General features: G+C 40.0%; 10 protein-coding genes and 4 long non-coding RNA genes across 34 annotated transcripts; 9 read left to right on the forward strand and 5 right to left on the reverse strand.

Moving 5' to 3' along the window:
- Window positions 1–9,202: 9,202 nt before the first annotated feature.
- LOC147874108 (uncharacterized) lies at window positions 9,203–93,047 on the reverse strand. 5 transcript variants are annotated; one of them, XR_015534793.1, is made up of 4 exons: window positions 92,054–93,047; window positions 91,771–91,949; window positions 87,739–87,770; window positions 9,203–75,558 (listed from the first exon to the last, which is right to left on the reverse strand). It is a non-coding gene; the product is annotated as an uncharacterized LOC147874108 (long non-coding RNA). The 5 variants fall into 5 exon arrangements; XR_015534791.1 differs by having other exon boundaries at window positions 87,703–87,770; XR_015534790.1 differs by lacking the exons at window positions 91,771–91,949; window positions 92,054–93,047 and adding an exon at window positions 88,809–91,760.
- Window positions 20,909–23,831, forward strand: LOC147874109 (uncharacterized). Its single transcript, XM_087347534.1, has 5 exons — window positions 20,909–21,038; window positions 21,087–22,326; window positions 22,522–22,727; window positions 23,083–23,226; window positions 23,646–23,831. Exons 1-5 carry the CDS (start codon window positions 20,961–20,963, stop codon window positions 23,829–23,831), a joined length of 1,854 nt encoding a protein of 617 aa, XP_087203660.1. The 5' UTR covers window positions 20,909–20,960.
- LOC147874110 (uncharacterized) lies at window positions 51,673–52,786 on the forward strand. The gene is made up of 2 exons (XM_087347535.1): window positions 51,673–52,135; window positions 52,370–52,786. Exons 1-2 carry the CDS (start codon window positions 51,740–51,742, stop codon window positions 52,784–52,786), a joined length of 813 nt encoding a protein of 270 aa, XP_087203661.1. The 5' UTR covers window positions 51,673–51,739.
- Window positions 75,551–79,247, forward strand: LOC147874111 (uncharacterized). Its single transcript, XM_087347381.1, has one exon. It carries the CDS (start codon window positions 75,947–75,949, stop codon window positions 76,862–76,864), a length of 918 nt encoding a protein of 305 aa, XP_087203507.1. The 5' UTR covers window positions 75,551–75,946; the 3' UTR covers window positions 76,865–79,247.
- On the forward strand, window positions 79,518–83,274 carry LOC147874112 (uncharacterized). Its single transcript, XM_087347367.1, has one exon. The coding sequence runs from the start codon at window positions 80,605–80,607 to the stop codon at window positions 81,925–81,927; it is 1,323 nt and encodes a 440-aa protein (XP_087203493.1). The 5' UTR covers window positions 79,518–80,604; the 3' UTR covers window positions 81,928–83,274.
- Window positions 93,048–101,260: 8,213 nt separating the features above from the next.
- On the reverse strand, window positions 101,261–109,835 carry LOC147874113 (sex-determining region Y protein-like). Of its 5 annotated transcripts, none has more exons than XM_087347387.1 (11): window positions 109,187–109,692; window positions 108,893–108,965; window positions 107,931–108,135; window positions 107,127–107,224; window positions 106,302–106,507; window positions 105,618–105,701; window positions 104,116–104,320; window positions 103,321–103,418; window positions 102,474–102,673; window positions 102,040–102,129; window positions 101,267–101,444 (listed from the first exon to the last, which is right to left on the reverse strand). In XM_087347387.1, the coding sequence occupies exons 2-5, from the start codon at window positions 108,948–108,950 to the stop codon at window positions 106,446–106,448; spliced, it is 423 nt and encodes a 140-aa protein (XP_087203513.1). In that variant the 5' UTR covers window positions 108,951–108,965; window positions 109,187–109,692; the 3' UTR covers window positions 101,267–101,444; window positions 102,040–102,129; window positions 102,474–102,673; window positions 103,321–103,418; window positions 104,116–104,320; window positions 105,618–105,701; window positions 106,302–106,445. The 5 variants fall into 5 exon arrangements, with proteins under 5 accessions (XP_087203509.1, XP_087203513.1, XP_087203511.1 ...); XM_087347384.1 differs by lacking the exon at window positions 109,187–109,692 and adding an exon at window positions 109,736–109,835 and having other exon boundaries at window positions 101,268–101,444; XM_087347385.1 differs by having other exon boundaries at window positions 108,893–109,692.
- A 10,700-nt stretch (window positions 109,836–120,535) lies between these two features.
- On the forward strand, window positions 120,536–122,900 carry LOC110836360 (tubulin alpha-1 chain). 2 transcript variants are annotated; one of them, XM_022077470.2, is made up of 3 exons: window positions 120,536–120,698; window positions 121,306–121,528; window positions 121,653–122,900. In XM_022077470.2, exons 1-3 carry the CDS (start codon window positions 120,696–120,698, stop codon window positions 122,777–122,779), a joined length of 1,353 nt encoding a protein of 450 aa, XP_021933162.2. In that variant the 5' UTR covers window positions 120,536–120,695; the 3' UTR covers window positions 122,780–122,900. The 2 variants fall into 2 exon arrangements, with proteins under 2 accessions (XP_021933162.2, XP_087203517.1); XM_087347391.1 differs by lacking the exon at window positions 120,536–120,698 and having other exon boundaries at window positions 121,297–121,528.
- A 609-nt stretch (window positions 122,901–123,509) lies between these two features.
- Window positions 123,510–130,268, reverse strand: LOC110836362 (uncharacterized). 5 transcript variants are annotated; one of them, XR_015534798.1, is made up of 5 exons: window positions 129,586–130,268; window positions 128,561–128,703; window positions 127,287–127,447; window positions 124,187–124,370; window positions 123,510–123,894 (listed from the first exon to the last, which is right to left on the reverse strand). It is a non-coding gene; the product is annotated as an uncharacterized LOC110836362 (long non-coding RNA). The 5 variants fall into 5 exon arrangements; XR_015534797.1 differs by having other exon boundaries at window positions 128,940–130,268; XR_002545269.2 differs by lacking the exon at window positions 128,561–128,703 and having other exon boundaries at window positions 129,586–130,267.
- Window positions 130,269–130,303: 35 nt separating this feature from the next.
- Window positions 130,304–133,026, forward strand: LOC110836357 (SUMO-activating enzyme subunit 1-like). The gene is made up of 4 exons (XM_022077463.2): window positions 130,304–130,324; window positions 130,426–130,535; window positions 131,242–131,444; window positions 132,059–133,026. The coding sequence occupies exons 1-4, from the start codon at window positions 130,304–130,306 to the stop codon at window positions 132,253–132,255; spliced, it is 531 nt and encodes a 176-aa protein (XP_021933155.2). The 3' UTR covers window positions 132,256–133,026.
- Window positions 133,027–133,210: 184 nt separating this feature from the next.
- Window positions 133,211–135,443, reverse strand: LOC110836361 (uncharacterized). Of its 3 annotated transcripts, none has more exons than XR_015534796.1 (3): window positions 135,315–135,443; window positions 134,828–134,973; window positions 133,211–133,392 (listed from the first exon to the last, which is right to left on the reverse strand). It is a non-coding gene; the product is annotated as an uncharacterized LOC110836361 (long non-coding RNA). The 3 variants fall into 3 exon arrangements; XR_015534795.1 differs by having other exon boundaries at window positions 135,268–135,443; XR_002545263.2 differs by lacking the exon at window positions 135,315–135,443 and having other exon boundaries at window positions 134,828–135,261.
- A 790-nt stretch (window positions 135,444–136,233) lies between these two features.
- On the forward strand, window positions 136,234–203,049 carry mus101 (mutagen-sensitive 101). Of its 4 annotated transcripts, XM_022077468.2 has the most exons (26): window positions 136,241–136,534; window positions 136,645–136,741; window positions 137,615–137,754; window positions 143,863–143,998; window positions 145,635–145,742; window positions 147,511–147,712; window positions 152,514–152,738; window positions 153,615–153,758; window positions 158,465–158,547; window positions 158,729–158,892; window positions 161,035–161,164; window positions 164,312–164,462; window positions 171,147–171,287; window positions 172,763–172,947; window positions 176,183–176,349; window positions 177,487–177,692; window positions 178,619–179,103; window positions 180,447–180,515; window positions 183,103–183,213; window positions 185,521–185,579; window positions 188,868–189,013; window positions 190,208–190,278; window positions 191,306–191,356; window positions 192,876–193,076; window positions 196,420–196,652; window positions 202,288–203,049. In XM_022077468.2, the coding sequence occupies exons 2-26, from the start codon at window positions 136,646–136,648 to the stop codon at window positions 202,481–202,483; spliced, it is 3,900 nt and encodes a 1,299-aa protein (XP_021933160.1). In that variant the 5' UTR covers window positions 136,241–136,534; window position 136,645; the 3' UTR covers window positions 202,484–203,049. The 4 variants fall into 4 exon arrangements, with proteins under 4 accessions (XP_087203516.1, XP_021933160.1, XP_087203514.1 ...); XM_087347388.1 differs by having other exon boundaries at window positions 136,241–136,741; XM_022077469.2 differs by having other exon boundaries at window positions 136,241–136,741; window positions 143,866–143,998.
- A 14,292-nt stretch (window positions 203,050–217,341) lies between these two features.
- LOC110836372 (caspase-1) lies at window positions 217,342–234,854 on the forward strand. Of its 3 annotated transcripts, none has more exons than XM_022077489.2 (5): window positions 217,342–217,538; window positions 221,507–221,769; window positions 231,231–231,403; window positions 231,953–232,079; window positions 234,241–234,854. In XM_022077489.2, the coding sequence occupies exons 1-5, from the start codon at window positions 217,435–217,437 to the stop codon at window positions 234,483–234,485; spliced, it is 912 nt and encodes a 303-aa protein (XP_021933181.1). In that variant the 5' UTR covers window positions 217,342–217,434; the 3' UTR covers window positions 234,486–234,854. The 3 variants fall into 3 exon arrangements, with proteins under 3 accessions (XP_021933181.1, XP_021933180.1, XP_021933182.1); XM_022077488.2 differs by having other exon boundaries at window positions 231,228–231,403; window positions 234,241–234,846; XM_022077490.2 differs by having other exon boundaries at window positions 231,228–231,403; window positions 231,953–232,070; window positions 234,241–234,843.
- A 9,502-nt stretch (window positions 234,855–244,356) lies between these two features.
- On the reverse strand, window positions 244,357–249,550 carry LOC110836358 (uncharacterized). The gene is made up of 3 exons (XM_087347393.1): window positions 249,474–249,550; window positions 246,116–246,778; window positions 244,357–245,066 (listed from the first exon to the last, which is right to left on the reverse strand). Exons 1-3 carry the CDS (start codon window positions 249,486–249,488, stop codon window positions 244,866–244,868), a joined length of 879 nt encoding a protein of 292 aa, XP_087203519.1. The 5' UTR covers window positions 249,489–249,550; the 3' UTR covers window positions 244,357–244,865.
- Window positions 249,551–274,538: 24,988 nt separating this feature from the next.
- LOC147874114 (uncharacterized) lies at window positions 274,539–278,339 on the forward strand. The gene is made up of 2 exons (XR_015534799.1): window positions 274,539–274,998; window positions 275,103–278,339. It is a non-coding gene; the product is annotated as an uncharacterized LOC147874114 (long non-coding RNA).
- The last annotated feature ends 2,176 nt before the right edge of the window (window positions 278,340–280,515 follow it).

A 280,515-nucleotide genomic window follows, 5' to 3' on the forward strand; every position in this document is an offset into this window, starting at 1 on the left:
TTATTGCCCAGCATCTGTCAATTTCTATGTCGGCCGCTTACTTTGACAATACAGAACTACTATCGTGACATCACAGACTAAGTTTCTTATGTTATTTTATATTCGTGACTGAGTCTTTGAAGGTTTTCGAAGCCTCGAGTGAGATCGGAAATGATAATGAATAGTGATTGACGAAGGGTATAGAAGGAAACAATCGAGACCTGCTTTAAGTTATTATGAATTGACAATTTCCAGTATCTGCTAAAATAATTTTTATAAAACTGGAACAATGGCATTTATAATGTTAATGTTAAATAACATTCCTAAACTCTCTCGTTACGAACAGTCAAATAAACCACACAGTTTTACACTACTAAATGTTTCATAATTATTCACATGTTGAACGCGAATTCGATAATAGTTATACAACGGTGTAATGGTTAGAAACATATTGTATACAAAACAAATGAACCAGCTGTTGTTTGACAATAAATAAAAATGAATATTATATCTGCTGAGAATACCAATGTTAGTTAATACTCGCATTTATTAAATACGTCTTTAATTATACTTAAGAAACAAAATGTTATAAATCCTATTAATTTGCCAACTTTAAAACATAGGCCAATAATAAAAACGGCTTCCTTCCTAAATCCTTATGAAGACAAGGGGTAAGATACTTTGGATGTGGGATCAGGCCATTGCAAGACTTTTCCATGCACAGAATAACACCCGGAAAAGGGCGACACGATCGTACATCAAGGCAAGACAAATTACACAAAGGAACGTTACACGTCTAAAAGTAAGTACAGTAAAACTCCTCAAGTTGGACACCCCTATATCCTGGACACTTTTAATTGGAACCGGCGAATATCCTATAATTTTACATAACCAGACACCCCTTATCCTGGAACTTGGTCACCCCTTTTGTTGTAAGTTGGACAGGTGCATGCATGCACTTAGCTTCACTGTTTTTATGGGAAACGTTTACAGATGGTATTTTGTTGTTTTAAATTTCTGACGGATGAATGCCTTCTACCTCAGGATTAGCTTATGGTTGAGGGTGTGAGACTTTGAGCACATCAATGGAATGCAGTGAAAGTGTATAGTGTCTTGTGACGGACTTTTTACAAGAAATAAGTGACATCATACGTTGAGCTAATGCCGTAAGTACAATTAAAAAAAATACGTTCTGAACATTTACAATTTCATTGAGGCTGGGGTGTAATGTGCAACCACGAGAGTAAGTAAAGTAAGGTTTGTGCCACTATACGCCATGTAGGCGTTTGGGGTGAGAGGAGGTATAGCTCCTCTCTTCCTTGACCCCGGCACTAGATGGGGGTGAGTGGTCAGCATCACGCCCCGGCCGGCTTTACCCCCGGGAAAGGACCCCGGTACCCATTGTAGAGGAGGCTGGGTGGGCCCCAGAGCCGGTCTGGACGCAGAGGCTAGAGGAAAAATCCTCTGCCCCCGTCGGGGATCGAACCCCGGTCGTCCAGCCCGTAGCTAGTCACTATACTGACTGAGCTATCCCGGCTCATGCAACCACGAGAGTGGGTTTCAAAAGATTATTATAATTAATAATTAAATTATTCTTAATTCAAGCAAGCCTACAGTAGTTAGATTATGTAAGTAAATCGATTGATTGCATTTTCGGTAAACGTAAAGTATCAGTGCCCTTCCCTTTGAGCTTATCCATGCAAGTTTAATTTAGTGAAAACAAAATTTGTAAAAATTTAATTTACCCTTTTGATTTTTCTTATCAATAATTTCCTTTTTGGGAAGGGCTCCATAATACTTTACAATTACCACATTGTCATTACCCCACAATTTGAAGGGATGATTTTTCTCTTTCCCTCTATCCTGGACACCCCTGTAAGTTGGACACATTTTCGTGGAACCCCGAGTTAGAGAGGTTTTACTGTACCTTGGCCCGTGTGTAATAAAAGCACCGCAAATTCAGGGATATGAAGGATCTTCAATTTAAGGCCAATGTGGAATTTATAACGTGCCATGCACAGAATCTCCTTTTAAAAAATCGCTTTTCTGTATACTTTCATTCCCCCATGCTCATGTAGACGTAGACGTGTAGTTTGTTTTTATTCACAAACTTAATCAAACTTCCAGGCAACATTATAACTATACGTGGAAATGATTAGCTACTTTCTGCGTAAATTCCTGATTTTCAGTGATTTATTATCTTATCCCTGAAAAGGCTAATTTTTACAGAACATACCATAAAAACATATAAAGATCAAAGTTCTTGTAGTAAAAATTGTAGTATTTTATATCAATTTCAGTAAAGAGATACACGATGAAGTAACGAGGCAACACTGGACTACGTAACAATAAAACAATTGCAGCGAAGATACGCCAGACTGTTCGTGATTTGATTGCATTGCAGAGCAAACTTTTGTCAGAATTTTAATTAGCCAAAAAAAATACAATTCATCGGATGATACCGTTGGAGATGTTACATGGAAATATTGGGGGTTTGATGACCTCGACCTGCACCTTGTCGTGGTGGTGGGGCTCGAGTACCTTGTGACCCCAAGAGTTACTGGAAGGACCTCCCTAGCCAGATTGGTCGAGGGGGAGAGGTCAGACTAAGACAGGTACCCTGGTCCTCCAGGTTGGGGGTTTGTCGCAAGGCTAACAACCTTGCGCCGTAAAAAGGAAGATGTTTCGAAACCTCAATCAAAGCCTCGGACAGACGGACCGAACGGAAGAGGAGAATTGAGGAGGCCATGGACCGAATACGGACAGGAGAGCCATAGAAGAAGAAGAAGAAATACCTCTCTGTATTCATTTTAAATTTACTTAAGTGTTAGAGTTTTATGTTTCTTAGAAGGTCTGGATGGAAAAACTTCATAATAACGATAATATGTGTTGCACTTCGTTCCCTCTACAAAGATCTGGAGACTTTCTGTTCATTAGATACTATGACCGATTTGCTGATGGTAATAATGAGTGGTCATTGCAAATGGCGTCATAATGCCGCATTGTGTCTGTTCATTTATCATAATTAAACAAATAAAGTTTTGATGAAATTACAGTAATTCCATTACTGTCTACAGTCTCTTACAGCTAAGAGTTGCTGCTTCTCCAACTTTAACATCGCCTTTTCAATTGTTTCCTGCTTGAGAACCTGAAGTTGCTCAAAGAGTTTGTCTTGATGCCTTCACACGCCAGGCAATTAAATTAATTACGTGTCATGACATATTAATATGTAGAATAAATGCAGATTAATTGCCTGACACCTCCTGCAATAGATAATATATGGGCGGGTGATTCTTAATTGCACGCATTTCACTTAAGGATTGTGTCCTACTCCTAAATTTGTATGGGTGCAAAACATGGTCTCTCACGCTGAGGGAGGAACAGAGATTGCAGGTGTTTGAGGAGGATATTTGTGCCTAGGAGAGAATACGATGGGGCGTGGAGAAAACTGCATGATGATGAGCTTAGAAATCTGTACTCCCCCCTAATATTTTCAAAGTGATTAAGTCGAGAAGAATGAGATGGGTGGAACATGTAGCACGCATGGATGGGACAAGAGTAGCTGGGTAGACCTAGACGTAGATGGGAGGATAATCTCAGGCGGAATCTATGGGAGATAGGAGTCGAAGGAGACTGGATTTTGTTGGCCCAGGACAGGGTCCGGTGGAGGGCTTTGGTTAATTCGGTGATGTACCTTCGGGTTCGGTAAGCCATCTAGTTAGTTAGTTTTATATTTTTCATGAAATCAAAACAAATGGCTGAAGAAAATTATAAAAGGCACAGATTTTGTTATCCCTAAATTGAGGCAATCAAAAATGTTTTTTCCAACAGTATATATCTGTCTGTGATGTCTGACCACTTTCTTGAATGTCTTCTCAGAACAGTGGTCTGGCAAAAGCAAAGTGTTACCAATGCTTAATCATTACCCTGATATTTTATCACTAATTCTGTGCATTACGTTATGAATGATTCATGATTCAGTACAGGGGGCATAGATCCAGATCCTTGATGTCATTGTTCAGCTTCATGGATGTGTTCAAGGACATAATCACTAAGACCAAGATGGAGACGGGAAAACAAATGAAGCTGGATGTTAAAGAAAAAGGATTGTGAGGGTAGGTGATGGACTGAACTGGCTTTGAACTGCTTCCAGTGGCAATCTTAAGCGTTAGCAATCCTCAATGTTTTGCTAGTAATACCATATCTAGTGAGTAGAATCTCTGTCTCAAGTCCTGTCACACGTAACTTATGTAAAATGTTGTTTTGTCAGCAGGATAAACTAACATACTCTACCTGCTGTACACTGCAGTACTTGGCCCCTGAAGCAATGAGGGGACAGGGCACAGCATGAGAATGTAGAAATAATGATACAGTTCAATTTAACTGAACAACCAGTGGTTTCTGGATCTGGTGCAGTCGTCTGCCTGGTATCGGGTGGAATAGCTAATGCATGTTTGTAAGAAAGTGGAATTTGAACCACAAGCACTGGAGATACTCTGAAGTACTCAATAACACTTCCTAATTCTTCGTCTGCTGTTGCAAGAAAAATTAGTTGGCTCCATTATTCCTCAAAACATAGAGCAAGATATTAATATCTAAGAGACAAACTGAAATTTAAATGTTAAATATAGTGTGATATTCACCTCTTGTATTAAAGTACACAAAATTTGCAACAACTTCTTTTGATAAGAAATATGATTAAGCTTGCAGCAATGAAATAAGTACATACCAGAGTCGTCAATCATAGCACGTCAACAACTCAAATTTTAAAAAATACCCGTTAGCTCTTTTGTTTGTGTTAGTTTGCTGTCTGTCCGACCACATTGAAGAACCTGGGATAAGATTTTCATTATATTTGATAATAACGCTGACTCATTTGCTGAGGTCATCAATGTCAAATGTAAATACAGAATGATTTTGTAATAGTAATTGAAAAGTAAAGTTAAGAAAGTGACTTTTAAGTTACAAATAAGATTTAAAAGGAAAACCATAGAAAACTCAGCATGGTTTATGTCTGGCTACAATTACTATGTGATATTGATTTACGAAGAAAGCTACTGTTTGATCTTAGAAATGTTCCACTTAAAATCAGATGCAAGAAATAAACAACTCTGTTTGTTCATATTCTTAATTTTTCTGTTTCTGGAGGCTGTTGTGAGCATCTGTGATGGAAGGATTTAAGAAATGAAAGTGACTCATTTCAGCCATTGTCCTAATTTGTGTTGTGTAATCTCAAATTTGCATCATCGGCTGGTGACAATAAATCCATATCAGAATTTTCTGAACTAACTTTATGTATGGAATGCAGCATTCCCTTCACAAATTGGACCCAATTTCTTAATTGTCTTAATATAAAAATATAAAGTGAGATAACTTTCCTTTTGTAGTCAACAGGGTTACAGTCTTAACAGGATCATTGCTTGGTCTGTGCTGTGCAGTTGCATGGAATAAAAATATTGCGTACACTAGCAGACCTTTCCTTTTTAGTACGCATATTTCCTAGCTCTCTACCTAAATTATAAAAAGGAAGCACGGCTATGTATGAATTCTCTTTAAAATCTTTTATTTCAAGTTTATGTAAAAGTGAATTTGTACAATAAATGTAAGTGCATGATGGCAATATGAAGTCATGGAAAAAGCATCTGGCAAGAATACAGTCGGATTAAGCGTGCAGACATGTGGACAGGCTGATTGAAGAAAACATGTTTGCAGATGCGCCTCACTATTGATTTCTGAACTGTTACTCACATAAAACAAAATTACTGCAAACAAGTATCGCATGCGAATGAGTTAATTACTAAGTCACGCTAACCATGTTTTTCCAGTGCCTTCTTAGTTCCTTGCCATTCTCAATGCCTCTAGATGTATGTATGTTGTACATATGAAGATAATATTTGGATTAATCAAATTCACAATTTACAGTTTTATAGGAAATGGTCTGATAACATTAGTGAAAGAATAGTTAGTAACAAGTGTTCACTGAACTGTGCAGTAAGTGTGAATAATGAATTGAGCAGAATAAAATTTCAATCCACTGACTTCAAGTCTATATTCACATTCATGTCAAACACTCTGGAGAACATGCATAACCACCTATCCTATCAATTCACACGTGTGGAAACGTTTGGGCAGGATTGGACTGGTTTGGAGAAGTCTAGGCATGTTTGGGGCAGGGTATGACAGCTGTGGACAGGTGTTCAACAGATTTGGATAGGGTTTGGGCAGGTTTTGACAAGAAATGGAAATAATGAATTCATCTCAGGCTACCAGCTGTATCAGGTTGTTGAATGGAGAAAAAAACCAACATTTTGAGAACTATGTTTGTCCTCATTCTCGGGGAACTGAAGTATTGGTAGCCCAAGAATAATTTATTATAATTAATTGCCAGTATTTTTTTCATAATAAGCTTTCCCTCTCAGTGTCAAGTTTGTTAATCAGGCTTGGTCAGAACACATCAGTACTGAATCTGTAAAAAGTAGAATGTTGTGTTGATTTTGCAGGATCAATCCCATTCACACTACTCTCCTTCAGTGCAAGCACACATGTACCACTGTTCCTGTCAGTGTTGGAAGCGCATCTAAAACTCAGGTTTTGGAATAATCAATAGCTGCTCTGTTACTTTGTGTTCCCTTCCTTACACATCATCAAATGTTTTTACTTCCAGGGCTTCTTTAAATTCAGAAACAGATATGAGTCACAGGGAGTCAATTACAGATGCTGTCTCAGTCGTGGAATACTGCGTTTAGCAAAGTATAAGCTGGGCTGAGTGGGAAGGAGCATCGCCATGGTGAATTTGCCACATGTCAGGTTCCTATTTCAGCAGCTGTTCACAGAGATGTCTCAAGGACTGGCTAATTCAGGCATTAAGTGGTTCTCAGGTGCATTTGCAAATAAAAATTGTGCCTATCAGCTTTGACCTATCTATTAGTCTGCATGTAACAACCTGAGAACTGCTGAACAGGTTTTCATCATATCAGATGCTTGGCAGATTTTACCAACATTTGTCTAAGTGTTTGCATTTTGTTTGAAACTGGACAACCATTACAGGCAAATATCGTACATGTCTTTCTGCACATGAAAATGATGGGAAATCCCCAGCCAACCAATCACATGAGGAAATTCTCTGTGACAATGTCAATCAGACACCCAGCAAATGTGCAGGTCAGAAAAGAGGTTATTGGTGCCTTCCATTCAAAAAGGGCAAATTCCACTGAATATGCCAGAATTGGTAAGAACATTATTATCCTTCTAGTGTCGAATGACAGGACCATTGTGAATAATGAATTGGAAAGGATGTGTAAGAAAGCAATCATGGCCCAATTTAAGGTATTCTGGAATTTTCCTGGAGGGAGTTACTCCTTGTGCATGCCAGCATTTGAAAGTGCAATTTTTATCTTTCCTGAAAGAAAACACATTAATTTATGTAAATTATCCTATTCTTTTATTCTAACAATACAGGGGCTATATTACATGTGAGCAAATCTAGATCATAGGCTCTTACTGTGACTGGAAATATTAAACTGTTACTGTTGCTTGTTAAGGACCAAGGCATGGAGAGTGATGGAGGGGTGGCAAAGGTAAATATCCACTAATATTTTACCATAGCTCTAGATGGTGGTAAATACTTAGATTCAAGCCAATGGTATCCATTTCACCGCCCTAGGGCCGGTCTGGATCAGTAACTAAGAAAGAAGACTTCTTGCTGCAAGAAATCGAATGCCAATCTAGTCAGCAGCACAACCACTACAATGAGAACCTGTTGTGACCTTCGTTTGGTTTCTATCACATTATATCATGTAGTAGTCTGTATTATGCCTGTCCTTTGAGGTCAATAGAATATTAAAATATATTAACTACCCCCCCCCCTTGCAATAACAGTGAAAATCCATGACCACAGTGTTTCCTGCCAAATGTTTAGACGCTTCTAATATGTTTATCAGTATGATAAAAGGCAAACCTTGACGACTGAAACAACTATTGAAGTTGCGGAGTCGGAGTCAATTAGGAGGCAGCAGCTAAAAAAAATTCTCTCGCTCTCTTAGAAATTGAGCCCAATTGTCTCCCCTGCAACTTACCCTAGTCTCTATACAGGGAGAGCTACCTGGCTCCATACCATGGTTAGTGCTATTCACTAATCCTGAAAGGGTTATAAAACAAAAGAAAATGAAATGGGTGGGGCATAAAAATAGCACTAAGCCACAAAGGTGTTCTTAAACTCCATATCAGGTGGATAAGCAGTGCTTCTGGGGACCACTGAATTGTTACAAAGGTGTCAATGGCAATAATACAAATTGCCTTACTGGAAATTGAATCTAGTACAGTAAACATTTAAGGAATTACAATCACATATAGTGTAGCATCCACAATGAGGAAAAGAGGGTAACAAGACATTATAATAGCTAAATCCAATCTTTCCCAACAGTTCCTATAATACACCTAATTTTCCGTTTCTCTAAAGTTGTATGAGAATATTATCTGTCAGGCACTGCCTAATAACTGATCAAATAATTTAATCCCTTATGTCATATTCTCCATGAAATAGTAATATATCTCCTCACTCTAACAAGAATATGTCAGTGTGTAGGTCTACAGTGTTGTAACTTGTTTCTAGGTGCACGCAGAGAGTCAACTTTATGCTCTGAGCGGGTAAGACCTCCGAGCACCACTTGCATAAAAATTAATCTAATCCACATGATGATGATGAGGTAAGGCATCCTGGCTTCCTTCTGTCCATAGCCTGTCATAATTCAGAGCTCAAATAGCTCTACTCATTCTCTGGACCACACCACAATAGCTTCTGAGGATTAAAATTGTATGACTGTACTGTAACTCTTACCTCCAAGACTTTCTTTATGTGGTGGCCAAGAACAGTTTTAACTTCCTTACCATTAGCATGTGTTATGTTCTTATGAACATCATTCTGACTTCCTGTATCAAAGAATTCTCTGTTCGAATGATTCAGATCAATGTACTATACATCTTCTGACATTATGGTACTAGAACACAGAAACAATTTATTTCAAGTGCTCTGGTTAACAAAAAAAGTTACCAAACCTGTGAATCTATGAGAGTCCTTAAAGAGCCTCCACATACAGCACATAACCTACATAAGCCAATCTTTCTATAAAAACAATCGATGCCTTAAAGCTTGAAATGTTGAATGAAAAATATGGGAAACCTTAGGAGCTTTGACAGTAAGGACCAGAATAAGTGTACAAGCCCATACATAGGAACTGGTTTATTGTACAATACAAATTTCTACAATCACTTACAATTTATGGTTACTGATGGTTTTCTTCTGCAGACTCTCCTGACTGAATGTGCTGATAGACTCCCATTTACTACTCCCTCTTTCCTCAAGCAAACTGTTATCTCCCAAGTTTGCTGCTTATACCGGTTTTCAAATATCTATTGATATCCCATACACCCGGCCAAATTAATGTTTTCCCAAAATTCACACAAAACAGATCTATCATGTATTTTACAACTTTAAATGTATGCATCTTGATATGTCAGCCAACCAGGCATAAGACAAACTGAAATGGGGTTCTTCAGCACAAATTTTAGTGTTAGGATTTCTGCTGCAAGTGCAGTTCCCACATCACCTCACACACGGTCTCTTCACACAAAGGAAAGAACTGAGTAAAAGCCATGCAAAATTTCTACACGATTCCTTCACCAAACATGACAACAGTTTGGTGAGTATGTGAGAATGCTGAGCCCAGGACATCATGTAAGCACTGCCTGGTGTGTGGCTTCTACAGCCTGTTCTGAAATAAATGTGACTCCTTGGGGCAAAATGAATACTCATTCCTCTACAAAACTGGAATGTCTTCCCCCCAAATTCCTAATTGTTCAACAAAATGAAACTATACAATATGTCGATAGCCTTTACCATACAAAGTCATGATACATCTTACTACTACAAAATCAGACAGTCTGATTTTTGTGTCACACTCTCTTTCACACATCCAAGATACAAAACTGTGTTGTAAGTTGATACATCCGTCTTTTCTATTTATCTCTTGTTGGCTTACGGGTTTTCACACCACGCCAGAGGCCATATAATATCTTCTTGGCTTACGGGGATTTACACCACGCCAGAGGCCATGTACAATCATTCAGAATCATTCTCTTGGGTTTCAGTATGGAAATATTAAACAAAATAGAATAATTTCAGATTTAGATAAAGTTACAATGTTAATACATCTCCAAAACTCTAATTACGGCTAACATTCAGCTTGCCCTGACAGCTCCTGGTCAACATTCTCACTTATGTGAACACACTTTTCCTTTGTCATAAACAACTTCCTACATTAACATACTTTCTTTAAATGCCATTGATTTAACTGTATGGCTAAGTGACAAATAATTAGTATATACAGAGTGATCAAAAAGTCAAGCAACCTGTTCCTGACACATGGTCTAAAAATAATAATAATAAAAAAAATTACATTGAAATCATGAAACAGAAACACTTATATTGTGTGCCAGAAATATCCACTGTGCTCAGCAATTCATGCATCCATTCTTCAAAACATGTCTGAAAAAGCCAGTGAAGTGCAACTTCGTTATAGAAACGGTTCATGAGACAATATTCTCGATTTGTTTGACACAGGAGAATCAGAAAATATATCATTCTGGAAAGTTAAGTTCAAGCGAGACGCCATATGGTGTTTGATGACAAACACTCGTTACATTTATGAAAAGATATCTTTGCACTTAACACTGTTAGAAAACAACAGGCTGTTGTATGTAAGCAGCTTACAACATGATGTGACCTCAGTAGGTTTTCTTGCATGATTTTTTGCTCATGTGGCATAAGAAGTAAAAAACTGAACATAAAATTACACATGAATTACTCTACTACATCTCACTCTCAGTATCTGCTCAAACCCAAAGTATAAACACATCAGGTAATAGTTTTGTCACCAAAGAAACATTCAATCTTAGTGTGACTTAAGAGTCTCCTTTGCTCCACACAGTTTTCTCTGGAAGGCTGAGGCAAGAAATATGAATGGCCCACAAAAGGCTGGTTCTGTTCCATCTTGGCTTATGGTGTGGTGCTTACAGCGGTTGCTGCTTCTTCATCTCTGGTGAGTGCTTGGCTCATCCAAGTTGACTTGTGCTGATGCCTTTACCCCTCCATCTAGTCTGGTTAAACACTAATTCCCTTTACACTTATACACTTCTATATAACACAGTTTGGTAACTGATACAGTACACATTAAAATGATGGACAATCAGCAATGGAAACTTTTATCCAGAACTTGATGGTCAGTTTCATTTGTAAATCCTGAACACTGACATCCATAAAGCTTTCACCAAAGTAATTAGTGATATTGAACTGCTGAGTGTATAAAATTCCTCTTTTGAAATTGACTGATGGCTGATACTGACTGTAGGGTAAGTTTGTGATAATTTTTCCCTCACTAGATGGCAAAGTACTCATTGTGATAACAGTTGTGCAGTGAGTTTGTCAAGGCAATCACATATTCTGCCAGTGTACTAGTAGACTATGTGGGATTTGAGGTTTTCATGGCAGCGAGTCTGAAGATTGTTGTCTTCTGGGTTGTTGTGCTGTGTTGTCTGGTATATGTCCACCAACGTTTCAGAGGTCCATGCTGCCTTCATCGTCAGGGCAATGAATAAGCCATGCGAGAGAAAAGCGCTAGATTTATAGGAACAGGACATTAAAAGGAATAGCCTAATCCTAACCAGTGGGGACTGGTGTCAGAATGAGGCAAGGGGTTAGAACCAATAGGAGGGCTTGGGCATGTTGTAGCGTGCGCGAGAGACAGTAAGAAAAAGAGAGGTCCGAGAGACAGCCCTTTTGAGGGCCTTAGGGAGTCTGTCTGGTGGAATATATGGGAGTTGGTGGTCAAGATGTGGGGGGGAAGCAGGAGAGTGGAAGGGAGCACTGGCCGGGGTGGGATAAGCAATGCTCTCTGGGATGCTTCCACAGCCTTAGGAGGGAGTGAATGAGGGGCTCCCATGATCGGCTCAGGCGAAATTCATCCTCCCTGTTGAAGTTGTTGGGATGCAATTCAATTTTGATGGCCTCCACGATCATCTGATCCTTGTATTCAGATCTTGTAGACAGGATAGAGGTGTCCTGTAGTTGGATGCGGAGGCATGGATTGTCTTTGTTTCTGTGTCAGTTAAAGGTGTTTCGTACTCGTCAAAAGGATATGCGAGTAGGTTCAATAGCTTTCACTACAAAAGCCTTAGATTTAGAAGCAGTTTTCTTAGCTTCCACAGGATTATGATCCTTTGTTTTTTTGGACTATTGCATATAAAAGCACATACACTGCTCAAAGTATGAAGGAGGCAGTATGACTGATGAAAAATGAAGGCTGGCCACCTTACAAAAGAAAGTCATATGATTCACCATGTTGCACTCTAAAAGACTACAAAAAGTATCCGGACGATCCTGCAAGTATGAACCTGTAAAAGACTGAAAAGCCATTTCTAATCCCTCCAAAGTAGGAAGTGGAAGCATAAGGCAGTTCTTGGAGTAACCAATCAAGTCAGATGGGCAGCCTATAATGTTATTGAATTTGTATCTTATATGCGTCATGTTTGTGTTTGACTAAATATATTTATTTTGTACAGTCTATACACAAACGTTTGAAGTTTATTGGTGTTGTAAAAAAAATTATATAATATTAAAACATTTTGTTGTGTAAAATATTATATTAGCGCTCTTAATCGTAAATACGATTTTACATTATATTTTTTAGCGCTTTTATTAAAACGACATGTTTCGACGGGTAATACCGTCGTCTTCAGGTTTTTATCAATTTAAAATATTTTAAAAACTATTAGATATTTGATGCAATATATTATAATGATCCGTAGTTTTGTTTGTAGCTTTCCATTTTCATGGTAAGTTGCTTATTGTAGTCAGACGTTATATTTATCTGTGGAATTAATGTTTAATTATTTTCTTGGAATGAGTATGAATTGACATAGGAAATAAATAAATAATCGTATAAATATATATTAAAAATAGTAAACGAGGAACATACCAAGAGATGTTGTGTAGAGTAACGTGCGTCTGACGGCTGGTGAAGAGAATCTGTGTCTGGTGTATGTATGTTGTTTGAGGGTTATTTATATATAAGTGAAAGTTGTTTCATGGGGTAGGGTCAAGGAACTGTATGACGTTGAAGATGGGATTGTTAAGGTGGATGTTGTTATCATTTAATGCAGTGTTTTGTTTGTGTGTTCGTTGTATGTAATATTTTTCTATTGTGTCTCTGTGTCGTCTATTATGAACTATTTTTATAATGTTCATTATTTGTTCGATTGTATTGTATGAGTGGCCAGTGTTTAGTATATGTTTTGCATATGCTGAGTTTTCTTTGTTATGTTTAATAGCTGTTATGCGTTCTTTATATCTCTGAGTGAATGTGCGTCCTGTTTGGCCTATATAAGTTAGTGGACAATCTTCGCATTTTAACTTATATATGCCAGGTTGGTCGTATTGGTTTTTTATATCTGACGATAGGTTTTGTTTTAAAATGTTTTTATTGTGTTATTTGTTATGTATTTGGTTTCTTTTCCTATGTATGTAAAGGTAACCCATTTATTTTGGATATTTTCATTTTCGTTTTCGTTATTGCTATTTTTTATTTTGTTTTTGGGTTTTAGTTCGTAATTATTATACCCGTTTTCTATTAGAATTTGTTTTATTATATTACATTTATTATATTAATATTATATAATTTTTACAACACCAATAAACTTCAAACGTTTGTGTATAGACTGTACAAAATAAATATATTTAATGTTATTGAAGCTGAAGGGATAAACTATCCATTTATTTATGAAAGTCAATGACTGATTGGTATTGGTGGTTGAAGAGTTAATAAAACCCCAAAGTCATCACTGCAGATGTGCTGCCTGCGAGTAAATCACAGTACAAAGTGCCTGGAAACAATCCATCTTTAGAAATATTTTTTTTGAACTGGGCCCACACCAGCAACCTCTATCACCCACCCTCCCGGTGGTTCATGAGGTGGATTGTATTTGGACAACAATAAGAAGAATGCTGTCAAATGGATTCAGTGATAGTGATGGAACAATTTCACTTCATGTGTGATGGGTGTGAGGGCTCAGAAGAATGAATAATTACAGCACATCCACAAAAGTGGCGACGTCAATTTTGAAATTGAGCTAAACTATACGACAATACGGGGTTACAGGCCAATCTCTTTTTTAAACCAGGCCACGATTCTTCACAGGTTTTGTATTCACTGCCAAGGCTCCTCAAGAATGCAATTACTTGTACCGAAGAATTTACCTAATGCAGGAATTGTTGATATGTCACAGACTTACATAAACATCACTAAGTTTCCTAATTTTAAATTTTAAAACTTGTTTTAAATTTATTAATTAAAACAACTAAATTCTGCTATCAGTATAAATAAGTTGATGTAAAATTATCACTCTTTATATGACTCTAAAGCCAAAAGTATATTAATCAATTCAAGGAGACTGTCAAAAAGTATTAGCATAAAAAGTAACCTGAACTTATATATAAGGTTCTCCCAGCAGTGAGTCCAATGATGGCTGTCTTTTGGGTTACAGCACTGTGTAGCCTGGTAGCCGTTATCTGGTGTTTCAGAGGTCCTTGCTGCCTCCATCATCACAGCGACGAGTTACATGGTGCTAAACTCAGAAGACAGCCATCTTATAACTAAATATTACCCCATGATTCCTAAGCCCTTGGTAATAGGCCATAGTGCAGTGAATAAGACTATCTTTTCAGAATTCGTGTACCTAAAACTCTTGTTACAGTAGTCTGTACTCTCAAGACACTTCCTCAGCAACTCTTAGCAAGTTTCCTTATTCCTCTGAAACAGAAAATATCCAGAAATGTTGGCTGGAGCCCGCTGCGCCCCCAGACCTCGACGATCGCAAAGTTCCATGGCTACACCACTTCTTCTCAGAAACAAGGCTCATAAACAGCGCAGTTGGGAGGCTGAAACAAGAACAAAATCTGCGGGACACGAGGCTTATGCCTCACCGCTGCATTTGCTTATGTTAGTGTGATCTAAGAAAATTTAATGTCTGTCTGTGGTAACTACAAAATAAGGAAACAGTGCGATTAACAATATTGACAAAGTAGGAATCAGTCCTATGGTTTTGGTGAGTTGCAACTCTCATACTTGGTACAACTCATGGTATCTATCGGCCAACTTCAGAGGCACGTCTGTGAATATCCAAATCTAATTTTGGCTCCTAATGCATGGACATCCACTGAAAAAACTTGTGAGCACATGGAGACCATGAAGGAAAGTAAATTTGCAAATCAATGGAGTATGTGTAGTGCTTAAACCATTTGTGTACAAGATTGGAAAGTGTACACAACTACATGCTAATACAATAATAGTGAATGGATGGAAGTCACTTAAAGTGGCGGCCACTATGTTACATGGCTACATTACAAGTTGGATAATTCAAAATGGTGAAGACTAGAATTCAGTTACAAAACATATTGCTGTAGACCACTCTTTCCCACAAATAAATGACATGGAAAATGGGAAACCTATGTGAATTCTGCTTCCTGTAAAGGCGATTATTTCCACAGGAAGACTTTCAGGGAGGGACAGTGTGTCCATAAGTGTTACTCAGACCACGTAATTGCTAAATCATATTTTTAAACAAGTCCAATTGATGTGTAAATTGGCTTTCTACATAATGGATGGAGGTGTTATATATGGCTGTCATAAAGATCCATTGTTGAAACTGGCATAAACATTATTGCAAATTCAACAATATAAGTAGTTATATTTATATCTTAATTGCGTCATGTTTGTGTTATATTAATACATATATTTATTTTTCCAGTCTATACACAAAACTTGTTTTAAAATAATGTTGTTTAAAATTTAAAATCAAGATGAAGACTGAAAATTAAAAAATCAATAAATGCAATGCACAAAAATGCATAATAGTTTTTAAAATGTATGAATTGATAAGCCTGAAGATGATGTGGTAAACATCGAAACATGTCGTCAAAATCAAAAGCGCTGTGATAGATGTAATATTATACGACACAGAAAGCGCCATAAAATATAACATAATGCAATTTATATTGTAAATGTTATAAAAAAGTTTAAACATTATTTTAAAACAAGTTTTGTGTATAGACTGGAAAAATAAATATATGTATTAAGTAGTTATAGTTAAGATAAGCTACATGCTATTAAATAGAAAAAATGTCCAAGAAATTGATATTTGTAACATTGGGAAATGTGATACGTACATGTTTGTGACTTGGAGTCTCTTCTCTGTTGCTTCTGGCAATATTTAACTAAACTGGCTACCATAGAAGTGAACTGGACTACGAAAGGTCGCAAAACATACCGAGAATAATCATGAAACTTGAATTTGCTAATCCCTCGGACCCAGTTATGGGTGTGAAACATCGCGCCGAACTTGAATTATTTCTATTTTCTCTCTGTGACATTTATATTCGTAATGCCATAAAGCGTGTGTGGCCATCGAAAACTGTAGGACATTATGGTTTTACCAAGTTTTATTATTTGTGGTTGTTCAGTAGCAATTTTCCTATGTCTTATTAATGTGCTATGCACTCATGTAATAGTCGACTAAGCAAAGTGTTTATTTCTACGCTGCAACGACGGGACCTTCTACGGGAGGCCACTGTTCATCTTGAACTCCACCACGCAATATCCCCTGAAGACGAGCGTAATGTTCATCTGGGCTAGGATCCCAAATTAACCCTGAAACCCATGCAAATACCCATCGTCTCCGAAGGCAACAACCAAGCTGGGCAACTCCTCGAAAGGAGACAAAGGACGGCTGCAGCAGAAATTGGCGCCCAACGCAGGGCCACGAAAAATCGAAGAACTTCCAAGTAGCCATCCGAAGAAGGCGGCGAGTGAACCCAGCAGCATACACAAGGAGTTAAAGTGAGCGTGGACATCGAGGTCTACCGAAATAAGGATGCCTGTCTCTGGGTCGACGACTTCTACAGCAAGTCCAAACAAAAGCAGGCCAGTCAGTGCAAACAGAACGGCAAATCAGGAGCAAGAAGGGTGGGTCGTTGCGAAACCGAGAAACATACCGGACGCTGCAACATTTCTCAACAAAGTGGAGGCGTTAGATCACAGCCAATCGTCGCCAAAGTATGCTTACTTGAATTCCGGCTAACCTAACAGCTGATACGGACTTACGACCGGGTCACTTGTCATATTCAGACACTGTTTTCAGTCTTTAATTTTTCGTCTAGCGGAAAGTTTCTGTTGAGTGAACAGCTTAATTTCTCAGGATTAATCATTAACCTACTTGTATCCTGTAATTAAAACTTTGAAACGTCTCCTAACAAGCTAATTATAAAAGTAAATCGTTATCTGACACAGCCTTAATTTCTGTTCATATAAATGAAGTCTTCTTAATATCTTCTGTTAGAAACGAAAATCAATTGCAGTGCAAACACAAACAGCCAAGGCACCTGCGTTTTGTGTGTCACTGGGACAAAAGTTCCATAAGAAATATTAACTTCATGAAGTTGCAGAGAATTCTTGGACTATAAAATAACTCATTTTGTGTCTGTCCTCAGATAAACCCTACGGAAATAGAAGACATGGCGATCACTTGTATGCCGATAAACAGGATCAGGAAGCTGGCAGCAGACAGTAAGTGTCGTTTAATTCTGTGCATGCAGTAAATTGTGGAGTACAGTCTGTAAATCTCATCAGTATGATGTTCTGCCAATTATGATGCTTATGCATCTTTCTAGATGTCCAGATATGCCCCGCTAATTTCAAAGTGATGTTAGCAAAGGGAAAACAAAAAGTGTTAAATGGACTGTAATAAGAATTCTCCACATGAAATCAATTTTGGTTTATTATAGTCACTCTCAGACATTTTAAATTTACTGGACATGAAAGAATCATTTTCTAGTGTTTAATTATGTACGTTTACTTTGCTCTCTGTGGCCATCAGTATATAAAGAAACATGGCTATCTCCAGTGTACCTGACCCTTTTTTTACTGAATAGTTACAGACATATGAAGCGTAAGTAATAAAATACGCTGAATAATAAAATATCTTAACGTGGTTGTGTGTAAAGAAGGAGCGAGGTTTCAGTAACATCAGTATAACAGAGAATATGTGAATTGTGAATAAGAGACGCACAGTTTTGTGTTTTCATCTCAACGAGGACGTCGTTAAACAGGCTTGCTCTGATTGAGTCTTGCCGAAAGAGGGAAGGGTGTCTACCCTGGAGGACCCATCAGACAGAGCTCTTCCTCGTCACTAGAGACTGAGGCGTAAGAAATAAGATGGCTCCTGACACGTGGACACAATATTCTGATTATTATAGTTTCTATACATGGATTCCATCATTCTTTCAGGAAAAACTGAGGAACACCACCAGTTGCAAGTTACAGGGCAGCCAGAGAAGATCCAAGGGAAGAGGAAGGCGAAAAAGTGCGCAAAAATACCAAGGCCGCCTAACCCCTTCGTGATCTTCTCAAATGAGTGGAGAAAAAACCGCCCGGAACTATTCTTTTACTGTAAAAGTGCAAAGATCCAAAATTGACAGAGAAAGCATGAGGTGAATTTGAATTGGATATCTTATTTCCCTTTGCTGAAAATGTTCTGATCGTCGAGAACAGGTGAAATATTTTGCACGCCGTCATACGCCACTGCCTTTGCCTTTACACAGCTGCAACCCTTGGATGATAGTCCCCCGGTGCGTCCTACAAACTGCCTGTGTTCTCACAACTTCTGCTTTTCTATTTGCAGACTTGGATGTATAAAAGTAAATCGTTATCTGACACAGCCTTAATTTCTGTTCATATAAATGAAGTCTTCTTCATATCTTCTGTTAGAAACGAAAATCAATTGCAGTGCAAACACAAACAGCCAAGGCACCTGCGTTTTGTGTGTGACTGGGACAAAAGTTCCATAAGAAATATTAACTTCATGAAGTTGCAGAGAATTCTTGGACTATAAAATAACTCATTTTGTGTCTGTCCTCAGGTAAATCCTACTGAAATCGCTACAATACCCAGTATGAGGGAACTGAAGAGCCTTCAAAATAACATTGGATGGCTGGCAGCAGACAGTAAGTGTCGTTTAATTCTGTGCATGCAGTAAATTGTGGAGTACAGTCTGTAAATCTCATCAGTATGATGTTCTGTCAATTATGATGCTTATGCATCTTTCTAGATGTCCAGATATGCCCCGCTAATTTCAAAGTGATGTTAGCAAAGGGAAAACAAAAAGTGTTAAATGGACTGTGTGCCAGTCCAGGTTTGTGGTTCAATTCCCGAACGGACTCAGCCTTGAGATGAAAGGTAAACCAGGCTTCGGCATGTTGATCTGGCTTATAAGAAAAACGAAGGTGTAATTACATGATTTCTGGAACGCCTTACTTCACCTAAATTAGACTGAATGCTTAATTTTGGCTTTGTTAAACACATTGAATTGAAGGAATGTGGCCCACATGGCCACTTGCGGGTCACCCTCCTCGGCATTCTTTCTGTCCCAAGGGAGCCTGGAGTAGAAAAAAAAGGGGCAAACATAAACCAACAAAGAAAATACTTAAGCCACCCCACACATGGTGTGCATCCCTTCCAGATGCGGGGTGATGACTGCATTACGACCATCGCATCCTTGCGATGGACCAATTGACTTTGAGCTCAGCTTATAGGCGCGTTCCCGCCGTTGTGGAGGAACGAATCAGATCGCAGCTTTTAAGCCAAATTAAATTACAAATTACGTAATGCAGGGGTATTTAAGCGCGATCGTGGTTGCGGGGAGCTCTCAAAAGTTTTGGTCCTTCGGTTGAGCGGGGGTGTTTTTCTTTAGCAAACACACGAAAGAACAAAGGAACAGCCGAGCCATCCAGCTGCCTCCGTGAATAGTGCTTAAGATATATATGTTCCTGCGTGTATTAAGGAACAATAAAGTGTCGTCCATCAGCGCAACACAGAAACACTTTGTTATCCATTTGTGCAGAAACCTGCTCCACCTTCTAATTCCCGTATATTCCCGGGGAGTCGGAAACTCGTGCTCACCGACAACCTCGCACCATCATCAACAATCCCTTTCTGTATCTTTACACATCCCACGTCAAGAAGCTGTAACCATATGAGCAAACCAGGCTACGACTATACTAAACAAGCAGTGTGACGTGTGGTGGAAGGAAAGGAGCGGTTACAGCGATTTGGCGCCCAACGTGGGGCACGACGACGGAGAAGCGGCTCGACGAAGAAGCGGCGGTCAGGAGGACGAGCTGTAAACAAGTCTCCACGCCGTTCGCAGCAAGGCTGAGAGACAACGACCGACATCGAACAGAGAGCTACAACCTTCGACGACATCCCTATTCAGGCAAGCCTACAGACATTCAGGTGGGTGAAAGACAATATGGCTTTCAGGGGGCTTCGAAGTAAGAAGGCATTGTGCGGCGAAACCGAGGAGGACTTGCTAGGAGATTGGCCGTGCGGACAGGCTACTGAAGACGAACAAGTAGTGGACCATCCAGTAGTCGAGGCCGAGGAAATATTAGAGCGTAACATAACAGGGGGCGAAAATTTAAGAACTGTAGGTACAGTTGAATTGAGTAACAGTAGATAGAGTTGAACAAACAGATCTATTAAACATGATATTGCAGGCTTTGCAGGAGAACAGAAAGGAAAATGAAAGGTTCAGGGAGGAAACTTTACAGATTTTGCAGGAAAATAGAAAAAGAGACAAAGAGGAAAATGAAAGGATTAGGAAGGAAACTTCAGAGACACTGCAGGATAGTATTTTCAGAAATTCAGAAGTGTCATCTGAAAAATTCAGGGCCGAGATTAATAAAATAAATGAAAGTATTAATAAGAGAATAACATATGAAAATAATGAATTAAAGCAAGCTGTTATCTGTCTGGAGGAGGATACTCAGCAACAAATTAGGAGTGTGAATAAAAAAAATAGGCGAAGTGAATGAAAGTATGAATGCAAAATTGAGAACGCAAGTGTCTGAAGCCAAGGCGGATCACGAAAGGCTAGGAAAGGAACTCAGGGCTGAAGTGGAGACAAATATGAGAAATATTTATAAGGAAGTTTCGAGCCTAAAGGGGGGAGTGACGGAGGAAAATATGAACCTGGTTCAAGAGCAAGTGAAGGCTGCTAGCAGGGACAGCGTTTTGAAATTAGGAGAAATTTCTAGCAGGATAGACAAAATTCAGGAACAAGTAACTGCAGTGTGTTATAGCCGATCTGGCAACGGGCACCCATCTCTTATTAGCTCGGAGGGGTGCACGGAACGAGGTGTGCCAACCCCGTTACAAACGCTTGGCTCTGGACACGAAGCGGGAGGGCGTGAGAGAGTGTGCGAGGTTCAGCAGTGCCCAAATGAGGGACCTACTGTGCCATTTACATGTAGTAGTGGGGGTGATCTGACGCGCACCCATGAGTTGGCTGGACTAACCGCAGCACACTGCAGCAGTAGTGTCTTAAACGATCTAGTTCTACCAAAATTTCATGACAGTAATCGGCAGAATATTTTGCAGTTTCTCGCGGAACTTGATGACTACTATTCGTTGAAGGGGGTACCAGAACGTTTGAAATTGCCTATAGCAGTCAAGGCTGTTACGGATAACTATGCAAAACAATGGTTTACGGCAGTATACAAGGACTTGGCTGACTATAACCACTTTAAGCAATCCATTACGGAGCTATTATGGAATCCGCAAGTACAGTCTCAAGTGCGTATATCACTATATCAGGACAGGTACGACAGAAATAAAAATGAAACCATGTCGGCGCATTTCTTGCGATATTCTGTGTTAGCAGCCAACCTATCACCAAGATTGGCAGAGCTACACCTCGTAGATGTAATTTCCGGCCATTTCCCGCCGTATGTGCAACGAGCGCTTTTGTCAGCTGGCGTTCGAACCGTTCAGGACGCGTTGACTTTTCTGCGAAAAATGGAAACTATGGAAAATTTTGACGAGCGGGGAAAACAGAGTTCTGATGCGTCGCACAACGCAAGGAACATGCAAGGAGGTTCAAATGAAAGAGGACAGGGCCGATTTGATAGGAGCAGAAATCATCCCCACCAAGTGAGGAGCACAAATTTCCGTGAGAATCAGGGTTATGACCGGAACAGACCATACTCGTCACATGACGGCGGACAAAGGGGCCAGTTCACCTCTCGGGAAATTACAGGCACTGGGATGCACACTAGAAACAACGGCGGCTACCACGAAGGTTTGAATCCAAGAGCAGACCCCTATGACCCTAACAGGAACGACACGCCTGCAACGAACAGAGGACGCTCATCAGAACAAGCTCCGGGAAATATTGTAATGGCCTGTCACGGGCAGTTGAGATGAGGCTGGCTGTTTGTAGGTCAAAAGCGCATCTCATCCCAAGGGGGAGTGTTGTGCCAGTCCAGGTCTGTGGTTCAATTCCCGAACGGACTGAGCCTCTCTCTGATGTAAAATCAAGCGATCACAAGCGACCGTTAACGGAATGCTGTGACCTGAATGTCATTCTTTCTGATTTCAGATTACATCTACAACCCAAATGAGGTCCGCAAACAAAATCGCCTCCGGGAGCAGGCCCGTGAAAGGAAGTTGAGGCGCCCTAGTCGCCAGTCGGGGAAGCGACGCCCCACTACCGCGCAGAACAGCAGCGCCCGTGTCCTCCCTGCCCAAGAACAGGAACATCAATGGGGAGGTTTCCCAGCCACACAAGGCGTCGCTTCGTCAGAGGTAAGTCGTCGTCATTACTATTTGGACGAACTCACTCTCCTGCCATCTGTCGCTTTCACATGGAAAACGAGGAATACCGGAGGCAGCTGCTGATTCCGATAACTACCTGATAGATAATGCCTTTAACCTCCTGACATCTAAAGATCAGGCGATCAAGGAGCTAGCATTAGAAGATCTGCAGACCACCGTGCAGAAGAGGGTTGGACGCCAGGTAGATCAGCAGGACCTAGCCGCCTATTTAACCGGAGAGAACGAGGGCAATTTCAGGCGAAACACCATTCGCCGCATGTTTTTCCATACTTGTTACCCATAATTCCAGTTCGAATTCTGATCCAAATGTTTACTTCCTTTCCAGATTTCTGACGCAACAATAAATCTCAGTGCCATTACTGACATGGCCTTTCAAGAGCTTCTAAAAGAGCTTAATTTGTCTCCTGAATATTCCTCACCCAACAACTGTCTTGGATTCCCAGCCGCACAAGGCGTCGCTTCGTCAGAGGTAAGTCGTCGTCATTACTATTTGGACGAACTCACTCGCCTGCCATCTGTCGCTTTCACATGGAAAACGAACAAGCGTGGAATGTCAAAGGCGAAAGATGACCAGAGTAAACTCCCGATTGCCGCTGTTTGTTGGGAAGCATGTCTGCCCCTGTTTGTAAGACCGCATTGCAGTGGATTTTATTTAGGAGATTCCACTTGAGCACAGAAATCTCCTATAATTAAACTTATATTCCTGTTAGCCATTTCTGTTGGGTTTACATCAAAATCCTCTGTCACATTTTCACCAGATCCCATTTGGAAAGTGTGCATCTGCAAAATATCCATATTAATTTCCATCGTACTATTATATCGCACGTCGTATCAATACCTTTGTTTCACTGGTTGCAGCCCACTAATCCACCACTTTCTGAATTTCAGGGACAAAACATAAGCAGTGAATATCAACTGCCATCTGACACCGATTCTGGTTCTACAGAACCTTTTTGTGACGAAGGGTTACTGGACGCCGACCTTCAGCTGTTTATTAATGATGAGGTTAGTGTCAACTCTCCTTTGGATTACAACAATTACGTGGGCCGAACACTAATTCGTGAAAGCATTTGACCTATTTCCAGCCCTCCAGAAAGTAAAGTAAAGTTTGTCCCACTATGCGCCATGTAGGCGTTTGGGGTGAGTGGAGGTATAGCTCCTCTCTTCTTTGACCTCGGCACTAGATGGGGGTGAGTGGTCAGCATCACGCCCCGGCCGGCTTTACCCTCGGGAAAGGACCCCGGTACCCATTGTAGAGGAGGCTGGGTGGGCCCCAGAGCCGGTCTGGACGCAGAGGCTAGAGGAAAAATCCTCTGCCCCCGTCGGGGATCGAACCCCGGTCGTCCACCCCGTAGCTAGTCACTATACTGACTGAGCTATCCCGGCTCATAGCACTCCAGAAGTTACCCCAAAAACTGCTGAATCAGATTGAAGCCTGTAATTTATATAAAAGTCCACGCAACTAGAATAAGCCCAGTGTCTTTCACCGTGAGCTTCGTCACAAATTCCTTCACAACTTGCATCCTTAGAGATGTGTTTCTATACTTGTTACCCATTGATACAAATGTTCATTTCCTTTCCAGATCCCAAAAATGGACGATACTCAATACGCCAACATTTGGGAAGGAATAATGAAGATTCTTGATACAGAAGAGTTTTGTATTTAAATACTTAGATAGTTTTTAGAAAATTTGTTACTAAGTTTTTTGTTAAATAGTTGTTTTTAAATAGTTCAGTTTTTGTTAAATAGTTAAATTATATCTGTATTTCGGCATTCTGAATAAACCATATCTTCCTTCTTCGCTTAACTTCTAACTTCACGATCTCCTTCGACTCTAGGCAAGACAGAGCCCTCACCCCACAACAAATTGGACACTTTACCAACCTAAATTAATATTGGTGGCCTCGGCTACGTGACATAAACTGGTGGCAGCGTCGGGATTGAAGGAGACTTCATCATTGACTTATATTATTCAAGAATACAAGTCACAACTTCATTTTCTACCCCTCAAAATTTTTCAGCGATCAACATCGAGGTGTCTACCCGTTATACTTCACTAGTCCTGCCACCTGGTGACTGGGAACGTCTTTTCTTCCTCTACCCGGAGGCCGACGCAGGCCGCCCGTCTTCTGGCGTCGAGTAACACCGTCGACTATCGTTCAAGTACCGATTGGGGTCCTTGAGGGGACATTGCGCAACCCAATAAACCTGCAGCTATCCTTCTTCGCGGTGGTATTTGCCTTCGGTGGTGGCTCCGTACAGTTCACGCTTGAGATGATAAAATCTCATTGTCGGGAGTTGGTAGTCAGTCTAGTGCTTCAAAAAAAATTCACGTGCACAAGTACTTGTCAATGGGGCACAATTTCATACATTAGTTATTTTTATCCACCAAACAAGGTCCTTTATTCAGCCGCTAGCCAAATGCGGTAAATTATATTACCACAAAACTTTTCTGATATTTGGGTAGCATTACAAATTATACAGCAGTTTACTCTTGAGACATCTGGTAGCATCCGTGTTAGTCAACAGTAATACAAAATGAAGCTAGTTTTGTGTTTCCAAACAATAAAGTTATTTACGTACAAGGATTTATCAATGGATTTAATGCTCCTGTGCTACTCTGAGCTATGAAAATGCGTCGTTAAATAAACTATGAATAAATAAAGATACAAGGTCTACTATAACCACACAAAAGCAGCATATTATTTTGGAAGCATCTGGTAGCTTATAGGCCTCATCATTAAACGTGCGTCGGTTAATACCCCCGTAAACTTACCCCAGAAACCAACATCCTAAGAGAGACTCGAACCGAGAACTGTGTATCCGTCTGTGACCTTAGACCCCGAAATTTCCTCTCCGAAACTAAAAAACGTTTCATTGACGTCATTCTTTTATCGCGGTTGCGTTCCAGTGAACAGAAACCATCCTGTAGGGACTCAAACTCAGTGTCGAGGCCTTCCTTTCCGTAATCTCCTCATCGAAGCAAAAAAACTCTGATCCTGGCGCCCTTCTTCTGTCTCGCTTAGTTTCGGAGCGAAAGGAACCGCCTTTGAAGGAAATCGAACTCAGGACACTTTTCCCCAGAGTTCTGACCTTCCTGTGATCTCTCATTGGTCAAAATGAATAATCGGGATTCGAAGGAAGGAAACATTTTTCCTGTCGCAGGGACGAATGGGCTCAACAGCGCCCGGGCACCTCAAAAATCATTTCTCATGCACGCCTGAATGAACCGTATTGAGCGCCTTTTCTCACTGTTGCGTCATACGTGACGTCACCGTTGTATGGCTATAAATAGCAGTTGCCAACCGGCTAGATTGGGAGTGTCGAACGAGGGCTGCCAGAGGTCGCCCAAGGGCAACCGAGGGCGACCGATGTTCAGCAGGCCAGCCGAGGCCGTCCCCAAAAGACGGCCAAGTCGGCACAACGAGTGGTTAGACTACTCGGCTACCCTGACTGAGGTTTTCCGTGCTTTTCCTCAGTTGTAAGGCGAATGCCAGGGTATAACTTAATAGGGGCACGGCCCGCCACCCCCACCCCGATCACGGAGGCCATCAGCTGAAGTGATCTTCCCCCCATGCCGCAGAGGCCTTCAGCCGAAACGGCCCCTCCCTCTCTGGGTTCAAACCCCGGAGATCCAACCAACCAAATTCCTTTGGACAACTTGCCTGACGGGATGACCTCCCATCAGCAGCAACGGATCCCAGTTTGAATGGTCGAGGCTCCCGCCACGACGTAACCCTTTTAGCGATAGCAAAATTTCCGTTTCTTATATTAAGACTGTTTACCATTTCCAGCAATGCGCCTTGTGCGCAGGAATGGTTTCACCTAGGTAGGGACGATGCTTGCGCTTGCGCAGGCCTCCGCCCTCAGTTAGCTTTTTTGGTTGGTTGGTTGGCTAGATTGGGAGAGTTGATTGGTGAGCGAGTTGGTAGTGAGTGAGTTGTAGGAGTGATTGGGAGTGGACGAGACCCCCACCGGCACAGCCTGGAGAGAGGTAGGGACGATGCTTGCGCTTGCGCAGGCCTCCGCCCTCAGTTAGCTTTTTGGTTGTGTCCAGTGGGACTCGTGATGAACGAGGGCTGCCAGAGGTCGCCCAAGGGCAACCGAGGGCGACCGATGTTCAGCAGGCCAGCCGAGGCCGTCCCCAAAAGACGGCCAAGTCGGCACAACGAGTGGTTAGACTACTCGGCTACCCTGACTGAGGTTTTCCGTGATTTTCCTCAGTTGTAAGGCGAATGCCAGGGTATAACTTAATAGGGGCACGGCCCGCCACCCCCACCCCGATCACGGAGGCCATCAGCTGAAGTGATCTTCCCCCCATGCCGCAGAGGCCTTCAGCCGAAACGGCCCCTCCCTCTCTGGGTTCAAACCCCGGAGATCCAACCAACCAAATTCCTTGGACAACTTGCCTGACGGGATGACCTCCCATCAGCAGCAACGGATCCCAGTTGTAATGGTCGAGGCTCCCGCCACGACGAAACCCCGTTAGCGTTAGCAAAATTTCCGTTTTTTTAAATTAAGACCGTTTACCATTTCCAGCAATGCGCCTTGTGCGCAGGAATGGTTTCACCTAGGTAGGGACGATGCTTGCGCTTGCGCAGGCCTCCGCCCTCAGTCAGCTTTTTGGTTGGTTGGTTGGTTGGGCTTCCGCCAGTCTTTAGCGAATGGTGTAGTGATTAGTTAGATGACCAAGTGTACTATAATTATGGAATTATCGAATTTTTTATTCTCCTGCTCTTCACAAAGGGTGAGACATGAATTTCCTATTTATTATTAATATTATTATTGCTCATTGCATTTACAGGTTTCCATTTACAATTGTGAACTCTTGTAAGAGATTTAGGCTTGTCCTATTTTTAACACACTTTCAAGTAATATTACATTGATTTCTGATTGTTTGCGACATCATTTATAATAAAATAATTCCATTAAACCGTGTGGGATTCGAATTTATAACGCAACAAAATATTTTACTAGCGAAAATTCTTGATGAAAATGTTTAAGCCCTTAAAAGCTTGGCGGTAAGTATGTGTACCACTTGCCTGCTTTAACAGTCAATAGCTTTTAATTATGCATTTGTCAGGTTCGTTTGATTCTTAGAGTAAACAGTGACCATTTCCTTAAAATGCATTAACCGGTTTTTCTTTGTAACGGTGAAGTGTAGTGTTTTCTGTGCGGTAAGGGCTGAATTTCTCCAGTGATATTTAGACGAGCTTCGGCATCGAATTGTTAAAAATGGGGCCTCTGTTACGGAAAATGATACTACCTCTTCAGATTTCTTGATCCATAGACTTTGTTAGAGCTTTTTAGCGAGTTGTAAAGAATTAGTTTTATTTTTATTAATGATTCGTGTGCTACATATTTGCCTGAATAAACTCAAATGCACTCCATTCCGGAGGAAACAATAATTGTAACGTCATAGTTTTCGTCGGCATTGTTGTATAAGTATATATTGCCGTCAGCAATCGGAAAGAACAGCTTGTAGAAGTGCGACGTAGAAGAGATACTTTTGTACTGCCAAAAACCTCTCAGAATAACCCAAGTACTTATCTTGTATGAATTATTAAGAAATTTGTGATACTGTCCTCCACTCTCCATTTTATTTCATTGACGTAAATGTGAAAGATCTATATCAACAATGTGTAAATATGGACCGGCAACAATGGTCAACTTTTACATGAACTCATGCGTGCATTGTTGTTACCTAAGAAATTAATTATGTCATCTGTTTACTCTACATGAAAATTTATCGAGTCTAAAATAACAGCGGGGGCCAAGGATAGATTACTGGCTAGAACTGAACGTACTACATGGCAGGAGTTAAAGCAATTTTAGAAGAGAACTATTCTGTACGGAGAACATTATAATTTTATGCAAGTCAGTTATTCACAGCAAAACAAGGTCCAACAGAAACTGTGGCACAGTGGGGTTCTCGTATTGATGCTATGGGTATTGAATTAAGAAGAGAAGCCAGATCTAGACTTGAAAGATTAAATCCAAATTTTGTTGAAGGTGAAATTAGTGTAATTGGGAAATTTTTAAAGGGTACTTTTGTGGCAGGACTTAAAGACGATAAGGTAAAATACTTTGTAAAAGCTAGGAATGAATATGACTTGATTTACCTGCACGGACCACTAGTTCAGAGATATTTAATACTCTTGATGAGTATTTTCAAGCACAGGGCTTAGACTGGAGCTAATGTGTTGGTGTGTGTACGGACGGTGCTGCGAGCATGACTGGTCGTCGCTAAGCTGATGGCTAAGCTTGCGTATATGGCGGACATATTTAACCTTCTGAGCGAACTTCATATTTCTCTTCAGGGGTCCTGTACGAATATTTTTACACTAAGAAATAAAATGGATGCGTTCAAAAAGAAGCTGGCTCTTTGGGACAGTCGCGTACAGGAATTTTTGAATGCTGCTGATATCAACCAGAAAGTCATATTCAACATAATAAGCCAACATTTAAGAGCGTTAGCTGAAAACTTTAATAATTATTCCCCTGAAAATGAAGATCCACGTAAAGGTAACCTCTGGATTAATAATCCCTTTTTGGAAGTGAACCGTTCCTTGGTTCAGGGCTTCGAACGACCTCTGTGGCCCGGCACTTGAACTGTGTTTGGTCGGCCACGAGAGGGTGATGGACCATCAAGAAACCGCTCCAGTTATAAAATCTCTGTGTCCTGTTGTGTCTTGGGCAACCAATTAGCTGTAACCTTTCCCCTCTCCTGTCTCATGCTCTAAGGACTTGTGATCTGGACTGGCTTTGGTCCTTTCTCTTTCTCCGGTCAGCCATCACAGGAACCACACGTGTGGCTAAGTTTGTCTGCATTCGAAATTGGGGAGGTGGGAGTCTATCTTGATCCAAATTCTGTGTTGTGCAGTTTCTTGTGGTAGCTGATTGAGAAACGAGCGACTGTACATATGTGTAGTTTTTTTGGTGTATTTGTGAGTTGAAAGGGAATTGTAAGTATGAAATGAAAAGGGTCGGGTGTGACCCAGTGTCTGTGTGTGAGTGTATCATCTTGATAGGTAGACTAGTACAGTATTTGTTATATCATAGCCAGTATTCATATATATATTATTCTTTAATGGAAAGTGTATTTTTTTGTTGATAATTGCATCACTTGTGCGTGGCACTGAGACGGTGGAATGGGACGCCGTTTGTCAGGTTGGCACCGCGTGATCAGTCCCGGGGAAGTACAGTTTGTGAAGGTCACTGCGTAGTAGTCGCGTGATACAAGCCTACGCCCTGTGTGAGGCTAGAGGCTTCCTTTGTCTAGGTTGGCGTTGGGATGCTAACAGACAAAGAAGTGAGTTGGTGAGGGAAGGTCGACCATAAGGAACTTGGTCACACTTTAAGTAAAGTGAAGTTTTTTTTCTGGATTCTTGACGTGGATGGAACCAGAACATGTGAACCGTGCTTTGGAGCAAATAGGGTTCGGTTGAAGTTTGTTGTCGCGCTCATATGTGTTACCACATAGGCGGTGTATCTTCAACACAGTTGTCGTCGCTGTTGTGTAAGAGATGGGGAGTGGACGCACTCCAACTTACATATTTAAAATGTCGTTGTGATGATGGGAAGGTGGTTGAGAGATAATAATTGAAGTTATTAGTTGCGGCCGGACTGGCGGCTGGGGGAAGTCGGGTGCGAAGCAAGTGCCCGCAAACCTACATATTTTGAGGGGGGCCTTAAGTATTATTCTGCATTAAAGGGAAATGTTTTCCCATTACAGTGTATTGGGTGTGGTAGCCACTGATGTGTGGACCCACCTCGGTTTTGTCTGTGTGTGAACTTGAATGTATCTCGTTTGAAGAATTGGTTTGTATTCCTTGTTCAATATTACAGTTTTTGTCATGTCACCTTGTCAATTTAAAATATTAAATTCTTTGTTTCTTTCGTTTAAATTCATATTGATTTGATTGATGAAGTATTTATGTTCAACTGCCTACAATTTCAATGTTCCTTGGTTTCCCCAATAATATCTCGGGGCTTAGAATACGCAGACAACCGAGTCAGCAAGTATAGGTGGACCGGACGAGCTGCAAGCGAGTCGAGTCAGAGCAGCTAACGGTTCATAAATGGTAGCAGAGCGTGGTTATATATTCTTTAGTTTTGTTCATTATTAATTTTTCTAAAATTGTATGTTCATTACTTTTGTTTTTGTGAAGTTCACTGTGTAACTCTGTGTGAATTAGATTAACGAAAAAATTGTTTGTTGTGCCATATTGGGAAAAGTTTTTTTTACTGCTGACTAGTGTGTTACTAATACTGTTTGGTAATATTGTTTTGGTTGTTTGTGTTCTATGTGACCAACATGCCACAAACGTGGATTCAACGTCTGACAAAGGAGCAAGCCATTCAAACGGCTGAGCAGTTGAACGTACCAGCAGTGATTCATTGGAGGAGATAAGGGCGAGCGTGGTAGATAAGTGGGCTGAGTTGAGACCATCCTGCCTTCAAGGTCTGACGACTAGGGGGCTAGATGAAGGTAGCCAACCAGGTGGGAAGGTTTAATAGAAATTTAAAGGCCGCGTTGAAGATTTACCATCATTCTCAACATACACGCTGGGATGAGAACCTCCCATCCTTGTCCATGGCATTCAACTCTGCCTGGCATGAGTCAATTGGAGCCACTCCAGCGAAATTGTTTCTTGGTCGAGAATTAAACCATCCCCTCGGGTTGAAATGGGAATTGTTCGATTTAGATATGCAGAAAGACTCTGTCGATATGAAAGATTTTTGGGCTGATGCCCTGTCCAACCTTCGTAAGGCTAGAGAGAGAGTAGCCTACAGGTATAATCAGTCTAGGAGGCAGGCTGAATTCTGTGAGGGAGATCTGGTGTTGGTGAGGCTTCACCCCACCAGCTCCAAGTTGTTGAAACGCTCCGCGAAGCTTGAGAACATATGGTCTGTTCCGCTTGTGGTAGCAAAATTCTTAACTGCTGTGACGGTACAACTAGCGAATCCTGACACTGGAGTCTCTGTGAGAAAGGCCCATGTTTCGCAGTTGAAAAGGTTCTTTTCCGGTGACTGATTGAAAGAAATCATGGATGTGCAATTGTATTATTGTTCTTATGAATTTTGTATGTTATTAGTATTATATCTTTTGTGTATTCAATATGTATCAGGTCAACCCACATTTTTGTAAGGATGGATGTAACTTGGTATGAGTGAAGTATGGGCATGTGTGTGTAACTTGCTGTAAAGGTTTTCCTAGTTCCAGGAGCTGAGAGACATTCCTGTGTTCCCTTTTTCTTTCCCTCTGGCTGGATTGGGTGATCGTCGAATGCAAGAATGGATACGTGAGATGGTGTGGAGAACCCCTCCCCGAAGAACGTTCACCTAACATCTGCGAGCACTTCGGCCTCAAATGGAAGAAGGAGTTTGTCAGTGAGTGAGCCGCTCCTGCTGGTCGGGAGATGGACTTTCTACTGACTAGGCTCTGGATACATGTCTACCTTGTGCACATCCGGAGGTGCGCAAATCCGACGGCCTGTGTAATTGTGAAATTGGGGCTGCTCGTGGCTGCTGTGAGTGGCCATGGTGGACTCTGGTTTTCACTAAGTGCTCGGTCCTTTGGGATCCGTACATCGGAGTGATTATGTTCTTCGGAGATGAAAGTGTAAGAAAAACTTGTTCAAGTTTTTATTTGATGAAGGGGGGAATACTGAACCGTTCCTTGGTTCAGGGCTTCGAACGACCTCTGTGGCCCGGCACTTGAACTGTGTTTGGTCGGCCACGAGAGGGTGATGGACCATCAAGAAACCGCTCCAGTTATAAAATCTCTGTGTCCTGTTGTGTCTTGGGCAACCAATTAGCTGTAACCTTTCCCCTCTCCTGTCTCATGCTCTAAGGACTTGTGATCTGGACTGGCTTTGGTCCTTTCTCTTTCTCCGGTCAGCCATCACAGGAACCACACGTGTAGCTAAGTTTGTCTGGATTCGAAATTGGGGAGGTGGGAGTCTATCTTGATCCAAATTCTGTGTTGTGCAGTTTCTTGTGGTAGCTGATTGAGAAACGAGCGACTGTACATATGAGTAGTTTTTTTGGTGTATTTGTGAGTTGAAAGGGAATTGTAAGTATGAAATGAAAAGGGTCGGGTGTGAGTGTATCATCTTGATAGGTAGACTAGTACAGTATTTGTTATATCATAGCCAGTATTCATATATATATTATTCTTTAATGGAAAGTGTATTTTTTTTTGTTGATAATTGCATCACTTGTGCGTGGCACTGAGACGGTGGAATGGGACGCCGTTTGTCAGGCTGGCACCGCGTGATCAGTCCCGGGGAAGTACAGTTTGTGAAGGTCACTGCGTAGTAGTCGCGTGATGCAAGCCTACGCCCTGTGAGAGGCTAGAGGCTTCCTTTGTCTCGGTTGGCATTGGGATGCTAACAGACAAAGATGTGAAGTTGGTGTGAGAAGGCTGACCATAAAGGAACTTGGTCGCATAGTGAAGAAAAGTCTTCTGGGTTGTGGGGTAGCGAGTTGTTATGGTGTAAGAGATGGGGAGTGGACGCACTCCAACTTACATATTTAAAATGTCGTTGTGATGATGGGAAGGTGGTTGAGAGATAATAATTGAAGTTATTAGTTGCGGCCGGACTGGCGGCTGGGGGAAGTCGGGTGCGAAGCAAGTGCCCGCAAACCTACATATTTTGAGGGGGGCCTTAAGTATTATTCTGCATCAAAGGGAAATGTTTTCCCATTACAGTGTATTGGGTGTGGTAGCCACTGATGTGTGGACCCACCTCGGTTTTGTCTGTGTGTGAACTTGAATGTATCTCGTTTGAAGAATTGGTTTGTATTCCTTGTTCAATATTACAGTTTTTGTCATGTCACCTTGTCAATTTAAAATATTAAATTCTTTGTTTCTTTCGTTTAAATTCATATTGATTTGATTGATGAAGTATTTATGTTCAACTGCCTACAATTTCAATGTTCCTTGGTTTCCCCAATAATATCTCGGGGCTAAGAATACGCAGACAACCGAGTCAGCAAGTATAGGTGGACCGGACGAGCTGCAAGCGAGTCGAGTCAGAGCAGCTAACGGTTCAGAAGATATAAAATCATGCGCACTTGATCCTCGTGAGAAAGAAAAACTGATCGAGTTGTCTTCTGATGTCACTCTGGTGTCCAGACATAAAATGCAATCATTGCCTCAATTTTTGATATCCCTCGATAAAGAATATCCATCTCTGAATTATAAAGCTATCAAATTGTTGGTCGTTTTTCCGACTTCCTATTTGTGTGAAAAGACTTTTTAGCTATGTCAGTAATAAAAACCAAACAGAGAAATCGAATTGATGTTAATCCAGCGCATCGTCTCTCAGAAACAACGCTGCAACCACGTATATCAAATTTGCTTACAAAGAAGCAGCAGCAGATGTCGCAATAACAAACAATTGTAATTGTATAACATTATATTTAATAAATAAAATTCTATCTACATTGGTTTTTACTTCTGGCTGACGCCGGTCCGCGAAATATTTCACTTATTTTCGCCGGGCCGCGGGTGCACCCAGACGTAACATTGCCATATTCGATAGACACCGATGCTAGCAATAAAGCTATTGGGGCCGTGTTAAAGCAAACCGCCTCGCGGGTGCTGGCTCCTGTCGAGAGCCGTTATTCTGTTGCAGAAAAGGAGTTGTTGGCTATCGTTTATGCACTAGAAAAATTTCGGATAAATATCTATGGACATTCTGTTACCCTGAATACAGACAACAAGGCATTGTCGTTTCTGCATAAATGCGCCTTGACCTCTAGCAGGATCGCTAGATGGTGATGCACATACAGGAATATGACTTGCGCATAAAACATATTAGTGGTGTGAGAAATATTCTTGCGGACACGATAAGCCGGAATCCGGCTGGATTGGATGCCGAGGAGATAAAGGGGTTGTCGCGACCAAAGGACATAATGGTGGCCGCCATAAACCTAGGTATCGACACCTCGATCGGCCGCAATCTTAAGGAGTTAGCGGCTTTCCAAGCACGCGACCCTAAGATACAAGATATAATACAGGCTGAGAATCAGCAGCGTGTGCCATCGGACGGGAATTACCTACTCCGGCACGACGTTCTGTACAGCATGGACAGCTACAACTACCCTTATTGGAGGCCAGTTTTGCCAACTGCGCTTGAAGCTCAAGTAATTAAATTTGTACACGTTTCTTTGGGACATCTGCATGGCTGAGATCGCCAACACTTGTCATGTGCGCAGTTTGGGGAGGAAAGTCAGAAAACTAATTTCGCATTGCGATATCTGTCAGCGGGTCAAGCACCCGAACCGCAGTTACGCGATTGAGGTTTAGAAGTCCCTTGCCGACGGCGCCCGGCGAGCTCTGTATGGGCCCCTCCCGTCAGGGCGCGCTGGCGTCCGCTACATAATGGTTGTGTTGGACGTATTTACGAAATTTGTGAAATTGTATCCGTTGCGGGCCGCAACTACGAAGACTTGCCTGAACAAGATTACGAAGTGTTACGTGGTGGACGTCATTAAGACCGAAGAACATCCTAAGTGATAATGGAACTCAGTTTGCGAGCTCTTTGTGGCGGACTAAGTTGGCAGAGTTGGACATTGGCGTCAGGTTCTCTCCTATAAGACACCCGCAGGCTAACACAAGCGAGCGTTGTATGAGGGAGATCGGCAAGTTTTGCCGAATATACTGCGACCAGCAACACAAGAAATGGCCAGAGCTATTGCCTAGGATTGAAGCACGGCTCAACGGGACGATGTCTGATTCAACCGGCTATTCTCTCGTGGAACTGATGTTCGATGCGCCGCGACCAGATCTTTTCGCGAAATTCCTATCAAAGTCAACAGACGAGGTACCGCCTACTGAAAGTCTTCAGAACAAGTTCCTGAAAGCCTACGTCAAAATGAAGCACAAGGCTTCAAAAAGAAACAAAAGACGCAAATTTGGTAGGACTGATTGGAACCCGCAGATTAACGACTTAGCGTTAGCGAAGTGCCAGCCTGTGTCGGATGCAGCGGCTGGTGAGACGAGCAAGTTCCTCAGGGTATATGATGGACCATGGGAGATTACTAATGTCATCCCACCTGCGGCATATGAACTGTCGGAGTTAGATGGAAGAAAGCGCGGTGTGTTCGATAAGCTAGCGCTGAAACCGTATTTGAAGGACGAAGGAGACGCTATACAGGACTAGATAGCAGAAGGCAAGGGTTGAAGGGGAGACCACAATCCGATGCATAGGCTCGTATGTTGTTAGCATGCCTGCTATAGAACTAGAAGGGTTTTATTTGTGTTTGGGACAGATAAAGTTTCTTGTGTTGAACGCCTTGGATTTTACTGCCACTGTGCCAGTAATTCTAATGTATTCGTTTATATCCTTAGGGGTAGGTATAATTCAGTAGCAGTAATATAAGAGCTAATAATCATATCTGCATTTCATCATTTAACGTGCGTCGGTTAATACCCCTGTAAACTTACCCCAGAAACCAACATCCTAAGAGAGACTAGAACCGAATACTGTGTATTTGGGTCTGTGACCTTAGACCCTGAAATTTTCTCTCCGAAACGAAAGAATTTTGCCTTGGCGTCGGTCTTTTATCGCAGTTACGTTCCTGTCAACAGAAACCATCCTTGTCGACGCCTTCGTTTGCGTAATTTCCTCTTCGAAGCAAAAAACTCTGATCCTGGCGCCCTTCTTCTGTCTCGATTAGTTTCGGAGCGAAAGGAACCGCCTTTGAAGGAAATCGAACTCAGGACACTTTTCCCCAGAGTTCTGACCTTCCTGTGATCTCTCATTGGTCAAAATGAATAATCGGGATTCGAAGGAAGGAAACATTTTTCCTGTCGCAGGGACGAATGGGCTCAACAGCGCCCGGGCACCTCAAAAATCATTTCTCATGCACGCCTGAATGAACCGTATTGAGCGCCTTTTCTCACTGTTGCGTCATACGTGACGTCACCGTTGTATGGCTATAAATAGCAGTTGCCAACCGGCTTCCGCCAGTGGACAATCGGTTTTGAGTGGGGTTGGTAGACTAGATAATTTTGTGCTGATAAAACGTTTTAGAAAATCGAAAGTGCTTATCTTATATAAGAATTATTAAGAAATCTGTGACGTGGACGTCTTGGTCTCTTACAATTGAACAAAGTTTGAGAAATCTGTGACGTGGACGTCGTGGTCTCTTACAATTGAACAAAGTTTGAGAGACATGGAAGGAGGTGAGCTGGCCTTTCTGAAGGCCCACCTCCCTGAAGTGTTCCAGCAGGTCCAGAAGCAGATCCTGGACGCCATCGCGGCGGAAAAGCAAAGACAGCGGGCAGCAGTGGCAGCAGCATTAACTACAGCAGCTACGGCCGTGGTCGGAGGGCCTACTCGAGCCAACACTGGCAAGAGGAAAGCCAAAGAGTTTGACTTGTCCAATTCGAGCGGTTCGTTGGAACACGCATCCAGGCGCCCGGCGCCCGGGCCACTGTCCGGAGCCCAGTCCCCTTCTCTGCCGGCACTGGCAAAAGTTCATCGGCCCGATGGCCCGTCGGTAGCAGCATCATCATCCACCGCTTCCATGAGCAGGACAGTGCAGCCCTCAGCCAAGGGACCCGGCTCCCAGCCGAGACCCTCTTCCTCGATGGAGGTGTCCGGGGACCTGTCCGGGCCGCTCACTAGCGTGTCATCTGACGCCGCTTCTTCTTCCAACGCTCAAGTGGACAAAACGGCTCCGGGGGAGCGCCGTAACAAAACCCCGGTGTACGTCTCTGGGGTGAAGGATGTACGCGGCTTCCTGCATAGGATTCGCGCGGAGTTGGCCTGCGGGATCGTGGCGCAGATGAAGGGGGACCTCCTGACTCTTGTGCCTGAGACCGCCGACGGGTTCCGGGCCACCGTCAGGGTCCTGCGGTCCCTCGATGAGGGCGAGGGTGTGAGTTTTCACACATTCTCCCTCCCTGAGGATCGGTGCGTGCGCCTGGTGATTAAAAACCTGGGCGTGCGCATGCCCGAGGCCGAGGTACGCGAGGAGCTGGCCGCCATGCACATTGCTGTGCAGGGGGTCATGCAACTGCGATCGAGGCGCCGGGCCATGGACCAGGACGGTGACCGTCCCCTTACGCCACACTTTATAGTGTCGGTAGCACGGGGCCCCGACGTGGCGAAAGTGCGTTCCCTTACTGAGATCTGCGGTCTGCGGGTCAAGGTAGAAACATATGTTGCACCGAAGGGGCCCATGCAGTGTAAACGGTGCCAACGCTTCGGGCACAAGCAGCGGAACTGCGGTTATGCACCCAGGTGCGTGGCCTGCGGGGACGCTCACCCATCCGGGTCGTGTGCCACCCCCAAGCAGCAACTTAAGTGCTGCAGCTGCGGAGGCAACCACACTGCGAACTATAGAGGTTGCAGTAAGTGGAAGGAAGCCAAGGCGGCCGCTGCACAGCGTGCGAAAGGGGATCGCGGCCGAAAGGACGACGTCTCCACGCGCCTGCCAGCGCCCAAATCGGCGCTAGCTAAGCCTTCCCTCGAGCAGGAGAACTTGGGCCCTGGGTGGAACCACGTGGTCCGTGGTGGCCGCGTCGTCAAGGCTGCGGCTATGAAGAACCCCGCCCCAACGCCAACTGGAGCCATTGCACAGACTGAGCGGCAGACTATCCCCAAGGGCGGCCGTGCCAAGCCCGCTCGTCCTGTGGCGCCGGTGGCAAATCCCACTGCACCTGCTCCCAAGACTGACCCCACCCCACACCACCCAAGGGTCAGTCACCGCTCCAGGACATCTCAGATGTCCTGGAAACCCTCTCGCCACGGGTCTGCATTGAGTTGACACGCCGTCTCCTCGCCGCGATCCATTCACTCCCCCCCGGGGGGTCTCGTCCGCGAGCCCTCCTCCAAACCGTTCTCCTCTTCATGGCCGACAATGACTGCACGGCCTAGAGGACACGGTAGCAAGGCCTTGCGGCTGGCTTACTGGAACGCCGACGGTGTCCGCGACAGGAAGCTGGAGCTGGAGTAGTTCCTCGGTGACTACGGAGTCGATGTTTGCCTCCTGAACGAGACGCACCTCACGTCGGGTCGGGCCTTGAGGTTCGCGAACTACGTTTGCCACCGTACGGACCGCCCGACGCTAGGGGGTGGCACAGCGATCCTTGTCCGCAGGGGCATTGATCATTACCCTGTGCCGGTATCGGGTCTACAACAACTAGAAGCAACCGCCATTCACCTGGTACTGGCAACCAGGAAAGTCAAGCTAGTGGCGGCATACCTCGCACCCACCCGGCCATGGATAGAGTCGGACCTGACCGAGTGCTTGAGCGGGGGTTTCCCGGTCCTCTTGGCTGGTGACCTCAACGCGAAACACACGGACTGGAATTCTAGCCTTATCTCTGCTAGGGGCTCGCTCCTGCGTGATTACGCCAACAGAAATTCCTGCTTCATCTACGGGCCGGATTCTCCAACCACGGCTCTCTACACACACAACGCCACACCTGACGTCCTTGATATTGTCCTCATCAAGGACTTCGTCCTACCGGTGCACCTGACGGTCTGCCCGGCACTCAGCTCAGATCACCTGCCCGTCCTCGTCGACACCACGTGCCGATCGTCCTTCCAAAACCTGCCTGATAGCCCGGACTTCGCGAGAATGGACTGGGCTGCATTCCAGGCTTGCCTCGAAAGCAGACTCCCGGGGAACCCCGTGGCAAACGACGAGGAGGAAATCGACAAGTGAGTCGAGGAGCTGACCAGTGCTATCCTGGAAGCCACAGCAGCGTCCGCTCCAAAGCTTCGACCCCGCATTGACAGGCGACCGCTTCTGCCCGCTAGTATTCGAGATGAAATACGCTTGAAGAACCGGCTCAGGAGGCGATGGCAGGTCACAAGAGACCCCGCTCTTAAGACCCAGGTCAATCGACTCCAGAGGTCGGTGACCTATCGTCTCAACGAGTGGCGGGACGAACAGTGGAGCGACACGCTCAAATCCTTGGACTGCGAGGACCAGTCGCTTTGGAAAATGACCAAGCGTGTGATGCGAGTCCCCACTCCGTCGCCCCCCTTCTTAGTGCCGGGAGGACTGGCTCTCTCGAACCTCGAGAAGGCAGAAGCCCTAGCCGACAGCCTTGAGGTCCAGTTCCAGCCGGTAGACAACCCGTCGGACCTGGCTACAATTGACATGGTTAACGAGGCGATGCGAGCATACGAGTATGCCCCTGCAAATGAACCAAAATTAACCAGTCCATCGGAGGTCGCCCAGGCCATCAAGGGACTCAAGCTTGGCAAGGCTCCGGGCCCCAACGGTATACCGAACAGGGTCCTGAAACATCTCCCACGACGCGCGGTAACCTTTCTCACGAAAGTGTTCAACGCGGTCCTTCGCAGGCAACACTTCCCCTCGGCATGGAAACACGCTCGCGTGGTGTCCATACTGAAGCCGGGGAAGGACCCCACGCTACCTTCTTCCTATAGACCCATCAGTCTTCTCGACACGGTCGGCAAACTCTGCGAGAAAATCCTACTAACGAGGGTCCTACACGAGGTCAGTGAACGCGGGCTGCTGCGCGACGAGCAGTTTGGGTTTCGACCCAGACACAGCACATCGTTACAGCTGGCTCGCCTCGTCGAAAGGGTCAACAGAAACCTTGATGAGAAGCGGCTAACCGGCGCGGTTTTCCTGGACGTGGCCAAAGCCTTCGACACAGTCTGGGTCCAAGGCCTCCTCTACAAACTGACCGTCCTCAACTTCCCGTCGTACTTGGTAAAAACCATCTCTTCCTACCTCGCTGACCGGACATTCCAGACATCCTTCCAGTCGGCCACGTCCACACGTCGTACCATGCGGGCTGGAGTTGTGCAGGGCGGTATTCTCTCCCCTGTGCTCTTCAGTCTGTATGTCGACATACCCACACCGTCCCGCCACGTCGAGTTAGCACAATACGCGGACGACACGGCTCTAGTAGTCACGTCCCGTAGCCCAACGCTTCTCATCAGGTATCTGGAGACCTACCTCAGTAGACTTGAGCTCTGGCTCAGGGCCTGGAGGATTGCTATCAACGTCTCGAAGAGCACCGCGGTTCTCTTCATTTCCGCGAGAAGACACATCCAACAGCCCCGAGCAGTGCAGTTCCTCGGACAGCCGATCCAATGGGTCAAAACAGCGCAGTATCTGGGGGTCTCCCTTGACGCCGGGCTTACTTGGTCGGCGCACGTCAACCAAGTGGGAAAGAAGGCGGCGCAACGATTAGGTGTGCTAGGCCCGCTTATCAATAGGAGAAGTGGCCTGTCAATCAGGAACGGTGTACTACTCTATAAGCAGCTCATCCGTCCCATAATGGATTACGCATGCCCGATCTGGAGGTCAGCTGCCCGCAGCCACGTCCGGAAGCTGCAAGTTCTGCAATCCAAGTGTCTTCGCATTGTTACTAACGCGCCCTGGTACGTTAGTAACAGGCAAATACATGAGGATCTGGGGGTCCCTTTCTTTGCCGACCACATCAGAGCACTAACTGAGAGGTTTGACTCGAGGTTAGCTGGTGTGGGGAACCCCTTAGTTCGGCAACTCGGAAGGCACTCGTGCCGAATGAGGGCTGCCAGAGGTCGCATAAGGGCAACCGAGGGCGACTGATGTTCAGCAGGCCAGCCGAGGCCGTCCCCAAAAGACGGCCAAGTCAGCACAACGAGTGGTTAGACTACTCGGCTACCCTGACTGAGGTTTTCCGTGCTTTCCTCAGTTGTAAGGCGAATGCCAGGGTATAACCTAATAGGGGCACGGCCCGCCACCCTTCCCCCCGATCATGGAGGCCATCAGCTGAAGTGATCTTCCCCCCATGCCGCAGAGGCCTTCAGCCGAAACGGCCCCTCCCTCTCTGGGTTCATACCCCAGAGACCCAACCAACCAAATTCCTTCGACAACTTGCCTGACGGGATAACCTCCCATCAGCAGCAACAGATCCCAGTTTGAATGGTCGAGGCTCCCGCCACGACGAAACCCCGTTAGCGTTAGCAAAATTTCCGTTCTTATATTACGACCGTTTACCATTTCCAGCAATGCGTCTTGTGCGCAGGAATGGTTTCACCTAGGTAGGGACGATGCTTGCGCTTGCGCAGGCCTCTGCCCTCAGTTAGCTTCTATGGTTGGTTGGTTGGTTGGCTTCCGCCAGTCTTTAGCGAGTCGTGTTGATAGTAGTTAGATGACAAAGTGTGGTACAGTTATGGAATCATCGGATTTTTTCTTCTCCTGCTCTTCACAAAGGGTAAGACATGAATTTCCTATTTATTATTAATATTATTATTTCGTTATCTTGGGTTGCTTCCGCCAGTCTTTAGCGAGTGGTGTTGTGAGCAGGTGGTGGATAAAGTGTTCCTAAAACAAGATTCTTTTATATTCACTGAAAACCTTTTCTGCAATCTTCTATTGAATTCTTTATTCTCCTGCTCTTAACAAAGGGTGAGACATGGATTTCCTATTTATTATTTCGTTATCTTGAGAGTTTGTATGTGATTTTTAAGCATTAAAATGATAGCAGCGACACACGTCGGCCACATCAACGAAGTTACTTGAATTCCAGCTAACCTAACAGCTGATACGGGCTTATGACCGGGTCACTTGTCATATTCAGACATTGTTAATTGTTTTCAGTCTTTAATTTTTCGTCTAGCGGAAAGTTTCTGTTGAGTGAACAGCTTAATTTCTCAGGATTAATCATTAACCGACTTGTATCCTGTAATTAAAACTTTGAAACGTCTCCTAACAAGCTAATTATAAAAGTAAATCGTTATCTGACACAGCCTTAATTTCTGTTCATATAAATGAAGTCTTCTTAATATCTTCTGTTAGAAACGAAAATCAATTGCAGTGCAAACACAAACAGCCAAGGCACCTGCGTTTTGTGTGTGACTGGGACAAAAGTTCCATAAGAAATATTAACTTCATGAAGTTGCAGAGAATTCTTGGACTATAAAATAACTCATTTTGTGTCTGTCCACAGGTAAAACCTACTGAAGAGCCTTGAAAATAACATTGGATGGCTGGCAGCAGACAATAAGTGTCGTTTAATTCTGTGCATGCAGTAAATTGTGGAGTACAGTCTGTAAATCTCATCAGTATGATGTTATGTCAATTATGATGCTTATGCAAGATTGTGCAAGTGGATACTGGCAAATTCCAGTAGCACAAGAAGACCAATGCAAGACTGCATTTAGCACCCAGAGAGGACATTTCGAGTTTAAGCGTATGCGTTTAGGTCTAAAATCAGCCCCCGCTACTTTTCAAAGATTAATGAATACTATTCTAATGGAATTAGTTGGATTACGTTGTTTAGTATATTTAGAGTCGGTAACCTGCCACGCTCCAATACAGTCCAGTACATCTCCGTTCTCTTATATACGATTACGATATTACTTCTTGGTCCTGCACAAAATATTGACGTCACTACAAAATACAAACCTAATAGTGACCTGTGATAATACAACGAACGAAGAAACAATATAAATGGACAAGAACATCATCAGAAAATAAAGACTATAAATCATAAAAAACAATAAAAATCAGTAATTCATGTAATAAGTTTAAACTACATAACACCCGTTGATGGCTAAATTATAGCCGAAACTAGTCGTGTAAGTTCCTATTGTAATCGAGTACTCGATGGGGAACGTCAAATGATGTTTTAATCTTTTAACATTATTATATTTGTGATTGACGGCAAAAAAATTTAATATATTTTTAATATATATTTAGATGATATAATTTTTGGAGAAACCCTTCAGGAACATCATTCTAGACTTCAACAAGTTGTTGGTAAACTAAGGGAATATGATATTCAACTGGAAGCAGATAAATCTGAATTTTTAAAGACAGAATTGCAATACTTGGGACACGTTGTAACAGCAGATGGAGTGACTCCAGATCCTAAGATAATACAAGTTATAATTCAATTTCCAACTCCTAAAACTCCGACAGATGTAAAATCATTCATAGGACTTGTAAGATAGTATAGAAAATTTGTATGTTTTGGGAAATAACGGATGTATAAATCTTACACTAAGGATACATAAATTTGGTGCTATCTTGAGGAGGACATCTGGACCCCTCAGACGTCAAGATGTCTACGGTCACAGGGTCTGTTTGGGAATTGCCTCATTTCCGTTACCATAATATGACTATTCATTTTTTGATCCTATATAAACCACTATCTGGGCTGAAGAGGGACTATTCTACGACTACTATTCTATCACTGCTGTTCACTGGAACGTCAGCTTACTCTTTGAATAAACTCTACTTGGACTTGGACGCTGGTTGTTGCTGATTCACCTCAAAGCTTCCTGCGTGAGGGACTTAGCTTCCTCACCGTACCAACTGATTATCCCGACCAATAGAAAACCTATCTGGAACTCTACTACTACAACTACAAGATTACCTGGTAGCAACGACAATATAACACCTACTACAAAATATAAAAAAAACATTACATGGTGGCAGCGGTTGGATAACAGGGAGCTATATCACCAACATCCAGAATTTCGGCAGTTGGACCAGGCTAGAGGGACTTCTACTCTTGCCGAGGCAAGGAAGAAGCCTACTTCGAGGAGTCAACGCTCTAGAGGAATCCTTAAAGCGCTGAGGTACCTGAAGAAGACTGCTGGAACCAAGTCCGTGGGCGAGGGGCTATCAACAGCGACCCGAGTTGAATCCCGAGGGACAACCCGAGGTGACAAGCCGTTAGCAGCACCTGACGCGAGAGGAGATCTACCCTGAGGGGAGCCATCGCGGCCATCACTGGACCTCCGAACTTCAGGGCCTTCGTTCACCCTACTCTTCTTCTTAACAGGTTAGTTCAAATCCATTATGGCAGACGAGGATAGGAGTGACGACGAACATGAATTTGTTTCAGTGGCTCAGGCGATAAAATTAATTCCCAGACCTTTTGATGGTAACCCGAAATATTTAAGAGAATTTTGTGAGGCAGTAGAATCAGCTAGAGAAGTAGTAGCTCCGGCTAAACAACCACTTTTATTAAAATTTATAGTCTAAAATAACAGGGGAGGCTAAGGATAGATTACTGGCTAGAACTGAACGTACTACATGGCAGGAAGTTAAAGCAATTTTGGAAGAAAATTATTCTGTACGTGGAACATTAGAATTTTATGCAAGCCAGCTATTCACAGCAAAACAAAATCCAACAGAAACTGTAGCACAATGGGGTTCTCCTATTTATGCTATGGGAACTGAATTAAGAAGAGAAGCGAGAACTAGACTTGAAAGATTGAATCCAAATTTTGTAGAAGGTGGAATTAGTTTGATTGGAGAATTTTTAAAGGGCAATTTTGTGGCAGGACTTAAAGATGATAAAGTAAAATATATTGTAAAAGCTAGGAGTGAAGATGATTCCCTTGCACAATTAATTGAAACTGCTCTTCAGGAGGAAAGTGAAGTTAGATCACAAAAATACAGACAACCTGGAAACTATGGTTGGCCAAATTATTCGGGAACAATTAAGAAAGAAAATACACCACACATTAAAAGAGAAGTAAATGTAGCATCAAATATAGTGTGTTATAAATGCCAAGGTCATGGACATATCGCTAAACATTGTAATAATAAACCTCTTTGCACAAAATGCAAACGCCAGGGTCATTAAACTAGATATTGTAGGCAGGGAAACAGGCAATAGGGCTGCCTGTACAGCCAAGGACAGTCCAAAATTTAGGCTGTAAGAGAGTAATTGACAAGGAGTCATTACATATAGATATTAATGACAAGGAGTCATTAAATATTAAAGGTAACAGAAATCCTGGTAAACAGGGGGACGCCTCTGTGAATCTTGTGGATTCTGTAGATAAGTTGGGACGATATGAAATATATGTAGTATGTCCACAACTAAAGGGAGGGCTTGGAATAGCTCTTATAGATACAGGTTCTCAGGTATCATTGGTAAAAGAAAATTCTTTAATTTCATTTAAAGAAAAAAGGAATAATTTAGAGGTACAAGGGATAACAGGAAATAAACTGAAAATAAAAGGCAAGGTAGCCTTAAAGTTTGAAAATGCATTAGAACCAAGTGATTTTGATTATTTTGTAGTAAGTAATTTACCTAGAAATTTAGATTTAATTCTAGGTCAGGATTGGCTTTCACTAAATGGTTATATGATGACAAGAACAGTGGCAATTCCTCCATATAGTGAAACTTTGGTAGAATTCCCAACAAAAGAAAAAGGGACACGTTATATAGAACACCAAATTTTGCAACCTGGTGTTATTTGTGCTTCTAGTTTAGTGAGTTGTGAACAGACTTTCCCATGTTTATTAGTAAACACGACACCTGAGACAATCATGATAAATAGAACACCTAATTTAGTAAAACCACCGACACAATTAAAAGAAACACATAATTGTGAACAATTGTTTTCGACTACGAGGTTAAATATGCTGAATGAGAATTTAAGGTTAGAACACATAAAAGAGGGAGCAGAAGATATCACGAAAATTTGTAGAGAATATAGTGATATTTTCAAATTACCTGGTGATAAATGAACTACTACTACAGTAGCAAGGCATTCTATCCCCACTCCATCCATTCCAAAAGGTAGAGCAATAACCTTAAAGAATTATAGGCTTCCAGAAGCACATCAACAAGAAATTAAAGTTCAAGTAAATCAAATGTTAGAGGATGATATAGTTACAACTAGTAAAAGTGAATGGAATTTCCCTTTACTCGTCATCCCCAAGAAATTAGATGCTTCCGGAAAAAGAAAATTCAGAATCTGCATAGACTTTCGCAAACTTAATGAAATAACTATAGGTGATAGTTATCCTCTACCTAATATTCAAGATATACTTGATAAAATTGGAAAAGCAAGATATTTTTCAGCATTAGACTGTGCTAGCGGATACTTACAAGTACCCATTGATCCAGAAGATCAATGCAAAATAGATTTTAGCACTTCTAATGGTCACTTTGAGTATAAACGTATGCCATTTGGGTTAAAATCAGCACCAGCTACATTTCAAAGAATGATGAATGCCGTATTAAGAGAATCAATTGGAAATAGATGTTTTGTGTATATGGATGATATCTTAATTATAGGAGAAACACTAGAAGAACACCATGTCAAATTACGAGAGGTATTTGAAAAATTAAGAGAATGCAATATTAAGATAGAACCTGATAAATGTGAATTTTTGAAAGTAGAACTTAACTACTTAGGACATATAGTAACGGCTAACGGTGTAAAACCAGATCCTAAAAAGATCAATGTTGTTAGTGACTTTCCTACTCCAAAAACACAAAAAGATATTAAATCATTTTTAGGGCTAGCAGGATATTATAGGAAATTTATTGATAAATTTAGTGCTATAGCCAGACCTTTAACAGACTTGTTAAAGAAAGATCATGATTGGCAATGGAGTGAAGCAGAACAGGCAAGCTTTGATTTGTTAAAATACAAATTAACGCATACTCCTTTGTTACAATATCCCAATTTTGCAAAACCATTCATATTAACCACAGATGCCAGTGGTTATGCTATAGGTGCAATTTTAAGTCAAGGTAAATTAGGACAGGATAAACCAATAGCGTATGCTAGTAGAACACTAAACAGTGCAGAAGTCAATTATAGCACTGTAGAGAAAGAATTATTAGCAATTGTGTGGGCATGTAAACATTTTAGACCTTATGTGTTAGGTAGAAAATTTCAAATAGTCACCGATCACCGTGGATTGGTTTGGATATTTAATGTTAAGGACCCTAGTTCACGTTTGATACGTTGGAAACTACAGTTAGAAGAATATGATTATGAGATTCAATATAGAGCCGGAAAAAGAAACTGCAATGCTGACAGTTTGAGTAGGTATCCTGTAGAATGTTTAATTACGCATAGTGAGGAAATAACAGAGGAAAGAAAACAGAAAATTATAAATGAAATGCACTGTTGTCCGGTAGGAGGCCAGCAAGGCATACAGAAGACAATTGAAAGAATAAAGTTATATATATCATGGCCTGGACTTGAACACGATGTAACAGAATTCATAAGAGTGTAAAATTTGTCAAGTAAACAAAGACACCCGTCCAAAAGTAAAACAGCCTTTAGAAATTACTGACACACAGACCAAACCTTGGGATAAAATTTATTTAGACATTGTAGGCCCTTTGCCTCAGACCGAAAAAGGAAACAAATACTTATTAACATGTCAAGATAATTTAAGCAAATATGTCATAGCCATTCCACTACATACACAAACTATAGAAGAAATAGTAACAGCATTCATGAACCATATTATTTTAATTTATGGAATTCCTTCATCTATTGTAACGGACCAAGGTTCAAATTTTATGAGTGATATGTTTAAGAGATTATGCAAGTTAATGAGAATTGAGAAAATAAATACAACTGCATATCACCCTGAAAGTAATGGAGCACTTGAAAGAACACATAAATCATTAGTTACGTTCTTAAGATGCTTTTGCGATCCTAAGACTTCAGACTGGGATTACTGGATATTTTTTGCATGCTTTACTTACAATACAAGTCCTCATTCTGTAACTAAATACACACCGTATGAAATGTTATTTGGGAGAAAAGCCAACTTACCTGGTAATTTACAACAAACACCTCAACCATTATATAATTATGATGATATTGTCCTAGATATTAAAAATAAAATGCAGAATTGTCATAAAGTAGCTAGAGAGAGATTAATTCAGTTTAAAGAGAAACAGAGAGAAAAAGTGAAAGCCAATGCCGTAAGATTTGAAGAAAATGATTTAGTATTGTTAAGAATAGAAAACAGACATAAATTGGAGCCTTTGTGGAAAGGTCCATTTGAAATAAAGAAAATCATTGGTTCAAATGTAATAATTCAAGAATTGGGAAAGAGAAAACATCACGAAGTACATACTAACAGGTTAAAACCTTATTTCTCTTCCATTACAGGTAGCAAAAAATGAAGCTACTTAAATTGTGGTCAATGATAGTGATCAGCACATGGTGTTGGGTACAGTTCCAAGCACAGGAAGTACAAGAAATCAAATCTAAAACAGGCATATATTTTGATGAAGTGGGTACTTTATTATTCTATCCTATGAAATGGAAAGTGGTTACTTATATCAATCTAGAACCAATCAGAGAATTGTGGAAACAAACCAAGGACCATCAGCGTAGAGTTACAGAATTTTGTTCTAAAATCCATGATAAAATTGGTATCATTTAACAGATTGTGGGGCTTTTGATCAATACGTGAAATCAAAAATTAGATATATCGACAATTTAAAGAATTTAATTAGTGAATATTTGATAAATACACCGAATTCAGGAAAAGTCAATTTGAATAAAATTCGAGTAAAAGAGGAGTTTTGAATTTCGTGGGCGACATAGCTAAAATTTTATTCGGTACTCTGACACAGTCAGATGCTGAAGAATATCATCAACATGTATCACAATTAGAAAAGGAACAAGCTGAATTTTTACATATTCCTAAAGAACACATGATAGTTATTAAATCAACAATTAGTTCGGTTAACTTAACACTTCAAAGAGTAAATCAAAATGAAAAAGCATTAAAAGATGGTCTCACAAAATTAACAAATTATAGTTCTCAAAAACTTGGAGAATTACAAGAAGAAATTGAAAATGTAAACTTAATAAATGAACAAGTCAGATTAGTCCAGAGAGGTGTGGATGAAAGTCAACACTCGTTTGAAATTTTAATAGATGCCTTTGTACACGCTGAGCAAGGTACGTTACAGCCACAATTAATAACCACACAGAAAATCAGAAGTTTGATGACTAAACTACAGCTACCAAATGGATTGGACTACCCTAACTTTCCTTTCTCTGAACTACAAAAACTTATTACACCTCATGCTTACGCTTATAAGCAATATTTGGTATATGTGTTAGAAATCCCTTTGACATCTCCTACTACGTATCACCTCTATAGAATTCTTCCTTTTCCTGTAAAACGTCATGATTCCACCTATGCTTACGTCAGTTCTAATAAAGAATATGTGTTCAGTGACCCCATCCATCAACATTATGGAAAATTAACTACCAATGAGTTAACTGGATGTTATCAACCAAACATGTTGCAATTTGTGTGTAAAGAAGATATTCCCATTTATACCTATGTTCCAGACGCAGATTGTGAAGCTACTTTGCTACACCCTTCCACTTCTAAAATTCCCCCAAGCTGTGAATACAGATTGTTAAAATTAAACAAATCATTTTGGATACCCTTGCACATGAGTAATGAGTGGTTATATATAGCACCTCAACCTGACACTCTAACCGTAATATGTCCACAACAAACAAAGACGGTAAAGATTAAAAATGAAGGTAAACTAACTTTAAAACTAAGGTGTAAAGCATTTTCTTCTTATGTAACTTTATATGCTATTTCTACAATTATTGATAATGTTACTGTTGACTTTATGCCTACAGCACCAGTTGATTTTGATTGTTATTTTGACAGCCTGAAAAATGAAAATTTTGAAAAGTTACCATTGGAAATACCTTTAGCAAATATTATGTCATCTACAGATGACTTGAGGTTGGCCAGTTTAAAAGTAGAGGAAGTAGAAAAATTAATAAAAGAACAAGAAAAGGAATATGATAATTGGCTTCTCACTGCCACCTCATGGGGTTCAGTTATTGGAATATTGATTATGATTGTTTTATGTTGTTGTTGTAGCCTTTGTTGCTGCAAATGTTGTCGAGAAGGTTGTTTTTGGCTTTATGATAAATGGTCACCTAGAGATTGTGTTAGACAAACTCATGACAGACTATGCGTCAACATACTTAATTACCCTCAGAAAGTGTCTTACACTAAAACAGAAGGTCTCTCACCTTCAGTATCATTAAAGTCATTGCCCATAGTGACGCAACCTAAGGCCAAAAGTAACACTTCTAGTGATGAGGAGAGTATAGCTCTTAGAACTAGAAGTAAACCAAGATTATTTCGGTAAAATAATTGGAAAACAAAGATAGAAAGTTTTCACCAAAAGTATAGGTAAAAACTTTTCTTAAGGGGGAAGGTGTAATATGTACTCTACTATGTACCTTGAACCCCTCCTAAATAATTATGTATTCATTCCTTTGACATCTTATTATCAATATGTAAGTCACGGAATGAACAGACCAGATAGTGGAATAACTTATATCAGTAGAAATTAGTATGTTTTGGGAAATAACGGATGTATAAATCTTACACTAAGGATACATAAATTTGGTGCTATCTTGAGGACATCCGGACCCCTCAGACGTCAAGATGTCTACGGTCACAGGGTCTGTTTGGGAATTGCCTCATTTCCGTTACCATAATATGACTATTCATTTTTTGATCCTATATAAACCACTATCTGGGCTGAAGAGGGACTATTCTACGACTACTATTCTATCACTGCTGTTCACTGGAACGTCAGCTTACTCTTTGAATAAACTCTACTTGGACTTGGACGCTGGTTGTTGCTGATTCACCTCAAAGCTTCCTGCGTGAGGGACTTAGCTTCCTCACCGTACCAACTGATTATCCCGACCAATAGAAAACCTATCTGGAACTCTACTACTACAACTACAAGATTACCTGGTAGCAACGACAATATAACATCTACTACAAAAGATAAAAAAAACATTACACCTCGACAGAAGATGAAGTAGCCTCAAATTATGAACATATAGAAGCAATGGAAAAGGATCACAAAGATTTTTTGAGAATAGCTTCAGAACAATTATTGGTTTTAAAGTCAACCATTGTTACAATGCATACAACCCTAAACGATGTTTCGGTGAATGAACGCAAATTAAAAGACGTTTCAACAAACTTAGATCGCGACGTTAAAACACAAAGTAGTCAACTGAAACATGAAGTAGATACCAGTCTCATGTTAAATGAATTAATTAGGCAAGTTGAAAGAGGAATTGAAGAATGTCAACACACGTTCGACTTGTTAATAGATGTATACTTGCATGCTCAAGACGGTATCCTCCAACCACAAATCATAACCATTCAGAAAATTATAGATGTATTAATGCAACAAACTATGCCAGAACTGACAATATTTCCTCCCTTTACCTCTTCCGAACTCATTTCCTTAATCAAACCCATTATATACACACAAGGTTCATATTTAGTTTATGTTGTAATAATTCCATTAATTTTGGAAACTAAATTTCTATTACATAGAATAATACCCTTTCCTGTGATAATGCACTCGAACTTAACTACAAAAGTGTTGAATGTGAAAAAGGAATATCTCTTTGTGGATATGCTAAATCAAAGATTTGGACATATTTCAGAAAATGAACTAAGGAAATGTTTCCAACCAAACAAGTTAAATTATGTTTGTGCTGAAAACACACCAATTGTAACATATGTACCCGATGTAGATTGTGTTGCTACTCTTGTACACCCAAACACTCAGAAAGTACCAAATAGTTGTACATTTAATTACTTACCTATACAACAAATTATGTGGATACCGTTACACATGAGTAATTCCCGGTTGTACGTTGCACCCCAAGTGGAATTGTTCACAACAGTGTGTCAAAATGGTCAACGACATTCTGATCGTTTACAAGGCAGAGGAATCATAACCATAAGAAATGATTGTAAAGGACTTGGTAGTAAAAGTATTCTGTATCGGCTTTCCCATTTCTAAACAAACTTAACTAAAGATGACATTATTCCATTTGTCAATGTAAACATTGATTGCTGTTTAACCCTTCCAGAGCAAGAAATAATAAAGGATGTCCCATTAAACCTTCCCTTATCCAATATTATGTCATCTGTGAATGATCTAAATCTTGCAAGTTTTAAAATTGATGAAGTAAATAAATTTATTGAGGATCAGAAGATTCGAGAAGAACAAAGAACTTCTTCTTGGAAAAGAATTGGTAGTGTATGGTATACTTATGTACTTTCATTAATATTATTTGTTTGTATTTGGTTTTGTGGATGTTGCCGAAGCACTATTTGGCTGTTTAATCAATGCTCCCCTAAGAAATGGTGGGCAGGATCAAAACAAGTGTTGTGCCTGCACCCCTTCTCACCCTTACTTGGACCCCATGTTTTTTAAACTGGTTAATTTTAATTGTAGTTGCCCCACATCTGGTGTGAAGTATGGGGTGGCCATCGGAATTTTAATGACGATGCAGTGGTAAGGTTCACTCCACAACTGCGTGCAGCATTAGCTTTAAAAAAGGGTCTCCATGTAAGCTAAACAAAGCATGCACGTGTCTCCCATATATGGACATGGAGTAATTTTGGCGATAATTTCTGGGCGGTTCCAGGGCACACATCATCATGAGCGCCCCTAAAAATTCTATATAAGCGCGAGATTATCTCGCGTCGGGTCGCTTGTTTTGGGCAACAACTGAAGGAGGAACCTGTGTCACTGGTGGCCAAAATGTGGAAACTGCGGTGATTTGCAGCTGGGGTGAGTGGAACCTATTATTGTCTGTCTGGTGGTGACGCGCGGGAAGTTTGTTCTGGTTCGGACATTGTATACTTAATCTCATTTAATTATATTCGTAGATTAGTGATGGGTGTTTTATTGAAGGGCAGAATGTACCCCTCCCCCACCCACTGGCGCCCGTCCTTGCAGTCCTGCCAATAGGGTTGACCGGTGGCAGAACACAAGTATGTCCTAATTTTACTTTTACAAATAGCCCTATAAATCAAATTAATGTATCATCGGAAAACAATAATGACCTCGTGATAAATATTGTGGCAGTGTTCGCAAATAGTTACATCGGGGGATGAAAGCAAGAAGGAAGGAAGTAGGCGGAAGATAATGTGACATAACTCGACTCATTTATCCCCTACAGGAAGTGATTTGACCTTTAACCCTACGCACTTGGTCCTTAAGACAACATTAAGTCATGTGCTCACTCCTCAGACTGGTCATGTTCCACTTGTCATCGTATTGTAGTGAATTATTTTTAGTTAACATATTGTAAATTAGGAATGTAGAGAATTGAATGTAGTTAGAAGTAAGTATAGTAGACCTTTGCATGTAGGAATGTGTTGATTCATTTCCTGTCTAGAGTAAAGCAGCAAGGCTAGTTTACCTTATTCTCAGGATATGAAAAGAACATTAAATGGAAATGCAGACGTAGCCATTAGGCAGTCGGCAAAAATATGGGAAAACGCTAACGGAAAGGTTGTGAAAGGAAGTTGAAGAGAGATCTAGACAGAAGGGCCAAAACTTCGAAGATAGCAGGAGGTTGCGAGAGTCATGGTGGGCAACGTGCGGCTGATCGGGCTACTTCTAACAGGTGAGCGCTGAGGAGATGAATTCAAGTTTAGTACGGGTGGAGTAATAAATATTCAAAATTACGGAATTAGAGTATACTATGTGATAAAGTGAATTAGCCTAAATTAAGAAGGTAATGTTTTAAATTACATGTGATATTTATGTAGAACATAGTGTTAGAAATAAATGTGATGTATTATGAAACAAGTTGTAGCCTCATGGACGTATTATCTATCATATTAGCTGAGCATGTTTAAGCTGACACCAGCATCCTTGGGAACTTGCCTTGCTCCATGCCAAGCCACACTACCACATTAGTAAGACTAATCCACACGAATTTATACAAAGTATAACGTTACAGTATAAAAGAAAGATATCGTACTATTATGATTGTCATTGTTTATACTTGGCTTTGGAGTGAACGGACGTGTTTTGTGTGTGCTCCGTACCTACAGTGTATATCTTTGTGCGAGGGTGCTTTGTCCGCAGCCGGCCGGCATTATGGTTGCCAGCAAGGACTGTTGTTCTGTGTGTAAGAGACCTTTCCATGGAAAGCAGAAATGTATCAGATGCAGTGGGCCCTGTGGTTCTAGACTTCATCTTTCGTGCCTCAACATGAGTGATACCGAGTACTCGTTGTTTATGGTTGACGGCCAGTCCACATACAATTGTGTGTCGTGTGTTTTACTTAGTCGTGCTTCTAGCCCTAAGAATACAAGAAGAAGAAGCTTGAGATCTGCTTCAACTTCGGAGCTTCCTGTGAAGGATATATCTCCGGATGGGGCGAGTATGCCTTTGGACCCCGAGTCTCTCGGCGTTCAGATCGAGATGGTGCGGCGTAATGGTGCTAGCACTCATAAGCTTGTTGAGAATCTTGTACAGATGGTTCTCAAACTCTCCGAAGATGTTCAACTACTTCGGAAAGATAATGGTTATCTGAAGAGTCAGTTGGCCAAGCTTGCTTCCTGTGCACCTGCTCCTGCAGTACCACCATCCATTCAGGAGCCTAGTCCCTTGGTTTACGATAATGCGGCACACAAGGCCGCCGACCCAGCTCTTTGTTCCGCTTCAACCAGCGCCGACGCCGGATCCAAATCTTATAAGGACATCCTTTCGGCTGGTTTGAAACCGAAGGTCTCCGGTGCTGAGTCTGAAGGTTTTATAACAGTCAGTTATAAAAAGAAGCCCACTTCCGTGATGCCATCGGTCAACACTGTCAACACAGTTCGACATCGTAGGCAGCCGCTGATAGGGGTTAGGAATTCTGCCGCTCTACCCATTGTGTGTAAAAGGGAAAGGTCTAAGGCCCTTTTTGTGTCTCGATTTAGTCCTGGGGTCTCGGCTGAAGATGTAGAAAAGTCGTTAAAGGAGCAATTAAGCCTCAAACGGTTGGTCTGCACTAGACTTAAAACTAAATTTGATGCTTACGCGTCGTTTCATATCTCTGTCAATGAGGTGGATTTTCCCCTCATTAATAACACTGGTGTATGGCCAAATGGGTGCCTGATTGCTCCCTTTTACGGTAAACTGACCCCTGATCAAGCGTACTCCTCCAGTACACCTCAGTCTTCAGCGGTATTATCGCCTGCAGGGAATATACCTATTGCGCCGGAGGAAGGCTCTATTCCCCTGTGATCATGGCTCATGTCGTCTGTGATTTTGATATATTCTTTCAAAATGTTAGAGGTCTGCGGACTAAATCCTGCGATTTTCTGGACAATGTCTATGCTAACCAGTCCAAAGTGTATTGCATCACTGAAACCTGGCTAAACGACACCTTTTTAAGTTCCAATTTATTTCCCAACACGTACAACGTATTTCGTGCTGACAGGGACTATTTAACTTCTAACAAGAAACGTGGTGGCGGCGTACTTACTGCTGTCTCCAAGTCATTATATGGGGTCAAACGTAGGTTCGATTTGGAGGTCACGGAAGAATGCGTTTGGATTGAAATTCCTGTTAAGGATAAATTTAATTTACTTATAGGAAATCATTATTTTCCACCTGATTGTGATGTAAAAGTGGTTGAAAAATATTTCAAATTCTTAGAATTAAATTTAAATTCTAATCTCTGCCGGGTAATTATGTTAGGTGATTTTAATGTACCTAACTTTGATTGGTTTAATGGCACCCCCCTTCCTAACTCGTATTATTATAACAAAATTAAAGGCAGTTGTATTTACGCCGCCTCATGCTTTCTTGGGCTTAGTCAGCACAACAAGTGTGTCCCTAATAGCGCACTGCTCGATCTTGTTTTTTCTAATTTCAACGATCTAAGTGTCTCTGTTTCAAAATCTCCGATGGTCGCTCCTGATAAGTATCATCAGCCTATTGTTATTGACTTTAAACTAATATTAGACTTCCATAATACAGTTACTTTTCCTCGACGTAACTTTAGTAAAGGGGATTATTTGCTACTTTATGAGACTTTGCGAATCACTGACTGGTCATGCGTTCTTAAAGAGAATTCTGTTGAATCTGCAGTTGAAAACCTCACGGCTGCTGTGTCTGAGGCTATTAACCTTGCTGTCCCTCTTGTTAAGCCAAGGAATTCCGCCTATCCTCACTGGTTTTCCAGTTCTCTTATATATTATATCAAGAAGAAAAATCAGTATTTTAAGAAATTTAAGAAAATTAAATCTGATCATGATTATAGTATTTTCTCCTACTATCGTAGATTAGTTAAAATAACTATTAAGGCTGATAGATTGGTTTGGTTGAGACGTATCGATGCAAATTTAAGATCTCAACCTAAGCACTTCTGGAAATATATTTCTAAATTCAAAAAGAATGATCAGTCGGTTACCCAAATTGTAGTTGGAAACAGAATTATTACGGAGCCTCAATTAATTGCCGAAGCCTTTGCTGACCATTTTTCTTGTGTTTTTAAACCTTCTTGTGTTAACACTCAGAATAATTCTGGTTATAATTGCTCTGATTTTATTAATATTCCATCCATCTCCGATGCAGACGTCAAACGGGCGATTTGTCGTCTTCGCTCGACGACTTGTGCCGGACCTGATGGGATTCCAAATTTCATTATTAAAGGCTGTTCCGAGATATTTACTCCACTCTTATGCCACATATTTAACCTCAGTCTACTCAGAGGGGATTTTCCCGCTTCTTGGAAGCAAGCCGCTGTAGTGCCGATTTTTAAGAAAGGCAACAGTGCCTTAGTTTCTAACTATCGGCCCATTTCGATTTTAAATAATTTCTCCAAAATTTTGGAAAGTATTGTACATGATCATCTTTCATTTTATTTCAAATTTAAGTTACACCCTAGTCAGCATAGTTTTTCCAAATCTAAATCTACGGTAACTAATTTAGTCTCCTACCTCACTGATGTTCAGCCTTCTGTTTGCTCACAGGGGCAGATTGACTCTGTATACTTCGATCTCAGACAGGCCTTTGATTCAGTCCCTCATCTCTCTCTTTTAGGAAAGCTTAATCATTTTGGACTATCCTCTCAGTACGTCAAGTGGGTCCAAAGTTATTTATCATCCAGATCGACCTTTATTCGTATTTTAGGGCAGTCTTCCTCTCCTTACTCGGTGCTATCTGGAGTCCCGCAAGGCTCTACCTTGGGACCTCTATTATTTAATATCTTTATCAATGACATTGGTGACAAAATTAAGTTCTCGAAATTTCTCTTATTTGCTGATGACTTGAAACTATATCGGGACATACATTCTGTGGATGACTGCAAATCTCTTCAAGCCGATATTGATTCTGTACATCAGTGGTGTGAAGATAATTCTATGAAACTTAATGTTGAGAAAACAAAAATTATATCGTTCACACGGAAAACCAACAGTATTTACTTTAATTACTTAGTAAGTGGTATTTTAATTTCCCGTACTGACTGTATAAAAGATCTTGGTGTACTATTAGACAGTAAACTTTACTTTCACTCTCATGTAAATTTTGTTTATTCTCAGGCACTTAGGACATTAGGGCTTATTCGATTTATTACATATAATTTTTCCTCTTTAGACAGTCTTGTTGTTTTGTATAATGCTTTAGTTAGGCCAAAGCTTGAGTATGCCTCTGTCGCTTGGAATAATCTTACACAGACTGATTCTAATAAATTAGAAAATATTAAAAGGAAATTTGCCAGTTTGTGCAATTACCGGTTTTTTCAGTTTAATACCCCAGGTAAATATGAGTTGATTTTAACTACGTTAAATTTTAGAACACTTTATTCCAGGCGGCGACATCTCGATGCTTTATTTCTTATTAATGTTTTTAAGGGCAAAATTAATTGCAATTCTATTATGGATACTGTTGGTATTCGTGTGCCGTCAAGGCAAATAAGAGAATTTTCTACGTTTTGCGTGTGCGGTGCGCTTAGACACAGTCCTTCAGCCAGGTGTGTCATTGCTGCTAATTATGTTTGTACATTCTTGGACATTTTTGGTATAATCAATGTTTCTTTTGATGACACTTATTCCATAAGGGATAATACCTAGAGTGGATCTTATTGGTTACTTTTGTACTTTAAATTTGCTTTATATGTTATCTATTAAGTTTTTAATGTCTTTTTTTTCTTCCCTTTTCTGTGTTGTCTTTGTATTTTGTTTGTTTGTTTGTGTTGCCCTGTAATTGGCTATAGCAGCTGTTGGTGAGTACATTAAATAAAGAATTTAATTATAGAATTGAAGTATTTAATTTGGCAAACACGTAAATAAATGAATTGAATTGAATATTGTACATTTATATAATTAGTTCATTTGTTTGTTTTTTATTTTAATGTTTCACTTTTAGGCATATTATTTAGCTCATTTACTGTTCATTATTTTGCAATAAATTAATGAATTGATTTATTATCATTATTATATTCTACATTTATATATTTAGTTCATTATTTGTTTTTGTATTGCTATGTTTACTTTTATTATTTTTTGTATTGTTAGTGCTCGGCTGTTATTGGCCTTTTTGGCTGTTGCCAAGCACTCAAATAAATGAATTGAATTGAATTGAATTGTACCAGCAAACTACGTACTGTATACTTGTAGGAGACTTACTACAAATCTGTATTTCGGCATTCTGAATAAACCACCTCTTCCTTCTTCGCTGAACTTCTAACTTCACGATCTCCTTCGACTCTAGTCAAGACAGAGCCCTCACCCCACAACAAATTGAACACTTTACCAACCTAAATTAATATTGGTGGCCTCGGCTATGTGACATTAAATTTGTAAACATTAAAGAAAAATAAAGTTATAAATCCTACATGATTTGAGGTTTATTCATAAACACAAAAAATTAATTTTTCACTTTATGAAAAATTATAAGGAGTGCTGCATTTTGGCAAAGAAAGCACTACCCTCCTCACGCATCCCAGCGGCTCAAGAAGCCTACAACATACAGCTCGAAAAGCGACAGTTGTCGGGTTTGCGTCCAGACGTTTCAATGCAGACAAAGTTTAAATCCCCTAAATAGGGAACACGATTTATTTAACTGTCAATGCGGAGAATATGTCGGATGTTTTTGTTACCTAGTCAGAACAGTGATAAATAAGGCCTGTAATAACAATCGAACAGCAGGATATAACAAGAGGTACGCTAACCACAGTCTTCACACCCGTAACTTCCAAGCATTTCATCAGGCACCTACCGCCCCCCCCCCCCCCGCCCCGCTGGTAGTTGCTATAACTTGAAGTTTCGGTCATTTTGCAAGGGACTGTAGGCAGCCACGAGCAGACGATCGTAACACACGTGGTCACTATTCGCGTAATCTACATGAAAATAGGGTGCCCTCGCAGAGACAGAATTGGTACCAAAGGAGCAACCCCCAAAATTCAGTGCAACAAAAGGAGGTACAGTCGGGAAAGGAGAGAACGACAACCGCGAGACGTCAATAAACGTACGGGTTGTAACCGATGAAATCAGATGAACCCCTTGAAGTCAGCTCCAACCCCAGTGCTCGAAGTGAATATTCTACGAAATTCAAAGAAATTAATTATTGACGCGGGGGCAAGCGATTTTCTGAGGCAACATGGAGCCACTGTTAGCTACAAGGACGAAACTTTGCTGCTGGACGGACAAAGATTTGTGGAGCACTTGAGGGACGCCTCTGATTTCGCTCTCAGTGTATACCTCGCAGATGACGGTCACACCGCCTCTAAGCAAACGCGTAGTGAGAGGAAAATTATCTGGCCCCGTGTGAATGTGTAGACCCAGTAGATCTGCCTGCCGACGCGAGGTCTCTGTGTCGCGTGTGTTCTAACGTTGGAAAACCAAATACGCACAGACGAAACAAGTCCCCCTGCGCCTATGTGCGGTGTCAGTGCACGTGTGGCCTGAGAAGATATTTACTATAGTGACTGAGGCGAAGGAAAATTCAGGGCACTTATTGTTGCAAGTAACAAATGTAAGTCGAGGGCCCCTTGATATTCCAAAGCACGTGAGGTATCAGAATCTCTAATTAACGAAGTCAACGGAAACGGAAATTGCGAAGAAATTTCGAAACAAAGAAACAAGAGTTACAGCAAAAATGAGGCCACTACTAAAGAGTAAAATGAAGCACTTAAGAGAGAGGGAGGGAGCAGTAATAGAACCAGTTATACAGAAGTACGCCCACGTATTATTTTTAAAAAAAGGCACACAGGGAGTTCGGTAGTTCTTTGCGTGATGATACACATCAGGTGCAGGAGGCGTAGTTCGATGTACACGGACATCCTTTCCTATGCAGTAGTGATCATCACGTTGATAAACATCATCACCATTTTGTTCATGTTCAACACCATGATGGGCATGCATGCAGGTTACATACGATTTGAGCTAGTGTACGATTTTCTGTCGGCACTACCCTCGACATTACAAATCACACAACAGCAACTCATTTGCTTTAAACGGGAAACTGAATGACGTTGCTATTGCCAACGAACGTAATCTATTGACGTGCGTGGCTGAGAAAGTGGGGTGAAAGGGAGAAGACAGCGTCAGCATTTAACGCTTCGTGGCGTCAGAGGAGTTTTGTTGATTTGATTAAGAGGTAAGTATTAGCGTATGAACTTATCTATGTACCGGTAAGAGTTTAGTTCAGGGGTCGGATTTTACATATTTAAATTCTTTGAAATTTCAAAGTACGCGCTATAACGAAACGGCCGAATTGAGTAGTTGAGAGAAAGGCCGTATGTGGCGCTCCTATAGCTTCGCATTCGCACGCTGCTTGGCGGCCTTCGCTGTGACATCATGCAGTTTTAATTCGCAGCGTTTCCAGTTCTGTAACATTTTGTTCTCATTTTATTATCCTTGCATAACCATCATGTCACTGTCAAATCCAAAGAAGAGAAAAGTGGACTTCGAATGTCGTGCTTTCAAGGCAGAGTGGAGTGTGAATTATTTTGTTAACGAATTACATGACAAAGCACTGACACTATAGCTGTACTAAAAGAGTACACTATACGACGTCATTACCAGACGCACGACACAATATTCTCAACTCACTGAAAATCAACGATCAGAAAAATTGGAAAAATTAAAACGGAATATTTCATCACAACGCAATTTCTTCAAGAAAATGAAAATGAGGCTGCGACTAAAGTAAGTTTACGAGTAGCTCATTTGTTAGCCAAGGAAGGAAAGCCTTTTACTGATGGTGAGCTAATTAAATCATGTTTGATTTTAACTCTCCTTGGGCCGGACTTAGCTCCGCTCCGAACCAACGACTTGTTCGACGATCAACATACACGGTTGAACACGCGAAGACATTTCATGGTGGCAGCGGTGGGATAGAGGGGAGCTACTTTATCGACTTCCAGAATTTTCGGCGGTTGACCAAGCCGGAGGGGCTTTGAGTCTGTACCGAGGTGGACCAAGCCTTTCCCGAGGGAACAACGCTCCGGAGGAATCCACAAGGCGCCGTGGTACCTGTTCACCAACTGTTGAAGCCAAGTCCGTGATTGGAGGCCATCATCAGCAGCCCTACATTAGCCCGAGGGACATCTTTGGTGATAACCGTTGGCAACCTGCACCGCGAGAGGGACTTCTACCCTGAGGGGAGCTGAGAAGCCATCACTGGAAGCCATCACTGTGCATCTTCATTCACCCTACACCTACAATAGGTTAGTCCAACCATAATGGCAGATGAAAATGATGATTTGGAAAATACTCAGGATAATAATTACATTTCTGTGGTACAGGCCGTAAAATTAATTCCTCGTACATTTGATGGTAACCCTAAACACTTGCGTGAATTTATTGAGGGAGTCGAAGCTACGATCCAAGTAATACATCCAAACAAACAACAATTACTTTTAAACTTTATTGAATCTAAAATCAAAGGCGATGCCAAGGACAATGGTATTCACCATCAGGAAGTGTAAAGAGGGACTTTAGGGGGTCACAGGGACCTCAAATTAAAAGGGAAATAAACCTTGCAACTGATACTCAGTGTTATCGTTGCCAAGGCCAAGGACACGTGCGAAGAACTGTAACAATGTTCCGCAATGTGGTAGGTGCAAAAGACGGGGGCATGAAACACGTCAATGCAAACAGGGAAACAGGCAGTAGAGCTGCCTGGGCAGTCGCAGAAAACTCAAGTTTTAGGCTGCACATTAATAGGTGACATGGAGTCACAAAAGGTTAATTTAGTTGATGGGAAATCACTAAAACTTGAAAATCAACTTTAAATTTAACACATTTTGGGGCCATATGAGATTTACTTCATATGTCCACAGCTGAAAGGAGGCATTGGTATAGTGCTAGTAGATACAGGGGCACAAGTATCTCTAGTTCAGGAAACTTCACTAGTTAGGAACATTGCCCAAAGCGAAAGCGATATGGAAATACAAGGCATTAGTGGAAACAAAGTTAAAATTAAAGGTAAAGTTACTTTAACACTGAATAATTGCACGAAACCAATAAAATCTGATTACGTAGTCAAGAAATTGCCTAGTCATGTTGATGTAATATTAGGACAAGAATGGCTTTTGGAAAATGATTAGGGTAACTCGGGGGGAGATGGCAGTTGGGGGAAGAAGCCTCTTTGCTTGTAATTTCTACATGCGCGCAGAGGTGGCAACATCGACTACTCAGTAGGAAGAGGAACGTGTGTGTGAAGACAACTACTGTCAAAGAATCTTTTGTTATCCAGCTTCATCATGTTTATACTAAATTGTTTTCCCATAGGACTCGGTAAGTACGTGCTTTATAAGATTGTATTACCCGTACTTAAGGTCTGTAACCAGATGTTTTATTTGAAAGCACAAATATTACTGATATAATAGAGCAGTGGCTTCTCGTACGCAAGTTGCTTGTGTGGGCACTCACAGCTCTGGCAAGTCTTTGTGAGTAAACAGGTGTGGCATCTTCCCCTGATGTTTGGGATAAGATGCCATATTGAGTGAAAAAATGATTTATTGTGCTTCAAGGCTGTGCTTATGTCTTATAGGAAGCGTCAGTGATAAGAATATTGATATTTTCTTTATAACACAACAGGTCATGCCACGTGAATACGTCAGGAAAACAAATCGTGCTTCCTGGTCAGAAGCAAACCTCCTTCTTGCATCTCAAGAAGTGAAGACAGGGAAAATGACATTGTGGAACGTGTCAAAAACATATAAGATCCCATATAGAACCCTGAAGAGACGCATTGAATCTGAGAATTTCATGAAAGGGTTTCCTGGCCCTACAGGTTCATTTTATATTTTTATGTCATAAATTTCTTTGCTGAGATTACTTAATAAAGGTTAGCTCCTATGTTATTTCAGTTTCACGTTGAACTTACGACAATTTCAGGTTGCCTTGGAAGGGAGCAAGAAAAAGCTCTAGTAAAATACATACAGCATCTAGAGGAAGTTGGTTCTCCACCAACAGCCAAATCTCTCCGACAGCTAGCTTACAGTTTTGCTGAGAAAAATTGCATTCCTCATCGGTTTAACAGAGACACAAGGCTTGCTGGTTATGACTGGATGCAGCTGTTTTTGAAACGTCATCCTGAACTTAGAGTGAGGAAGAAGACTGCAGTTCTGACAACTTGCGTTGTACCAAGTGTTAAATGTCTGTCTGATCACTTTGCAAGCAGAGGCATCTTTCCTCATACCATGAGGCATCTTCCCCATACAGTTGGGGGAACATGCCGGTTGTGCAAGGTTGTATTCGAAGAATTGTTTTGCCTCTTTATATATCTCATTTTTAATTGTAATTAATTACTTGAATACAAAAAGGACTGAAAAATATTGTGTCAATTTTTGGTACTTCTTACTCACCCCATTTTCTAGCTATCCCCGCGAAATGCCTTAACTATTGCGTCTTCCCCCGAGTTTATTACCTGGAGTGTATTTAGCACAGTCGCTTAGTGAGGAAGCTAATGGGACTTGTGTGACGAGTATTATAAACACCTTAGAGGAAGACGTCACAATCGATCCACCCATAGTTGAATTAGAAGAAATAGATAATGACGAATCGTTTGCCCTAATATTTACAACTGCATTAATTCAGGATAACAACCGTTTACGTAGATTACGGGAAGAGTTGAGGACGGATCACCTAAATAGTGAAGAAAGGGTTTCCCTCATCAAAATTTGTGAAGAATACAATGACGTATTCCACTTATCAGGAGATAAATTAACATTCACGACAGCTGCTGAACATGCCATACCCACTCCAACTATTGACCCGAACAGAGGTATAAATACTAAACCTTATAGAATTCCAGAAATTCACAAGGAAGAGGTTCAAAATCAGACAGAGCAAATGTTACGCGATGGTATTATCGCACCCAGTAAAAGCCCATGGAATTCCCCGATATTAGTTGTACCAAAGAAGGCGGACGCCTCAGGTAAAAAGAAATGGAGAATCGTGGTAGATTTTAGAAAGATGAACGATGTCACGATTGGCGACAGCTTTCCCATACCCGTCATATCAGAAGTACTAGACGCTTTAGGTAACTCCAGATACTTCTCAACTATTGACTGTGCAAGCGGTTTCCTTCAGGTCCCAGTAAAAGAAATAGATCAGCCCAAAACAGCATTTAGTACCTCCCAAGGCCATTATGAATATAAGCGAATGCCTTTTGGTTTAAAAGGTGCCCCATCGACATTCCAAAGACTAATGACATCCGTACTTAGCGGAATTCAAGGAATAAAATGTCTAGTTTATCTTGACGACATTGTAATTTTCGGAGAAACTCTGCACGTACATAACGAAAAGTTAAGGGAAGTTTTAAGGGTTTGGCAATTTTGCTAAAATCTGGTATGAAACGCCTATAATATCCTGCTAAACCTAGAAAGCACTTTAGTTTCTTAGTAGTTGTCGGGACTGGAAAATTCCTTATGGCTTATACCTTTTTCTCATCCGGTTTAACGCCGGTACTTGTGATAATATGGCCTAGATAGGATACTTCCTTTCTCAAAAATTCACGTTTATCAGGCTGCAATTTCAGGTTGTGCTGCCGCATCCTGCTTAACCCTTTGCCGCGGAGATGTAAAGTTCGAGGTTAACAGAACTATTGAAAAAGAACACACCATATGTTTGGAATGAAAGGACACAAGCAGTCTTCAATACTTTGAAAGAATTATTAACGACGGAGCCGCTGCTCCAATATCCTGATTTTAAAAGATCGTTTGTTCTAACCACTGATGCTAGCAACGACGCCACTGGAGCAATCCTAAGCCAAGGCCCAATAGGGAAAGATCTCCCCATCGCCTACGCGAGTCGAACCCTGAACAACGCAGAAAGAAACTATCCCACTGTAGAAAAAGAACTGTTAGCTATTGTGTGGGGATGCAAATATTTCAGGCAATACCTGTATGGTAGAAGATTCACAATAGTTACTGACCACCGCCCTTTAACATGGATATTCAGTGTAAAAGACCCAAGTTCGAGACTCTTAAGATGGAGACTAAAATTAGAGGAATACGACTATGAAGTAGTTTACAAAAAAGGTTCAAATAATACAAATGCTGACGCACTTAGCAGAATTCAGGTAGCCATAAGCACCACTGAAGCCAAGAACGAAAGTTCAGAAATAACTAAGGAAGAAAAACAAAGAATATTTCAGGAAATGCATGAAATGCCCACCGGCGGTCATTTGGGAATGAACAGAACGTATGACAGGATAAAACTTTTTGTAACTTGGCCGGGATTGAAACACGAATTAGAAGAATACATTCGAAAATGCGAAGTTTGTCAAGAGAACAAAATTACCCAAAACAAGACAAGGATGCCCTTACAAATTACCACTACCCCCGACATTGCTTGGGAGAAGTGTTCATTAGATATTGTTGGCCCCTTAACACCAACATTAGATGGAAATAAGTATTTGTTAACATTCCAAGATGAATTGTCAAAATTCACACTAGCCGTTCCAATCCGACAACAAGATGCCGAAACAGTAGCCAAGGCCTTTGTAGAAGAAGTTGTGCTAAAGTTCGGAATACCACAAATAATTTTAACAGATCAAGGGTCAAACTTTTTAAGTGAACTATTCACAAACATTTGTAAGATTCTAAAAATCAAAAAGATAAAGACAACTGCATATCACCCGCAATCAAATGGAGCACTAGAGAGAACCCACAGAGTATTAGTAGAGCACCTTCGTTGTTCCATCCTCGAAGATCAAACTAATTGGGACAAGTGGATCTCTTACGCCATTTTTGTATTTAATACGACCCCTCATACTTCCACTGGATATGCCCCTCATGAACTCATGTTCGGTAGAAAGCCAAATATACCGGGAATATTGCAGAAAGAACCTCCCGATACCAGTACACATATGATAACTATATTAAGGAATTGCAATCTCGTTTACAATCAAGTTACGAAATAGCGAGAACCAACATAAAGGCAAGAAAAGAACGCAGTAAAGAGTATCACGACAAAAATATCAATGTCCCTCTATTCACAGTCGGAGACAAGGTTTTGTTACATGACCAAATGGTCAGGAGAGGTAGATCATTAAAATTATCTCCGCCATGGATAGGACCTTATGAAATCACAGAAGTCGATGATGTAAACATCACGCTAAAATTACCCAAAAATAGAACCCTCAAGGTCCACGCTGACAGACTGAAACCATTCTTTCATTAATTACAGGACTATGGCAAACAACAACAGACTCTGGACCATCTGTACACTATTCATGACACTAAGACAAGCCCCTGCCCTCGACGTGACACTACAAATATTTAAGGAGTCACCTGGTCTTTATTACGACCAGATGGGAGAAGCCCAGTTGTACAATACCGAATGGAAAATTGTAACCTATGTCAATCTGCAAGAAGCAGATAACAATTTAGATATTGTGAGGAAATATGCGGAACAATCCCTGAACTTTTGTAAAAAGCATGAGCACACGTTCTGGATATACTTTACAGACTGCATGAAAACTATTAGACACGTAGACAGACAAATTAAAGAGATAGAAGACATGAAATTGATTGTCAGACAGTTAACTAGAAGTGACGATGACACGAATCATTCACGTTTCAAACGAGGAGTTTTTAACTTCATTGGCGGAATAAGCAAAATTTTATTTGGTACAATGGACAGCGATGACGCTTCCTACTATACTGACAAAATTTCCAACTTAGAAAAGGAACAAGTCGATTTTCTAAAACTTTCGAAAGAACAGATTCCGGTCGTCAAATCAACATTAAGGTCAGTAAATTCCACCTTGACGGAAGTATCCGAAAATGAAAGAGTTTTGTCTGAAGGTTTACAGAAAATGGCCTCGCGCATAAATGAAAACGACGGTGAAGTAAAGAAAATGTTTACTGCCACCTCCATGATGCTTACTGTTAACGAACATGCCATGCAGCTAGACAGAGCAATTAATGAATGTCGTAGGGAATACGAAATTTTAATAGATGCCATTATGAATGCCCAAAAGGGAGTACTTCAACCACATATTAAAACGCCTGCTCAAATTGTGAAGCAAATGAAGGCAAGCCAAGCTGACATTCCAAGTGAACTGTCATTACCTATACCACTGAGTGCAACGTACCAAAACCTAGTTTTAAGATTGATTGATTTTGATGTATTTTTAAAGGGTAATTATCTTGTATATGTAATTCGCCTACCTTTAACAAATCATGTAAATTACAACGTATACCACGTTCTGCCATTGCCAATTAAGATTAGGGAGACAGATTCTAAATTTACCTTCATCCTCCCAGAACGTGAGTACCTATTAATGGATGTAGCTAAACAATACTACGCCAGATTAAGGGTAGACGAAATCAAGGATTGCAAAATAATCAACAACTATCACCGGGTTTGCAAACAAAACCATCCTGTGCAAGTAACGCATCTTGATGAGGAATGTGAAGCTATGATGCTGCAATCCATTAGGACCATACCACCCAGCTGCTCTCGGAGAGTAGTTGAGTTGAACCAGACTCTATGGACCCAGTTAGATAACAATGAATGGTTATATGTTGCCCCTGGACCTGATACCCTTACAGTTCTTTGTTACAAACAAGAACCCACAGACATCGAGATAAAGGGCAAAGGAAAACTTAAATTAAATAATATGTGCAAAGGTTATGGTGTAAAGGTTTTCATTCAAGCACAGACGGTTGTTGAATCAAATAATACTGATAAAGACATTATTCCACCTTTGTCTCTAGAATACAACTGTTGTGAACCGGAAGATCGAGGTATTAATCTCAATACCATCCATTTGGACACTCCATTAAAAAACATTGTAAACCATCTTGACGACTTACGGATAGCAAGCCATAAGGTAGATGAGGTCAAGAAGCTTGTCAACGACCAAGAGTGGAAGTTAAAACACTCGAACATAGACTATCACCTTTCCTTCCTGTCCTACGCAGGAATGGTGACCACAGGAATAGTCATGATCTTCCTTTGCTGTCATTGTTGTAAATGTTGTCGCAAAATTTTTCCAAACGCGTCGAGGTGGTGGAATGATAATAACTCGTGTACCAACATAATATTTAAACCCAAAATTGTGAACTCAATCCATTCCTCAAGAGAAAGTTTAAAATTTCCAATTAGCAGGGCAAGCACCAAGCAAAGATCGTCACAAGACAATGCACTGGAAGCAACTGAACTTGTGTCATTGGACACTAATGCAAGACGTAATGGTCCTTCTGGTAAACGCTGAATGTAAAATGTACATTGCAACCCAATCCTTGTTATAATAGTGCCTAAGCGCCATACCATTGTAGATTAATCACCAAGTAATTTTGTTTAAAAATAAGCACTATTATTGCTTATTTTTCCATAAGGGGGGGAGGTGTCGCATATGGACCCTCTTGCCATATATCAACCCTTCATACATGTAATTGGGTATGACTGTATGTAGTGTTTGTTATTTTTAGTTATTATTAATAGATACCTATAATCGTCAACATATTGTAAGGGTCAGTAAGCTACAGATGCTACAAGCCAGACTGTGGAGATAATGAACCATAAAAATGATAAGATTATACGCGTCTCTAAGTAAGTGTGTCACCCTACGGTAAACCCCGGCACCTGTTGATGAGTATATGCCCCTCCGGCACAGGACACACTTTTAATTCCCTTTATAAACCACTGTCTGTAAGCACCACGCGGACTACACCGGAATTCACCACCAAACGTTGTGTTCTACTCTGCATCACGCCTAATAGTTTACTGACAAGAGCTATAAACTGGTGTAACTTTGTTTCAATAAACAACTATATATATATCTACTGAGTTGCTACAAGTGAGCTTAAATTTCAATTCTTAAGTGTCCAACGCACCCAATCAACAGACTTCCGCTCGGTCTACGCTCCCGTATCCCATCACAATCCTTCGGGATACAACAATGTGTCAGTTGATATAGAGCAAATAGATAAGAATAGAAAATTAAAAATAATTAATGAAATGCATAACTGCCCTGTGGGAGGCCATCAAGGAGTCGAACGAACAGTGGAGAGAATAAAATTATATATTACTTGGCCGGGTTTAGAGCAAGATGTGACAGAGTACGTGAGAAGGTGTAAAATTTGTCAAGTAAATAAAGAATCAAATCATAAAATAAAACAGCGCTTAGAAATTACAGGTATACATTATAAACCGTGGATCAAAATTTATTTAGACATAGTAGGACCCTTACCGCAGACAGAAAATGATAATATATATAATTTGACATGCCAAGACAATGAGTAAATACGTCATAGCAATTCCAATTAAAAATCAAACAGTAGAGGACGTAACAGACGCCTTCGTGAATAAAGTTATTTTAATTTATGGCATTCCAAATTACATAGTGACAGATCAAGGCACGAATTTCATGTCCGACATGTCTAAAAGAATTTGAAAACTATTTAAAATTGAGAAAATTCATACCGCAACAAACCATCCTGAAAGTAATGGTGCCTGAGAGCGGACACATAAAACATTAGCAACCTATTTACGTTGCTTTTGTGATCCAAAAACTAGAGATTGGGATAAATGGTTACCTTTCGCAAGTTTCACGTATAACACTACACCACACACAATCACGAAATTTTCACCTTATGAAACACTGTATGGAAGAAAATGTAATATTCCAGGTATTTTACAAACTACACCTCAACCATTGTATAATTATGATGACATTGTGCAAAATGTAAAGTTCAAAATGCAGAATTGTCACCAAGTAGCAAAAGAAAGGCTGATTAAATTTAAGGAAAAACAACATATGAGAACAAAAGCCAATAGTGTCAATTTTAATGTAAATGATTTGGTATTGTTAAAAGTAGAAGCTAGACACAAATTAGAACCCATATGGAGAGGTCCATATGAGATTAAAGAAATGAAAGGACCAAATGCAATTATTCAAGAACTAGGAAAACGTAAACATCAAGAAGTACATACAAACAGATTAAAAGCATATTTCTCTTCTTTTGTAGGAAAAGAAGCATGAAACTACTCAGAATTTGGGCGATGGTACTACTCTTGTTGTGGTGGTGGGAACAATTTAAAGCACAAGATGTACAGCAATTACAATCGCAAACAGGTATTTATTTTGATGAGGTAGGAACCATACTCTTCTACCCAATGCAATGGAGCCAACACGAGAGCTTTCGAAGCAAACTAAAGATCATCAGAAAAAAATAGCTGAATATTGTAACAAAGAAAAAAGCACAAATTGGTATCATATGACAGATTGTGGTACTTTCCAACAATACATGAGATTCAAAACTCGTTACATTGACAATATGAAAGATTTGGTTAGTGAATATTTGACAGAGTCACAAAACACTAATACCTTTAGGAAAATACAAAGAACAAAAAGAGGAGTTTTGAACTTTGTAGGACGCAAAGCAAAAATATTATTTGGGACATTATCACAATCCGACGCGAAAGAATACAATAAACATATTTCAGAATTGGAGAAAGAACAGGCTGAATTTTTACATATTTTAAAATATCAAATGACAGTAATAAAATCAACAATGAGTTCCATAAATTTAACCATTCAAAAGGTAAATCAAAATGAAAGTGTTAAAAGAAAGTTTGAATAAATTAACAAATTACAGTTAGTAAAATTAGTGCATTGGACGAAGAAATGAGAAATGTTAATCAGGTCAATGAGCAAATTAGAATAATCCAAAGAGGTATAGATGAGTGTCAACACTCATTCGAGGTATTGTTAGACGCTTTTGTTCACGCAGAACAAGGAACTCTGCAACTACAATTGATCACCACAGAAAAGGTTAAAAACATTATGAGAACACAAAAACTGCCAAATGGTTTGGACTACCCTAACTTTTCTTTCGCTGAACTTCAGAAAATCATTATACCTCATACCTACTCCTACAAGCAATATTTGGTTTATGTTTTGAACATCCCTCTTGTCTCTTCTACAACCTATCATCTCTATAAAATCCTTCCGTTCCCTGTTACGAAAGAAACAATTACCTATGTGTTCATCAGTTCAAATAAGGAATTCATTTTTAGTGACCCAATTGGGCAACATTTTGGTAAAATGTCAACAAACGAATTAACAGGATGCTTCCAACCAAATGTATTGCAATTCGTATGCAAGGAAGATATCCCTATTTATACCTACTTACCCGAAACGGATTGTGAAGCCACACTCCTTCACCCCTCCACTACCTATATGCCTAACAGTTGTGAAACAAGAGTGACCAATTTGCAAAAGACATTTTGGATACCATTACACTTGAGTAATGAATGGTTATTTGTTTCACCAAACCAATATAAACTAACAGTGTTATGTGGAGATGAATCAAAACAAGTTACAACTCAAAATGAAGGTAAACTGACACTGAAACAGAATTGTAAAGCATTTTCAGCTTATGTAACTTTGTAAGCTATAACTACTATAACTTGTAATGTCACTAATGACTTCATGCCAAGTGAGCCACTCAACTTTGATTGTTCTTTTAATTTTGAAAAAACAACTGATTATGATAAATTGCAGTTGGATGCCATTGGTCAATACAATGTCTTCGGCTGATGATTTAAGACTAGCCAGTATTAAAGTTGAAGAAGTAGATAAGTTAATTGAGGAACAAGAAAGAAAAGATTATTCACCTTGGTATGTTCACGCTACGGCATGGGGATCTTTAGTTGGTATAAGTATATTCTCAATATTATTGTGTTGTTGTTGTAAAAAATGTAGAGATTTACATTTTGGTTTTGGGATAGATGGACACCTAAAAATTGTTGTAAACAAACAACTGATTGTTTGTGTGTTAACATTCATGATCATTCAGCAAGCGATAGAGTGTCATATAGTAAAGTTTCCAGAGAAGAACAACCTTCTCCAACAAGATTAGTTCCATCTTTATCTCCCATAGTGGAACAACCTCAATTCTCACATTTCAGAACAACTGACAAGGTTGCAAATGAAGAAGAAAATGTAACAATAGCCTATAGAACTAGAAGCAAAAGTAAAATTTTCTGTTGGAAACGTTTTCACCAAAGGGTCAAAACTTTTTCTAAGGGGGGAAGGTGTAATAAGAGACGTAAGAAAGTATAATTAAAAGTGTAAATTTTACTGTATGATAACATTGTGTGGCTCGATTCTTAGGTTTCGACTAATCGAGGGGAACAAAAGTGCACACACGACGCAAAACGTGCACACATGCTTGGAGTTGTCACCAAGTAATATGAACTAACTGTCTTTGTGCAACTCTCATGTTTCACCACCACGTACATATTGTTACAGGCTCCACTCCTTTGACCAACGCCTAAGACAAGAATTATAAATACTCATGTTGGGAGTAATATAGGATTCTTTTTGTATCTTTGGATCACTTTCGACAGGACATTCTTTTAAGTGCCACTGGGCACTACATCTTTTCAATAAATTCTTCTTCAATTGGAATTGTTTTTTGGAAGTTAAAAGGACACCTCTAAACCTCCTTGAGCCGGACTTAGCTCCGCTCTGAACCAACGACTATCCAAACTAAAAGACTTGTTTGACGATCAACATATACGGTTGAACAAGCAACTGAAATCGCAAGACATTTCATAGACATGCGTTGGTTGAATAGTTTAGATAAGAGAATCACAAACACGAGGGAAAGTCAAGTTTATATCAGCAAATAAAGAATGATATATAAGATATTAACGGAGAAAGCCAAAAAACGGGAAAATGATAGGCACATAGCAAATGCAGTAAATAAAACTGAAGTAATGGGGCAAGTAATAAATAAAGCATGGGGAAAACCCACCAAATTAACAGGAAAAAGTTACAAATTCATGAAATATAGCGAAATTGTTCAATTCCTATGTTGCACAATAAATTATAAAACAAAATGATAAAAACAAATCTTCGTGTCAAATGTCAACAAAATAAATAGCTGTAATGCAAGTATATATTTTCCCAGTGGGAGACTGAAATAGAAGATGTTATAAAAAACTTTCAGGGAAAATTTTCTGCAGACATTGATGAAATACCAAACTATGTAGTCAAAAATTGTATAAAGGAAATTATAAATCTTTTAGCACATCTTTGTAATGCCTCTATGAAATGTGGTATTTTTCCAGATAGGTTTAAAATTGCAAAAGGAAAACCACTCTATAAAAAGGGGATTAAGTGTTCTTTCTAAAAAATGTTAGAAAAAGTTATGTGCAACAGGTTAATCTCATTTTTATCAAGAAGCAATATATTAACAGAAGCTCAAAATGGATTTAGGAAGAAGAAAAAAGTCAACTGAGACAGCAATACACTCCATCCTCAACAGCATACGGGATTCCATAGGAAAAAACGTATATCAAATTGGAATTTTTTGTGATTTAACGAAAGCCTCTGATGTCATAACCCACAAAATTTTATTAGCCAAATTATACGCATAAGGCATTAGAGGCACTGCATACTCATGGTTTGAATCTTATTTAGCACACCTGAAACAAGTTGTTTAAATAAACTATAAAGGTAGTAACTATGCAAATCAAGGATAACATGTTTCAGCTTTAACAGAAATGAATCATGGTGTGCCACAGGGATCAATCATTATTTTTATTATACACAAACGACCTGCAAATAAATATCAAAGATAATTTTATCTGCTGATGACACAAATATTTTAGTAACAGCAGAGAATGGCCACATTCTTAAACAGAAAATAAATAGGATTATGAACAATTTGCCTTCATGGTTTTATGCAAACAGTCTTATAATAAATATTGACAAGACAATAGCAATGTCATTTTGTACTAGGCAAAAAAGAAATCCAGTGAAACCTCAAGTCAAATTTGACAATAGAGATATATATTATAATTCAGAAATTAAATTCCTAGGATTGCATCTCAGTGAAAATATGAAATGGGAAGTACATGTAAAGTTTTTTTAAATTTGAAACTTAGCAAATTATGTTAGATTATCAAATCCTTTAAAAATGTAACAAGACCAAACATCATAAAGAGAACTTATTTTGCATACATCCATGCTCATCTGAGGTATGGTTTAATTTTCTAGGGTGGTGACAAAAAAAGTACAGAAGCGGATTATACGAATTATCAGTGGTGTGGGGAGATATGCATCATGTTGTTGTATATGTATAGTAATATAATATTGGTATATCGGAATAATTGCTAGTTGCAGCATAAGAAATTTAATTGGTATGTGAACACAGTTTTGTAACTCGGACTTTCACCGACGCTATCCCCGCCTGATAATTGGGTTGTTTTTAAAGGAAATGGTGACACTGTGACACTCTGACACTGTCACCCCACAACCATTTCAAAATAAGCATCAGCTAAAGTCCGGGAGTGAGGCAAGTGTCAGACAGAGGACAGACTCACAAAAACTAAAACCTTCTAGAACAATCCTATCGGTACAGAGTACTAAGTTCACATATTGTACCCGGGATACGCCCTTGCTGACCAATATATACACCAGCAAGAGCTTTTTGATCTGTACAAGTCAGTCTTCACAACGGCACTTCATGCAGTCAGTCGGCCAATGCGAGAGCCTTAAGCAGCAACCTAATGTATTTATTACTATTTACTAGTAATAAAGCCTTGTACGAGTCAACTCTCAGCAATACTTATTCCATCGGCGACAAATAACCAACCAACCAACCAAATCCGCTGGACCAACGTTATTCGAACCCACACTGTACTTACACGGGTCTCCCGTGTCGGGTACACAACACTGGTGTCAGGTGTGTGGGGTTGTCGCCAACTTGCACGTATCTGGAATCAGGTACATCACGTCAGTAGAGTGTGCGGTGGAGAAGAAATTGCAGAGAGATGAGTCAAGGGACATTAGGGCGGTCTCTTTACGAGAAACAGTAGGAAGAAGGTATATCAGCCTGGAAATCATCTTCAAGGAGAAGGACCACTACAGTAAGCGGTCTAAAGAGAGTAACTTCCAGGAGCCCAGCAGCAGGAAGCAGTAGGAAGAAGGTATACCAGCCCGGATATCGTCTTCGAGAAGGACACTGCAGTAAGCGGTCTACAGAGAGCAACTTCCACAAGCCCAGTGGCAGGAAGCAGCACCTAGAGCAGTGAAAGGCGTCGAGCAGGAGGGCTTGACCAGAAAGAAGAAAACTACTGAAGGGTGTTTTTTGCTCAGATTTCCATGACTACCCGATACCCCAATTCGGAGATACAGGTGGCGGAAGTAGATAGAGCAAGCACCATGTCTGTAGAATATATTAGTGTGACAGAAGCACTAAAGTTGATTTCACCATTTAGTGGGAATAAACGGGAAGTGCTGACATTTGTGTCAAATGTCGACACAGCTTTCAGGTGTATAAATCCTAATCATGAGGATAGATTGTATCAGTTTGTACTGACAAGAATTAGCGGGGAACCCAGGACTGCGACTGCTCACAGAAATTTAGAAAACTGGGTGGAACTAAAAGAATTTCTGAGAAATACTTACGTAGAGAAGAGAACGTTAGATTTCCATGCAAATCAGCTGTTTAGGGCAAAACAGAATATAACACAAAACGTGTCAGAGTGGATTCAGAAAATCCAGACACTAGGATCAAAGTTTAGAGAATCCGCATTGTTGAACTGTGACGGAGAAGAAAGGGCAGGAATATTAAGCCTGTCAGATAGATTAAGTAACATTTGTTTTGTTCAAGGGTTGTACTCGGACAGGATACAAACAATAGTCCGCAGTCGCAACAATGAAAATTTTGATGAAATTGCAGAAACAGCCCTTGAGGAGGAAAGTGTGATTGTCTCTAAGCAGAAGAGGTATAGAGGGGATACAGTACCTCCACCAAAATGTGGGAACTGTGGGAAACTAGGGCATCCCAGTAACAGATGTTTTATAAAAAAAGATATTCGTGTTAACCAAGTTAAGGTAAAAAGGTTCGAAAGAAGTAAGGACGTAGTTTGTTTCAAGTGCAATGTCAGAGGACATTATGCAAAGGATTGCCGGAGGGCAGTAGGAAAATTTAACAGGAAAAACAACTACCAGGAGAAATCGGGAAATAGGAGCCGACTATCGGAGGACAGCTGTTCGACAGTCAGTTTCGTTCAATAGGCTGTATAAATTCAAGTACATGTGATTTTGTGAAAATTGAGTTAAACATAAGCAGGGATAAGGAATTGTATTTTTTATTGGACACCAGAGCAGACGTCTCCATATTAAAAAGCAAAAAGTTATTTGGTAGTACAGAGTTCGAACCCCGAGAGAAGGTTAAACTAAAAAGTGTAAATGGGACCATAGTTGAAACACATGGGTCAGTGAACGCGGACATAATAGAAGAAGGGACTACGATTCTGTTCACATTTCAGCTAGTAAGCGACCAAATAGACATTGATGGAGATGGCATTTTGGGAAAAGATTTTCTCCGAAGGATGCAGGCAAAGATATGATATGAGACAAAAATTTTAGAACTCAAAGGGAAAATTTTTAGCATTTGTAAGACGCTACTTGGAAAAAACCAGTCAGGAAAGCGACGGACTGAAGAAGAGCAAGTAGAACAAAATATGCAAACGTTAACGTTACCTAGGAGGTCAGAAACAGTCGTTTGAGTCCCGGTGGAGTTAAGGATAAAAAACAGAAGGGTTAATAGAAAAATGCCAATTGCAAGAAGGAGTAGTTGTAGCAAATTCTTTAACTACTGTTAGAGGATGTTATGCAATAACCAGCATATTAAATACGAACGAGAAAGAGATTACTATACCTGAGCCTAAAATTAAGTTGGAAAAGATTGAGGAATTGTCCATGGAAACGACAGGAGTACATAACAGAAAGCCATATTGTGGTAGAGATGTTTTAGGTAAGCTGAGGCTAGAACATTTAAATGATAAAGAGAGGAATATTTTAGAAAATACTTGCCTAGATTACCAAGATATTTTCTATTTACCGGGTGACAAACTTAGTTCTACGAATGCGATGAAGCATTCGATAACCTTGTTACCAGGAACAACACCGATAAACACTAGACCATATAGGTTGCCTGAAGCTCAGAAAGCAGAGATAGAAAAACAAGTAGGCAAACTTTTAGAAGAAGGTATAATAGAGGAAAGTAGTTCACCATGGAACAGTCCACTTTTGGTAGTGCCAAAGAAAGCTGACGCAAGTGGAGAGAAAAAATGGCGAATAGTTGTAGATTTTAGGAAATTAAATGAAAAACAATTGGAAACGCCTACCCTCTCCCTGATATAACGGAAACTTTAGATCAGCTGGGGCAATCAAAATATTATTCTTGTACAGATATGGTCATGGGATACCATCAGATAGAATTGAAACCGAAGGATAAAGAGAAAACGGCTTTTAGCACTAAACAAGGTAATTGGGCCTACAGGAAAATGCCATTCGGATTAAAGACAGCACCAGCAACATTTCAATGTTTGATGAATTCTATTTTGAGTGGTTTAACAGGTTCAAGATGTTTCGTATTCTTAGACGATGTAGTTATATATGCAAAGTCTTTGGAAGAACATGATGTGAAACTTAGGGAGGTATTTGCTAGGTTTAGAAAAGCAAATCTAAAACTCCAGCCCGACAAATGTGAATTCCTACGGAAAGAAGTAAACTATTTAGGACATTTGATCACTGAGGAAGGTGTTAGACCAGATCCCAGTAAGGTAGAAGCCATTCAGAGATTTCCAAGTCCAGAAAATGAGAAACAATTGAAAAGTTTTCTAGGTATAGCAAGCTATTATAGAAAATTTATTCCAAGATTTAGAAAAATTGCAGTACCATTGCATCCCTTGCTTAAGAAAGATATTAAATTTGAAAGGATGATGGAACAAGAAAACGCTTTTCAAAATTTAAAGGCAAAATTAACAGCACAACCTATTTTGCAGTACCCAGATTTCACAAAAGAATTTATTCTAACGACAGATGCATGCAATCAGGGAATAGGAGCAGTACTATCACAGGGCGAGATAGGTAAAGATTTGCCAATAGCATAAGCGAGTCGTAATTTGAATAAGGCAGAACATAACTACACTACAAGTGAGAAGGAATTATTAGCAATAGCATGGGGAATAAAGCATTTTAGATCGTATCTTTACGGGAGAAAATTCAAAATTGCAAGTGACCATAAGCCATTAATGTGGATCGTAAATGTGAAACATCCAGGATCGAGGTTACTTAGGTGGCGAATAAAACTAGAAGAGTATGACTATGAAATAGTATACAAAAAAGGGGCTCTTAACACTAATGCAGATGCATTAAGTAGAATTAATACCAGTCAGAAATGAGGAAACTTCTGTTGAGGAGATAGGAGAGGAAAAAAGGAAACAAATCCTTTATGAATATCACGATGCACCTGTAGGACATCGAGGAATGAACAAAACTTATCAGGCTATAAAGTCAAAATTCGTGTGGCCAAACATGAAAAGGGAGATAGAGGAATATGTAAAAAAAAGTGTAGAAGTTGCCAAATAAATAAAGTGTTAAGTCCAAGAAAGAGAGCGCCAATGGAGATTATAACCAGGGCAGAGCATCCGTCTGAAAAATGTATTTTGGAAATTGTAGGACCTTTACCAGAAACTTGGAAGGGAAATAAATATATACTTACATTTCAGGATGATCTTAGCAAATTCATGTCGGCAATACCAATTCCTCAACAAGACGCGGATACCGTAGCAAGGGAATGTGTTAAATATTGTTTTGAAAATGGGAACCCCAAAACAGATCTTGACGGATCAGGGAAGTAACTTTTTGAGTGACTTATTCAAAAGTACATGCAAATTATTAAAGATTAAAAAGTTACAGACGACAGCATTTAGGCCAGAATCAAATGGAGGACTAGAAAGAAGTCAAGAGTCTTAGCAGAGTATTTACGTCACTACGTAGACGAAGACCAAAGTAATTGGGATGAGTGAGTACCTAATGCCATGCATGTTTATAATACCATGGTACATGCTGCTACAGGATACATACCATTCGAGCTAGTGTACGGTTTTCAGTCGACATTACCATCGACATTACATGAAACACCGAGTACGCAATACAATTACGATGATTACGTCATGGAACTACGAAGCAGGTTACAAACAGCACACGACGTAGCGAAGCAAAAACTGATAAAAGCTAAGGAAAAGAGTAAGGAATATTTTGACAAAAATTCAGAAGAGTTTCAGTTAAACATAGGGGATAAAGTTTTACTTTACGATGAGACTGTACGAAGGGGCAGGTCACATAAACTCAGTAATCAGTGGATAGGACCCTACGAGGTCGTTGACATAGATAAAGTTAATGCCACTATAAAGAGCGGACGAAGGATACAGAAGGTACACATAAACAGAGTAAAACCATTCTATTACCTCAAAAGAAGCAAGTAAATCAGAAATACAACAAAGTGAAATGATGTTTAACTATCTTTTCAGAAAATATGATCAAATTTGCGGCAATACTGCTATGGCTAACATTAATTGAGGATTCAGCAACGACCATGGGAGAAATAGGATACACGGTGGAAAAATATGACAAATCTCCAGGAATATACTATGAAAATAACGGTCAGATAAATTTATACAACACGGAATGGAGAACCGTGGTGTATGTGGATTTAATAAAATAAGTAATCAATCTAATGGAATAGACCAATACATAACACATGTAAACATATTATGTCAGAAGATAGAGATCCAAAATTGGACAGACTGCTATCATTTTCGGGAAATTGCTAAGATAAGTTATTGCAGGTTAAGAGAAGCGAAGTTCTGTTATTAGAAATTACGGATCACAAGATAGAAAAATCGTGAAGGAGAAGGGGTATATTCAATTTCATTGGAGAAACTAGCAAAATTTTATTCGGTACTATGGACAATGACGATGCTCAATATTATAATGAACAAATTAAACATTTTGAAGAAAATTCCGATGATATGACCAAACTATTAAAACAGCAACTATATGTGGTGAAGTCATCACTAAGAGCTATTAATAACACCTTTACAGATATGGAGTATAACAAAGAAAAGGTCATAAGGGGGTTAACCGAAATAAAGAACTATATAGAATCAGTGACTACTGAAACTCGAGAAAAGATAAGTATTATGGCAGCAAAGGTCACAGTAGAGGATCACATTGCTAGAGTTAATGAAGCAAGTAATGAATTACTACGACACTTGGATATCTTGCTCCAAAGTCTAACAAATGCGCGAAAAGGGATTTTACAACTGCAAGTTGTATCTCCAAAGATGATAATGAATGCTTTGATTCAGAGCATGCCATCCTTTCCTAACGATACCACTTCACCCTTTCCGCTGAGCAAGAACTCTATTAATTTAATTTATAAAATTTGTGACATTCATGTGTATGTAAATGAAGGTAAATTAGGTTATGTAACCACCTTACCTTTAATTAACAGGGGTACATTCAAGGTCTTTAGAATGATACCAATACCAATACCTTTGGGTAAAAACAAATTTGCGTATATTGATACAGACGAATCAAATTTATGTTTAGACCAAACAAGACAATATTATTTTGGAATTAATGATAAGGAATCTGATGAATGTAAAAATGTGGATTCGAATTCAAGGATATGTAAACAGGAACACCCATTATTATCAAGCCATTTACAGGAATCATGTGCAGTCAAACTACTGCAACGTAGAAGAGAAATTCCAAATAGTTGTGATACCAGGTTGGTACAGGTAAAGAATACTATATGGACACAGCTTGATAATAATGAATGGATATATTTTGCACCTACTACTGAGAGTGTAACAGTGTTATGCCAGGGTAAGGAACCCACAGACGTTATACTCACAGGGGTGGGGAAATTAGGCATAAATTCAGGATGTAAAGGATACAGTATGTATGCACTTTTGCAAACAAGTTCTAAAGTGAAGGTAAATATTGTAAAGCAAGAAGATATGCTTTCTCAAGTACCAATAGATTTTGATTGTTTTGAAGAACTACGAATTAAGTTTAATACAAGTAATTCACCAATAAATATTGAATTTAAACATGTAGCATCACACTTAGACGATTTGAAACATGCGACTTTTAAAATATCAGAATTAGAAAAAGAAATTAAGGAACAAGAATGGAAAAATCATCATTTAATCACACTCTCTACATATTCTGTAATAGTGTATATTTTGTTGAGTGCAATTGCTATTTATGTGACATAGGATATATAAATGTGTAAAATTTAGATGTACACGTGTACAAGGCCTTAAGGCATTGACAGCACCTTTAAGAGAAATCCAAATGTCTGCAGAGTCTAGTGGTAGCAGTAATACTGTAAACATAAATATAAAGACTAGTAATGAAAGTATGTCCTTAAGACAGGAAGAAATTCCGCTACGTGATTCACAGCAATCACTGCATGAAGAAACTACACCTCGAAGGTCCCTCAGACCTCGAGCAGCAAAGTCATATTTTTAATCCCAATTAAGGTGTAAATTGGACCTTAGTTTGAAGGGGGAGGTGTTGTATATGTATAATAATATAATATTGGTATATTGGAATAATTGCTAGTTGCAGCATAAGAAATTTAATTAAGCCTTGTATGTGAACACAGTTTTGTAACTCAGACTTTCACCGACGCTATCCCCGCCTGATAATTGGGTTGTTTTTAAAGGAAATGATAACACTGTGACACTGTCACCCCACAATCATTTCAAAATAAGCATCAGCTAAAGTCCGGGAGTGAGGCAAGTGTCAGACAGAGGACAGACTCACAAAAACTAAAACCTTCTAGAACAATCCTATCGGTACAGAGTACAAAGTTCACATATTGTACCCGGGATACGCCCTTGCTGACCAATATATACACCAGCAAGAGCTTTTTGATCTGTACAAGTCAGTCTTCACGACGGCACTTCATGCAGTCAGTCGGCCACTGCGAGAGCCTTAAGCAGCAACCTAATGTATTTATTACTATTTACTAGTAATAAAGCCTTGTACGAGTCAACTCTCAGCAATACTTATTCCATCGGCGACAAATAACCAACCAACCAACCAAATCCGCTCGACCAACGTTATTCGAACCCACACTGTACTTACACGGTTCTCCCGTGTCGGGTACACAACAATGTAGGCAACTGTTTAAGGATTAGCATGCATGTATACAATTGAAATGAGGTGCCACATAAAGCTGCCTATAGATGAATTAGAACAAAACAGTGAAATCCATAACCAAAACACATGCCAAAAGTTGGACCTCCATGTCCAGTTCTGTAGAACGAATGTTCTCAAGAAAGGTGCTGTGAATATAGGAATAAAACTATACAATAAATTACCAATTCAAATTAGGAAAGTGGAGAAAATTAGGACATTCAAAAACGAGCTAATGTCCTACCTATTACAATGCACATTTTATTCAGTAGATGGATACATATCATATAGCAAGTGAATTCTATGAATTGTATTTGTATTGTGTGGTAATATTGATATAACTTGTGAGCTATATATTTGAAACATGTATCCTGTATCAATGTTTTGACCAAGTAGGATGAATAAATTGAATGAATCTACCTATGCCACCATATTCAATTCGGAAGATACACGTCCTGAGGACCAAGAAAATGTGACCCCGAACAACAAAAATCTGCACCATTCACCCAAGTAAACATCCCATCACGAGCAGCTGATAAACGGTTATAGCAGTGGCCATGTCGACGTCAGTTTTTAGCATTCTGGTTGATACACCACGTGGACTCATACGTAGATACCAATGTTTTGAGAAACATTTCCATCTTCTGCAAAATCCTCACTTCAGTCCTGAAGATGAAGGCATGTTCTTCTGAAGCACTGGTGCCTATCTAAGAGGCCACATGGCATCACAACCACAAAAACCAACACATACTTCCATACTCTATGTCCACAAAACTACGGAGAATACAAAGGGACATGGCTGACATTAACTACTAATCTATCCAATGAGATAAATATATATAATTCCTAAATTAATTAATAGCTTATGAAACACAACTCCTTTCACAATTCTATGGTCTCAAATTCCTTTATTCCAGACCCAGAACAAAAATTACTGAATTTGTGTAAGATATGGTAGACAACACAAGATCAGTGTATAAAGCAGTGATTACTGAAATAAATGCAACCTAAGTTCCCCTACTGAGAAAAGTCAGCAGCATGAAAATGGCAAACCAGAAGGGCATGCCCCTCTATGACATACCAGCAGTACTCTAAGAACTTCAACAAGTAACTACAAAACAGAGACATAGAATGCTACTTAACAATGCTGCCATTCCCCCCCCCCCCCCCCCCAATAAAACCACTTTATTATTTCTGATTAAATCAATTTTTGTTCACCATTTTAGTAATACTTTCATAAAAATTACAGAACACCATAACATACTGTATTTCTGATATGTTCAATGTAATAGGACTCTTGTATTTAACAACATCAACCTCAGTATAGGTAGACTATTCGGTAGGGTTACGGGGGATAAAGACAATGACAAAAAATCATCAACTCTTGAAAAATCAAACTATTGTGAAACACTACTTTCTTGTTGCTGCTTCAATGTTATTCCTTCATCCTCTCAGTTGGTACACTGGGGTCAAGTGTTTGAATCATGATGGTTTGCTTCAGCAACAGAAATTTGTCAGAATAACACAAATATTCCTACACTTGAGTACAGAGATCAGTTTAAATTATAAATCCCAATCAACAAAAAAGTCAGAATATAAGTTTGAGCAATTTTCAATATTCATCTACTGGTACAGGAATCAACACCAACAAATGGGAAAAAGTTCAATTACAAAATTATGAAAATGCCTTTTACTTTCCTGCTTCAAATCTGATAAATATCAGCCGATCACCAAAAGCCAGCAGTCCCATGTCGCAGATTTACAGCATGTAAAAGAACCTTACGAGCATGAACAAGTTATTTTGTAAGCAAGCCCCATGGTGACAGTATCACCCAAGCAATATTGAAGATCACAATCCAGTCACAGACAACGTAACCATGGCTCACCATAGAACAACAGAAACCTCAACTTAGGCCAGTGGAAACTAAGCTAAGTAATTCAATTTAGATAATGCTTAAATGTTCAGTGTGGTATTACATGAAGTATGGTTTTATAAAGTATGACCTTTTTATGCTGAGTGCTTTATAACAAACAACCGTCTCATGAATTATATGATTTTAATAGACAGACTAATGAATTAATGTTTTTGCCACTGATGATCACCATACGAAATCAAAACACATTTGGCACTAAATGCTTTTCAAAATGTAAACTGTTCTGTTTGTATGCATCATTTTATATACTTTAGATAAATATAAATTTCTAAATTTACGCCTTGAGAACGGCCCTTTCACGTTGCATCGTACACATCTCAACATCCGATAAATGTGGCCTGAATATCTGCTTTGTTGGTACAGGCACATTTCAATAACCGCAAACCTAAGAACTTCTAGTCGATGATGTAATTTGACAACTAAAAGATGATTTTAACTACTTTCATGATAAAACCTAAACGCAGCAGATATAAAATTGCTCAGCGCAGAACGGGACTGTTTTCAAACTCACCAATTCTGAGAACATCCTACAATATATCATTTCCAGCATTTTATTTTGTCATAAATATTCAAATCAAAATTTTGGAGAAATAAATGCACTGAAATGTCTTCAGCATAATATAGACTATATTTATGAATTTATATTTCATTGTTCTTTGTTTTATAATTTCATTATGTACCTGTTCCACAGACCAATTTCATTTACTCACTAAAGTGAGGCATGGCATGACATAAACAGCTAGGTGACTTTTATTCAAGTATGTGGTATGTGGAATGAAGTGCTGAAGACCAGAACAAAATCCTGGGACATGAATTCATTTGATTTTGCTACATAAATGGCTCCAAACAGGAGTAAAAAGACAGTAATGGTAAAATAGTGAAAGCATATGTGTGCATGAAAGAAAATGGTTTGGGATAGAAATCAATCTCTTTCCATTATCTTACACATTAGAATAAGGTTATTCCACACTGCATGATAATAACTAACTAGATGGCTTACCGAACTCTAAGGATGATCACCGAATTAACCTAAGCCCTCCACCGGACCCTGTCCTGGCCCCACAAAATCCAGTCTCCTTCAACTTCTATCTCCCATCTATTGCGCCTGACATCCTCCCATATACGCCTAGGTCTCCCCAGTGGTCTCTTCCCTTCAGGCTTTCTGACCATGTGCCCCATCAATGCACAATACATGCCCTGCTAATCTCATTCTTCTCGACTTAGTCAATCTGACAACTTTTAAGTTCGTCATTATGTAGTTTTCTCCAGACCCCCATCACCTTCTCTCCTAGGCCCAAATATCCTCCTCAACACCCTATGCTCAAACATCTGCAATCTATGTTCCACCCTCAGAGTGAGAGACCATGTTTCGCACCAATATAAAACAGGCAAAATTATTGTTTTGTATACTTCAATCTTCAGGTTCTTAGAAATCAGACCGGAAGACAAGATATTTTGAACTGAGAAGTAGCAAGCATTTCTGGAATTTAGTCTCACACCTAATTTCCTTGTAAATATTTTGATTTGTTATTGGTGTTCCCAAATATTTGAACTTTGTAACACTTTCAAAGGATTTATTAGCCACCCTAAGACAATTCTGCCTGCCTGTCTGCTGACGAGCTACTAACATGTACTTACATTTTTTCTGAATTTACTTCTAGCCCCACCTGCCTAACAGCCTCTAGTAAAACTTATGTGTTCCTCTTTATTGTATTTATATCTTCCCCCCAATAAATTAACATCATCAGCATATGGCAATAGCTGATGTGTCCCATTCAAATACAAACCCTCCTGCCTATCTTGGACTTTCCTGAGACAACCGGTCACTAACAAATTCTACTCTCTTAACTGCTGCCCTAATTCTGCTATGAACAAAGAAACCTGTCCCTAACAGATGATTGTCACTCCCCCTTCCATAGAAAAATCTGAAATTGTCTACTGGAATTGAATTCTGCCAATCCCCCCCTCCCATTGCACCTCCTGCACTGCCACTAAATCTAACTTATAATTCTCTGATTCCCTACTCACTGATTTCAGAGCCCCAGCCTTATAGACTCAGAACGTTCCACATTCCAAATCTCATATCCTTTTTCACTAGCCACTGTATGATAATAATGACATTTAAACACTGCCTCTTACTTATAATGAATTTCTCTCAGGCTACCAGCCATGCCAGGTGGTTGAAAGACGAGAAAATCAATGTTTGAAGAAACATATTCATCCTCAAGGTGCTGAGCACTTTAGCACTGAGAACGAGAACAAAGCTTCGAAAGGTAAAATGCTTAGACATTTTAGAAAAATCCCACATATTCAAAACTAGCAAAAACCAAAACATCATGAATGAAAAGAATGCCTGTGACTCCAATGTGTTATTTGACCCAGCAATAAACAGAAAAAAGTAAATTTCTTATGCAATAGTGGGCCACCCTGATTTCAGAGTTAATATATACCCTATACATTTTTAAATCTAACTAATGCCCACGCATCGTACTTCACAGGAGACGCAACTACGGCTCACCGCAGACCGACAATGGCAAGCAGACCAGTGCACAAAATAGCCAAGTGCTCAATATAATGCACCAACTCCTGAGCAATCAACATCCAGTGAGGTGTTACATAAGTTTGGTTTTGTAAAGAACTTGCCTTTTATGCTGTTAAAAACCATAATCTTTTATATTTGTATTATAAGAATTAACTTTTTTTGACAATGATGGCCTCTTGAGGTCAAAATGCATTTGGCATTCGTGTCCTTCAAAGTGTAGACAGTTTTGTTTGTATGCATGTTTTATATTCCAATACAAGGTTTTAAGATTATTGGTGTTTCAACTTTCAACCACATAACATGGCTGGCAACCTAAGAAGAATTTGTTATACTTAGTTGCAAGGAAAACTCCAGGTCATACTGGCACTTACATGTTACACTCCAGCTACTACTACTTCTGCACTCACCATCAAGGGCCCAGGCTGCAACTGCTCCAGTCCTGAAAACAAAAATGTACAAAGTCCTGTGAAGACTAGTTGACTGGATTCCTGACATCATCATCGCATTTTCTTCGTATTCCAAACACCAAATTCACCCTAAGCAACTTCTGTGGTAACCACTTTGATCTCTTAATTATTGTTACACATTTTAGTTAATGTGTGTTTACAGCACCTGTTCAGAAATACAATGATGTGAACACTGAGCTATTGAAAATTTTACTAGGAAGGGGGAAGTGGCTGTGTGTTAATTGAGAGCACATTATCTTGGACTAACTTAAATCTCACATAAGTATGCACTGCATTATGTCCTAATGCTGATGCAATGCACATAAAGATGGGCCAGTGACATGAGGTTTCTTAAAAACACAGGTCAAGTTTATGGTTGAATTTTGGTTGTGATATCATGTGGGCCTGCAGCCATTGCTCTTGAGGCAAACACAAACACAGGTGACACACAACTTGCCACTCAGCAGACTCTGAAGGATCAAGCAAGCCTCTAGTATTGAGCTCCTAGAATGACAAAAAGCAATCACATCCAAAATCTCCAGTTTCCTGAATGAATACACATACAAACAAAAACAACAGATTCTTGGGCAATGAGCTTTCAGGATTTTTATAAAAATAAAGCATGTTACAAACATATTTCCAACTCAGTCCTCTGTTATAAAGATGGTGATATGCGTTCAACCCAAGAACAAGCGACAAGTAGTGGCTTTGTCATTATGCGCGAATCGAGCGAAGTTATTTACTTCTCGTAATGACATGTAAATCTTATACTGTAAAATTCCCACAATATTAATGCATAGACGTACTCAATTTTCCTTGTCCAAGTCACATACATTCGAATATGCAGTCACTTTCTAGCTGTGTTCTTCCATTCACCGTCCCCTTCCACCAACGCACAAACCACACGCAAACAACTCAACACAACCTCAATTGGCAAAAAACGAATATCAACGCAGCGTCTTAAATAACAACCGAATGACAATAGGAAAACCAATACGATCCACAGTGCAATGAATATTCAGATTTAATACCTGGGTCCAAGGGGTACAAAATGAAGCAACGCATCAGACACCACAGACCTAACCAAGAATCTAATATGGCGGAGTCCTGCGCAAGCGCAAGACATCGTCCCTTGCTAGCGAGTCACAAGTTTCCTGCAAGCAGGCCGCTCTCGCTCTCTCTCTCTCTCTCTCTCGCTCTCTCTCTAATCGTATTGCTCATTACTGAGCATCGTGACCCCACATGCATGCTTCAGTAGGCCGCGTTCAATACACTCCAAATAAAGTATTACTACGGTACATAACACAGGAAAGTCGATTTCACTGCACTACACATCACTAGAAAATTAACACTGCTGAGGGTATTACATAATTTTATCTTCTTTACAACTTTTCTGTCCTCTTCCACTACTCATAGATCATCGGTTTCTTACATATCACTGGATTCATCACTACGCTGCTGCTGTCCACTCCATTATCTTCAATTGTAATGCGTTCAATGGCATCTTCAATTATGCCTTCTTGCTCATAATAAATTTTTTCTAGTTTTTCAACATGCCGACACACATTTTCCCACTCCTCTTGCCCAATTTCTTCCAATCTGGCGACACAGATGCTTGACGTCCTTAATTTTAAATGTTGTGTTCTTGCTTGCAACCCATTGTTTTAAATCTGCCAAATAAGTTCAATGGGGTTTAAATCGGGATGGTATGGCGGAAGTCTCAGCACAGTGAGTTCTTTATCTGCTAAAATCTGATCAGTTACATAATATTTGTGCTTTGACTTTTTTAATTTGATTATATCGCACAGTTGAGCTTTCAACATGTCACAAAATGGGATGTTTCTTTCCAATAGCCAGGCTTTCATTTCGTCCTTCTTTTAGTTAGCCGTCGATGGCTTGTCTGTCTGAGTGTTGTGATACGAGGCGTTATCAATGACCAGAAAGGAGATTGCAATGAACAGGTGTCATGCTGTTAACACAGCAGTCACAAGACAACAATGTCAGCCTTCCACACTGCTGCACTGACACAAATTGTACTGACTAATGGGAACGAGTCTGAAATTTAATTGTGCGGTAAGTTACGAGTTGCTACTAGCCATCCTGAAAGCATTCGTTTCACAACAACTAACGGACAACAGACACCAGGCTTTCATATATATACATACATCTTTATTACATTCCATGGATTCATAAGTTAGTCAGATGACAATAGGATGTAGAATAAGTCATAATAATACAATACATGTTATACAAATACAAGTCATACTATTATATAAATGTCACAAAAATACAAACAAAGGGTTCACATGAAGTAGAGATAAGTTACAAATAAACCCACCCATTATATACAATAGATAAATTATGACTTCCTTGTAAACATTAGAAATTCATCGGCAGAGTAAAAGGAGTGTGTAATTAAGTATCTTTTCAATGATAGTTTAAATTGTGCCTTGTTATTTACAAGACTTGTGAGATTTGTTGGTAGACTGTTCAAAATTTTTATCCCTGCATAATATGCACTCTTCTGAAAGCATGAGAGGTTGGCAATTGGTATATGAAGCCGATTTTTATTCCTTGTGTTGACACTGTGTATAGCAGAATTAGTTTGAAAATGTTCTTGGTAATTTACAATAAAGTTCATTAACGAGAATATGTATTCACATGGAAGAGCTAAGATCTCTAATCTCTTAAACAGACTTCTACATGTTCTAATGGGTATAGCTTTAAGATTACCTCGCAGTGGCACAGCGATTTAATCTAGAATATTATCACAACACCCACAGAACACATTACAAGTGCACTACACCCTACTCTTAACTGCTTGATGTTTGATGTTTTCAGTCAGATTTCAAGGCAACCCACCATCTCAGCATTTCATAATCACTCACCTAAGCCAGTCTCTCTAATGTTATTCTTTAAACCCATTACAGTACTGAGGTCAGCTTATTAGTGCCTTCTTTCTTCTTCTAAATTCTTAAAATTCTATACCTAAACTAAATGGTTAGTAACTTCTGCCCCTTTCTCTCTCTCACACACACACATATCCACATTCATTATAACAAACACCCTGACTGACGGGTTCAATAAATTGCTCCTTACCAAGCTAAGAAGACTACAGAACCATTTAATTCAATTCAATTCTTTATTATTAGTGTGCTGTATCAACAGCCTGAAGGCCAAATAACAATCCTGGCAAACACCTGCACTGGCACACTGACACCCACAAGAGTGGCACTGCATTTCTGTACTTGGTTCAAACACACCACACCAATCCTCATTCCTAATGCAAATCCCCCCACCCCAACCCCAACCACAAAATATACCGGAAGTAATACTAAGCCTCATCATATGTCTATGAGACTGAAACCTGACAACTATGGACACATGGTAATTGTCACATGTATCGAACCAGACTATCTATCACCTCTATCAGTCATCTACTGGGCTTGTGAATTTTGCAAGCAAATCCAAATTCATAATGAACATCACACCCTAAACCTATAACCTATCCCCTTGCTCAAAACAGCAAACTCTCAAAATTAACCAAAAGCACAGAAAATATCCCATCAGCTCCAGTCACTGTGCACAATACTCACATGTCAACAAAACTAAATTCCTTACATTGGCACTTACTCAATTATTAATTAGTAAACACATCATAGTAAAGGCTCCAGAGCACTACACACATCACACATGTAACAAAACCTCTAATCAACAAACTCACTTCACAAATAGTCACCACCCATGTCTACAAACGATACCTAACCTCAAATTTCGATATCCTATGAACCCTATACTCACTAGAGAATCATGAATGTCTCTAGCATACCATGGATACTGCAATTATGCCAATCCCTCACCACATTTAGGTCTTTCAACATATCAACTCTCACACTTGCAGTCATAACATTTAAAGTACCTCATAAAATTGGACAGACTAATCTCTCTCACATGACAAGCACATCAAATACATCCTAATGCTCATGTACTTACATAACCCATGCCAAGTTCAGACAGAGATGAATATCTTGCGGACACCAGGTTCCTTCATGCTCCCAGCAGGTTGCCTGTTCTGAAATCAAGTCAGTCTGCCAACTGTTGCCGCACATACTCCATTGCTCCTCTGGCAAGCAGTACGCAGGTCAGGTGACATACAGAATGAAGCTCAGAATCTGAAACATCAATCTATTTCTTGTACTCCGCTAATCCTAGAAAGACAAAATACATTCACATTCAAGAAATCAATATTCCTCCATCATATTAATCGTGTACTTACACAATGCATGACAAGCTGAGACAGAGATAAATCTCTCGCAGACATGACGGTCCTTCATGATCACAGCCGATATCCTGTTGTGTTATGAAGTGAGCCTGCCAAGTGTTGCTCCACATACCCCACTGTTTTCCTGGCAAGCAGTAGGCAGGTCAGGTGACACAGCTTTCACCTCAGTAAAATCCTAAGGATCAATCCCGCTTCTTCTCCTCAGCTATTCCCAGAAAGACAAAATGCATTCACTTTCAACACATCAAGTTTCCCTCCACTAACACAAATGCAAACAGAAAAAACACTTTTATGACGCAGTTGCTGTCTGGGAGGCATACCACACAGCCAGCATTGCGAAACACGCATTACTTCACGCTCCAAGGCGAACATATTGAAACTCCAGGTGTACAACGGACCAAACCCGGAAATAAAAAACACTTCAGAGTATATAAATGTCACTAATCAAAGCCGTAAACGCCTCATGGCGTTCATTTCTCTGACTCCTCGCGAATTATCGACACATAAAAACTGATAAACGACAACACCGCATTATATCCAGTCTATTAAGTAACCCTATAACAACACACTGTTCGCACACAAAAACTTACAGCAATGATTCGTGCATTATGGCATATGAAAAGACTGAATAATTGCCACGATATCTCAAATAATTTTATCACGCAAAATTCCCCCAAGACGAAAACAGTCCTCACTACCAACTCGCTGCACATAAACTACAGACGCCAGTCATGCTACACTTCCAAGACTCCAGGTACCAAGATCACGCAACAAATTTTACCCACTTCTGTCTCCTTGACTCTTTCTCTCTCTCTCACTCTGCGAACTTGGCCCCAATGAATTCTAGTAGCAACACACAATAAACTACGTATTCCGCAGGAAAGAACAGGGCATCGACATCACAGAACGAACTGGAAACCGAATCTCCCACGTGCCTCGTAGCCTAGGAGATAACGTACGGGACCGCGGTGCACGTCAGCAGTTCGAAACCCAGCGGATTATTACAGTAGTATTAAGTTCTAGAAATACAAGGAAGGCAGAAACGGCTTTGGTATTATAAGCTTTACCTTCCCGATTTCTGCCCTCTAAAAAATAACAGAGGGTTTTTCGTGGGTGGGATATGGGAGCCTATGATGAAAGGAAGGGGGGGGGGGGTATGCAAAAATATATTTATGAGGAAGCAGCCAAGGTGGTTCACCAACACCAAACAGACATCATATAATTTCCAGGTTAACAATCTTTAACCAGAAAACTGGAGTTGAAAAAGAAAGAAGCCAGCCAAATAAATCAAAGCAATACCACACACCAAATTCTGGCATACCCTCTTCTACATTTTGATGCACTAATACTACACCCACAAGGAAGAACAACACACCTGGACTTCACTCTACATTCATATACACTGACACGACTAACTTTCGTAGGACTCAATACTATACCAGCCTGCCTGCTCTTCTGTCTGCACATCATTTTCTTTAAATAACATGAATTGCTACCAAACTAACAAGACTGTCAATTATTCATTTTGCATTGCTTCAATAATCATGCTTTCCCTAACCCAGAGAATTTAGCATCAAAGTGATTGGAGGGAAGTCAAGAATGTGCGAGAAATACTTTGCAGATTTCAAGGCAACCTACCATCTCGGCATTTAACTGTAACATCTTAGCAAATCCACATGAAGCCTGCGTACTGGCCACTCACCCACTTCACTCTCTGTAATGTTATTCTTTAAACACATTACAGCACTGAGGCCAGGGTATTACTACTGCCTTCTTTCTTCTTCCACATTCTTAAAATTCAGTACCTAAACTAAATGGTCAATAACTTATCGCTCTCTCTCTCTCTCTCTCTCACACACACACACACACACACACACACACACACATATATATAAGCATTTAGATGCCTGTACAGTAGGCATTTCACTTCAATACATTTTAACATAAAATTTAAAAGAAAGATATGCAAGACCATCTATCAAGATCATCCTCCCTATATAAATATACAGACTGCCTGTGAAGGAGACTGATATTATAGCATGACGCACTCTTGTGTAACATTTCTGCCTGTATCAAGGAATAGGTAACTCTTCTTCCTTGATCTTGATACCGTAGTTTTCAATATTTTCCAAAACCTATCAAAACTGACTCTTACAAAATATTTCCAGCTTCTTCTGTAGTGAGGCAGAAAATCTGTCATCAGTGAAATTTAAAATTTTGTTTCATCAATTTCCTGGTGAAACATGAAGTCAACCGCCACACACCTCATGAAATGGATTTCAGTTGAAACAAATCTTGTCCCACCAGTCCTTCATACTTGACATCAATTCGCTACTTAGCAAAATATGAAGTAGAATTAATGGCAAGATGGAAGAGAATAGAGTTGAAAGAAGTCTACGAAGCCTATCTGTTACAGGAAGAGGGAATACAAGATTTATTCAAAAGAATGACAATATTTGGAACAATCGGAAGTTAGAAAGAATGGACCACACACACACACATCATGAAAAAGGCTTAAAAATATGGAGAGAAATTACAGACAAAGCAACAAATAGCCTACAAGATATACTTATAGACCCCAATGGAACAAACAAAAGAAATGCAAAGAACAAGGAGAAACCTTTCGAAAAATGCACGTAAGGAATCGCAGAAAAGATTTATCAGTAACAGACATTCATAGAAGGTAAACAATAGCTAAGGAAGTTGGTGTAGAAATAAATTCACAGAAAACTATTGTCTGATCTTCAAACAAAGTCTAGCATAAATCCTATGACAGCGACAAGTCAGAACTGCATTCACGAGGAAATAAGTAGCAGACTAAATCTGGGGCACCATGCGGTTTGTCTTCCTATCTGCTAAGACATAAAGATTAAAATAGTGTAAAACTACAATTTTACATTGTACAAAACTGTAATTTCACCTATTCCAGGAAAGCTTAAGAAAAAGAACAATATTCTTGATAAATCAATAGGGGTAGGAAAAGAATACGACTAGCTTCACTGTTCCTTTGTTGCTCACTGAGGTCTTGCAGCGTGAAACAAAATTAGGTTCAACACAATGCACCCTTAGCTGTCAGACAGAGGTTAGGTCAGGATGATATGACAATGCGACCGACAATTGCGTTCCAGCATTCTGTGTATCATTTTTAAGCACATGGAGAACTTTATTACAGATCTACTGCACCTACCAGGTTAAACTCACTGATCTCATATTCTTACATATGATTTTCAACATTATGAACTTGCCTGTGAGGACTCGCGCGATGACGATGCTTGCTCTGACTACGTCCACTCTCATGGGGTTCATAATCATCAAAATGTGATGATGAACAATGAGATGCTCTCTTCTCTCCGCTCGACCAGCAAGGTGATGAATGACCCTTAGTCTCTGTGCCCTGCAACAGTAAAACTGCAATTTCAGTTTGTATTAAAATTATTCATTTAGTGGCACGCACATATCTACTACATGACAGACAAGTATAAATAACAGGTGCCAAGATCTGGCACACGTATCAAGCATGAATGCACCCACATCACTGGCAAATCATTCATAAATGCAGGCAGTGCAATGAATGGGAACCCACACTACAAGGCAGCCCATAGAAATTAAGACCTTTTACTGTTCTCTCACAAGCTGCAAGGTCTCTTCCCCTAAGGAAACAATGGTTACTTCAATGCATGCTTCGTTAGCCATTCTATAAATTGTCTTCTAGCGCTGATGTGGATACCTTATCTAGTTGGACAAGTGACCACTGCAAATAAATGCATTGGAATAAGAAAGGGCATGTGTAAAAATATTTCTTTGGTAAAGTGGAAGTAAGCATCTATAAAATTCTTAGAAATCAAGTAACACTGTATTTCAAGTCTCAGTTATCAAGACTGGTGTTGTAAGATTTGAGGTTTTCACAGCGGTGAGTCTGAAGATTCCTGTCTTCTGGGTCATTGCACCGTATAGTCTGGTAGATTTCCACCAACTTTTCAGAGGTTATGCTGCCTTGTCATGTTTTATAATACAATATTATCTTTTGATCAGTTTGCATTGTTCGAACAAGAAAAATGACAAACTGATAATACATTTTACATCTTTTGAATATTTTATTAGCTGAATAAGATTTGAAACTTTCATAATGACCAATGTCTTCTCGGGCGATCGGCTGTGAAAGTACGGACTGAAACTTAACACTGCTCATGTGAGAATACTTCACTATTTTTTATTAGTTGCTCTATAGTTTAGATGGTACATTACAACAGTGTTTTAGAGATAAGTAGAAAAATAAAATGTGTTTAATTGGCTACCAAACTCCCTAAAGTGCAAAATGGTTCTTGTGTGCTCAGAAGCTACAACTGACACTAAAGGCACTCAATCAGTGCATACATTTCATAGAAGTGAATCTGTAGGAATATCCACAGTGCTCTCTAGTGAGACTTAAGTTCAAAGACCAACTTAAACTGTTGATTTATAAGTAAATACATGGTAGCTTCCGAGGCAGAAGCCATATCTCGGCTATGGTGACACTAAAAAGCCCTTAGATTTAGTCCCCTTGGCTACATACTTTTACCATTTTTCATATACTTATTCAAGACATTTTTAGAAACCACCACACGACCTGCAATGCATTCTCTCATCTACTTGAACCTCCACTCTATCCATGAAGTGACGGCTGCTCCCTCAACCATTCAAGAGTTAAAAATCACTGAGCGTGAGATTGGTAAGCACCACGGTACCACGCTCGGTGCGTTGCTACTGCAAAAGCACTTAGTGATGTTCCTGCAGAAGTAACCACATTTCCAAATGCTTCATGTTAACTGGATGAGTGCCTCATTTTATTTGTTCTCCCTCCCCACCGCCACCCTCAGAAATAAACTCTCGTACAGTGCCTGCCAGTCAAAAAAATACTTCCATTCCCAACTTCCGTTTTGGGTTACCGTATCAGAATGTCATGCACCTACAGGTTCCTACAGTACCTGCTTCACTGTCACTTGTTTACATCTGTTCTGGAATGGTTCAAACTACCATGGTGTATTCAAATTTGTTCACTCATTTTAATATTTATTAATTAGTAAGAAACAAAAACAATATCTGTAGCTAGTAGCAGCGGCATTGTCATGTTGCTTATTCACATTTTATAAATTGTAATTAATTACATATATTATTTTATTTCTAGACATGCATCATCTAAACATTGTGCTCCTTAGACAAAGTCTGCGCATCTGCCCTCCAACTCTTCCGCGTGAACCAGTAATAATTCACCCTGGACAGTGAAGTATAGTTTCCACTGCTGATAGCTTTGCCATGTATGTTTAATGGTTACAGTGAGTTTCATTATGACTCGAGTTATGTACATAATTTAATTAAATGCAATAGTGAGTTATCACATTAAAATAGTGTAATCACTTATAAAACTAATTCATATTAAAATTAATACATTTTATCATAAGATTTATCTGGTTGACTGAATATTATAACAAATATTCTAAATACTTAAAGGAATAATAGTTTCATGCTAATACTGTACTAACATTAAATATAGTTTTATTTATACTGTGTTGTGGGGTGGGGAGAGACTTTAGAGCTGATAATTCTAACCTTGAGACTTTTCAGGTGGACTTCTCTGAGTTTAATGCTGTTCAGTTTTATTTACATAAACAGACGACAGTACTTCAGTTGAGTGTCACATCTAGATTACTTTATTGCCATACTATAAATTTATAAGAGGATAGGAGAATGTCAGACTATGTCCTGTCTGACCAAGAAGCCCTGGTGGTGAACTTCAGAAACTCTGCCATGTTGACTGGTGATGTAAATTATGCAGCTATCTCACTCTTGATTTCTGTGCTCCCCCGTGGAGCATTTGTAGAATGTAAACATTGACGAGAGCCTTCCAACAATATAAGCAATCCTTGGTCTGACGGGATATACTAATACACGTTTAAATGTCAGAGTATTAATTCTTATAGAAGCACAACAGAGACTTGTTAAGTGTACAAGTAGCATGATGATAACACATGTCCAAGACGGGAATATGAGCAAGGCCACGAGGGGCTCCAGTCTGAAAATGACACAGTAAGACGGACATGCAGAAAGTTTACAGTGTTGTCTGTCGAAGAATATGTCAATGCCAGTAATTTTATATGTAAAAGTGTGAAGAATAAAGAGTCTGTTGCAGATGTACAGTAACAACCAGCTGTTCAGAATCTCAGAAACTTCACTAAAGGTCAATTTGCAGTTACAGTGTTCACAGACATCGGAAATGCTTTCTGTTTGGAATTTACTGAACAGAAATTTCTTGAGAGGAGCAAATGTCTGTCTCAAATTCTGCAGGTCATTATTACAAGATAATTACTACTATAACAGCCACATTAGCTGCCGTTGTTGCAGAAACTGATGGCCTAAATTTGTAAAGTGGAAGTAAATGCAGTTCTGTCATGTTCAAGCCTAGGATAACAAACAGCATTCACACGTCAAGTGACGGCTTGCACGGGCAACAGAAATGGCCCCAGTGAATGGGTCTCCCGGAACAAGGTCCACCAGTAAGAGTTTAGCAGTCGGAAGAAGGTAACCTGATCGGTTGTGCTTCTGGAAACTACAAATGAAGTTAGATCTATCGTTTTCGAGACGGCAGAACTGTTTTTAGGAATAAATAAGATAGATGAATTACAAACCGACCTGAGGGAAGCTGCCAGGAGGGTTTCGAGGTCCATCTCTGTCCTCATCCTCAGGGTACTGAAGTGGTGGTCATCCACCAGTCACACGGGGCTGGAGCAGGTATATATAAGATACGGCAGAGAGCCCAAACCACTTCAGGGTATAATTTAATAGGGGCACGGCCCGCCACCCCCCCCCCCCCCGATCATGGAGGCCATCAGCTGAAGTGATCTTCCCCCCATGCCGCGGAGGCCTTCAGCCGAAACGGCCCCTCCCTCTCTGGGTTCAAACCCCAGAGATCCAACCAACCAAATTCTTTCGGACAACTTGCCTGACGGGATAACCTCCCATCAGCAGCAACAGATCCCAGTTTGAATGGTCGAGGCTCCCGCCACGACGTAACCCTGTTAGCGAGAGCAAAATTTCCGTTTTTTATATTAAGACCGTTTACCATTTCCAGCAATGCGCCTTGTGCACAGGAATGGTTTCACCTAGGAAGGGACGATGCTTGCGCTTGCGCAGGCCTCCACCCTTAGTTAGCTTTTTGGTTGGTTGGCCCAACCACTTCAGTACCCTGAAGACGAGGACAGAGATGGACCTCGAAACGTTGGTCTCCTCATGTTTTAAACACTTGACACGGCTGATAGCCCGAGAAGATTTTATTGTAAGTAGTCGCCGTGAAGGCTCAAGATCATACATTCATTTTCCTACTTTACGGTTTTAGTCAATAATATGTAGCAGTCACGCTCGTCCTCTAAAGCGCACAGGGTAAGTCTGATTTGTATATACAATTCCTAATAGTCTGTCCATCGTAGTCCTTTTATCTCAAATGAAGTATTCTAGAGAAGTTTTATACTGGACAAATGTGTTGAACTTTTTGTAGTTCAGGAAACATTTCGGCACTGAACAAGTTAAAAGATGTTTGCTTCAACATCTTAAGAGGGACTCGAACCCAGGATAGGTGTCGGGTCTGTGACCTTAGATCCTGTAATTTGCTCCGTCGATCTTTTATCGCGGTTACGTTCCTGTCGACAGAAACCATCCTCGTCAGGACTCCAATTCAGTGTCGAGGCCATTGCCTCTGTAATCTTCTCTTCGAAGCAAAACACTTTGATCCGCGCGCCGTTGTTCTATCTTGCTTAATTTCACGGTTGAAAGAAGTGCCCTTGCCGACAATCGAACTCAGGACAATTTTCCCTGAGTCCTGACCTTCCTGTGTTCTCTTATTTGACTTGACGAATAATCACGCCAGGGTAGGAGCAGGCCAGGTTTCTCGTTCACGAGCCGTAGAATCACATTAACTAAGGGGAAATACAACAGTTTTTTGCAAATTTATCGTATGGAACACAGGGCAGTTTTCTGTAATAATAATTAGTTTGTAGTACCATGATGATGCTGTAAGTGTAAGTGAAATATTTATTAGTGTTGTGATTTTAGATCTTGCGTTTCAAAGTGGCAAGCCAGATAATCATTATTTTATATTACGGTCATTAAATAGGACTAATTGTTTATATTTATACACAATCATGCTGACTCCAGAGAGATGTTGGCAGAACACTGAGCTAGGTTCTGATACTTGTATGATAAAATAAAAAACAAAAATTGCTTGCATCATCATAACCTCAAATCCTACATAGAATGAAAGTTGACTGGTAATATGACAAATGTGGAGGGGTGCGTTGTTAAACTGTGGGCCAAATTAAGCATGTCGTTCGTAAGCGAAAGTGATGAATATTTTGAGCCTTTTGGGTTGTTTTGGATCTCCTACAAGAACATGCATTCAGAGCCCGAAGTTTCAGTCATGTAGTGTACGTAGCAGCGATGATTTGTTACCTTGAGAATGTTGGAATAAAAAATGTTCCCCCACATCAGAATATTATTACTAATTGTTTCAGTACACATACTCGTGTTTTGGGGTACCAAGTTAAATTATTCTCTCTTCCTGATCTTTTCGAAGTGTGCATTTGTCAGTAGTGAGTGACCAGCCCACTGCCTCTGCACAATTTCTACTCAATCCTTATTTTTGTCTGCTAGAGCCATCTAGTAGGAATCAGGAGATATGTGGCCAGCGAGTTTTGCTTACGAAACATCTCGTTCATGCTTTTTCGTGTCCTAAATGTAACGCATGGTACCGCCGGCTTTAATTCCCCGCCGAAGGAAGTTGTGCTATGGATTTTAAGACCCCTTAAAAATCCATCGACCTCGGCCAGGTTTGAACCCGCGTACCTTGGATCCAGTGGCAACCACATTAACCTCTAGTGCACTGAGGGCTACAAGTTCATTCAAATATTACTTTGCCAAAATAACAACAGAGAATTTTATGAACATGTTTTTTATTTAATATCCTTAAATATATAATTCATATTTAATTAGAAACTATTTAACAATTTAAGTGTTTAACAAAATCTAAAACAATTTAATTATTTAAAAGCAACTACTTTACAAAAATTAATAATTTAACTACTTAACAAACACTAAACAATTTAACTATTTAAAAACAACTATTTTACAAAAAATTAATAATTTAACTATTTATCAAAAACTAAACAATTTAACTATTTAAAAACAAATATTTTACAAAAAATTAATAATTTAACTATTTAACAAAAACTAAACAATTTAACTATTTAAAAACAACTATTTTACAAAAAATTAATAATTGAACTATATAACAAAAACTAAACGATGTAACTATTTCTTCCCAAATGTTGGCGTATTGAGAATCGTCCATTTCTGGGATCTGGAAAGGAAATGAACATTTGTATCAGAATAGCAACTGAAACAATGGGTAACAAGTATAGAAACACATCTCTAAGGATGCAAGTTGTGAAGGAATTTGTGACGAAGCTCACGGTGAAAGACACTGGGCTTATTCTAGTTGCTGGGACTTTTATATAAATTACAGGCTTCAACCTGATTCAGCAGTTTTTGGGGTAACTTCTGGAAGGCAATGAGCCGGGATAGCTCAGTCAGTATAGTGACTAGCTACGGGCTGGACGACCGGGGTTCGATCCCCGACGGTGGCAGAGGATTTTTCCTGTAGCATCTGCGTCCAGACCGGCTCTGGGGCCCACCCAGCCTCCTCTACAATGGGTACCGGGGTCCTTTCCCGGGGGTAAAGCCGGCCGGGGCGTGATGCTGACCACTCACCCCCATCTAGTGCCGAGGTCAAGGAAGAGAGGAGCTATACCTCCACTCACCCCAAACACCTACATGGCTCATAGTGGGACAAACTTTACTTTACTTTCTGGAGGGCTGGAAATAGGTCAAATGCTTTCACGAATCAGTGTTCAGCCCACATAATTGTTGTAATCCAAAGGAGAGTTGACACTAACCTCATCATTAATAAACTGCTGAAGGTCAGCGTCCAGTAATTGTACCACACCAGAATCTGTCTCGAATGCCAATTCGGATCCAAATGGGATCTGTAAAAAATGTGACAGAGGATTTTGATGTAAATATAAACTATTTGTAACATATCTTTCCTGTCCACAGCCAGTTTATTTTTAAAGAAACAGAAAGCAGATAAATTAATGTTTAAAACTTAGAGCAGAGTTTCAGGGATTTAAATAGTGGAATCTCCTAAATAAAATCCACTGCAATGCGCTCTTACAAACAGGGGCAGACATACTTCCCAACAAACAGCGGCAATCGGGAGTTTACTCTGGTCATCTTTCGTCTCTGACATTCCACGCTTGTTTGTTTTCCATGTGCAAGTGACAGATGGCAGGCGAGTGATTTCGCCCAAATAGTAATGACGACGACTTACCTCTGACGAAGCTACGCTGTGTGAGGCTGGGAACCCTCCCCATTGATGTTCCTGGACAGGGAGGGGAAGGGCGCTGCTGTTTTGCGCGGTGGTGGGGCGTCGCTTCCCTGACTGGCGTCTAGGGCGCCTCAACCTCCTATCACGGGCCAGCTCCCGGAGGCGCTTTTGTCTGCTGACCTCATTAGGGTTGTAGATGTAATCTGAAATCGGAAAGAATGACATTCAGGTCACAGCATTCCGTTAACGGTCGCTTGTGATCGCATGATTTGACATCAGAGAAGGAAAATCAGCGACATTCATAAATCATATATTACAGAAAGACAGGAACAGTACAATGTATCTTTCTTCGAAACGTTGGCATCGAATTAGTCGCCGTGAAAGCTCCTGATAATTCAAAATTAATATTTCCATTACGATTATTAAAATGAAACAAAAATTAATGACACTGAAGTGGCTTCAAAGGGAGGACTTCCGGGTAATGTACTGCCTCTGTATCGAGGTTGAAGTCACTTTAAGACTTTCATGGGTTTTCGCGGTGGTGAGGCTGAGGAAGATGATTAAATTCTGGGTTTTGGTGCAATGTAGACTTGGCAGGAAATGAACTCGAAATATAATGAAAAAAATACGCCTTCTGTGCTTTTGTTGACTTTTGCCACTCTAGCTCTGATCAACTCAAATCTTAAAATATGTTGCTAAAAGTAAATATTCGTCAAAAGTTCTCTTTCTTAAAATCGCTAGCAGTCAATCCCAAATAAATCTGAATCTGTGATTTTCCCCATAATTCTCGGGTACATTTTTTGGAAGCTTTCTGCTGCTTTTTGACGTTAAAAGAGAATTAATTACTTACCGAGATATTTCGACTTATGTTCCGCGTCCACCTGGCGCGTGCGGGCAAAATATTCTTCCTTCTGCTCTACGTCAATGGCCCTCTACATTCCGCCAAGTCTGCAAGTAGAGAAAAAGAAGTTGTATGAACACAGGCAGGTTGCAGGATGAACATCCAAGGGTTGCAGCTGGGTAAAGACAAAGGCAGTGGCGTATGACGGCGTGCAAAATGTTTCACCTGTTCTCGACGATCAGAACATTTTCAGCAAAGGGAAATAAGATATCCAATTCAAATTCACCTCATGCTTTCTCTGTCAATTTTGGATCTTTGCACTTTTACAGTAAAAGAATAGTTCCGGGCGGACTTATGAATTCTACTTCTCTACTGCCCTAAATATCCTGTGTTAATTTTATAATAAGGTAAATATAAATTTATAATCCAGCAATGGAAAGCAAATTAGCCTTCAGCGTAATGTGCTGACTTTATGAATCGAATCTTGCAAGAGTCAATATTTTTTTAATTATTAGGTCTCATAGTTTATCGTCACCACAATTATCAGTGTCGTCACGAAATATCCCCCCCCCCCTTTTAGAAGTACAAATTTCTAAGTGTGCGTTCTGAACATGAGAAATTTCTCACATATAATTTTACAGGTTCGCACCGTCGCCAAGTTTATCATCGTTCACATACGTTCAATGATCAGACATGTCCGCTGAATTCAAATATCTTTGAAGACAATCTGTCATTCACGAATGCTCTGCACATTAAATTATTAACACGTAATTGTCATGAAGTACATTTTGTATTGCAACTTACCTCACGCTAATCTGATTGTTGCTGTCTGCAGGGTACAGGGCAGCCAGTTTTTTTCTCCATTCATTGGAGAAGATGACGAAGGCGTTAGGCGGCCTCGGTATCTTTGCGCACTTTGGTGTTTTTTGGCACCTTTTCGCCTTCCTCTTCCCTTCGATCTTCTCTGGCTGCCCTGTAACTTGCAGCTGGTGGTGTTCCTGAGTTTTTCCTGAAAGAATGATGGAATCCATGTATAACAACTAAAATAATCAGAATATGGCCAACAGTATATAAAGAAACATGGCTATCTCCAGTGTACCTGACCCTTTTTTTACTGAATAGTTACAGACATATGAAGCGTAAGTAATACAATGCGCTGTTGACGTATCTGAATGTGGTTGTGTGTAAAGAAGGAGCGAGGTTTCAGTAACATCAGTATAAGAGAGAATATGTGAATTGTGAATAAGAGACGCACAGTTTTGTGTTTTCATCTCAACGAGGACGTCGTTAAACAGGCTGGCTCTGATTGAGTCTTCCCGAAAGAGAAACGGGTGTCTACCCTGGAGGACCCATCAGACAGAGCTCTATTTTACAAAAAATTAATAATTGAACTATTTAACAAAAACTAAACAATTGAACTATTTAGAAACAACTATTTTACAAAAAATTAATAATTTAACTATTTAACAAAAACTAAATAATTTAACTATTTAAAAACAACTATTTTACAAAAAATTAATAATTTAACTAATTTAACGAAACTAAACAATGTAACTATTTAAAAACAACTATTTTACAAAAAATTAATAATTTAACTATTTAACAAAAACTAAAAAATTTAACTATTTAGAAACAAATATTTTACAAAAAATTAATAATTCAACAATTTATCAGAAACTAAACGATTTAACAATTTCTTCCCAAATAGGGGCATATCGCTCATTATCCATTTCTGGGATCTGGAAAGGAAATGAACATTACTATCAGAATAGCAACTGAAACAATGGGTAACAAGTATAGAAACACATCTCTAAGGATGGAAGTTGTGAAGGAATTTGTGACGAAGCTCACGGTGAAAGACACTGGACTTATTCTAGTTGCGTGGACTTTTATATAAATTACAGGCTTCAACCTGATTCAGCAGTTTTTGGGGTAACTTCTGGAGGGCTATGAGCCGGGATAGCTCAGTCAGTATAGTGACTAGCTACGGGCTGGACGAACGGGGTTCGATCCCCGACGGTGGCAGAGGATTTTTCCTCTAGCCTCTGCGTCCAGACCGGCTCTGGGGCCCACCCAGCCTCCTCTACAATGGGTACCGGGGTCCTTTCCCGGGGGTAAAGCCCCCATCTAGTGCCGAGGTCAAGGAAGAGAGGAGCTATACCTCCACTCACCCCAAACGCCTACATGGCGTATAGTGGGACAAACTTTACTTTACTTTCTGGAGGGCTGGAAATAGGTCAAATGCTTTCACGAATCAGTGTTCGGCCCACGTAATTGTTGTAATCCAAAGGAGAGTTGACACTAACCTCATCATTAATGAACTGCTGAAGGTCGGCGTCCAGTAACCATTCGTCAAATGGCAGTTCATGTTCGCTGCTTCTGTTTTGTTCCTGAAATTCAGAAAGTGGTGGATTAGTGGGCTGCAACCAATGAAACAAAGTATTGATACGACATGCGATATAATAGTATGATGGAAATTAATGTGGATATTTTGCAGATGCACTCTTTCCAAATGGGATCTGGTGAAAATGTGACAGAGGATTTTGATGTAAACCCAACAGAAATGGCTAACAGGAGTAAAAGTTTAATTATAGGAGATTTCAGTGCTCAAGTAGGAAATGACGTAATAATCGTAGGTCAAGAAAAATGGTGATGTGTGCATAATTAATGTCCTTATAAATATAAACTATTTCTAACATATCTTTCCTGTCCACAGCCAGTTTATTTTTAAAGAAACTGAAAGCAGATAAATTAATGTTTAAAACTTAGAGCAGAGTTTCAGGGATTTAAATAGTGGAATCTCCTAAATAAAATCCACTGCAATGCGCTCTTACAAACAGGGGCAGACATACTTCCCAACAAACAGCGGCAATCGGGAGTTTACTCTGGTCATCTTTCGCCTCTGACATTCCACGCTTGTTTGTTTTCCATGTGCAAGCGACAGATGGCAGGCGAGTGATTTCGCCCAAATAGTAATAACGACGACTTACCTCTGACGAAGCGACGCCTTGAGAAGTTGGGAACCCTCCCCATTCATGTTCCTCTTCCTGGACAAGGAGGGGAAGCGCGCTGCTTTCCTTCTCGGAGGTGGGGCGTCGTTTCGCCGACTGGCGTATAGGGCGCCTCAACTTCCTTTAACGGGCCCGCTCCCGGAGGCGCTTTTCTCTGCGGGCCTGAGATGGGTTGTAGATGTAATCTGAAATCGGAAAGAATGACATTCAGGTCACAGCATTCCGTTAACGGTCGCTTGTGATCGCGTGATTTGACATCAGAGAAGGAAAATCAGCGACATTCATAAATCATATATTACAGAAAGACAGGAACAGTACAATGTATCTTTCTTCGAAACGTTGGCATCGAATTAGTCGCCGTGAAAGCTCCTGATAATTCAAAATTAATATTTCCATTACGATTATTAAAACGAAACAAAAATTAATGTCACTGAAGTGGCTTCAAAGGGAGGTCTTCCGGGTAAAGTACTGCCTCTGTATCGAGGTTGAAGTCACTTTAAGACTTTGATGGGTTTTCGCGGTGGTGAGGCAGAGGATGATGATTAAATTCTGGGTTTTGGTGCAGAGTAGACTTGGCAGGAAATGAACTCAAAATATTGTTGACTTTTGCCACTCCAGCTCTGATCGACTCAAATCTTAAAATATGTTGCTAAAAGTAAATACTCGTCAAAAGTTCTCTTTCTTAAAATCGCTAGCAGTCAATCCCAAATAAATCTGAATCTGTGATTCTCCTCATAATTCTCGGGTACATTTTTTGGAAGCTTTCTGCTGCTTTTTGACGTTAAAAGAGAATTAATTACTTACCAGGATATTTCGTCTTGTGTCCCGCGTCCACCTGGCGCACGCGGGCAAAATACTCGTCCTTGTGCACACCTTCTAGTGCCTTCCACATATATCCAAGTCTGCAAATAGAAAAGCAGTTGTAAGAACACAGGCAGTTTGTAGGACGCACCGGAGGACCATCATCCAAGGGCTGCAGCTGGGTAAAGGCAAAGGCAGTGGCGTATGACGGCGTGCAAAATGTTTCACCTGTTCTCGACGATCAGAACATTTTCAGCAAAGGGAAATAAGATATCCAATTCAAATTCACCTCATGCTTTCTCTGTCAATTTTGGATCTTTGCACTTTTACAGTAAAAGAATAGTTCCGGGCGGACTTATGAATTCTACTTCTCTACTGCCCTAAATATCCTGTGTTAATTTTATAATAAGGTAAATATAAATTTATAATCCAGCAATGGAAAGCAAATTAGCCTTCAGCGTAATGTGCTGACTTTATGAATCGAATCTTGCAAGAGTCAATATTTTTTTAATTATTAGGTCTCATAGTTTATCGTCACCACAATTATCAGTGTCGTCACGAAATATCCCCCCCCCCCTTTTAGAAGTACAAATTTCTAAGTGCACGTTCTGAACATGAGAAATTTCTCACATATAATTTTACAGGTTCGCACCGTCGCCAAGTTTATCATCGTTCACATACGTTCAATGATCAGACATGTCCGCTGAATTCAAATATCTTTGAAGACAATCTGTCATTCACGAATGCTCTGCACATTAAATTATTAACACGTAATTGTCATGAAGTACATTTTGTATTGCAACTTACCTCACGCTAATCTGATTGTTGCTGTCTGCAGGGTACAGGGCAGCCAGTTTTTTTCTCCATTCATTGGAGAAGATGACGAAGGCGTTAGGCGGCCTCGGTATCTTTGCGCACTTTGGTGTTTTTTGGCACCTTTTCGCCTTCCTCTTCCCTTCGATCTTCTCTGGCTGCCCTGTAACTTGCAGCTGGTGGTGTTCCTGAGTTTTTCCTGAAAGAATGATGGAATCCATGTATAACAACTAAAATAATCAGAATATGGCCAACAGTATATAAAGAAACATGGCTATCTCCAGTGTACCTGACCCTTTTTTTACTGAATAGTTACAGACATATGAAGCGTAAGTAATACAATGCGCTGTTGACGTATCTGAATGTGGTTGTGTGTAAAGAAGGAGCGAGGTTTCAGTAACATCAGTATAAGAGAGAATATGTGAATTGTGAATAAGAGACGCACAGTTTTGTGTTTTCATCTCAACGAGGACGTCGTTAAACAGGCTGGCTCTGATTGAGTCTTCCTGAAAGAGGGACGGGTGTCTACCCTGGAGGACCCTTCAGACAGAGCTCTTCCTCGTCACTAGAGACTGAGGCGCAAGGTACAAGATGGCTTCTGACACGTGGACACAAAATTAAGTATTCTTGGTCTCAACTCTCAGAGAGCAAAGTAAAAGTACATAATTCAACATTAGAAAATGATTCTTTCAAGTCCAGCAAATTTAAAATGTCTGACAATGACTATAATAAACCAAAATTGATTTTATTTGGAGAATTCTTATTACAATCCCTTTAACACTTGTTTTCCCTTTGCTAAAATCACTTAAAATAATGAAATAATGATATTATGGGGAGCATATCTGGACATCTAGAAAGACGTGCATAAGCATCATTATTGACAGAACATCATACTGATGAGATTTACAGACTGTACTCCACAATTTACTGCATGCACAGAATTAAACGACACTTACTGTCTACTGCCAGCCATCCAATGTTATTTTCAACGCTCTTCAGCTCCCTCATATGCATTTCAGTAGTATTTACCTGAGGACAGACACAAAATGAGTTATTTTATAGTCCAAGAATTCTCTGCAACTTCATGAAGTTAATATTTCTTATGGAACTTTTGTCCCAGTCACACACAAAACGCAGGTGCCTTGGCTGTTTGTGTTTGCACTGCAATCGATTTTCGTTTCTAACAGAAGATATTAAGAAGACTTCATTTATATGAACAGAAATTAAGGCTGTGTCAGATAACGATTTACTTTTATAATCAGCTTGTTAGGAGACGTTTCAAAGTTTTAATTACAGGATACAAGTCGGTTAATGATTAATCTGTAATACAAAACAACGATCCTGATAAATTAAGCTGTTCACTCAACAGAAACTTTCCGCTAGACGAAAAATTAAAGACTGAAAACAATTAACAATGTCTGAATATGACAAGTGACCCGGTCATAAGCCCGTATCAGCTGTTAGGTTAGCCGGAATTCAAGTAACTTCGTTGATGTGGCCGACGTGTGTCGCTGCTATCATTTTAATGCTTAAAAATCACATACAAACTCTCAAGATAACGAAATAATAATATCAATAATAAATAGGAAATCCATGTCTCACCCTTTGTTAAGAGCAGGAGAATAAAGAATTCAATAGAAGATTGCAGAAAAGGTTTTCAGTGAATATAAAAGAATCTTGTTTTAGGAACACTTTATCCACCACCTGCTCACAACACCACTCGCTAAAGACTGGCGGAAGCAACCAACCAAGATAACGAAATAATAATATTAATAATAAATAGGAAATTCATGTCTCACCCTTTGTGAAGAGCAGGAGAATAAAAAATTCGATAATTCAATAATTCTAGCACCACTCTACAAACTTACTATTCACACACCATTCGCTAAAATGGCGGAAGCCAACCAACCAACCAACCAAAAAGCTAACTGAGGGCGGAGGCCTGCGCAAGCGCAAGCATCGTCCCTACCTAGGTGAAACCATTCCTGCGCACAAGGCGTATTGCTGGAAATGGTAAACGGAAATTTTGCCAACGCTAACGGGGTTTCGTCGTGGCGGGAGCCTCGACCATTCAAACTGGGATCTGTTGCTGCTGATGGGAGGTTATCCCGTCAGGCAAGTTGTCCAAAGGAATTTGGTTGGTTGGTTTGAACCCAGAGACGGAGGGGCCGTTTCGGCTGATGGCCTCTGCGGCATGGGGGGAAGATCACTTCAGCTGATGGCCACCAAGATCGGGGGGGGGGGGGCCGTGCTCCTATTAAGTTATACCCTGGCATTCGCCTTACAACTGAGGAAAAGCACTGAAAACCTCAGTCAGGGTAGCCGAGTAGTCTAACCACTCGTTGTGCCGACTTGGCCGTCTTTTGGGGACGGCCTCGGCTGGCCTGCTGAACATCGGTCGCCCTCGGTTGCCCTTGGGCGACTTCTGGCAGCCCTCGTTCGGCACGAGTGCCTCCCGAATTGCCGGACTAAGGGGTTCCCCACATCAGCTAACCTCGAGTCAAATCTCTCAGTCAGTGTTCTGATGTGGTCGGCAAAGAAAGGGACCCCCAGATCCTCATGTATTTGCCTGTTACTAACGTACCAGGGCGCGTTAGTAACAATGCGAAGACACTTGGATTGCAGAACTTGCAGCTTCCGGACGTGGCTGCTGGCAGCTGACCTCCAGATCGGGCATGCGTAATCCATCATGGGACGGATGAGCTGCTTATAGAGCAGCACACCGTTCCCGATAGACAGGCCACTTCTCCTATTGATGAGCGGGCCTAGCACACCTAATCGTTGCGCCGCCTTCTTTCCCACCTGGTTGACGTGCGCCGACCAGGTAAGCACGGCGTCAAGGGTGACCCCCAGATACCGCGCTGTTTTGACCCATTGGATCGGCTGTCCGAGAAACTGCACTGCTCTGGGCTGTTGGATGTGTCTTCTCGCCGAAACGAAGAGAACCGCGGTGCTCTTCGAGACGTTGATAGCAATCCTCCAGGCCCTGAGCCAGTGCTCAAGTCTACTGAGGTAGGTCTCCAGATACCTGACGAGAAGCGTTGGGCTACGGGACGTGACTACTAGAGCCGTGTCGTCCGCGTACTGTGCTAACTCGACGTGGCGGGACGGTGTGGGTATGTCGTTGACATACAGACTGAAGAGCACAGGGGAGAGAATTCCGCCCTGCACAACTCCAGCCCGCATGGCACGACGTGTGGACGTGGCCGACTGGAAGGATGTCTGGAATGTCCGGTCAGCGAGGTAGGAAGAGATGGTTTTTACCAAGTACGACGGGAAGTTTAGGACGGTCAGTTTGTATAGGAGGCCTTGGACTCAGACTGTGTCGAAGGCTTTGGCCACGTCCAGGAAAACCGCGCCGGTTAGCCGCTTCTCATCAAGGTTTCTGTTGACCCTTTCGACGAGGCGAGCCAGCTGTAACGACGAGCTGTGTCTGGGTCGAAACCCAAACTGCTCATCGCGCAGCAGCCCGCGTTCGCTGACCTCGTGTAGGACCCTCTTTAGGAGGATCTTCTCGCAGAGTTTGCCGACCGTGTCGAGAAGACTGATGGGTCTATAGGAAGAAGGTAGCGTAGGGTCCTTCCCCGGTTTCAGTATGGACACCACGCGAGCGTGTTTCCATGCCGAGGGGAAGTGTTGCCTGCGGAGGACCGCGTTGAACACTTTCGTGAGAAAGGTTACCGCGCGTCGTGGGAGATGTCTCAGGACCCTGTTCGGTATACCGTTGGGGCCCGGAGCCTTGCCAAGCTTGAGTCTCTTGATGGCCTGGGCGACCTCCGAGGGACTGGTTAATTTCGGTTCATTTGCGGGGGCATACTCGTATGCTCGCATCGCCTCGTTAACCATGTCAATTGCAGCCGGGTCCGACGGGTTGTCTACCGGCTGGAAGTGGACCTCAAGGCTGTCGGCCAGGGCTTCTGCCTTCTCGGGGTTCGAGAGAGCCAGTCCTCCCGGCACTAACAAGGGGGCGACGGAGTGGGGACTCGCATCACCCGCTTGGTCATCTTCCAAAGCGACTGGTCCTCGCAGTCCAATAATATATGCTATAATCTTGCAGCACAATATGAGTGCATCCATTGTGTAGCGTCTTTTCAGGATGGCAGACGTGTGTGTTTAACTTTCAGTTGGAACAATGTTTTCTTTCATCTGTATTAAATTTCATATTATTTAATGTTACTCTGCAAGAACCATTTTTCTTGTGAATTCTTGCTGCTATACAGGACATGGAATACAAAACACAAAATCTAATCACAGTCTGAAGTATTCCGGTTAAGGTGCATTATAATGTGCAGAATTGCCCTTTCGCACATTGTCCATCTTCTGAATTATTAAATACTAAGACCACATTGTCTGGAAGCTGAATTCTGCTCATATCTTCCTGTAATGAAGAGGGAGGATATACAGTAGGGCACCGCTTATATGGCGGGTTAGGGACCAGACCCCCGCCGAAAAGCGAAAATCGCCGAAAAGCGGATCTTTGCCTTTTTTCAATTGAAAATGCATGTCAAAGCCTACTAAGATGTTTACACTATCATATAGTAAGTGCACAATAGCGCTAGGCCTAAGAAAACGATATGAAAGTAAAATGAATATCAGTAATACACACATTGTCCTCAGCTTATAGTGATTGGTGAATATAAATTTGAAAATTGATGTGCTTATAGTAGGAAGGATGAAGGAGATGGCACATCTTCATCATCTGACTCTTCAACGAATCTTATTCGTTTTGGTGATGGTTCGGAAGCTCTTGCAGGGGTTTGTGTTGCTGATGAAGTTGAAATTTCTGCAGTTGAAGATGGGGCTGGTGCTTTCTTAAATTTGATAACAATGAGCTTTGCCTCATAGAATATTGTTTCCTTTCCCTTAGTATTTCCTTATAGCATGCAATACTATTTAGAAGAGTAGCATTGACTTTAGAACTTCTATCGAAATTTGGGTCTATTCTCTTAAAACCTGCTATTCCAATTTCTATGTGGTTGATATATTCTTGCAATTCCTTGGTTGTCATTTCTCTCGAGACATCAGAATTATCATCAAGATGAGACTCCTCTTCTTGAAAAATCCTCCTTTGCTCTTCAAGCAGAAGAAGATCTTCATCAGATAAGGGCTGATCATGAGACCTAAGCAATTCTGCCACATCCTCAGGATCGACTTCCAACTCCCTTGCCATTTACACAACATTTGAAGTCACTTCCTCCACTGGATTTGCAAACCCTTCAAAATTGTCCATAAGTTCTGGAATTAGTTTCTTCCAAACGCCTGTAAGAGTACTTTATTTAACTTCATCCCATGCATCTCTAATAGCTTTTATACCATCTAGAATGGTGAAACCTTTCCAAAATGCTTTTAATTTCTTTTCTTTTGATACTGCTGATGTATCACTGTCCAAGACATTTATAGCCTTAGTGAAATTCCTCCTTATATAATGCATTTTAAAGTTAGCAATTAGACCTTGGTCCATAGGCTGCACTAATGAAGTTGTATTTGCAGGCAGGAAAACAACATGTATCTCAGGATACATGCCAATCAGAGCTCTAGGATGTCCTGGGGCATTATCAAAAAGAAGTAAAATCTTTCCTTGCAGTAAGCTTCAACTGTAGGCGTAAAATAGTCTGTGAACCAAGTTGTAAAAAGATTACCAATCATCCATCCTTTGGCAATGGATTTATAGTAAACTGGTAGGCTAGATTTTGCATAATTCTTTAGTGCCCTAGGATTCTCGGCGTGATAAATGAGCATAGGCTTCAACTTACAATCACCAGCTGCATTAGCCCCTAACAATAGTGTTAGCCTGTCTTTTGCAGCTTTGAATCCAGGCATTGACTTCTCTTCTTTGGCAATGTAAGTCCTGGATGGCACCTTTTTCCAAATGATGCTAAATTAGCAGAAGAAAAGAAGACATTAGCTAACGGTTGGTCATCAGTGATCATTTAAATATTCTGCCACATAATAATGCTGACTTACTAACCATATTATGAAATCTCGATACTCTGTCCTTCCTTCCCCTTTTTTGCCCCTCAAAAAATTCCTTCTTGATACTCTGTTATATTATAATTTATTAGAGATTGTCACAATTTAAAATGTTTAGAATCTTTGACATAAGTTTTATTTGGTCACATCCCTAACTTTTGGCTGCTGCGAGCCTACCACCAAGACAATATTAGAATGGATCTCAGAGAAATGTGTTCTAAAGATGTTAATAAGGTTACACTCTCTGGTTCAGATCCTGTGACCTTGGCGATGAACCTTCATATTCCATAAAGACAAGAAGTTTCTTGGCCAGCTAAGTAACTGTTAGTTCCTCCTGAGAGACGCTTTTCCAGATTCTAAAAGTGTGTTTACTTTTCTTTACAGAGGAGCTGGACAACCTAGCCAGAAAAGCAGGAGCCACACTGAACCATGATCAGTTCTTCTGTTGCATTCATGTATAGCGACTTTACTCCCATTTCTATATAGAATATAAATGTATTTCAAAGTGTGAAATATAAATGCCACTAATTTGTTTCATAGTGTAAAGCTGCAATATAGTTCATATTTCTAGATGGCTTTAACAGCCGCACTTGTTTCTTAATATTTATTCTTTTTGCAAGAAAATAAAAGTATATTATTTGTGGTTTTTAATTATATTTCTAGACTTTGAAACAAGCGCATGTGTAAGTACTGTGTTCTTTACATTTTTAGCATATTTTGCTTCCTCAAGGGAAAGTGTATATTTATGAGATTACCATACTTTGTGTGTGTGTGTGTCTCCTGCCTATTCAGCATTTGAAACAGTTAACCAAATTTCATATAATATGATACAAGTATTATGCAAGTGGAAGCCGACATCGTACTTTTCAGTCTCGATGAAGATAGACTAAATGTAAGACGAAAATAATTAAATGTTAAAATTAATAGTTTACTGTATTCTGGGATGTTACACTGTATAATCTAGTAGAAGTTTAATGATGTTTGAGAGATCCTTCCTGCCCCATCACCTGGAGATGGAGACAGTAAACACCTCCGGAACATTAATAAATTCCTATCATACATCATCGCAAAAGACAGTTGTCATCACATCTTTCCAAAAGAGGGTGGCTAAGACATTTCTGACAGCCTCCTGATGAATAAATAGGGCCTTATCTTTAGTTAGAAAGATGTACTGAGTGTAAAGCTGATAACCTAACCATCTGTAAGCTAAAATTTGCCTTTACCAATGTGACCATTTTCACATTTGGCGCGCATAGAGTTAAACACCATTTTGTAAGAAGCAATATATATCGACTCTGGTTTATCGAAACAAACCATCACAGCATGTGTAGACTGCTGCCATCTTCAGCAAATTCTTTGAATTATATTTACACGTGGTGACGTCTAACTCCGGCGTTGCCAGTTGTTTAAAGACATTTTAAACGGAAGTCAGCCTTAATGTGGTATTATATTCAGCGTAGCTCATTATTAGACCGAGAATTCCTACACGTAATCGCGTTGCTTTCTTAATTTCCGATGCATAGGGTTATTGTATGTGTCATGGCTGTGGTCATATTTGCCACATGTCGCGTTCATCCCATTCTCCTCGTCTTGATAATCCAAATACTATATGGCGAAGAGTAAAATTATGAAGCTCCTCTTCACGTAATTTTTTTCCTCTATCCTCCTGACATACCTTACCTCCCGAGTCCAAATATTCTTTTGAGCACGCTGTTCTCAAACACCCTCGGTCAGAAAACAACTTTCAGTTTCAGGGATAAGCCACGTCGAAGAAAGATAATTATCAAACGCTTCGGCAAACATTTCAGTTGCCATCTTAGAGAGACTATGTGTTGGTTCGGACTTCTTTCCCCCAAATGCATCGTTTGCCGAAACATTGGATAATTTTAAACATTCGTCGTGTGTCGCCCCCGAAAACCTACTGTCGAGAATTACACACAATCTGTTATCTTTCCTGGATTTGAGAGAACAAGTTTAATACCCATACAAAACTACAGGTAAAATTGTAGTTTTGTGTATTTTTTCTTTCTTTATATTTTTAGACAGCAGGCGGGAAGACGACATTTCAAAATTAAGCTGTCCCCGAATTTTATTTATTTTTAGCGTTCTCATATTTCCTTATTGCCGTTCCCAAATATTCTAATTTTGTCGCATTTTCGAAGGATTCTTTCCTTCTCTCAGTACTTCAAAGCATCTGTTCCAAATAAGCCTTAGCTTGCCTTTCTCATACTACATCTCGTCCACTTTCTCATTGCCATACATGGAAAGTTGTTCGCAAGAAGGGAATTTTCTTTTTACCACACTCAAGATTGGGTCACGAAGTACGATACGCATATTTCTCATATTAAGACAGAAATCGGCTACCAGATGCTGTTTCAAAAGCCGAAATCATCCTACATACACATAATTTGTCTGTGTTCCTGAAGACAGAGGCACGAAGTCCCTTCGAAATGTCCGTAATGTTGTTAGGACCCAAAAGGGCAAACAATTGCATGTATTTCCATACGTTAATTTTATTTCTTAAATTCTTCACGAATATCGTACCTTCACTATCTTCTTCCTTCATACCAAATTCGTAAACACGCGTTTTATTGCTGTAAAATTAATGGGGGTTACAATTTACAGACTTATATATGACATTAGAAACCAAATCTTTCGGACTCTGAGCGTGATGGTCTTACAACAGGCCTACGTATTCCTGTTGTCATTTGTATGATAGTGAGGCTGTGCCACAAACATTCTGTGGGGAGTGTACTTGAACAGACATCTGCAGCCAGGAGAGTCGATCGATAATGCTGGCTCAAAGCTAAAGCAAACCTGTGAACTCATATTAGAAGTGAACGCGTTTAATAAACTAGTAAAAATTACGTTTGACTTATGCCCTTCTTATCGATCACCTGATATTATTGTCCCAGTACTGACTAGAACACCGTGTAGTGTCTGACTATAGACAAAAGCTTTGTTCCGAGGTTATAAACTACGCTGTATCAACTGAGTTGTTTATTCACAACAGGCACCAAGTCATTTGATTCAAGTGTTCATCAGAGTTTTAATGAAGGTCTTTCATCTTAACTGGTTCACCCCACAGAAGAAAATTCTTGGCAATTTTAAGTATTTATGAGATATTACTCAGAACTACAGTTAACGCGAAAATACGGACGTCTGACGAACGATTGAAAAATCCTGCTTTGGTTCGACTCGTAGTTTAGAGCCCCGTTATCCTGACTGATATCTGTGGTTTACATCAGTCCCTCCAAGTAAATCTTAGATTGCACCATATAATAATAGACCACTACTGTTTTTTTCAACAACTTCTTTGTGGTTGGCGCACTAGCTGAGTTTGAGACCGTTCACTCCACTCAGAGGAAGCAATTTTATGGCTTCAGAGGTTTCTTAAATAACGGCGTCAAGTTGAAGGACCTGATGTTCAGAAAGACACAGGAACACTTCGAGAGAAACAGAGCGTGAAGGGCAAACCACCGTGAATTTATATTTGCTTCACGCCATCTTCTCGTCTGAAAGTCCATTACCGCGTTCACGAGACCTGGTCCCCCAATCTTTGACCAAATAAATCCAGTTAAAATCCTTCCATCCGATTTTTCTGAGGTTCATTTTAATATTATCCTCACTTTTGCGCTGAACGTGACCGTACTTCTTCAGAATGCCGTGTTTTGTGCCAGTGGGCCGGGCACAAGGCTTGATAGTTTAAACGCCGTAGGCGTTAGCACGCTTGTCGCTCCTCAACGGCCTTCTTTCTAGCATTGCCCCGAAATCCTTGTAGGGTGGCGGCGTAGGAGAACAGCTTCTGACGTCATCAGCACGCCGGTTACCATATTTGGTCCGAATCTCACTGAGTCATGCCACATTGTTGATTTCCCTCTGAGACGACGGAAAATGTAAGTATTGGCCTCCAAGTGGTAATTATCCGTGGCTCAGAGCTTTGAGGTGTGCCTTGGAAGTGTGGTTCGCGGACCCATTGTGGCTAGAGGAAGTAAAACGTATCAGGGGGTTAGACGGGGTGTGAGGTAGTGAAATCAAAACATTTCTTTCCCAAGGCCACTCGTTAAAAGGACAACGGCGTCTACATTGAAACTCTATTTGTTGAAACAAAAATATTACCGCCAGTCATGTGACTGACCGAGGCTTTCTTGGGGAGCCAACATCAAAGACGTCTCAATGACACGGCCGCAGGATGTGGATTGAATTGAGTGTCTCAGGGTGCGGTCTTGTGTCAGGTTGTTGTGGACGCAATAATTAACCTAAGATTTTCATAAACGGAGGGGAATTTGTAATCCAGCTGAGTGACTGTTAGCGTACCTCGCATCCGGTTCTGTTTGTGGAGTTATTTTAAAGAGGGCCCATAATTCCGGCCCTGGGTCATGGCCCGCACGAAGATGACGTTGAACCCGTCCATGCGACTGTAGTACGCTGCCGTGTTCTATTTATAACGCAGACTTCAGCATCCCGAAGGGCTGTTTCCCTTCTGTAATCACAAGTTCGGTGACGTATTTTTAACACCTATACCTGATGGCTATTCATGGTTACATTCCCATGTCTTTTGAGGTATATAACGTATGCAGTTAAAATAGCGTCGTTGAAAACGTAGACCTAGATGGTTAGTGTACAACGACGCATACTTGAAGGACGTTTGTTAGATCCAAAAGCCTTCCCTACGACAACGTGACAAAAGGTGGAAAATAATTTTTTTTAAATTACCAGTATTTATGCCAGAAGTGAACCTGATATGTGAATATAAAAAAATGTTTTTTTCCTAAATTGATTTTGTAATCAACCCTAAAAATAAGATGTTGTTTCAACGCCGGTCATTGAAATTTATCGACTCCAGGATCAGTGGTATCACAGCGCCATCGAAACTGACAGTCGGTTTGCGTGATAAGTCTTACAGTAATAATAACTCCTGATTTCATAATTACAGAACGGATGACGTGACGAAGGCTGGAGGAAGTTGACAGTTGATTTCTTGACAAGGCCACGTCAGAATTCTCAGTATTTTGTTAAACTGTTCAAGATCAAATGAAGCACAAATGAAGAACTTAATTTGTACTTTTCTATACTCGGCGAGATGAGATGAACCTTTAAGTTCCTTCATAGCAGGGAATTTGACTGGCTTCTCAAGGACTCCACAGAATGTAGGCTCACTGAAAGCTTTTATCCACACACTCGCCTTGGCCTAGGTGTAGAAACCCACACATCGTGTTCTTGTTAGCCCACATCTCAAGTCACACACCAAGTAAAGCAGCGACTACCAGCTTGTTTCGTGGGGTAAAAAACATTCAGACGTAACCATGTTTGAAACGAACGTTTCATGCTGCTACGTAAGTGGCGTAGATTCTTTAACATTAAGCAGGATCTCGCAGAAATAGGATGTGAGGTCAACATGGGACTCCATCAAATTCGGATAATTTCTTAGTTAGCTGAGCAACTGTCAGATTTTCAAGGACTCTGCTCTGTGGAGTTAGTTTTGACCCTGAATCTGTACGAGTAACTGGCAACTTTTATGTCTCGTAATTCATGGTCGAATGGGTGGATGGTTATGAAAGGTTCAATTGAGAGGTATAAGCCATTTGAAACATCGAAATGATACAGAACTGAAATCGGCCATGTCAGAACAGTGTTCATGATCATGAATGTAGCCACAGCAAATTTTAACTGAAGACCGGCTGTCCTACTCAGCATTTTTACGAAACCAAAATATTTGTAAAACATCTCCAAATGAAGATAATTTAAAAGCTAATACGACAGCAGTAACAGAACTACGAAATGATTCTATATTTGTTTATGGAAATGGCTTATGCTTTTTTAGTTACACTTCATTTTTCCTGTAATTTCAAATTATTGCACGCATAATTTCAATTACAGTGGTATTTATGCAGTCTGTCCGCAACGGATGGCTCAAATTCTGACATGCTGGGGAAATTTTTGATTCAAAATCGCACCATTAAATTATGCAAACAGCAATATTATTGATCAGAGGCATCCTATTGTGTGATGGTTCAACCAGACAACACAAAAATCTGCCCACACACCTGAACATGGTACTCACTAGACCGAAACATGCAGTGGACAAAATGAAAGCATGCATTTGGAAACAAAGATTACTGTTGTGTGGGCGGATACTGTATCATTGGTTCAAACAACAAAATATGTCATTTGTGATTAACGGCGTACCGTGATCACAACTTTGAAAGGCATAATCAATAAATGTTTAACATACAGAGTATGAAAAGTAATATGTATAGTGGAAATGCATGTTACTCCCGTTTAATCTGCGTTAAAATGTGGTAGAGATTACGGCATGAACTCCACAATATGATGAGCGTTTCATTTCCCCCTCCGTTCCAACGGCGACAGGCCTTTCCGGCAACTTACCCCACCCCAAATACCGTATTTTAAGTAAAGCCGTTTCAAATAAATAAATATTTTGCTTGATGTTTCTTTTTAAAATGAATTGTTTCATAATAGATTATGGCTTTATTAATACTATACTTTAATCGTTTATAGATTAAATTACTGTACAAATTATTCCTGTTTAAATTCGACAATAAGGTGGCGTGTCGTGGAGAACCGCACCCGTATGACATCACATACCCATTGGAGAACCAATGAGATGTTTGCATTCTGTGAAGCCAGCAGTTCTATATATTAGCAAGTGACAGCTACGTTGGTATTCAGTGTCCGTTTGGAGAAGCGTCCTTGCTTGGTTCTCACAAACAACATCGAATATTTAAGACTGTTTTCTTGTTATAAGTCATCAAATTATCTACTAGAATGGTGAGTCGCTCATTTCAGATATTTTCAGGAAGTAATTTTCGTTGTGTTTGATTACAATGTTTTTCACGAATGGAATGTGCTACCTCTGCAAAATGCGTTATTGTGATTAATCAAATGTAAGTTCTGGCATCGAATTAGTGCGAAAGTAATATGAATTTTTAATTTTGTGTGATACGTTTATCATATAACCTAAATTTAACTACTTTTGCTTCTACGTGGCAGTTGCTGCATGTCGGCAATGCAGGAACTATTGCTACTGAGTATTCAATCTCTTTTTGCTGAGGCTTGAAAGTTGAGTCTGGAATTAATTTGTTATAAACTTGGAACGATCAGTGAGTTTATGTATTAAATGAGTTTCCAATGTTGCTAAGAAGGGATTTTTGTGACCAGTGGTGCGTCCGTTGTATATATTTGTACATGCATTGATGTGGCGTTGTCTGAAGAATCACTACTTCCATATGTGTGGGTTTTGAACTGTGGCTCTAAAACATTTCTGAAATTCATAAGGTACTGTAATTTGATGTTTCACTTATTAGCATATGAAATGTCAGGATTTTTCAATTTCTTCTCATGTGACAGGGTAGTCTGAAGTAGTGTTATGTTTCAGCGTGAGTGTATTTCAATTCATGTTGGGCAAGCCGGTGTGCAGATTGGAAATGCATGTTGGGAGTTGTACTGCCTGGAACATGGTATTCAGCCTGATGGTCAAATGCCATCTGACAAGACTCTGGGAGGTGGTGATGACAGCTTCAACACATTCTTCAGTGAAACTGGTGCAGGAAAGCATGTACCAAGGGCAGTGTTTGTGGACCTGGAGCCCACAGTAGTAGGTATGTACATTTGAAATCTTACAAGTGAATTAAAGGAGCATCCCATTTAATTGTATTGGGAAATGCTTGTTGAAATGTAGCAAAGTATAATGTTGATGTTGGACGTTGACTGATGTGTTCACAGATGAAGTACGGACTGGCACATACCGACAGCTATTCCACCCTGAGCAGCTGATTACTGGAAAGGAAGATGCTGCCAACAACTATGCCCGAGGTCACTACACCATAGGCAAGGAGATTGTGGACGTTGTTCTGGACCGCATCAGAAAGCTGGCCGACCAGTGCACTGGTCTTCAGGGTTTCCTGATATTCCATTCGTTTGGTGGGGGCACTGGCTCTGGCTTTACATCTCTGCTTATGGAAAGGCTGTCAGTTGACTATGGAAAGAAGAGTAAGCTTGAATTTGCAATCTACCCCGCCCCTCAGGTTTCAACTGCTGTTGTTGAGCCCTACAACTCCATCCTCACCACCCATACCACGCTTGAACATTCTGACTGTGCTTTCATGGTTGACAATGAAGCCATTTATGACATATGCCGACGTAACCTGGATATTGAACGCCCCACCTACACCAACCTGAACCGGCTGATTGGCCAGATTGTATCCTCGATTACTGCTTCTCTCCGGTTCGATGGCGCTCTGAATGTTGACCTGACTGAATTCCAAACTAACTTGGTGCCCTACCCCCGCATCCACTTCCCTCTGGTTACCTATGCCCCCGTCATCTCAGCTGAGAAGGCATACCATGAGCAACTTTCCGTAGCTGAAATCACAAATGCCTGTTTCGAGCCTGCCAACCAGATGGTAAAATGTGACCCAAGACATGGAAAGTACATGGCGTGCTGCATGCTGTACAGAGGGGACGTTGTTCCCAAGGACGTCAACGCTGCCATAGCTACCATCAAGACCAAACGCACGATTCAGTTCGTGGACTGGTGTCCAACTGGCTTCAAGGTTGGCATCAACTACCAACCACCAACTGTGGTTCCAGGAGGGGACCTGGCAAAGGTACAGCGTGCTGTGTGCATGTTGTCCAACACAACCGCCATTGCCGAAGCCTGGGCTCGCCTGGACCACAAGTTTGACCTCATGTATGCCAAGCGTGCCTTTGTTCACTGGTACGTGGGTGAGGGTATGGAAGAAGGCGAGTTCTCGGAAGCTCGCGAGGATCTCGCAGCCCTGGAGAAGGATTATGAGGAAGTAGGCATGGATTCTGTTGAAGGAGAAGGAGAGGGGGCTGAGGAGTACTAAATGTATACTCCAGTTTAAATTTGGATTGTCAATATTGGAAGAATTTTGTGTTCGTTTCATAATGTTGCAACCTGCACATCAGTGCTTGCTGATGTATTAAAATGAGTACATTTTGAAAGAATTTTTTTGTGCAATTTCTTTTACCTTCCATCCTTTTCTCTACTATCAAATTTTTCAAATTCTTGTACCAAATTTTTTTTTAACTGAAGCTGTGTTTTTGTCTTGCAAGTTAGTGGAAGTGATGGGTAAGAAATATAAAGTATTGGTTGGGATCCCTGAAGGAAGGAGGCCGCTGGAAGACCTTGGGAATATGGGAATCAATGGAGCAAACTGTAGCTGGCTCAGGATGGAGTTTGGCAGGCTTTTGTGAACATGAATCTTTTTGTTGCATAAATGCCATTTGACAAGTTTCCTCTGTTCAATTTGTATTGGTCATACTTGTGAAAAGAACATGGTAGGTGGAAAGCCAAGGGTAAGAAGTCTAAGATGGATGCAAGAAATGTACTGTGGTTAATGTCTGTTACTATAAAGGGACATGCTTCCTTTATCATGGCCAAACTAAGGCAAATGGTCAATTACAATTCAGAATTTTATCTGATCAATTTGAATACTCTAGTCCCTATAAAAGTGTGGTATTGCTAAAGAGTTATTAAGGTGTGAAGCTTTGTCTCAGGCAAAGGAAAGGTGGGTGAGGGTGCTATTTTTATAAACTTAATTTAAAGTTTCAACATAATACTGCTTGGCAGATTTTCTTTATTTCATGCATGTTTGAAATAACATTCACATGTTAAAACTGATAGTACACACTGAGATTTCAAAAAAATATTTGGGTATTTACAAAAATGAAGCATATACATGGATTATGATGGTTTGCTATTGCGCTTGATACGGTCTGATAACGTGAGTAAAATGGTGGACAACTTTAGCTGGTGCACCTTCAGCATATATAACGGTTCCAACAAAGTGTAGGTTTTGCATTCTGAATGTTCGTGACGCGTACAAACAATAGTTAACAGAGAAACTCGTGGAAGTTTGCTTCTGCTTTGGAACAAGTATGCACAGTGTCATATCTCTTTCGTATTTCCCACTAGAGCTGGTGGCTGACGATGACGTATCTGGACACAATGCAAGACAATTTCTACTTATATTAAAAAACAATGTGAAAAACACCAATTTCTATATTTATCTGACTAGAATATGAACTTCGTTTATCAGCAGAGTGGAAATAAAATTTCATTACTTGTTCAAAATGTATGAAGGTGGTTAGTTATGGCAGGATAAATATTTATTGACTAGAAATAACGTCTATGCCACAGGCAGGATTTGAACTGTAGACAAGAAGGATCACTCATGAATGTGAAAATATTTTTTAAATCATATGCAAGATTATGGTAGGTCATTCATTACCTGGGAGCTCCAGAGCCCATTTCTGAGGTGCACCATCTGTGAGTGTTAGGCCATCATCTAGTGCGATTGATAGATACAGGCTGATTTCCCCACCAGCTGAACTGATTGTTAGATCTGTTGGTAGCACTGTACCAGACTTCTTACTTTTCACCTGTTTGAGCTCTTGTGGCAGGAATATTTCCAGCTGCAACAAACCATCTCATAACACCATCCTTCACCTGCTCACTATAAATAATGTACAATTTATATTCTGTCCCAATTCACCATGAGTATCATAAAATTGTTGAAAGTGGCTCAACACTTCTGACTTGTATCACAGAGATGCTCAGCTGAATTTCATGACATCTTTTCATTGGTTTCCCCCCTAAATTTCCAGACATCACCATTAAATATGGCAAGACTGCTCCTTTTTGATCCACTCAACTTCACTGAACAGAGCCAACCTTTAATATCATTTGACATTAAATAATCATTGCATTTGATACAACAGTTGTTAAATAACCTCTTAACTCATCCAGTAACAAACAAATTAAATATGTTTACTGTTAGAAATCAGGACACTAACATATGATAGCTGCAACAAATTAACAAATCTATAAAGCTAAGACTGATAAGGTTCGGAATTACAAATATTAACGACTTAAATGTGCCAAATTATCTCCAGAAAACAGTAAGAGGAATATTGCAGCAGGTGTGCAATGCAGGAGACAATGGTAATGTGTGATCAAACAGTTGTTCGTGATTTTTATAATAATTCATTGTAGTCTTCACAAACTTGAACACATCCCTTATGTGTCCCTCACCTACTAATAACAACAGCACCTCTCCATTTGGGGCTGCGAATAAATCATAAGAAACTTAATTATTTTATATTCTGAAGTTCTGCAAATTTTACTTTGTAAAACCAAAGAACAACATGCTTCCTAAAGTTCACTTTGTATGTATGGACAGAGTAGTATAAAACAAAAAGTTATAGTAATGCCAATAATCATTTGCACATAATTTCTGTTAACATAAATATTCAGTACCTGAAAACTGACAGATATAACATCATAAAGATTTAATTTTGAAAATATATAATCTGTTTTCATGAAAAATTTACAGGCACATTTGTCTTGTACCCATTTTACATTGCCAAGTCAAAATGCTTCTTCACTAACAAATACTGAATTTGCCTGCCAAGTAATTCTTTCAAGCTACAGTGGTGTAGCCAAGGGCTCCATGAATAACATTTGGTCATGAAACAAAATCCACATCTCCGTTCATTCATACTGAAGCTGAAGATGTGTTTTCGACCAGTCTCTGTTATGTCATCTGTGACTTTTGGCAAAATTGTCGAACTTCAGACAAATAATAAGGAAAAAATATCAGAGACCTGTACAGAGGCATTAATAACTTTAAGAAAGGATATCAACCCCAGACCAATTTGGTAAAGGATGATAGTGGCAATTTGCTTGCAGATCCAATAAAAATTGTGAATAGGTGGAAAAATTTCTTTAGCGAGCTATTATATGTTCATGAGACTGGTGATATTAGACAGATTAAAATACATACAGCTGAACTGTTGGTGCCAGAACCTAGTTTAGATGAAGTTGAAAAGTTATAAATCTCCAGGTATTGATCAGATTCCAGCAGAATTAATTAAATCCAGTGGCAAAAGGTTGCATATGAGGATCCATAAGCTTATTCAGTTAATTTGGGATAAGGAAGAGATGCCACAAGAATGGAAGGAATCCATAATTATTCCTATTCATAAGAAGGGGGACAAGACTGAGTGTGGTAATTACCGAAGAATTTCGCTGCTATCAACCTCATACAAAATTCTATCCAACATTCTTTTAGCAGGATTAACCCCACATGCGAATGAAATTATTGGGGATCATCAGTGTGGGTTCAGACGAAACAGATCAACGACTGATCAGATCTTTTGCAGTCGTCAGATACTAGAGAAAAAATGGGAGTTCAGTGGGACCGTACATCAGTTATTTATAGATTTAAAAAAAGCCTATGACTCTGTGAAGAGAGAAGTGTTATATAATATTCTTATTGAATTTGGTATACCAAAGAAGCTAGCGAGTCTAATAAAAATGTGCTTAAATGAAACCTGCAGCAAAATTCGAGTAGGTAAATATGTATCTGAGACATTCCTCATCAAGAACGGTCTAAAACAAGGAGATGCTTTGTCTCCTTTGCTCTTTAACTTTGCGCTAGAATATGTTATCAGGAAAGTCCAAGATAGGCAGGAGGGTTTGAAATTGAATGGGACACATCAGCTATTGGCATATGCTGATGATGTTAATTTATTGGGGGACGATATGAATACAATAAAGAGGAACGCAGAAGTTTTACTAGAAGTTAGTAGAAAGATGGGGCTAGAAGTATCTCGTCATCAGCAGACAGGCGGGCAAAATTATATTAGGGTAGCTAATAAGTCCTTTGAAAGGGTTACAAAGTTCAAATATCTGGGAACAACAATAACAAATCAAAATGACACTCATGAGGAAGTTAGGAGGAGATTAAATTCTGGAAATGCTTGCTACTTCTCAGTTCAAAATATTTTGTCTTCCCACCTGATTTCTAAGAACCTGAAAATTAAAGTATATAAAACAATAATTTTGCCTGTTGTTTTGTATGGGTGCGAAACATGGTCTCTCAGTCAGAGGGAGGAACACAGATTGCAGGTGTTTGAGAATTGGGTGTTGAGGAGGATATTTGGGCCTAGGAGAGAAGACGATGGGGCGTGGAGAAAACTGCATAATGTTGAGCTTAAAAATCTGTACTGCTCCCCCAGTATTGTAGGGTGATTAAGTTGAGAAGAATGAGATGGGGGGGGGCATGTAGCGCGCATGGATGGGACAAGAGGTGTGCACCAGGTGTTGGTCAGGAAACCTGAGAGGAAGAGACTGCTGGGGAGACCTAGACGTAGATGGGAGGATAATCTCAGGCGGGATCTATGGGAGATAGGAGTTGAAGGAGACTGGATTTTTTTGGCCCAGGACAGGGTCTGTTGGAGGGCTTTGGTTAATTCGGTGATGAACCTTTGGGTTCTCGGTAAGCCATCTAGTTAGTTAGTTAGTTACGTAATCCTAATGTACTGTACCTATGTGTTTCGGTTACATTGATTGTTGAACACTATTGTTGCTTATGAAGTGCAGCTTTCGGTTGTTGCTGAATAATTTCTTGCTTCCTCAGAAGCCTATCCAGGCATTGGAATAGATGAGTAGTTGTTCTTGTCAAATCCCTTCAATGTAAAAATTCGATCTGCACAGGAATATTCAAAGGAAATTTCATGCTCGTGGATTTGAACATGTAAATGAGGACTAAGGTCTCTTGCATGGAGTAATCGAGACATCGAAGTCGGTCAACATGTGTCTATTCAAACACAAAAACCTTTAATATTTCAATAAACTGATTAAGAACAATCCTATGATTATTAATTATCCCAACAACAATGTGAATGATCCCATCTTGAAATAATATAGCATTAAATAAAGTAATAAAAAATACATGAAGAATTCAAAACACTACACAAGGGAAACCTTTGACCTTGATGGTGCGAATGGAATCCGTAGCCTGAAATCGATGTATTCCAGTTGAGAAAACATTGTGTACAGTTGAGGCCTTTGTTTTCACAATGCCGTTATATTCGTCTCACAAAGCCCATTCAAACTGCTTTTTTTCCGCAGCAGATAGGGTGTGGGACCAAACCCCAAGCCACTTGATCAGAGAAAAAATAACTCACTGATAACATGAATGTTGCTTCAGCAAGAGGGATGGAGCTCAGAGCCTCTTCTACGCATCTCTATAAATTTTGTTATACAAAAGATAGGTAATGTGGCTCACAAAACACCACAAAGTCTGAAAAACTAGAACACATTGTCCTAGATCCAGTGTGTTCCTGAAGGATCAATCTAAAAATTAAATATAATTTTACCTGGCATTAATGTCTTTTTTTTTGATGTCAGACTGGGAATGTGACAGTTTGGAACAAAAAATGCACAACACGCCCAAAGCATAATTTGATATAAACAAAGAGCAACATGGGGTTTGCTGTTGCACATTACAAATCTACTGGCTTCTTGTCTAATGTATTTTTTAGTCTGCCTCATGGATACTTAGTCCAAGCACAAGTGATGTTTACATTATGCCCATCAAACTCAGCTGTCATAATTATGTAACTAAGCAATGCAACACCTAATTGGCTTGTGCACTTAACAGTAGCCACATCTGAAATGTCAGGAGCTGTGAATCATGTAATAGCATTCCATCATTATCACCTTCCTTGTATCTATATTTGTTGCTGATAACAACACTATTAAAGCTTGTATGTCCATGCTTATAACCCATCCCATCCATACTGTTAGATGAACTGACCCTTCATTACTCAACAGCTTCCTTTACTGCATCAGGCAATAAATGAATGGCACACTGATGAAATAGGAAGATGGCTGTCTTCTGGGTTGTAGGTCCTCACTGCCTCTTTCAATGAGCCCTGATGATGGAGGCAACAAGGCCCACTGAAATGTTGGCAAACTACTCTCAGACTACATGGTGCTACAATAAACCACCTAAATTGTATGGGTTCTAGTTCATGGTGTCATTGGGTCCTTTGCCAACCCCCATTCAAGAGTTGCTTGGAAATTGTGTAGCCAGATCAAGTGAATTACAAAAAGAATACAACTGTATTTTTACCCATAATATAAATCAAACCACATATACACACACAAGTAACACAGTTGTACATCAGCTTTACCCTTTATAACATAGCAGAGAGAAACATCATCATAATACTTAATTGTTTCTTCCTTCACAAATTTAACTAGAGCTGACTGTAAATGTGAAAAAAAGTACTCATACCTAATTGCAAAGAAGTACAAAAATCTCACATAACACTATTAACTAAATTTTAAAAAGAAAAATATTTCAGCTAATAAAAACGGCTAGTTGCATTGTTATGTGTTGTGGTCATGTCAAACTGGAGGACCTTTCGTGCAGCACCGTTGACAGCGAAAATGACATAATCTACATTTTTCAACATAACAAGGCAGTTTAAATGAAGATATAAGACGCTGTGTTAATTCCTTTATTGGACCAGAGTACGGAATATATATTGGTACTTCCAGTTTATATTCCTGTTTAGTAGTGCAAGTGTTGTGGTCATGTCAAACTGGAGCACCTTTCGTGCAGCACCGTTGACAACGAAAATGACATAATCTACATTTTTCAACATAACAAGGCAGTTTAAATGAAGATATAAGACGCTGTGTTAATTCTTTTATTGAACCAGAGTACGGAATATATATTGGTACTTCCGGACTATATTCCTGTTAAGTAATGAAAGTCGGGAACTGAAACACAAATGCCCTTTCAACTGCTTCTTGGTCAACTGTCATCATTACTTGTTATGATGCTAGCCGTGACTGTTTCGTTTTAATGCCAATACGCCCATTCACTTGCAAAGCTTCCAACAAACGATATTATTTTTACGAACCTTCTCGTGTGCATAGATTTTTACATTTTTAGTTGGCAAAGCTGAGCGATTTAGTGACTTTCGTAGTGTTGTAGTTGCTACATCTAAGCAAAATTTAGCGGTAGTTGGTGGTTGTAAAACTTGTGTTCAATTTACGTCGTATAAGAAACGAAGAGACGAATAATTGGATGTTGTGCTGTGTAGTCTCATTAAAACTGGCCGACGTTTCAGAGGTGCTTACTACTTTCACTAATGGGAGGGGATTGAAGGAAGCAAATTGATTGAGAGGCCCTTTTCTTGGACTTTCAGTCACATTTTTCTGTGAAGATAGATGTAATATGTCCCTCCAAAATGTTGATAACCACCTACAAGATTACATGACAACCCAAAAGACTGCAATCAGTCTGACCTTCCATTGCACCTTCCTTTCATGCTGCACCTCTTCACATAAGTAGTTAGTGAGAAATAACATACCCTGCTATGTGAGTGTCCACTGGTGGGCTGTTTCAAGTAGCAGCCAGTAAAGCTCAAATTGCTATGCTGATTGCCAACATCCGGAACGGATAGGCACTTTGAGAAGAAGAAGCTATGTGAGTCCTGTTGCAATGCATATAACCTCCCATCACACAGAAGAATCAGAAGTAATGATGATGCTTCACAGACATTTGGTAAGGGACAGGGAGGTATTTTCTGTGTCTGTCTATTCTATATTTCTGTAATCACTCAACTAGTGCCATGTCTAGTTGTAATTTTTAACTAATTTTCCCAGCGAGCGGAGGCTTCTCTGAGTAGAGCTCAGAAGCTCAATCCCGTGGTGCAGGTTACAGCTGATTCTGAAGATGTTGCTGACAAACCAGATACATTTTTGGAGACTTTGATGTAATCTGTGCTACTGAGTGCCCTGTTGAACAATTGATTCAAATCAGTCGGGTCTGTCGAGAGAAGAGCATCAAGTTGTTCTGTGGTAAAGTCTTTGAATGTTTGGTTATACATTCACGGACCTGCAGATACATGAATATGCTGAATGAGTAGAAGTAGAGCATCTTTCACTGACATTACGAAGTCTTCTCCATTCTTTCCACTCGTGATATAAACGTGCAGTTCCCAAATTTAATCTGCTATTTATTTAATCATGTACAGGTTTGTTATGCATGCTTTCATTATGTGTGTTTTTGCACATCCATGGTTTTATTTCAATATAGTGGAGCATCTGTTTCCTTTTTGTGGCTATGATGGAATCTTCTGTTCAGGCCCATGGAGTTGTCTGCACAATTTCACCGACTAACCCCATTGCTTTGCCTATCATGGTGTACCAGTCAGAAAATGTGTTTCCTATTTTTTATACACGTTGTGATTATCGCGACTGGAATTCCCGCATATAATGAGTCACCTGTACATCATTCTGATTTGACCCTTACATTAGCACATTTTGTAAGGATAAGTTTATATATATTAGATTTTGCCATATACAATATTCTTATTATAAGACATGAATATGTACTAAGTATTAGAACATGAGGCAGCCATTATCCTTATAACAAAATATTGAATAAATGTGTGTAATGTCTTATGGGTTTGTTTTCAGGGAGGTGACAGTATACAAAATTGCCAGCATTCAGGACTGTGAGGAGCCTGCTAAAAAGATTACCAAAGTGGATCCTGTGAAGGTGACAACAAAACGGACTGCAACATTTGTGCCCCTGCAGGATGTGCTGGATGTTGATTGGTCCAGTGAAACTTACATCAAACGCCTTCCAAAGACTGATTGTTCTTACTTCCTTATAAGAGGTACGGTGAAAGAAATTTCTTGAGTTCAGGTCAGATAGGCTGTCTTAGCAGTATTTCACATGACTTGTATTTGGTATATACCTGGGTTGAATCTCAGGTAGGACACCGACTATGCTGGTGATTTTCGTGGTTTTTCCTTGATCGTAAGTGAATGCCAGAAGAGGACAGTATCCTGAAATAGGTCTTGAGTGCTTTCTACCCAATCTTTTCTAGTTCACTTTATGATTAATTTCTTGTTTGGTCAGAAACTAAATTACCTGAGTAGTTTGTATGATAAGATGGAAAAGAAAGAGTTGCCCATGTGTCTGAGTACTGTGATATGAAGGTAGAGTTCCACGCATTCCTAAACCATTGGCATAATGTGAAGGTGGTTGTTCAGCTTCATGCTCCACCTGCTTTATCCCAGTTGAAAGAGCTTCCATTATTCTTAGAATAGAAGGCTGAGTGGGCCTCAGAACTTGTTTGGATGTATTGAAAAGAAAAGTCCTCTCCCTGCTGGTAATTGAACTGTTGTCGTCACCAGTCACTACCAACTGAGCTGTTCTAGCTCCCAGTGTCATCAGAATAACCTGTGAACCTGGGATTATCTTAAATGAGTTTAATGTTTGTTTCAGTACTCCTTGGGTTTCGCAGCAAACGTGGGCATGACCCAAGCCCTGAGAAACTGCAGGAGGACATCAAACAGCTCTACAGCATACATAATGAAGTTCTTGCCAAGTTGGAAGTGCCAGTAGACAAAGTGCCAGATGAACTGTTCAGGTATGCTACAGCAACAACTTATGTAACATGTTTTCCATATTCGGTAAGATAGGTTTGCCAACATGGTCTGACAACTAAGTGACTGGACAGCATGTATCATGTATTGCTAATTGCTTGGAGTGAATCCTTCAAAAGTATAATGTATTATTATAAGCAGAAATAGAAGAAATAAATAAAATGATGATATCAGAGTCAAGAGGAAAGAGCAGAAGTACAGTCCACAGATCAGGAGAAAATCCCTGCTAGGAATTCGATATATGCGCATGCAAAAGATTTCGCGGTGAGTGACGACCGATCCTAAAAGCATTCATTCCACAACCACTGAACGAACAACAGATGACAGGCTTTCATGTGTGCCATCGGAGGAGGAGTATTGGCACAAGAAATTATCAAGGCTGTTTCGCAGAACGAAACACCACACAACAACATGTTCTTCTTTAACCCAACTAAGAATGTTGGGTTTGTAGACTGCATCAGTAATTAGGTGCCTTTTTATAAATATTTGTTCTTTTAAACGTATGAGATCAACTTTCCAGCTTTAACCCTGTATTCTCCTTATGCAATAATTTGAAACACTTAGTAAAAGTCTTCATCTTTGCATGCTATCCCACATTGTCATTTCTATCCCTGCTTGTGTTTTCCACATTGAGTCGATGTTCTTCCAATGTGGTCTTAATTTTTGCTTCTCAGAACTCTGTCTCTGAAAAACTTTGTTTCATGTAACCCAATTTTTTTATTTTATTATTTTCTTTTATATATTAAAAGAATGAAATGTCTGTATGTAAGTGATTTTTATTTGCATATAATACATTATTTTCATACAGCTTGTGTTATTTTTTACAAAAAAGAAATGACTTTTCTCTTGTCATGTTATAGAATCTACTGACCAGATTTATATTAAATTTGGTATTTTATGTGCATTAAAGTTGTGGAGTGAATTTATGACTGAGTATCCCTAGAATTTTCTTGTGGAATTTGGGGTGTAATATCAATGAATACAACAGGAGTTTGGTATGAAGTGACTTTATTACACCTTAAATAGGAACCTGAAATTCATGTTAACTTCAAGAATTTGAAGATAAGATTTGTTATGTATCTCAGTAGTCGCAAGATGTTGAAAGGACATTGAAACTGAGTATCGCACTTGTGATTCTCCCACCTCTGGGAGACATTCTATGAAGCTGTAGATCTGCAACAAGAGAAAAACCTTACTTAACTTTTACGGAATACCATACACCATGGAGTTTTGTACTTTTCTCCACTTTATTATATTTCTGTATAAAGGAATTTAAACAAAATGGAAATGAGTACATATTTATGTTTTTATTAACATATCTTAAAGTGTTTTTTTCTGTTCATTTCTATGTAACATTTATATATTAGGCTGCAATTCCTCTTTAGCCATTGTCAGTACCACACATAGGTCAGCCCTTGCTGAAATGTTTCCACAATTTTAATTGTAATATCGAATATTACTCACTGGAAGATATATCGAAATGGCAGAGCCACGAGTCCGTACTCTTTATAGTTTGCGTATCCCTCCCAGCCCGCATTCAGGAGACATTGTTAGATATTGACATGATCTTGAGCAGTTATTTTGATTGTGTCTGAGAGCAGTCTGTGGTAATACTGTCGATCAGGAAACGATCTACTCTTCGGGGCAATCTCGTTTAAGAACACTGGGAATGCGAGATACTATGATCACCACAAAGAAGATGATGTGTCCAAGGATGTTTTGCTTTATTAATGTTGTATAGTCATTGGGCTTTTCAACGGTTAGGAATGTGAATGAGAACAGAGGGATGGTGAACTCGACACTTGTGTTGTAGATGTTGGCATTATTCAGATAATCCTTGTCAAGGTAGTAGAGGGAAGAAAATTTGGAGTGTTTTTTCCACTTGTGCAGGTGGGAAAGTTCTTCAGAGTTTGCAGTTATGAGAAAGCAGTTGTAGAGAAGAAGAGTCACCATGAAATTTCTCATAAGTAACATCTGGAATTTATAAAGAGCATTGTTTTCTTAATATTTCTCTAAGATACATTTTTTGGTGTATTCACAGTGAAAAGTTGTAGAAATGCACCTGTTGTCTTTATCATGTCTGTCTGTCTGTCTGCATGTAACAACTTAAAAATCACTTAGTAGATTTTCACAAAATTTAATATTAGGCGGTTTCATTCAAATTTGTCAACACATTCAAATTTTGGTTTGAATCTGATGACAGTAAAGATCACTACAAGAAGACTGCTTGTGTTCGTCATTTATCTCAAACATAAGTCACAAAATATTTGTAAGAAGTAAAAATGTTCTGTCTAGGAGCTGGGATACCTCTGTCAGTATAGTGACTAGCTATGGGCTGGACAACTGGAATTCGATCTTTGACGGGAGCAGAGGATTTTTCCTCTAGTCTCTGTGTGCAGACCAGCTCTGGGACCCACTGGGTACTGGGGTCCTTTCCCAAGGGTAAAGTGCGACTGGGGCGTAATGCTGACCACTCACTCCATCTAGTGCCGAGTTCAAGAAAGAGTAGGAGCTCTATCTCCACTCCCCCCAAATGACCTACATGGTGTGTAGCTGGACGACTTTACTTTAACTTGCTTTTACTTCTTGTCTAAATTGCCACTCTTACTGGTGTGCTGTATTTTGTCTTGTTTTTGCTGTTTCTTGAGCTCTGCGGAGAACGAATGAAGCCATGAAGGTGAGTCTCCATAAGTTGTCATCTTTAGATTTATTGTCCTGATATGGTACTGGTACACATCACCCACTTGCGGGACTCTGTTTTGAAGAGCACAGTAAATGTGTAATAGTTTAGTTTGCTTTTGCCAGGGATGTGGTCTACATGGTCAGTTGTCCCTTCAGACCTTAATATTGTGCTTAGGTGAGCCTCTAAGTCATCAGTATATACAAATTTGTCGCAGGGCAGATCTCGGCTGAGAACGAAGCAGTGCATGTGCTGCTGAGTGGTAGAGATTTTATTATACACTTTTTCCTACCCAGTCACTACATGGCGGTATACTGTGCTGTTGTTGTTGATTGTCAGAGTATGAAGATGACTGATGTCATACTCACTGTTGTATGAACCTGAAACCTTTCTTGCAAATGAGATAATACTTAACTCCTTTTGACAGGAATGATTTTAGCTAAACTTTTGTCTCATGATAGCGTTGAATGTCTGCCGTGATCATGCAAAACTGTGAAGGCTGCAGAAATGTTAATTGACTTCATTTTTTAATTAAAGTTTAAATTTAATGCTGATTTCTGTTACTAGATGTCGCTGCATGTCTCTTCCGATCAGACTAGTTGTTCATTTTTGCCACTACGTTGCGCAAGTTCTGAGAATACTCGAGCTCCTTTTTCCATTGTCCTCTTACATTTAATTTCAGTGTCTGCGACGTGATGGCACTGGGAGTCCTATTATGTGCGAAGAGTTTCGTGCATATACTGTCCACTATGATGTGATAAGTGGGAGCGTGGAAGTTTCCATCCACGCATTCCAAACATTATGACGGCCGTTACACAGGTCCTCAGAGCCATTCTGGAAGTATCAAACTTCAATTGCGTGAGCTCAGATATGCGTCCTATGTTTCTCGGAGTTTGTAATTTAATGTTGTAACAAACTAAGTGTTTTTGGTGTCGTCTGCCGGTGTAATTAATACAACCACTTGAGAGGTCCTCCTCCATTCCTACCCCACTAGCCGCGCTGATAGATCTTCCACAACTGGCCTAAGTACGTGACGAGGGAAGTTCTTTGATTGAAAGTTTTTACGATCAGGATAGAACGTGAGATAAACATGCATATTTGGAATTTTTTTGAACTTCAGTTTCGCTTGTTAAACAATCGGGCCGAGAAACTAGCCAAGGGAGCTTTTTGTTTCTGGAGACTGTTTAATGGAGTTACGATTTATTAATTTCTCTTTCGCTGTCGTTCTACCTTTCTGTCTTTCCATCCTTATTTTCTTCCCGAGTCTATTCTTTTCTTCCTCGCTTTTTCTCACCTACTTTCATCTTTATTTAATTCCTCCTTCCCTCCACCTGTCAGTGCTTGTCATCTCAGTCCAGTCTGTTGGAGTTGCCAATATTCACGTTCTGAAGCTGCAAGAATCCGTTTTAAGCGATCAATATATAGTGGTTTATTTCGTACTTGAACATTGCAGAAAAAGGACACTGTTTTGAGATATTTTGACAATGAGAGAAATTTATTTTCTTATGTTTTCCGTTCTGATTTCGCTTATAACAGTTGAATTGCTACGAAGTGTTGAGTGGTGGAATGGTTTGAGCGGCACAAAAACAAGGATAATTTGAAGCATTCCGTGTACTATGAAAATATTTTTTTGGAGTCAGTGTATTTTGTAGATACTCTGCTTTTGAAATCCGGTGTTCATAACTTTTGCAGTTTACTGGACTGTTCAGCTCTGAATTGAGCAGAAAATCGCAATTTCATTTCAGAATGTCTGAAGAAGAAAATGTACGTATTCGGTTCGTAGTTCCGAAGGATCTCAAGGGTGAGAGTCTTTGCTCGGACGATATGAAAATGGCATTTCAGGTATGAATGATTCCTGTATGACGTAAATATTACGCATTGTACGGTTGAATAACTTTCCATGAGATAAGCCACAATATAATACAATTCTTTCAATGATTAAGTTGAACACAACTGTCACTACCTGGCTTCGAGCAGGAACGCTGCAAATAAAATCATGCTTAATAGCATAAAAGTCGCATGATGGTAAACTTCCATTATGAATTGACTGCATAAACCAGTTGCAGAAATTAAACCTGTTAGCTGGGCTACCTGTTTACAAAACATGACCTAATTGCTTTGTATGGACTAAGTTTAAGTAGCTTTGTTGCTTTTGCTGCTGCTGATTTTAAGATGCCAATTTTTTTGTGCAAGGCATTTTAATGATTTCTGTCTTGTTTTTATAATCTAGCCCTTATTCCATTTAGGCTTTCTTTGGAAAGGGATTTTTTTTAGAAGATTTCTTACCCAGAAGTGATTCAGTAGATTCCTGACTTTGTTAATAGGTTTGTAGAAGCCTGTTGTGCTTGGAACTGTGATCCATGGAAAATGATTAAATTGCCTCTGACAGTTTCTAGTGGACCTACATTTCAGTGGTATAGTATGGTATGACTATATCCACACAACAACAACAACAACCAGTCCTTAACATGGTGTTGAACATATTTGCACATTCGTGTGAATAATTTTAGGAGCAATTGTTGTTGGCATTTGGTGATGGTTTATGCATTTCTTGCCACGAGTTGGGAAGTGAAAGTTGCATTTAGCTTTATCAGCCAGTGCACTTTGTAGTTCTGTTAGTAAAGAGTGAATTTCAAAAATATAATGAAAATGAGGGTATTTTACTTTTGTTTGCAGTTTGTGCCAAGGTGAATGCATGTGTAACTATCTTTACAGAGTTGTGTTGAACATGAGTTGTCACCTGAGTGGATCTCTGAACAGAGTTGTGCTTCTCTTGAACCATCAAAACAAGATGTGTTTGTGTTCCAGCAGTTCGAAGGAGAAATATTTTCTAAATATGTGAACCTAAAGTGTGTGTAAGTCATTTAGTACTTATCACTCTTTTCTGAAATTTTGCCACATTAAAATACATATGCTCTGCCAAACCCTGTTTTAAGAAATGATGATAAACAGTATTATGTTATCAGGGATGTGTCTATCAGAATGTCACTAAAACTCTTAATATTATGATTTAACTTAGCACATTTATACTTATTTCATATAACTGTATCTCCTATTATCATTAACATTTGTATTCTTGCCATTAGGTATTTTATGACTGGAGTTAAGTGTATAATTTCACCTTTCATGGATAAGCAACATTGAATGTTGAAGGTTTCTTTTTAACATGTTGGCAATTGTTGGAAGCCTGTGTATAGTCTGGTATATTACAGTGCATACCTGCTTAAAATAATTTGAAATCTGTTGGAGTGGCTCTGGTCATAAAGTGGAAGACGTTTTACATAGCTGGTAGTGGGTGGTGAAGTTGTGATTCAACAAACAGGGGAGTGGGGTACTATCCAATGAGGAGTAACCCCATGGTTGAGGAAAAGGAAAAATGTTTTTTGCTTTCTTCCTCAAGTACATGGTGGCTGTCTGTTGAATAGCATCCTGCTCCTTTGTTTGTCCAGTCACGCTTTCGTGACTGTCAGATCTATACAAGGTCTTTCTACCCCTCCTTCCTCCCACCAAATGACATTTACCCAGAAGATGGCAACTGAGTTATTCCATGCCAAATAAGCAAATTCATGTGGTGGGTGATGAAGTGTTTATTTAAATGAAATTTGGCATGTTCATAGGCTGTTATGACCTAAGTAAATTTTGAAAATACAGTGCCCAATAACCAATGTTGAAGATACAGAATACAGAAACTAGTGCGATGCAGGTCATTCTTCATTCAGTAGTGGTATCAGTATATTCAGAAAATTATTTGTTTTTCGAAAACTAAAAGGCCTGTTTCTGTGAAAACTGGTTCTTAGTAATGCAGAGTTAAATTTGTTGTATCCTGAATTTAAAAAAATCTTTATAAATTTGTGTTGAAGAAATACACAACTTCTATTCGTGTGAAACTTGTTGGGTAAAGAATAACTCAATGAGAATTTGCAGAGATAACAGTCACTGGCTTTCTTACGTACATTGTAAATTTCACCACGTTTTTTCAATCCATGCCTGAGATATGCACATTTCAAAGGAAGGAAATTTATTTTATCATTGATAGAATGTGTCATCAGGAAAGTCCAAGATAGGCAGGAGGGTTTGCCGTTGAATGGGACACATCAGCTATTGGCATATGCTGATGTTAATTTATTAGGTGGAGATATAAATACAATAAAGAGGAACACAGAAGTTTCACTAGAGGCTAGTAGACAAGTGGGGCTAGAAATAAATTCAGAAAAAACCTAGTACATGTTAGTATCCCATCAGGAGATAGGTGGGCAGAATTATCTTAGGGTGGCTAATAAATCATCTGGAAGTGTGACAAAGTTCAAATTTTTGGAAACAACAATAATAAATCAAAATTATATTCATGAGGAAGTTAGGAGGAGACTAAATTCTGGAAATGCTTGCTACTTCTCAGTTCAAAATATTTTGTCTTCATGTCTGATTTCCAAGAATCTGAAGATTCAAATATACAAAACAATAATTTTTCCTGTTGTTTTGTATGGGTGTGAAACATTATCTCACTCCGAGGGAGGAAAACAGATTGAGAAAGGGTGTTGAGGAGGATATTTTGGCCTAGGAGAAAAGAGGATGGGGTGTGGAGAAAACTGCAAAATTGTAAGCATAAAGATTTATACTCCTCTCCCAATATTGTCAGGGTGATTAAGTCAAGAAGAATGAGATGGGTGGGGCATGTAGCACACATGAATGGGGCAAGATGTGCACTGGGTATTGGTTGAGAAGCCTGAAGGGAAGAGACTGCTGGTTAGACCTAGACATAGATGGGAGGATAATCTTAGATGGGGTCTATGGGAGATAGGAGTTGAAGGAGACTGGATTTTGTTGGCCTGGGACAGGGACTGGTGGAGGGCCTTGCTTAATTCAGTGAAGAACTTTTGGGTTACCTAAGCCATGTAGTTAGTTATTGAATTTTGAAATGGTAGGGAGACAAAGGGAAATTCTACCCCATGTTTTGTTACACTTGCCATGCTTATCTTTTATCTATACTAACAGCACATGGTTCAATTTGATAGCTTTGACATTATGAAGGTGTTGTGTTATAAGTGATGAAAAACAGTATCAGTTAATGAACAAAAGATTGCTCATGGCAAACTGAAGGTGCAACAGGCATCTTCTGCTGGAAAGGATCAACTTCAAAAAATGCTACATTCCACACTGGATCCAAGCAATTATGGAGGATCTGAATATATAAAATTGATTCATCTTGGTGAAGAATATGAGAGATTCCTCTAAAATTTCAAATTAAAACTTAAGTTGGCTCTAACTGCAGCAAATAGAGTAAATTTAATTTCATGTATACCTCATGGTTGGTCAGTAAAGAAGGTTACTACTTAGTTTGGTGTGTCTCAATACACTGTGGGAAAAGGAGGAGCTTTACACAAAAATCTGTGGCATTATTCCTTCCTGGATTTTAAAATATGATCACTCTTTGTCTGATGCTGTTATGTAAACAGTCATCCAATTTTATGAGAGTGATGAGTAGTCACCTGTGTCCCTGCAAGAAGGACCTCATGTCTGTGGAACAGCAACACGAAGAAACCTCACAATGAGAGCATGGAAAAAGAGTTAGTATTGTGTAATCTTCAGGAATTGTATGTGGCTTTTCATGAAAAACTCTTTAACTGTTTCAGTTGGCTTTTAAAAATTTTGGGAATAGTGTTCAGAACACTGCATCCTTGCAGGTGCATGGTGGACCCCTACAGTGATACAGTATGTGTCTGTGTGATTCATCAGAACATAACACTCATGGTGCAAGGAGCACATGTCACAGCTGATATCAATCCAAAAAACTCTTGAAGAAATGATGTGCTGAACAGAAAGTGAAACATTCTTTAACAGTGTCAAAGCTGCCCTTACTGATACAATATGAAACTTACTTTCTGCAGTGGACAGTTTCTAATTTGGAGACAAAAACACAGACAGTGGGTGATGACAGACGGGGAAAAAATTGCTGCTGTTCTCTTATGTGAAGAATTTATTGATTGACAAGTTTGGGCCAACTTTTATCATAATTTTATAGCTTGGCTCATTCAAAAGGACATTTAAATTAATATGAATGTATTCTATTGTAAGATTTTGCAGAAAAATACTCTTTTGTATTTCAGGATGCAGTGCAAGGGTATCATTGGTCCAATGACCAAGTAAGACTACATTCCATTCTAATATATATAGACACACACATTAACTTGAATCTGTATCCAAACAAGAACCAATTTCCTTCTATACTGCTAGTAACTGAATCGTACATGAAACAAGCACATTTTATGCCTTTCAGAAGGTTGTGATTTAGTATTTTGAGACACCAGATAGCATAATGAGAAAGATATCATACTTCAGTGATGGAGCTGCATTACAGTATAAGAAAATAAAAAAAGAGTTTGTCAGTTTGGTATTCATAAAAATTATTTTTGAATTAATGTAGAGTGCTATTTGTTTGCCACTAGTAATGGCATAAGTCTTTGTGATGCTGTAGGTGGCACAGAAGAACAGCAGGCAGCCAGAGCAAGTCTTCAACATACTGACACCAAAAGAGTTAATGAATTTGTTCAAGAAAACATTTATAGGATAAAATATTTCTATTTGAGTCAGGTAACACATCACTGAAACTGAACTGAAGAAATGTTTCAGTAACTATATGCAGGTTCTAAACACTAGAGAAAACCAATTGTATATTTTGTTGCATTCAAATACATTCAGAGTATGATAAGTTTCTGGTTCAAGTATATTCTTTGATGCAGTATTCAGGACCTACTCATATTGCATACAGTGACATTGACCTGTGTAGCTGTGGTAGAAAAAAGTGATGAGAATTGTTACACTCTTGTCAAATTCATGCATCCTGAAGGTCCATCACCATCCTTTCACTGGCCACAGAAGGATGTTATTTCTCAGGTTGAAATGGCAAGCGTATTGAAAGTAATATAATGATGCAACAGGAACAGGATGTCAGTACATCCATCATGAAAAGATACAGAAGAGCATAACTAAACTGTTCCAGGAAAACTGAAGAAACAGATGGTCTCTGGATAGAAAGTTAGCAAATTTACATGCATGACATGGAAAGATACTGTAAACTGAAGCCATGTTTTTTAGTTTTATACTGCAGTAATTTGAAACATAATTATTGCATTATTGTACTCAAATGGTCACAACTCAGCTGGGGATTGGAAAACAAATTGCTCTTTGTGCTATATGTAGGGGAAAGAGTGAGTGGTGTCTTTTCAAAATTTTGCTTGGCTGTCCTTTACCCAACAGATGTTCTGTAACTGGAAACTGTGAGATTTCTTCAGGAGTAATTTCATCCAGTATATAATTTTTATGGTTTGAAAAACTGAACTTTGTATGTCATTAGTAGCTTCTTATATGAATTACATGATGTCACTTTCTTCCAGATATCTCCATTGGTTTTGGAGATACATTGTTTTGTATCATTTAACACTTCTTTGACATGATAATGGCCAGCATCATGCAACCTGTGGCATTCTCTCTTCAAAACCACTGAGTTAAAAGACAAAATACTTTGTCTGACAAAGAATAATTTAAAACATAAATTCAACTACCTCAGACTTCTGGCAAAATTTGATGATTTGACATGGAATAATCCAACTGCATTGTTTGTCAGAATGTTTGAAAACCTTCAACATTCAGCATGGCTTATTACTGAATGTCAGAATTATTTGTAACATTACTGTTAATTTATTTAACATATTCAGTCTTCCTTCAACCAAGAAAGTTGGTGTAGTTACTTGTTATATCATACATTTGTATTCAGGATGTACCCAGTTTGAATCCTTGCTAGGTGTTAGGTATGCTTACTGAGGTTTTCATGTCTTTCTTCAGTCCATCCAGGCAGATTCCAGGATTGTACCTTTAAACATAAAGTGACAACCTGTTGCTGACGCAAAAACTGTTTAACCTATGCAGGTGAAACCGCAATCTTTCTTAAAAGCACTCAGTCTATACAATTTCTTGGAGATGTGACTGTGGACATTATATGTTTGTTCTGTGAAACTCACCCTGCCAGTCAGGTCATTGTTACATATCAAGTGCATTGCAGGGGTTAGAACTTACAAGCCCACAAATATGTGACTGAGGGACTGTTACCTCATGAAACTTGCATCTGATTGGGAAGTGAGATGTTGATGATGTGCGTGGATGTCCCTGCTTGTTGCACAGTGATGGCTGTCTGTGTCAGTTTGAATCTTCATTGTATCCTGTTGCCTGAATAATACTGAAAATGTCTTGTGATAGTTTGTTTCCACATCTCCCCCCTCCTTCCCAAATTAACATTGAGTAATTGGTGTTGTTGACAGCCTATTTTCAAATAAATTGAGAGAATGTCAAACTTCACAACATTTGTGGCAAGGGGTCTAAACTTGTGGCCCATCAGTATGTTTTCTGTGGCCCCACATACATTTTTTGGAAAACTGTGTCACTTTACCCATCAAAAAGTCGTTAATCTGTTTTGTCATCAGTATCTGGCAATATCTGTCACTGTGAGCAGCTGTTCTTCTTAATGAAAATTGTCATATCAAATGCTAGGATGCAGCTTACTGATGAACATTTGGAGAGAGGCATTGCAAAATACAAAAATAGAAATTAAACCTGGTATTTGAAGGTTACTCAATCATAACATTGTTCTAGAGAATTGTTAAGTAATATGTAAATAAAACCTGTTGCAATAGTAGCCTTAATTTAGTGTCATTTTTAATAAATTATCATAAAGTTCCAATAAATTGTCTTTGTATATAATCCTGCAGCTTCTGAGTTGGTAAGAAATAGTAAATGTGGTCTCAAGTCTGAAAAGTTTAGAACCCGTGGTCTGTGGTGCACTTGTTTTAATTATAACAAACCTTGACTGCATGCCCCAGCAAAGGATTGTGTTGCGGGCCTGTGGCCTGTGTGTTATTACCTTGACCACTGTTTGTGTCTCATTATGAATCAGTAATATTATCTGCTTTCAGCAGGTTGTTAGGTCCCAGGTGTGTCCTGTCATGTCTAATGGAAGGATCACCTATTCCAGAGAGTTGCTCGCCCATCTTCACAACAGCTATGCGAGGTTTGGTTGTTACCACAACAAATTTTTCTGGTCAAGAAAAGGTAAGCATTTCACAATGTATAAAACATGGTGAGATTGAGGTTCTCACAATGACAAGTTTGAAGATGGCCGTCTGATATAGCACCTTGGCGGGAAGCTTGTGTCAAACGGTCAGTATATACCAGACTGCACAGTGCTATATCCCAGATTGCAGAGACTTTTGTATTAAATTTGCTTGTCTGATTTTGTTACTCACGATAACAGACTAAAAATATTGTGCTGAAGTAGAAAATGAAGCATTCATCAACATTTGCTTTTACAGCAAGTATCTGACTACTGATAAAATTATCTATATGATTATAATTTTCATAGATCATGTCTATTCTTGGCTATGAATATAAGTACGAAAGTATTATAAGTAACTAACTAGATTACTTACGGAACCCAAAGGTTCATTACTGAATTAACCAAAACACTCCACTGGACCCTGTCTTTGGTCAACAAATCCAGTATTCTTCAACTCCTATCTCCCATAGATCCCACCTGAGATTATCCTCCCATCTATGTCAAGGTCTCCCCAGTGGTCACTTGGCTTCCTGACTAATACCCAGGGCACTCCTCTTGCCCCACCCACGTGCCCTGCCCATCTCATTCCTCTTGAATTAATCACCCTGACAATACTGGGGGTGGAGTATAAACTTTTAAGTTCATGAAGATTTCTGTCTTCTGGGATGTTGCGCTATGTAGACTGGTGGATGTTAACCAACGTTTCAGAGGTCATACTGCCTCCGTCATCAGGGCGATGACAGAGGCAGTATGACCTCTGAAACGTGGTTAACATCGACCAGTCTACATAGCGCAACAACCCAGAAGACAGAAATCTTCATACTCACTGCTGTGAAAACCTCAAATCTTACATATTAAGTTCATCATTATGCAGTTTTCTTCATACCCCATTCTCTTCTCTCCTAGGCCCAAATATCCTCTTCAACACCCTATTCTCAGACACCTGCAATCTGTGTTCCTCCCTCAGAGTGAGAGACCAGGTTTTACACCCATACAAAACTATAGGCAAAATTAATCTTCAAGTTCTTAGAAATCAGACTGGAAGACAAAATATTTTGAACTAAGAAGTAGCAAGCATTTCCAGAATTTAGTCTTCTCCTAACTTCCTCATGAATATAATTTCGATTTGTTATTATTATTCTCAAATATTTGAACTTTGTCGCACTTTCAAAGTATTTATTAGCCACCCTAAGACAATATTGCCCACCTCTCTGCTGACGGGATACTAACATGTACTTAGTTTTTATTGTGAATTTACTTCTAGCCCCATCTTTCTACTAGCTTCTAGTAAAACCTCTGTGTTCCTCTTTATTGTATTTATATTGTCACCCAATAAAATAACATCATCATCATATGCCAATAGCTGATGTGTCCCATTCAATTGCAAACCCTCCTGCCCATCTTGGACTTTCCTGATGGTGTATTATATCTGTTATAAATTCTTAATGAGTTATCTGAATGAATGGTTAAGCCACTTCAGTTGTTATAATCTGTTTTAAATATTGATTTTAGTTTATTTTATACTTTTACGAGAACAAACACAATTGTTTAAGACTTCCGTTATTAATTATAGTGTATTTTATTCTAGAGTATATTGAATTGTGTAGCATAATCAGATGCTTTGTTGTGCAGGAGGACTTGGTAAACAAGATTAAATACATGGGTGCACTGTTTTCTTCCAAGTTGGTTGGTGGGACGACACATGTTGTGGCGAAGAATGTTCTCAGTGTCAAGTATGAGGTGAGCCTATCTGTGGTCTTATGTTGCAGATCGTCTTCAGTTAACAGTGAAATTCCAATGCCATATTTCTCACAAGGTTTGTGAATTTGATTTCTACAGCGAAGGGAACCTCATATGGAGTCAACTTTAGAAATAAGTTTCTTGGACAACAGAAATTGAATATTGCATTTCAAAAACCATAAATTAAAAACATTACATTGAATTCCAGTCTATAAAGAAACTTATGATATTGCTTTTTGATGGCTGACAACACGTTATTGGAGCATGTGCTACTGTATCACTTCAAACTTTGCTGTCTGTGAATTCCTCCTTAATTAAATGCATCTGTATCAGTGCCAGTGATTACCGTTATGAACAACTATTACTGTAACTGTTGTATGAACATTACAGTTCTCAAGGAGGTGGCTGGATATGATGAAAAGGAATGAAGGAAATATATGGGGAAAAATGGCCAGAATAATGTGAGATCAGAGAGTATAATTAAGGACTAGCTGGGGCAGAGTGATGTCCTGGAAAGGACAGTGTAATGACATAGTAGCTAGGTGAAGTTTAGTGTATTGGATGCTTCATACATCCTTTGAGAGTGTAGTTGTCCAGGTGAAGGCCGTGGCCTTTGCCTGATCCAGTCATGGAAGCCTCCTCATCCATGAATACTCATCTTCATTGGGGCTACAGTCTCACCAGAAATTATCCAGTTTTGTGGAGGTTGCATTGAAATTGTCTCTTTTCTGTGTTGATCTGATGTGGAATGCCCCATAAGAGTTTGATCATTTTAATTTATGTTGTAATAGTGGGATGAATAATTATTTTTGCACTTGTGAATATAATTAATTATATGCCACTTTGGTGACAAAATTGCTTTGACCTTTGTGAAAACAATCTTTTTATTAATTTTTGTTTAATTTCAGTGTAACAACATTTTATTATTACAAAAAATTATCATTTCACAAAAACTTGTTATTTAGTCGGCATATGAGACAAAGCACATAAAACAACTGTGGTTACTTGATTTATTTTTCCTGTTATCTGTATATTTAAAATTTGGTCAGTGCCTGATATCAGGATGCCAGGTTTAGTGACTGTCATATTGCCTTTTTTTTTACCATGTTTAAAATCTTATTGTATGAAGGATTGGTCACTTTATAGCCCACTGGTGTACTCACAGTACCTTCACTAATGAATTCTAAAATGTGATACTGATTTAAACTGTTTTCTGTATATTATCCATCGTCCAAGACTAAATAAAATCAATAAAAACCATGACGTTTCAGAGATGGGGATCACCTCTATTGATTGGGCACAACAGAGTAGGTTTATTGATTTTATTTATTTTTGGACGATGGATAATGTCCAGAAAACAGTTTATTTCAACAATGCACCATCATTACAAAGTTTCAGGATTGTGATACTGAATGCTTCAGAATTATCACAGACTTCAGTATCAGTAAAATACATCTATTATTCCATAAATACACTATTTATGCTTTTGATGGTGTTCTGGTTTGTAACAGTGTGTGAACTTGTAGGAAGATACCAGTGTTTGGAAGAACATATAACCTCCATCTTTAGGGCTGAAGATAACTGCATTTCACTGCTGTCAAAGTATTGAAGTCATGTGAAGAGGTAATCATTAGTGTGTGGATTGAGTCATGAAGATTTTGGAAATTGTGGATCATGGCACAGACACCTCTGTGCCTCAAGGTTGTTATGAGAAAAAATGCAGTGTATCACTTCTAACATAGTGTTAAGTGATATCTATGTGTTACAGAAAGCAGTAGAAAGAAATCTCCCCATCATGACTGGGCAGTGGGTGCATTCTGTTTGGGAGGCAAGTTGCAAGAGGAATATTCATGCTTGTGATCCTGAATTTCAAGCTTACAAGTGTCCAGTGTTTCATGGTCTCACTATCACTTGTTCAAACTTGCCGCGGCAACAGAAAGAAGAAATTAGGAAACTTATAAATGACAATGGTGAGGATAAGTGGAAAGCAGCTTACTGAGGTAGCTCAGGAAATAACATATTTGGTATCGGGTTTGTTTGTCCTCATAGGCACCTTCTTTTGAATCTGTATATCATTGATTTTCAATCATTGTGTAAAAAATTGTTAAAAATAAACCAGATTCCCTCCCTTTTATCCATCTGTGATTTATCAGTGCACAATCCAGGATTACTTATTTATATCATAATATAAGATGTAAACAAATTATCATCTTTATAACTTGATCTCAAATTAAGAACCTCGAAAGTGAAATATGTATAGTCATTAAGTTTTGCAGACAAGGGAACCTGGCCAATGAAAGCTCTCCGATTTGGATCCAGTTTCACAGTGTGGCCAAAATATTAGGTGTTGACACTGGACTGTTCCTTTCTAATACACAATTTTATTTTCTACAGTCTTTATTATTACTTTATAAGTCTTATAAAATGAGACAGACCTTTTGTTTCCATGATACTTCAGTTGGTGCTGAGTTTGCCTATGTACCAGCAACCAGAGTTTCATTACCATTTCTTTAATGACCATGTCTGTAATGGTTTCAGAAGCCATAAAATTTTATTAATTTGTAAGTTCTTGCATTTATTTATTTTTGAAATTCCTTCATTCACATTCGAGAATGAGGGGACCATAGTTGATTTCACAGCATGAAAGGTTGAAAATGCACCAGTGTCTTAAATCAGTGAAGCTTTACGCTTTGTCAGAATAGAGAACACACGAGACTAGGATGACATGCTTGAGGATTCTGTGTTATAAATGCAATGCAAACTCAGCACCACAGATGTCTAACAAATGCTTGCTTGCTGCACTCACATGCTGATATTAGTTAGGCAGCATATTATGCATTTCTTATCATATTTGTGTTAACAGGTGCTTATAGTTTATTATGTATGAGCGTGTGCATTCTTATACAATTTTCACATTAGCTTCTATGAGAACCAGGCAATTCTGAAGTTTTGCAATGTAATTTCTTTTTGGAAGGTTGAAATAGTGGTGTATATTTTGGTTGTAGTATTTTTATTGAACAAGTGGGCTCATTGTTTTCATTAAGGAGCTTCTCATCGTAAAGTGTTCGGTTACTCTGACCTTCCCAGGAATCAAGAATTAGCAGAAATTTATCTTCACATATGGCTTTATTACTGTCGCGAGACCAGTAAGTGACTCGTGATTACGTCTCTGAGCTCTAAGTCCTGCATCCCCTCATAGCGAGCTATAAGCAGCTGGCTATGTGTGTGTACAATGTGTCTACCACTTGCAATGCTCTGGCAAGTTTGGTCATGCTACATAAATATAATGGAACAGTGCCTAAGCTGGTGGGAAGAATTTGGGACATCATGTAATCCCCAGAGTGTACTATTACCACGGAGAAATTCAAGGAAGTTACTGGATTTATATGTGGTTATTTGTGTCAGCTTCAGAAATGAGGAAGTGAACAGTGTTAAGTGCAGAGCAGCAGTGCAGATTTGAGTCTTATAGCTGAGGGAGTTATGGTTCTAAGTTAGTGCTCAAATTATGTGAGTGGTAGATAACCAGACATTAAGGAGCGAATGTGAGAAGTGGAAGTCACAGTGGACAGTGTGTTATGTGTACTATGAGGACTGTCTTGAATTAAAGACAAAACTGACAAGACTAACTAACTAGATGGCTTACCGAACCCGAAGGTTCATCACCGAATTAACCAAAGCCCTCCACCGGACCCTATCCTGGGCCAACAAAATCCAGTTTCCTCCCATCTACGTCTAGGTCTCCCCAGCGGTCTCTTCCCTTCAGGTTTCCCAACCAGTACCCGATGCACACCTCTTGTCCCATCCATGCGCGCTACATGCCCAGCCCATCTCATTCTTCTCGACTTATTCACCCTGACAATACTGGGGGAGGAGTACAGATTTTTAAGCTCATAATTATGCAGTTTCCTCCACGCCCCATCGTCTTCCCTCTTAGGCCCAAATATCCTCCTCAACACCCTGTTCTCAAACACCTGCAATCTGTGTTCCTCCCTCTGAGTGAGAGACAATGTTTCGCATGCATACAAAACAACAGGCAAGATTATTGTTTTGTATACTTTAATTTTCAGGTTCTTAGAAATCAGACAAAATATTTTGAACTGAGAAGTAGCAAGCATTTCCAGAATTCAATCTCCTCCTAACTTCCTCATGAGTGTTATTTTGATTTGTTATTGTTGTTCCCAGATATTTGAACTTTATAACCCTTTCAAATGACTTATTAGCTGCCCTAAGATAATTTTGCCCGCCTGTCTGCTGATGACGAGATACTAACATGTACTTAGTTTTTTCTGAATTTACTTCTAGCCCCACCTGTCTACTAGCCCCTAGTAAAACTTCTGCATTCCTCTTTATTGTATTCATATCGTCCCCCAATAAATTAACATCATCAGCATATGCCAATAACTGATGTGTCCCATTCAATTGCAAACCCTCCTGCCTATCTTGGACTTTCCTGATAGCATATTCTAGTGCAAAGTTAAAGAGCAAGGGAGACAAAGCATCTCCTTGTTTTAGACCATTCTTGATGAAGAATGTTTCAGATACATATTTACCTACTCGAATTTTGCTGCAGGTTTCATTTAAGCACATTTTTATTAGACTCGCTAGCTTCTTTGGTATACCAAATTCAATAAGAATATTATATAACACTTCTCTCTTCACAGAGTCATAGGCTTTTTTTAAATCTATAAATAACTGATGTACGGTCCCACTGAACTCCCATTTTTTCTCTAGTATCTGACGACTGCAAAAGATCTGATCAGTCGTTGATCTGTTTCGTCTGAACCCACACTGATGATCCCCAATAATTTCATTCGCATGTGGGGTTAATCCTGCTAAAAGAATGTTGGATAGAATTTTGTATGAGGTTGATAGCAGCGAAATTCCTCGGTAATTACCACACTCAGTCTTGTCCCCCTTCTTATGAATAGGAATAATTATGGATTCCTTCCATTCTTGTGGCATCTCTTCCTTATCCCAAATTAACTGAATAAGCTTATGGATCCTCGTATGCAACCTTTTGCCACTGGATTTAATTAATTCTGCTGGAATCTGATCAATACCTGGAGATTTATAACTTTTCAACTTCATCTAAACTAGGTTCTGGCACCAACAGTTCAGCTGTATGTATTTTAATCTGTCTAATATCACCAGTCTCATGAACATATAATAGCTCGCTAAAGAAATTTTTCCACCTATTCACAATTTTTATTGGATCTGCAAGCAAATTGCCACTATCATCCTTTACCAAATTGGTCTGGGGGTTGATATCCTTTCTTAAAGTTATTAATGCCTCTGTACAGGTCTCTGATATTTTTTTCCTTATTATTTGTCTCAAGTTCAGCAATTTTTCCCTTAAGGTATTCCATTTTCTTATCCCTAAAGGTTCTACTAGCTTCACGTCTCACATTACATAGATTATCCGCATTTGTTTTGTTTGGGTCCTGCAAGCATTGAAATTTTGTTTGCTTCCTTCGATCTATTAATTTGGAACATTCTTCATCAAACCACGGTTTATTTTGCTTTCTCCTGTAGTATCCTAGTTTCTCTTTGGCTGAAATTTTGATGCAGTTTCTGACATTTTCCCACACTCTGTTGATGTCCACACTTTCATTATCTTCATTTGTCTCTAAAATTTGAAACCTATTCGAAATTTCAACTTGATATTTTTCCTTTGCCTCTCCCTCACTTAATTTTTTCAAATCAAATCTTTCTGTGTCAAAATTTTGTTTAGTTCGTCTACTTACTGAAAGCCTCTCCCTCACTTTTCCTACCACCAGATAATGATCAGTGTCACAGTCTGCTCCTCTGAAAGACCTCGCATCAATTACATTTGTCTGCCTCCTATTATCTACTAACATATGATCTATTTGATTGTGTGTGCTCTCATCTGGTGAAGTCCAAGTGTATTTATGAACATCACGGTGTGGAAATTTTGTACTTTTTACAATTAAAAAGGATAATCAACAGAGAACAATTAGTGTTTTCAAACACAGTAACAAGGACTGGTTACTAGTAATTATAATTATAATAGTGTACAATAAATCCACCTTGAATTGAACCTACATGGAATCCGTGAAATGCAGTACAAATATTGTTTGAATGTCTCTTTTCATGGCTTTGCTGATTTTATCTCAGTTACAAAAATTTGCGATAATGTTTTCATGTCTTCACAAATACAAGGCCCAAATGCAGATACATAAACACTGTAGGTATGTTACCTGATGCTGTGATAGCACACTGCACAGTTTAAGAATGCACAATTTTGTTTTTATTTCATATTAAAACTTTTGTTGTTTTCTTCTGTTTTATAATGTTTTATCTGCTGTTTCCACAGTGTATGCATCCTGTTTGGTTGTATTTATCATGTAGTCAAGATTATGAATTGGAATTATTGTGACTTTCCATTTTTGAAGAAAAGTTCATCAACTTTCAACTGTTCTTCAAAAGTTACATTGTCCTTTTGCTAATATATTTTGTCATTTCCCTCTGATTTTGTATTTCTTCTGAAATCTTGGGTCCATCCTGCAGATGTCCTGGTGTTGACGTGAATTGAAAAGAGGTTGCCAACCCTGTCCTCCCCTCCAACTTTTGAGAGATGTATCAATCCAGAATGTTCAAATTTCCAGTTGATGTGTGAATATTGAAAGTGTTTTGAAAATAGAATCTGCTGTAGCTTCTTCTGGTGATGATGTAATGACCTACACCTGTATCTTTTAATGACATCTTCCATCTCAGATTATACCATTGTCCTTAAAGTGCCATTGTCTTTAGGTGGTGTTTTCAGTGGACAGCTTGAGTGTGACAATACAAAACTGCTCGTCATTGCTAATCTGACTGGAGAAAAATACAAGTATGCACGTGAATGGAAGTTGCCATGTGTACTTCCATCTTGGGTTTGTGAAAGTGCTAAAGAAGGTTATGCAGTTTCTGTAGAACCTCATCTCACACCGCACAAAGAAGTTGTCAGATGTTCAACACCAAATCCTGATGAGACACGTGAGTAGTAATACTAATAATAGTAATCCTTTATGACAGTTACTGAATGTCAACCAGATGAGAATTATGCACAAACTGGATTTGATGTTAGATATCTGTGAAGTACAGTGCATGTTACATTTCTTGGTTGGAAATTTAATAAGGTTGCATTTATTCTAGAGGTTTGTGACTTGAACATGAAAATATATTAAGATTGAATTTCATTTTCTGTGTGTATGTAGTGAAACCCCTGTTTTGAAGGGACTACCTTAAAATAAGTGTGAAATGAAGGAATTATGCAGCCTAAGCAACATGTGGATTGCCTTATAACAAAATTTGCTTTAAGCCATTTAAATGGACACATTTGAACAGAATAACAATATAAATGTAAATGTGGTACACTTGTAGCTATTTCTTTAACTTGTCAATAAGAGTTATTTAATTTTTCTTGAATTATTAGTCTGTATAGTTTATTTCCATTTAGTATTGTCCTTGGTATCAAATTGCCCATGTAGGCCTACTCTATTGCAGCTGAGAATGTGATTTTATATTCTGCAACTTCCCCTTCTTATTTTAATTCTTCTGGCTTAGTCATCTGTTGGTTCAACATCCAGTCATCTGTTTGAACTTCACAAATCCTGAGAGCAGTATCACACTGGACATAACTTCTTTCAATTTATTTACAGTTTTTACAGTAGTGTTTAGTGTGGACATTGGAAGTGCCAACTATGAAGCCTTTTCGATGCGTGTTGGATATGTGCATCAGTGTGCACTGAAGAAATATTTATTTTATCTCTAAATTTTTGAAAGTGTTCAATTCTTTTATAATAAATAATCTTGTATTAGATTACAAGCTAGGTCCACTTTAGTATAATGTTTATATTTGCTTTCTTTCAGGTTTATTACCACACTACTCCATGGTAAGCGCAATTACAGAGAGTGATGCTACACATGTAAATGAGACTGCTGCAGATACTATAATAGACAGTTTTCTTACAAAGAAAGTTGATGTGATTAGAAACGCACAGACTCAGCCCTCAGGTTTGTTAATTACATTCTGGAAAGGGAGTGGCCTCTTCCCTTTCTTGATATAGAGATACAGTAAAGTTCACTCTAATGATTTAGTCAAAATGAAAGTAAATTTTTATTATGATGTTAATGCATGGTTAGAATAGTAATGGGACTCTTTTCATTTGTAAGAGCAGTGTTTGATTATCTTTGATATGATGAGTGCTTTCAGCTGCTTCTTGCTATCATGTAAATATATATGTCTGCCAATGTAGTGAAGTTGCTATTTTATCATTTAAAAAAAGTCTGATTGTTTTCTACGTCAAGTAAAATTGTGTCTGGCAATGATGCATAAGTGCTACTGCTGTTCTGAGTTAGTGGCATCACACTGGCAACCTAATATTAACTCTGATGATTACTATAAAATGTTAAGTATGTGGCTATTTGATAGTTGTTGACTGTACTCTTCATTTGATCATCTAAGAGTATCTACTATTCACCTGGTTCCTGATGTGACTGAACAATGCAAAAGAAAGTAAATTTGAATATTTGCACACTAGTAGGTTTTCTTGCCACGTAGGGACAATCACTCATTGCGCTGATGATTGAGGCATAAAGCTCCTCCAAAATGTTGGTAGACTTCTACCGGATTACACAATGCAGCATCCCAGAAGACAACCATCTTAAATCTTCTAGTGATTAGAGAGAGAGAGAGAGAGAGAGAGAGAGAGAGAAGGGAAATAAAAACATGATCGGTTAAGGGTGTTGACTCAAACTACATTTCTGTCCATTATTAAAACCTGAAAGGATCATTGATTCCACATGCATTTTGCTCCAGAAGTTTGAGCTTTCCTGAAGGAGAGAGGATTACCACAGAAAGTGTTGTTGCTAAACAATTTCCCTTCTGAAATAACTGAGTGTGCCTACTTCCACCAATGGCCTCATTGTTGTAAAGTCCCCCCCACCCACCCCATGTGACATTTATTATATTGAACATGGATGAAGGAGTGATGGTCTCTATGAAACATTGCTATTGGGCTGACCTCACAACTATTGCCAGTGAAGATAACAGCGTAATAACATTATGGAAGAAAATGACTGTGTTTGATGTCATATATGGCGTACCTTGGGCATGGCCTTTTTGAATCCAGTAACATTGATTTGATTGCAGAGGAAACTTCTTCTAGATCTAGAAGATGATTTACAAGGTTTTGCTAAGAAAGAAATTAGCACTCTAAAATTCTTGATTTGGTGTGTGTCTTCAGAAGCTTGGAAATGTTGATGAAGATAATGAAGAATGGCTACAAAGTGATGCATGTGAACTGTGCTTGCAGCATATGACACACATTGTTGATGCTGCCATGAAACAAAGGGAGAAGTAGAGGGTAGGGAGTGGGGAATGAGGGTAAATAATGAGAAAACAGTGAACATATCAGTCATAGCATGGCACTACATTGTGTTGACACTGTACTAGATAGACTACATGAGTCAGAGGGTTTGAATACAGTGACATTACAGCCACCAGGAAGATTTGTACTGCTGTGACGAGGAATAAATGTCATCTGTGTAAACAAAGAATTTAAAGTGATTTATGATGTTATATGAATGCACCAAACAAAATATTTTGAATTATCCATGTTCTTTGATTATTTGTGCATTTATCTGTCATTAGCTCATATAATTGGGAGATCAGTATATTGATTGACATATGAGAAACATCAATAGTAATAGCATGCTGTACACTTGCAGAACTGTTCTGTTCTTCTGTGTTCCTTGAAGGAGGACTGTTCTTTCTTAACAGTGAAATGGTTCAGAGTAGAACAATTAAAGTGACTATTCTTCTGCTATGCTGCGCTATAATTACTTGAGTGACATGAGTTTAAAATAAATCTTCAATGTAGTTTATATCTGGTAATTCTGTTGGTCCTTGGTACCTAATAAATTTCCAGAAAAAATGGTTGTCTAACCATGCATGGACGTGAAATGCAAAATCTGGCATTCCTCCATGTTGCATAAAGTGCAATTTTTCTTAGCTGTCCTACTGAGAAACAACAGGTAATACAAAATTGTAAAATGTATTCAAGTAATACATGCCATTTATTGCATCTTGAAGCAAGAGTGGACATACGTGTTGTGTAGCATGTATTGCTCAGCCACTACGTCACTTGGGGTTTTGAGCGCCTTCATTCATCTGCCATACCTGGGTCATGCAGTAGCATTTTTATTGCTTCATATGAGAAATGGCCTCACCAGTCTGCAGACCATCATCTAGCTGTAGTTTGTGAAAATTCTATGCAGCTTTCACCATTTTTAGGAAGAGCTGCTGAATTAAGTGGATTTGCATGTGATGATATTCACAGGGTGAAATGTCAGCCCACATTCTCTCTAGCTGCCTTGCGTATGGATTTTCCTTGACTTCTCTAGATCTTGGTTTGTGCATCATTCACATTCCCTCTCTGATTCTCACTCTGTGCACACACATTTATAACTTCAGTTTTTATTTTTATCTGCAGTGGTCATGAAATGGTAGTGTACAAGCTTTAAATTGGGGTAAGAATCATATTTATATAACATTGTTATCAATCTACAAGTGTTGTGTTGTTATGTAATAAAGTAAGATTTTATAGAGAGTGTGAGTGGATGTTGAATATTGTAATGATCGTAATGACTTTTATTGACTTGCCTTTTATAAAATGGGAGAAAATTGATTTAAATTCCGATGTGTAATGCCATCCAAGATAGTAAAAGTGTTGTGTGATCTGAAGCTTTCATGACAACTAATTGTAATAAATTCTTTTTGGGCTACCAGCCATGGTATGGTGGTAAGTTCCCATATAATTTAGCTTGGCAGTGACTATGTTAATTTTGGGTCCTGTTATCAAATTTGGTCTTAACTTTACATGAAACATGAAACTGAGTTTCAGTATATTTCTCTTTGATCATCACTGCCATCTGCAAGTAATAATCCCATTTTTGGCCCTTTCAACTTCCACCTCTTAACCAGTCATACCCTTGGCTTGCAATTCCACACAGTTCTGGCTGACATGTTATCAGATATTCTCAAAAGGTATTGCTTCAGCTTATTCCATTAAGCTAAGTTCTTTCATGAATGCGTTTAGAAGTTTTCCTCTGATTTCTTAACTTGATCTCCATCTGAAAGTATATAACACACAACCCATCTCATGAATCACATCTCACTTGTTTCTTTTCTTATGTGGTCTACTCTTCTTTGTTCCAGGATGACCATAACCTTGCATAGCTTTAACAGTGTTTTCTTGCGTACCTTTTTACCTAATGTATCCTTCATAGTATCACAAAAGAAGCATAACCTGTTCTGCTTTCATTTTGCCAACCTTTGAAGTACTAGTTTTCATAATATTATTCCAATTTAGACTGTGCAGTGCTCTTGTAAGATGACATAACAATCCTTTTTCTACTACTCTTTCTGCAAAAATTTCCTATTTACTTGGTCAAACACCATTTCATGATCAAGAAATGCAAACTGTATGGGCAAGTTGAACTAACTTTGATGATGGCTGTCTTCAGAGTTGTTACGCCATGTAGTCTGGTAGAAGTTTACCAACGTTTCAGATTTCCTTGCTGTCTCTGTCATCAGGATGCAGGCAGCAAGGACCTCTGAAACATTGGTAAACTTCTACCAGACTACATGGCGCAACAACTCAGAAGACAGCCATCTTTAAACTCACTACTGTGAAAACCTCAAATCGTACATGAACTCACTTTCTTCTTCCATAAGCTGGGATATTGCAAAAATACAATCTAAACAAGATCTACCCTTCTTAAATCAAAGCTGACCATTTGACAAGATTGTTTGTATGCTTTAAGTTTACTTTATAAATTACTTGTTCTAAACAGACAAATTATTTAATGAAAGTTTACTAACAGCTTGTTTATAGTAGCTGTCACAAAAACAGAGTTAAATACAGATCATAGTGACATCGCTTGGTTTGCTACAATCATATACTGATGAAGCATTTTAAAACATCAATTGTTGAACATACAGATATTAAAAAAATATTTTTGTATCTACCCTATATCATCTGCAACACTTGGTTTGGGAGGGATGCACCATTGTGTAAGTATTTAGACACCCCTGTGCTTAATTTTCTGGATAAGACCCCCCCCCCAAAAAAAAAAAAAAAAAAAAAATTGTGATTGTCTCTTCAACAGAATCATTTTATATTTACATTTCTACTTTGGGAGAAGTTTTTGGATACTCTGGTTTCTAATTTTTAAAATAGAAAAAGTCAGTAATTTTCCCAGGGTTGTCTCTGTAAGAGGACTAAATTTTGTGTTAACTATTTTCTTTGCTGATTTTGGCAATTATTAGTATCTAAAATTTTATGCATTGGAAGGAATTTTTGCTGTGGTGGTAATATAGAACCACTGGTTTATGTCATGGGAAAGCACTCTTTTCCTCAGGTTCAATTTTTGGAACATCTGTACCAAGAGGCCATACCTGATTGCCACTAATGTACATTGCATGGCAGTATGTGAGGAAGGAAACTTTTTCATTCAAGAAGGAAATATGTTTTGTTTTTAAAACAGAATTGTATAATTTAAGTTGAAAGTTGGAAGTACAGTTTGAAGTCATATTTGAAGCAAATTCATGTTTTAAATTTTAATGTTAATGCACTTATTTTAATAATACTACTGGTGATTAGAGAATAATTTCGTAAGTCATATTGCACTGCATTAAGGTTTATATTTCTTTTCAGGTGCTTCAAATTATTCAGAAATATTAGAGAAACTTGATTTGACAGAAGCCAAAAAGGCAGGACCTTTTTTGGATGGTTGTAACGTAAGTATTCATATGAGTCTGTGCTTGAAACATTGAATTATATGTTAATTTTAAACCTGTCAAGATACTTGGAAGTCTTGTTAGATTCTACCATGAAAGCAGGAAGGCAGAATATTTTCAAACCATGAGTTTGGACCACAAGGTTATATTAAATTGGTAATGTATTGTTGCTTCCTTGCAGGTTTATTTGAGCGGATTCAATTTGGAACAATCTGAGAAATTACGTCGCGTGCTCAATGGCGGGGGAGCCACGAGATTTAATGAAATATCAGACTCTGTGACCCATATTATCATAGGAGATATTGTACCTGCTGATTTGGAACCTTTAAAATATACTGGCTTCAGGTGTGGTATATCATTATTTTTGTTTGTGAGCATTTCCATTCATCCCTCTGGGAAGAACCTACGTTATGAATTACACATTCCTGTCATAGGACGAGGTTGAAGTGTAAAATCAATTTGTGAGACTTCTTAAGTTGTGTGTCTCTATAGAATGTATTTGGGTAATATAGGTGTTCAAATTGTAGGGCCAAATTTAATTTGAAACAGTTCCCTATGACTGGAGGCATTTAAATTAATGAGTTGAGATTTTATGTTTGAATCATTCATAATTCATTGTAAGGATATGATTAACTTGATTGTTCTGTCATCAGGTGAAACTGTACAATCTGATCAGTTTGGTTCATTGGTTAAAGCTAATCTCATTTCCTGGACTCAACAGATTAGGTTGTGTATTTTTACCAGTTCTGTTTACATGACTGTAAGAGTTGCTTGAATATAAGATCTCTCCATTTTCCAGTTGCAGATATTGAGGAAAAATAACACTTATTCAGATAACATTTTAGGCCCATATTTCCTCCATAAATTTATTTTATTTTTCCATATCTTTTTTATGGATCCTTTTAATTTTACATAATGTTTTCTTGTGGAACTTACTTGTAGTAATTGACTAATACTAAAGTCTCATTGGTGTACTTCTTACCACTTGATTTAAAAGTGGCAAATGTACGAGGAATGAAGGAATTTTGATTTCATAGTCTTCCATGATCACCTCTTGTGAGTGAATAGTCATAGATATTACAAACTGCTAAAAGAAAGGACATACACAAATGTTTAATATTAGGTCTATTACATTATACCTTGAAGATTTCTGTCTTCTGGGTTGTTGCTCTGTGTAGTCTGGTCGATGTTTACCAACGTTTCAGGGCCGTCATCAGGGCGATTCATCACCCTGATGACGGAGACAGTATGACCTCTGAAACGTTGGTAAACATCGACTAGACTACACAGCGCAACAACCCAGAAGACAGAAATCTTCATACTCATCGCTGTGAAAACCTCAAATCTTACACATTATACCTTACTTTAAATTAGTTCTCAGCAACACATACAAATTCACAGACCATGCAACATATCTGCAGACTTCTGATAAGGGGATATTTCTGAAGCCAGATCTATTCCAGATCTCATTCTCTTCCCTCGAATGGAAGGAAAGTTGTGGAAATATGGAACTGTGCATACTGGATGTTTAGTCATTATGAAGCGTGTCTTGAAAGTAGGGGCAGTAAATAAATAATAAAAAAATGTAACATGCATACAAAATGTAAATGTTTGGTACCAGTAATGAAATGTAATGATCTCAGGTTTGGAAATGTGTTGATATGCTGTGGGTGTGACAGTTTCCAGTTATGTCAGAGTTTCAGATATCTTTTTTGCAGAAATTATTGAACTGGGCATTATTTATTATGTATTTTTCTTCATTTGTAATGTAAGACAACTCTCCATTTCTAAATCCAAATAAGACTTCAACATATGTATATGGGTATGTACATAATAACTGTACACATGACACTTAGCTAAAACAGATTTATAAATGAATAACATGATATCTATTTTTTTGCTATTCAGAAAGCATAGCGGTAATGTTTATTGCATCTAGAATACAGGAAAGATGATAAGTGCTCACAGAATTTTAGTCAGAAAATGTGAAGGGAATGGACTGGTTAGGCCCTTAGGCATGGGTGGGAGTTTTTTAATGTTAGAAGTGATCTAATAGAAATAGGACATAAAGTGATTGACTAGATTGGATAGGGTCTAGTGGCAGGCTTTTGTGAGGACAGTGTGAGTCCTTGGGTTCCATCCAAGAAACTTCAGTTTTCGCAAAGGAACCTGCACATTTATGCATTCAATATGTTCAAGGGAGGTAGTGCTCACAATTTTCCTAAGTAACCCAACTTAACTGAGTTGTTTGAAATTTTGTGCAAAATTTTTACTCTTAGTGAACTCTGGAGAGTAAGATTCTTGTCTCCTAATTAAATTTATTCTGCACAAGTTTATCACCATAGTTCATATAACTTACAATACATGAGAATGAATATGTGAAGTGTAAAATAATACTGCCATTTTCATTGTTGGAAAGATTTTTAAATGAAGGATTATACTGTTTTTGTGATAAGAACTTCTAATTTGGCTGCTTATTGTTTACAGACCATATATTCTGACAGTGAATTGGGTGACAGAGAGCATGCAGTTAAAATGTCCTGCTCCTGAAGAGGCATTTCTGTGCAGTGATGCATTGCTACAATCAGTGGAGCCTCCATCACCTTTAAGCAAGAAGGTAATGTACTTAAATTTAAATATTTGAACACCTGTTATGCATTTTCAACATTTATTAATAACATTATATTCCCTGTAAACATTTTTATTTGTTGCACTGCATTTATCAAAATATAAATAATGCGTTTTCCTATTTTAGCACATAAAAAATCAAGGGTGTATTAATTTGGGTTTTGGATAATTGTGCTCTTAAAATCAGTTCAGTACTATCACTAAAACAGAAATATGATGCATTTTGAGCCAATGTGCCCAGTAGGTACTGCTAAATTTATCAAATTCTTCCATGTTTGTCACTACTTAGCAAACTAACGACTTTGGGGGGCATTATAGAATATTATTTAATTAGATAAATATTTTGTTTCATATTTCTCTTGAACTTAGCAGCCATTTCTAAAAAGAATACTATGGCAAATTTTGATAAGACATGGTTTTTTTACATATCTCCTTACTTTCTTATAATAGTATTGTGAACAAAAAATAATTCTCTGTCTAAATGTTTTTTTAAATGTTTAGGTGTGACAGTTCCTATTTTAAGTACTTGCTGTAATCAAGGTTACTTAACTGCTTCCCTGATTATCTTCAGGTAACTGTAACCGATCTCCCTTTACTTTTATTTTGTTGGTTATTTGGTTGGGCGCCAGTGGACCTCTTGTCCACGAGAGATGGTTGTCCAGGGTAGCTCCAGCCAGTAGAACACGCAGTCTGTACACCCAGGTTGGTGTAACGGCCGGACTAACAATGATTCAGTGGACGCTTGATTGATGTCACTTTCTGGTGCATACGGCTTGTTTTAAATTTTGTGGGTTTATAATTTAGTAAAATTTCCAATATTAAAACTAAATTGTGGCGGAGCAGTTGCCACCGATTTGTTTGGTGTCCAAAGAACGAGTGCCTAGTGAAGTCTGCCCACACAAGAGACCCCTGGCTCCCAAAAACCCCGGGTACCTGCAGCACCTCGTTGTTAAGCCAAAAGGTTACACAAAGAGACATTCGTAGCTTAAACCGTAATACACCCAAACAAGTGAACAAAAGAGACCTTCATAAAACATTCCACAAATATGCAGTCGGTTCGACTACATAACTTGGGTTGATGTTTTTGCAAAAAAATATTTAAATGTTCCATTATTGCTAAACTGAGTTAATTTGGGTCATGAAGAAATTACATATACGGACTCAACAAATGTACTTTCATAAGCCTTATGCATTTATATATTTTTACTCTAGACTTGAAGAATTTTATGCTACTGCAGCACATGTCATAAGTGTCTGTACTAACTGCAGTGTCATTTTTGTGTGATGATTGTAAAGAAGTTAATTTTTGCAAAGAATGAAAAGGACCTGAGATAACTTGGGATAATAATCATTACATTTATGTAAACAACATTTTGTACAGAGCAATAAATATTGACTTGACTTTCGCTGCAGTTTGTTCAGTCTTGCATTTCTTTGGGTATTGAGAAGTGCAGTGCTTCCATTGCATGCTTGCAGCTTTTGTAGGGGATTATGAATAGTGGCACTTTCTTTTATTATCCACCACAATCTATGCTTATTATTGCTGCAAATGCTTCAGCAATAGTGCTGTATGCTGTTGCTTGTGACAGTCTTTGACTATTCGTGGGATGCATTTGGTACACACCTCAATATATATTAATGGTTTACTGCCAACTATTAAATTTCATTCTAAACCCATACTTCTTGTGGATGATACAAATACAGTAAAACCCCTCAAGTCGGACACCCTTCTATACTGTACACTTTTAATTGGAACTGACAAATATCCTATAATTTTACATGTCCACAATACCCTATATCTTGGACACCCTTTTATCCTGGAACTTGGACACCCCTTTTGTTGTATATTGGACAGGTACATGCACTTAGCTTCAATACTTTTCAGGGAAATGTTTACAGTTATTTTGTTGTTTCGAATTTCTGACTGAGGAATGCCTTCTATCTGGAGGATTAGCTTGTGGTTGAGGGTGGGAGACATTGAACCCATCATTGGAATGCAGTGAAAGTGTCTAGTTATTCTTTTGTTGAGCCCTTCACTGGACTATAGTATTGCAGATACAATTTTAACTCCATCAGTACTATGCTTCCATTTGAGTTCAAACTGTGATAAACAGAAATGGGAAAATTTATGGAATTAACTTTAGAAAATTTAATTGAGGTTGGAGTGTAATGTGCAATACATGGGAGTGGGTTTTAAAAGATTATTGTTGTTGTTGTTGTTATCAGTTCTTAATTCAAGTAAGCCTACAGTAGTTGGTTTATGTAAGTAAATAGATTACATTGTCATTACACCACAATCTGAAAGGATGATTTTTCCCTTTATCTTGGACACCTCTGTAAGTTGGACATGTTTTTGTGGAACTGTAAGTGTCCAACTTAGAGAGGTTTTACTGTATTATTTTACATCCAGAAATTGACTGTTTCAAAATTTGCATGAATGATGTATTTGCTGTCTTCAACAGATAGATTAAAGCCAATAAAATCACATTACGTTTTGACAGAAAAGTTTGTGAAAGTTTGCACTGCTGGCAAAAATTGTGTTAATCTAGGCATAGGGTATGAGGATAAAAGAATTTAAGAAGAAGAAACAACTAAATTTCTTGGTCAACAAATTGACAATAAGATATGTCTTTGAGACATGTATTTCCATACACAGCATTCATTCTCATGTATTTCAGTTTATTGTCAGCCCTTGACACCAAGGAACGGAATCACGGGTCATTGGTCCTGTTTGGATGGATTCTGCACCTGCAATGCCAGCAATTAACTATGGCACGTTTTTCACATTTGCTGTGACTTGTTCATTCTGTTGCATAGATTGTAGTCAGTTACTGGTGTATAATGCACGTCACCATGTGTTTGATCACCTGCAGCAACCCAGCCATTTTCTTTAGCAGAGCTGTGATGGGTCTTATCTGGACAACTCATATGTTGCACATGAAAGCAGATATTTTATGGAAATTACATTATGGATGCTGTCACTTAATGTCTTTTTACTCTTGTATACTTTATACAAAGAAATCTGAAACTCATAGCAAGGTGATGAGTAATGTGACTGGCCCATCCACTTTGCTACAGGTAACTTTGCTTTATCAAAGTTAAAATATTATGATAAAAATATTTTCTTGTTTCTCAGGGACTACAGTTATTACGAAGACCAAATGAGAGACCAATCCCCTGCCTTGAGCTTGCTAGCAGCATGAAAACCACAAGCCAATCAACCGAAAAAACATTACCTGCTGTGCCTGTTGAATTGGTTGATCAGTACTTACACAACTTGAAGTCAGGTATATTTTGTATTTGTATTCCACAAAAATGAATGTTTGCATCTTCATGACATTTATAGTAAATGTTTTGAGTAGCCTGTTTGTATTGCAGTACATAGGAAAGCTTGTATTTACAAGCAAAAATAAACAAATGCAAATAACAACAGGTATGAAGGAAAGTATGAACTGGGGTGAAAATATCAAACTGTGTAGAATGGAATAGAATATCATTGTACAGTGGAATCCTTATTTTAGGTTCCGCTGTCTGAGGTTTTCCTGTTTTCTGCATTTTTTGTGATCTCAGCCATAGCTCCAAATACTGTCATACAGTGTGTCCCAAACTTTAAACATTTACATACCCTTTTTGTGATCTCAGTTGTATCAGTGTACCCCCTGACCCATTATATCACAAGCAATTGAACCACGTTATGATTGAGCTTTAGGTACAAACTAAAAAAGGGAGCTGTAAGGTAAGCTAAAAAATGTACAGAAACTTGTGAGCTTTATCAGTATCAACAAATTTCTTTATACAGTGAAACCTCGATGCATCGTTTTCAGCGGGGGTGGGAAATAAAAACGATGAATGCGGGAAAACGATAGATGCGGGAAAGCATTAAAAATTTTTTAAAAAAACAATGTTTCTCTTTCAAAGTTACTTCTTTTTACCAAAAAAGTCTTTAATGGACAACTGGTTTGTCGAAACTTTACGTTTTAGACCAAACAGAGCACTTTCCACGTTCAAAATGTTTTCCTCGTCACGTTCACTAATATTAAGCGCATAAAAGAACGACTTCACTTTCGCCAATGCAGCGTGTGCTTCGGCCAAACTCGGCAAAGCTTCGGGCTCGCATTCGTCGTCTTCGTCTTCCTCACCACTCCAACCCCCTTTGCGGACAATAACAGGAAGAATGGAAATACTATTACTGCCGAACTCAACGAAACGTAGCTGTAGAAGACCCTGAACCGCTGGAAACGAGATGAACCAGAAGAATGAAAAGTGCCGCCAGCCTTTCCTTTGTACTTGTAATAAAAGCATTTGTGAAGAAATTCACACTGCACATGCCATCTGGCATCGCTGGAACGAAATATGAGTGCACCCTAATTAAAATCGTAAAATTTCTGACAATGAGCACCGCCATTCACTCCAACTATCACCCCTGCACCGCTGACCCTCATTCCAAAAGAATGTGCTGGTTGGGCGACATAACAGGTTACCACTACTGTGTATTCCAAAAACATTGTGCGTCTTTCGGTATTAATTTATCTCAAAACCCAGCATTTTAAATTCTCAGAAACGATCATTGCGGGAAAATTGTGGGCCGGGACTAAGATTTTTGAACGATCGATGCGATAAAACGATAGTTCGAGGAACGATAGAAGCGGGAAAATGTAACATTATTTTATATGGGATGTATTCGGGACCGAACAAAACGGACGATGCATCCGGGAAAACGATAGTTCCGGGAACGATGGATAGAGGTTTCACTGTATTAAAGATCATCTGACAGCAGATAGAACTCTGGAACAATTTTTAAAAATTTCTTTTGCCATGTACTCCTTGAAATCATTTCACATACCACCAGTGGTATGTGTACCACACTTTAGGGAACACTGCTGTAACACATTGTTTGCCTTTGTTTTGTGTTTCTTCATCTAAGGTTATCACTCCCATTTCAGGAATGAAATTCAGGTCCACAGATGGACTCTGGACCCTGGTTCAGTGTTCACATGAACATACCATGCACAGTTTGTCACACCAACAAGTTTTTAGCCACAAGTAACACACGAAGTCTTCCTCCCTTGCTACTCACTAAAGTCAGTCCCTCCCCTGCCACCACTGCATTGTAAAGCCACATGATCTGATGCATTCCTTCATGAGTTGACCAGAGTTAAAATGTTGTATTACTTCAAGAATGTATACACCTGCTGTGTATACATGAATTCTTTTTCTTTTTACAGTTGAACTTTACTTTATTTGTCCTAACATACTGTCATATCATTCAAATTACCAAAGAAGTCATTTTCTGTTTAATTTTGATCTAACTCCGATTTAAGATTTTTCTCAATATAAGGTACAAAATTTTTGTTCCCCAGGTGAACCTTGAATTGATGTTTCACCGTATCATCACCTCCTTTGTCTCGCCGACTAGCCCACATTGCATGCTGATCACCTACACCGTCTCACCCTCATGCTGGTTTGACCACATGTTTGTGATTATCACAGTGTTTCTTCTTGTACGAGGTGCGATCGGAAAGTTTCTCGACAAACAAGGATCAAACAAAAAAAAGAAGCACAACAAACCAGAAGAATTATAAATTCTAATAACACCAATCAATAATGGCAAGGAAGCAAATAAAGTATATAAAATCAAATAAATACCAGCCTGAAGACGCTCAGAGGGCGAACCGGATGTAGTACGAGCTTCTGCCGCTAGGGGGTGTGGCCTACATTCATAGTGAATCAGTGTGCCAGCCGGCATCATCGAATTAGCATTTGTTTCTTAGTTACGGGCGTTTTGGTAGTGCATTACACCGACCCTCCTGCGATTTCGAACTGGCGTGTGCATCAAATTTTGCCAAAGACTTGCCAAAACGGCTACGGAAACCTATGAAATGCTAAAGCAAGCATTTGGGGAGTCCGCAATGGGTCGTGCACAAACTTTTGTGTGGCATTCACGTTTGAAAAATGGCCGAACCTCTGTCGATGATGACGAGCGTTCTGGACGACCATCTTCGAGCACAACGCCCGAAAATGTTACGAAGATCGACGTCGTACTATCAACGACTTGTGCGACATTGTTGGGATAGGCTATGGGACCTGTCAGCTGATTCTAAAGGAAGAACTCCACATGCGACGCATCATGACAACGCGCCAGCGCACACCGCCCTCAAAGTTCGGCAGTTTTTGGCCTCAAACACCATGGCCGTCATCCCGCACCCTCCTTATTCACCGGATTTAGCTCCGTGTGACTTCTACCTCTTCCCAAAGATGAAAATTCAGCTAAAGGGGTTCCGAATTTATAACTTGTGTTGGGCAAGGCTGTGGTCTAGGCAACACGGAGTTTTCCTCCGTGGCATCCCAACAATTACTCCATTCACACACAGAAGAAGGCAAAGGCAAACCACTTCTGGATCATGTGCCAAGAACGTATATGAACAGGTCCCAGTCCGAGAAAAGGATGGAAGGATCCTGTTCATATGGACCTGTTGTCAGACAGAACACTAAATAATAAATAGAAGAGATTCAGGCAGAATCGCAGATGGTGCTTGACAGGCTGACAAAGAAAGATTTCCAGGGATGCTTCCAGGCTTGGCAGCGGCGCTGGGATCGTTGTGTTCACTCCCAGGGGAACTACTTCGAGGGTGATGGATGAATTTAATACCTGAGATAAGTGTACGGGTTTTTATAGGCGCAGTCTGGAAACTTTCCGATCGCACCTCGTAGGCTTACCTACTTATTATTTACTAAGGCTTCCACCAGACCTTTCCTATCTCCAAGGTGCTTTCGCATGGTTTCAGTGCAACTTCAAACATAAGCCTGGCGCCGCTGCACGTCTGCTGTGAAAGTTATTAATGTGATTCATAATATTCAAAGTCTTGTCAGCTGAGAAAGCACTGCACAATATCAATCCTTTCTGTATATAAAAGGCTTTGGACATCATTGCTGGAATGTTGAAGAATGCTTCTGGACTGAAAAATGATGCACTGTTGGTAGAGGTTGACAATAAGAAGCAAGCAGGTGTATTGCTAAAAGCTAGTATTTTCAGCTGTTTCACCTGTACAGGTGGAGAGACATAATGTTGCTGTTCAGCTGTTTGTTCGCAATTTGGTGCATTGCTTCCAATGCCAGAGCTTTATGGCACACATAAGAACAGTGTGCATCCAGCCTTTTATCTGGTGTGTGTGCAGTGAGACTGGGCATGTTGATGCTCCATGTCCCAACTCACCTCATTATGTTATCTGTTCTGGAGGTCACACATCTAGTGATATATAATGTCCCATATATATGAATGAGAAGGCTATCCAAGAACTTAAGCCAAGGAAGGCTTCCTTAAAGCAAGGAGACTTTTTCAGAATCTAGATCAAACACTGGAAACCAATCATTCGCTTTGGCTTCCTACAGCTGTTGAGAAACTAGTGCTATAACCTTGACAATAACCACCCCAACTGTAAGCAATCCCACATTCTCCAGAACTACATCTCATGTTACTGCTTCTACCAAGACTGAGGTCACACTATTCAGACAGAAGACCTCTGATCTTGCTGTCTGTGGTACTCTATATCATTCACAGTACATGGTATGGGGACACACATCAAACTGATGTCATTTTTATTCTAATTCTGTTATACACAGTGTCAACACAAAAACTAAGATTCAGTTTCATAGATTGCCAATATATTATGTTTTCAGAAGGGTACATCTTATGTTTGCATTAAAGTTTTCAGGTCTTCCATCAAGTCTCATAAGTCTCCTATATTGAAAGGCACAGTTTAAGGTAGCATTAGAGAGATACTTAAATACACACTCGTTTTACTCTGTTGATGAATTTATAATGTTTACAAATAAGTCATAATGTTGATTAAGGTTTACCTGAGGTTGGCTGTCTTCTGGGTTGTTGATTGGGTTGTAGGAGATCGACAGTCAAAGAAGTGCCTTGGCCTAACGAGTGTGGATTGGTGTCAGTATCAGGTGAAGGCCTTGAAACCAATAGGAGGGGGGGACATGACACGGCAGGAGCAACCAGATAAATTCATCATGGCCGAACACAGCATCAGTCTGGACAACTGCATTCAACTCCAAGACCCCACTATTCTGTCCACCAACTCCAGATACATGGACCAGATGATCAGGGGGGCTTTCGAGATTGAGCGACATCTGAGCAACTTGAACAGGGAGGATGGACTTTGCCTGACCTGGTCATGGAAGCCCCTCATCCACTCTCTCAAAGGACTTAGGAAGAATTTCATACAGCATTGCCAGTCCCACTTGGGCCACTAAGCCAGTAAACTGCCCTTTTCAGGGCACTTCCAGCCCCAGCCAGCCCTCATTTCCACTTTCCTTATTCCTCCTCATCACATCCACCCATCTCCCATATGTCTGGTGATCCACCAACCAGACTCCTATGGTCCCTTATAAGGGCTGATTTCTTGGGCCTCTTTCTCTTTCCTTCACTCCATATCTCTCTCTCTCTCTCTCTCTCTCATGTCCTTACCACTTTTGCTGGCCAGGCTGTGGCATGCCTACCTGCTTCCATTGGTTCCCAGGCCCTTGCCTGATTCTGACACCATTCCCCACTAGGTAGGCCAAGACTCTTCCTTGACTGTCAGTCTCCTATAACTCTAACTGTTTCCACACGTGCAACTTACTCATCAATATGATAATGGAGACAGCAAGGACCTCTGAACGTTAAATTTCTACTAGACTGCATGGCACAACAACCCAGAAGACAGCCATTTTCAGATTTACCCCCATGGAAACCTCAAATACTACTAAGGTTTTCTTGTCTTCATACAATGTATATGGGTAATAAAATTTATCTGCTGTATGTAATGGGTGGATTTATTTGTAACATACTGCTAATTTACGTGAACCCTTTCTTTATAACAGTATGAATTGTACTTTTATAATATGTATCATGTATTATGACTCATTCCATATCCTCTTGTCATCTAACTTATGGATCTGTGGAATGTAATATAGATGTATGTATTTCTGCACTATCTAGCAACATTTTCAGTGTGTGGATATTCTGTCCTTTTGCAGCACTTACTGTTACTAGTTTAATTTGTGGTGATGCCTTCTGCATGTTTGTCAGCATATGTAGTTCTGATTGTCTTTCCAAACTAATTCTGTCATGTCACCTCTCTTTGTAACCTGATTGTCTCCCCATTTAATCTGAGTCTTGTGCTGCTTAAGTCTTGTGGCAAGCCCTTGTGATTTGGTTTGGCTGTCCTGCAGCTACTCATTTTCTTCCTCATCAGATAAGTATGGGGATGAAAAAGTATCTATTATTTCATTCATTGTGTTTAGAATAATAGGTAGTGACTTTCTCGTGAATGAAATATAACTTACATGAGACCAATACTGCTATTTTTTATATTTCATTGTTTGTAATGGTCTTTTTTCCTTGTTATTGTCTAATTTATTTAATTAATATAGACTGATACAGGATTTGAGACTTTTGCGGCGAGTACAATCAATAAAATCTTCTCGGGCAATCAGCCACGTTAACTGGTTACCGTAGTAAACCGATGTTTTGGGAACAAACTCTGTCCCCATCTTCAGGGTTCTGATGTAACTGGATCCTCGGAAGTCGCCTGTGTAACTGCCTGCTTGGGACCAGTGCACATGCCCGGACCCAGGCCCAAGGAGCTAGGGGGCGGAGTCAGCGCTCGGTTTGTTTGGCTCTGCGTTCCCCCAACATTCCTGAGCATGTTCGTCACTGGATACCATGCATCTACAGTCAGATCTGAGCACTTGTTGGCCTCATTCACTGGTTTTGTGAAAATGTCAGTCATCATTGAAATATTGAATTCAGCACATACAGTGATGGATAATTTTCATTCATCAGCCATAATTTTTATTTGTTACAGTTGATGAAGCAAGTGTATTCTGTAATGTTCTCATGTTGAGTGTTTACAGATATAAGATCCAAATTTCTGTGTCCTGCTTTCCATTCTGATAGTATTCACTGTATTTTACAGACAGTGATGCATTTCAAGATTTGGGAAGTGGTCATGTGGATAAGCAATCAACAGAGCCTGCAGACACAACAGCAGTCTGCCACAATCCAGAGCAGGACAGCACACAGTATACTGAATCAACAATTGTACCTGTGTTCAGTGGTGAGTGAGAAATTCACAAATTTGTTTTTCAAACTGAGGCACATGTTATATATCTCCACCATGCTTTAGGGGGAGCAGGGGCTTATTAGCATAATGATTTATGAAATATTTTGTGCACAGTAATACCTGAAGCACCCAAGAAGTGAAAATGTAACACAAAACGTATGTAGCCTGTTAATTTCAATGCAGTCCCAGACAGAGTTAAGAATACAACTTGGCATCAGTAGTATTTGACGCATAGTTTACTGGTTGTCTTTTCCTTTTCCTTTTTCCTTTATTTGTTCATTATGCACCTTGAAATATTGAGGAGGGGCCCCATGTAGACTGCTTTGCTCCAGGCCCCACACCCCTCTAGGGATATTTCTGTGTATAAAGGTAAGTATGCATAATTAATGTAATTGTAATGAAATTTGTAGCTCTAATTGTGGTGGTGGGGGTCATATATGTTATTTTATGGGGTGGAAGTGTCACAAAGTTTGAGAACCAGTGCGGTGCACTTATATACCTTTCAACACATTCTTCCTTTAAACACATACGAGGTGCGATCGAAAGGTTTCCAGACTGCGCGTATAAAAACCCGTACACTTATCTCAGGTATTAAATTCATCCATCACCCTCGAAGTAGTTCCCCTGGGAGTGAACACAACGATCCCAGCGCCGCTGCCAAGCCTGGAAGCATCCCTGGAAATCCTTCTTTGTCAGCCTGTCAAGCACCATCTGCGATTCTGCCTGAATCTCTTCTATCGTCTCAAATCTCCTTCCCTTTAGCCGAATTTTCATCTTTGGGAAGAGGAAGAAGTCACACGGAGCTTAGAAAGGAAGTTGGGGGTCGGTTCTTGCAAGATCTTTGAGCTCCTGACAAACGAGAAGTCGATTCTGCTTCTGGTCCTCAGACAGGATGCGTCGCATGTGGAGTTCTTCCTTTAGAATCAGCTGACAGGTCCCATAGCCTATCCCAACAATGTCGCACAAGTCGTTGATGGTACGACGTCGATCTTCGTGAATGGCCTGCCGAATCTTCGTAACATTTTCGGGCGTTGTGCTCGAAGATGGTCGTCCAGAACGCTCGTCATCATCGACAGAGGTTCGGCCATTTTTAAAACGTGAATGGCACACAAAAGTTTGTGCACGACCCATTGCGGACTCCCCAAATGCTTGCTTTAGCATTTCATAGGTTTCCGTAGCCGTTTTGGCGAGTCTTTGGCAAAATTTGATGTACACGCCATTCCGAAATCGCAGGAGGGTCGGTGTAATGCACTACCAAAACGCCCGTAACTAAGAAACAAATGCTAATTTGATGATGCCGGCTGGCACACTGATTCACTATGAATGTAGGCCGCACCCCCTAGCGGCAGAAGGTCGTACTACATCCGGTTCGCCCTCTATTGACACAGTGTTGAAACTTTCCGATCGCACCTCGTATGCAGTTTCTTAGGTAACATGGTAAAGATAAAATTATTACTTTTCATTTTCAGACTTAACTTTTATCATTGTTGACTATGAAGATGAGGTAAAGGAATTGTTGATAGATGCCATTGAGTCACGTGGTGGACTTGTGGTTGGCCAGACCTTCAGAGGAATTGCTCATTATGCTGTTGTGCCTTTACATGGTGCTAAAATGTCTCAAACTGCAGTTGAGACTGTGTCATACTTGTGGGTGGTGAGTACAATTTGTGTTTGTTCTGTCCTGATTTCTTTAGATGGATGGGAAATCATTGATTTAAAATCACCTTTATTCACTTTACTATGGTTGAGATATGCAGATGGTTTGTGTAGTGTAGGTTTGTTGATATTGTTCGTTTGGTGGCCCTGTTTTGAAGACTGATTTAGCTTGTATGCATTTCCTTGATCATTGCTTCTGTGTGGTTAGTAGTACTGTTACGTGTTAAGGAGTGTCTGGAGACCAGCTCTCCTAATGGAATGTTTGTGGTTTTCATCAATCTTTTGAGCCAAATGATGATATAGTATCTTGTATTAGGCCACAACCACTTCCTTTCATACACCGTACTTTTCAGTTTTTTATTTAATCCACTGTTGCTAGATAAACCACAAATTAAGAATGAAATACAATTTTGATATTTCATCCATTTGTTTCTCAGTTGTATCAGAGTTTGTCATTTGAAATTTAATAACCATGGAAGGAAGGGAGGACAGTTTAGTAGGAGATGCTGGTGTGATCTTATTACTATTGGTTTGTAGAAACAAGAACCATAAACTGCTGTATTAGTATTTAACATTGCAATGAACAAAGTACTAATACCAGTAGGATAGCAACATAAGAACCTTAACATATACTGAGGGATGACTGAGAAGAAAGACTGGGAAATAAAGTCAGTAAATTACATAAAAGTTTAGAGATGCAGAGTTTAATAATCATTTTCCAAAAAGCATATTCAGTGTTCCCTTTTAAATACCACTATGGCTTTCTGCTGGTCTATTTAAATACCACTAAGTTGTATAAATTCAACTACTATTATGAACTGGTTTGATTTTCTTTTATAACTTGCATAAAATGGAAGAAACTTTGCTAAATATGGTGAAAATATGTTCTGAGAGGATCACAGTTCCTCTTGTCTGAATACTGACCATGTGAGATATTTTTCACTGACTGTACCACTGTCGCTAGTGAGATGTGTAGTAAATGTTGCTTTTCTGCTTGATGTTGTTCAATAGAGAATAAAGCAAGACCAAGTCGATAGATATGACTTTGGTGACGTCTAAACATCTCTTATTGCATGCAGATATACGATGTATAAGCATTGGATTTCATAATCTCAGAGCTATGCTTCCTTTCGCTCTGATTGTGTTCGAAAGTTCAAGACTAAGTTCAGCACCATAAATTTGGAACAGAACGCAAAGTGTAAACGTTGAAGTCTCTACACACAAAGAATGCTTGATAAGAAGAATAAATATGCATATGTCACTGGTGGATTGCTCTATGTGTCAAAAATAATTTAAAAAATATGATTTCCTAGTAGGAAGATGGGATATTTGTTTTATAACTTTATCAGATATAAAATATTTCTATTCTAAGTAAATATGACAGCTACACACCCAATGGTATTCCTTCACAATATGATGCATGGCAAAACGCTTGGTGTGGAATCCTGGCTTCCTTGGACACATGTCAGAATAAAACAACGTTTCTCTCCTGCCTCCTTTCACTATTATAAGGTACGCAAAGTCTTACCAGCAAATCTAGGATAGAACTAGTGCAACGAAGAAGGCTTGAATGATATGCTGACACTGTTTGCCAGCCTCAGTTTGACTCCAGATCACATATAAAATTCATAAAATGCGTGGCGGACTCAGTTCAATATAGGACCGCAAGGGGTTAATAGGGAATATAATGCTGAAATTTATAGGATACCTATGGTAAATTTAATAGAATTAAACTGTTGGAAATGTTGGCAGTGAATAATCAGATTCATGATGCTTTAATATATACTCATAGTAAAAATATAATCTGATTTACCTGATTGGAGGAGTGAGACATAGTTGTGACCTTTCATGTTGTTTGTTTCTATTTTATCTTATAAAACATTGGATAGAGAGGAATCATGGAAGAATGTGTATCATAACAATGTTAACCTGCTTGTAGATGACAAAGTGGTTATAACCCAAACTGAAGACGAATTACAACATGCTCTAAATAAGTGCTATAGAGATGTCATCTTTGGTTAATGGAACAAAAATTGTAATTTTTGCGTAAAAGCCTTGTTTTTAGTGAAATTTGTACTATAGACAGACAGATGACCTTCTTCTATCTGGGCTGCATTGAGTGTATCATGTGAAGATGAGAAGGTTATGAGGAATATTAAGAATTTGTACAAGTGATTGCAACAATAAATTGTTTATTTATACCTTGATTAGCACAAGAGCATACTAAATTTAACAACATTTACAGAACTTTGGGAAGACCTGTGTTGGCGTATGGAAGTGAAGTCTGGACATTTAGAAAAGTAAATGTGAAGAGATTATCATATTTAAAAATTGAAGGTTTAAGAATTACAACTTACTGTTAGGTCTTAAAATGGAGACTTTCAGAAGAATTAAAATTCAGTCTGTTATCACATTTATAAAAAAATGCTGAACTATGATGATTGTAAACATTGTATAAGAAGAATAAAAAACAACACAATATCAAAACAGATTATAATAACAAATATGGGAAGAAGAGAAGTTTAAGAAGATGACTGAAGAGGTGGCATGAAACCTTGCCTTAACAATCCACATGGCCTAATGCCTGAGGGAAGAAGATTACGGTTAACAAAATAAAAGTATCCAGACTATCACCAGATATAAGTTGCTTTAATATGGACTGAAAAGAAGTTTAGAATGGGAGGCGTAAACTGCATTATACCCCAGCTTGCTGGTGTCAGGTACCAGCTGCTGTGAACGTGATGCAACCTGAAGCACGGCTCAGTAGCAAGCGATAGGTGCGCGACGCTCAGGTGGTGGACTATGCTGCAGGTGTCATGAGAGCCTGAAATCATCTACAGAGATGCAGTTACTAATGAGTACTAAGAAATCAGCAGTGAGGGATGTTGGCTATCTTTATGGATATGTGTGATGACAGAAGTTAGGAAATATGTGCACAAAATACAATTCCTGGCATGACCCGTAGCTGAGGGTATAGGTCTTCATGTAAAGTGTATGTTACAGCTGTGAAGACTCCCAGTATATAATTTCATGGACATTTGTTCAGTTTTTTCAGTTGCATGCATACAGATGTATGAATGAGCAAGGCAGTTTTGCAGGGATGTGGACACAGATGAACAGAAATGCAAAAGGGAGGATGTTGTAAAATGGATAGTGCTTTATTGTGAGAAATACCCAATGGAAATGTGGGAAAGTAGCATAAAGCAGATATCACCACTTCAGATTGTTTGCAGGAGGACTGCCATCATCAGGACGAGTTGATGCCTGTGTTGTATTATCACCGCCCTGTGTCTGTTGATGTGAACAAACAGCCATTGGCTGGTTGTGTGATTGGCATCAGTTCCTATACTGGAAAGGAAAGAGACTTCATCTTTGCACTGGCTCAGCTCTTGGGAGCTGTGTGAGTAGAATATAATGGTTATTGTACCATGTCCTGTGACTTTTTAATAAGATTATGACTTGTGCTAGGTTAATGCAACCACAGTGTTTGAATTTTATAAACTTTGAAACATGATAGAATTAGCAGCTGTTCTAGTTTTAATACAGTGAAACCTTATTAATTTCATATTGCATACTTTATCACAGAAAGATAGTAAAATGACCTGTTTAGGAAAATGGAGATTTTCATAATTTATAGTGGAGATAGTTTGGAAACTGATAAGTTTGTAATTCAGAGTAATTTTAGTCATGCTCAACAGCATGAAAGTGCGTACCTTCCATGATCTTGAAGGATACATCTTGAGTGAGTCAGTGATACAGTAAACAGATGCTTATTAGAACTAAGCTTATTTCTTGTTTCTTCATGTGACTGTAATGCTCCATTTCAGCACATACGAAAAGTGAAAGGTAAGTGCATGAAAGCTGAGAGTAATAGATTGAATAGCCTTCATGATTTCTTAACATTCAGAATTTTAAACATTAAAGTGAATATTATTTTAAAATACCCCCATATTTCATACTACAGAAATGAAGGTGGTAGGCAGGACTAATCTGTGGTGAAGGTGAAATAATTTTCACATTAAGAAACTAATGTGGTAAATTACAAGGCTTGTCCATATTTTAACTTTTATTATTCCATAATTTTACTAGCAGTGTGAGTAATCTGCAATGTGGTGTGTGCTTTAATGTAATCATAAACATATTTTTGTATTTTAAATTTCAAAGAAATTAAATCTGGCAGGTACTTCAGGGAAAAATAATTTAAAAGCATTGATGTGGCTTATAGATGATATATGGATTTTTCTTCTTAAAATTTGGCTTATATGCATGCAGCTTATATTTACAAAAATACACATGAATGGTGACTTGTTTTAATTTCTTGCTACACAATTGTTAGTAATGTCACAAGCAGTACATAGCTTGCCTGGTATGTCATAATGGGATGGGCGTGAGGTGAATGGACAGTTACGATATCCATTTTTACAAAGACGTTTCAAATATTCTATTACGTTGTATATATTTTAGAAGAACTGAATGTTTTGATTTACAATATTTGTTTGTATGATACTTTACAATTCAAATTTGTCCTATGTGACAGAACCCAAGAAACATTTGCACGAAAAAGCAATGAGAAGAAGAATGCACTAGCATCAACACACTTGATATGTTGTGAACCTGGAAGCCAGAAGTACAATGCTGCTTTGAAATGGAAGCTGCCTGCTGTGAGTCATGAGTGGCTTTTAGCTTGTGCTAAGGAGGGACAGCGAGTCAATGAGGACACTTATCTTGTTGGAGAGAGTTCACGTAAGACTGACATGTCCTGTTCTTCAACTTTATAATTTTTAGCAGGTAGCTCTGCACATTACCAGACTTCAGGAAAAATTGATAATGTCAAGCTAGCTACTAATTCCTTCCAAAATTTGAGAAATTTCAGATATTTGGAAAGGATGGTAATGAATCAAAATTGCATTAATAAAAAAATGAAATATGGGGAACAATTGCTAGCTTGCATTTCAGACTCTTTTTCCCCCTAATATGCTACCTAAAAACATAAAGATTAAGTTAATAAAACTATAATTTTACATGCTGTTTTGTATGGGTGAAATTTGGTCTGTTATATTAAGGGAAGAACATAGAGTGAGGGTGTTTGAGAATGGGGTGCTTAGGAGAATATTTGTACCTAAAGGGGATGAAATGTTAGGAGACTGGAGAATATTGCATGATGAGGACTGCATGGTTTGTACTCTACCAGTTATTAGAATGTTTACATTATAGAGGATGAGATGGGTGGTCATATAACACGCATGGGGGATGTAAGAAATAGATACAAAATTCTAGTTGGAAAATCAGAAAGGAAGAGACCATTTGGAGGACCTAGGTGTAGATGAGATGATGATATTAAAATGGCTGTTAGGAAAATAGGTTAGGAGGATGTGGATTGGATTGATGTAGTTCTGGACAGGGATCTTTTAACCTTTGGATTCTATAAAAAGCAGGCAATTACTTGAATACCTGAGTGACTATCAGCTTCTCAAGAAGGACTCTGCTGCATATAGTTAGTTGGTTAAATAGTTAACAGGTAGCTGATGTTGGATGGGTGCAATTGTCCTTGGGTCCATGCCTGCTTCTTTCTTTTACATATCTACTTGATTATTTGTTACTGTGCTTTCAGTCTTTCGCAAAAGGTTCCATTCACACATTTTTCAAATATCGGTATACTTTTTTTTCAGGTTCTATAAATATGCCTTACAAAGTAACTGAAGCTGCAAAGACAGATGGCTCAGCAGCTGTCCAGATGAAGGATGATAAGTCTAAGCCTGAAGGCAGTATTGTTGATGCACAGGCCGCAGTGCCGGAATTGAAGGCTGTTAATAAAAGAGTTGTGGAGTTGCAGACAAACACTGCAATGGGCCCTCCTAGTCTTCCTGTAACACCTTCCTACAAAAGTAGGCATGGCTTTAGCCAGGAATCTCCATTACATATTCCAAAGATATCAGAATCGACTCCAAAGAATGATACAGGTTGGCCAGGAGATCCAAATCAGCCAACTCCTAAAGGACCATTTTCTGTTTCTACGCCTCAAACTCCATATGGCCAGGTTCTGAAGCCTGACCCGTCACCTGACACAAAAAAGAACTGGAAGAAGTGGATTGATAATTTTCCTGATTTTGGGAAGGAGATAGTCTCTCCAAAAAGGAAGAGAAAACTGAGTACCGTAAGATTTTGTAATTGTATGTGTCTTATTTAAAAGTTCACCCTTCAAAGGAGGCTCTTCAAGATATACAAATATTTTAAGTGTTTTGCAATGCCAGCATTACCTTCATGTGGTGCACTGGGACTCCAGAAATTGGTTTATGTTGCCACTTCCTCATTTAAGTTTAATTATTTTATTCTGTATAAAGTTTTGTAAATAACCAGTAGGTTTGAATTAATTATAACCAACAAATATTTAATAGTTCCTAAACATTAACTCTGTTTTTGTGAAAGCTTGAATGAAAGTATATTTTACACCTTATAGAATATTATCAAATGCACAGTTTTAGATGAATACTGTAACCTTGGTCATAATGCCTTGCAGTCCATATTTAAATTAGTTTCCTTTAAAGGGTGAACTTAATTTTTACAATATAGAATCAGTAGGTAATGTCCATACCAAAATTACTTAATATGAAGATTTCTGTCTTCTGGGTTCTTGTGCTGTGTAGTATGGTAGATGTTTACCAACATTTCAGAGGTCATACTGCCTCCGTCATCAGGGCGATGAATGTGTCAATTGCCAACCAACCAAAAAGCTGTCTAAGGGCAGAGTCCTGCGCAAGCGCAAGACATCGTCCCTTGCTATATAACTTGATTCCTGCATATGAAACGCATTACTGGAAATGGTAAACAGAGCGTTATAACTAAAACGGGAATTTGATTTTGCTAACAGGGTTCTGTCGTGGCTGGAGCCTCGACCATTCAAACTAGGGTCTGTTGCTGTTGATGGGAGGTTATCCCGTCAGACAACTTGTCCAAAAGAATTTGGTGGATTGGTTCTCTGGGGTTTGAATAGTGTCTTAAATTTATTTAAATATATAAAACCATAATTTTTTCTGTGAAATGTGAAGTATTGGTCAGGAAATCTGAAGGAAAGAGGCCACTTGGAAGACAGGCATAGATGGGGGGATAATATTAAAATTGGTTCTGAAGACATGGGGTGGGAGTATGTGGATAGGATTTATCTGAATCAGGATGGAGGCTAGTGGCAGACTCTTGTGAGCATAGTAATAAACCTTTAGGTTCCAAATGAAGTAGGGTATTTTCTGATGAACTATGTGACTTGGCTTCTTGAGAAGAACTGTGCTGTGTGGAGTTTGTTAGCTAATGGGGATTTATTCAGTGTCATTGTTCTGTGATATGAGTAGAATAGGAAGACTGTTGCGTGGTCTGTGGTACATTTATGAACTTCAAAGGTCTAAAGAGGCAGTGGGTGCCAAGATTAATGAAGATTGGAAACACTGAAATGTTTCCTTAATGGCAGATTTTCAAGTCACTGATGCTGTTAATTTGTGCTTTCAGCCGATGTCTGAGTTGAAGCGCCGCTGTTGGCAAATGATTCTTCCGAAAGATAAACAACCAATTCATGATGTAAGTAACAAAACATTCTGTATGATGTAGTGCCTTGAAATATCATATGTTCATGACTTTTAGCTAGATTTATCTAGACAGTTAGGTCTTCAGGTAATAAAATGCAGATGTTATAATGGAATCAGGGATTAAAATGAGACATGGATTTGTTCTGTTCACTGTTACAGTTAATTATTTCTTGATTGATGTTTGGTCACTTTTCAAATTACAATTTTGAGTATAGATGCCAGACTTCACACTGGATGTAACTGTTATGTTCTCACAGCTCCACTGTTGTTTCTTTTTAAGTCACAATCAGTAGCTGTGCACAATCAACTGCTTATCTTTTCTGCCATCACAGTCATTTCACTGCAGTACACTGTTCTGTACTTGGTAGCTCCACACAACAAATTCACACTCTACTAATTTCTATATAGGTGCACAGACAATCTGAGAAGGGACTTAAATATTGCATTGCTTTTGGGATATTTTTTGATAATTCTCCAGTGTTTGACACCATTTCAGATGACTTAGGTTCTTTCAATTTCACTCGGGACTGTTCGGGATCAGACTACTGCTCGTACATTCCAAATGTTGAGTTGCACACGTCTCTTGTCGATGCAGTCATGGTTAAAGGAGAGTGAAAGGCTGCAGGAAAGGGACGGGGGAATTTGACATATTATGTGTATATAAATTATCTTTACAACTTTACTTCTGAATAAGATCTTTATGAAAAGATATAGACACACTATATGAGCAAGAGAAACTCTCAAAGTTTCACTGATTTCCCAGTAGTTGCTAGTATCCATTGTTTTCCAGTGCACTGCATCCATCTTTGTGAATCAGGTCAGTTGCCATGAACCTGCAAGAGAAGGCACATTGCATGGAGTGGTTTGTTGAAATGAAATTGAATGCACAGTTCCAAAGATGTTCCAGAACAATGCATCACAGGATGTCACCATCAAGACTGCTGATACATGTCTGGTACAAACATTGTAAGGAGAGCAGAAGTGTTTTGCACAAGAAAGGTACAGGTCCACATGTGTTTGATGAAAATGTCGAAAGGATATGCAGGCTCTTTGTCCGCATTCCACATAAGTTGACACTAGCTGCAGCTTGTGAGTTGCAAATGCCGCATTTGTCAGTGCATTGGGTGTTACAAATATATTTGTGTGTGTATGTTTACAAGTTGCAAGTAATTATGCCAGTAATTACACTCATAAGGAATTTTCAATGACCATGTTTGAGAAACTGGATGAAGGCAACAAATTCCTGAGGAAATTCATGCTCTTTGAGTAGGCTATATTTCACGTTTCAAGGAAGGTAAACAAACTGTACATATGCATTTGGGGATTATAACATTCTCATGCTTCATTTGAACACATTAGAGACAGCCAAAAAGTTAATATATGGTGTGGCCTGTTGCACAGTCATTTGATTGGATTCTCTTTCTTTTCTGAAGTGTCTGTGACATCCAGCAAATACCTGAATATGCTGGAAAACTTTGTCTATCCACAGTTACAAGAACTGCAGCCTGCTATATTTTTCTAGCAAGACAGTGCACCACCACATTAGATCTTGATTGTGTGTGCATATCTTAATCAGCATTTTCCAAATTATTGGATTGGCTGTGCAAGTCCCACCTCTTAATCTCTTAATCGGCCAGATCACCAGATATCACACCCTGTGATGTTTTCCTGTGGGGATACGTAAAAGATTGTGTATCCAACTCTGATGGCTGACATCAACGATTTGAAGGACAAAATTGCAGCTGCTGTAACAACAATTGATGTTGATGTGCTGCAGCATACATGGATTGAGCTTGAATATTGTTTGGACAGTGTATGTGTGACAAATTGTGCCCATGTTGAATGCATGTAATTTGCAGAACAAACTTTGAGAGTTTCTCTTGCATATGACACTCAAACAACGTGTCTGTCTTTTCATATAGGTTTTATTCATGAGTAAAGTTGTAAAGATAATTTATATACACTCTGTATCTGTTTTACTTTATTTTGTAATGTCTTTTCAGAAATTACAGATTTTCTTGTACTATTGCTAAACTGACAAATGCTCGTAGACAGAGGTATTTTCCAACTCATAATTTGGACCAAGCTGGATGACTGAAATTGCACCAGTTTCAGTTTCGAGTCATGTTGGTGGCTTAGTCTGCATCACATAAATGATGGGATAATACTCTGAAATATGTTATGGACATCTTCCAGATCCTTACCAGAGAGAACAGTGGCCATGTCTGTCATTCTATCTTATTTGACTCACTGTTACCTTTGTACTTCAATGGGCATTTTTAGTCCACCTAAGAATTAGCCAGTCTTCATTTTGGATGATTGTATTTGACACTTTGCCGCATGATGTTACGGAGCCTGTGTTTTCACCCCAAACAACGTGCACTGTCTCTCTCAGCATAACTTTTATTTGTGTGAGGAATATGACTTGTGAGGTTCAGTAGTGTTGTTTTATGATGACACACTGTTAATTAGCTTCATATTTACAGTAAAGACCAATGAGGAATGCAGTAAGAATATTTTTATAGTGAAAATTATATTTTCAATTGTGCAGATAAAATGCAGTATTGTGGTTTGCATAGGTTGCTACACATTCTCAGAATGGGATAGATTCCACAGCGAATCAAGTTGTTCCTGTGTCCTCCAATGGAAAGCAGACTTCATGTTCAGGATCTCCACTTGTCTACAGAATGGTGAGTTTCAATTTTGTCCAATGTTATATTGTTACAATCATGCATTTTGTTCTAATGATTCAAGAGGTGCATGCTTAATGTCTTAACTGGATTTATCAAAAACGTTTTCAGGCTTATATTTTATAAGAAATTTTAAACAGGTTAATTTACAATCCCAAATATTCATTGATACAGATTTTAAAGTTTATGGTGTTAATGTCTTACCATCTTACCATGACATGTGAATGTTGTTACTGCATATCGGTAATATAAATAAACTATTTATTTCTCAAATGACTGAAAAATGTATATAACTTATACATTTTTATTCTGAATGGTTCTGATGATGATGTAATACACCTGGATTGTTGGATTTTTGGGCCTCGTGAGAACTAGATCTGTCCTCGTCTTCAGATGTAATGAAGGGGGCATCTACTCTGTGGGGTTCACTTGAATGAATTAATCCCAGTCACTGGATCTTCCAGCATTTTGAGTTTTGTTTCGTAACACAGAATGCCAGTAGCGTAAGACTGTTTGAGTTACAGTTGTATTCTTGTGATTTCTTTGTTCTTCCAGACAGTACTCTATTTTGTAGTCACTGATTCAGATTTTACCTCTTTCTCTGAATTTGAGTGTAGTCTGGAAGAAGTGAAATATTTGAATCTCTCTTTCCAGCAGGAATGTTTGTTTCTATTTATAATACCTTATAATTAATTGCCATTATATAATTTTTGGACACCTCTGTAGTTAATTTTGAAAATAGAAAAAGAAGTATTTTTTGGTGGGTTATCATTCCAAGAGGAATACTTTTTGGATTTACCATTTTCTTGGTGGTTTGCCATTTTACAGAAATGTGCCATTGTATAAGTTATGTGGAAATTGTTGTTCATTCAGTGTAATACAGAGTTGCAAAAAATAAAGTGTACTGAAAGATGTTTGGTGTGCTGTCTCTAGTCATGGCATCATCGGTCCATATTTTTTTGAAGATAGTCATGGTCAGACAGTAACTGTCAGTCAAGTGCAATATTAAGAAGTGATTAAGAAGTTCATTGGTGAACTGAGAAGATTTTGTCGTGCAAAAAATTTGCGTATGAATGAACAGTGGTTCTGACAAGATTGAGCAACAAGTCATACAGCTTGTGAGACAATCACAGTGCTTCTAGGGCATTTTGGTCAACAAATTATTTCCAGAGGTACCAATTCTGCATATCCTGCACACTCATTGGACCTAACACCCTAACTTATTTCTTAGAGGAATGCTCAAAGAATGTGTATACAGAGATCCAGTACCTTACACTGTGCTTCAGTTGAATGAGAACATAAAACATGTTATTGCAACAATTTCTAAACACACATTGGATGCAGTCATAGAAAATGCAGCAGTAAGACTTCAGAGATGCTTGGAACAAAATGGAAGACACTTAGAAAACATAAAGTACCAACATACTCAAAAATCTGTGTGTACATTTGATTACTTGGCATAAATATTTTCGTTAATAATTTTCGATGTACTTTATTTTGTGCAACTCTGTAGCTGTTGTCGGACTACACAGTCACTTAGAGAGCTGATGAACTAGCTGAAGATATGGAGGAATAACTATTGCAGTAAATCAAAGCATCAAGTTACTAGAAGCTGTCCCACTATATGCCATGTAGGTGCTTGGGGGAGAGGAGGTATAGCTCCTACTCATTCTTAACCTCAGCACTAGATAGGGGTGAGTGGTCAGTGTTGTGCCCCAACTGTGCTTTACCCCCAGGAAAGGACCCTGGTACACATTGTATAGGAGGTTAGGTGGGCCCCAGAGCTGGTCTGTTTACAGAGGTCAGAGGAAAAGTCCTCTGCCCCCGTCAGGGATCAAACCCTGGTCGTCCAGTCTGTAGTCAGTCACTATACTGAGATACCTGGCCCATACCATCAAGTTACTACTCACTGCAAAATGATGACTACAGATATAACAAATACAGCAATTGTGTTGGAATATATATGATATGAACATGCCTATGGTGCGAGAGAAGAAATGCTCAATTTCATTGAACTTGCCTCAAATACTATAGGAGTTGCAGTTTTTTAGGCCCTTGATTATTACCTTGCTGAACATGGTTTGGACTGCAAATGTTGCATTGGTATATGCATTTTTGGAGCAGCAGGAGTTAAAACTGGTCAGCAGCAAAGACTTTTTCTTCTAGTCTCTACGTCCGGACCGGGTCTGGGGCCACCCAGTCTCCTATTCAGTGGATACCAGGGGTTGTTTGCCCATGGGTAGAGCATGGCTGGGGCTTGATCACAGTGTCTTGTTTCATCCTGTTTGAGGTTCCTTGTGATTTCAGGATGGAGAAGCATCAAGTTCGCAGTCTTTAAATCCATCACACTCAACTGGAGTTCATACGTAAGTAGAGATGAGTGAATTGGTGATTTTTTAATAACTGCAGTTCTGTGACTGTAGTTACCAGTACTGTTTAAGTTACTCACTGCCTTACAAGCTTGGAAAAGGAGGGGTGAAAATTGAGGGTACCTTATTTTTATTATAATAGTGAAAAGAAAATATGCTGGTTTTGGATGGGATGATGAATTAAATAATTTATTTGTTTACATCTATATTTTTTCATAATATTTAATTGTTTATTTATTATTTAGTGAGTCTGTATCTAGTTCTAAGGTTATAATTTTTCAGAATGCATATGCTGTTAGAATTAGGTGTATAAGACATGTCATTTCAATTTAAAATGTTGCACAAACAATGGTATTGTAGTTTACGTAAAAGTTCTTGGAGGTCTTTTTTTAGCAATAGGAAGTATGTGATAACGTAAATGATTTTAATTTATTAATAAGGAAAACAATGTGTATGTGATAGAGGTTTCTCACTCATCCATACATAATATAGGTAGCCTATGTGGTAGTAGTCTAGCAAAGGAGAAAGAAACAGAAAAGTGTTGTCAGTATTCTTGGAAAATTCAAGTATGGTATACAGAAAATATGAACTAATGGTCATTGTGCAAAGGTTGCTTTGACACCATCCCAATTCACGCACATGTGTGTGTGCACAGGCACACACATGCACACGTATGTATTGGTATACAGAAATAAGGTTGTGGAAAATATAAGTGAGGGAAGAAGAGAATGCCTTTTATTCATTGTTGCCAGATATGGCAGGTACCAGTGGTTCAAATATCTCTAGTGACTGACTGTTTACTTGCATATTTGCCATCTACTGCAGGTGTTAGCCAGTGACATATGAAGAATGGATCTAATAACTGCTACATGCTCATTACCAGTGACAGATAATTTCAGGGAATAACTAGTTACTGTCACCTTACCTACTATAGCTGTTAGCCATTGAAATTTTAACCCTTTTAATGCCAAGTGGCTGAACTGTCACCCATATAGTGTTTTGTTACAAGTGCTACTGGCTGATATGCAGACCACCATCTCTACATGCTAGTAATTTCCATCTCAGCTGCATGATATCATTTCTAAACAATGTAGCAGATACAGTGACTCTACTTCTTGCATATGCTTCTCCTTACACAGTTTTGTATAAGTATCCTTTCATCTTACCTATAATGTTATCATGTGTCATTCTGTAAAATTATAAACAGATTTATTTGTTTGACTTTCTTAGGAGTCAACAATAATGTTCTATTCACTGTGCTTGTAGAGTGACATTGTGGACGACAGAATTGTCATACCACCGAGCCCCCAAACAAAGGAAATGCACTGCTGCTCTTATCCCACGTGTCAAAGAGTGGCGACTCAGAGTTGTGTGTGTTCTGACATTAAAAGTATTGATGGTATTGATGAGGAAGATACAGTGACTGGGAAGGCATAGTCAGTGATAATGACAGTCAGCTGCACAGTGATCAAAGTACACCCTACCTGCAGCTCTTGTGACTTTTATTAGTTTTTCACAACAGTATTACTAAATGTAGTTCTTACTGATACAAACACACATAAAATAAAGTAAAGCTGTTTTGCTACAAGCCATGTAGGTGCTTGGAAGGGGGGGGCAGAAGATATAGCTCCTACACACACTTTCATTCTTAACCTTGTCACCAGATAGGAGTGAGCAGTCAGTGTCACACCTGGTCGCGCTTTACCCCTCTGAAAGGACCCCAGTACCCATTGGACATGTGGCTGGGTGGGCCTCAGAGCCAGGCTGGATGCAGAGGCTAAGCCCCTGTCTGGGATCAAACCCCGGATGTCTAGTCCATAGTCAGTTATTATACTGACTGAGCTACAAACACATATTCACAGCTGTTCCTTCAAGGTCAGACACAAGAGTGAGGAGGTGGAAATATCTTACTTCAGGCAAAACAGAAGGATTTGTTGCTTGTTTGATAATCTTGTAAATCATCAGGATACCAACAGTTGCATCTTACCAATATGCAAGCAAGTCACAGTATATTGCTTGGTTTCACAATATATTCTGAAGAAACTACTTACAACTTGTTATGAAGTTCTTCCATTGAGTTGATAAATTGAAACCTTGTGAATCCTGGACAATGCAGTTACAACCTTTGTGCCAAGACCCAATCCCTGATGAACATAAAAATGTAATTCAGAAGTACAGTTTAGGTTACAGTTGAAATGAAGACACTAAAAATGAGGAATTACTCTAGAAAAGAATTAGAGTACTGTGTTACTGTGTGTGGTAACAGTAATAAATGCTCCATGGAGATTTCTCTCTTGTATGTGTGAAAAAAGACCCATTTTTGTGTAGTTTTTTCTAGAATTTTAAAATTGGTTAACTGTTTTATGAAACATAGAAATGTATATGAAGCTTGGGAGCCACTGTACTGTAATTCTTATTTTTAACAAAATTAACAAAATGGAATTCCACACCAAAGTGACATTAATTTTATAAGTTAAAAATTACCACAGAACAGTTTCCTTTGTGAAGAAAATTAAGCTGTCTGATATTATTTAAACTGTTGTGTGTTCTACTAGGTGCTGTTTAGTTCATTCATACCACTATTACCAGACACATGGAATTGTAAGATGCTTTAGTAGAGAATGAATGAGTCTGTGTGAATGTAGTAAGTGACATCAATGGGAGAAAAATTGCAGTGATATTTTAAACATGTGAAGCTGCTGATCTATCTTACAACAACCCAGAAAACAGCCCGCTTCATACTCACCACTGTGAGAACCTCATATACTACAGTAGCAGTGGCACGTAGAACTGTAGGCACTGTCATAAGATTATAATAGATTTTCTTTTTAAGTGTGTGGACATTGACACTGAAGTTAACATTATAATGTTATGATTTATAAATTTGCATTTTTTGTGCACAGGAAGTGAAGATTAACACACACTTTTGACATTGATATGTGTTCTACAGGACTTTATCAAAAGCTGTAAAACATTTCTGACATCTGTCATTAAATTTATTATAAGTAGAGACTTGAAGACTAGTCAACATGTCTTTTTAACAATGTAAGTAAGGAAGATAAGTGCCTGATAGCAGACTAAGGTATGAACCATAAAGGAAGGTGTTTGTGCATGCTGAAGCGTGAATTGACAACCATGAAACAAATATAACATTATGAATATAGATTTGTGTTAAATTAAGACAACATGGAAATGAACCACATTTTATTACATTCAGTTGTTTTGTTTGTTTGCTTTCTTCTGTGTACTGAGAAGATATTTATTTGTTATTACTGTATGTTACAGTCAGCTGGCACAGTTAAATCAGCTTCTGTCAAGTCGACGGTCTGGAAGTACAGACTCTGAGCCCAAAATTAAACGTGTCTGGCCTAGTGAAGCCAATGTACATGAGGATCATTTGGATGATGTTAAGCAGGCTGACCCTGAAATAGGTGAGGCAGTTCAGTGCTGTATTTCTGAACTTGGCATGGATGATTGAAGTAATGTGCACTGTGTTGCTGTTATTCTGTAGCCATGTTTGTATTGTTATCCACAGAGGAATATGTAGTGAAAGATGGTTTATTCTGTATGGGAGAGTACAGTTTTGCAGATTTTCCATCTGATGTTCAATTTTGCTTATATCTGTTATTTTTTGTTAGGTTATAGAATTGCATATTACATTTACAAATTGATTGACAGTGTTTTAGAATTCTGTCCTCTTCCTTGTAATTTCCATTATTATAATTTTACACGCTCACAACTATGTATTGCTTTAGAATTGGACACGCGTTAAATATTTTTGACTCAAAATTACATATATAACAACATCCTGAAATTTGGTACACATTCATTGGCCATCTGTATATACTGCATAAAATGTTCCTCTCTAAAAAAATAATGTATTCAATAGAAAAAATTCCAGTCATTTATGAATTGTATCCTTTCGCACATCTAATGGTTAGGAGCACCTTTTAAACGGTGGCAGTGAAAGGGTCAGATGATGGCCCAGGGCCTCACATGCCTCATACCTGAACTTGTATGTATTGGAATTGCTTTTCTCTTTATATTGTTGTTCTAGTTTGTGTTATGTGTTATACATGTACTTTTATCTGAGACCACCAACAGTGTAGAAGGAACTGAGAACGTTTCTATTAAAAGCCTGTGGAGAGTAGATGTCAACTTTGAAGTGCTTTCCATAGAATCTGTTGTTGGCAGATTGTGTACTAGTCGCTTACATTATCACTCCTTCTAGTAATGTTTCTAAGTAATTGGCAATTGTTGGAATCTTGTATTAATATATATGTCTCTATCAGTAGTGACATACTTCTCAGTGTTTAACCAGTGGTGTTGTTATTTGGGTTTGTATGTTCCTAATATACGTGTTGGACTAATTTTTCTCGACATGATTGGTGCTATAAATTTTAATACTTTGTAATTGTTGTGGGAGCAAGAAACTAGCAGGGAAGATAAGTCAGTCATTTTTTATTTGTGAAATCATTATTATTTGGTGGGCCGGGTTGTGTAATTTGTCAGGCATTAAACAAGATCATGATTTAGTGAGAAACTGACTTCATATTTTTTGTGAAATTAGGAAGACTGACATATTTCTGCATTTTTATTTTATTTTATGTTGCTTTTTATTGCAGAACAGCTAAGGAAGGAATCCCAAGGATTGGTTGGCTGGGATGATCCTATAGATGTTAATGAGCTGAAGAGGGTAAGGGCATTATTAAACCTTAAAACAGTGGCATTTTAATCAGCAAATAGTTCTAGCTGTCTGGAGATGTTCTGGTAGGAAATTTTCATTTTGGCACAAGCTGTAGGAAAAAAATGTAAATATTTCAGTATGTAAGAATACTGCATAAATGGTGCTTTAATATAACTAAAGCAGAAAGTATGTAATTTGTGTGTTACTAACACAGTTAATTTTTAATTAGAATAATAAATATTACCTTGATTTCATCTGTGTATTTTGGTAGAATCTGATGTAATTACTTTTTAATCAAAAAGCTTTGCTTCTGATTGAAGGTCACTGATTTTTGGTATTTTCAGAGCTGCATCCTAACATCCTAACGTGTTATTCAAAGAAGCAGTTTTTGTTCGTATATAAAACTGACCTCACATTTGCTTGCTTTCCTCGTGTTGCCCATATTTGGGGTCCTGACTATATCTTTTCTTTCTTTTAGTGTCTTACTCTCTTCTTCCATCCTCACTTTGCATGTCTTTTCCTTGGCATAATGTAGTAGGTTACATATCCTGTGCAATGTTACCATAGATGGCATCTTCATAAGTATTTTAGCATATTGCTGATGTAAGTGTATGTTCTGAATGTAAATGGAGTTTTATTTGAAGATTTCTGTCTTCTGGGTTGTTGTGCTGTGTAGTCTAGTTGATGTTTACCAACGTTTCAGAGGTCATACTGCCTCCGTCATCAGGGCGATTCATCGCTGTGAAAACCTCAAATCATACATCATATAGGTACTTTTCAGCACACGTACAAGGATTAGCTTATGGTTGCAATCTACTGTTATACATGCCTAACTACAGTGGTTTACTATCTCCTGTCTTGTAGTAAAATTAAGACATTTTTGGCATGGTTAGCGTATTGTAATTTAACATTTCACATAATTTATGTTAATGCTAGGGTTCTTAACCTTTCCCATTCCTGGAACCACATTCATCCTTGCTTATTAACTTGAGGGCCTAATCGGTGTGTGTAATCACTTCATTGTTTGATGTTACAGAAGTCACATAGCAGCCAGCAGCCTCTCAAGTTCATGTTGTCAAATGTTGGGGTGAGTGAAATATTTGAACAGAGTTTTATTATTAACCAATATGCTATGCATTATTTTGTTCACAGTTTTCTATAAGAATGTAATATTAATATAAAATCCTGAATTCATAAGTGTTGGATACATATAAAAATGAAAATCACAAAAATTTCCAACCCATCTGTGAAATGCTGAATGAAAATTTACAGAACTCTTTAAAAGTGATTAAAATTGAGAAACATCACTGAGTGCTAAAATCATGCTCAGCAACGTGGCAGCAAGGAGCTGTTAAATTAAGAAAAATTACGTAATGAAGGGTTTTACATACAAACTTGTCCTGTTCAACAAATATTATCAGGGTGATAAAATCAAGGAAGATGAGATGGGTGGCACTTGTAGCATACATTGAGGTATGAGTAATTTATATAGGATTGGGTTGCTGCCAGGAAAATCAGCATATGTGCAAACATAAAGACTAGAGACACCAGTGTCACTGCATTGTCCTGCCACCTAGCAACAAATCCAGTAACGCGTATGCATGAAAAATGGCAAATATCCTTAGAACATTTTAGGTGAAAATTTGTGTGTTCTGAAAGAACGGCAGATGACCAAGCATTGTTTTTGAGTGACAGCAGGTGTCCTTCCAAATGCAAACATGGCCACAGCAGATGAGAACTGTAGTGTTGGTTATGAAGAATGCAATGTTCTCTTTCCTTCTTGATGTTGTGGTCAGGAACCTTTCCATGTCTCCCATTGTTAGAATACTGTCTGAATATTCGTTGCATTGTAATCTTAGAGTATTTTTTAATGTGTCTGTGATGACTGCATGGTGCACAGCCAATCACTGATCTATGTATGCTAGAATGGCATCCCTAGCTGAATGCTATAGTGCATTTAGTGTCATCCCCTCCCGGGGGCCGCTATAGAACTATGTAAATGAAAATTATGAATGAACGCTGCCCCATCCCATACCTTCTGCAGATGTTATTTTCTGTCTTATCATCAGAATGCAGGACAGAATCATAATATGAAGTTCAAATATTTTGTAATGACATGTCATACCAAAATTACATTGATGAAGATGTTCAAAAATTACATGTTGAGTAGCTGCATAATTTATGCTATTCAGCAAATAGTCAAAAATTGACAGTGAGACGGCACTCAGCATACCAAGGAATATGTTTGACTATTGGTCTTATAAGGCAGTAACATGTGATGGTGTAGACTGGATTGATCTGCCTCTGGATAGGATCAGTAGCAGGCTCTTGCAAACACTAATAAACCTTTTGAGTTCATAAATGTTAAATTTACTGACCAGCTGTGTTGTTATCACCTTCCGTGGAAAACTCTGCTCCTTGTAGCTAGTTAAAAGTAACATAGTTAACAGTGTTCATCATTATCATCTTCATGGGACAGGCTAAATAGCCTGTTCTGGCTCACGTTTTAGAGATACTAAATTGCATGCTGTGGAAAATTATTATTGTAATCTGTCATGATGTGAAGTGTGTAATGCTCCTCATAGATTTTCTGTGTTTCAATGCAGGACCGTGAATATTATGAATCAGTCATCCTGTCTCTTGGGGGTGAGGTGACTGGCAAACATACATTTGATCCTTCTGCAACTCATCTTGTTTGTAGTCGCCCAGGTCGAAGTGAGAAGCTTTTGGCTAGCATTGCATCAGGAAAATGGGTGTTACACAAGGGGTACTTGGATGTCTGCCAGAAGGAAAAACAGTTTGTCCAGGTATGAACTTGTTTCCTCATGTCCATATTGTATGTTCTGTATAATACTGGCTATGGATGCTTCTTATGTCACTGTTTCATTTGTACAATTGACACATGTAAAATTTTCGTTTGTACATCACTTTTATATATACATTTGCTTATTTATGGTTTGTGCTGGTACCAGATTGCCAGGTAAGTGGCCTCAGCATTAGTATGCCTCCAGCATTTCTACTTTGTTAAATTTTCCATGTTTTTCCTTATTTTCTTCCAGCTGTGTTTATATTTTATGGGTTTGATGGATATTTCTCTGTGTTAAGTATATGAAATGAACCACTTTTGTTATCAGTCAAACATACAGATAAATTTATTGTTTTGGTCCTTGAATCTGCTGCAATTCCGCAGACTGCTCTGCTACTCTTCAATGTTCTCCAAGGAGTCCACAAGCATTCCTATTTTTACACAGTGGTTTGCTGTAGAACATTTCATCAGGAAGGGCTCAAATTGATTGATCTGCACTAGGTGCTTGCCTCTGCTGATGATATCAATTTACTGGGGGATGGTGTGGTACCATAACCAAGAATGCAGAAACTCTCCTACAGGCTAGCAAGAAAATAGGCCTAGAAGTAAATGTAAACAAAACTAAATACGTAGACATAATATGAGATCAACATCAGCAACAATAGTGGAATGTAATTATAAGTAACACATCATTTAAAAATGTTTCAAAATTTAAGTATCTGGGAACAACAGTAGCTAATAGAAACAATGAAATTAAGAGTACAATACATTTGGGGATTTATTTTCAGTTCAAAAACTGTTATCATCTTGTCTGCTATCCAAAACGCTATAAGTAGGATGGGAAATTTTGCCTATTGTCTTGTATGGTTGTGAAATATGCTCTCTTACCTTGAAGGAAGAACATAGATTACAAGTGTTTGAGAACAGTGTTCAGGAAGATATTTGGACCTAGGGAGGATGAAATAAGTGGGGTTAGAATATTGCATAACAAGGAATGTGAATTGTACAGGTCACCTAGATCAGTGAAGGTAGTGAAATCTATGAGGCTCCAATGGGCTGGACATGTTGTGTGCTTGTGGACACGGAGGAAAGGGTTTTATACAGAATTTTGGTAGGGAATCCTGGAAAACGACCATTGGTCAGACCAAGATATAGATGGGAGGATAATATCAAAATGGATCTTTGGGAGGTAGGCTGTTAGGATCATAAATGGATGGAGTTGGTTCAGGATCATATTTGGTGGTGGGCTTTGGTGTTGTCAGTGTTGGACCAGTGGTTTCTGCTACCAAGGAGTTAGCTAGTTAAATGACCATCTAAGGTGCCCATAGAAGTATTTCAGATACGAAAGTGTCTGATCTTCCAAGTATATAATGCTTTTAATAATGTTATGATGTAATGGAACAGTTCAGTCTTATTCAGCCACTCACATACTTGTGTAATGGAGCATTTGTCCCTTTTAGCTTCTAACATATAAAAATGTGGGGAAAATACATGATAATTATATCTCTGTAAAGTATTTTATTTTATTATTGGTATTAATTTTGTAGTTTATATTTCCCTCATTCTTTTCCTTTATGTTTAAGTTTTAACAAAACTTCAAACCTGTTTGATCTGAATTATACAAGGTTATTTATTATGTATGGTGATGAAGAAGTCACACAAACCATTCTTGATACATGTTCTGTTTTTCAAAACAATAAGTTACGTTGAAATCAGAAAGCAAAAGACAGTATTATATTGACAAGATGACCTCTCATTCGACTGTGGTTTTGTTGCAATATGACAGTGGGCCATCCTCTGACTTCTTGGCCAAAATATTAGGTGTAGACACTGCAGTTTCTTTGTAATATACAATTTTATTTCCTTTGCTGTTACTTAATAAGCTCCATCAAGATGTATTTATTCATTCAATGGTGTACCTCACTTGATATCATGAATGTTTCTGGTGTGGGCAACTGGGGTTCATTTCCCAGGAAGGCAGTTTTTTAATGGTTATGGAGGCTGTAAAATGTTTTATTTTTCAAGTCTCTGCATTTGTTTATATTCCTCTTTTCCTTTATTCACATTCAAGAATGAGGATTGCACCTGATTTTTCAATGTGTTATGACTGAAATTAAATTATTACTATTTAACAATTTTTCAGAATGTCTTGTTATTCTGACCACTGTTTTTTACATTCTTATGCAAAAGTGGTTAAATATTTAATTTATTCTTTCATGACAGAGTCCCTCACAAAGTTTGTGTGTATGAGGTTAGATAATTCCATTTTGTTAGGAGAAAACAATATAGATACAATCAGTTGCCTGTTAGTTTTGACAGAATGTAGTTCAAAACATGAATTCTGATGCAGTGGAAAATGAACCTGGAACTTTAAATGCCAACCATCATCTGTGTTTGATGATGACAGCCCTGAGGAAGTGAAATTTGAGAAACCAACTGCACATCCCTCATTCTCAAATGTGAATCAAGGAAAACGGAATATAAATAAATGCAAAGATTTGAAAAATAAATGACATTTTATGGCCATTACATACGCAATGTATGATCTGAAGCTTTCATGGCAACTAAGTATAATGAATCATTCTTCGGCTACCAGCCATGCACAGCTCAGTATTGTGGTTAAGTTCTTCCAATGTGTGCAGGTTGTTTTTGTGTTTTGAAAATCCCCAAAGATATAAATCCTGTGGCAATAGATATGAGGATCAACGATTTGATAAATAATGCGAGCACCAAAGAACTCACTCAATGTCTGCACTGTTAAATTTGCTCTATGTGCTGTAGCCCCATATTGCTGAACCAGTGTCTTGTTTGTCAACTTCCAAAAGGGAAATTAAATTCATAATCAATTCCTGGTAACATTTAGCTGTTATAATTTCACTGAAGAAAATGGGACCAATTATCCTCCATCGAGAGATAGCACATAACTCTTCGGTCTTAAGAAATGTAATGGTCTTTCATGGAAGATATGTAGATTTTCAGCACTCCATATTGTGCTGTTTTGGCGATTAATGTATCCATGTAGGTGGAACTATGCTTCATCACTATAGAAAACTTTATCTAAAATGTCTATATCCCCTCAAATGAAGTGTGCAGTACTGAAGTAATTTTTCCTTATCAGGCTCCTTGAGTTTGTGCATGACCTGTACACAATAGAGATAAATTTTCAAAGTGCCACTTCCATAGGGTAATCCAATCAGAAGAGAAAGTTTTCTGAGTGACAAAGTTTGACAGGTATTGTCCAAACTGTCATCACTTAACACTAAGAATATTTCCTTCCTCTTGATATTTTTCTAATTACTTACCTTGGTTGCATACATACTGTGATACAGTAATGTTTGTTTCAGGAGGATGAATTTGAGTGGGGCAATCCATCTGCATCATCACTAATGCGTGACCTTAAACTTGATTCTCTCGAACATGACCTGGCACTTTCGGCGTATCGGTGGCGTCGCATTCTTACTGGAGATAACACAGGTGCATTCATGGGCATGAGGGCTGCAGTTTGCATTTCTCGTGAGAGAGAAGAGCCATTCAAGAGACTTGTTCTTGCAGGAGGGGGTCGTCTGGTAGACTTCAGGTAAGCGTGATTTAATTTAGATTTGTTCTTACCAAGGCTCACCAATGTATAGTTATTCAAATTAAGTCAGTGATTTCTACTGTAATCAATTTAAAGGCAATCATATCATTTCCCCTGACTAGATGTGTGCATTCTCTGCATTGCTAAATAAAATCTTTTAGCTTACTTTGATTCGCAGTTAATGAAGTCATTGCTTGGAAGGGACATTAGTGATTAGGTCTTGATAATACTGCATTTGCTTTTATAAAATTATATATGAGTGACCTAAGTCAGAGGTGACAGTCATATGTGAGTCATAACTCAGTGTAACCAGAGATTAATCAGGTTTCAACAGGGTTAGTGTTACTGTGAACTTCATTCTTTTTGCTGGTAAGTGTTGTGATCTCACATACCAAGTGTTATTCAAATTGGAAGCACATTTTCTTTAGCAAGTTAGGGAGTGTGAAAGGAAAACTCAATAATTAATACTTCCTCAGAAACAGGATGTTTTCTTGCTGGTTTGTCTCAGTCAGTAACTGGGAAAAGATAGTTTGAGTTGGTTCCATGTGCTGTAGTATTTATAACTGTGCATAGTATAAATAAAGGTAGATTAGGGTTACATTTTTGCACCCCTTTCATAGGCCATGCTGTTCACTCATTCAGAACATCTGCTTCCAACCACTGTTATGTCCCTAACCTCATCTCAGTCACAGATCTTGATACTACCAAAATAAATCAGACATTAGGGGATGTGTTAATTGATGACCACTACTAGTTGCTCGTCAGGTAAGAAAATAGTGGTCTGAAGATGGCTGTCTTCTGGGTTGTTGCACTGTGTAGTCTGGTAGAAGTTTACTTCTACTAGACTACACGTCAAATCCTACACAATAGTGGTCTTATGTATACTGTTTTTGCATCTAATTATACAAAATGCCCCAACCTTTATTACAGGGGATTTAAATCTTGTGTAACAGGGCTGCTGGCCAGACATTAGCTGCAGGTTTAATGGTTAAATGGTATGCTATGGTGATGGATGGACAGCTGGACCATGCATAAGCTGTGGTGCATGATCAGTAGATGTTAATTTCTTGGCCCCTTTGTGGTAAAATTTTACTGCTGATGATGTCATTGAGGGTTTTTCTTTTTTCTGTAGAAAGACAAGTCTTGTAATAGGTCAACGTATTGTTTCACCTTTTGAATGACGTTGATGGTTGCCATTCTTTCATTTATGTCAAAGTGGAGGATTTGTTGGTTGCAGTTCATTGTATGGACTGATTAAGTTTGATAGATCGATTCATTGGTAAATTTGGGGCGCCAGTGGATGTTTGGATCCACAAATGATGTTAAGTTACCTTAGCTGTTGGACATGACTCTGTCCCAGTGAAATGTTGATGGCTGAATTGATGATGACATCAGTGTAGATGTGAGAAAGGAAATGACACCAGATGTTGCTTAATTATAGATTTTTTGCTCTTGAATTTGTAACAAAGTTTCCAGAATTGGAGCAGCGCTAGTAAATGACTGCCACTTTAAAAAATCAAAGCTTAAATGTCTGTTTAAGTTGCACTTTTTTAAAACAATGAAGCTACTATCCCTTATATCCCTTATTTTCTCATAAGCAGATGTTCAATTCCTTCAGCACCAAGATAGTGCTAGACCTCCCAATTTCACTTTCATTGATGTATATATGTAAATGTTGTAATACAGTGGAACCATTGAATTGTTTCATAAACTTTTGTAACATAAGACACATTATGTATCAGGCTCATTGTAACACCAATCAGAGATTTCTGTCATATTTATGTTGTCTTTTGTAATCTGTCATTGAGACCTAAAATTCTTGTAACTTCATCTGTTTCCTTGTTATCAGGTAATTGGTCTTGCTTTGTGTTTCCTTTTTCTTTAAACTTCCTATTTTGAACCAGTGATCCACAAGAAAATAGAAACATTTAATTTACATTGATGCCTAGATTTGATGTCCCTAAGACTGATAAATAGTCGACACCATGCTGCTCCCAGTCGAAACTCTGTGAAAATTGGATGTGAACTTGGAGAAATGTCATTCATCAGAAATTTTAGTTGTCATGAAAATACCATTACATGCTTCCTAATAACACATAATGAGTGACATACACTGTTGTGTTAGGAATGTAGACAAAGCATGTAATTGGCGATTGGTAATTTTGTTTCTTAAACTGATTTAGTGTGGCTTAAATGACTAATGGAACAACAGTGCGTGATGTTAAGGCATTGTAAAATGAGTCAGTCTGACATTAGACAGTATTTTCTTGCAGACCCCATGATGCTACTTCATGGCACCCCAGGGTTCTGCATAACAGTTTCAGAAACTATACAGAATATCATTGATTTCGAGCAAAACAATTCTGGTTAATGAACTCTGTATATTTTACAGTTAGTTACAGGTTTTGTTTCCTTTAGCAATTTGTTGGTTTGAGTTCAAAATTACTAAATTTTTCCCTGTCTTTCTTTTGTGTCATTCAATGGTGTAACTGGCCAATTAGTAAGGAATAGGAAACAGTTTTGGAGTCTGACTGCAGCCTCTCAAACTGGAAGTTGCAGATGGATACATCTGACTGACAGCTTAATTATTTAATTTGTCCCTGTACGAGGTGCGATCGGAAAGTTTCCAGACTGCGCGTATAAAAACCGGTACACTTATCTCAGGTATTAAATTCATCCATCACCCTCGAAGTAGTTCCCCTGGGAGTGAACACAACGATCCCAGCGCCGCTGCCAAGCCTGGAAGCATCCCTGGAAATCTTTCTTTGTCAGCCTGTCAAGCACCATCTGCGATTCTGCCTGAATCTCTTCTATCGTCTCAAATCTCCTTCCCTTTAGCTGAATTTTCATCTTTGGGAAGAGGAAGAAGTCACACGGAGCTAAGGAGGGTGCGGGATGACGGCCATGGTGTTTGAGGCCAAAAACTGCCGAACTTTGAGGGCGGTGTGCGCTGGCGCGTTGTAATGATGCAGCAGCCAGTTGTGGTTGCGCCACTTTGACGGCCGCTTCCGTCCTTTAGAATCAGCTGACAGGTCCCATAGCCTATCCCAACAATGTCGCACAAGTCGTTGATGGTACGACGTCGATCTTCGTGAATGGCCTGCCGAATCTTCGTAACATTTTCGGGCGTTGTGCTCGAAGATGGTCGTCCAGAACGCCCGTCATCATCGACAGAGGTTCGGCCATTTTTAAAACGTGAATGCCACACAAAAGTTTGTGCACGACCCATTGCGGACTCCCCAAATGCTTGCTTTAGCATTTCATAGGTTTCCGTAGCCGTTTTGGCGAGTCTTTGGCAAGAGATTCAGGCAGAATCGCAGATGGTGCTTGACAGGCTGACAAAGAAAGATTTCCAGGGCTGCTTCCAGGCATGGCAGCGGCGCTGGGATCGTTGTGTTCACTCTCAGGGGAACTACTTCGAGGGTGATGGATTAATTTAATACCTGAGATAAGTGTACGGGTTTTTATACGCGCAGTCTGGAAACCTTCCGATCGCACCTCGTACATAATTTTTAAACACCTTCAAGTCCACATGGCATTACATCCCAAAGACCAAAGCTAACAGTTGAAGAATTCTGTAACGTTTATCAATGTCAGTGTATCATGGCTTATACATAGTTCACCCGGTTGTGCATCACACTAGCATACCACTAAACCATTATCCCCAAAGTTAATGTACAGCTGGCAGGTCCATAGTATGGGGTTTAAATCACATATTCCAATGCAATAAAGGTTAAATGGCCCCACAGTTGCATTTAAGTGGCAGTTATATTTAAACTGTTTGGTCAGGGCAAAAACCACGTCTTGAAGGTGATGTTAGTCAGAAGTGGATTAATTGTGAATAATGGGTGTGGGTGATAATGTCTCTTTAAAATTAAATTAAATTAAATCAAATCCGTGGCGTAACAGCTCCAGAGAGCCAAAGCCGACTAGCTTGACTGCTGGCCTCATGTTCACATGCCTAAGCAGAGGTGAACGATCATCCAACCAGATACAGGGTGACGAGTGGTCAGCACGACGAACCCCCAGCCATTGCTAGTTTTCATAACCGGATTACGCTACTCATTGTAGCTCCCCAATTTCCTCACGATGCTGGGTTGGCACCGGTCCCATACACTGGTCGAAAGCTCATGAGAAAATTTCTTCTAGCCCGAAACTCGAAATAGCGCACATTCCGTATCGCCGGTCCGAAGCATGATGCCTTAGACCGCGCGGCTACGGAGTGGGACAATGTCTCTTTATGAGATTCAAGATTCTCATGGCATGAAGATCTCTGTATTGATCTTATTGGTTGTAACCTCAAGTGGACTTATAGGTAGATACCAATATTTCAGAGTAACATTCTAGTTCCATTTTCACAGATGGAGGCAGTGTTTTCTCCAAAATTTTGAAAAACCTACATACAGCCTTAAAACGAAGAAGACCAACATGAACATTATATCTTTGATTTTAATACCATGTAAAGATACTCATTTTTATATTTTAAATTAATGTGTTTTCACATGCTAGTAACGAGGCTATACAGTGTGAGAGACAACACCAGTAAAAACTATGGTTTTACCCATCTGTAAATCAGAAAAGTTTGGAACCACTCATATAAGTCTGTATATATAGTCGCCTGATGATCTTAGTCGAAGCAGTACCTTAATGCGAGGTCTGACCTAAAAGTGTTAATATCTTAGATAAATCGCAATATATGGGGACATGGCTATGATGAGTGTATCCTAATACATTCCTGCATGTCTGGGCTTGCGTACAGCACGTTCCTTTGCGTTATTTGTGTGCGTGGTCAGCATTTTAAGTCAAAGCTCTTCCTTCTATATGCAAGTTTAATGATGTCTAAAAGTACACAGCAGTGCGTAATAAGGTTGAGGCAGATCAGTTGATATAAATAGCATTCTGTGGAGTGATATTGACTCTTTGAGTGGTTCATTACTTTTAAAGAGGAAGAAATAGGCTGCTGAAAGAGACAAGTGTGCTAGACACCATTCCATCAGCATTTCCTGGTGCAAAATGACAAAAGATAGATTATTTGTGAGGTCACTGAAGAAGTAGGAGTGTCTTATGGCTCATGTTTGGCCATTTTAAACAAAGATTTGTGATTGAGGTCGTTTGCTTTAGAGTACTGACACAGGAGCAGAATAAATGCCACTTCTCTATGGCTTTTGGCTTGTGTGAATGTGCAGAAACTAAAACTATTTTTGAAATATCACAGGCAATGAAACATGACTGTACTGTTATGACCTTGAAACTAGAATGCAGTCTCAACACAAACCAGTGTGAACACCAAATGTGCAGCAGAAGTAAAATAATGCCATTTGTTTTCTGTTTCATAAGGTCAACATTTATATTTTGTATAGACTGACACATCACGATGATGAGAATACAGTGAGTGGTAGAACTTATTAAAATGCGATGATGAGGAAACGTCTTTTTGGCAAAACTGTTTGGGATTTCAAAAACTGACTTTGGAGGAGTTTCCTATTTTGGCAGGACAGTGGAATAATTGCTTACATGCTTTTGTGTATTCCCTCTTGGTACTTTTAGATCAGGCCTCATATTGTGTACATACCATAGTCAGCGAATGATGTCATAATGCTGAGTGTAACTTTCCATTACTTTGTTTCAATTCCAGCAATCTCGATGAAGCCACTCATTGTTTTGTGGAACTGAGTAAAGCATCTCTGCCAGTGGACCTGTCCGTGTTGGTGAAGAAGAGGATACCGTGTGTACCTCCGCTGTATCTTAACGATTACCTGGTCAAGAATCCACCTCCACAGGCTCATAATTGTGTTGTTCCAGAATATAAGCTTCAACTTCAGGCATATTAGTTACAAGTTTCCTTTGGGTTTGTTCAGTTATGTTTTAAAATTAAATAAGAGAACATGAACTACAGGTACAAAGGATATAATTTTATTTTGCTCCCATGTTTATTAGGTCTGTTTGTTCCATTGTTGCTGACATGCAAACATGTCACAAATCACTTGGAACAAATGACATGTTGCAAAAAAGTGTGTTTTCTTGTGTGTGTGTGTGTATATATATATATGCACTTCTCATTTCTTTTATTATGCTGTGTAGCAGAAGACATATTTCACATGTGGACCCATTCTCAGCGCATGTTCTGTCCTGTACTTTACTTACCAGTCACACTTTTCACTTATCATATTTGCTTATTATTCCATTTCATGTCCCAACCTTTATCAGTCTTGTGTCATGGCTTACACGTGGTTCAGCTGGCCATGTGTTGCAAGGCACACAAATTATGGAATTGAAGTTCATCTAGTTTAATCCCCTATTCCTGTACAGTATATGTTAATTATTATGTATTTATGGCTTTTAATATTTTCCAACAATTTTTATTAAATGAAATTGTATAAAACTCTTGCATACTTAATCATGTTATCTTTTTTAATCCTTTGAAGCCTAAATAATACTTAACAATTCAACCTGTACTTCCATATCATAAAGATGAACTGGTTAATGTTGTTTAAGGAAATAATTGCTGTTTACAGTGAGAATTGTATGAAACACGTGAAGTTACTGATTGTTGAAGCAGGTAGGACATACAGTGACCACTAGGCTTCAAGAGGTTAAAATCATTTTCAGTATCTGAAACATTCATTTGTTGTATTGTCTTCCTGCTTCATATTACCATATTTTATGGTGTATGAATAATTCATTTAATTGACTTCCTGTAATTTGATTAGTTGATTAATTTTTGCAGTGATTTTTCTAAATTTACGTGCTTTTCATTTTAAATATAATAAATTAAAAAAAAAATTCAGTATAATTTTTCACATAAAGACATAGGGCACCTGGAATGAGGTTAGAAGTGGAGATTTGTGTTCAAACTCTTGAAGTAACCTCCCAAACACACCAGCTTCACAATCAAGTGACCAACAGGTAATTCCTTTCTGCCTTGTGAGCACACGCCATCCGAGGTCTGACTTCTTGTGGCACTGAAAACTGATGTTCAGTAAGTAGTCATTTAGAAGGCGGTTCAGGAGATAAATCAGTCCTTTGATAATATGGACCCCGTGAGTGGGTCAGTTTTTGTGTTTGCTTGCAGTGACTGATATATTATCACTGAGTTGTGAATGGTAACATTAAGTCGTTGAATAATTGTGCATAACTTGGAACCTTTCTTTTGTTCCAGTAGGTACAGTCGCATTGTTTCATTGTTTAGGTCAATTGCTCGCAAGTTGCAGTTGTAACTTTCTAAAGAGTCAACTCATCTATAGCAATATCCTGATGAAAAAATTGATAAACTTTCATAAGTTTCACATGACCTTGATATTAATTTACTGTGGAATTATCAATGGAATGAATAAATCAGATCATAGTTTGATCCCTAAGAGGATTAGCATTTTAGAAAAGAAAAGCTTAAAGAATAGGTAGTTCTTGCTATAGCGGACCCTTTGTGTTGTCATCTGTAAACTTTGCAGCAGGATGAAGAGAACCAAAACAAACATCGGGTGCCCCGTAACATATTTCCCGCTATGCTGCTGTGCATATTTAGTCTCTTCTACTGTGTGTTGCTTGAGAACTATATAAAATTACTTCTGAAACACTCTGACAATGTCATCACCATTACTATTCAACGTGGCCTACAGATGTCACAAAATGTTCCCTGTATGGCAATGAGTGTTCAAAGTAAGTGTCTGCGTACTGTTTTTTCAGAGTCTCTTCAATCCCCCCAGGAAAATGTTTTGAATTTGTACGCGGAGGAAGAATTTCGTACTCACACCAGGAAATTAGAAAGGTTCGAAGAACATTTGGAGTCGGATTTGAATTCCGAGTTGGTGACTGCTTGTTAAGACTTGGGTTTTGACAACTCTTGGCTCGTTCCCGGCATCTTTTGCTGCCATATATTTCTGCAGTTACATTCGTAGTTTTAAATATGGATCATTCTCGCCCAATATCGGCCCAGTCTTGGGGGTTCACACGGAGTCGTGGACCGGGCGAGAACACTACTCTATTTGAGTGAGTCACACGACCTGCGTAATCGACCTGATTAATAACGCCCGTCTCCAGTTCCCACTTGACTTCGCAAATGTTTCTTCTCGCCTTCAGAGTCACTGTGTTCGAAAATGGAACACGACTGACTTCGTCGTGATCACTCCAACATGCCGGAGTGGTTACGACCGCTGTCTTCAAGGTCGTATACTACCAACTGTGCAACGACCACTAGTTCCCACTCGGTATTGAGCACGACATCCGGTCCTCTTGGTCGTGTTCTCGCCCGGTCCACGACTCCGTGTGAACCCCCCTTTAATATGGCCCCTCTCATAACTCGCTTCGTCTGTGCTGTGATCGTTTGGTTTCATTTCTAACCTCTTCAAATAAAAAAATATCAGTGATCCTGTGAGTTGGTTAGCTGTTGGGAGATCAGAGCTTCGGAAACATTCTATGAACTGTCGATATTGAAGTTTTCTAGAGTCACATTCAACTTGATATAACTCTTTGATGGTAGCATTTACCGATACTTTATTAATTGGTTCTGAATGAACTGTTTTTACATTATGTGCCTGATAAGTTTAATTGTATTTGTTGATGAAGAAAGAGTACATATTCAAGACAGCCGCGTGTTCAATATGGGCCATTTTCGCGCAGCATGTTTCTCAGATTTCTTATTATGCTTAATGCTGAGAAAGTTCGTTAGCACTACCGCAACTGACGATTTGTTCAAACAATAGCTGAGGAGCGGCATGCGGTCCTTCCGTGGTTTTGTTGCGTTTCGTTTCTAGCTGTGTGTTTTGTCAACAAATATTTCCAACAGATGCTTGACCACATTAAGAAACCGGAATAGAAATTTGTTGTATGATTATGGATAGTGTTCATAGCAAAACTGGAATTAACGGCTAAATAATAGTATGAACTTGAAATTGTGTTAATTTTTATCGTCGCTTATAGCTTGAGAAGAGATAAATCGATTAGCACAATCTTGTCATACGTATTGCTTGAGACCAGGAAGAGGTTATAGTTGGGTCATAACTCCGGAAAGCGTGTCTTTGAATTCGATTCGCGGTGAGGGGGGTTCCTATAGCTCGGAAACCAAGGACGATAGAAGAACGGCGCCAAGACCAAAGCTCTTTCGGCGAGGAGATTATAGAAACAGGTCACAAACGCGGAAGTTTCCCTGTGTTCGAGTCCGTGAAGACGCTGGGTTTAGGGACAATAATAATAATAATAATTTGTATGATATTCGACGATACATATCGAATCATCATGCCTGTTAATGTGAAGAACTTAAATTTCCCTGCAGTAACACTTCGGACACTCTGCTAGTTCTTTGAAAAAACGAAAAAGATTATATTGCGGGCCATTGGATGAGAACCGCTGATATTGGCTGTTTTTGGCGCTTTGTACGAAGTATCGTGATCGTGGGTACACCAGTTTCAGATCGTCTTACAAACCACGACCCAGATTGAATGGCAGTTCCTTATATAGGTCTTAGACCACCATCCGTTCCCTTCCAGACACATTGTGGAACGTTTTAATACGCCACGACCAGTTCCATTCACGTTCACCCTGTCCAACATCTGTTCGCCCGTTTTATGTGAACATATTCCGGTAACTGTCTTGGACAGATAATGAGCTAGGTTCGAGAGTTGCAATCCAATGACTGCCGAAGAACGATAATTGGATGTCTGAAATGCAGCGCGTTGATTGATCGACCTTTATCTCGTGCCTCGCCGAGCGATGAGTGGGAACACCAGTTGATGCGACAGCAGCACACCGGGACCGCGACAGATAAGTTCATCGGAGCCCCAGAGCGTGTGTTCTGTGTTGTGGTCACAGAACACTAGGGCGTTAGACGCTGATGACCGATGAGATCCGCCCTCTCGCACGGTCTTTCAGTGCTGTCATAGTAGTAGCCATCTTTGTGAGTCTTCTCTCAAAATAGCTATCTGATTTGTTGGTACTTTCATATAAACTTCCCTGCAACTTAAAGGGAAATAAATTTTTGCTTGTAGAATTTATGCTGAGGTCTTTAATGTGCATGTAGTGACGGTCTGAAACGTCGGTCAAAACCAGACTAAAGCTGCAACATTCCACAGGATATCCGTCTTCGATTATAATGATCGTGGGAAAATAACTGGGAATGTGTCCATCGGGATAAAGAATAGAATGAGGAAAACCACGAAAAGCTACATGCAAAGTATTCTCCTGCACCCGAAGCCATCAAGGATTAAAGTCTTCAGCCTCGGCCAGCAATTCAAAGAAATGCGTAAAAAGAAACTTTGGCGTTGATTTTTGTTATGGAAGTGACTACATTTGGAATATGAGCCGGGATAGCTCAGTCAGTATAGTGACTAGCTACGGGCTGGACGACCGGGGTTCGATCCCCAACGGAGCAGAGGATTTTTCCTCTAGCCTCTGCGTCCAGACCGGCTCTGGGGCCCACCCAGCCTCCTCTACAATGGGTACCGGGATCCTTTCCCGGGGGTAAAGCCGGCCGGGGCGTGATGCTGACCACTCACCCCCATCTAGTGCCGAGGTAAAGAATGAGTAGGAGCTATATCTCCGCTCCCCCCAAGCGCCTACATGGCGTATAGTGGGACAAACTTTACTTTACTTTACTACATTTGGAATAACAGATGCATACAGTGTATTTAAACACAGACTGGTTTTGTTTTATTCCGACTTTCCTTATCGACTTTGTGAGTTTCTTGACACATAATCGCGGTCGTATAATTCCACATGTATTTGCGCAAATTTAAAATATCGTAGCAGCGAATGTCTGCTACACACTGCAGCTTCCATAAATGAAACAATTTCTCCCACTCATACGCAAATTTGCAAGATGGTTGGTTCTTTGTAGCACGAATTTCCTGACTGGTGGACTAATTTCAATTTAATTCGCCGGATTGGTTGTTTTCAACTCCAGAGGTCAGAGTTAAGCAGTCGGTGTTGCGTCGTGACGTTATGTAACACGCCAGATTTCGCATAAATTTAGTTGATGTCTGAAATATTACAATGGCCCGTCAAAGTACTGAGTTCCAAGACGTTTTGAATTTCTTGAGTGTGTATGTTCATATGACCAGCTGAATGACAAATACGAACCGGTCCTGCTTTCCATCCGTCGAAATCGGAGAATGTTTGTCTGCGACCCTCGCAAACAGTTTATTTTTACATGAAAATTTTAAAAATCAATTTTGGACCCAAAGAATAAAATCCCAACTTCAGCCTCGTTGGTTGAAGTCTGAGTTCGACCTCGGACCTCACGTTTACAATTTGTGTAGTTAGAAGTTGAATTTTTTAAGAGTTGATAGACTTTTTATCTTCTATAGATTAATAGAAAAAATAAGAAAATAGAGGAATGTATGCCCATTGGATCGCAATTCCCCTTGCTACCTCAAATCGTATGTTGAAGAATGTTTCTTGTCGCCTGTGATCTGTTTCTACGCTTGAGCAGACGGTACTTATGGTACATTTGCGAAGAACGTATGTGGAAACTCAGTGTAATTTGGTACAGATTACACTTTCTGTCTTTTTTCAGGTTCCATTTTCTCTTCGACTTTTCTTATATATCTGTGCTGTTGTTGCTTTTAAGGTCCTGTGATTAATCACTGGTGAAGACGCAGCAACCAGGTAATTGTAATTCGAGACCACGTTGTGAGACACGTGCGCGCTGCTGGATGGTGAATGGTGAATGGTGAATGGTGAATGTGTCTGACGGTGCTACGAATTAGTGTAGTATTTAGATCCTTGCTGTCATTGTACAGAACTGGGAGGTTATGAATCACGAAGATATACAAGAATTTTATAAATTCAATTTTGTTTCGCGACAGACTCTTCTATGAAATTATAATTTTATTTGTTGATTATCTTACAATGATTATACGTCGCTGAAAATTTGTTGATGTGAAACTTGAAGACAGTTTAGTTTTAACCGCGTTGCTTACAGGTTCGTCGTTAATCAGGTTTTACTTCGCCAACTAATCTGTTTCTTCCACACGTCGTAACCAAATGCACTGCTCGCAGGAAGGCAGCGACGATGCAGTATGAAAGCAAGATCTGTGTAACTGCTGTGTTTTCATTTTGTGAATCCTTTGTTGAGCGATATGATAAATACTGGAACATTTCTTATTTGTGTTCGTAGAAAAATGCGAATTGGATTGACGTGGCGTCAGGTGGAGATAGCGATAAACCGAATCTTATCTGTCAACTGATCTACAACTGCTCGTTCACTTGTTCTGTTATAATTACTTACGTTATCATCCTCTGTAGTAAAATAACAGCAAACAGCATCTGCGCAATTGGGTTAAGGTCTTTTGGACTGCGAGGTAGTTTAGCTAACATTTTGGGAGGAATGTATTATCTGTTGTGAAGACGGAGGCGTTATTTTCCTCCGAAACATTTTTAACCATCTACGAGACCACGCAATGGACGTCAAGTCTCGTCCAGTCGTGATATGGACAAGACAAGAAGGCTGCGAGGTCCTTAAACAGCTTCCGGTCTACTAGGTATTTTATGGAGGACAGTAGCTATCACAGATAATGCCATTATTTATTAAAATTAGTTTTATTCACCTAAAATGTCAGTGAAATATTTTCTGAAATGCAATATTGCTTACTGCATAAGAAGCCGCTCATTAAAACTGTATGAGTGATGTTCAATGAAATGTTTGTCCTGGGATTAACACAGTCGGCCCACCTTTCTACTGAGAAAAAGCAGGACGAGGTTCGACTAATTCAAACCGGAAAGAAAATGCTCTCTCCCACTGATGTTATTTGAACAAGGGCGGTGTTGATACAACCTCGTTTCGCTTGGTCGTGGAGCGTTTAACATTTTGATCTCCACTTCGCAGTCTCTTGGGTCACAGCATCCGCTGCTCCGAATTCTCTCTCCCTGCAGAAAGCGACGTTTCCTCTGATCTAATTTAATCGACGTTACGAAGCAGAGGCCCGGCTTTTGTGAAAGGATTTTCACATTAGAAATTACATCGGCCTATGTTATCATAGAAATGTGTTCGGGACTAAGAGAAGGTTTCCTGAGATATAATAGGCAGGAAGCCACACGATATGTTTTAATGAGAACAGCGACTTTGTAACAGCATTCACCTTTATATTAATTCTGTGATCATCGTACGCACAATTAAGATTGTAGGTTAATTGAGTGTTAGGGGATACGTGGGGCCGGTAAGAATGAGGTACGTCAGTCATGGGATTGTGGGTGCCCCTTAAAACGAGGGCTAATGGATCGAGAAAACTTGCAAGTGTTCGGTGGTCAATAAAACGTGAATATGAAGCAACGTGATTTATTGCAGACTGCACGGCAGGTCTGCTGTCAGTGATGAATAGGTGCATTATACTAAGTCTGGCGCTGAAATCACAGACTTTGCAGCGATAAACATTCAAATTAATTAACGTATGTGTGTTACCTGTGCCGACAGAAATATCGACTGAGAATAATTCAGTAATTCGGGGTGGTGAATTCTGATAAATAATTTTAGGTAGGAACCAAGCATTCCTTTCTTCTTTAGTGCAAAGCGTCACTCTTCATACAATCGCAATGTCTCTTCATCCAGCAACGCACACGCGGGAATGATCTGACCTAGCGAAGACAAGATGTCTTGTGGTTGCGGAAGACTACGCCGAAGGCTGCTGGTGACTTGAATAGGGGACGTGGTTGCAATAACAGCATTTTTGTCGTGGCGGAAGATCTTCGTATCTCCAAACGAAGGTGCATTGCTGCTGATGGGAGGTAATCTCTTCAGGCAACTCGATTGGTTGCTGAGCATCAGTCCACCTCGGTTACCCGTGGGTGACTTCAGTCAGCTGTTGGCCGGCGAAAGCGCCTTCCTAGTTACTAAACTGAGGAATCACTCTCATATATTATGTTATGCACATGTGAAAGGGGATGGCATTAAACTGTCTTGCACAGCGATCATCAAGTTGCCTTTGTCTGCACGAGAATGACTTTAGATTTAAAAAAAAAATTATATGGATCTTCTGTCATTGTCGCCTTTTATGATATAGTGCTTTTAATTTCCCACATAACCGATTCTCAAATGCGTCAGGTGGGAGTTCGATGACTCCGTTACATACGATCTCTCTGTGCAAGAATTAAAACTTCTCCTGACAGTGTAAAACGTCTGAAATGAAGAAACTGCTGTTAAATAAAGTCGGCAGAACATTTAGAAAAGAACTGAAATTTAGGGTTGATTTGGCATCAAGGAATTCAGAAAGCACAGGAGAATTTTTAGACAGCGATGGATTCCTAATTTTACACTAGATATTAGCAACCTTATTTACTTCCATCTTCATACTGATGCAGAAATAGGCCCTAAATTGAGGAACGCGGCTGACCTGTGGAAACTACAAGCACGTAATTTCTCCATTGCACATTTTTTAAATGTTTGTCGAATTCAGAAAGTCTTAAATAAAACTGCATGTCTTATTTACTCCTAGATACATGTCATGCCTGAGCCAGGTGTTCGCTTTGAGCTTGATGTCAGTTGAAAAAAATGAAATTCGCCTCAGAGATTCAGTGCAGACCCCCAGTGTCAAAGTAATCCATATCCGGTTACTGGTTTTGAAAATGAAACATGCGGACGGACGGGCGGAAGTCGCCTCAGTTCGTGCAAGAACCTCTTTCTGGCGATGAGTGTCGCAGCAATTAATCAGCTCCTGAAGCGGTGTGACTTTATTTGCTAAGAACATGGCTCAATAAAGCGACAGTCTAGAATGAGCTCGCTTCCGGACCGAAATTATTAATTTTGCAGTCTGTAACTAATTTTTGAAATGAACGGTCTTAAACTAAAAATATCCTGTCTGCGCATTCTTTACTCCCCTGGCCCATAAATAAGGTTGTCCTGTTGTGTAACTGAACAAGTTGCATCCGATCCCCCCATTCTACACACACTTTCACTAACGTCCACTTTAATTTTATCTGTTTATCTACGCCTCAGTCTCACAACTAGTCATACTAGTTTTCTGCCTTGAAATAAGCCACAAAATCGTGATTTATAGTTCATCCCGAAACCCAGCACTGCGTGTCCTATGCCGTTAAAAATGCGATGTTGAACAAGACCAGGAATCACTGTCTCAAGTCTTTCTTTTAAGTTTTTCAACCAAAATTGTGTGCACATTTCTTGTTTCCTTCGTGATGCTACATGCCTTTCATGCACTGAGAGTCAGTAATCTGCTCTCGTAAGGTACGAGGTGCGATCGGAAAGTTTCAAGACTGTGTCAATAGAGGGCGAACCGGATGTAGTACGAGCTTCTGCCGATAGGGGGTGCGGCCTACATTCATAGTGAATCAGTGTGCCAGCCGGCATCATCGAATTAGCATTTGTTTCTTAGTTACGGGCGTTTTGGTAGTGCATTACACCGACCCTCCTGCGATTTCGGAATGGCGTGTGCATCAAATTTTGCCAAAGACTCGCCAAAACGGCTACGGAAACCTATGAAATGCTAAAGCAAGCATTTGGGGAGTCCGCAATGGGTCGTGCACAAACTTTTGTGTCGCATTCACGTTTGAAAAATGGCCGAACCTCTGTCGATGATGACGAGCGTTCTGGACGACCATCTTCGAGCACAACGCCCGAAAATGTTACGAAGATTCGGCAGGCCATTCACGAAGATCGACGTCGTACCATCAACGACTTGTGCGACATTGTTGGGATAGGCTATGGGACCTGTCAGCTGATTCTAAAGGAAAAACTCCACATGCGACGCATTATGACAACGCGCCAGCGCACACCGCCCTCAAAGTTCGGCAGTTTTTGGCCTCAAACACCATGGCCGTCATCCCGCACCCTCCTTATTCGCCGGATTTAGCTCCGTGTGACTTCTTCCTCTTCCCAAAGATGAAAATTCAGCTAAAGGGAAGGAGATTTGAGACGATAGAAGAGATTCAGGCAGAATCGCAGATGGTGCTTGACAGGCTGACAAAGAAAGATTTCCAGGGATGCTTCCAGGCTTGGCAGCGGCGCTGGGATCGTTGTGTTCACTCCCAGGGGAACTACTTCGAGGGTGATGGATGAATTTAATACCTGAGATAAGTGTACGGGTTTTTATACGCGCAGTCTTGAAACCTTTCGATCGCACCTCGTATGTTCGGCGCTGGAATCCGGTACCTCCAAAGATTCTGCTGCTCGGCGCATGGCGCAACTGTCATCGGCTTCTTAACTTGAGGAAGTGTCGATCAGTGAGAACGGAACGTCACATTCAGCTAGGCTTCCGCGACCTTTGACCTGAAGTGACCTTTCGGAGGGCAGGGAAAGTGAAAATCCGGTCATCAGCCTGCGGCCTGGGAACCGTACCGCGGATGGAGTATTGGAATACCTCATTGGTCTTGATGCTCGTTTATCGCAGGAGAGACGCATGCTTGGTAATGGCAGTCACACTACAGATTCGATATTGCACAGAAAATAGTTATTTCACATTGTGGCTCGCTGAATATGCCTGTTTCTCGCACGACGAGCCATTTGTGAATCAAAACAAAGTACGTTCTCCCGATAGTTTCAATACTAAACGTAACGGGTGTAGAGTACAGCAGTTTCGGCAGGGAATCGCTTAACTCCCCTTGTACAGCTCATTTATGCAAAGAAATAATGCATCTGCTTTGCAACATTTGTTACTGAAACTTCCATTTTCTTTCTGTGCATAACATTTATGGGAATGATAATGATAGTTGAGTTCCAACAGTCTGGACTGCCGTGATTCGATTCCCTGCCTGTCCTTGTACCACCAGAATGACCATAAGCCCGTTTGACATTTGCCTTCATTCTATATCAAGTCACAGAGATTCAAAGGAACAGCCTCGCCTCAGAATGTCGCCAACGCCATTTTCGAACTACGTTACTCCATCGTCTGTCCGACCGCTCATTTGATCTCCGCATCTAAGGAAAACTTTCACTATTCTCCTGCCGGAAAACATCATCGGATTTAAGCAGAACCTCTCCTTTACACTTCCATGGGATGCATTTCTTGAAGAGAATGAAAGCTAACAATAATATCAATACAAAACAGGAAACATGAATAATACGGACATAGAGCACGTTCGAAGTTTAATTTTAATTGCGAGGTTCCGCGTCCAACAGAAATAAATTAATTTAACGATTACTGAAGTAACACATTCATGGCGACCACTGAAAGTTACACGTGCCTGACGCCCAAAGAACGTCGCCTCTTTTTAGAATGTCGTAGCTGAATTTTACAGCCGAGCTAGTTGCAGCCTTTTCTTAATGGAGTTTCGTCCATATTCGAGATCGCAAAGCAGATAGGACGTCCAATTTAAAAAAAAATGTAATTTTGTGTCTCCGATTTCCGATGGTCATGACAAAACGTGAATTTCTTACAAAAATGAAGTTTCGAAGTCAGAACCCAAAATGTACTGCTTTGTCGCGCGTTTCTCTTAATGCCTTTCTTCATACAAGAGGATAAATGAACGAAAACTGCTCACCGAAATGTGCTTCCACTGCTCGAGCTCCTTGCACCTCGCTTACCTCGCCGCCATATTCGGCATCACGCGAGTCCGTAGCCTGTGACAATTACAACATTAACAGTGTACAGGATCTACATACATTAAAGATCTTCTTGCCCATCATAACACAACTTCGAACCCCTGTTATCACTAACTAGCATTTACTTACAGTGTATTAATGCCAGGCGCATTTCAGCCCACGAGGCTGTCCGCTGTGGCTCGTATTTGTTGGTCATTGTTAACCAGTTTTGTCCTGACTACGTCGAAACAGTCTCGATACGAAACAACTGCACTGCATGCATACAGATTTTCTAAAGGAACTACCGAGGACTGGACACAGGAAAGTGTGACAGATCATGAGGCGCGTAAGGACGACTTCCTGCTTGCTGGTGAAACAGAACGAGGAATACTGAAAGTCCACGAATGACGTCACTACGTACAGTTTGTTAGAATAGCTTCAGTATTGGTCGATTCGTCTTTTATTATTTATTATTATTTATTTGACTGCAAATGGGTTTTTACCCGGTGGCAGTGGTCCTACAATAAGACACAAAACAATAAGACACAACAAAACAATAAGACACAAAAAACATAATACACAACAAAAACAATAAGACACAACAAAACAATGAGACACAACAAAACAACACACCACATTCAAAATAAAACAACTCATAATATGTCATGAGGAAGGCGAAAAATCACTGCCGACAGGTAGATTCGACGCCAGGGGCCATTGCAGAAATATTAATATCAATGAAGTATGTTTTACGGCGACTAAGTATAATGAATTCTTCTCAGGCTGCCAGCCAGTTCAGTACCTTGAGGACGAGGACGAAGATGGTTCTCGAAACGTGGTGCTTTCTCCATTCAACCACCTGACACGGCTGGTAGCCCGAGCAGAATTCATTATGAAGTTTGAAAATCGTAATTCTTCTTAAAATATGCTGTGATGTATGTTGTATCGCGTTACTTTTTCTGTTTCCTGATTGTTGCGGACTACGTGATTGGAAAATATACGAAATTTGGAAGAAATATTCGTGACTGTGAATATATGCCTTGGGTGTTCTAAGAATGTTGCAGAAGCATTTCGTGAGTCATGAAATAGAAAGAGGCAATTTCTTTTAAGAGGAAAAATTGAGTAAACCTAGGAAAACTGCTATGAAATAGGCTTCCCTGAAAACGACATTTTACAGCTGCGGAATGAAGTTTAGAGTGCAAAACGCTTCGTACCTGGTTCCCAACAAAGAGTAATTTATTAAGCATCTGTTATGCCAGTTTACTATCTGTCTTCATGGGTATTAAATGAGTTCATGCAGGTCTCTTGTATAGAAACACTTCCATCGGTAATTCTGACGATCCTGTCTTCTCGCTATGCAAAATCAAGAGCGCAGTGTAACAACAATGAGAAATATTTAGCTTTCTTAATTTCATAAATGGTTTCGTTTCGAACTTTATTTCCCAAGAAGTCAGTTAAACTCAAACTGAATTTTATTACACAAGAAACATACAAAACCATTCTCTTGTCTGTCACTGCCCCATGAGATTCGAAGTTCTTGTAAGATTTGAGGTTTTCACAGCGGTGAGTATGAAGATTTCTGTCTTCTGGGTTGTTGCACTGTGTAGTCTGGTCGATGTTAACCAACGCTTCAGAGGTCATACTGCCTCCGTCATCAGGGCGATTCTTAGTATGAAGATTCCTGTCTTCTGGGTTGTTGCGCTTGTAGTCTGGTCGATATTAACCAACGTTTCAGAGGTCATACTGCCTCCGTCATCAGAGTATGAAGATTTCTGTCTTCTCGGTTGTTGCGCTGTGTAGTCTGGTCGATGTTAACCAACGTTTCAGAGGTCATACTGCCTCCGTCATCAGAGTATGAAGATTTCTGTCTTCTGGGTTGTTGCGCTGTGTAGGCTGGTCGATGTTTACCAGTATCACCTCTGAAACGTTGGTTAACATCGACCAGACTACACAGCGCAACAACCCAGAAGACAGAAATCGTCATACTAATTTCCTCCACAATATCAAAGACTTATGACTTCAGTTTCATTACGTGAACCCCAAAGTGCCAGATCAATTTGTACTGAAGACCTGTGTTTTCCATTCATAAAAGGGGTGCGGGGGTTCAGAATGCGCACGTCAGTTGCCTACCAGGCCGCCAACGTCTCAAGTATGATCCTAACTATACGCCATAATTTCCCTGTTTTATGAATGACACAGAGTACGTCTATTTCCCGCGATTTCGGTCCTCTCCAATCCATGCCTCTCCCCTTATCTTCCTTACAAGATTTGGGGGTACAAAGGCTGTTCGTCATAGATAGCCTTGCAATAAGCAGTTCGGTCCACCTGGTGCCTTCTTACTGCTAATCATCAGAAAGCGGGGCTGTGTCTTATCGCCTCTCGTCTGAAGGCCGTTGACGATCGATGCGTGAAGATAAAGCGGAAATGCAGGTCAGCAGTTCTTTTGCTGAAGCTTGTAATGAACTTGCCGCAGTAAAGAATGAAGTGAAGTGGATCGATTCACTTCAAAATCTACACGCTCTGAACGTCTCTGTGCCCTCTCACAAGCGGAGTGCAACGCAACTAAGCATTTCATTCGCCACCTTATTGTCGGGTGGGAAAGATAATTCCTTCTGGAGCCTTTAATTGAGTGCTGCGTTCCCGCCAAGGTGTCTTACTGTTCACCGGGCGCTTAAAGCCTTGGCTGTTAACACGTGTGACTTTACTTGTCACAATAAAAATGCCCACACGCCACCGATAGCCGGATTTTGTGGTATAAAAATGTGCTAATTTATGAAATGTGATCTGTCTTTGTGCCCTGACTGCATGCAATTTTTTTGGCGACTACATTTCAGCTTACAACAGGTTCACAAATTAATAACGTGAAGTGATTCATCTTAACCCATTGACCGGCGATTAAAGGATCGTCAGAGGACAATAATTTAGCATTCGTACCTCATTCGCATGGCCCGCGTTCGGATCTCGGATAGAACGCTAAATATTCTGACTAATAGTTGCGTGGTTTTTCACACATCCTTCCGAATATGGAATATAGACGACACATCCAAATCCTTTCCTTATCGTGCCTATCATTCGACGCTACGTGACGTCACAGTTAAAAAGCATCAAAAACACTCAAATTAATCATTTATCAGAAGGTGTGTGATGCATGGAGCTTGTTCCCTTCCGCCTACGTCACATTCCTTTAGTTACACAGTATGACGATAGGTGACTCCTTTATCACAATGACATTTTTATCTCGGGCTTATTCCGTGTTTAAGTGGTTCAAAGAGGAGTTCAATGCAGCGCTTTGTTCGGATTTCAGGAACGTGGTTTTAGTACGAGATGGAGAGAGAGAAAATTGAAAATTGTCATGAGAAGGAAATTGCAGAACACGTCAGTGAGAATGAGAGTCAGACTGATGCATGGGCTTTCGACTTCAAGAGCAGGCAAGTGTAGACAGTTTCATGAGTAATACATATAATGAAAATTTAATATTTTTCTCTAGTTTAAATTAGGGGTCCGCAGTGGCCGCGCGGTCTGAGGCGTGGGCCTTGTGCCGCTTGGTCGCTGGGACCGTGGGTTCGAATCCCACTCAAACCATGGATGTTTTCCTGTGTTGTGCTGTCCTGTGTACAGGTAGAGACCTTGCGACGGGCCGATCCCTCGTCCAAGGAAGGAGTCCTACCGAATATCTATAGATCAAGCCAAGGAAAAGTTGGGACCCGCAATGCTCAGGCACTGGAAGAACGGATCGTTCCGAGTATCCAGGATCCCCAGTTTAAATCGAGATATAGGCCATCATACAATTATGTTAACTTAGTTTGTCCCACTATACGCCATGTAGGCGTTTGGGGTGAGAGGAGGTATAGCTCCTCTCTTCCTTGACCTCGGCACTAGATGGGGGTGAGTGGTCAGCATCACGCCCCGGCCGGCTTTACCCCCGGGAAAGGACCCCGGTACCCATTGTAGAGGAGGCTGGGTGGGCCCCAGAGCCGGTCTGGATGCAGAGGCTAGAGGAAAAATCCTGCCCCCATCGGGGATCGAACCCCGGTCGTCCAGCCCGTAGCTAGTCACTATACTGACTGAGCTATCCCGGCTCGTACAATTATGTTAACAGAGTTTTAAATTAGGTTTTTGTCAAAACCAAAGTAACTTTATTATGAAAACTTTTAAAATTTATTTTGCAGTTAATTATTTTACAGTAAACTGTAACATCGTAATTGGCAACTGAATGACGTCATTTGACAAGCTGTTTGTCCTCTTAGAAGGAATGGTTGAACTTATCTAATCACAGTTAACATGTACAAATATGTATTATGTACAGAGACAGATGACAGTCAATCTGCTATATACATTTAGTATTTTAATTGAATAATTTTACAAGTATGTGTTATTTGTTATTTGTGGTGTGATGCAACGTGGTCGTACTATGTAGCGTCGGACGATAAGGTGATAAATGAAAAATGAATTATGAAAAAAAAAACATAGAAGAAAGTGGTCGTGCACCAATTTAACGTACTATCCGACATTTGCTAGGAGGGATTATGGAATATCGTTAAGCACTTTTAAAGAGGACCCGGTCGATTGTTCCGATTCGGTCTAGTGTTGCACTGTTAACAAAATCATTTTGCTTTTATGACAGGATCACAGAAGTGATATTTTCTCCTTAAATCATCTCTAGGTACCTGTAATTTCTATACGTTTGGTTGTTTGTGAATTTCAAACAAACTCAGATATCCACAATATAGGCCTAAGTACAAGATACAGATATAACCTTCATATGACAAACACTAAACTCAGTAAATATCAAAAAGGAGTTTACTATACTAGAATTAAGCTTTTCAATAATCTTCCCTTGCACTGTAAAAAGTCAGAATCACGAAAAAGAGTATCTCCTATCTCACTCCTACTCCAATGAGGAATTTACTTATACTCGTACAGTAAAACCCCTCAAGTTGGACACCCCTATATCCTGGACACCCCTTTATCGTGGAACTTGATACCCCTTTTGTTGTAAGTTGGACAGGTTCGTGCACTTAACTTCGATGCTTTTCAGGGAAACTTTTTCAGTTACATATTTTGTTATTTTGAATTTCTGACTGATGAATGCCTCCTCTCTGGAGGATTATTTTATGGACATCGAACCCATCATTGGAATGCATTGCAAGTGTTTAACTATTCTTTTGCTGAACCCTTAACAGGACTACAGTTTTGCAGAAGACACAGTTTGCACAGCTTGCATTTGAGTTCAGACTGTGTTAACAGAAAAGGAATTTTTCTTTTTGCGATGGGGAAGCGAAAATTGGTGGAATTAACTTTAGAAAATGTTATTGAGGCTGGGGTATAATGTGCAATGCATGGGAGTGGGCTTCAAAAGATTATTATTAATACTATTGTCATTAATTCTTAATTCAAGTAAGCCTAGTAGTTAGTGTATGTAAGTAAATAGATTATATTGTCATTAGACCACAATCTGATTTTTCTCCTTCCCTCTATCTTGGACACTTCTGTAAGTTGGACACATTTTCGTGGAACCCCGAGTTAGAGAAGTTTTACTGTATTATGAATACATGTAAGAAGTAGTGGTCTTTCTTTCTTGTGTTTACTTATGGTTATTACCTTCAAAGGTACATTGAAATTCTCTTGATAGTACAATGGCGTGATATTTCTTGGGTAATTCACATGACTTGTGTTAATAACGCACAGAACTTAGCTACATTTACTAGCTTATTCATAAATTCTTCACTGTGTAAGGCATGAGCTTCTTTCATAGCCATGATGAAGTCTCTTGTGCATTTTTGCAGTTTCTGCCCATCAAGTACTTCACAAAGTCTTTCAGACTATGAGATATCACCTCAGACTTATTTTCAGTAACAGCTTCCTCTGTATTTGGACTTACAAGACGAATTCGCTCGTTATTATTTGGCGCACGGAATTGTATGAGAAGTGGCATTTTCTGTGACAATTCCTCAACAGTTCTTGGGCTGCTAAGGACGTGAGTCGCCACCTGCTTAGTGCTTTCTTTAATGTGGTTTATGATGAGTTTTTACTTCATTGTCTCTGTGCACAATGAATTTAATTCATTGTCATGTTGATGACTTTGACCTCGAAATGTGGGACCTGGGGCATCCTGCATCACGAATTTTCGCTCATACAAGTCACTCACTCGTCAGCCGAATCCTATCTGATGACGCAGCATTGACAGTTCGTTTCAACCCGTCCGTTGTATCCCTTTTGTTTTCTAACCTTCGCAGGCCTGGACGACAGGCAACGGAAATAACATTTTTGGTTCTTAACCTAAGTTCGTGAAGGCCCCTATTATAAATCAGCCATTTCACTGCCACACGACTCAATGAAGGAAGTTTCGATGTCGTTGTATCAATTGCTTGCGGTAGTTAACAATATTTCAGGGTTTACAGTTATTTTAATGTACAACGACGATGATCATGTTAGAATCACTTTCTTTGCGCAGTTGACTAACTCTCTAGCAATCGCTACGAGAAAATACCAACACTTGACTCTGCGGAAAAATTCACGCAAAATGTTTGCGAGCCTGAGCTGCGTCACAATAAAGGATAGGTGAAAAGGGTTAGCAAGACGCCTTACGCTCTAAGACTTCTGTTCCTTCCCTGCACATGAGCTGGTTGGCCACTAACGCGTTTACAGGCATGCCTCGTTTTATTGCGCTTCGCAGATATTGCGTTTTTTTACAAATTGAAGGTTTGTGGCAAGTCTGCGTCTAACAAGTCTATCGGCGCCATTTTTTCAACATCATGTGATCACTTCGTGTCTCTGTGTCACATTTTGGTAATTCTCGCATTGTTTTTTTAGACATAATGCTATTGCACACTTAACAGACTACAGTATAGTGTAAACATAACTTTTATATGCACTGGGAAACCAAAGAATTCGTGTCACTCGCTTTATTGCGGTGGTCTGAAACCGAAACCACAAAAACTCCGAGATATGCCTGTATTGGAACACTCAACCAACCACTGAGCTATCTTGCGACAAGCATACGGAAACAAGAAAAGATAAGATAGGCATGTTTACATTTATGTGCATTCTATAAGGTCCAATAAATTTGTACCTGTATCGATTTTGTAGTACTGTAAATCGACTGAGAGACGTTTACGGACCAGTGTCCATTTGCATTTCTTACCTGCGGCCTGCCATCTTGAAATGTGTGAAATGCGAAATTGAACCACTCAGTGGATGTCACAGCACGTAAGGGCGATGGAAACTGTTTCTACTGCATTTTATATTAAGAATAGCGGACGAGTAATTCGTGGTCCCTGTGCGTGTGACCTTGGTCCTTCTAGCGACGCAGCTAATACGCTGTTGACGTCTTTGAACCTGTCCCTTGAGCAACGTACGTAGGGACACAAATAACGTAAGCTTGCTCTGACTTCAGGGGGACAGACAGCGTGGCACATGATGCTGCCGACGTAAGCGCCGGGCCTGGCTGCGACAAGGACGCTGAGGAGTACAACATGCGACACCCGAAGCGCGGTGTGGCCCTGATCCTGAACCACCAAGAGTTCGCGGACGTGGCACCGCGTAGAGGGAGCTCGCGGGACTGTGAGAACCTGTGCGCCGAGCTGGAGAAACTGGGATTCGAGACCCGAGTGCACCAGGACCTGACGTACATCGCACTCTCGGCTGTGCTGACGGAAAGTAAGAGACCTGAGCTTCACAGTTGCTTCGGGCTCAAAGCATTTGGAAGTGCCCAGAGCCGCAGACATATCTATCCTTGTTTCCTGTTTAATGTTCAACGCTTGCGCTATTATTCAAAACCTCGTTACCAGGGCAAAGCCTGAGCTCACATTCCTCTTTGTTTATCCACTCGAGGGACACAGAGATTAAAGTAGAAGTTTTTAAATCTTTGCGGCAGTTTATTAAAATTCTTACTACTGCACACTCTTTCAGATGTGGCTGAATAATTTTCTTTGACAAAATCCTTCATTGTTAAAGAATAAACACGACCTTCCCTTGCTTCACTCTTTCATATCAGTTTTAACTTCTGTTGTTGAGATTCGCTTCATCACTCCGGGCAGCGTGTGCAAATGGCGGCCCGCAAGCCACATCCGGCCCGAGACCAGTAACTAGGCACGACCGTGAAATAATTTTCAATTTGTTATCAGTGCTTGAAGGTCCATTTTTTCTCCGGAGGATTAAAAAAATCGTGATTCTTTTCTCGTCTGATGTTTTTCGTAAACCATGCAAGTTTTTGATGAAAGACTCTCGAGTTACAAGCCGAGTAGAGTTCCCATCGACGAGCGAGCTACAAAGGGCCAGGTTTGCTACGCAGTAGCCCTGAGGATGAGAGCAGACATTGTTCTCGAAACGTTAGCAAAAGATATGGTTTATTCACCATTCAGCTACATGACGCGACTTGTTACCCGAGAGTCCTTCATCAACTTCAGTCGCCGCGAAAGCTTTACTCTATACGTGTAAGTTTTCTGGGTAAAAGCTGTGCCTGATCCAGGCTGTTGCAAGAGTAAATTTAAAATCAAATTAGTTCAAAAGTAATTTGTTTACTTTTAAAAAACAGATACTGGGGTATTAGTCTTGTCGTAAAAAAACTGTTAAAGGTCTTTCTTGGTCGTTTGGTCCAAAGGGAAACTATTCTTGGCTCAAGGAAAGTAAAATTCTGTATCACCAAGCACCAAGTTTTCGCCGGTAGGATGCGTCGTTTTCTTTATTCGACGTGGCTACTCACAGCGACAGACGTTGCCATAAGCTGAACATTTTCTGTTACAATGATTTTGTGAGGGGCGGGGACACGATTTGAATTTATTTTTTAGTGTTCTGTCTGATGACAGGTCCATATGAACAGGATCCTTCCATCCTTTTCTCGGACTGGGACCTGTTCATATACGTTCTTGGCAGATGATCCAGAAGTGGTTTGCCATTGCCTTCTTCTGTGTGTGAATGGAGTAATTGTTGGGATGCCACGGAGAAACTGGGGAAGCCCCCGGAGGAAAACTCCGTGTTGCCTAGACCACGGCCTTGCCCAACACAAGTTATAAATTCGGGCACCTCCGGGAATCGAACCCGAGACCCCAGGATTACAAGACCAGCGTTCTAACCGCTAGACCACCGTGGCAGGTCACGATTTGAATACAAAGCGGTAATCGATCAGTCACATCTTATTTTTTGACGTTGTATCACTCTGAAAGTCTACGGAGTCCATATTTGTTGGTGCAAAATCTTCTTCTACAGAAATTTAAGAAGAAAACACTTTAATTTTTTATTATTTCTCTTACTTTGAAGTTTTAAACTTTCTATAGAATAAGTAAAACTCCTGATGTCGATGCTGTAGGTCTATTTATCTTAGACGTTTGACTTACGTTTATCTCCGCCGAAGTTGGAAAGTGGGAACAGTTAGGTATTAGCTTTGAGCTCGCGTCTTTGTAAAGCCACTTTCTTCTGAAAACCGTTGACGAAATCGAAAAGACGTGACTAGTAATCCAACGTCACACATCCACGGTGGGCCCTGAATCTCCTGTACACACGTGTCCTTTGATTCCACTCAGGTCCTCTGTTTTCAAAGATACTTGAGAACTTGCAGTATTTTGCTGAGACTCATTCACCGAAACTCAGAATAACAGACCAGATCGTCACACTGAGATCATACTTAATTTAAATAAGGTTTTGAGCTGGTCGTGGTTCAGCCGTCTAGACCGAATAAAATATGCGACATTTATCACGTGCTGAAAGCTAAATTTGCTTGGTACAGTTTTCAGTGAAACGTTAAAATATAATTGTTCCCGGATTCCTCTGCGTTTTCTTTAATGTTATACTTTCGGCGTGGTTGGTGTCATAATGCGTCTTAAGGTTCGTTATATTTCGTCACTGTGACCGTCTCTTTGCAAAATAAATAAACCGCCTTCTTTTTAAGGTTCATTCTGAAATACTCGAGCCCCACTTTCCTTTAAAACACCCGCATTACTTCTGCCTCTTTCCTTTCCTTATTTGTCGGAGCAATATTTGAGTAAATAGAAACTGAAAGACGCCACCACTTCCGTCGACGACATGACCAAGTGAGGTCTTTGCTGGGCTAGGGCCGTGTGATCTGGCTACTTTCTCTGTGATGTTTACAAGCTCGCTTTGCCTGTGGCAATTACAATACAATGACCAGGTGGCACTTAGAGGCAGCAAGGGTCACTCAAAATTCGGTAAATATTTACTACATCCCAACAAGATGTCTTCTTGTAATCGCATTCGCCAGAATGTAAATCTCACTTTATCATAATCTGACCTACCTCATAGAAAAATCATCGCTTCTTCATTACAGAAATAAATTCGTTAATGCTTAATAAAATATTCTCTGGCAATCAGCCGCGTAAAGTGGTTACCGTAGTAAACTGACGTTTCGGAAACAAACTCTGTTCCCATCTTCAGGGTTCTGATGTGACTGGATTCTCAGAAGTCGCATCAGAACCCTGATGATGGGGTCAGAGTTGGTTCCCGAAACGTCGGTTTACTACGGTAACCACTTGACGCGGCTGATTGCCAGAGAAGATTTCAGTATAGTGACTAGCTACGGGCTGGACGACCGGGGTTCGATCCCCGACGGGGGCAGAGGATTTTTCCTCTAGCCTCTGCGTCCAGACCGACTCTGGGGCCCACCCAGCCTCCTCTACAATGGGTACCGGGGGTCCTTTCCCGGGGGTAAAGCCGGCCGGGGCGTGATGCTGACCACTCACCCCCATCTAGTGCCGAGGTCATGGAAGAGAGGAGCTATACCTCCACTCCCCCCAAACGCCTACATGGCGTATAGTGGGACAAACTTTACTTTACTCACTCGCCGAGAAAGTCTCAAATCCTATTAAGTTAATGCTGTTTAGGAAATAATTTGTCGTTATTCTGAGAATCGCAGGATACCAGTAAATATTTCTGTGATCAGAATACTTACTGAACGATAAAACATGCTTTGGGTCCCCCCCCCCCCCCCCCCCCCGGGCAGCTTCTTGTCGCCTCCTTCCTCGTCCTTGATGGCTTCGAGCACGTGGTACTTTCTCCGTTGTTCTTCGTCTCACTTATGTAAGCATAAACGGGTCCTAGTTAATCCGTGTTTCATGAGCAGAAGCATTTGTTGCTAGAGAACAGAAAGAAGTTCTTCTGCTAGCATTGTGCAACGGACAACTTTTTACAAAGTGTAACGCCATCTTCGTAGCCTTAAGCAGTCGATGCCATAAGTCTCATTGCGTGAGACGAAAGTATTACAACAGCGGGTCCGTAACCAGCTCGTATCTTCGCTTTATCCTTTCTCTCTCTCTCTCTCTCTCCTCTGTGTGTTTTTTTTATAGAATCTCGTATGTGAAGAAATCGTAACTCCTCTGCTAGTTTCACAGCTTCGTTGGGCATATTTGTCTCCTGACATGAAAACCAGTTCCGAGAATGTTAAATAAATAGCTTCGTACACCAGTGAGTGGGTGATTTTCTTATTTGGTGGTTTGTTTAACGATGCTTTCAGTAGCTCAGTTTACTAGGTTGCTGACTCAGAAGATTATTTACGTGTGTAGACTGACTGACTGGCTGGATAATTTGACGGTGGCGTAGCTCAGGTTGTTAGCAGCCGCTTTCTAACAGCGGAGACCTGAGTTCCATTCCATGGCAGACCACGTAGGATTTGTGGTGGACAAAGTGGCACTGGGACAGTTTCTTCTCCGAGTATTTCGGTTTTCCCTGTCAGTAACATTCCGGGTTAAAAGGCCCGTTAGCGTTGCTAATTAATGCCAAACCTCGCTTTTGCTCACGATCTTGATCTGCGTTCATTCTCACAGATTGTTTCCGCAAGATCCACTTTTATTGCGTTCTCGGGTTTCCACCGCGGTCTTCGAAGTGGCAATTTTCCAAGAGGTTTCCTTGTTAAAATTCTACAAGTATTCCACCACTACCCCAGAAATAATGGGTTTTCTGTATGAATCTACTGTGCGGTGTACCAAATTACCCTTCGCTTTCTTTGTCCTGGTTGTGTTTTGTTTGCAAGCAGTTGTAATTCCTCGCCCAAAGCAAGAGACACTTTCTGAACTCAGAATTATAATTTATATAAACCATATCCCTGTAGTTTATTTTTCGTTGTTTGGAAAGTACATTCATTTTAACATCGTTTTATTTCTGTCCACAGAATAAGTGAATGTAATACACAGATGTAGATTTCGTCGTAGGGTCGTCATCTTCAGCGTAATTACCAAAATATGTATATCATTATACGTCATTCTACTACGTATGTATGGGGTAAAGGAATCTGGATAAATATGAGCCACATTAGGAACATTTTTATGGCTGAGGTTTTGCGGCATTCAGTTTTATCGTCAATAATAAAAACTATGCCTCTGTCACATTGCTCACATTACCGTAGGTTGTGTACAAGAGAAATCGCTTGGATCTCCGAAGTTGTCAGCAACATGGAAGGTGCAGATCCGAGCAAAACACGAAATTCGCTTCTTTACTTATAACGAATAGCAAAAGAAAGCAACTGAACTTTCTTTTGTTCTCTTTGCATGAATATATTTCCTGTTGTGTTTCGCAGTATTCCGAAACTCCAAACATTATTCTTCCCAGATCTAAAAGTTCGTGATGATGGTGAGTTATTTAAATAAAAAGTTCTTTGAATATTTTCCATCGTCTAAAATAATAAAACACACAATAAAATAGATAGAGCCCCATCTCTGAAACGTCGTTTAAATTTATTGTGTGTCTTATTATTTTAGACGATGGAAAATATCCAAAGAACTTTTTATTTAAATTATTCTTCCCGATTAAATTGCAAAGAGTAATTAATTATTTCATTTACATTCTTATTGTAATTGACAAAGTTATGACGCTTCTAAAATATTTACTTACATTTTTTATTTATTTAGTGTTCTGTCTGACGACAGGTCCATATGAACAGGATCCTTCCATCCTTTTCTCGGACTGGGACCTGTTCATATACGTTCTTGGCAGATGATCCAGAAGTGGTTTGCCATTGCCTTCTTCTGTGTGTGAATGGAGTAATTGTTGGGATGCCACGGAGGAAAACTCCGTGTTGCCTAGACCACGGCTTTGCCCAACACACGTTATAAATTCGGGCACCGCCGGGAATCGAACCCGAGACCCCAGGATTCCTTAAAAATTCATGGCGATTCTTTGTGTTCAATCCAAAGCCTGTCTGCTTCCTTCCACACAGACCAAGTTTTCTCTCTTAATTTACATGCTCTTCAGAACTGAATGCTGTCTTCATGATACTATTCCTCACAAGAATCTCATCTGACCCATTGATCTCCTCGGTTTTGTCATCACTAAATTTCGCATTGCATGAAATACAGTTTTCTTCTTGAACCAAACTTTTCTCTTAACTGTTACTGCCCCTTTCCGCGTGGACGCAGACGGACGATGTTGGATTTAGCTGTGATTTTCATCGACTTCCTACTTTTTTGGGGTCTGTATCGATTGGGCCAAACAAAGTAGGTTTTGCCTAAAGACGGAGATAGACTCCAATCTCCTAAACGTCGTGTTTTATTGGTTTTATTTTGTCTTGGAGATGGGTAATGTCCAGAAAATTGTTTGCTTCAACAACACACGATCGTCACAAACCTTCAGATGTGAGATCGATTAAAACTGGTCTCAATCACCATTCGCCCGCATCTACGAGTCAATCATTTTACGCGGTTTTGTAAGTGATCAATCTCCCTGCAGCTGCAGAATCAGAAGCATCACAAGCGGTATTTCGTCTTTTTTAAATTTGCACAACGTGTTACATTGTAGTGTAACTTAAAATCGACCCCCGTGGAATAAAAAATAAATTGTTGCATTTCTTTCTAAATTTTAGACAGTTATTTTTCATTTTGGAACGCATTCTTATTTTACCCATGTACGTAAAAGTCAAATCAGTTTAAGCTGCGATTTCTCGAAACCAATCAATCGCGTAATGCGAGGGACACCGTCGGAACCTCGAGTTTGGTTATGGCAGGATACGCTGGGATGTTGGTAGAACCAAAGGAATGACAAATACGTAGCACATTTTGACGAGAAAATTTCCAGGAACACATGAAGACTTGCTTGGAGAACATCGTTTGTGAAGATGGGATGTGCGTGGAAATCTCAGAGGATCGCGTGCAGTGACGGCCTCTGGTCCTTGCGTTGTTGAAACTTTGGGCTGTGCTTTCGAAGTGTTGGTTGCTTAGTTACGCAATGCGTTTCTGTCTTTTCACTTTACATCGACACCGATTGTTCACATCGTGTTGAAGTGTTCTCCTCAGTAATTTGCTTCACGTGCGACACAGCCACTGATTTCCCTTTAACAGCAGTTGGAATTTCCACGTGAAAAGTAATATTCTTATGTGTACGTCGACATAATAATAATGATTGCCATGATCTCTCGCAATGGATTTCCTGCGTTGTGGGTTGACCTGACCATTGTCTGTAGTGCTGTAAGTATTACAACTGTTACCATGGAGATGCTGTTACGGACTTCTCGATCTTACGCTTTGCATCACTGACCATATCAGAACTGACCCCTGCCTCTGTCCATAGTTAATTGCTTTTTTTATTTTCGAAAATAGAATTTTATGGTCTGTTACTTACTTTGCATGAGCCGGGATAGCTCAGTCAGTATAGTGACTAGCTACGGGCTGGACGACAGGGGTTCGATCCCCGACGGGGGGGCAGAGGATTTTTCCTCTAGCCTCTGCGTCCAGACCGGCTCTGGGGCCCACCCAGCCTCCTATACAATGGGTACCGGGGTCCTTTCCCGGGGGTAAGGCCGGCAGGGGCGTGATTCCGACCACTCACCCCCATCTAGTGCCGAGGTCAAGGAAGAGAGGAGCTATGCCTCCACTCCCCCCAAACGCCTACATGGCGTATAGTGTGACAAACTTTACTTTACTTTTTACTTACTTTGCAGGTGAAAGTGGAAACCTGTAGCATTGGAACACATATTAATTCACAGTGGGAATTTATTTGCGTCAGGTTGCCGAAACGTCGGTTTTCTACGGCCACCTGGTGAGGCTGATTTTCCATGAAGAGCTCATTGCAGTAATTTGCAGCGGAAACTACAGATGATAAGTTGACTGTTTAGAATTTCAGCCTTATTTCTGGAAGACAGCGAGAAGACAATACGTCGAGTGTCATGTGTTCTGAACTGAACAACTCGTGACCAATAATCATGTCACATAGTCTTCCACTTCTGTGCGTTATTTCCATTGGCACGAATTTCGAATGCGTTACATTGGTAATATGTTGATTTAAAATTTCCCCTACTATTCTGAAATTGTTCAGATTTTCTCAAAGCTTCGAAATTGTTTTTCTTTCTTCGTATATCGTAGATTCTTAAACAACTTGGTTGCATTATGTAGGATAAGAGGTTTTCACGGCGGTGAGTCTGAATATGGCTGTCTTCTGGATTGTTGCGCCGTTTCAGAGGTCCTTGCTGCCTCCATCATCAGGGCTATGACATGGACCTCTGAAATGTAGATAAACCTTTACCAGACTACACGACGCAACAACCCAGAAGACAGCCATCTTCAACTTGGGTCATATTCTTTCACAATGTTTGGCAGTGTTCTAATTTAGACCTTTTTTACATTTAGATATTGTTTGTACTAAATTTGTCACATGTGTCCATTTTAACATTTTTCTACAATTGATGTTTCAGTGTGTCTGTTTTATCCAAAAAATTGATTTTTTTCATTTTGTACATTTATCAGAATTTCGTTTTTTTCTGCTTGGTATCAGATGTGTTCAATCTTTAAAATACAAAAAAATATATAAATACAATCAGAAAAAAGTAATTATTTTTACCGATCTGTTTAAACACAGACGTTGTAACAGTGCGAAATATAAAGAACAATACTGAAATGAACTAGACTCTGTGTCGCAACAGTCCGTGAGAGTATGGTGACCAGCTTTGGTGGGTCATCACGTGGTCAGCGCATCGACTCCCATCGCCGTGTTTCAGGCTTTCGTGACCAGGGTCCGCTACCCTTTCACAAGCAGCTCATTTCACATCCTCTTTTTTTTTTTTTAAAAAAAATACCGTTTTTATCGGGGCTGTGCAAATGGGGGGAGGGGTGCTCTGAGTGAGGCGCACCGGACCCCCGAATCTAGGGGGCCACTATCGGTAAAGCACAAAACGTTTAATATTTTTAATTATAAATGATAATATAATTTGGTCATTGGTTGCCACAGAAATATAGAAACCTGCACATAATAAGAAGAAAGGAAATATTTCGCGTGACCCGGTCTCTGGATTTGGTTTATTCATTGCGGCGCGGTTTAATATTTTCTTATCTCAAATAAGTAAGGGGCCCCGATTTCTTCTTCCGCCCGGGCCTCTAGTACCTTTGCGTGACCATGATATTTATCATTGTAATTTTACGTAATAAAATTCGTGCCTTTTTGACAAAATTAACTTTATTGGGGGCCCCAGGCTGGCGCCTCATGCGTCTGTGCCTAAGTACGGCCCTGTTTGTAGTGCATTTTACTGTAGACATTCTAAGCGTTACCTCAATCAAAGTTGCTTGTTTTTGCACTGTGCACATACGTATTTTCGATGACAGTCATCTTAGATTAATTTATGACGGGATTTGATGTGTTGTCATTGCATTTAACCTTTCACCGAGTTTAATGTAAATTAGCTAATTAGATCTGTGAGGTCTAGTGATAATTATATGTACCGTCTTCCTTAACAATCAGTGACGGGTTTTGCACCCTCTAAGTTCTTATGTGTTTGGTATAGATCTCAGAACAAACAGAATAATGGTGACTTGTGTTTTCTTTGATGTTAGAACTGAATTTTCGTGGCTTTGAAACATTAATTTACAACAGTTTGTTGATTTTTTGAGCAAGAACTTACGGATTTTGTTGCCGGAAGACACAAAATGATCCTCTCTTTTGCATTATTTCATTGAATTGCAGTTTGTTACAACGACAGGAAAACCTGTGTTTGAAGGTATTTGGCTCGGACCGGCGTGCGTTCGAAGAACTCCCAAAAGTGTTCCGTCGTCTTGAGGCCAATTCTAGTGGCCCTTGCCCCGTTGTACTGATTCTCTTTCTTTGTCGTAATATAATTCATATGATTCTTCTGGATCTGCGCTCATTACCTCGTTGGCTATTAAGTCGAAGGACTTGTGATTGTTTCACAGCAGCGCTGGAGGACCACAGCACGGCAGACTGCATCATGGTCATTGCGATGACCCACGGGGATTCCGGTTACTTGCACAGCCGAGACACCGTCTACCACACACAGGAATTGTGGCTGCACTTCACAGGAGACATGTGTCCTACCCTGGTCGGCAAACCGAAAATCTTCTTTATACAGGTAAGAGAATCCCCTGATCAATATTGGACAGGGCAGGACACGCTTTGTCAGTCCTTGGTTGCCAGCCAGCGAGCAGGATGACTGAGCGTTTCTCACAGTGTAAGCAGAACACTAACAGGAAGGGGCGTTGGTTTCGCGCGCGCGGTGTTCAGAACAGGAACGCTGAAAGTTCTTCGTCTGAACTCTTCCCGAGAGAAATTTCACACGAATTCACTTACACGGGATTGAATGACAAGACATTAGAAGTTTGTCATTGCAGCGCGGTTACAAATTTTCCATTTGTAAGATTTGAGTTTTTCACAGCGGTGAGTATGAAGATTTCTGTCTTCTGGGTTATTGCGCTGTGTAGTCTGGTAGATGTTTACCAACGTTTCAGAGGTCCATGTCATCGCCCTGATGATGGAGGCAGCAAGGACCTCTGAAACGTCGGTAAACTTCTACCAGACTACACGTCGCAATAACCCAGAAGACAGAAATCTTACTCACCGCTGTGAAAACCTCAAATCATTTTAATTTCCCTTCGATGTCACTGTGCACTTCTTTCTGCAGGCCTGTCGAGGGACAATGGTGGACTCCGGAGTGTCAGTCGATGTGACGGACAGCTACACCACATCGTACGTCCTTCCTACGCAAGCGGACATTCTCATAGCTTATTCCACAGTGGACGGTACGGATGGTAATGCTATTAATCGAAATGTAACTTTGCTCCTTGAGTTGCAACTGGAACAGTCGAATTCCGTTTCCAGTTGCGAAATGGCCAACAGGACTTTAATCGCCCGCACTTCCTTGAGCTGTCTGTCGCTAGACACAGAGCACCTGCGTAAGGACTTCGGCGAATTTTCAGCACCGCCTTTTGAATTCTTTCACAGATACAGTTACATGCGCATATAGATTATTTTACTCGTTTTAAGGAGCACATCGAACAGTTTAACTGCGTAATTTCACTTCGGAGCACACTCATCGACGTGGCATTGCATGCAGTAGACGTTAAGCACCCATGACAGGCAGTTCGTGGCGTAGGTGGGTAATATTGGCTGGGTTATTCAGCCGACACAACGCTAGTACTCGTCAAATGTACCCTGCAAAATTAGCCTACATAGTTAGATACTCCTGCATAACAATTCCACATTTTCTGTTGCATTTTACGACTACCTACAGATATTAAACCACTTTCCTGTCAGCTAAAATTCTTCCAAAGGTTTATTTACATCCTGGAGTAAGGCGACCCTTAAAATTAATTAAAGTTAGAAAAGTAAGCCTATACATTTCTGTGTTTGTCGTATTGAAGTTCTGTGCATCATCACCTTTTATCATATCGTAGCTTGTCCAGTGACTCAGAACAGTTAACTATAGAGACTCTTCAAATGACTCGATAGACAAGATATGTGAAGATTGCAGCAGTGAATGCTTTGCTAAATATGGTCATTTGTCAGACTTTGATGTCTTCTTCGAACTCCTGATCCGTTTGAAAATCAAGACTGTATTTGCGTCGCTACGTAAGATAGGAAGTTATCAGAGAGGTCATCTTTTATACGGAAATGGCTGAAGAAATTGTCCAGAGGTGAGTGCTTCTAGTGCAGAAGTTTTGTTTGCAGTGCAGAGGTTAGATTTCTAACAATTGAAGCCTACGAGTAATTTGCCCGGCTATTTTTTTAAGTTCTACAGAAGGACTGAGGAGGATACGATGACGCTGCAAGCGTCTATTACTGATCAGAAGAATTTGAATTAGATGTCAGTTTGTTTAATTCCCTAAACTTTTGTATAATTTCTTAATATCAACTTCGTTCCATTTTATTTTATCTTTCTCCCAGCGACAGATTCTTTAGTTTAAATTAGTTTCAAAGTTAAGTGTGCACATAGTTGTTGACATTGGGGTTCTTGAGTGACAGACTTTAAGTCCTGATGTTCATCGAGGCTTGGGGGAGAAACTGACTCTAGTAAAAGCCGTAGTTCTATTGTCATAGGCTATTGTGAAAACTATAATGGCAGCTAGTGCATCATGACCATCACCTTTCGGGCGACAAAGGTTAGCTTTGTCAACTTGTCAGGAAATTCTGATATTTTCAAGACGGTTCTAATTTCGACTCCAAAGCTCAACCAAGGAAAAAATTAGTTCAGGATTCTCGTGAGTCTGTGTCCAGCTTCCGCCGCCACCCTAAACGTACCAGCAAATCATCCCAACACCCTTAATTAGCCCCTACATAAACCGCAGCCAAAGGAGAGAGCAGCAACCATCAGCGCCTTCGAAGAGGCGAGCCAGTACTCGACCGGTTACCACGTGAGTGCACGCCACTCCGCATGTCTTCAGTTGTGTTAGAAAAGGGATAAACAAGTTAGAATGTTGAATTGTGTAATGAACAGCAACAAGTCTTAATAAGTGGAAACAAAACTAGTGATTCTACACGCCCCATTCGTTGTCACGTGTTCAAGTACTTCCTGTGATTGCTGTTACTCTGACAGGGACTGGCCTAGATGATGGTGCGTGTTCTTCGGCGAAGCTTAGACATTTCAGTTATTATTGGCCCGTGCCAGTTAATACCGCTGACGCCTAAAGTACTCATGAAACTTTTACCTGCTATCGGTCATTCTGAAGCTATCGAGTTAGTACGTTTCGTCATCCGACCAAATAGGTCAACTTGCAGGGTGCCTGAGCTGCGACTCTGACGGGTCACGCGTCTATGACGCTGCCAACCTGGGGCTAAGTTACATTGCAATGCATTACAACGCCCAGAAGAGACGGGGAAAAGAACCAGATGGATATCTGTCGAGCAGAGGCCGTCCGGAGGCGCAGCGTACTTGCTTCGGGAAAATCTAACTCGTCGCTTTCCGTGATTCAGGTTACTACTCGTGGCGGAATCCTCGGTCCGGCTCGTGGTTCATCCAGGCGCTGTGTCACGAGCTTCAGACCCACGGTCGGACGCGCGATCTCTTGACCCTGCTGACCTTCGTTTGCCGTCGTGTGGCCATCGACTACCAGTCCACTGTTCCAGGTGACGAGAACATGGACCGGAAAAAGCAAATCCCGGTCATCACATCTATGCTGACGAGACTTGTTTATTTCGGCCAAAATCAGCGGGTGTGAGGCCAACGGACTGTGCGCCCACTTCGCTCGGGAAATATTATCACGAATCAAGTAAATTTATTCAATCATTTTATCGGTGTTGAAACCACCCTTTCCATCTATTTGACCACAAACTGGGCGCCGTTCGAAAACATAATATGCATATATATTTAATATTCAAGTCTATACACAAACTTTTAAATTGTTGATGTTAAAATTTAAAATTAATATTAATATTCTGCGCCATTTATCGTTATCTCGATGTTACATTATTGCGCTTTATACTACTACATGTTTCAATGTCATAGCATCATCTTCAGGTTTTTTATCTTTAAAACTACTCTATATTTATTAATGAAAGCTTTTCATTGATTGTAGATGTAGATTACTGTTGTGGGTGTTCCTTTAATCTTCTTATTATTTTGCATATTATGTTGCATATTATGTTAGTTGTTCATTATTCTGTGAAATTATTAACAATATAATTAACATTTGAGTTATTAATATTATTTATATGAAAATGAGTTTGGATATTGTCATAAACATCAACAATTTAAAAGTTTGTGTATAGACTTGAATAATAAATATATATTTGAATTTTAAAACACAAACATGACGCATCTAAACTATAAACATAATATGCATAATTAAATGATGCTATCAGTATAACCGACAGTTATTGTTTATTATAATTTTAGCCCTAATTCGGTTAGCACGTCCAAAGCGTCAAATCGGTAAGTCCGATATTTCAATGATTCAGTAATTTCTGTATTATTCAACTACGCTGTTGCGCCTGGAACCTATTCCCTTCAAAGTTAAGCTTTATTTACACCTGGCAAAACACAGTAATCTGTACCAGTAACTCCCAGGTGTCCACTAGGCCTGTAAGTATTTAAGTTTATTGCCAAATTCTCCTCATTAAAATATGAAGCGAAAACTGAGTCGCTTCTAAAGCAGTGGTATTGAACCTTTTTTGTTTGCGTACCCCCCGATATTAATTTCTCTTCAACTTTGTACCCCCAAAGTTGTTGGTATATAATTCGAGTTATACATAGTATATAATCTACATCTAAAATAAATTAAATAAATTACATTACTGATTATTCAGTGTTTATCATAAAATAATATATATATATTTTTTTAAATTTCACGTACCCCCTAAGATGTCTTCGCATACCCCAGGTTGAATACCAATGTTCTAAAGCATAGTGTTTTTCGTGCATTGATATCATGGACACTGTGTCAAGTACGGTACATCACTACAGTGCTGAGACGTACGTCTCATCCTCTTTGATTCTGAACCCTCTGTCCAGGAACAACAACTTTACCCTCCGTGAGCCGAGTGTCGGTTGCACCCATGAGGAGTTGGAACTCGGCACGCCACTAATCCCATTGTCGTCACTAATGACGTCTTGATTTGCTCGCACAGAAAGCTCGTTGGTCAGTAACAGGAGCTGACGCTGAGTTTCCTCCGACAGTGCAGCGAAGTCTCTCTCTGCTTCAGTCAGAGAGATGACAGCTTAAGTTTTGAAGCCAGCAATCGTGGCCAATTTCAAGAGCAGCTTCAACATTCTCCTAGTTCTAGTGAGGAAAACAGTACGGTTAGCGTCCGACCAGGTAATTCCAGCGAAGCTGTTCGGCCTCTTTGGCGACATAACGGTCTACATTGCAGTGTGTCACTGTGCAGTTTGAGGAGAGAAAACTCTTTGTACCTGCAACAAATTAAATTTACGAGCATGGAGGAGTGCTAATTCGCAAAGAATACATCTCGAAACGTTACTCCCCTTGTTTCATTATTATATGAATTCATTTGACCGTGACTTTCAATATGTAGACCTAGTCTCCATTTGTAGTGGGTGAAGCTAATACAATCTCGATCTCTCTAAGTCCTGAGGTTTTTGAACAAGGTTTTCGTACCTAAAACTATTCATTGTCTTGAATCTTTCCATTTTCCTTGTTTAAAAGAGGGAACCATGACGTTTCGGAAACTGGCTGTCTCCGTCACTGGAAAAGATATGCCATCGAACTGTCTCAACATATTCACCTGGGTACAGTCTTGTCAGCAGATGATAGTCAGAATATGGTAAAATAAGAATTATAGGACCATTCATAAAACTGCAAAAAAAGACCAGTAATAATTGACACCGAATGAAACTGAAAACGGTGGGTTATTCTATGTATTATTGTTATACAGATAAGGTCCATGCTGGAAACGGCAAAGCCATCCTTTCCTGACTTGACCAACAAGGATTTCAAAGCCGTGAGATCTCTAAGACTCGACAAAGACATTAGGATTCTGCTGGCAGACAAGGGCAACTGTACTATCATATTGGATGAGTCTGTGTACAAGAAATTACACATGCTACTGGAATCAGGTGTCTCTGAACCATTGTCTAAAGACCCAACAGCTACAGTTGGGAGAAGAATGCAAAAATTTCTTTCAAAACACAAAACCATTCTCTCCATGGGTCTGAAACGCAGTAAACCGCCACATTTATTTGGTCTGCCCAAGATCCATAAACCGGACGTTCCTGACCAATAGTTCTCCATGTCATGCGTTGGCTGGGTTTCTACACAAGATTCTGAGTCCTCTAGTCGGGAGAACGAAGTCCTTCGTAAGAGAACTCTGAGCATTTCGTACAGTTATTGAAGTCAGTCTTCAAAGCTCGGATACTCTTGTCAGTTTTGATGTTGTTCGTCTTTTCATCAACGTTCCAGTTGACGAAGCTCTACAGGTTATCAGGACCAAGCTTCGGCTTATCGAGCTGTTTCGGCAGCAGTTTACAGGGAACGTCTGGCCTGCAGGTTCACAAATCCTTTCTTCCCTGTAAAAGCGTTTTCTGTTGGATATTTAAGGATAAAAGTTTCTGTACAGGTATGTTCTGAAATAGAACAACGTTATTATAACCGAATTCTGAGAGGCTTGCACATTCCCTTTCTGTTGTAAGACACGAACCGTGTTCCACGCGCAGCATAACACATCCCAGATACGGAAGTCGCAATTCACACGTCAGAAATTCGTGTTTCTTTGTTTGCCTAGTAACATAACCTAAACGTTTGCTGAAGACTCTTCAATGGAAAGAGTTGCCGTGTCGAGACCGAAAGGCCAACAAGCCACACTTAACCTACTGACATTTTAATCAAGAGTGAATGTTAGGAAGAGCGAAAGAAGCGAATGAGGTCGAGTGTAGACCACCAGAGGGCCGGGTCCATGGCACGTGATCAGAGGGCGTCACAGCTTGCTGGCGAGCCAGCAGATGGGCAGGGAGGTATCGCTTGACCAGATTCTGCTTGCTGTCAATGGAAATGCACTACGCGCTCTGCTGGTGGACGGCGCTAGACTGAAATGTAGTGTTTCAAAGCGCGATATCCAGAGTATGGCAGGAACAAATTTACCGTGGTGGAGTGCTTGGTGCCCACGAAGACTTACGTCAAATGGTTGGGAAAAAACCTTAACATAATGTACATCCGCTTCCTTCAATATCCTCTCCTCTTTAACATTCAGGAAAATCCTACAATTCGACCCACCTGCCTGGAGGGGCTAAGGAAAATCATGATAAAGAAGTCCGGATGGTCAGCTGCCGGGTACAGAATGGAACTGGGGACCGCCCGAGAATGAAACGTCTTGCATCTGTCGTACGCAAGGGGCAGTAAGTCAGTGCCAGCGGAACGCTTTCAGTTGTGTGAGGTTAGAATCTCGATGGGATGGCCGTGGTCTTCGGTCTGAACGTGAACCGCAGGATACGACCATGCCCACTTGTTTGCAAATCCTTACGGCGATCAGGCTAATCACAAATCTATTTCATCATCTCACTTTATTTGATGTTATGTAGCCTATCAAGTTCAAAACGAGCTTCTTAGGTTTTCCGAAAAATAGGTACAAAACAATTTAACACAACGTACGATGCAGATGCAATTAATATTTGTTTTATCAGAAATAGTTTTGTGGTAGTTCAACAGAAACATAAGCGAAAGAACGTTTAGGACCGTAACAACTGGACCGAGCGGTTGAAACTCCTGCTTTTTTCGAAAAGTTCTGGATTCAAGATCGGCTATCATATCTGAAGTTCTTCGTGGTTTTGCTCATTCACTTCAGATCCTACATATATCATTACTCATCCTTAACATTTAACGTTACTGAAAGCTTTAGCTACTTACAGCGTTGTTAAATAAACTACAAATAAATAAAAAGAACGGTTAATTTGAATCTGTAGAAAAGGGAGGAACATCACGAATAGCGAGATATGAGAGAGAATAAAGAACGTGGCTGTATTCCACCGGAGCTTCCCCAGACACCATCTGACTTTCACTCTCAACGCCATTACCACACCAAAAGGTCTAAGACAGGTCAGAAGGTTTGTCATTTTCACTGTTCCACATTTGTGTGGTTACGCTGGAGGAATGGACATCAAAACACGTGGAACTTTCCTGCCCGCATTCATTTTTATGCTGTCGTTTTTGAACAGGGTAAATGTCATTTGGAATTTACGTAAAAGCGAAACTATACTTTTCTAAGGACTGCTTGTTAATATTGACGCTACTAAGATAGAGCATGTGCAAGTCTGAAAAGACTGCAAGAATTTGAAATTTAGAAATTCTTGCTTTGAGGAGGGGCTAATAAGAAGAGAAGAAATATCTATGAGAATCAGTGAAGGAAGAATGATTACTGCTTGCTTAAATTCCATATGGTGGGATCAATCAGGCCTGACACATTGGAATAACCGTGCTGTGTGCACGTTAAGAGCACAAACAACTTTAAATGGGGAAAAGTGCAGACTTGTTGGGAATTAACAGACTATAATCTGATGTAATAATAATAATAAATAATCCGAAACAAAAATGGAACTTGTCTCTTAATTGATATAGTAACACGACTGACAGGAATGTGATTAAGAAGGAAGCAGAGAAGATCTTGAAATACAAGGACCTTCTCATAGAAATACAGAGAATGTGGAAGGTTCAAGCAAAAATATTTCCAGTAGTTATAGGGGCAACAGGAACTGTCTCCAGGTCGCTCAGGAAATATTTGGCCAACATCCCGGGCGAACACGACGTCAGGGAACTTCAGAAAACTGCCATTTTAGGATCTTCATACATCATTCGAAAGACGCTGTCGTAAAATATGTAGTCGTCCCTCACATTAAAACTATATAATACATGTGACACTTGCTAAAAACAATATGGATCCCGGAAATAGCTGCTGCCCTATGTACCTTAGGGACAAGGTCTGTCTCGGGTACATGGAAGTATATACCCCATAAAGTGGTGAATAGATGGGATGATAATAATAATAATAATAATAATAATAATAAGGGGCACAAATCGGATCAGCAGCCTCCTCGTGGCGTGCCCTGGACAGTCTTTGTACTGACAGATGCTGCCGTCTGTGTGTCGGGCCAACTACCCGGCACGCAGTCTAAACTGGTTCCCAAAAAGAATCATAGTAAAGCCACTTCCAGCCGGCCTGTTTCGGATGTGGGCCCTAGAGGCGCTGGGAGTAGCACAAACCGTGGGGCCGTTCGCATGGTGTGGACGGACGATCTACGGCGTAGCCTTCTTGCGTGTCACGCCACCAGTGATCCTTCACGGAGAGGATACATGTCACGGATGCATTCCCTTTGGTGCGAGATGCATCCTGAGCACTCCAGTCTCTCGCAACAAAACCTGCGAGACTATGTGAACCATCTGCGAAGGAAAGGCTTTGACTTCAAGCCGCAAGATCCAGTTGCAGCTACGCCGCATAAAGCGGAAGAAATTAAAAATATCGCACCATGTCCCCCAGCTGCGACTGTTGATATCGACATTAAAACGCGGTTCTACCAATTGTTGAACTCCTGTGAATATCTGAAGGACAGGCAGCGAACAGTTCACCACAAGATATCGCTGCGGGCCAAACATCTGGCCGAAATGAACGAAATCTTAGATGAATTCCTAAAAGATGATTCCGATCTGCTTATTATCAATCGCGCCGTTTACGCTGCAGCCAGGTTATTAGTAACCCCAGCCCCGTTTAGGGTGGCAGAAAAAGCTGAGCAGCAAACAAAACGTCTGGACGCGAAGTTAAAGTTGGAAAGGCAACTGGTATCCAGAATTCACTGCGTGATTGAGTATGTAAACTCTGGTCGGAGATTTACCACCAAGCTGAGGCTTATCGCCCGCTCTCTCAAGGCCAAGTATCACACACTGAACAAGAATACGCTGCTGACCATCAAGCAGCACTCTCTGGACAAAATACGGGCACTAACCGCGGACAGGAAGAAGTTAGTGAAACGTTACAGGGCCGTAAAGGAGAACACCATCTTTCGTGTATGCCCTTCCCGTCTCTTCAGCAAGAACACTCCAGTCGTTCATACCCCACCAACAGCAACGCAGGTCGAGTCATTCTGGAAGAAACTCTACGAGACTAGATTTCCGTTGAACATAGATTCTCCGGCCATTGGCCTCTTTAGGCAGTTCTGCGATCGCCATTTAGAGGATGATGATGTGCCCCTAGTGATCACCGAACAAGATGTGAAACGTGCCTTTACTGGCAAAAAGAATTTTTCTGCTCCTGGAATAGATGCCATCAATAATTTTTGGTGGAAAACTTTCACGAGCACACACAAACATTTATCTCGTATCTTTACATCTTTTTTGTGTGGTACAGAGCCCATTCCACCTTGGTTAACAGAAGGGCGCACCGTTCTTATTCCGAAGAAAGGCGATTTGTCTAATCCGGAAAACTACCGACCTATTACCTGTCTTAATACTGTATACAAGGCGTTCACCTCCATCTTGAACGAACGCATACTGCACCATATTGACCCTATCTGGAAAGAGGTATATGAGCAGCGGGGTTCGAAACGTGGCATTGCAGGTTGCAAGGACAATCTGTTGATTGACAGATGCATCTGTCAAGATGCGGTCCATTATAAGCGCAACCTGTCAATGGCCTGGGTGGACTACAAAAAAGCTTTTGACACAACTTCTCATGAGCTAATTGTCATCTTGCTCAAAGTGCTGAAAGTCCAACCTGACATAGTGAAATGCATTGAAAATCTACTACCGCTCTGGAAAACGCGCTTCATTCTAACATCTGGGAAGCGTGTAGTGTCAACCGAGTTGGTATGCTACCATCGCGGAGTGTTTCAAGGTGACAGCTTGAGCCCTCTTCTTTTCTGCATCACGCTACTTCCTCTTTCCGTTGTGCTAAGACGTGAACGTGGCTACATGTGCGGTGCACCGTCCATCCGTAGCCACCAAGTCACACACCTTTTTTATATGGATGACTTAAAACTTTATGCTGCCAGCGACAGTGGCATTCAAAGTGCACTGAACACCGTGCAAGTATACACTCAGGATATCGGCATGGAATTTGGATTGGACAAGTGTGCAGTTCTGCATTTGAAAAGGGGAAGAAATAGGGATTTCGGCGAAGACGTGCAACTCGTGGACGGAAGCATCATACACCATCTTGATGCCGAAGAGTCCTATACATATCTTGGTGTGAGTGAGAGTCACGTCCAAGATGTCTCCAAGGTCAAAGAGGCTCTGTGCAGCAAGTATAGACACACCCTACGACAGATTTGGAGTTCCGAGCTCTCTGGTAGAAACAAAGTCACTGCTACCAACATGCTTGCTGTTCCGATCCTGCTCTATACTTTTGGAGCAATGAAGTGGACAGTTAACGAGTTGAAAAACCTGGACAGGGCCACCAGAAAAATGATGACCATGCACCGAAGTCTTCACCCTAAATCTTCTGTCCAACGCATATACCTCCCGCGTCATCTTGGAGGTAGAGGTCTCTTGGGTCTGGAGAATCTTCACAACAGGATAGTTCTGGGCACAGCTCATTCCATCATTAATAGCTCTGACCCCCTTTTGACATTCGTATGTTCGCATGAGTCTGCGGGTGTAGGGGCGTTTATATTTCAGGCGGCAAAGAGAGCAGCAAATGACCTCGGACTTGACTTTGATACCAGCTCAGTTGTACAGCGAAGACAGTTGCCCCTCTTGACACTGACGTCAGATCAATTCAAGGGCACTGTTAAGAAGGCTGAGCAAACTTTGTTGCTCAAACAACATGCAGATAAACCCATGCATGGGGCCTTCTTCAAAAATGTAGAAAAAATGGGCTTGTCAAAAGACCTGACGTTCGCCTTTCTACGGTCGGCTGGACTAAAGTCTGAAACCGAGGGTTTCATCTTCGCGTGCCAAGATGGTGTTGTAAACACACTTGTGTACCGCCGAATGGTGATGGGTAGTGGATACTGTCTGCAGGGCATGCCGAATGCAACCAGAGACGCTGATGCGTCTTCTGTCTGCATGTAGACACTGTGCCAGCTGTGCCTACATTCATCGACATAACGCTGCTTTTCGTGTACTCTGTTACCACCTGAGACACTTTTACGCATTGATAAGACTCCCGTTTTTCCGTACGCCCCTGGGGACACTGAGTTCGTTGTTGAAAACGATAAATGTAAAATTTATTGGAACTAATCGTTCCCGACTACCAGGCAGTTAACAGCCACTAAGCCTAACATCGTTCTCATCCATGTCTCCGAACGCACTATATATGCCCCGGCTGAAACAAACAGCTGTGAAGGAGACTGAACAACGAACCATGTATCAAGACCTTGTTTGAACTAAGACAGCTGTATCCCGGATTTACTGTCAAATTAATCGTCCTTATAATTGGAGTTGCTGGAGGAGTCAAGGCGTCACTGCTGCTAACATTAAGCTTTTTCCGGCATGCCAGCTTAACGCTGAAGCATTACTCAGCCGGATACAAAAGGCCGTGCTTCTTGGGTCGCTCCGACTACTGCGTGCACACTGCAGCCGCCCATCTCGTGGTTCGAGCCGTGGCTACGGTTTCACCTGATCTGCTAGCAGTCGAGTCATGACGGCCAAAAGCCCGAAGTGTTTGGCTGTTTGTGGACCAACCAAACAATTGATTCATAATAATAAGAACAACAAATAATGCAAAGGATTGGAAGTGTATGGACATGTAATGAAATAGAACAGGATAGATAGCCCAAAGTATTGGATATGTGGAACCCCACCATGTGACTGCGGAAGAATTTGCTGTGGACAAAAGCATATGATGGCAGCAGTGGCGTGCATCATGTCAGCCAACTGTTGCTAAATAAAACGTTGCCAAAGAGGGTGATGCGAATTTCCACTTCTTCGCCCCCTTGCAAATGCCGAGAGGATTAGCTTTCTCAGACTCGAAGAATCGGAAGCCCTGGCCGACGGCTTGGAGCTTCAGTTACAGCCACTGAACCAGTCGTCGCAGCCGGCATTTATCGACTCGCCGTCAAAGGGCCTACACAAACGGCTAACCGCCTCAATCTTCATGGGTTTCCACTCTTCGCCGACCACATTACAGCACTGACAGTTTCGACTCAAGGTAAGCTGATGGAGGGAACCCCTTATTTCAGCAACTTGGAAAGCTTGCTGACCAAAGTCACCCACGGGCTACCGGGGTGACTCTGTTCAGCTGACCAGCCGATGAAGACTCAACGTGTGGTGTCTATATATTCGGCTACCCTGACTTGGATTTCCCACGCTTTTTCTCAGTTACAAGGCAGGTGCCAAAGTACATTTTAAAAGGGGCATTGCCCGTCTCTCCCAGTCTTGGAGACCTTCAGCTAATGTGATTCCCCTTCCCCTAGCCAAGTTACAGAGGCCATCAGTAAAACGAGTCCAGTGCTTCTGGTTTCGGCTACTAGGCATCCGTCAAACCAAAGTTTCTTTGTAAAGGGCATGTTGTCTGGTGGGATAACATTGTTCCAGTAACAATGATCTCTAGTCTAATGTTGTCAAGGCCTTTCGCCAAGTTGAAAATTTTGCAGAATCTGCTTGTTTACGTTGAAAGTACGGGAGACGGTGTGTTAAACTGATATCAGATTGAAACGTTTTTTGAACACATTTATTGCCACCGTTTTCTTGCAAAAATATGTACATATACAAAAATACAAAAAGGACGTAACCCAAGCATTGAGCAGTGAACATATATCGATACTTAAAACTAATCGAATCAAACAACAAGTAAACAGATGAACATCGGCATCCGTGCGTTTCACTTGTATACCCTGTAAATCGATGTTGTACGTAGTCCCTAAATAATACGAGGATTTCTTGCAAACTGTCTTTCAGCTGTGCGCCATCAACAGCTCAAATGGCACGTTTTCCATGATTTCAGTTAATAGTCATTGCATTTAAATTAGCATCCGGTGCATCTTCGTTCTGGGCTGAGGCTTGTTGAACTGACAGTCGAACAGCGAGCTGAGTGATGTCACCCGAGATACGACGATTACGATAATTTGTTTCAAACTGCTGATCGTTGCATGTGAATGGTTTGTGCTGGTCGAACATTTACAATGACGATGGTTATCAGCAGTTGACAGACAACAGTCGGAACTAGTACGGGCCACTGGCTCCTGGTGGGCCGTAGTTGGAAGACACTCCTGCACTGCCAGTACCACCAACCCCAACACCACCGCTGATACCGCCAATTACACCGCCAGTACCGCCAACCCCAACACCACCGCCGATACCGCCAATTACACCGCCAGTACCGCCAACCCCAACACCACCGCCGGTAGCCCCTCCAGAGGTAATCTGAAAGAAACAAAGCGAAAGTTCTCTGAAACGGTCTGATCGTCTCTGCCGTGCGACGCATTTTCATACAGAACAATTAATATATGCGTGAGAGACTTTCTAAAATCTTCAGTAGCCTCCTCCTCAACGTGTTGAAGAACAGAACTGCATTTCCCAACGTGTCACCGTCAAGTGCGTTGACGCAGTTAAATAACTGGGAACTTTTTCGGTAAATCTTATACTCGCAGCTTCTATTTCTTTCTCTCGCATTTCTAAATTTTGTACTGAGTAAGTGCATGTGATGTCACCTCACCGGGATGCATGAAAGCAAAAATATTGTAATTTCTAGCAATTGTTAAGAGTACAGAAAATAAATTCCTGCTTAATCTTAGAAAAGAACACTTTGCTAGCGTGGTAACGGACGCATTTCGATTGTTCGCGGAAGGAGAAAGCCTTCTTAAGCTGCTAAACCCTTCTCACATATTAGAATCCAGGATACAATAATGTAGGCTAAGTATATATTTTCGCTGAAAATAACATTCAGAAAGCCTGTGAGAAGATAAGATCAAATTTTGTCCCCTAAATAAGAAACGGAATAAAGTGCGGGGTTTTAATGCCGTCTGGCCTTCCTTTGAGGCCAATTGCACATATCAGAACTCTGGTCCGTTCGTCATCTGAAAGCACAAGGACCCACAGGTCATTGTTTTCAATTCCCGCTTTTGTAGCAAAACAATAAAATAAATTATATTTTTTGTTTTTTCACACGTAACAAAAGTTTTGCTTCTACATACAGGATCTCCTTTTATCGCGTAACCAAATACCATGGGACGGACAAAACTGCTGTGAGTTCAGCGACAGACAGACATGCTGTAGAGTGTAACATCTTTCTGGGTAAACTTTGGCTTGAAAGGAAAATATCTGGCCGAATGACTCGGCAAACGACACGTCACTTTGTATTTGTGGTGCCGTTGAACGTTCAGGAGAGAACTCGTCATGTGCGTCTGTTCAGTGCGGAGGCTTTGCCAGACAGAACTGAGCTCGGGACAGCAGGGTGATGTGCAGAAGCTCACCTGTTTCTGCGTCTTGTACTTGATGAAGTAGACCTCGGGTTTGGAGGGTTGCGTCGGGGCAGGCTGCTGTATGTTCAGTTCCTCTGCTTCGTCGGGCTTCTTGACCAGAACGTAGATAAGGGTCTTCTGCTCGTCCTGACCAGGCAGCTGGATGTTGGCAGCGGTAGGTGTGGGAGGCGTGGGGGCCTTGATGAACACGATCTTGTAGTGCTTCTGCGCTGGTCGGAACTGGGGCAGAGGCCGATTTATGTGCTCCTCCGGTTCTGGGGGCGGCACATGTACGTAAATATGCTTCTGGACGAGGGAGCCGCCGCCAAATGAAGCTCCTGAGCTAATGCTACCGGTAAATCCACCGCCAGAGAGCGAAGATAGTCCGATGTCTCCGCCTGATCCACCGGCACCGAAAGAGCTTGTTCCGATTCCACCATCAAATCCGCCGCCGCCGCCGTTAAATCCAGCTCCTGAGCTGATTCCGACGCCGCCGCTAAATGCAGCTCCTGAGCTGATTCCGCCGCCGCCTCCAAATCCGCCGCCGCCGCCACCGCCGCCGCCGCCGCCGCCTAAGTAGCCGCCTCCAGGTGTTCCATAGGTGTTCGACGGCGCCGAGTATTGGTACCCAGCTTCCGGGCGGGCCCGCACCAGCACGGCTACAGCCGCGACGAGCTGTGGGGTCAGAAACAGGCGTCTGAGTCAGCTAAAGTGCTTGCTCAGGCTATGCAATTCGCTCATTGCAGAGTTTATGTAGTGTCGATTCAAATGGGTAGATGATCAAAATCGATAATACGTGAAGATTCGAGAAGAGGGGGCACCGGCCTCTTTCAGGGAGCTAATTCCTAATCCCGTAATTTTGTGCGAACGACATCTGAGAAGACAACCCAGAATTTCACTTTAAGTGCTAGTTTAAATAATTTCAATATATGTGATTCAATTACATCATGTTGAAAAATGAGTTTAATATGATTCGATATTGCATGTAACATGTCAGAAATTACAGTTATTAAAAAATTAACTATCAACATGTTATGTGATGAAATATAAACAAAAATCACACGTATGAGACCGGCGTAACGTGGTTAGCAGTTTGTTAATAATAATTGTGGATTTAAATGGCCTTGCTTTGTTGTTGAAATAAACTTCTCGTGTCGTCTTTTGTTTGGGTGAAAAAAAGGGAACAGTCTTCTTGTAGGGCCGCATTTTGACAAAAAGTAGAGCCTGCTACCAAAAAACCTCGATCAAACATTTTACTTTACTTGAAACGTGGCTAAATTTACATGGGACACACGATCAGCTAATACTGAGCCGAGGAAGCACCACGAATCGACGTCGTGAAATATGCAACCGCAGTCCCGATTGCTACGAAAATATGCGATCTGCTTCTGCAGTGCTTCGCAGTCGAGGAACGAACCTGGTGTCAAAAATGCATAAACTTCTGCATGGCGAGTGACCGGACCCTGGCGCAAATTCCCATTCTGCGAAGTTTGCGGTCGAAGTGAGTAGAACGAATATTTTCATTTGCATTGGAAAATTATTTCAGATTTGACATGTGTTACGTCTCGTGTATTTATAGAAAAACATTCATAGCCTTCTTGCCCTATTCGGTTTTTAGAACCGTCCAGTCAAACATTAGCCTAGTAGCTGAAATCACAATTAAAACTTCTGGAACCTTTAAGACGACAGCGGAGGAACGTTCAAGCAGGTGCTTGGCGTCTGCGTAGCTACTTCACGGGCCTCGATGTTTGTTTATTGCAGACTCGATCTATTTTTGCTTGCCTGTAAATACTTTCTTCTTCAATTTAATTAAATGTAAAATATTCTGAAAAACGCAAAGTTGACTGAAATTTGTGCCATGTACTGATGTACTGTGGGTAAAATGGACACCAGCCGAATGTTTTCATAGCACGTTTTATTGAAATCCGTTCAGTATTTTCGGTGGTGGAAATCATGGACTGGAACGACCCTTTAACAACGCGACCATTTAAGCATAATGCATTCTACACAATCGCGTTTTTGTTTGAATGACGCATTTAAAGGCAACTTCGCTCGTTTCCTTGTACGAACATTGCCTGTCCCTAAGATTCTCCAGTTTGTTAGGCTTTCGACTAAGTCCCTAGTCGTAGCGATACATTTGACTGTACTTGCAGCACGCTGCCTGTCGATAAGAACGTCACGGCTTGTGCAAATAACGTGTCTTAAACTAACATAGCCTAAGTTAACCTACAATAATCTTACTGGCGTGCAACGCCGCTACAGAACCAAGAGTCTGATCTTTGGTTTGATGAAACCAAAGGAAGTGGTAGTGGCCTGTTTTTAGGCATAAGTCGGTTGCGGGACGAGATTAGAACACGAGAAGTCTGGAATAAGAAGCAGGATTGCCAACCACTGGACTGTTCGTTATTGGTAACATCTCGCGTCGGGTCGCTTAAGTTCCCATCATACACAGTTTTCATACTTGCGACGTGTTGGTCTGATTCAGGCAACCTGCGTATTTCCTTGGCTGATGCTGCAAAGTTTAGATTCGGTTGCACTCGTTCTGTAAGATGTAACCCCGAATGGCCTCGTCTTGAGACACCGAAAGCGTAGCCAAACCGAAAACAGTTTAGAGGGCCCTGCTTTGCTACACGTGAAGTTTGTGAACGAACAAACATTTTGTATTTTGTAGCAATTTCAAAAAACCTTTTAAAAGTGACGTAACACTGGCCTGTAGAAGCAGGCGAACATCCCAAACATGCAATACAGATGGCGTTAAATAATGTCTCTTCTATGAATGAATTAGAACTACTCCCTCCAGACACTTCGGCCCATAAATCGCAGAGCAGCTGACGTCGAGTGCCACCTGGAGGCTGTGGCAAATGGTACGCGTGTGAAGACCAGAGCGGTCACTCGCACGGGCGGTATTTACAGTGGCCGCCCACGTGTGGTGATATGCAGATCTTTGTGACGTCGATACTTCATGTCATAATTTTTTAAATAATCAGCCGTTTTTGTGTTTTATGAAGTTCGATGTGAGCTTCCTGTGCCATGCGGTTGGCCTACTCACCAGCACCTCATCGTCCGAACACCATAGCCTCCCTCCCCACTACGCGCATTGAAGTCACCGCGATCCTGCTTCGTATTAAGAAGTCCTGGATTAAAACTCAGCCCGGGAACAAATGCCGTGCTGGGATATTCAAATAAATTTTCTTTAATTGTCCTGCCATTCAAAGAATATAATCCTAGCAAATCTAAGCGCCGTTAAATAAACCAACACAGGTATATGCAGTTTGTTATGATAACGCGTACAAGTTGCTTGCATTTCCGTCGCTTTTCGGACTGTACGTTCGAAACACGCGGCCTGCCAACCTGCTTCGTCTGCACTTACCACTAAAACTTTCATGTTGAGTGTGTGCGCAGCAGCTACGTCTGATCTTCTCTGTGGCGAACTGATGAGCTCTGTAGCCATCACGGCGACTTATAAACCCTGTCGGGTGGAGAGGAGGAAGGCCCCCTCCCCTCCTATGGAGATTACGGACAGTAAAAGTTGTGTCGCAGGTGAATCTTGCGTTGCTTTGTAAATACCAATAGACCACAGAGGAGAAAGAGACGTTCAGAATTGTTACTCGCGATGTGAGAGTTTTCAGTAGTGGTAAAACTGTGCACCACGCTACGAAAGCGTGTAGGGGCGTCAATGAAAATCTCCATGCATTTTAGACCTCGGTACTCATTCGGTAATGGACTGCAGAGATAAATATTCCTGCCTCCCTACTGGGAATCGAACCCGAGACTTCAAGCGAATAGTCAGTTATTTCGGTAGGTGAGTTGTGCCTACCAGCCAGCAAGAACTCACTGTGTCATGGAATAAAAAGTGCCAGTCATCATCTCATCGTTGCACCATCATCTGTCGCCGCTCCACGAGGTACGCGGTTCCCACCAAGCAACACATTATCATAGGGGCTTAATCTCCGACCCGGCCCTGGTCTGGTGTGTCAGAATAAAGACGATTGAGACCTGTAAGATTTCATAAGTCGACAGACGCCACATGCAGCAGAAACGTTTGCAACTTTACCAAAACTAACCTCGAGGAACTTCACATGACTACTAAAGCTGTCCGCGGTTTTCCACAGACCAGTTTAGGGAAATGGCAATTGAGAGAGTGTGGAAAGAAGCATTCCTGGTGGTAGCCCGGCATCTAACTGAGAAAAACCAGGGAAGCTTCAGTGAGGATAGCTCGTTTCTACGTCTACATACGAATCTCGTGTCTCTTGATACGAAGCAGAGTTCCAGCTTTTCCACTCTGACATGAACCAAAATTCTCATGACGGTTAAGACGTCGATCATGATGTTCTAGGTAATGACGTACGCATCGTTTCGATACAATGACAGAATTAAATTCCCTTGGCAATAATTTCCCGATACCGCTAATAGCTTGCCGAGTATCATCGAGTGTGTTCGGAGCTTCTGAGATTTAACTTGAAGGACGGGCCTGGAGGTTCGACTATCCTAACCTGCTCATGTGACGCGCGTCGTTCCAGCAGAGCACAAAATGTGCACAGTTGCCTGCACGCCTCTGCACTTCCTTGTGACGTTCAGAAGCCGTCGCCACTAACTGAGAATTACGACGCCATGCAAATTACAGAGTAAAAAGCTGTTTGTTTTTAATTTTGGCAGTTTGGTCCAGTGCCGTGGAATCTTAAAGCAAGCAAAAGAGTGAATTTAAAACATATTACTAATAAGACGCTAAGACACTAATTACCAGATGCTTGAGAATTGGAATGTCCAACCCCGTCACTTAAGCAGTTGTTTCTTAAGGCCCATCAGTGTGTTCACAACGCGCTGAGCCAGCCTGTGAATATGACTCTCTGGGTTATCTTAAACTGCACTCTAGTGAAATGAATTTATTTCTTTACTTATTGTGCTAATTTCGAGAATAAGTATTTCCATTGACAGGAAAATTGAAACAGTGCAAGTAAACTGTATTAAAAAAATAAATTGAGTTTTTGTGGCAGTGCTATAAATATGTTCTTTTTATTATTATTTAGTGTTCTGTCTGACGACAGGTCCATATGAACAGGATCCTTCCATCCTTTCCTCGGACTGGGATCTGTTCATATACGTTCTTGGCAGATGATCCAGAAGTGGTTTGCCATTGCCTTCTTCTGTGTGTGAATGGAGTAATTGTTGGGATGCCACGGAGGAAAACTCCGTGTTGCCTAGACCACGGCCTTGCCCAACACAAGTTATAAATTCGGGCATCGCCGGGAATCGAACCCGAGACCCCAAGATTACAAGGCCAGCGTTCTAACCGCTAGACCACCGTGGCAGGAAATATGTTCTACCGTTTAATATCTTTTTCCGTTATTTACCATCCTCGCACTGCACAGTGATCACTTCCTGTGTTGCTGGTTACCAAGCAACGAGACAGAGCTGGATATGGATTGTTTTGCAAATATGAAAACTAGTTACGGTTGTCTAACGATGAGATGAAGATAAACGGACAGAAAGAAGATTATAGAACACATTTGGAAAATATTTCTAGTCTTGTATTTAATTGCATAACTCCTTTCCAGCCCTCACTGTCGATTCTCTCAGACTTTTGGCTAGAATATTATTATCTCTGCGAAGAATGTCGCACGTGGACAGACAAAACCCTGTAGGTCTTGCTGTGTCGAGCACTAGAAGACCCTCTTTTTGAATTATATTGCACTGAATTAAGGCTCTGAGAGAAGGTGAGGCGAATTCTGTACACAACTCAATGTGGAATATACGCTTTCCTTTCACCTTACCGCATTTGGAAGTACTGAAAATTGCGAGTGGTGGGGAGGTGTGTGACGTCACCATAATTAATAGAACAGCCGTGACGTGGTGACAGGATCATCCTTGGTCCGGAGTGCAAAAAGAAAGACGAATTAATGAAGCCCAGGTTTCTTCAGATATTACGTTTCTATTGTAACATCGAGATGAGCTGTATACAGTTACCTGTGTCTGTGCGTACTTTCAAATAATTACGCAATGCAGTGATCTGTGCTTTTGCGTAGCTTTCATTAATTCAGATTCGGTTTACGGCATATTTACAAGATTAAACACAATACTTCGCGCCAACGCCAGGTTTGTGATTTGCAATATTGAAGAATAGTAACTACATCAGACGTCACCAGGTTCACTCCTTCAAGGTCACGTAAGAAACTTACCACGCGGCTCTATGTCGCCAGTAGAGCGTTGCTACGCTGTGAGATCTGAGTTGCCTTGTCGCCCTGTTCTTATTGCAATTTTGCCGTGATCATGAGGCATGAAATTTTGTTATCACTACTCGAAATCCATGAAGCATAGTCATCATTTAAATGCTCAGTTAGTAAAAAAATCTCCCCCTTTTCCCTCATGTAATGTTTCTTACTGTTTTCACAAGAGCTCGCCACTGGTCCCTGTCCTGATGCAGATGAAACCAATCCACAATATCATATTCTCTGTACCAAATATCTTTTAAATATTATCCCCCCTCTAAATAGGCCTGCTTCTATGACATCCCAGTAGTTACACTTTTAATATTCTATTCTTAACATTTTCACTGATTAGGCCATCTGGCTTATTCGAATTGATAAGTAACTTGTATAGCTTTGAATCCTTTGGGCCAGAAGTTCAGGGTTAGATTAAACCATGTTAGGTCACGTTAGTTTATGTTAAGTTAGGGTAAGTCACGTCCATTCAGGTTATTTCAGTTTTTCACAATTGAAAAAATATACAAAAATAGGAATTTTAATTTGTATGACTAGCTTGTCAATATTTGTTTCTTTTTTGGAATTATGAGGCCAGATTCTGCATTTCTTAAGCGGCTTATGTATTTATTTGTTTAGGTGTATAAGAACTGAGAAAGCCTTTACACATAAATTGGCAGGAAGGAATGGAATTCGATAATTCGGGATAATCCTTTCGTACATACTGCCAAAAAATTCGCCAGAGAATTTTCTCGAATTGAAGTTTTAGTGCACTATCCGTAGAGATTTCAGTCAATCGATTTTCTTCTGCTGTTGTCAGTATCGCTAATTTGTCAATATCTGCATTAAATTAATCTTTAATCCAATTTTTACTTTCAAATCGAGGTGGAAATTACTCGCAAATCTGCATCGCATATCTAGCAGATGCTAGGTGAAATATTCAATCAAAGACTTCGTTTGATAATTCTTCATCAGCAGATTCCAGGAAGGTCTTCAGGTTGAAAACAGCATTAAGCGACGAACCCAAAATTCTAGTTTTTTGATCATTGCTTCGATCTTATTTGCGACATTAAAAATTGTGCTTCATCTATGATCACGGACACTTCGTACGAAGCTTTCACAGCATTTTCATTACAAGAACCCGTTGGGATCTTCTTAATTAGTTTCCTGCTTTGTCGGAGCTCTTGATCTTTATTTTTTTAAAAATTCGTTAGATTTGGTAACATGTTCTTTACGCTTAATTTCCAAGTGTCTTCGTAATTTAGATGGTTTCATGGCCTCATCTGACAATAATTCGTAACCTAGCACGCATTGCCTCTGTTCATGTTCGGAACCTGAAAACGTAACACCCATCGATAAGTATTCAACCTCGTATTTGCAACACTTAGTCTTCTTTTGAATTAAATCATTTTGTTTTGAGCATTGTGCGCCTTTGTTGACGTCTTCAGTGTTTTTCCGCTTAAGCTTAAGCCAGCGATCCAGCGTCCTTTTTTGGATACCCACAAATATATTTACTCACAATATACTGTTATGGAATCGGGTTCAAGTAAAGCACTTAGACCTTTATTACACACACTACACTTAAAGACAGTTATTGTACGCTCTGTAGTGATCCCTTTGCACTGCAAACTGCTCAGCAGATTAACGCACAAAGGTTCCGGTAGCTCTTTCTCGTAAGATGATCTCATCTTGAAAAGGCGGGAGACGTCTCGAAGTGTCTGGAATTTTCGACGCCTCTCAGTCACTCTCCTCAAAAACACTTGGTGCTTGCGCATCTCCTACTAATGAAGCTAAGGGTACCAACTTAATTTTTAATTGCAGTTTCAAATTCTTACACTCTTACAGAGCGTTTTGAAATTTTCAATTTCAGATTTTGTTTTTATTACGTCTGCCGGAAAAATTATTTAATTTTCTAAACAATCGCGGACCCCCAGGAGTCCACGGACCACAGGTTAAGAACCGGTGGATCAGGTTATCTCATTTAATTCTAAAGGGTTCTGACGATGGTAGATTACACTTAAAAATTTTCACTGTCTGGACTTTTTCCGCCGTTCTTTGTTCAAAAGAAAAAAACCACGATGGAGACTAGCTCTATCTGGCGGATCCAGCTGAGTAGGTACCTCTCGCCTGAAGACGGAAACAGAGCCAGTTTCCGAAACGTCGTGGTTTCTTTTCTTTTAAACAAAGGACGATGGGAAAGTACAGATAGTGAACAATTTTAAGTGTAGAGAAGGTTAGTTCAATTTATGTTAAATTAAGTTAGGCGAAGTTTGTTTATTTGCGTTTAGGAAAGTTAGGTTAGGTGAGACAATGTTAGGTTATATTTTTATATTAGGTTTTGTTTGGAGAGTTTAGATTTGATGAGGTTCGGAGAAGTTAGGTTAGGTTACGTAAGGTTAAGCTAATCTAGGTTAGGTTAGGTTCGGTTGCGTACGTTAAACTTACGGTAGGTTCGTTTTATTTTAAGTTGTTATGTTAGGTATGGTTAGGTTGGGTTATTTTTATTTATGTTAGGTTTTGTTTGTCCAGGTTATTTTAGTTGAGGTAAGGTTAAGTTAGTCTGGGTCGATTAGGTTAGGACAGGCAATTTTATTTTAGTTTAGTTTAATTTCTTGTAGTTTGAATATTGGAATTGTGAATTGCAGTTTTGGAATTTTGAAAAATGTGACGGTTTTGGAAAGCATGATCAAATTTTTCGCTGTACAAGGCAGATACAGTACTTCTAAATGAGCGTTGTAAATTACGCATGCGAGTATCGTGCGTATTTCAGTACGGAACACACTCTCCGAGTTTGCCGTTTTGAAAAGAAATCGTGCGACAATTAGCCGCACTCCTTATACGCTCTTCATATTTGTTCTTTGAACCTATTTGACAAATTTAGACGGAGTATGAAATTTTGGTAGGCAGCTAAATTTATCACGTAAATTTCATATTGGTCTTCTGAGTTTAGCGCCGTGCGGGCTTGTATGTGAACAACAACTTTTCGTATTACTGAGGATAAAGACAGTATGCCCCTCCGAAACGTTGGTATTTACCTACAAGTCCACACGATGTATCCTGAGATCTCGTACGCCGTAAGTTGCAGCCTTCACCCTGCTGCACGGTGTAACAAATAAACAGCACGGGGGATCTTCAACTGTTGCATGGTGCGGTAAAATCGAACGTCGCGGTCAAGTGTGTTGGCACTACTGTTTCTTTATCGGAAGGTCCCAGGTTCAAATCTCGGCCTTCAGGTCGGCTATCCTTAGGTTTGTCATAGTTCTCCTGAATCTCTGCAGGAAGATGTCCAGATAGTGCCTTCAATCGAACCACGTACGCTCCTTCTGTATCTAGATCCAGTTTTACTGACAGGAAAGAGAGCGCAAAAGTGGAAGTGCCTTGTCAATGTCCAACATCAAAATGTCATAACGAACTGTTAGCTCTTATTGCATTGAAACTAGTTTTCTGTGGGATTTAAGCAGATAAATGAGATTTCAGGTTCTCTTGGCAGCGAGTATGGAGATGGCTGCCTTCTGGGTTGTTTCGGCATGTAGTCTGGAAGATTTATACCCGGTTACGAGATTAAAACCCAGAAGATGGTCCTCTCTAATAATGTATTTTATACCTCTACTCTGTTATTTACAACGTTAATAACAAGCTTTGTTAAGTGGACCAATATGATCGACCCAACAAATATTACAGGGAATTTAAGGTCCTGTTGTATAGATCAGTAGTATTCAACCTTGTTTTGTTCGCGTACCCCCAGATATAATTTCTCTTCAACTTTGTACCCCCAAAGTTGTTGGTGTTTAATTCAAGTTATACATAGTATATAATCTACATCTAAAATAAATTACATTACTGATTATTCAGTGTTTATCATAAAATAATTTTTTTTTAAATTTCACGTACCCCCTAAGATGTCTTCGCGTACCCCCGGGGGTATGCGTAACCCAGGTTGAATACCACTGGTATAGATAATATCAGTGCATGATTTTTAACTCATCGAAGCAGCTCTGTGTCCTAACGTTGATTTCTAATCACGCAGGAAATTTTCCCTGGCAATTGGAAAATACAGACGCACCACGGAACAAAATTTTGTGTTTGCGAAGAAATTTGAGGAAGCAAGAAGGTGAGTTTTGTGAGGACAAACTGAACGTCGTGTTGCCAAATCACTGGGTAACCGAGCTGGGCTCTGTCCGAGGTAACAAGCAGAAAAGTAGCGTAATAGTGCGGCTGGCGATTAAAATGAGTTCTTTGTCCCAAGGAAACGCGGAAGAGGGATACCACAGACTCGAGTTTGTAATGGCTGTGGCTTATTCACACTTTTGATCTACTGATCGACGTGGCTCGGTTAATCGAGCGTCTGCTTTCGCCTGACATCACGTTTGTCCAAGAACCTTTACAACGCGTGAACTTGTGTTTGATCCTGATACGGTACTTCGCGCACTTGGCTTAACCAATAAAATATTTCCCCGGTACAGTCTGCTTTTCTTTGTTTCAAAATTCCTAATTGCTACGGGAGCAGCGATCCCCACTCTACACGGACCAGAAACCAAACAGGAGGCCGAATACTCAACCTCACCTAACGTGATGCTTGGCGGTGGCCTAACTTTTTGATTCAGGCCCTGCATCTGGTCCCAGTTTCTACTCTTCGGTGGTCTAGGGCAGTGATATTCAACCTTTTTTGTTCGCGTACTCCCAGATATAATTTCTCTTCAACTTTGTACCCCCAAAGTTGTTGGTATATAATTCAAGTTATGCATAGTATATAATCTACATCTAAAATAAATTACATTACTGATTATTCAGTGTTTATCATACAATATTATATATATTTTTAAATTTCACGTACTCCCTAAGATGTCTTCGCGTACCCCCGGGGGTACGCGTACCCCAGGTTGAATACCACTGGTCTAGGGACCCGCGAAATAGCTGTTTCGAATTCTATTAGCACTTGGTGACGTGGGTTCACCTAGAAGATGGCTGTCTTCTGGGTTGTTGCGCCTTATAGTCCGGTAGAAGTATACCGACGTTTCAGAGGTACTTGCTGCCTCCATCATCAAGGCTACCAGACTACATGGCGCAACAACCCAGAAGACAGCCATCTTCAGACTCGCCGCCGTGAAACCTCAAATCCTACTTGGGTTCACCTACATTTAGAATGTGATAGCAATAGTCTGCTACACGTGATCAGTCAATCAGCTTGCTTGCCGAAATTGTTGTGTTCTGGGCGGCATATAGATACCTCCAAGACCATACTTCCAGAATCTTGACATTTTGTTGCCAAAATAAGTTAACAAATTACTTAATAAAAACATTCCAAGTTCCAATCGAAACAGGCTGTATACTTAGATGAAAGAAGAGGTGTGTTGATTAATGGTCCTAAATACACCCCTAATTCTTACACCAGATTCGATGATTGTATAACTAATTTATCTTTATCTCAAGGAAACTCGTGCGGGAGTCGAACTCGGATTGGGCTGACACAGTAGAGCGCATGAAAATGTTGAAGTAGCTGGAAATAGTTATTCTTCAGCAGCTGCTGATTCTGTCCATCTCAGTCTCTCCTGAACTGTGTGCAGGGAAATAATGTAATTGATATTGCGTACTCTCAGCCATCATGATGTTTAAATTACGCATTTCGCCAATTACATAAAGACTGTTTATTTTTCTTCACATGTGAATTTAATTTATTTTTTTACCTAGAGAATATAAGAATGAAGTAATTATGTGTAACTCCGTTTGTTAATTAATAGGTGCAATTTTTTCGTCCTCCATTTGACTGTTCCGTGTAACGGAAAGGAAATGCAGAACGAAGCAGTCAACCCCCGATACAGCGCCCATTCATCCACCGCCACTCTTGCACTTAGCCCGAGAAAGACTGGGAGCTGAAAATTCGTAGGGAATCTTTCTGTAAGGAGCCACCCCTTTCATCTGCCATTTTCCAACACTCGTGGCAACTTCCTTTCACCGGAATACTCTGTTATAAGACACGTCAACTTCTGAGGGCAAGAAAGCAGGAGCTGGAGGGAGCTGGCTCTTGCAAGCGTTCTTATGTTAAAATGACACCAATTATAAGAGGACTTGAGGAAGAACGGGTATGGATCCATCCCATGTATTTCTCTTCGACAAAGACAGTGGGAGTGTCCGCAAGTTTTCGTTTTTCTTTGTTCTCAATATTCCAAGTACAGCTTTCGCACGTAAAATTACACTTCAATGTAATAATAAATAACAACACCCCTCTAAAAACAATTTTAAATATACCGCCACCCCCGATTTGACGCCACTATTCAATTTAGACAATAAAGTGGCGCTTGTAACGGGGCAGACAGTGCCCGCAGTCAGACGAACTGGCAAAATCAACTTCCTGAGGCGTATGTCACGGATCAAGAGAGTGAGTGGCGTCTCCTCCCGCCCTAAATCGCGGTCATATCTGAGCTTTCATGAAGCAGTTTCATTAAAAGGAACAGAAAGAACTGTGGCTAGCTGAATCGCATTAATTAGAAGAATATTTGTTGGATTTTAAAAACGCTGTTGACGAAAGCTGATTGGCCGCGGCTTTAGCTTCAGAATAAAACGTGACTGCACAAAGCACTTTCTTCTGAGTCAGTCGGTAGCAACGCGAGACTTGTCTAGTCGGAGTGTGTCAGATTGATCACCTGATGCCAAAAGCCACAAGGAAGTTGTACGATATTTGAAAGGATCAAGACTCTTTATGTCTGTTAGCTTTGTTTATTTTGTACTACTGTCCTGTGGAATTTAAATAAGCTTAAAAACTAATAAACTATGGAAGAATGTCTGTTGAGGGATACATGCTTATCCCTTTATTTCCTAGCGAAGAATAACATCGCATTGTGACTGGATTTGTTCCTGAAAGAGGACAGACTCTCGAGAGATTACTGAATGCCTCACAGCAAGCGTCTCGACCTACCACTTTCCTGGATGGCAGCGGAGACACGATCATGAAAGAAGCCCTAAATGCGAGAGACCCTGTTGGGACTTAGGACACAGAATCATTTTATTGAGCAAACCCGCGAAGGGAAATTTCAGTCTTGCGGGGGAACATCCCGCAACCCAGGGGTTTCCTCTTACAGCGTAATTTCGCTCAGCTGAAGCTCTACAGTAGCATAGATAACCCAGAAGGCAGCCATCTTCATACTTACCGCCACCTGGGGACACCCGTTTCTTAAATTTATGGGGCGTTTTGAACTGAAGAGGAGTCGTGACATTCCAAATTATTACTAGTGTCCGTGCAACTTAAATTCAGTTAGCTCTAGTTAAAGCTGTATGAGAAATATGCGCGACAGAGCAGTTCATATTCAATTATCACGACACGTAATTCTCTGGTGATTATGCGTGTTATTCATTATAGACAATATTCGAAAGTTTTCAGTGTTAAATCCCATAAGCAGTGTACTATTTGCCTTATCAGTGTTTTACTCTGGTTCATGTGAGTTTCCATTGATCCTGCAGCGTGATAAGACCGCAAAACACCGGCCTTCCGACGTCGTTTCAGCCGCAGGTCCATGCGTCCGGAGAACACGTCGCATGCCTTGAGAAATCCATTCCCAACGCACCCATAAACTGAAGTAGCGCGGCACACAGCGTCAGAGCTGCTATTCCTTTGACACCGCAGGTAAATCGCCAAAGTAAGACCTAACAGCAGGTGCGAAAGCTGTAGGTGGTTTGAACTGATTCGTTGCAGCTGACAGTGACGTCATACAGTTTCTACTAACTTACCAAATAGACGTGAACTTACAATACTTTTATTTTCCGTCGTTTACACAAGCTTATTGTTAAAATCATATAAAATTTCACATAAAATTGTTACATTTTAAAATTGACGACATGTTTCGATATACAATCTTATCATCGTCAGGTCTATCAAAATTAAAATTAAAATCTGGTGTATCTGTTGCTCTGCTTATATTGTTTTTGTTTTTACTCGTTTTTACTACATCTCCAGGCTTCTTCGATTTTATTTTTGGAGACGCGCCTGGGTGCCTATATCGGGTTGTGTATGAGGTGCGTGTCCGTTGTTATTGAATGGCAGACAGTAATTCAATAACAACGGACACGCACCTCATACACAACCCGATATAGGCACCCAGGCGCGTCTCCAAAAATAAAATCGAAGAAGCCTGGAGATGTAGTAAAAACGAGTAAAAACAAAAACAATATAAGCAGAGCAACAGATACACCAGATTTTAATTTTAATTTTGATAGACCTGACGATGATAAGATTGTATATCGAAACATGTCGTCAATTTTAAAATGTAACAATTTTATGTGAAATTTTATATGATTTTAACAATAAGCTTGTGTAAACGACGGAAAATAAAAGTATTGTATTGAAACACAAGCATGATGCAATTAAGATATAAGACGTGAACTTGTAAGGTGACAGGGTTGATGTTCTGCGCAAGCGCAGTAAATGTTCTCATAAAGGGAAAACATAGGCCATATTTGTGTGCTTCCTTGCTTATTTGTACGTGTGTCTGAGTCTGTCTTTATTGCTCGAATTAGTGTCACCGTTTACTGGTTTAGTGTGCTGAGTTTTTACGGTCATGTCGGCAGATCGCATGAAGTAGGCTAGCACCCTCTCCCGTCTTTGACATTTGTCCCGCTGACAGTTTTTACCTCTTTCAGTCACAAGCATTACACAAAATGAACACGTTTTATTCAGTGCGTGAACAGTGTGAAGGAACAAACGTGACACGTGGAAGTACTGAGAGGATCAGTGTGAATTAAAGACAATTAATGGAAAGAGTGGAAAGAATAATCAGCAGGGAACAATTAAAAAGTGTCATTCTTCCAGTGTTTTCAAACGCAGTAACCAGGAACAATTCTATGCAATTGCAATAGTGTGCCATAAACCCCATTCAAATGAACTAACGTGGAATCACAGAAATTACCAAAACACAATATTATTGAACTAATTCGTGTTCGCTTTTTGGAAAGAATCAGTCTTACAAATATTTAAACTAGTTTACATTCCACGACAAGCACCAAGTGTACACATCAGCATCCAGATGTTATAAACATTCACAGAATAGAAACAAAAGACTGTGTCCTGTGCTCAATAAAGGAAAACATATTTGTAGTCTCTGCCCCTAGGATCCTCGTCCCATGCAATGTTTAAAGAACGTCTTAATGTGGTGCACGCCAAAACGAACGCATTTCTAATCATGTTTCTTTCCAGCGCAGTTGAGAAAGTGCTAAACTCCAGTACTACAAATGCATTAATATCTCCGATGCTTCGATCAGTGTTCTCTCTTAATGTAGTGTCGGGACTCATAAATTCACACGCATTAACAAGGTCCTCTCGTGTGATTGGCCAAGTGGACTGCATAATAGCTAACGCACATTGACTTTTTGAACGCACTACAGCATTAGGTATCTGCCAGACACGTGTATGAAATTCCTGTCGGTTAATTTGCAGGTCAGAATTGTAACGGAATTGCTGTCTGCCATGCAGTCAGCATTTTTACAGAAAAAAATTCAAATCGCAGCGAGTTAACCAGTGTAAAATTCTGAATAGTTCTCACAGTTGAACCCCAGTGAGTCAATTCGTAAAATAGAAATTAAATGGGGACAATGGATATGAAGTCACGGGAAATAAGTGACTAAACGGTAAATTTATTTTGTCACGAATTGTCTCGTTATTGGTGTCCGTCCTTCCGTTTCATTGTGAATTTTGCGCTCAACTCGCGGCTGCATTCAACAAAACGTCAAACATCGTTGAATATCCTGGTGTATCTTTCTCTCTAAACTGTAGCTTATTTGGCACAATCGTAAACGAACAGGCCTGCAGTTCTATTTGAGTTTATGTGAACCAAAGGTTAAGTGTGGCGGGAGGCAACCAGCAAAAGAATGAGCACGCAAGTGTCGGCTGTGTCAATACGAATCGAATCGTACCCAAATCGACTGAACACTGAATGGTCTGACATTAAATATTTGCTTCTCCTTCCGTAGAAACTAAATACAGAACAAGTTGTCCGCTCACTGGAGAAGGTTCACGTCTCACGTCCACCAGATTTCGTCACATTCAAGTAATTGGGAAACATGCAGTTTATTGTATCATGGTTGCCTTTCTCTCAGCCTCCATCATGCCAGGAGGTTAACAGTTCACATGCCCCGGCGAAGCAGTAACTCATCTCTTCTGGACCCACCTTCACTTCGTACCAAAATGTCTTCACTCCTTGTTATCCCCTCAGTATAGCAACTTACTGTTGCTGAGGATTTTCGTAGCGTTCCTCAGTTTCTTCAAACACCACAAAAAAGGGAAAAACCGGATTCTTTCCAAATCGTGACTCATTCACTGTTCGTAACCATGTTATGTGATTCAACGCTATCTAATCTGCAGCTTAAACAGTGTCACCAGATAACCTAAAAACAATGAAGGCCATGTCAAAGTACTGCACAAAATAAGGCGACCGTGGGAATAAATGCGGACTGAAAGGTGAATGCTGTCGCCAACTAGTGCCAGTGACGTCACTGGATGTGCAAAACCTGGATCGGTCTCTGTCACTTGTCTTTTTCATGAAAAGGAAACAGCATATTCTGTTACAACCGACATATGTTTATTGCTAGGTTGCTTTATATGTCTTCAAAAAACCAAATAAATTCTGCCGTCTTTTGAAACGTAGAGATTAAGCAGATGTTACTCATACCTTTTATTTCGCTTCTATAACTGACTTAATGGCGCTGTGGCCTGTTAAATGTGTGAATACTTGCTTAAGTAACAAAGCAGTTGCCTCGCAAAAAGTATGTGTACACGCATTCAATGAATGAAATAAATACATTTTAATAAAACAAACCTTTGCATACGACAGCACTGGCACTTACTGAATTAGTGAATCTTGTGTAAGTAGTTTGAAATGGCCATCGTCAGGTTCATGGCACAGTTAACAGCGATGAACAACTGACTTACAAGCGGCCACCAAACTTCCTGTTCGAACTGATGAGCAGGACCGTTAAATTCTTTGTCGGAACTCGAAAAAGTGCTCCTCGTTTTGTGCTGTATACTACCACGTCCTTCAAGTACTCCACAAGAAAAAGTCAGGTTGGGTTAAATCTGGCGATCTTGAGGTGGGAGGTACTCAATTTACCCTCCACCATTTTGCGTATCTGAATGATGGGAAAAGATGTTGCTGTGCCATCTGTTAAGTGCAGACCACACTAGGTCCCTCTCCTAAACACAACACACGGAGATCCATAAGGGTGGTCACACACGCTCCGACTTACTGGAAGGCCTGCCTTCCAAGTTAAAGTCGGAAGGTAAGCCTCAAACCTCTGAGAGTTCACACACGTACAGACTTTGTGTCAGGTTTGTGCTCATTCTTCTTATTCTTCAGTCGATGCTACAGAATGTTCAGTGAAGACGATGCCATTTTTAATCGGTCTTGCTGTTACTTTAATGTTGAAAAATAAAATAAAGTTGAAACGTTCTAAGTGTGTCAGAAGTTGGTTAGATGGATCAAAACATTCTCACGTAAATTTGTTGAATGAAATTCGATTAGAGCCGACGGACTGGCATAATTACCTGCGAATGAATGAGGACACACATTTGGAACTGTTAAACTACGAGGATTTGAAGTTTTCGGTAGCTGGTTGAGATGACTAAATGCTACAAGCCTTGCCTTTACCCTCGTCTCTGTCCACACACGTTGCGACTTGTAAACATTCAGTAAGTCTCGAGGCAAGAAATCAAGCGACTGCAGATTTATCGGAGGCTCAGTTTCCGGCCAAATTCACCACACACGCTCCGGTTTGCCTTCAGAGACGTAAGCCTTCCGGTAAGCCGTAGCGTGTGTGGCCACCCTAACAAGGTTCATATTCTGTATCATAATGTGTATACATATTTTTGGGACATCTTGTTCTAACTGGAAGTATAAAATAACACGTAAAAGTGAATGGTTTCATATGACACTACAGGACAAGGCTTTTCTGATGGTTTGTAGGGTTCTGCAGCTTCACACATTTAATTATCTCATATTTATCTGTAATTTACATTTTATGATTTTTTTTCTCATCACAAACTCCTTAGAATAAAGAGGATAATCTGCAAGCAATTATCGTTACAAAAGTGTACAGATGTGTTTTTAAAGACCTCTAACCGCACTGATTTTCGTTGTTTGCCGGCCAGGACAAACTCCAAAACAGCGTAAGTACCATAACAGCCATTCAGTTTGAGTTTGATTAAATCATTAGGACGATCTAAACAAGAAGCTGAGCGGTGTAACAGTGGTGGAACAAGGGACTCATGAAGTCCCCCAGGAGTCGAACAGCGTGTTGGGGCAAATGAAAAGCTGAGGTGGCAGAATTAAACCACCGAAGTTTGAAAGTTCCATATTCCGTGCGAAGGTAGTTTATCTGCTCGCCTCACTAGTGACAAGCTGATTACGTCGTGTACCGTGTCCCAGCCTGAGCGACAAATGAGGGCATAATCTGGGTTCTGAGGAGACCAGCAGCTGGCTGCGAGCTACGGGCCCAGCACGGCGAGTCACGACGACAGCTGGCAGCACCTGGTCTGCCGCGGCCTTGCAGACGAAGAGGAGCCCATGAGTTCGTCGACTGCGACAGCACGGACGACGCATCTGTCCACTGGCTACAAGAAGTAGCTCAGCAGCACCTCGGAGACAGAGACGTCGCCACCCAGCGGACGAGAAAAACTGACGGTGAAAGAAGTGACTGGATTATTTCTTGACAACATGCAGATGATATTCCAACACCTGGAACGTGTGCCATCGACTCCGCAAGACCACGCAGCAACGGACGAAGCTGAGGGAAAAAACACGAGTTAATAATTTTCGTCGGATTGTGTACAAGCGGCAAGAGGTCTAACGTCCTTTTTGCCGAAATCGCCAACCTACAGTCTTCAGTCTGTGAAGGAAAACGGCATGGTTCACTTCAGTTCTGTCCGACCAGTGCTCACGAGTTACAGGAAATTCTGAAGCGGAGTTCACCACCACACAGGAAGTAGATTATTCGAAGGATAATGTGTTTGACAGTGGTAATCAGATAGTCTCCAACGAGTATGAAGTTGAGGAGGGATGGATCCCCGAGGATCTGAATAAAGTGACGAGAGAAAGTGAAAGCGAACGAGTAGTCTGTAGCGACGTAGTGGTGGCGTGAGGGAAGGAAACAGTTGAGAAGCTGAGGAATGTGGGCGGAGCTAGCTGACGCTTTATCGATATGAATTCCAGAGTCAGTCGCCGACCTTAAAACACATCAGATGTAACGATAACACCTTGCAGACCTAAGCTGTTCATAGGCTGGCAATACTAACCTGAAGTCACTGGCCGGACATTCTGCAGTTTATTTAATCGTCCCATCGCATTTTCCTCTGAGAAATGCAATAACAGAAGAAATTAAATAAATAATATAAAACGAATAAATCGAACAGGCTCGATCAGCGATAGTCAGTCCTGAAAACGTTTGCTCCCAAGTTTGTTTCCACACGAATAAAGTTGTTGACCATTCCCGCTTTGAAGCACGGCACTCGGCAGTTCCCAGTCCCCACGTGACTGAAACAAATTGAACTAAATGATGAGAGCTTTTGAGTCCTTGAGGTCAGTGGGCAGATCTTTCCTCGCACTTGAGCCTTTGGTTCTGCCCTGAAACCCCAGAGTATCAAAGCTGGAACCGACTTAGATCCTAATCGCGATTGAAATTTAGTCGGCGCAGGGGAAGGAAGCGGGTTCCAACCTAACCTTTTCGTTGCAACTACGAAATTTTTGAGAGGCTAAACTGCACCCAGGGACGGCTACACGGCGTTGTGTATGACTGGCCAATTTCTCAGCTGTTCGCTGCATGGAAGAAACTGATACAAGCTGAAAACTACAGACACGTGACCGGCGATTGGTCAGAAATATCTGTACGGCTGTGCTGTCTATCGACCTATCTCGTCATCAAGATCTAGCTCGCAACATTCGATAGGAATTGCGCCATTTCCAGTTACACTTCATGTCGGTCTTTCCGTCTTTTACCTTCTAAACATTTGTCGTCTTTTATTTTTTTATAACAGTGATATATCGATAACTTTAAGGATAATACTGGTCGACCAGAACTCGTTCTTTCCACAAATATTTCAAACTCATATTGTTCTTACATCTGTTTCCGTCTATGTAACTGATATTTACACAAGAGTTTTGTCTGCTAAATCATTTTATGAAATTGTACTTGATGACACTTTAAAAAAGAATACTTTTTGTATCAAATTCGTAAAGAAAAGGCTCCAAGTCTTTTCACGATAGATATTCCATTTGTCAGAAACTTTTGTGATATTTGAATGAACACAGTTGTTTCCTGTAAAACGAGCAGCCAGTTGTGGCTAATGTTATCGTGGTACAATTCCAGCATTCGCCTGGAGAGAGTGAGACTTCTCAATACCGGCGAAGTTTGGTCTTGATTCAGTTAGCTTACGTAAGACACTTAATGAAAGATAGTAGTCTTTACTTCAACGCAAATTTCCGTCATTACTTGACACACGAAATAATATTTTATTTTGGTTTAAGAACTTCATGTCCTTCCCCTCTCTCGTTTTCTATTTCACTGCGGTCCAAGGATCAGGCAAGTCCATAACCCCGGGGTCATAGTTCACATGTTGTATATTCGTTGGAACGGCTTTCTGTCGCTTCTGAGTGTTTGTGGGGAAAGTAAGCACTCTGACGCTGTATCCACGGAGGCCCGAGTGACAAATAAGTAGCTAATATTTCATATTGACGGCTGCTTAGCTCGCGTCCCGCTGTCGCAAAATAAGGAAGTACATTCAAGAGGAGTGGAGAGCTCACGTGCTCATGTTCTGCGCGCACCTCGCGACAAATCGCTGTACACACACCGTGTCGTTCCGTACGTCTGGCTGAGTTCTGTGATTTTCTCGTGCCCATGGTTTTGTGAAGTGAAGAATGTTTTATGAAATTGTTCAATTTTGTATCAACTTCGTGCAAAGTAGGATTCTGAATATTATCGACTTTGGCGAGTTCTCTGGTATGAGACATACACTATCGTACACCTCCATTCTGGGTTAATTTTATAAATTTGATCACACACATCGCGTACCTACCTTTCTCACTTGTACTTTTCGGACACATTAATCTCCACGAAGCCAAACAAAAGACTTTGGTTTCATAGTCTGCAGTACTATGTGTTTTTTTTTATTTATTAGTGTTCTGTCTGACGACAGGTCCATATGAACAGGATCCTTCCATCCTTTTCTAGGACTGGGACCTGTTCATATACGTTCTTGGCAGATGATCCAGAAGTGGTTTGCCATTGCCTTCTTCTGTGTGTGAATGGAGTAATCGTTGGGATGCCACGGAAAAACCGGGGAAGCCCCCGGAGGAAAACTCCGTGATGCCTAGACCACGGCCTTGCCCAACACAAGTTATAAATCTGAGCATCACCGGGAATTGAACCCGGGACCCCAAGATTACAAGGCTAGCGTTCTGACCACAAGACCACCGTGGCGGCCTACTATGTCATACTGTGTGAAAATATAATGTACCTTTGTCATGCTGCTGTGCGTGATATTAAGTTAGAGCCGCCGACGAGTAAGTTAACCGCACATAATAAGTGTCATTTTATAACCGGTCGTGTCCCTTCTCCATGTCGACATCTGTCGTGTCGCGATGTGCGGCTTTTTCTTGCCTCCGTAGTCAGTGTTATGCGATAAAGTGCGAAGAACAGGCTCTTTCACCAAGTGCGTTCCTGGCAAAGCCTTGAGGCACATCGGTGACCGTCGTCTCGTCTTGGGTTTGTTGAATTCGGGGAGGAGGGTACAGAAGAGGGGCAGAGTGGGGGAAATGCTGCGGTAGCCGCGAGCGATGAAGTAGATTTGTTGCAGCCATTGTTCGTTGTAGTCACACACAGTATTCGATAACACATTTATCTATCACGTCATGCGACAAATATGACGAATATAATTTTTGACTTCATTATGAATTATGTTTGCATCAATATAATGCAAATCGCTCTCGAAATCCGTTAAATGGTTCATTTTTAAATGAGGTCAATTAATTATACGTTAGACTTACATTTAACTCATATTTCGTGAAATGAAGCAGTAAAATCTCCGACAAACGCTGAGCGGCGGGTGTCTTCTGCGAAACCAAGTTAATTAGCTCGTCTAGAAACACAAATTTCGCATGCGCGCTCGTTACTTTTCCCTCTTTCTTACGGTCTGGTGGGCTAATTGAAATATCAGTCTGAACAAACTTCTCGTATTTTGCGGCCTCGATATGCCAAGGTCATCTGTGGCTTTCGTCTCACGTCATGAGATCTGCTGGTGCATACATTTTTTGTCCAACTTCCCTGGGAAGGAACGCTGATGTGTGGCCGACGACGAGTTACGTCCAGCGACTGAAGCCCCAGACTGACTCACTGCACATGCGCGAGCTTCTGATGATTTCACTTTTAAGCAGAGAATACCGACATCATCTTAATGCCCGTGTTCGACCCTGCGACCTGACGATTATAACATCGCTGCCTTACAGTTTTCAGGATACTCATTTCCAACGTAGACATTTGAAAGCGCAGCGTAATTCACTTAGGTCTTCTTATGTCGTACTTCTAAATTGTAACAAATGTCCTCCTCTCATCATTTCCCATTCTCGTAATTCTCATCCAGCTCTTAAGTATCCTTGCCAAAATTTCTCATCTCTTGCAATATGTACCACTTCATATCGCTTCTATTATCTTTGGCATTGCGTTACGTGAACCAGTATCATTCTACCGTGTGTGACGTTTCCTTTGTCCCACCCTGTACTTTCTTACTTTCCCTTTGTATCACTCTGTTCTAACCTTACCTTCTTCCCATCAGAGTGCGCCTTGGTCTTCTTCTGTTTTGTTCTGTCAGTCTCTGCCCGGTGGTCGAACGCTGAACGTCTGTTCTACTCTTTTCGGACTAAATTCGGTAGGTCTCTTTCTGGCTTAGAAAGTGGGGCAGAGACCCGACACAAGTTCCCGGGACTGCTTTGCTGATCCATAATTTTTTAGTTTGTATTTTTGTATGTACATATTTACTTGTGTTTGGTTTGTACTTTGGTCAGTAAGTGATAGTCTTGTAAGGCGTCTGGGCCTGTGTACGTATCAAGTGGTTTTGCTTTTCTATCTGACTCAAGATATTCTGTTACTCTACTCGCATTTCTTCTTTTTGCTCTGATTATTTCGAACTGTTGTTAAACCGTCTACGCTGTTTTCCATTGTTCTGACGGATCGAGCCCTTCCGAACACGGATTATCTGAGAAAGGATGAGCTGGTATACGAAACCACCATACGGACGGGAGTTGAAGGTCCCCGACCTTCAGAAATATTTACGTGAATTAGCCGCATCTTGGCCTTGTACTCCATCGAACCTCTGGGTGAGTTGCGAACCTAGTGTTCGGGCTGACATCACGCCAGGATTATGACGCGCCTAAGCCATTTGACTTTCAGGGCTCATGACCTATGTGACCGCTCACCAATCCTTTAATTGGTTTGTGTTAATTCTGTATGTATTCAACGTTTATTTATTTTGTGTGTTAGGTCATAAGGTTTGATATTAGCTACTCATTGTCACGCTTTTCTTTTGTTGGTTTATGTGACCCATTTGTTAGTTCACTGAACTCGAAAATCTTTGTGTCAGGGCCTCACTTTCTTCAGTACGTAATCCGGTACCCCTATATATCTACCCGAACCGCGCCCCCTCCCTGGTTAAAAGGGAATGATCTTACTGCCTTCGTTTGAGCCATGTTACGAAGGATTGTCCAACGTGTCCTCCACGTGGGATCCCTTCTCGTTCTAATATTTTACAACCGCCCGTGACCCGGACATGACAACTACAGAGTAGAAAGAACCCGGTCCGGACTCACTCTTTTTTATTTTTCAAGCATTCACAAGTTTGTGCGATTCCTTCGCCGGCTGTACCACGGGTTTGAATTCGGGTTGCCGATCATGATGTTTGAGCTCTTCTGGATTCGGGAAGTTCATGTTCTGTTATTCCATTTATCCTTCATCGGGATTTACGGGAACTCCGGTTAAATGCAACACAGCTACCTCTCAGCCTTTGCCTATTCTTGGCCAAGTTAACTGTAAACTCTAAAGTAGATTCCGGTTAACTGGGTCATCGGTTAATTGGGACAGTGAGTGCTAGATGGCGCGCTTGTGGCGCGTGGCGTGGAGGAGTCAGTCAGTCATTGCGGATTAGCTCAGACCATTCAGAACTGCTTTGCTCACTGTGGTTTTAAACATTCAGACTTGGAGATGCCCGATAAGACCGACAGTGAAAATTACGCCATTTTGGAAGTGCAACACGTCAGAAACTACGAAGAGTTTGCATGCATCGACAATAGTCTTCAACGTTACAATGAAAATGAAGATTATGAGGACGCAGCTGTTGAACAAATTGCAGCAAAACACCAGAAGACATCAGAAGACCAGGAAAGTAATGAGGACGACACACGACTAACCAGGATGCCAGGAAATCTGTTGCTGGATTACGACGATACTTCATGCAGGAAGGCAATGAAGGCAGTTCTGTGTCTGCACTAGATACCTGAGCTGAATTTGTTCAGTTGCAGTCAATCAAGACTCCATAAATTTCTCCAACATCATTAACTGTTGAGAACTACACACAGGCGTGTTTGATACACACATTAAATTGAAATTTCTTTTAGCATAAATATTTATCTCTGATCTGTACCATTTGTTCCAGAATTCATTTTCAGTATGTTGCTCAATAAATCTGCTCAATTAATGATATTTGTCTTTTGTTTTAAACCTTTTTAACTCTTTACGTGGAATTGGGGTAGCCGCTTAATTTGGCTAAGGGGTTCTAGTCCCGATGTGTCCCAGTTAACCGGAATTCACTGTATACAAAAACAATAATTCTGCCTGTTGTCCTGTATGGGTACAAAACATGGTGTCTCACTCAGAGGGAGGAACACAGATTGCAGGTGTTTGAGAACAGAGTGTTGAGGAGGATATTTGGGCCTAAGAGGGAAGACGTTGGGCCGTGGAGGAAACTGCATAATGATGAACTTAAAAATTTGCACTCCTCCCCCCAGTATTGTCAGGGTGATTAAGTCGAGAAGAATGAGATGGGCTGGGCATGTAGCGCGCATGGATGGGACAAGAGGTGTGCACCGGGTGTTGGTTGAGAAGCCAGAGGGGAAGAGACGCTGGGGAGACCTAGACGTAGATGGGAGGATAATCTCAGGCGGAATCTATGGGAGATAGGACTCGAAGGAGACTGGATTTTGTTGGCGCGGGACAGGGTCCGGTGGAGGGCTTTGGTTAATTCGGTGATGAACCTTTGGTTTCCGTAAGCCATGTAGTTAGTTGTAATTACGAGGTGCGATCTGAAAGTTTCAAGACTGTGTCAATAGAGGGCGAACCGGATGTAGTACGAGCTTCTGCCGCTAGGGGGTGCGGCCTACATTCATAGTGAATCAGTGTGCCAGCCGGCATCATCGAATTAGCATTTGTTTCTTAGTTACGGGCGTTTTGGTAGTGCATTACACCGACCCTCCTGCGATTTCGCAATGGCGTGTGCATCAAATTTTTCCAAAGACTCGCCAAAACGGCTACGGAAACCTATGAAATGCTAAAGCAAGCATTTGGGGAGTCCGCAATGGGTCGTGCACAAACTTTTGTGTGGCATTCACGTTTTAAAAATGGCCGAACCTCTGTCGATGATGACGAGCGTTCTGGACGACCATCTTCGAGCACAACGCCCGAAAATGTTACGAAGATTCGGCAGGCCATTCACGAAGATCGACGTCGTACCATCAACGACTTGTGCGACATTGTTGGGATAGGCTATGGGACCTGTGAGCTGATTCTAAAGGAAGAACTCCACATGCGACGCATCGCAGCCAAGTTTGTGCCAAGGCTCCTGTCTGAGGACCAAAAGCAGAATCGACTTCTCGTTTGTCAGGAGCTCAAATATCTTGCAAGAACCGACCCCAACTTCCTTTCTAAGCTCCGTGTGACTTCTTCCTCTTCCCAAAGATGAAAATTCAGCTAAAGGGAAGGAGATTTGAGACGATAGAAGAGATTCAGGCAGAATCGCAGATGGTGCTTGACAGGCTGACAAAGAAAGATTTCCAGGGATGCTTCCAGGCTTGGCAGCGTCGCTGGGATCGTTGTGTTCACTCCCAGGGGAACTACTTCGAGGGTGATGGATGAATTTAATACCTGAGATAAGTGTACGGGTTTTTATACGCGCAGTCTGGAAACCTTTCGATCGCACCTCGTATATCATGTTCAGAGACATTTCGTTCCCCATGCTGCTAGCTTTATGTCTTTTACACCCCACAGGTTTCACGGTCCATTTTACCTCTTCGTTGGTTGAAACACGTGGTCATCCATTATGGTCTCTTCTTGGAACCTCGCACCCTCGGGGTTACTGTGAGGAATGTTGTTTGGGGGGGGGGGGGGGAGATTTCTTTCTCGGTCAGCTTCAGGACACGTGTTTGACATCTCACATCTTTTCAGCCCACGACAAATGTTCTTTACTGCTCCATATTAGATTTGTTCATCATGCATTAATAACTAATCCTTGCAGTATAGGGCTTAGACCTAGGGCAATTCAACAAATTTTCGTAAGACGCATACAAAACGTGATAATAGACCCAGTACCTTCGTTGCAGCAGTTCAGAGAAAGTTATCTCTCCTCTTCCAAGTTTGTTGTAACATTAATGAGTCTGAAAAGGAATCTCATCTCTGACAAATTCCATGGCAGCTTGCTTAATGTTATGACATAGCCAAGACAACGACAAAGAAATTGTGTCCGAAAGAAAGGTCGTGGTCGGGAGTAAAGAATTTTTTTCTGCGACCGAAGGTTCGCTATCAGGAGCGACTGTGGGCCGACGGTCGGCAGAGAGCTGGAGAAGCTATCTGGGATTGAATGCCGGGCCTTCGCGCTAAGAAACCAATACCCAGCGGTGACATGGCGCCCCTCTGAAGTCCGAACACTTTCTGCGCACTGTGTTCTCAGTCCCCTGAAAGTCACGTCATATTCTGAAAGCAAGAGCCACAGTTTCACGGCCGTACAAAACGACAGGCGTGATTTGGTGTCTGTCTTAACGTGATAACAACCGAGTAGACCAAATCTGATTCAGCAACACAAGTTTAGTGTTTTCACTTTCCATTCCGTTGCCCCACAGTAAGGATGTGCAATATTGCAAGACGAAAATTAAATGTTCTTTATCTGAATCATTCAGATTCCGGGGCAGAACTGAGAGTAGGGCACCGTGATAAACGAATAGATCCGTCAAACCGTATTTGTTTTAACTGCACACGTTATGAAGCTTTCAGCGGCATGGAGAGTAAAGATTCTGTATCTGTTTTGAAACAGACGCCTCGGTGCCAGTTCGACAACCCCGTCTTAAAGAAAGACCGCGGAGAGGAATTCGTGACACAGCGCCACCAACAAGGCAAGCGGGCAACGTCCATAGCACGCGGTGTTCTGGAGGAGAGGAGTCCGACTCTGGCATTCTGAAAATTTCTCTCAGGGTTCTGTGATTTTCCTCAGTCTGTACCGGACAATACCACCTTTAAAAGCTATTCATGATCATCTTCACATCGCACTCGGCGGTGTTCAACTAAACGCGACTCACTAGAGTGAGCGTTCAATAAAATGTGGTTTATTACAGCCAGCGCACACGTCCTACATTACCACACCACCAGCAGCTAGTGTTGCATAACATCCTACTTGAAACATCTTAGCATCTTCAGCACGATTAGGGTCCGAAGTAGGTTAATCACAGCTGCAGACAGACAGTCGGACAGTTAGCCTATGGCCATACACTTTCCATTCTTTAAATTACAGACATACATGCATTTCGTTCACATAAACAAACGATTCTTATATAGAAAACATGATGAAAAATTTATGCAGCATCTTTTTATAGAAAGGAAGGAAGACACAACTTCGGAGACCTAGAGGCAGATGAGATGATGGTCTACTATTAAAGTTGATATTTGATTTCTTGTGTCAAATGGAGATTGCAAAAGAGTGAACCAATGACTGGCCGTCGTGAACATTTTAATGAATCTTGAGAGATCGTAAAACGAAACAGTTCATATATTTTTGAGATTTATTAAACGATATTCTCAGTATATTAGGCTAAGCATGGAATGACATGATGAAAAATGAATGAATTGAAAATTATTTGGAAAGAAGCTGTCGTGGCCGAATTGAGTTCTGCAATGGCGTCATCTGAAAGAAGTAATTCGTAGTTAACATTTATGGCGTAAGATGGCAGGAGACTGCAGGAAAATTATTCCGACACTTTTATCTAAAGGATATCAAATATGTGTTCCGTGTGGGGTTGGCAGGTCTTAATCGCAGTGGAGGGTATTTTGTTGTTCGTGTGATGTCGGTTTAGGAAGGTTTAGTGCTTGCATTAAAAGTTTGATTCTGTACAGTCTCGTGATGTGAGATTTTTAGTCGTCGGTGGAGTTTGCGTAAAATTTTGTGTACAGTGTGTAATATGAAATGAGTCATGTTGTTGAGGTTATGTGGCTATGATACCAAGATTCTTGTTTTAAATATTTTTAAGAGTCTCGCGTTCAGAGGACAGTAATTGTGAAGTGCTACTATAGAAAATAAAATAAACATGAAATGGTCTCATGTCCTAATATTACAGTCAAATAGAACAGATTCATCAGTGGTCTGGACATGATGGACAGTTTGATTGGCCAATATAAAATAATGATGAGGAGTAAAAAGTACTATTTCTATCTCATTTTTCATCTGCTTGAACTATAAATAAAACATTTGTGGTCTTTGCATTGTAAAGTGCTTGGAGGTAAACAAAGTTATCTGATTTCAGGTTTCTGATGGGCAAAACTCTTCAGTTAGTTTAAATTGGGGAAAGAGTTGCCACATAATAATGATGTTGAAAGAATACTAACTGCAAAGTGGAGTGAAAGATTTGCAGTCAAAGCTCCATCTGTTGATATTCAGTTTGATTCAACTGACCACGTGCCTGACCTCCTGGAAAGAAAGCAGAGGAAAATATCCTGGCTGTAAATGATTCACAAGAATAAACTGTGAAGTGTTTTGTTTCATTATGTCTGAAGAAAAGTTGCAACTGCTTCAAATATTTTTGCCAGAAAAGTTATATTTGTTTCATCAACCATCAGAACTAAGAACATTTTGTTTAAAATTTGGATTAGATATTTAATTTTTGTATGTAAGGTTAAGACTGATACAGCTAACCGACGATCTGAAACAAGGAAAGAAGATGAAGTTCCAGGAATTAAAACGAGAAGCTGAGAATAGGGAAAACTGGAGAGCTCTTTTTGGGCAGAGTAATGGACCTGCCGTAAGACAGAACACTGAATAATAATATGTAAGGTTACAAATCAAAATGTGATTCATGAGGAATTTAAGAGCAGGTTAAATTTGTTTTATCCTTGCGTTTAATGCTTGCTACCATTCAATAAAGATCCATTTGTCTTTTGTTTGCTGTCTAAAAATGTGAAGATCAGAATATACAAAACCAAAAATTTGCCTATAGTTCGGTATGGGTCAAGCGTGGTCTGTCACTAAGGGAGGAATGTAGACTGTGGGTGTTTGAGAGCAGGGTGCTAAGGAGAATATTTGGAACCAAGAGGGATGAAATGCTAGGGGGCTATAGAAATTTGCGTAATGAGAAGCTTCAAAAGTTGTTCTCCATGCCAGGTAATATTAGATTGATTAAGGCAAGGATGAGATGGGCAGGGCATGTAGCTTGCACGGGAGAGGATGAATGCGTACAGAGTTTTAGTGGGTAAACCAGAAGGAAAGAGACCTCTAGGAAGACCAAGACATAGGTGGGAGGATAATATTAAAATGGAGTTTATTAAAATAGGATGGGGTGGTATGGACTGGAGTGATCTGGTTCAGGATAGGGACCACGGGCGGGCTCTTGTGAACACAGTAATGAACCTTTGGGTTCCATAGAAAGTTGAAAAATTCTTGAGTGGCTAAGCGACTTTGGCTTCTCAGGGAGGACTTGGCCACATGGAGTAAGGTTGTAACCATAAATCACTGTCACAGATATTTGTTTTTTTATTGTGACAGTTAAATTTTTCAGTTTATGTTGAAACACTGGGTTTGACTTATTTTTCTGTATCAGAATAAATTTGTTTTCTTACTACCAGAAGAGTGTATTTTATGGTGTATCAACTTTCTGTAGAAAATAATAATGATTAGTTATAATATTGTAAATAAACACACTGAGTGTATATGTTGGAATTACAGATTGAACTTGAGCCCACTGCATGGGCCTTTTGGAAAAAAACTAAAAGTATTCAATGAAGTTACAAAAATTGATTGAATAATTTTATTATTATCATCTTACCCAGAATTGTCATCTTCACAGCTGCCTAAAAGTATTTCTTATTCAAAAATGAAATATGCGTTTTAGGGTTGAGATACATTTGCTGCCGGAGTGTTCACGTCTTCTGGGTTTCAAACCGGACCTGTGGAGGGGGGGGGGGGTTTACATGAATTGTAGTCTCCCCCCCCTCTTGTAGTAGTGTCACAGAGGTATTGGAAATCTCCAGTGGCTTGGTAGAAGTTTAGTGAAGTTTGATGACTTTTAAGTCTTCATAACAGAAGAGGAAGAACTTTTGTGACAATCACAAGGATATGTGGACAAATGGAGAATGTCTGCATACCAGCATCAGGATGAGGACTAACTGACCTGGAAGGGCTAATAAGTAACTTGCACAAATAGCATACAGAAACACAAGCCACATATAATAATAATAATAATACTTTATTTCCTGTAGAACAAAAATACATTGATATAGGATATGTCAATCTATATTATACATTATCAAAATACAATAATGATTATGATATAATCCCATTGGAGATATAGCATTATACACATTAGATTATCAGTAGACAATATTTGAAAATTCTTCATTAAGACAGTCCTTCAACTCCTTCTTAAACTGATTGTTATTTCTTATTTGTTTTATTATGGTAGGCAGTTTGTTACAGAAGAAACAACCTGCTACTGACGGTTTGCTAATATAAAGTTCTAACTTATGTACATATTTATGATAGTCATTATTATTTCTTGTGTTATATGTATGTACATGTTTGTTTACAGTGCAGACACACTTTTCTTTTGCATATAAAATGGTTTCTTGAATGTATAACGAGTATACTGTTAATATCTTTAAATGCCTAAAACTATCTCTGCATGATTCAATTGGTTTTAAACCTGCTGTGTACCTTACTGACCTTTTTTGAAGAGTAAAAATTCGTTGAGTGAGTACTTTAGCACTCTGTCCCCATACGACGATTCCGTAAGACAAAAAGGGATAAATCAAACCACAATACAACATTCTTCTTTCATTTAGATTAAGTATTTTAGAGAGTCTATTAATTATAAATAGGTTACGGTTAAGTCTACTACACATTCTTTCAATATGTACTTCACAACTCAGGGTGCAATCAATCACAACTCCCAGGAAGTTAGTACTTTTTACTTTAACTATTTCCCTGTTCTTTATTAAAATTTTTTGATTACTTTCCTCCCTACGTTGTTTTGTCCGGAAAAAAATGTAATGTGTTTTAGTTGGGTTTATAAATAAATTATTTATCTCAAAATACTGCTCTACCAAGTCTGTATTGTCTAAGGTTACCTTATGGAGTTCATTCATATCCCGACCCATATTCAATATTGATGTGTCATCAGCGTACATTAATGTTCTGCCTTGTGTTAGATGTGGAATATCATTTACATATAAAATAATAACTAATAATGAAACAAAGTAGTAATAATTTCACTTCAGAAAGAAGAACACAATTATTATATAAGAATTTAAGTAAATGCAACATGATTTAAGGCCACAATTAGGACATGTAATTTATATGTTATTAGTACTTTGCCAACACTGTAATTTTTAACAGCTTAAAATTTCTATAACTGCACTTAACAACATTGAGAAAAGTGCACCAACGTTTGTGAAATAAATTATATAAGAGAACCTGATTATAACCAAATAGCATGTAAAAAAAATATGGACTGTGGTGTAATAATTTAATAAATGCCACTTCTTCTCTTCTTCTTCTATGGCTCTCTGGTCCGTATTCGGTCCATGGCCTCCTCAATTCTCCTCTTCCATTTGGTCCTATCCTATGCTGCCATCTTCCAATTTCTAATCCTCAGGAGCAGTGTGGCATCCATTTGAACTGCATCCTCCCATCTATTCCTGGGTCTTCCAACTGGTCTTCTTCCTCCAACACTTCATTTGAATACCATCTTTGGAATTCGGATGTCATCCATCTGAATCAGGTAACCTGCCCAATGTATTCTCTTGATTGTTATAAATTTTGACAAATAAATGCCACTAGTTTGATTATTTTTTTGTGATGGCTTAAATTGTATTTGTACAAATACCAGTTTTATCACTTAACTGCACAAGAAGGAAGAACAGATTTTTTTATTTTCCACAGAGTTCAGGTTCCAAAACAGAGAATACAAGACACATGTCTTTTATGTTATTTATCATTGTGTGGAAAATGGTGATTGGTATGTACCAAACAGATTACTTTATGCATTAAACCTTAAGTAATTTCCTAGCGACAGACCAGTGATGGACATACATCCCTTCATTCTGTTGGACAGACAAAACAGAGAGAAACAGAACACACCTTTGTATATATCAAACCTCACGGCAAATTACAAAATAACATGAAATGTTGTGACTAATTTATTTTAACACTGACCATCACATGGTCTGGTTATCTGAGTGAAGTTCCCGTCACAAATTTTGCAGCTCCATTTGAGTTTAGCTGGAGCTATGGCACTAATTACATATGCAATGCAGTTTCTTCCATACCTGCCTGAATATGTTGGATATGAAGTTAGGAACAACTTCATAATTCTTCTCTTAGATTGGCAAGTTTGTTGTGAGTGGTGTGCAGCATTTCTACAAACATGAGCGGAATAAATAAAAATATCTGAGATTCGAAGATTAAAGTGGCCAACCAATTGCCACACCTTGGCCAGACAGCAGACCATAAAAGTAATGTGGCACACTGAATTACATTCATTGCCATTCTTTGCTTCTTCGGAAAGTTTCTTATTTAGCTCTACATTCTGAATCTTTGTTCTTCTCTTGTTTTGCTTCTTCACACTTCCTTTCTGATTCTTTCATTTACTCTTCATCTGCAGCCTTGGCAAGTTTCTTCTTGATTTTTTCAGATATTACTGCATCTTTCAACCCATCTCTTTTGTCTGTATTTTGGTGTATAACACCACACAAGAAAGGCACTCGTATATTCAGTACTCACAGCTCATGAGGCTCTGCTGTACACAGATGGTCTACCAGGGAAATTGCTACATGATCCTTCAGCTGGTAAACTTTAACTATTGAAGATGGCTGTCGTTTGGGTTGCTGTACTGTCTAGTCCAATAGAAACTTTTACCAGACTACATGGCGCAACAACCCAGAAGACAGCCATCTTCAGATTGATGGCCGTGAAAACCTTAATTCCTAAAATTGTTCTTTTATTTACCTTTAGAGTACAACATGCTTTTCTATCTGCTGAAAATGAAAAATTACAGTAACAATTTCTTTTGATTACCCTTATTTAACAGTGCCCCTTTCATTTTCAGAGCTCAGCCTGTTGATGGACATATTTAGAAACTCATTTCATTTCCATTGAAAATTCTAGAGCGTCACTCATAGCTTCTTCTAGTTTCTTCTCCTTTATATACTCTTTCACTTTATCAAACCACTTCCTAATGTTAAGTTCAGAAACACATAAACTGGAAGTAACTGGCTCACTGGTCTTTTTTGCTATCTCCAAGTGTTGCCTTTAGCAAGCCTGTAAAGAAAATATCACATCGAACTAAACCATTTACACATTCTCTCACTAACAGACAATTTTGGTTTTGTAAGGCAAATGCCATGATATAAGTGAAAAGGTACATGACCCACTCACCCCAATTATGGAGGCCTAAGCTAAAGTGATTTCTCACCCCCCCCCCCCCCAAGTCACAGAGGCCTTCAGCCAAAGTGATTCTGCCCCTAATAATAATAATAATCCGTGGCGTAACAGCCGCCTGAGAGCCAAAGCCGACTAGCTTGACTGCTGGCCTCACGTTCACATGCCTAAGCAGAGGTGAACGATCATCCAACCAGATATAGGGTGACGTGTGGTCAGCACGACGAACCAGCAGACATTGTTAGTTTTCATGACCGGATTACGCTACTTATTGTAGCTCCCCAATT

This window comes from Zootermopsis nevadensis, unplaced genomic scaffold (assembly GCF_977971745.1).
Source record: "Zootermopsis nevadensis isolate Lab colony 2312 unplaced genomic scaffold, Znev_1.0 Znev_ptg000011l, whole genome shotgun sequence".
NCBI lineage: Eukaryota > Metazoa > Arthropoda > Insecta > Blattodea > Termopsidae > Zootermopsis > Zootermopsis nevadensis.

Bases quoted from the DNA above. Each gene is read 5' to 3' on its own strand.
- LOC147874111 (XM_087347381.1), top strand. From the start codon at position 75,947: ATGACTACCCGATACCCCAATTCGGAGATACAGGTGGCGGAAGTAGAT.
- mus101 (XM_087347388.1), top strand. From the start codon at position 136,646: ATGTCTGAAGAAGAAAATGTACGTATTCGGTTCGTAGTTCCGAAGGAT. The intron at 153,759-158,464 runs GTTTGTTAATTA...ATTTCTTTTCAG, and splicing joins CGCACAGACTCAGCCCTCAG to GTGCTTCAAATTATTCAGAA. The intron at 193,077-196,419 runs GTATGAACTTGT...TGTTTGTTTCAG, and splicing joins AGGAAAAACAGTTTGTCCAG to GAGGATGAATTTGAGTGGGG.
- LOC110836372 (XM_022077488.2), top strand. From the start codon at position 217,435: ATGGAGAGAGAGAAAATTGAAAATTGTCATGAGAAGGAAATTGCAGAA. The intron at 217,539-221,506 runs GCAAGTGTAGAC...CTCTGACTTCAG, and splicing joins GCTTTCGACTTCAAGAGCAG to GGGGACAGACAGCGTGGCAC. The intron at 231,404-231,952 runs GTAAGAGAATCC...TTCTTTCTGCAG, and splicing joins CGAAAATCTTCTTTATACAG to GCCTGTCGAGGGACAATGGT.
- LOC110836357 (XM_022077463.2), top strand. From the start codon at position 130,304: ATGATGCTTCACAGACATTTG. The intron at 130,536-131,241 runs GTAATCTGTGCT...GTTTGTTTTCAG, and splicing joins ACATTTTTGGAGACTTTGAT to GGAGGTGACAGTATACAAAA. The intron at 131,445-132,058 runs GTACGGTGAAAG...TGTTTGTTTCAG, and splicing joins TTCTTACTTCCTTATAAGAG to TACTCCTTGGGTTTCGCAGC.
- LOC147874110 (XM_087347535.1), top strand. From the start codon at position 51,740: ATGCAACAAACTATGCCAGAACTGACAATATTTCCTCCCTTTACCTCT. The intron at 52,136-52,369 runs GTACCAAATAGT...TCCCATTTCTAA, and splicing joins TACACCCAAACACTCAGAAA to ACAAACTTAACTAAAGATGA.
- LOC147874112 (XM_087347367.1), top strand. From the start codon at position 80,605: ATGGACAATGACGATGCTCAATATTATAATGAACAAATTAAACATTTT.
- LOC147874109 (XM_087347534.1), top strand. From the start codon at position 20,961: ATGAATGCAAAATTGAGAACGCAAGTGTCTGAAGCCAAGGCGGATCAC. The intron at 21,039-21,086 runs GTGGAGACAAAT...TCGAGCCTAAAG, and splicing joins GAAAGGAACTCAGGGCTGAA to GGGGGAGTGACGGAGGAAAA. The intron at 22,728-23,082 runs GTAAGTCGTCGT...CTTCCTTTCCAG, and splicing joins AAGGCGTCGCTTCGTCAGAG to ATTTCTGACGCAACAATAAA.
- LOC147874113 (XM_087347383.1), bottom strand. From the start codon at position 102,695: ATGTCATTCTTTCCGATTTCAGATTACATCTACAACCCTAATGAGGTC. The intron at 102,130-102,473 runs GTAAGTCGTCGT...CATTTTTTACAG, and splicing joins ACAGCGTAGCTTCGTCAGAG to ATCCCATTTGGATCCGAATT. The intron at 101,445-102,039 runs GTTAGTGTCAAC...TTTCCTTTCCAG, and splicing joins AGCAGTTTATTAATGATGAG to ATCCCAGAAATGGACGATTC.
- LOC110836360 (XM_087347391.1), top strand. From the start codon at position 121,297: ATGTTTCAGCGTGAGTGTATTTCAATTCATGTTGGGCAAGCCGGTGTG. The intron at 121,529-121,652 runs GTATGTACATTT...ATGTGTTCACAG, and splicing joins CCTGGAGCCCACAGTAGTAG to ATGAAGTACGGACTGGCACA.
- LOC110836358 (XM_087347393.1), bottom strand. The intron at 245,067-246,115 runs GTGAGCTTCTGC...TGTTTCTTTCAG, and splicing joins AGTACAAGACGCAGAAACAG to ATTACCTCTGGAGGGGCTAC.